Below are 288358 nucleotides of genomic sequence, written 5' to 3'. Positions count from 1 at the left end.
CATTCCCCTCCTCGCTACTGTACTGATGATGCAAAATGTCTGTGCAAATAAAGCCTCCCTCAGACTGGGTCTCTGAGACAGGAAAGGGCAGAGACCCCTGCTGACCCACACTGACCAAGTAGCATGAGCTAAAAGTTATCTTTAATTGTTTTAAGCTCAGAGTGTTGGGGGTTGGGGGCTGGGGGTTGAGTATTCCTGAAGGGATACCTAGCCTGTATTACATTGGAATTCTATTTAACCATTAACGGACAGAGCAAGGTCATTAACATCATGGCGTTGTTTGAAAGTGGACACTTCACATTAAAATCTAGATTTCTGGCACCTGTTGGCAAAGACCCTGACACGTTTATACATGGTTGATCCCTTGAGCACATCAACAAGCAGGTATATATTCTCCAGCTCATGACAGCCCTCGTGACTCACTATGACCATACCTGAGCAGTCTTCCTCCCTGAGGAGGGGGGGGGGGTGTAAATATTTGACTTTCATCCGCTATCCTAAACGGTCTAAGCATCATCCACGTACTGTGCTGACTGTGGTCCACTGGAATTGCATCTCATTTCCAGTTAGAAACTTCAGTGATACCTGTAGCAACACGAAAAAGTACAAATATCCTCAATACAGCACAACAGTTAAGAAAATAGATTTTGGAATTCAGCTTCCTAGGTTCAAATACCGGCTCTACCATTTTCTATCTGTATCATCAGGGCAAATCACTTAGCCTCTTCAAATTCCAGTTTCCTTACAAACAGAGCGAGGATAATGACGATCCCAGCTTCAGAGTGTCTGATGAGCTAACACAGTCAAGGGCTTAGACAGTGCCTGACCCCGAATATGCATCCAGTATGTGTTGGATGATATTCTTTTTACTAGAAACAGAGTGATTTCTTCATGTATCCAGCCATCAAGGAATTCAATCAACCTGAAAGATACAGTGGAATTTTCTGCAGATCTGATTCCAACCAGGACCTGTTTCTGGTAAAAATCAGGGCCCCAGAGCAGAAGCAAATGTCCTTGAGTTTTGTTGTCTCAGGCTAGATGCTGCGCTCAGACTCCTGGTAGGCTGTTCCTAGGAGCACGGGGAACACAGGCATGGAAGGGAGCCAACTGGAAACACACTTGCAAAAACTGTTTGTAGCCCCTGCCAAGTGAACATCAGGACTCAGTTCACTGATCCCAAGGCAATCAGAGAGGGCCACACAGCGTACTTTCTCCCATTCTGACAACTGTGGATGGCCACAGCCACACTGTCCAGGAAAGGGAATTGATGTGAACATTACCCTGCTGAAGGAAAGAGACTGACTTCAACTGAGAAGCTTGTGAGTCACTTCTGAAGAAGTGCATACAATATGCCTTCACCCTGCCCGTAACACATATTTCCATAACACACAGCGATGCACTCGATCGATGTGCATCCTCCAGTAAAGCCCAGCCCTGATGTCTTATAGGAGCCTCTCTGGCCATTGTCATAAGCGAGTCTAATTTTGTGTGAGGCCATGAAAACTCAGTGTTTTTCTTACGCTTGTGCTTATTGCGGGAGGTCTGAGAAGGCACTTCTGAAGGTTTATTCCTACCAGTCGTTGTCATTTTTATCGAGTCTTTATTTATTTTTTTATTTATTTATTTGTTAGTTCTACCAGTTTCTTGCTACCAACCCATCTCCCTCCACCCTCGTGCACACACGATCAGTCATGTAATCCCATGGACTTCGGCCCGCCAGACTCCTCTGTCCATGGATTTTTCCAGGCAAGAATACTGGAGTGGGTTGCCATTTCCTTCTCCATGTATCGAGTCTTTAAAGGTTCCATCACTGAGGTGTGGCTTCGACACGTGTACGAGGCTGAGTAGCAACATGCCCTTTCTCCCTAAGTGCAGTAGAAGTCATCCCCACTTCCCAACATGTCTGTCTTCCGGCCTCTGGAGCATGGATTGCTTGAGCTCACCACAGCGTCAGGATATTCTAGAAACCCTTCTGACTGCAGTCTCTTCAGGAGGTTGCAAGTGCTTCACACCTCAGGAATTTACAAAGCACTTTCTACAACCTCAGCTGGGAGAGGAGTCAACACTCGTGACAGTCACAGGCTTCCATGGCCTGGACTTGATTATGGGCTGTGCTTTCATAATCATCGTGTTTCCTATACCAACTAAGATGTCACTGAGAACTTTTTTCTCTATCATCATTGTATCTTTGATGTTCATTAGACATATTATGGGTTTTCCTATATAGCTTCCCTTACGGATGAGGGTCATAGGTTAGCAGTACTTACTAAAACTGACTTCCAGGTAGCTGTGGTAGAACAGGAAAAAGAATGACCAACTGCTGTATTCTGAACATTATGTATGAAAATATTATTCGTTTTACTGTTTGCAGTCATCCAAGTCTAACGTTCTGAAATACACATTCAGAAAAATCAAACAACCGCCTAGGTACTAGGCAGTCTCCCATCCAAGTACTAACCAGGCCCGACCCTGCTCAGTTTCCCAGATCAGAGGAGATAGGGCACGTTCAGGGTGGTACGGCCTTAGACCGAGGCGGCTGCCAGGCGCCCCAAGAGCCCCGCGTTGCGCCTCCCTTTCGGTCTGACCTGCCGGTCGGGCCTGGGGCCGCAGCTCTTGACCGGGCGCGCGCTGCACTTGAGCCTCACGACTGGACTCCGGCCGGCCAGGGCGAGCAGCTCGGGGCCAGCAGAGGGCGCCCCGGCCCCGCACACCGCCAGCCCCGGCCAGCACCCGTCTGCCCCGCCCGGGCCTGGCGTGCCTGCGGGACCCGGGGTAGGGGGAGGAGGGATGGGTTGCGCGGCGAGGACATCTCGGTGCCCTGCCTCCCTGGGCCTCTTCAGGCTCGCGCCGCGCCGCACCGAACCCCCAACCCCCGCCCCCCACCATCCCGTCCGCTGCTCAGGGTCACGTGGCTCCGGACGTGTGTGGCTTCGGCCCGGGGCCGCGGTCCCCGGAGCCTCCTGCGGGCTTCGGAGCAGCCCAGCCGGGGCCCCAGGCGCCCATCCTGCCCGGTGCCCAAACCCACCGGAGCGCGTCAGCCCCGCCCTTTCGCCCTACCGAGGCCCGCCTTGCCCCCACGCCGCGGGCCCAGCACAGGACCTTCCTGAGAGAGCAGACGAGCGACAGGCAGGCACCCGGACAGACACTCGCACGCACCCACGCCAAGTGAGACAGAGGCAGAAAGAGACGAGGGTTCAGAGAGAGACTCGAAGACAGCGTGTGGGCAAGGGGGGCCTCGGGCAGGATGCCGGGCAGGTGCAGAGGCCACCCGGCCCTGAGCAGCGAACGGGATGGGGGCGGGGGGAGGCCGCCCAGCAGGGGCGGGCCTGGAGAGGCCCAGGGCGGGAGCGCACCCGAGACCTCCGCGCCCCCCCCCCCCCCCCCCAACACCCCCCCCCCCCCCGCAGGCACGCCGGGGCGCGCCGACAATAGCTTCTCCAGAGTTTGGCCACCTGAGTTTCTAACCTTGTGCGCAACTGAGTGATGACAGTGCATTGAACAGCTAGGTCATTTCCAAATAAATTAAGCTTAGTGTTTCACAGGACACCAGGACATGAATGGACAGACCAGCACGGATGCATGGACACCAACCTTGGGAACTAGACAACCGGTGGGAAATTGCTGTCTGACTCAGGGAACTCAAACTGCGGCTCTCTGATCGCCTAGAGAGGTGGGAATGGGCCAGACGTGGGAGGGAGATTCAAGAGCGAGGGGCCACACGTACCCCTACGGTACATTCACATTGACATATGACCAATCAAACCAATATTGTAGAGCAAGAATCATTCCCCTGTAAATAAATAACTGTTAGAAAGAGAGAAAGAAACCCAAACAGATGGAATGAAATGAACAGAAACACATACTTTGCAATTCACACCGCAATTCAATTACAAACAAAAACAAAAACAAAGAAAAAACACTATAACCATTTTCGAAAAACAACAGACCTCTCCATGACCTTTGGTCGGGTGATGAGTTCTAACACACAACAAAAAAAGCCAACTTTTCCAAATCGTGAATATAAGTTATTTCACACATCGACTTTTCCATTTAAGTGTCTAACAAAGAAGCTTAAAATCATTGACTCACTACATAAGCATGGAATTATTTTAAACGTAAATTATGTTCTAGAGGATTCAGGAAGCACTTGGCACATGTGTAAGTGTATCAGACCTAAAACTGTAACTTAGTGGAAGAGTCAGGATAGTCTAAAAATGAATCCCTAACTAAAAGGAATCCGTGCAAGTCCCTGAGCACTTTGCAGTTCATGAGAATGACAATCGCTCTTTATCTGGTCATCCAGGAAGGCTGTGGGTTTAGGAGCGAGGATGGGCTTGTTTTAAAGGGTGTTGAGAGCCTTGCAGGATCTTGGGCAATCAAATAGCTTCCTGAGCACTGACATTTATTTCTTAATTTTTAAATTTACAATTCATCCAAATCTTGCAGTCCAAAACAAACAAACAAACAAAAAAATGTGAAAACATCACAGAAAAATAATATCTGAAAATATCTGATGGCCTTGTGATTCGTAGGGGATAAGCCTAAACTGCCCTTGAAATTGAGGGACTAGTGAATATTGGCCCTCAGATCTCATCATAATCAACGATGAGCAACTTTTGAAGAATTGCCAGAAGTATTTTCAAGTTCGCTGACTTCTCCTGAAGTCAAGATTGCTAGCTGTGATGATTTAAAAATCACTAATTGATAAACACCAATACAATTAGTTAACATCCACATAGCCAATGTCTATAGAGCCAGGCATAACAGAGTCTAAATTAATCAGATGGGATTCCTATTTTGCAGTGCAGTTGATGAGACAAGTTACACAAGATAGGAGATAATATAAATGAAAAGTGAAGCTATATGAGCAGTGCTTTGGGGAATAAATACTGATGTATAAATCGTCACTTCTGCGAAGGATTATTTCATAGATCCAGCCTATGATTTCTTCATCTGTTCATAGACGTCAGTGTTTAAGTAAGGGTCTTTACTCCAGATGGAGCAAAGTGTGAATTTTCCAGATCCGTCAAATTGAATCCTTCAAGAAACAAATCATTTTTTGAGTCAACTTCTCTTAGAGATCTCTGAAAATTGAATTCTACATTACAAACACTTCCAACATTTCTGCCTGGAAAAATCAGAGTAGATGGAGCTGTGGTAGCCATTAGGAATATTCATAAGTATTCAGCCCATGGAGGACTGCACTTCCCCACTCCCTTGGAAATGAAGTGTGATCACTGACCATCTTTGGCCGGCGAAATATGCATCAAAGTGTCTCTGTCACTTCTGTTCGACGCTTCAAGGGTCAGCGTGTAAGTCACACATTCCCCTCCTCGCTACTGCACTGATGATGCAAAATGTCTGTGCAAATAAAGCCTCCCTCAGACTGGGTCTCTGAGACAGGAAAGGGCAGAGACCCCTGCTGACCCACACTGACCAAGTAGCATGAGCTAAAAGTTATCTTTAATTGTTTTAAGCTCAGAGTGTTGGGGGTTGGGGGCTGGGGGTTGAGTATTCCTGAAGGGATACCTAGCCTGTATTACATTGGAATTCTATTTAACCATTAACGGACAGAGCAAGGTCATTAACATCATGGCGTTGTTTGAAAGTGGACACTTCACATTAAAATCTAGATTTCTGGCGCCTGTTGGCAAAGACCCTGACATGTTTATACATGGTTGATCCCTTGAGCACATCAACAAGCAGGTATATATTCTCCAGCTCATGACAGCCCTCGTGACTCACTGTGACCATACCTGAGCAGTCTTCCTCCCTGAGGGGGGGGGGGTGTAGATATTTGACTTTCATCCGCTATCCTAAACGGTCTAAGCATCATCCACGTACTGTGCTGACTGTGGTCCACTGGAATTGCATCTCATTTCCAGTTAGAAACTTCAGTGATACCTGTAGCAACACGAAAAAGTACAAATATCCTCAATACAGCACAACAGTTAAGAAAATAGATTTTGGAATTCAGCTTCCTAGGTTCAAATACGGGCTCTACCATTTTCTATCTGTATCATCAGGGCAAATCACTTAGCCTCTTCAAATTCCAGTTTCCTTACAAACAGAGCGAGGATAATGACGATCCCAGCTTCAGAGTGTCTGATGAGCTAACACAGTCAAGGGCTTAGACAGTGCCTGACCCCGATTATGCATCCAGTATGTGTTGGATGATATTCTTTTTACTAGAAACAGAGTGATTTCTTCATGTATCCAGCCATCAAGGAATTCAGTCAACCTGAAAGATACAGTGGAATTGTTCTGCAGATCTGATTCCAACCAGGACCTGTTTCTGGTAAAACTCAGGGCCCCAGAGCAGAAGCAAATGTCCTTGAGTTTTGTTGTCTCAGGCTAGATGCTGCGCTCAGACTCCTGGTAGGCTGTTCCTAGGAGCACGGGGAACACAGGCATGGTAGGGAGCCAACTGGAAACACACTTGCAAAAACTGTTTGTAGCCCCTGCCAAGTGAACATCAGGACTCAGTTCACTGATCCCAAGGCAATCAGAGAGGGCCACACAGTGTACTTTCTCCCATTCTGACAACTGTGGATGGCCACAGCCACACTGTCCAGGAAAGGGAATTGATGTGAACATTACCCTGCTGAAGGAAAGAGACTGACTTCAACTGAGAAGCTTGTGAGTCACTTCTGAAGAAGTGCATACAATATGCCTTCACCCTGCCCGTAACACATATTTCCATAACACACAGCGATGCACTCGATCGATGTGCATCCTCCAGTAAAGCCCAGCCCTGATGTCTTATAGGAGCCTCTCTGGCCATTGTCATAAGCGAGTCTAATTTTGTGTGAGGCCATGAAAACTCAGTGTTTTTCTTACGCTTGTGCTTATTGCGGGAGGTCTGAGAAGGCACTTCTGAAGGTTTATTCCTACCAGTCGTTGTCATTTTTATCGAGTCTTTATTTATTTTTTTATTTATTTATTTGTTAGTTCTACCAGTTTCTTGCTACCAACCCATCTCCCTCCACCCTCGTGCACACACGATCAGTCATGTAATCCCATGGACTTCGGCCCGCCAGACTCCTCTGTCCATGGATTTTTCCAGGCAAGAATACTGGAGTGGGTTGCCATTTCCTTCTCCATGTATCAAGTCTTTAAAGGTTCCATCACTGAGGTGTGGCTTCGACACGTGTACGAGGCTGAGTAGCAACATGCCCTTTCTCCCTAAGTGCAGTAGAAGTCATCCCCACTTCCCAACATGTCTGTCTTCCGGCCTCTGGAGCATGGATTGCTTGAGCTCACCACAGCGTCAGGATATTCTAGAAACCCTTCTGACTGCAGTCTCTTCAGGAGGTTGCAAGTGCTTCACACCTCAGGAATTTACAAAGCACTTTCTACAACCTCAGCTGGGAGAGGAGTCAACACTCGTGACAGTCACAGGCTTCCATGGCCTGGACTTGATTATGGGCTGTGCTTTCATAATCATCATGTTTCCTATACCAACTAAGATGTCACTGAGAACTTTTTTCTCTATCATCATTGTATCTTTGATGTTCATTAGACATATTATGGGTTTTCCTATATAGCTTCCCTTACGGATGAGGGTCATAGGTTAGCAGTACTTACTAAAACTGACTTCCAGGTAGCTGTGGTAGAACAGGAAAAAGAATGACCAACTGCTGTATTCTGAACATTATGTATGAAAATATTATTCGTTTTACTGTTTGCAGTCATCCAAGTCTAACGTTCTGAAATACGCATTCAGAAAAATCAAACAACCGCCTAGGTACTAGGCAGTCTCCCATCCAAGTACTAACCAGGCCCGACCCTGCTCAGTTTCCCAGATCAGAGGAGATAGGGCACGTTCAGGGTGGTACGGCCTTAGACCGAGGCGGCTGCCAGGCGCCCCAAGAGCCCCGCGTTGCGCCTCCCTTTCGTTCTGACCTGCCGGTCGGGCCTGGGGCCGCAGCTCTTGACCGGGCGCGCGCTGCACTTGAGCCTCACGACTGGACTCCGGCCGGCCAGGGCGGGCAGCTCGGGGGCCAGCAGAGGGCGCCCCGGCCCCGCACACCGCCAGCCCCGGCCAGCACCCGTCTGCCCCGCCCGGGCCTGGCGTGCCTGCGGGACCCGGGGTAGGGGGAGGAGGGATGGGTTGCGCGGCGAGGACATCTCGGTGCCCTGCCTCCCTGGGCCTCTTCAGGCTCGCGCCGCGCCGCGCCGCACCGAACCCCCAACCCCCGCCCCCCACCATCCCGTCCGCTGCTCAGGGTCACGTGGCTCCGGACGTGTGTGGCTTCGGCCCGGGGCCGCGGTCCCCGGAGCCTCCTGCGGGCTTCGGAGCAGCCCAGCCGGGGCCCCAGGCGCCCATCCTGCCCGGTGCCCAAACCCACCGGAGCGCGTCAGCCCCGCCCTTTCGCCCTACCGAGGCCCGCCTTGCCCCCACGCCGCGGGCCCAGCACAGGACCTTCCTGAGAGAGCAGACGAGCGACAGGCAGGCACCCGGACAGACACTCGCACGCACCCACGCCAAGTGAGACAGAGGCAGAAAGAGACGAGGGTTCAGAGAGAGACTCGAAGACAGCGTGTGGGCAAGGGGGGCCTCGGGCAGGATGCCGGGCAGGTGCAGAGGCCACCCGGCCCTGAGCAGCGAAAGGGATGGGGGCGGGGGGAGGCCGCCCAGCAGGGGCGGGCCTGGAGAGGCCCAGGGCGGGAGCGCACCCGAGACCTCCGCGCCCCGCCCCCCTACCCCCAACACCCCCCCCCTCCCCGCAGGCACGCCGGGGCGCGCCGACAATAGCTTCTCCAGAGTTTGGCCACCTGAGTTTCTAACCTTGTGCGCAACTGAGTGATGACAGTGCATTGAACAGCTAGGTCATTTCCAAATAAATTAAGCTTAGTGTTTCACAGGACACCAGGACATGAATGGACAGACCAGCACGGATGCATGGACACCAACCTTGGGAACTAGACAACCGGTGGGAAATTGCTGTCTGACTCAGGGAACTCAAACTGCGGCTCTCTGATCGCCTAGAGAGGTGGGAATGGGCCAGACGTGGGAGGGAGATTCAAGAGCGAGGGGCCACACGTACCCCTACGGTACATTCAGATTGACATATGACCAATCAAACCAATATTGTAGAGCAAGAATCATTCCCCTGTAAATAAATAACTGTTAGAAAGAGAGAAAGAAACCCAAACAGATGGAATGAAATGAACAGAAACACATACTTTGCAATTCACACCGCAATTCAATTACAAACAAAAACAAAAACAAAGAAAAAACACTATAACCATTTTCGAAAAACAACAGACCTCTCCATGACCTTTGGTCGGGTGATGAGTTCTAACACACAACAAAAAAAGCCAACTTTTCCAAATCGTGAATATAAGTTATTTCACACATCGACTTTTCCATTTAAGTGTCTAACAAAGAAGCTTAAAATCACTGACTCACTACATAAGCATGGAATTATTTTAAACGTAAATTATGTTCTAGAGGATTCAGGAAGCACTTGGCACATGTGTAAGTGTATCAGACCTAAAACTGTAACTTAGTGGAAGAGTCAGGATAGTCTAAAAATGAATCCCTAACTAAAAGGAATCCGTGCAAGTCCCTGAGCACTTTGCAGTTCATGAGAATGACAATCGCTCTTTATCTGGTCATCCAGGAAGGCTGTGGGTTTAGGAGCGAGGATGGGCTTGTTTTAAAGGGTGTTGAGAGCCTTGCAGGATCTTGGGCAATCAAATAGCTTCCTGAGCACTGACATTTATTTCTTAATTTTTAAATTTACAATTCATGCAAATCTTGCAGTCCAAAACAAACAAACAAACAAACAAAAATGTGAAAACATCACAGAAAAATAATATCTGAAAATATCTGATGGCCTTGTGATTCGTAGGGGATAAGCCTAAACTGCCCTTGAAATTGAGGGACTAGTGAATATTGGCCCTCAGATCTCATCATAATCAACGATGAGCAACTTTTGAAGAATTGCCAGAAGTATTTTCAAGTTCGCTGACTTCTCCTGAAGTCAAGATTGCTAGCTGTGATGATTTAAAAATCACTAATTGATAAACATCAATACAATTAATTAACATCCACATAGCCAATGTCTATAGAGCCAGGCATAACAGAGTCTAAATTAATCAGATGGGATTCCTATTTTGCAGTGCAGTTGATGAGGCAAGTTACACAAGATAGGAGATAATATAAATGAAAAGTGAAGCTATATGAGCAGTGCTTTGGGGAATAAATACTGATGTATAAATCGTCACTTCGGCGAAGGATTATTTCATAGATCCAGCCTATGATTTCTTCATCTGTTCATAGACGTCAGTGTTTAAGTAAGGGTCTTTACTCCAGATGGAGCAAAGTGTGAATTTTCCAGATCCGTCAAATTGAATCCTTCAAGAAACAAATCATTTTTTGAGTCAACTTCTCCTAGAGATCTCTGAAAATTGAATTCTACATTACAAACACTTCCAACATTTCTGCCTGGAAAAATCAGAGTAGATGGAGCTGTGGTAGCCATTAGGAATATTCATAAGTATTCAGCCCATGGAGGACTGCACTTCCCCACTCCCTTGGAAATGAAGTGTGATCACTGACCATCTTTGGCCGGCGAAATATGCATCAAAGTGTCTCTGTCACTTCTGTTCGATGCTTCAAGGGTCAGCGTGTAAGTCACACATTCCCCTCCTCGCTACTGTACTGATGATGCAAAATGTGTGTGCAAATAAAGCCTCCCTCAGACTGGGTCTCTGAGACAGGAAAGGGCAGAGACCTCTGCTGACCCACACTGACCAAGTAGCATGAGCTAAAAGTTATCTTTAATTGTTTTAAGCTCAGAGTGTTGGGGGTGGGGGACTGGGGGTTGAGTATTCCTGAAGGGATACCTAGCCTGTATTACATTGGAATTCTATTTAACCATTAACGGACAGAGCAAGGTCATTAACATCATGGCGTTGTTTGAAAGTGGACACTTCACATTAAAATCTAGATTTCTGGCGCCTGTTGGCAAAGACCCTGACACGTTTATACATGGTTGATCCCTTGAGCACATCAACAAGCAGGTATATATTCTCCAGCTCATGACAGCCCTCGTGACTCACTATGACCATACCTGAGCAGTCTTCCTCCCTGAGGGGGGGGGGGTGTAGATATTTGACTTTCATCTGCTATCCTAAACGGTCTAAGCATCATCCACGTACTGTGCTGACTGTGGTCCACTGGAATTGCATCTCATTTCCAGTTAGAAACTTCAATGATACCTGTAGCAACACAAAAAAGTACAAATATCCTCAATACAGCACAACAGTTAAGAAAATAGATTTTGGAATTCAGCTTCCTAGGTTCAAATACCGGCTCTACCATTTTCTATCTGTATCATCAGGGCAAATCACTTAGCCTCTTCAAATTCCAGTTTCCTTACAAACAGAGCGAGGATAATGACGATCCCAGCTTCAGAGTGTCTGATGAGCTAACACAGTCAAGGGCTTAGACAGTGCCTGACCCCGAATATGCATCCAGTATGTGTTGGATGATATTCTTTTTACTAGAAACAGAGTGATTTCTTCATGTATCCAGCCATCGAGGAATTCAATCAACCTGAAAGATACAGTGGAATTGTTCTGCAGATCTGATTCCAACCAGGACCTGTTTCTGGTAAAAATCAGGGCCCCAAAGCAGAAGCAAATGTCCTTGAGTTTTGTTGTCTCAGGCTAGATGCTGCGCTCAGACTCCTGGTAGGCTGTTCCTAGGAGCACGGGGAACACTGGCATGGTAGGGAGCCAACTGGAAACACACTTGCAAAAACTGTTTGTAGCCCCTGCCAAGTGAACATCAGGACTCAGTTCACTGATCCCAAGGCAATCAGAGAGGGCCACACAGCGTACTTTCTCCCATTCTGACAACTGTGGATGGCCACAGCCACACTGTCCAGGAAAGGGAATTGATGTGAACATTACCCTGCTGAAGGAAAGAGACTGACTTCAACTGAGAAGCTTGTGAGTCACTTCTGAAGAAGTGCATACAATATGCCTTCACCCTGCCCGTAACACATATTTCCATAACACACAGCGATGCACTCGATCGATGTGCATCCTCCAGTAAAGCCCAGCCCTGATGTCTTATAGGAGCCTCTCTGGCCATTGTCATAAGCGAGTCTAATTTTGTGTGAGGCCATGAAAACTCAGTGTTTTTCTTACGCTTGTGCTTATTGCGGGAGGTCTGAGAAGGCACTTCTGAAGGTTTATTCCTACCAGTAGTTGTCATTTTTATCGAGTCTTTATTTATTTTTTTATTTATTTATTTGTTAGTTCTACCAGTTTCTTGCTACCAACCCATCTCCCTCCACCCTCGTGCACACACGATCAGTCATGTAATCCCATGGACTTCGGCCCGCCAGACTCCTCTGTCCATGGATTTTTCCAGGCAAGAATACTGGAGTGGGTTGCCATTTCCTTCTCCATGTATCGAGTCTTTAAAGGTTCCATCACTGAGGTGTGGCTTCGACACGTGTACGAGGCTGAGTAGCAACATGCCCTTTCTCCCTAAGTGCAGTAGAAGTCATCCCCACTTCCCAACATGTCTGTCTTCCGGCCTCTGGAGCATGGATTGCTTGAGCTCACCACAGCGTCAGGATATTCTAGAAACCCTTCTGACTGCAGTCTCTTCAGGAGGTTGCAAGTGCTTCACACCTCAGGAATTTACAAAGCACTTTCTACAACCTCAGCTGGGAGAGGAGTCAACACTCGTGACAGTCACAGGCTTCCATGGCCTGGACTTGATTATGGGCTGTGCTTTCATAATCATCGTGTTTCCTATACCAACTAAGATGTCACTGAGAACTTTTTTCTCTATCATCATTGTATCTTTGATGTTCATTAGACATATTATGGGTTTTCCTATATAGCTTCCCTTACGGATGAGGGTCATAGGTTAGCAGTACTTACTAAAACTGACTTCCAGGTAGCTGTGGTAGAACAGGAAAAAGAATGACCAACTGCTGTATTCTGAACATTATGTATGAAAATATTATTCGTTTTACTGTTTGCAGTCATCCAAGTCTAACGTTCTGAAATACGCATTCAGAAAAATCAAACAACCGCCTAGGTACTAGGCAGTCTCCCATCCAAGTACTAACCAGGCCCGACCCTGCTCAGTTTCCCAGATCAGAGGAGATAGGGCACGTTCAGGGTGGTACGGCCTTAGACCGAGGCGGCTGCCAGGCGCCCCAAGAGCCCCGCGTTGCGCCTCCCTTTCGTTCTGACCTGCCGGTCGGGCCTGGGGCCGCAGCTCTTGACCGGGCGCGCGCTGCACTTGAGCCTCACGACTGGACTCCGGCCGGCCAGGGCGGGCAGCTCGGGGGCCAGCAGAGGGCGCCCCGGCCCCGCACACCACCAGCCCCGGCCAGCACCCGTCTGCCCCGCCCGGGCCTGGCGTGCCTGCCGGACCTGGGGTGGGGGGAGGAGGGATGGGTTGCGCGGCGAGGACATCTCGGTGCCCTGCCTCCCTGGGCCTCTTCAGGATCGCGCCGTGCCGCACCACCCCCCCAACCCCCGCCCCCCACCATCCCGTTCGCTGCTCAGGGTCACGTGGCTCCGGACGTGTGTGGCTTCGGCCCGGGGCCGCGGTCCCCGGAGCCTCCTGCGGGCTTCGGAGCAGCCCAGCCGGGGCCCCAGGCGCCCATCCTGCCCGGTGCCCAAACCCACCGGAGCGCGTCAGCCCCGCCCTTTCGCCCTACCGAGGCCCGCCTTGCCCCCACGCCGGGGGCCCAGCACAGCACCTTCCTGAGAGAGCAGACGAGCGACAGGCAGGCACCCGGACAGACACTCGCACGCACCCACGCCAAGTGAGACAGAGGCAGAAAGAGACGAGGGTTCAGAGAGAGACTGGAAGACAGCGTGTGGGCAAGGGGGTCTCGGGCAGGATGCCGGGCAGGTGCAGAGGCCACCAGTCCCTGAGCAGAGAACGGGAATGGGGCGGGGGGGAGGCCGCCCAGCAGGGGCGGGCCTGGAGAGGCCCAGGGCGGGAGCGCACCCGAGACCTCCGCGCCCCGCCTGCCTCCCCACACACACAGGCCAGGGCGCATCGGGTCCTGGAAGACCGCCAGGCCAGGCGGGTTTTGGCCCGTGTTGGTGGTATGTGTGCACTTCAGACAATGGCAGGCGGGAATTTAGTCGTGGGTCCTGCGACTCAAGTGGGGTCTCCATCTAGGGCTCCCTTTGCACACATCAGGCAATCCCGGGGGGCTGCCCCACACCCAGCCCCAATCCCAGCCGGCTGCCCCACCCCCACCATCACCCTGGCATGGGCCCACACCATCACCCCCACACTCCCTTCTGCCCCACCGCCCACCCCCTGCCAAGACAGGTCAAGAGCCTGAAACCACAGCTCAGGGAGAAGGAGAGACAGACTGCAAGAAGAGCACACAGCCTTCCCAACCCCCCCGCCTCCACACCCTCCCCTCTCCATTCTGGGTATTCAACGGCCCCCCAGTCGGCCTGACCACACCCTCACCCACAGACATACTCACACACACACTGAATCCCTGATCCAGGAAGATTCCACAGGTTGCGGAGCAACTGAGCCTACAAGCCAGAACTGTTGAGCCTGTGCTCAACAGAACCCAGAAGCACAGCTGCTGAGCCAGCATGCTATAAAAACTGAAGCCCAGGTGCCCTAGAGCCTGTGCTCCAAAGTAAGACAGGACACCACGATGAGAAGTCTGCACACCACAACTCAAGAGGAGCCCCTGCTCACCGCCACTAGACAGGAAAGCCCTTGCAGTAGCAAAGACACAGCACAGCCAAAAAAAATACAATTATTTTCATAAATCTTGTCCGTTCCTTTTTTGAATACCTATAAAACAGACAAGGTAGCAAACAGTATTGCAGAGAAAAGTCCCATCCTTCATCTCACAGGATGAAGGGATGTCTGAATCCCCTGTGGAGACCCTAGAGAAAGTCCTAGTTCCCCGCCTCATCTCGACAGGAGGCCTGACATCCCTTTGACAACTCGAGAGGCAAGCGGAGTTCAATGCCTGAAAAGGAGACGATGCCTGACTCCTCTTGAAAGTTGATAGGAATCCCAATATCGCTGTGGCAACTGGAAAGGGACCCTGTGTCTCCAGCCTCTCCTCGAGAGGCATTCCTATTGCCCTGCCAAGCCTCGAGGAGAATCCCGAGTTGTCCCTCGCAACTAGACAGGAGTCCTGATGTCGCTGAACAAACACAAGTTTTGATGGGCCATCCCCGCCGCAACTAGAGAATATACCCCAGCTTCCCGCCGCAACTCGAGAAAAACCATGAGACTTCCCCCTCACCGTGAGATGAGGCCCGATTCCCCTGCATCGCGTGCAGAGCAATTCCGTGTTCCCCATCAAACATGAAAGGAGCCTTGACTTCCTTGATAGAACTCCAGAGAATTCCCAAGAACATGGTCACAAGTCTAGAGTGAATCTGAGGTCACCGGAGCCTCACGAAAGAGCTCCGTGTAACCCAAATCAACTCGAGATGAGGCCCGATTCCCCTGCATTGGCTCCAAAGCCATCTTGCATTGTTCATCAAACACGACAAGTTGCTTGACTTCCTTTAGGCAAATCCAGAGATTCCCCGAGAACACCGTCCCAAGTCTAGAGGAACACCAAATTCAGCACAGCAAGTCAAGAAAAGCTCCGTGTACCCCAAATCATGTCAAGATGAGAGCTGATTCCCTGGCTTCGACTCAAGAGGAACGCCAACTTTCCACAAGCACCTCAAATGGAGGCTTCTCTCAGCTATAGGTATGTGAGAGGGACCCTGAGTTTGCTGCGTCAAGTGGAATGGACACCAAGATGCCGTGCCTCAAAATAAGGCCAGATTTCCCTGCAATGACCTGAATGCAAGCTCATCTATCATCTCACGAGATGAAGGGATGTCTGAATCCCCTGTGGAGACCCTAGAGATAGCCCTAGTTCCCCGCCTCATCTCTACAGGAGGCCTCACATTCCTTTGACAACTCGAGCAGCATGCAGACTTCAATGTTTCAAAAGTAAACGATGCCCGATTCCTCTTGAAAATTGATAGGAATCCCAATATCCCTTTGGCAACTGGAAATGGACACTCGGTCTCCTGCCTCACCTCGAGAAGCATTCCTATTGCACTGCCAAGCTGCGAGGAGAATCCCCAGGTGTCCCTTGCAATTAGACAGGAGTCCTGATGTCACTGACCCAACACGAGTTTTGAAGGGTCATCCTCGTTGTAACTCGAGAACAAAACCCAGGTTACCGCCACAACTCGAGAAAAACAATGAGACTTTCCCCTCGCTGCGAGATGAGGCTCGATTCCCCTGCACTGCATGCAGAGCAAGCCCGTGTTCCCCATCAAACATGAAAGGAGACTTGACTTCCTTGATGGAACTCCAGAGAGACCCCAAGAACACTGTCACAAGTCGAGAGGGACCCTGAGGTCCCCGCAGCAACATGAAAGCACTCCGTGAACTCCAAATCAACTCGAGATGAGGCCCGATTCCCCTGCATTGAGTGCAGAGCAAATCCGTGTTCCCCATCAAACATGAAAGGAGCCTTGGCTTCCAAGATGAAACTCCACATAGTTCCCAAGAACACTGCCAGAGATATAGAGGGACCCTGAGGTCACTGCAGCAACACAAAAGAGCTCATGTAAATCAAATCAACTCGAGATGAGGCCCGATTCCCCTGCACTGAGTGCAGAGCAAGTCCGTGTTCCCCATTAAACACAAAGGAGACTTGACTTCCATACAGGAAGCCCAGGGATTCCCCAGGAACACTGTCACAAGTCTACAGGGACCCTAGGGTACCCGCAGCAGCATGAAAGCGCACCATGTACTTGAAATCAACTCGAGATGAGGCCCCATTCCCCTTCATGGTCTCCAGAGCCATCCCTTGTTCCCCATCAAACACGACAAGTGGCTTGACTTCCTTTAGGCAACTCCAGAGATTCCACAAGAATACCATCACAAGTCTAGAGGAACAACAAGTTCAGCACAGCAACTCAAGAAAATCTCCGTGTACCCCATTCACCTCGAGATGAGAGCTGATTCCCTGGCTTTGACTCAAGAGGAATGCCAACTTACCACAAGCCCCTCACAATGAGGCTTCTCTCAGCTTTAGGTATGTGAGAGGGACCCTGAGTTTGCTGCCTCAAGTGGAATGGACACCGAGATGCCCTGACTCGAAATAAGGCCGGAATTCCCTGCAGTGACTTGAATGCAGGCTCGTCTTTCATCTCACAAGATGAAGGGATGTCTGAATCTCCTGTGCAGACCCTAGGGAAAGCCCTAGTTCCCTGCCTCATCTCGACAGGAGGCCTCACATCCGTTTGAGAAAACGCGTGGAACGCGGAGTTCAATGCTTCAAAAGTAGACGATGACTGATTCCTCTTGAAAATTGACAGGAATCCCAGTATCCCTGTGGCAACTTGAAAGGACCCTGGGTCTCCCGCCTCACCTCGAGAGGCGTCCCTATTGTACTGTCATGCCGCGAGGAGAATCCCAAAGTGTCCCTCGCAACTACACAGGATTCCTGACGTCACTGAACCAATACGAGTCTTGAAGGGCCATCCACGCCGTAACTCGAGAACATAACCCAGGTTCCCACCGCAACTCCAGAAAAACAATGAGACTTAGCCCTCGCCGTGAGATGAGGCCCGATTCCCCTGCAATGCATGCAGAGTAAGTCCATGTTCCCCATCAAACACGAAAGGAGCCTTGACTTCCTTGATGGAACTCCGAGAGACCCCAAGAACAGTGTCACAAGTCTAGAGGGACCCTGAGGTCCCCACAGCAACATGAAAGGGCGCCGTGTACACAAAATCAACTCGAGCTGAGGCCCGATTCCCCTGTATTGTCTCCAGAGCCATGCTGCGTTACTCATCATACACGACAAGTTCCTTAATTCCTTTCGGCAACTCCAGAGTTTCCCCGAGAATACCATCTCAAATCTAAAAGAACACCAATTTCAACACAGAAACTAGAAAACAGCTCGGTGTACCTCAAATCATCTCAAGATGAGAGCTGATTCCCTGGCTTTGACTCAGGAGGAATGTCAGCTTTAAACAACACCTAAATTGGAGGCTTCTCTCAGCTATAGCTACGTGAGAGGGACCCTGAGTTTTCTGCCTCAAGTGGAATGGACACCGAGATGGCCTGACTCGAAATAAGGTCGGATATCCCTGCAGTGACTTGAATGCAGGCTCGTCTTGCATCTCCCAAGACGAAAGGATGTCTGAATCCCCTGTGGAGACCATAGAGAATACCCTAATACCCAGCATCATCTCAACATGAGGACTCACATCCCTTTGACAACATGAGAGGCACATGGATTTCAATGCTTCAAAAGGAGACGAAGCCTGTCTCCTCTTGAAAACTGACAGGAGTCACAGTATCGCTTTGGCAACTGCAAAGGGAAACTTGGTCTCCCGCCTCACCTCGAGAGGCGTTCCTATTTTCCTGCCAAGTGTCGAGGAGAATCCCAAGGTGTACCTCGCAAGTAGACAGGAGTCCTGACGTCGCTGAACAAACACTAGTTTTGAAGGGCCATCCCTGCCATAAGTTGAGAACATAACCCGGGTTCCTGCCGCAACTCCAGAAAAACAATGAGACTTTCCCCTTGCCACGAGATGAGGCCCGATTCCCCTGCAATGCATGCAGAGTAAGTCTGTGTTCCCCATCAAACACAAAAGGATCCTTGACTTCCTTGATGGAACTCCAGAGAGACCCCAAGAACACTGTCACAAGTCTAGACGGACCCTGAGGTCCCCGCAGGAACATGAAAAGGCTCCTTGTACTCCAAATCAACTCGAGATGAGGCCGATTCCCCTTCACTGCATGCAGAGCAAGTCCGTGTTCCCCATCAAACAAGAAAGGAGCCTTGACTTCCTTGATGGAACTCCAGAGAGTCCCCAGGAACACTGTCACAAGTTTAGAGGGACCCTGAGGTCCCTGCAGCAATATGAAAGCACACCGTGTACTTGAAATCAACTCGAGATGAGGCCCAATTCCCCTGCATTGTCTCCAGAGCCATCACGCGTTCCCCATCAAACACTACAAGTGGCTTAACTTCCTTTAGGCAACTCCAGAGATTACCCGAGAATACCGTCTCAAGTCTAGAGGAACACCACGTTCAGCACAGAACCTCGAGAAAAGCTCCCTGTAACCCAAATCATCTCGAGATGAGAGCTGATTCCCTGGCTTCAACTCAAGAGGAATACCATGTTTCCATAAGCACCTCAAGAGGAGGCTTCTCTCAGCTATAGTATGTGAGATGGACCCTGAGTTTGCTGCGTGAAGTGGAATGGTCACCGTGATGCCGTGATTTGAAATAAGGCTGGATTTCCCTGCAGTGACTTGAATACAGGCTCGTCTTTCATCACACAAGATTAGGGATGTCTGAATCCCCTGTGGAGATCCTAGAGAAAGCCCTAGTTTCCAGGTTCATTTCGACAGGAGGCCTCACATCCTTTTGAAACCTCGAGAAATATGCCGAATTAAATGCTTCAAAAGGAGAGGATGGCTGCCTCCTCTTGAAAATTGATAGGAATCCCAAAATTCCAGTGGCAACTGGCAAGGACACTGGGACTCCCCCCTCACCTTGAGAGGCGTCCCTATTGTCCTGACAAGCCTCGAGCAGAATCCCGATGTGTTCCTCGCAACTAGACAGGAGTCCTTATGTTGCCAAACCAACACGAGTTTTGAAGGGCCATCCGGCCGTAACTCGAGAACATACCCCAGGTTCCCGCCACAACTTGAGAAAACCATGAGAATTTCCCCTCGCTGCGAGATGAGGCGCGATTCCCCGGCACTGCGTGCAGAGCAAGTCCGTGTTCCCCATCAAAAACGAAAGGAGCCTTGACTTCCTAGATGAAACTCCACAGAGTCCACAAAAACTCTGTCACATGTCTAGAGGGACCCTGATGTCCCCGCAGCAACATGAAAGGTCTCCATGTACTCCAAATCAACTCGACATGGGGCCTGATTCCCGTGCATTGTCTCCAGAGCCATCACACGTTACCCATCATACACGACTAGGGGCTTATTTCCTTTAGGCAACTCCAGAGTTTCCCTGAGAATACCGTCTCAAGTCTAAAGGAACACCAAGTTCAACACAGCAACTTGAGAAAAGCTCCGTGTGCCCCAAATTATCTTAAGATGAGAGCTGATTCCCTGACTTCAACTCAAGAGGGATGCCAACTTTCCACAAGCCCCTCAAGAGGAGGCTTCTCTCAGCTATAAGTATGAGAGAGGAACCCTGAGTTTGCTACGTCAGGTGGAATGATCACCGAGATGCCGTGACTCGAAATAAGGCCGGATTTCTCTGCAGTGACTTGAATGCAGGCTTGTCTTTCATCTCAAAAGATGAAGGGATGTCTGAATCCCCTGTGGAGTCCCTAGAGAAAGCCCTAGTTCCCCGCCTCATCTCAACAGGAGGCCTCACATCCCTTTGACAACTCGAGAGGAACACGGAGTTCAATGCTTCAAAATTAGATGATGACTGACTTCTCTTGAAAATTGACAGGAATCCCAGTATCCCTATAGCAACTTGAAAGTGACTGTGGTTCTCCCTACTCACCTCGAGAGGCGTCCCTATTGCCCAGCCAAGCCTCGAGGAGAATCCCGAGGTGACCCTCCCAACTAGACAGGCGTCCTGACGTCACTGAACAAACAGGAGTTTTGAGGGGCCATCCCCATCTTAACTCGAGAATATACCCCAGGTTCCCTCCGAAATTCTAGAAAAATCATGAGACTTCCCGCTCGATGAGAGATGAGACCAGATTCCCCTGCTTTGAATGCATAGCAAGTCAGTGTTCCCCATCAAACACGAAAGGAGCCTTGACTTCCTTGATGGAACTCCAGAGAGTCCCCAAGAACAGTCTCACATGTATACAGGGACCCTGAGGAACCCGCTGCAACACGAAAGTGCTCCTTGTACTCCAAATCAACTCGAGATGAGGTCCGAATCCCGTGCATTGTCTTCAGAGCCATCCCGCGTTCCCCATCAAACACAACAAGTGGCTTGACACCCTTTAGGCAACTCCATAGATTTCACAAGAATACCATCACAAGTCTAGAGGAACAACAAGTTCAGCACAGCAACTCGAGAAAAGCTCCATGTACCCCAAATCATCTCGAGATGAGAGCTGATTCCCTGGCTTTGACTCAAGAGGAATGCCAACTTACCACAAGCACCTCACAATGAGGCTTCTCTCAGCTATATGTATGTGAGAGGGACCCTGAGTTTGCTGCCTCAAGTGGAATGAACACTGAGATGCCCTGACTCGAAATAAGGCCAGAATTCCCTGCAGTGACTTGAATGCAGGCTCGTCTTTCATCTCACAAGATGAAGGGATGTCTGAATCCCCTGTGAAGACCCTAGAGAAAGCCCTAATTCCCCACCTCATCTCGACAGGAGGCCTCACATCCCTTTGACAACACGAGTGGAACACGGAGTTCAATGCTTCAAAAGTAGACGATGACTGACTCCTCTTGAAAGTTGACAGGAATCCCAGTATCCCTGTGGCAACTTGAAAGGATATTAGGTCTCCCACCTCACCTCGAGAGGCGTCCCTATTGTCCTGCCAAGCCTCGAAGAGAATCCCGAGTTGTCCATCACAACTAGACAAGAGTCCTGACATTGCTGAACAAACACGAGTTTTGAGGGGCCATCCCTGTCGTCACTTGAGAATATAACCCAGGTTCCATCCGCAACTCGAGAAAAACCATGAGACTACCCGCTCGATGAGAGATGAGATCAGATTCCCCTGCATTGCATGCAGAGCAATTCCGTGTTCCCCAACAAACATGAAGGAGCCTTGACGTCCTTGATAGAACTCCAGATAATCCCCAAGAACACTGATACAAGTCTAGAGGGACCCTGAGGTCCCCGCAGCAACACGAAAGAGATCGGTGTACCCCAAATCAACTCGAGATGAGGCCAGATTCCCCTACATTGGCTCCAGAGCTATCTGGCATTCCCCATCAAACACGACAAGTGGCTTGACTTCCTTTAGGCAACTCCAGAGATTCCTGGAGAACACCGTCCTAAGTCTAGAGGAATACCACGTTCAGCATAGCATCTACAGAACAGCTCCGTGTACCTCAAATCATCTCGAAATGAGAGCTGATTCCCTGGCTTTGACTTAGGAGGAATGCCAGCTTTAAACAACACCTAAAGTGGAGGCTTCTCTCAGCTGTAGGTATGTGAGAGGGACCCTGAGTTTTCTACCTCAAGTGGAATGGACACCGAGATGCCCTGACTCAAAATAAGGCCGGATTTCCCTGCAGTAGCTTGAATGTAGGCTCGTCTTTCATCTCACAAGATGAAGGGATGTCTGAATCCCCTGTGGAGACCCTAGAGAATACCCTAGTTATCTGCCTCATGTCGACAGGAGGCCTCATATCCCTTTGACAACATGAGAGGCATGCGGAGTTCAATGCTTCAAAAGGAGACGAAGCCTGACTCCTCTTGAAAACTGACAGGAGTCACAGTATCGCTCTGGCAACTGCAAAGGGAAACTTGGTCTCCCGTCTCACCTTGAGAGGCGTCCGTATTGCGCTGCAACATCTCAAGGAGAATCCCGTTGTGTCCCTCCCAACAAGACAGGATCCCTGTTGTCGCTGAACCTCACCCCAGACCCTGCACCTGGGGTCACTCGTCCAGTTTCCAAGGTGACTCCACCTGAAAAATCATGTTTCTGGAATCACATGTGCACAGCTCCAGGATGACCCCACTTCCCAGACCCAGTACCTGTGGTCACGCTTCCAGAATCTCCAGGGTGACCACAACACACTGGACCATGCACTTGGGGTCACATGTCCACAGTCTGCAGGGTGACACTCTCCCAAACCCTATATCTAGGATCACATATCTACAGTCCCCTGGGTGATCCCTCCCAGACACTCTACCTGGAGTCACACATCCACAGTCTCCACAGTGACCCCTTCCCAAGCCTTGCAACTGGGCTCACAATTCCACAGTCTCCAGGGTGACTTCCTTCCTACCATTCCCCTGGGGTCACATATCCACATTCTCCAGGGTGACCAACCCAGTCCCTGTCCATGGGGTCACATATCAACAGTCTCCAGGGTGACACTCCTCCCCTGAATGCACATTTCAAGGGGAGCACAAAACAGCACACCCAAAATATGCCCATTTGACAAAAGCATTATTTTGGACTGATTAATTAAAAAAAAACCAAAAAACAAAAGACAAACAGCCACCCCAGGAGGATCTTTGAAAACCAAGTTGAAATGCCATTTTATGAAGTAGATTTACATTTATTAAGGATATCTCCATCTTTAAGGGTGTGTCCCTGTCTGGACCAGGAAATAGAGGATGACTAAATATCAAGAATGGACTAAGTATCAAGACTGACTTGATTTCACTAAATGACTCGACTAAATATCGAGAAGGTCTATGGAATGGACCTGGAAGTTAATCTGCATACCACCATGCCTTTGTTTACTGTGCTTCACCTAATAATCTCCCTTAAATAGCTTCTTCCATTCCTTAACCTCCTTCTTTCATTCTTAGCTGATGATAGCATTTAAGGTAAAGTCTTGGACCATTTCAGAAAGTGACTGTTTCCCCAGGTATCTTTCAACTACATAGGAGGTATGCATGGCATATATTAAACTTCTGATTGTTTCTCTCCAATCCATCTCCCCTTCATTATTAACATCTCAGTGAAGGACACTGAGGCTAGAGGGAAAATTATCTTTCCTCTCATCTAATGCAATAAAATAGCATTCAGAGATATAGAGGAATGAACCACAGACCAATTTAAAAAAAAATAAAGAAAAGCATGAATCTAACACTTACATTACTAAGTGAAGGAATCCAGCCTCAAGTGCTACACACTGTATGATCTTATAAGACATTCTAGCAAAGGTAAAACAGACATGATAAACAGTTTATGGAATATATGGCTGAAATATTTCACATGGTACTTTAGTGAGGAATACCTGCCACTATGCATTTGTCTAAGTACATAGATTTTTGTTTTCAGAACACAAGTAATTTATTACCTATTCACATTTATTTATTTATGGTATGGAGTGCCAAAGACTGGAATGCAGAATTTAACAAGGAATCTAACAGATTGAGAAATACATGAAAAGCTTCAGACTTCCCTAGGGGCCCAGTGGTTAAGACTCCACATTGTCAGTGCAGGAAAGGTGGGTTCAATTCCTGATCAGGGACCTAAAACCCCACATGCCGCAGCACAGCCAAAAGGTTTAAAAGGAAGAAGAAAATTTTTAAAAAGCCACTCTCACTGTTAGGACAAAATTATCTGACCTAAGTTCACTGTGTAATTGAATGGAATCTGCAGGCCAAAGGCAAAATGTACCATACATAAACAATGGGCTCTGTAAGTTTTTTCCACGGGGGTTTGTAGCTAACAGGACTGAAACTACCATATCAGTCATTGAAGGAGCAAGCCCTGAATTTGATAAGTGATGAGTAGTGGAAGCCAGGTTTCTTACCATTGGAGTGGGAACTTACAGGCAGACAAAAGGAGAAGGTTATAATACCTGTGTCATAAGAGATCAGGTTGGAGACATCATTATAAACTATCTTCAGCCTAATACAGAAACATATAACTCCATGTGAAAATCTTCATAACCATGTGTATGCATAGTTTGGATACATGCATGTGTATTTCCATGCATTGTCTGCTGAGATTATTAAGTTCCCACATACAAGTTTTTATTAATATGCTCTAATAAAAAGGGACAAGGACTCTTTAAATATGTGTCTGATACTGAGACAGTAAATATGTAAAGCAGCATAATCTTAAAATGTGAGAAAGAAGGACCAAAAAGCCCCATAAAAGCTGAATTATGTAAAATAAAAGCAGGAGAGTATGGAAAAAGCTCTCAATAGCCAAAGCTAGAATGAACTAAGCAGTCTAATTGGCTGGATTATAGCCAAAAGAAAGTGAAAGTGAAGTTGCTCAGTCATGTCTGACTCTTTGCAACCCCATGGACTGTAAGCTACGAGGCGCCTCCATTCATGAAATTTTCCAGGCAAGAGTACTGGAGTGGGTTGCCATTTCCTTCTCCAGGGGATCTTCCCCGCCCAGGGATTGAACCCAGGTCTCCTGCATTGCAAGCATATGCTTTTACAGGCTGAGCCACCAGGGAAGCTCCCAAAAGTTTAAAATAATTTTCAGGTGTCCAAACTGGTAAAAAGTAAAAATTGGGTTTTATGAGTAATGTTGAATAAATCTCACACAGAAAGATTCTAAATAATTGATACAGACTCAGCTGTCCATCAAGTATATGAAGCTAACTCCTCTCTCCTCAAATGTGGGTCCTGCATTATGACTTCCTCCTTAATAAGGCACTCAGGATGGACCTGAGGAAAATGAACAATAAAGATAAATGACAAATGTTGGCGAAAATGTACGAAATTGAAACTCAAAACTTTACTTGTGGAGAGGTAAAATGGTGCAATCAATGTGTGCAAAACAAGCATTTTCTCAAAAACATAAAAATGTAATTATAATCACTCAGCAGTGGCCACAGGACTGGAAAAGGTCAGTTTTCATTCCAATTCCAAAGAAAGGCAAAGCCAAAGAATGTTCCAACTACCACACAGTTGCACTCATCTCACACGTTAACAAAGTAATGATCAAATTTCTCCAAGCCAGGCTTCAACAGTAAGTGAACCATGAATTTCTAGATGTTCAAGCTGGATTTAGAAAAGACAGAGGGACCAGAGATCAAATTGCCAACACCCGTTGGATCACTGAAAGAGCAAGAGGGAAAAACATCCAGAAAAATATTTACTTCTGCTTTGTTAACAATGCCAAAGCCTTTGACTGTGCAGATCACCACAAACTGTGGAAAATTCTGAAAGGTATGGGAATACCAGACCACCTTACCTGCCTCCTGAGAAATCTGTATTCAGGTGAAGAAGCAACAATTAGAACTAGACATGGAACAATGGACTGGTTCCAAATCAGGAAAGGAGTACAGCACCCTGCTTATTTAACTTATATGCAGAGTATATCATGTGAAATCCCAGGGCTGGATGAGGCACAAGCTGGAATCAAAATTGCCAGGAGAAATATCAATAATTTCAGATACACAGATGACACCACTCTTATGGCAGAAAGCAAAGAAGAACTAAAGTGAAAGTGAAAGAGGAGAGTGAAAAAGTTGGCTTAAAACTCAGTATTCAGAAAACTAAGATCATGGCATCCGGCCCCATCACTTCATGGCAAATAGATGGGAAAACAATGGAAATGGTGACAGACTTTATTGGGGGGGGGGGGGCTCCAAAATCACTGAAGATGGTGACTGCAGCCATGAAATTAAAAGACACCTGCTCCTTGGAATAAAAGTTATGACCAACCTAGACAGCATATTAAAAAGCAGAGACATTACCAACAAAGGTCCATGTACTCAAAGCTATGGTTGTTCCAATAGTCATGTATAGATGTTACAGCTGGACTACAAAGAAAACTGAGCCCCGAAGAAGTGATGCTTTGGAACTGTGGTGTTGGAGAAGACTCTTGAGCATCACTTGGACTGCAAGGAGATCCAACAAGTCAATCCTAAGGGAAATCAGCCCTGAATATTCATTGGAAGGACTAATGCTGAAGCTGAAACTGCAATACTTTAGCCACCTAATGTGAAGAACTGACTCATTGGAAAAGACCCTGATGCTGGGAAAGATTGAAGGCAGGAGCAGGAGGGGATAACAGAGGATGAGATGGTTGATGGCATCACCAACTCGATGGACATGAGTTTGAGCAAGCTCCGGGAGTTGGTGGATGGGAAGCCTGGTGTGCTGCAGTCCATGGGGTCACAAAGAGTCGGACATGACTGAGTGACTGAACTGAAATATCATATGTTTTGGTAACTCCACTCCTAGATATACATCCAAAGAATTTAAAAGAGGTGTTCAAATATATACTTGTACACCAATATTTACAGCAGCAGTGTTCTTGATAGCCCAAGTTAAAAACAATGAAAATGTCCATCAACAAGTGAATGGAAGAGCAAATAGGGCAGTTCCATCCATGAGATGCATTACTTTGCCATATAAAGGAATCTAGTAAAATAATGCCGCAGCTTCAGAAAATAGTAGGGGGCTTTTCAAAAACTTAAACACAGAGTTAACATAGAATCCATCAATTCCGGTCCAGGTTATACACTCAAAATATTTAAAACCAAATACTGGAACAGATATTCAAACCCCATATTCATAGCAGCATTATTCATAGTAACCAAAAGGTGGAAGCAGCACAAGTGTTCAACAGATGACTGGATAAGCACGATGTAGTATATACACAGTGGGGTATGAGTCAACCTTTAAAAACAAGATAACTCTCATACATGCTATAGTGTAGATGAAACTTCAAGTCATTAGGTGAAGTGAAACAAGCCTGACACAAAAGGAAAAATGTTCTATGATTCCACTAGTATGAGATATCCATATAAGACAAATTCCAAGTAGAATAAGATGGCCAGGGATTGGGGGTTATGAGTATTTAATGGTTACAGCGTCACTTCAGGAAAAGGAAAAGATTCTGGAGATGAATGGTGGGGAAATTTTTACAATGCGAGTGCAGTTAATGCTATAGAAGTTCATACTTAAAATGACTCAAATAATAAATGTTGTTATATGTTTGTAAGCACAATGAAAAAAAATGACACATGGCACAACATGGAAAAGCAGTAAAAACATTCTCAGTGAAAGAAACCACACTGAAAAGCCACCCAGATCATAGTCATCTTGTCACTTTAAATCCATGAAGGTTTTTAACATGAGGGAAAGCCCCAGTGATGGCTCCAGAAAAAGAAAACTGCATTAGAATGAAGAAAGACAGTTGCACAAAGCTTGGGCAGCTGATGAAAGTTGAACTGGTCCTATGGATGGGATTGTAATGTGGAAACCATAATTATCCCCCATTTTGGGGTTGTGGGCTGGTTCCCCAGGAAAGTGACCATGTTTTGGGTAAAACACATTGCGGTATTTGGTGTGAATGTAGAAAACTTTGTACCACTATTTAAAGTAGACACGTTTGAAATTTTACTAGAAAGTAAGTTACTTTTCAATACAGCCATGTAAGTCACATGCCAGAAAATCAGAGATGACATCGAACATTGCAATAGAGGCCAAGACTTAACCTAACCAAATTCAGCTAAAGTAGTTTGATGCTAATTGCCTTGTACTAGTCCACATGGTATTAAAAGGCACCATAGGAAGAGTATATTAGTAGACACCGTGCCCTGGGTGCTGTGGATGACCAGATGGAACTGAAACTATGAGATGTCTTAATTCTAGTTTTCCACATAACACCACACTAAAGCAACTGTCAGAACTAAAAAGCGAATTCACGGACTTGCCTGGCAGTCCAGTGGTTAAGACTGCACTTCCACTGCAGGGGGTACAGGTTTGATCCTTGGTCAGGGAACTAAGATCCAACATGTCGACCTGCGGGGCCAAAAAAGAAAAAAGAAAGTCAGCAGAACTGCAAGATCATTTGTGATTCTCTACACTAATAATGAACTATCAGAAAGAGAAATTAAGAAAATAATTCCTTTTACAATTGCATCCCCTCCCCCACATAACTAGAAATCTAACCAAGGACTTGAAAGACCTGAAAGCTAAAAAGTACAAGACAATGATCAAAGAAACTGAATGGACACAAGTAAAAAGATATCCCATGCTTATGGGTGAAAATACCATTAAAATATCCATTCTAAACAAAGCAACGTACACATTCATGCAATCACTGCAAACATTTCAATGACATTTTTCACAGAAACGAAAGCAATCTTCACATCTGTGTGGAGCCACAAAGGAACCAGAAGAGCCAAAGGGATCCTGAGAAAGCAGAACAGGCTGGTGGCATGTCTATCCCTGACTTCAATCTAGAGTATGGACCTAAAGTCACCAGAAGACGAGTGGAATTGGCACAGAAATAGTCAAGAGAGCTCAGAAGTAAACCTACAGGTGCATGGTAATTAATTTACAAGAAAGGAACTAAGAACATACACGCGGGAAAGGACAGTCCCCCCTGCCCCAATAAACCGTGCTGGGAAAAATGGAAACCACACACGAAGGAACAATATAGGACACCATCTTATACTACAGACAAAAACTGACTAAAATCCCACAACTTTCCACATCAAGCCCTAACAGTCTTGGGTCCTCTTAAGACAGATTTTCAGCAACAGCCACACACAGAAGCTTCTTCCCAATTTTCCTCACTTTTTCTTTCAGCAGCACATCGTTGCAGGAATCTTGAGGAAACCAGACTCCTGTCAGACTCAACTGAACCCCACAATGTCCCAAAGCTGAAACACCAATGGGTTCTGAGGAGATCAGAGTCCTCTCAGCCTCAACTGAACCCCACAATGCCCCAAAATTGAAGTCCTAGTGGATCCTGAGGAGATTAGATTCCATCAGCCTAAACTAAACCCCATAATGCCCCAAAGCCAAAATACAATGGATCCTGTGGTGACCCATCTCCTGTCAGCCTGAACTGAACCCCACAATGTCCCAAAGCTGAACCCCCAGCAGGTCCTGAGGAGACCAGATTCCATCAACCTAAACTAAACCCCACAAGGCCCCCAAACTGAAGCCCCAGTGGGTTCTGAGGAGACCAGATTCCATCTGCCTGAACTGAACCTCACAGTATCCCGAAGCTGAAGCCCTAGTGGGTCCTGAGGAGACCAGAGTGCTGTCAGTGGCCACCAATAGCCAGGTGCTCCAGCAGAGTCTGGAGTTCCCCCTGGGGTGAGGGGAGTGTCAGGGAGGTGGGCTCTTCATTATCACGAACAGGCATGATCAAGGTTTGCAGGGGCCAGGGCAAGGGCAAGGGAGACGAGCTCCAGCTTCGAGTATTCTAAGTCCCCACTTTCTGAGATTGCTTGACCTACATGATCCAGGCTTTGCAAGGAGCAAGCTGAGTTACAGAGGCAGAAGGAGCAGGAGGTGATGTAAAATTTTAACGTTTCCTCTTCAGGTTCAGAAAGACGAAGACCTCCCAGGTTCCCAGGGCCTTGTGCCCCAGTGACTGTGAGCTCTTCCTCCTGGGTGTATGACCAACCCCCACACTAAGTCCCCTTTACACCCATGGCCCTGGCCCAAGCCTAACCTCCCCCTCAGGCCCTGATGAAGCTCCCCGCCCCCATTGTGCATCTCACATCCCACCCCAACGTGGTCTTTTTGAAGCCTAAACAAGACCATACTCCTCTCCTCCCTGTGATTCCCCTCACCTGGTGAAGCCAGGCCTTCATCCGTTCCAGGTGGCTCCAAGGGCCTCATTCTCTCCATGTGTGTGGCCGCTCTCTGTGCCCGTCTTGATGGGCCTGTGGTGATCTCCTAAAATGAGGGTTATTTGATACAGAGAGAATGGGGTAAATGGTGGCCACCAAGGATGTGTCCCCCCAGAACAGGGCCATATCTGGGAAAAAGAGTCTTTTTAGATGTAGTTAAGGATAGCAAGGTAAGGTCATCTAGGGTTAGGGTGACCTTCAATCCAACTGACAGACTCCTTCAAAGAGACAAAAGAGGACACAAAGGGGAAGCTTCTTAAAGGCAGAGGCAGAGATGGGAGGGAAGGGGCCACAAGCCCAGGGACCCCTGGAGCCCCTGAAGTTGGAAAAGGCAGGAATGATCCTATCCTGGAGCCTCTGGAGGGACCTCAGCCCTGTGCCACCTTGATTTCCGATTTCTGGTCTCCAGGACTGGGGGAGGATGAACTCCTGTTTTAAACCACCCAGCTTGTGATCATGTTAGAGAAGCCACAGAGCAGCCACACAGACCCTGCTCTGTAGGACCCTAGAAATGTGGGTCTCATTAAAGCAGATGAAGGGTGGATTACAGAACCCTTAAAATCAGCACTGGACCCTCAGAAATGCTAAAGCAGTGGCTGGGCTCCAGAATGTTGAGGGGTCAAGTCTGAAGCCTGTGCCTAGGGGTACTGGATGCACACGCCTCCCCAGGTTCTTACACCAGTACATGTGGTGTAACATCTCAGTCCTGATGGAGGACATTTAATATCAATGGCCACATTGCTAATTAAGAGGCCACCAGTTGCACAGGTGAAAGCCCAATTAGGGCACTTGCTTTAAGGATGAGCAATTCTGAAGATGGTCAGGGATGGGGACTTACTCATGTGTAGCCAGCAGCCCTTGCGCATACCCCACCCCCTCCCCTCCCAAGGAGGGTCCTCAGTAGGAAGCTGGGAGACTCCATGGAGTCATCTCTAAGTAAATGCTGGCTGACCCCCAGGCTAGCCATTCCTGAACCTCATCCACCCTTCACAGATAAAACACTTGAATATGTGCAAAGACCTCACAGGCTGGAGAAAAGTGGAGCCACTCCAGTGACAGCATGCTTACTCACGTGGCTCCTGTAGGTCAGGCAGAATGGTCTTGGCCTGGGTGACCTGGAAGCTTTGCACTTTCCTACCTGAGTTACTCCTCCTGTGCTGCTCCCATTGCCTGTTTTCTTGCTTCCTCATCTCTGCCTGAGAAGATTTCCAACAGCAGGAACAGGCGACACAGCCCATCCTTAGGAAGTGACAGCTTAGCACCTCCTGCAGAAGGTCCAGCAGAGCCCAACACAGACCCAATCCCCCGAAACACCATGGGCCCTCACTCTCTATCAAGCCAGCCCTGCAAGATCTAAGCAGAAAGACAGCATCAGGTACAGCTGCAGGCACTTGAGGGGGTTTATATAGACCTCAACCCAGGCACACATCCAAAGGGCAGGCCAGTCAGGTCAGCCAATCTGCCCACCTGGGCTTGTGGTTTCAGAAATTGAGCCTCGTTGTCCTGGCCAGGGTTCCAGGAACAGGTGTGGGTCCTTTGGGTCAGGATGGATATGGGGCTGCTGCTCTGACTTGTTTTCTAATCTTTTTATCTGACCTATAAGTGGGAGAGTATTCCAGGAAGGCCTTCTTCTAGTGAGAGGGACCCAGGGGTCAGGGAGAGGATGGGTGGTGGGTGGAGACAGACTCAGTGCCCAGGTGCTATGGGACCCTCTGGAAAACCTGCTGGAAGGAGGCTGCAACCAGTGAAGCCCAAGGTCACAAAGCTATCCTGAAGCTGCTGTATGTTACCACAGGTCCTCCTCTGAGGGTCTCAAGGTCAGATCTGTCCAACAGAGAAGCTGGGGGCTCTTTGCAATGAGGGCTCTGTGCACAGTTCCTGGGTGCTGAGCCCTGCAGGGTACCTGCCCAGGTGAGCCCCATATCCTGGGAGGGGTGAGTGAACAAGTATTCTCTCTGTGCAGTCATCACAGAGTAGCTTAGTGACTCTCACGTGGGCAGTGCTGGAATTAGATGGGAACAAGGACATGTTGGGGGGCGTTCCCTGAAACACCCCCAGGCCCATCCAGAGTGAAGAGTTCAGTAGGTGGGTACTGGTTGCTGTGCTGGAGTGGGAGGCTTCATGGGTGCCTCTTGTTTCTTCACCTGACACCACAGAGGCCTCTGCAGGACACAGAAGACAGCCTGCCCAGGGACGGTGGGAGCTCCTGGTGACCAGGCACGGGACGTGAGAGGGAAGGACCAGGCTGAGGGGGCCTTTCTGCTCTGAGCTGGGAGTGGACAAGCAAGTGGTGAGTGTGATCCAGGAAAGTGGCCCTGGTGATGGGAGGCTTGTTGAGGCCGTCTGAGCACGAGTTGGAAAAGAATGTCCAGACATAGAGCATTTCAGAAGGGAGTGAGTTTGTATTAAGAACAAAGAGCAGAGTAAAGTGGGCACTGTGAGCTCAGGGGGCCAACTGCCGGGGCCTGCCAGCAAACGAACTGGTCGAGAACGCAATTACCAGAGTACCTAGGAAAAATAAGACTCAGAAAGATGGGGTTGAGAGGGACAGAGTCCACTTGCGTCTGACTCCGCCAACTTTACTGAAGAATACCACGCCTATATATACGCTAACAGGAGTTACTAAGAATAGGTCGAGGGTTTGCATACGTGCAGAGCTACAGATGTTTTAAATTCCCACACTTAAGATCAGTAGAGCATTAATTACCCTAGCGCCCAACATAATTAAGATCAATAGAACATTAGATAGAAAACAGGCTTCATCAATAGAACATTACCTAGATGGAAAACAGGTTTCGAGCATGATGAGTTTATCAGCACCAGGAAAACAGGCAAAAGGCCACCGGGGTGTTTTTTCCCTGAAGGAGACAAATGCCAGTCTATACTTTAACAAGAAGGGGTGGCAGGACAAAGAGAGACCCTTTGTTCTCTCTTAGGGCTGTAAGGGGCCTGTACGTTCAGGCCGGCTCCCTGCAGCCAACCACCTGACAGACTAGGGAAAGTTGACTGATTTCCTGGGTTAAGAGCCAATTTTTACAGTTTCAAGACAAAGAAAATTCCTGCTGGAAAGTTGATATTGGGTGATTGGGTGGGGGTACCATAGGGTGTTTACTGGAGTGGGCATCTTTGCCTGGTGGGGAGTCAGGAAGCTCATTAGTGATGATCAGGTGCTTTTGGCAACAGTTGCAAAGGGGGCCCAGTCAGATTCACAGGTGACCTTGGTTCTGGGCCCCACTTCTATGGCCTTGGTGTGAGGCCTCCCAGCTGTGGCCTTGGGGAAGGAGTCACCTCAACAAGACTGACCCTGCTTCAGAGTAAAAGTTCCATCAAGTTTTCTCTGTAGGAGAGATCTAGTGATCCTAGATCTGTTTGGAAAAGTCTTGGACACTGCAGGGACACATACTGAGTGTGAACCTGGATATTGAACCTTGTTGGCAAAACTCACCTTTTCTCTCTGTTGGCATTAAAAGGGTGTGGGCTGACAGCTGCCTGAGAATCCATCCAAATGACAATTTCCTACTTACGACATAAATGGGTTTGGTCAAATTATTTCTATTTCTATGCAAACAGGCAGCTTGCAACTCCTTGTGGCAGGATCATTTCCAATAGATTGTGAACTAATCAAGGTAACAACATTATGGCACTCAGCACTTTTAGATAATTTCCTAAGCCTTTTTCCTGAGGGACAGATCCAATATGAGCTAGGAATGTGTTCAAAAGGCTCGGAAAGTGCAGGAAAATACACTGGCTATCACTGGAAATTAGGGTCTCTGTGCAAACCTGGAGTTCTGACATCTTACAATCTAGACAGTTCCTGATAGACAGATGCATGAAAAACACTCTACTTTTCTGTTTTTCTTTCATCAAAGGAACATAGATTTCCTAGCATTCTGTGTGCTGAGAGTAACTCACTGCTCTAAAATGCTTGCTTGAATTTCATTTTTCAGTAAGAACTTCCCCTGACTGTGTTACAGTCAGGACGGTCCCACACTCACAGGGAAAAAGCAAACTAACATCCAAACGTTTGTTCCATCAGGTTTTCTCTGTAGGAGAGATCCAGTGATCCTAGGTCTGTCTGGAAAATGCTTGGATACTGCATGGACACATACTGAGTGTGAAGCTGGATCCTGGACCTTGTTGGCTAAATCAGCATTTTCTTTCAGGTGGTCCTAAAATGGTGCAGAGTAGCAACTGCCTGAAGATCCATCCAGTTGCTGTTTTCTTACTTGTGACAGCAATATCTTTGGTCAGACCTCTTGGATTTCTGCAGCAAATATGGGACTTTCAATTCCTTGCCCTGGATCATTTCCAATGGCAGGTAAACTCATTAGGTAACCAGACTAGATGGCACTCAGCACTCTCAGACACACTCCTACAGCCTGTTTCTTCATAGACAGTCCCAGGAGGACCTAGGAATGGGTTCGCTAGTATCAGAAATGCGAGGAAACATACTGGCTGTGACTCTGAAAATTAGATGCTCTGTGCAAATCTGGAGTTTTAACATTTTAGAATCTAGACAGTTTCTGATAGATGTCTGAAATATGCTCTTTTTTATTTTTTGCCTTTCATTCATCAAAGAAACATAGATTTCACAGCATTATGTTTGCTGAGAGTGACAGACTGCTTGGAAATTCTTGCCTGGAGGTGATTTTGAAGTAACAATTTCCCCTCCCGTGTGTTACCATGGGAAATGCCCCCACACTGACAGAGAAAAGTAAACAAATGTCAAAACATCTGTTCCATGAAGTCCCCTGTAGGAGGGATCCAGTGATCCTAAGTCTGTCTGGAAAATTCTTGGATAGTGCTTGGACACATGCTCAGTGTGAACCTGGATTCTGGACCTTGTTGGCAAATTAGAATTTTCTCTGTGTTGGCCACAGTAGGCTGGGGTTTAGCAACTCCTTGAAAATCAGTACAATTGCTCTTTTCCCACTAACGACAGCAATAGCTTTGGTCAAAACACTGGAATTTCTGAAGCAAGCAGGCAGCTTGCAACTCCTTGTGGCAAGATCATTTCCATTGGAATGCCAATTAAACTACTTAAAAACAGTATGGCACTCAGCTGTGTCAGACACACTCCTCCAGACTCTTTCCTCATGGGGAGTCCCAGTAAGATAGAGTGCTGTGCTCATGAACCATGGAAAGTTCAGGGAAACTTACTGGCTGTGTCTCTGGAATTTAGGGCATCTGCGGAAGCATGGTCTTCTCACATCTTAGAATCCAGACAGCAGTCATGGAAAGAGAGATGTCTGAAGAGCACCCTATTCATTGCTGCTCATTCCACGAGTGAACACAGGTGTCCTAGCATTCTGTTTGCTGAGAGTAACCCGCTAAGTGGAAACCCTTGCCTGGAAGTCATTTTTAAGTAAAAATTTCCCCTCATGTGTGTTACAGTAGGGAAGGCTCCCACACTCACAGGGAAAAGCAAGCAAACATCAAAATGTCTCTTCCATCAATTTTTCTCTGTCAGAAGGGTCCAAGGGTCCCAGGTCTCTCTGGAAATTTCTTGGATACTGCAAGGGAAACATACTGACTGTGAACCTGAATATTTGACCTTCTTGGCAAAATTAGCATTGTCTCTCTTTTGGCACTAACAGGATGTGCACTGGCAGCTGCCTGATAATCCACCCAATTGATATTTTCCTACTTCTGACATCAATAGGTTTGGTCAAATCTTTCAGATTTCTGACACAAGCAGGTGGCTTGCAACCCCATTGGGCTGGATCATTTCTATTAAAATGTCAAATAATCTAAGTAACAGTATGGCTCTCAGCACTCTGAGACAATTTCACAGCCTGTTTCCTCTGAATCAGACCCAATAGGAGCCAGGAATGTGTTCATAAGGCTCTGAAAGTGCAATGAAACATACTGGCTATGACTTTGGAAATTAGGGCCTGTGTGCAAACCTGGAGTTCTCACATCTTAGACTTTAGATACTTCCTGATAGATAGATGCCTGAAAAACACCCTCTTTTATGTCTTTCGTGCATTGAAGTAACATAGTTATTCCAGATTTCTGTGTGATGAGAGTAACACACTGGTTGAAAATCCTTCCTTGAAGGTGATTTTTTAGTAACAATTTCCCATGACTGTGTTACTGTAGGGAAGACCCCCAAACTCACAGGAAAAAGAAAACAAACAACCAAATGTCTGTTCTATCAAGTGTTCTCTTTAGGAGAGATCCAATGATCCTCTGTCTGTCTGGAAAATTCTCGGATACTACAGGGACACATACTGAGTGTGAATCTGCATCCTTGAATTTGTTGGCAAAATTAGCAATTTTTGTCGGTTGGATCTAAAAGAGTGCGGCCTTAGCAACTGCTTGAAAATCCATCCAATTGCTCTCTTCTTAATAATGACAGTGATAACATTGGTCAAACCTTTGAGATTTCTAAAGCAAGCAGGTGGCTCGCTACTCCTATCTGCTGGCCCATTTCCAGTGGAATGTCACCTCATCTAGTTAAGCACTGTATGGCACCCAGCCCTCTCAGACATACTCCTGCATCCTGTTTCCTCATGGGCAGTCCCAGTTTGAATAAGGAATGTGTTTAAAGCCTTGGAAGGTGCAGGGAAACACAGTGCCCTAACTCTGGAAGTTAGGACCCTGGGAAAGCCTTGAAGTCTCATGCCTTGGGTTCTAGACAGTTCCTGATAGATAGAGGCCTAAAAATACACTCCGTATGGATGCCTTTCCTTCCTCGAAGGAACATAGCTTTCCCAACATTCTGTGTGCTGAGAGTCACACGGTGCTTGAAAACACTTGCTTGTAGGCCATTGGTCAGTAGAAAATTCCCCTGAAGGTGCAATGGTAGGGAAGGCTCCCACACTCACGGGGAAAGGCAAACCAACATCCAAGCGTGTACTCCATCATATTTTGTCTTTAGGTGCAATCAAGTGAGCCTAGGTCTGTCTGGAAAATTCGTGGGTATTGTGGGGACACATCATGAGTGTGAACTTGTATATATGAACTTGGTGGCAAAATTCTCATTTTTATCTCCCACACTCATTTTGGGACCACATTTGTTCTAAAATGGTACAGCATAGCAAATCCTTGAAAATCCATCCAATTGCTGTTTTCTTACTTTTGACAGGGATAGATTTGTCCACCCTTTGGAATTTCTGAAGCAAGCAGGTTGCTCACCACTCCAGCCACTAGCCAATTTCCATTGTATTGGGACCTCATGCAGGTAAGCACAGTATGCTGCCCAACACACTCGGATACACTCGTGTAGCCTATTTTTTCAGGAGCAGTCCCAGTATATACTTGTAAAGTGTTTACAAGGCTTGAAAAGTTCATGGAAGCGCACTGCCCTGACTCTGGGTGTTAGCATCCCTAGGAAAGACTGAAGGTCTCACGACTTAGAATGTAGACAGTTCCTGATAGATAGAGGGCTGAAAGCACTCTCTGTTGATGCATTTCTTTTCTTGAAGGAACATAACTTTCCAAACATTTTGTGTGCAAAGAGACACACACACGGCTTGAATATGCTGGCATGGAGGTCATTTTTCAGTAGCACTTTCCCCTGATGGTGTGACCATAGGGATGCTGCACTCCCCATTCATAGAGAAAGACAAATTAGCATCCAAATGTCTGTTCCATCACATTTTCTCAGTAGGATCGATCCACTGAGACTAGTTCTGTCTGGAAACTTTGTGGATACTGCATGGAGACATCCTGAGTCTGGACATGGGTACCGGATTTTGGGGGCAAAAATAACATTTTTTTCTCTTGATTTGGGAAAATGCTACGGCCTTGCAACTGCTTGGAAATCCATCCAATTGCTGTTTTCTTCCTTCTGACAATGATAGCTTTGGTCCATCCTCTGGGATTTCTGAATCAAGCAGGCGACTCACCACTCCTAGCCTCTGGCCCATTCCCAGGGGCATGTCATCTCATCTAGGTAAGCACAGTATTGGTACCATACAATCTCAGACACTCTCCTACAGTCTGTTTCCTCATGGGCAGTCCCTATATGAGCTAGGATGTCTTTGGGAGGCTTGGAAAGTGCAGGAAAAACAGTGCCTTTACTCTGGTAGCTAGGTCCCCTAGACAAGCCTGGAGGTCAATCTTAGATTCTAGACAGTTCCTAGTAGATATAGGCCTAATAACACATTCTCTGTTGATGCCTTTTCTTCCTTGAAGAAACATACTTTTCCCTGCATTCTCTGTGCTGAGAGTCACACACTGCTTGAAAACGCTCTTTGGAGGTCATTTTTCAGTAGAAACTTCCTGTGACAGTGTAACCTTAGGGAAGACCCCACACTCACTGGAAAAGGCAAACCAACATCCAAACTTCTATTGCATCACATTTTGTCTCTAGGAGTGATCCAGAGAACCTAGGTCTGTCTGGAAAATCGTGTATACTGCAGGACCACATCCTAAGTGTGAACCTGAATACCAGAACTGGTGGCACAATTCACATTTTTCTTTTGGTTTGTCCTAAAACTATGTGGCCTGGCACCTGCTTGAAAATCCATCTAATTGATGTTTTCTTACTTTGAAGAGCAATAACTTTGGTTCACCCTCTGGGATTTCTGAAGCAAGCAAGCAGATCACCACTCCTAGTCACGGGCCTATTTCCAGTGGAATGTCACATTATCTAAGTAAGCGCATAATGGCCCCTCTGTATACTCAGACACACTCCCACAGTTTGTGTCCTCATGGACAGTCCCAGTGTGACCTAGGAATACGTTTACAAAGCATTTAAAGGGCAGGGAAGACACTGCCTTGACTCTGGAAGTTCGGTTCTCTGGGAAGGCTGGAGGGCTCTCTTGTTAGAATCAAGACAGTTCTTCATAGATAGAGGCCTAGAAACACACTCTCTGTTGATACCCTTCCTTCCTCGAGGAAACAGTACTTTCCCAGTATTCTGTGAACTGAGAGTCACACATTGCTTGAAACCGTTTGCTTGCAGGTCATTTTTCAGTAGCAATTTCTTGTGATGTTGTGACAGTAAGGATGTCCTCCACACTCATAGGGTAAAGCAATCCAAGATCCAAACATCTGTTCCATCACATTTTCTCTATAGGAGCAGCCAGTGAGCCTAGGTCTTTGTGAAATATGGGTAGATACAGCAGAGACACCTCCTGAGTCCGACAGTGGATACTGGACCTTGATGGCCAAATTTGCAACTGCTAGAAAATCCATACAATTGCTTTTTTTTTGTTTGTTTGTTTTACTTCTGACAGTGATCACTTTTGACCCACCTTTGGGATTTCAGAAGCAAGAAGGCGGCTCGCAAGTGCTGCTGATGGCCTATTTGCAATAGAATGTCACCTCACCTGGGTAACAACAGTATGGCACCCACCAGTCTGAACACATTCCTGAAGCCTGTTTCCTCATGGGCAGTTCTGGGATGATGTAGGAAGGTGGTTAAAAGCCTGGGCTAGTGCAGGGAAACACACTGCCCTGACTCTGCAAGTTAGGTCCTCAGGGTAAGACTGGAGGTCTCACATTTTAGAATCTAGACAATTCTTGATAGATAAAGGACTGAAAATTCATTCTCTGCTGATGCCTTTCTTTCCTTGAAGGAACATTGTTTTCCCAACATTCTGCTTCCTGAGTGTCACACACTTGCTTGGAGGTCATTTATCACTAAGAATTTCCCCTGAAGATGTGACAGGAGGGAAAGCCCCACAAACACAGTAAAAGGGAACCTCATTCAAATGTCTGTTCCATCACGTTTGCTCTGTAGGTGAGATATAGTGAGCCTAGTCCTATCTGGAAAATTCTTGGATACTGCAGGGACACATCCTGAATGTGAATCTTGATAGCGGATCTTGGTGGCAAAATTTGCATTATTCTCTCCATTGGGCTTAAAACGTTGTGGCCTAACAACTGCTTGAAAGTTCATTTAATACCTGTTTTCTTACTTCTGACAATGATAGATTTGTTCCACCTTTCTGGATTTCTGAAGCAACAGGCGGTTCATAACTCCTAGTCCCTGGCCCATTTCCAGTGGAATGTCAGTTCATTTGGTAAGGACAGAATGACACACAGCACACACGGACACTCTTCCATAGCCTGTTTCATTATGGGCATTCCTGAGTGATCTTGGAATGTGCCTACAAGGCTCAGAATTTGCAGGGAAACACTGCCCAGACTCTGGAAGATGGGTCCTCTGGACAAGCCTGGAAATCTCACATCTTAGAATATAGACAGATCCTGATAGATAGAGGCCTGAAAACACACTCTCTATTGATGCCTTTCCTTCCTCAAATGAACATAGCTTTCCCAGCATTCTGTGTGCTGAGAGTCACATACTGCTTGAAAATGCTTGCCTGGAAGTCATTTTTCAGTAGCAATTTCCCTTGATGGTTTGACCATAGGGAAGTCCACCACACTCACAGGAAAAGGCAAAACATCATCCAAACATCTGTTCCATCATGTTTCTCTGTAGGAGAGATCCTAGGGTTAAGGTTAGGGTTAGGGTTAGCGTGGGTCTGTCTTGAAAATCCTTCAGTGCTGTGGGGACACATCCTGCGTGTGAACCTGGGTAATGGACCTTGGTGGGAAAATTCGCATTTTCCTCTAGGTTGGCCCTAAAATGTTGGGAAAGCAATGGCCCTTTGAGTAAGGATATGAATCAACAGAGAGTGTGTTTCCAGGCCTCTATCTATTAGGAACTGTCTAGATTGTAAGACGTGAGACCTCCAGTCTTGCCCAGAAGACCTAACATCCCGAGTCAGGGCATATGTTTCCATATAATCTCTGAGCCTTGTAAATACATTCCTAGGTCATACCAGGACTGCCAATGAGGAAACAGGCTGTCAGAGTGTGTCTGAGAGAGCTGGGCGCCATGTGGTGCTACCTACATTATGTGACATTTCACAGGAAAGGGACCACCAGATAGAAGTGGCAAGCGGACTGCTTGCTTCAGAAATTACATGGGTGGACTAAATCTGTCACTGTCAGACATAAGAAAACAAGTACTGGATGGATATTCAAGCAGTTGCTATGCCAAACCGTTTTAGTGCCAACTGAGAGAAAAAGGTGAATTTTGTCCTGTATTCAGGTTCACACTCAGGATGTGACCCCACAGGATCCAAACTTTTCCAGATAGACCTGGGTTCACTGGACCTCTCTAACAGAGAAAACATGATGGAACAGGCATTTGGATGCTTGCTTGCTTGTCTTGTGATTGTGGGCGCTTCCCTACTGTCACAGTCTCAGGGGAAATTGCGACTGAAAAATGAACTCCAAGCAAACGTTTTCAAGCAGTGTGTGACTCTCAGCACACAGTACATTGGGAAAGTTATGTTCCTTCAGTGAAGGAAAGGCATCAACAGAGAGTATGTTTTTTTATAGCAGGAACTGTTCAGCTTCTAAGATGTGAGAGCTCAGGCCTGCTTAAAGGACCTAAGTTCCAGAGTCAGGACAGTGTGTCTTGCTGCACTTTCTGAGACTTCTAAATGCATTCCTAGGTCATACCAGGTCTGCTCCTAAGGAAGGATGCTGAGGGAGTGTATCAGAGTGTGCTGGGTGAAATACTGTGATCACATAGATGAGGTGTCATTCCACTGGAAATGGGCCTGCAGCTAGGAGTTGCAAGTCATTCACGTGCTTCAGAAATCCCAAAGGGTGAACCAAAGCTAGCATTGTCAGAAGTAAGAAAACAGCATTCAGATGGAATTTCAAGCAGTTGCTCGGCTGCACTGTTTTAGGGCCAAGTGAGAGAAAAATGCATATTTTAACACCAAAGTCTGGTATCCAGATTCAAACATAGGTGTTTCCCCACAGTGTCCACAAATTTTCTAGATAGACTTCCGTTGAATGGATGGCCCCTACCAAGAAAACGTGATTGAACAGATGTTTGGAATTGCTTTTGAATTTACCTGTGAGTGTGGCGCCTTCCCTACAGTCACACCTCCAGGGGAAATTGCTAATGAAAAATGACCTCCAACAAGCGTTTTCAAGCAGTGTGTGACACTCAGCACACAGAATGTTGAGAAAACTATATTCCTTTGAGGAAGGAAAGACATCTCGAGAGAATATGTTATCAGGCCTCTACCTGTCATGAACTGTCTAGATTCAAACATGTGAGTCCTCCAAGTTTCCCAGAGGACCTAAATACCAGAGTCAGGGCAGTGTGTTTCCCACCATTTTCTGAGATTTGTAAACACATTCCTAGGTCATACCAGATCTGACCATGAAAAGTCACGCTGCAAGAGTGTGTCTCAGAGTGCTGGGTGACATATTGTGCTAACCTAGATGAGATGACATCTCCCTGGATAGGGGCCAGTGGCTTGGAGTGGAGAGCCTCCTGCTTGATTCATAAATCCCAAAGGGTGCACCAACACTATCACTGTCAGAAGTAAGGAAACAGCAATTAGACGCATTTTCAGGCAGTAACTAGGTCTAACCGTTTTAGGGCCAACTGAGAAAAACATGCAAATTTTGCTGCCAAGGTCCGGTATCCAGGTTCAAACATTGGATGTGTAGGAACAGTATCCATGAGTATTCTAGACAGTTAGGTTGAATGGATCACTCCTATCAAGAAAACGTGATTGAGCAGACGTCTGGATGATCCTTTGCCTTTTCCTGTGAGTGTGGCGGTTTTCCCTAAGGTCACAACATCAGGGGAAGTTGCTACTGAAAAATTACTTCCAACAAGCGTTTTCAAGCAGTGTGTGACTCTAAGCACACAAAAAGCTGGGAAAATTATGTTCCATTCAGGAAGATAAGGCATCAACAGAGAGAGTTTTCTCAGGCCTCTGTGTATCACAAACTGTATAGACTCAAAGATGTGAGACTTCCAGGTTTGCCCTGAGGACCCAAATTCCAGAGTCAGAGCATTGTATTCCCCTACACTTTCTGAGATTGCATCCAAGTACCATATTTTGGACTCTATTGTTGACCATGATGGCTATCCATTTCTTTTAAGGGGTTTCCTGCCCACAGTAGTAGATATAATGGTCATCTGAGTTAAATTCACCCATTCCTGTCCATTGTAATTTGCTGATTCCTAGAATGTTGACATTCACTCTTGCCATATTCTGTTTGACCACTTCCAATTTGCTTTGATTCATGGACCTAACATTCCAGGTTCCTATACGATATTGCTTTTTACAGCATCGGACCTTGCTTCTATCACCAGTCCCATGCACAACTGGGTATTGTTTTTGCTTTGGCTCCATCCCTTCATTCTTTCTGGAGTTATTTCTCCACTGAGCTCCAGTAGGATATTGGGCACCTTCCGACCTGGGGAGTTCCTCTTTCAGTATCCTATCATTTTGCCTTTTCATACTGTTCATGGGGTCCTCAAGGCAAGAATACTGAAGTGGTTTGCCATTCCCTTCTCCAGTGGACCACATTCTGTCAGACCTGTCCACCATGACCCGTCCGTCTTGGGTGGCTCCACACGTCATGGCTTAGTTTCATTGAGTTAGACAAGGTTATGGTCCATGTGATCAGATTGGCTAGTTTTCTGTGATTATGATTTCAGTGTCTGCCCTTTGATGCCCTCTCACAACACCTACCATCTTACTTGAGTTTCTCTTACCTTGGACATGGGGTATCTCTTTACAGCTGCTCCAGCAAAGCGCAGCCACTCCTCCTTACCTTGGACAATGGGTATCTCCTCAGGCCGCCCCTCCTGACCTTGAATGTGGAGTAGTTCCTCTCGGGCCTCCTGCACCCGTGCAGCTGCTGCTCTTTGGACGTGGGATTGCTCCTCTTGGCCACAGCCCCTGACCTTGGGCATAGGGTAGCTCATCTCAGCCACCTCCCCTGACCTCAGGCGTGAGGTAGCTCCTCTCGGCCACTGCCCCTGGCCTCAGACATGGGGTGGCTCCCCTCAGCCACTGCCTCTGACCTTGGGCGAGAGGTAGCTCCTCATGGCCATACTTCTGCGTGGTCCATCACAGCCTGCACCATTTGAATGCAGAATTCCAAAGAATAGCAAGGAGAGATAAGAAAGCTTTACTCTGATCAATGCAAAGAAATAGAGAAAAACAACAGAATGGGAAGATTAGAGATCTCTTCAAGAAAATTAGAGATACCAAGGGAACATTCCATGCGAAGATTGAGTTCAATAAAGGACAGAAATGCTATGGATCTAACAGAAGCAGAAGCTATTAAGAAGAGGTGGCAAGAATATACAGAAGAACTGTACAAAAAAGATCTTCATGGCCCAGATAATTACGATGGCATGATCAGTCACCTAGAGCCAGACATCCTGGAATGTGAGGTCAAGTGGGCCTTAGAAAGCATCACTACGAACAAAGCTAGTGGAGGTGATGGAATTCCAGTTAAGCTATTTCAAATCTTAAAAGATGATGCTGTGAAAGTGCTGCACTCATAATGCCAGCAAATTTGGAAAACTCAGCAGTGGCCAGAGGACTGGAAAAGGTCAGTTTTCATTCCAATTAGAAAGAAAGGTAATCCCAAAGAATGCTCAAACTACTGCACAATTGCACTCATCTCACACGCTAGTAAAGTAATGCTCAAAATTCTCCAAGCCAGGCTTCAGCAATACATGAACCGTGAACTTCCAGATGTTCATGCTGGTTTTAGAAAAGGCAGAGGAACCAGAGATCAAATTGCCAACATCTGCTGGATCATTGAAAAAGCAAGAAAGTCCCAGAAAAACATCTATTTTTGCTTTATTGACTATGCCAAAGCCTTTGACTGTGTGCATCACAATAAACTGTGGAAAATTCTGAAGGAGATGGGACTACCAGACCACCTGACCTGCCTCTTGAGAAACCTATGTGCAGGTCAGGAAGCAACAGTTAGAACTGGATATGGAACAACAGATTGGTTACAAATAGGAAAAGGAGTATGTCAAGGCTGTATATTGTCACCCTGCTTATTTAACTTATATGTTGAGTACATCATGAGAAACATCGGGTTGGACGAAGCACAAGCTGGAGTCAAGATTGCCAGGAGAAACATCAGTAACCTCAGATATGCAGATGACACCACCCTTATGGAAGGAAGTGAAGAGGAACTAAAAACCCTCTTGATGAAAGTGAAAGAGGAGAGTGAAAAAGTTGGCTTACAGCTCAACATTCAGAAAACTAAGATGATGGCATCTGGTCCCATCACTTCATGAAAAATAGATGGGGAAACAGTAGAAACGGGGTCATACTTTATTTTGGGGGGGCTCCAAAGTCACTGCAGATGGTGATTGCAGCCATGAAATTAGAAGACGCTTACTTCTTGGAAGGAAAGTTATGACCAACCTAGACAGCATATTAAAAAGCAGAGACATTTCTTTGCCAACAAAGGTCCATCTGGTCAAGGCTATGGTTTTTCCAGTGGTCATGTATGGATGTAAGAGTTGGACTGTGAAGAAAGCTGAGCACTGAAGAATTGATGCTTTTGAACTGTGGTGTTGGAGAAGACTCTTGAGAGTCCCTTGGACTGCAAGGACCTCCAACCAGTCCATCCTAAAGGAGATCAGTCCTGGGTGTTCATTGGAAAGACTGATGCTGAAACTGAAACTCCAGTACTTTGACCACCTGATGTGAAGAGTTGACTCATTGGAAAAGACCCTGATGCTGGGAGGGCTTGGGGGCAGGAGGAGAAGGGGATGACAGAGGAGGAGATGGCTGGATGGCATCACCAACTCAATGGTCATGAGTTTGAGTAAACTCCGGGAGCTGGTGATGGACAGGGAGGCCTGGTGTGCTTCGATTCATGGGGTCCCAAAGAGTCGGATACAACTGAGCATCTGAACGGAACTGAACACTTTCTGAGCATTGTAAACACATTCCTAGGTCATACCAGAAGTGCCCTTAAGAAAAAACAGGCTGCAGGAGGGTTTCTGAGATTGCTGGGTGCCATGCTGCACTTACCAAGATGATGTAGCATTCCATTGTAAATGGGCCAGCGGCTACGAGTTGCTAGCTGCTTACTTGCTTCAGAAATCCCAAAGGGTTTACCAAGCGATCACTGCCAGAAGTAAGAAACCAGCAGCTAAATGCATTTCCAGGTAGTTGTTAGGCTGTACTGTTTTTGGCCAACTGAGAGAGAAAGGTGAATTTTGCCACCAAGGTCCACTGTCCATGTTCACACCCAGGATGTGTCCACTCAGGATCCAAGAATTTTCCAGACAGACCTAGGCACACTGAATCTCCACTACAGAGAAAACATGATGGAACTGACCTTTGGATGTTGCTTTTCCTTTTCCTGTGAGTTTGGTGGCCTTCCCTATGGTCACACTATCAGGAGCAATTGCTAATGAAAAATGACTTCCAACAAGTGTTTTCAAGCAGTATGTGACTCTATGGACATGGAATGCTGGAAATCTATGGTCCATTGAGGAAGGAAATGTATTTATAGACAGTGTGTTTTCAAGACTCTATCTATTAGGAACTGTCTAGCTTCAAAGATGTGAATTCTCCATATTTTCCCAGAGGACCTCACTTCCAGAGTCAGGGCAATGTGTTTTCCTGCACTTTTTGAGCTTTGTAAACACATTTCTTGGTCATACCAGGACTACCCATGAGGAAACAGGCTCTCTATATCAGGAACTGTCTAGATACTAAGATGTGAGACCTCTAGGTTGGTACAGAGGACCTAAATTTCAGAGCAAGGGCAGTATGTTTTTGAGCATTTTCTGAGCTTTGTAAACACATTTCTGAGTAATGCCAGGACTGCTCATGAGAAAACAGGCTTCAGGTGTGTGTCTGAGAGTGCTGAGTACCATACTGTGCTTACCTAGATGAGGTAACTTTCCATGGCAAATCGGCACCTGGCTAGGAGTTGTGAGCCACCAGCTTGCTTCAGAAATCCTGAATGGTGGACCAAAGGTTGCACTGTCAGAAGTAAGAAAAAAGTAATTGGATGGATTTTCAAGCAATTTCTAGCCACACCTCTTTATGGCACCCAGAGAGAAAAATACAAATTGTGCACCCTAGGTCCGGTATTCAGGTTCACACATGGGATGTGTCCCCTCGTGATTCAAGAAATTTCCAGACAGACCTTTGGTCCAAGAGTTCTTCTACAGAGAAAACTGGTTGGAACAGCCATTTGGAGGTTGCTTTGCCTTTCCCTGTGAGTGTGGGACCCCTACCTATGGTCACAGCCTCAAGGAGATATTGGCACTGAAAATAGACTTCCAAGCAAGCACTTTTCAAGCAGAGTGTGACTCTCAGGTCGCAGAATGTGAAGAAAGCTATCTTCCTTTGAGGAAGGAAAGACATCCACAGAGAGTGTGTTTTCAAACCTCTATCTTGCAGGAAATTTTGAGCTTCTAAAACATGAGACCAGCAGGTCTGCTGAGAGGACCTAAATTCCTGAGTCAGGGCCGTGTGTTTCCCTGTAATTTCCGAGTCTGGCAAACACATTCCTAGGTCATAACGGTACTGACCATGAGAAAGCTGGCAGCAGGAGTGTGTCTGAAAGGGCTGAGTGCCTTACTGTGGTCAACTGTGTGAGGTGACATTCCAGTGACAGGCTCAAAGCTACAAGGTATGAGCCACCCGCTTGCTTCAGAAACCCCAAAAGGTAGAGCAAAGCTAGCTCTGTCAGAGGTAAGAAAATAGCAATTGGACAGATTTTCAAGCTGTTGCTAGGCCGAACCACTTTAGGGCCCCCTGAGAGAAAAATGTGAATTGTGCCCTGTAGGTCAGGTATCCAGGTTCAAACACAGGGTGTGTCCCGGCAGGATCCAAGAATTTTCCACATAACTAGGCTCACTAGACCTCTCCTGCTGGGAAAATGGGATGGAACAGACATTGGAAGTTGGTTTGCCCCTCCCTATTGTCACAGACTCAAGGAGAAAGTGCCCCTGAAAGATGACCTCCAAGCAAGCACTTTTCAAGCAGCATGTGACACTCAGTTCACAGAATGCAGGGAAAGATATCTTCCTTCAAGGAAAGAAAAGCATCAAAAGAGTATTTTCTCAACCCTCTATCTTGCAGGAACTGTTTAGCTTCCCAGATGGGAGGCCTCCAGTACTGTTCAGAGGAACTAAATTCCAGAGTCAAGGCCATGTGTCTCCCTGCACTTTCCAAGCCTTGCAAAGCCATTCCTAGGTTATACTGGTACTGCACATGAGGAAGCAGGCTGCGAGAGTGTGTCCAAGAGGGCTAGGTCCCTCACCATACTCACTTCTGCGAGGTGGCATTCCACTGTAAAAAGGCCACAGCTGGGAGATGCAATTCACCCACTTGCTTCAGAAATAAAAAAGGATGGAGCAAATCTACCTCTCTCAGAATCAAGAAAAGAGCAATTGGATGGATTTTCAAGCTGTTGCTAGGCCACACTGCTTTAAGACCCACAGAGAGAAACACGAATTGTGCCCCCTCATTCTGGTATCCTGGTTCACAAACAAGGTGTGTCCCCAAAGGATCCAAGAATTTTCCAGACAGACTTACGCTCACTAGAGCTCTCCTACAGAGAAAACGGGATGGAACAGACATTTAGATATTGCTTTGCCTTTCCCAGTGAGTGTGGGACCCCTCTGTTTGGCTACAGCCCCAAGTGGAAATTACCATTGAAAACTCATGTCTAAGCGAGCACTTTTCAAGCACTGTGTGACTCTCAGTTCGCAGGATACTGGGAAACCTATATTTCTTCAAGGAAGGAAAGGCATCCACAGAGAGTGTGTTTTCAAACCTCTCTCTTGCAGGAACTCTTTAGCTCCTAAGACATGAACCCTCCAGTTCTGCTCAGAGGACCTAAATTCGAGAGTCTGTGCCATGTGTCTCGGTGCATTTTCCCACCTTTCAAACACATATCTAGGTGATCCTGGTACTGCCCATGAGGAAGCAGACTGCGAGAATATGTCTCAGAGTGCTGGGTCCCTTACTGTGGCCACCTCTGTGAGGTGACATTCCACTGTAAATAGGCCCAAAGATAGGAGTCGTGAGCCTCCCATGTGCTTCAGAAACCCCAGGGGTGGAACAAAGTTAGCTCTGTCAAAAGTAAGAAAATGGCAATTGGACGGATTTTCAAGATGTGGATAGGTCACACTGCTTTAGGGCCACCCGAGAAAAATATGCAAATTTGAACCTGGGTGTCCAGATTAACACACAGGGTGTTTCCCCACATGATCCAAGAATTTTTCAGACAGACCTAGGTTCACTGGAGCTCTCCTGCAGAGGAAACATACATCCAGAGTCTCCAGTGTGAACCCTCCAAAATTTATACCTGGTGTCACAAATCCACAGCCTCCAGGATGACCCTACCCTCAAGATCCTGTACCTGGGGTCACAAGGCCACTATTTCCATGTTGAGTCCACCTCCAAGAACTTGAACTTGTGGTCACATGTCCTGAGTCTTCAGGGTGACCCCACCTCCCAGAAGCTACCGGTGTGAAGCATCCACAGTTTTAAGGATGGACCCAATTCCCAGAACCTGTACCTGGGGTCACACTTCCATAGTCTAAGGGTTACCCCACCTCCCACACATTGAACCCGGTTTCCCATGTACCTGTTAGCCAGGGTTACCCTCTCCATGACCCTGAAATGGGGATCATATGTCCACAGTCTGCTGTGTGTCATCACTTCCCAGACACTTCACCTGGAGTCACAATCACAGTTTCCAGGTTACTCCCTTGAAGACCCTGCACCTGGAGTCACTTATCCACAGTCTCCAGGGTGACTCATCCAAAACCCCACACTGGGGCTCACATGACCACAGTCTCCAGGGTGACCCAAGCACCCAGATCCTGCACCCAGGGTCACATATCCACAGGCTCCAGGGTGTACCTCTTGCAGACCCTGCACCTGGGGTCACATATCTAAACCACCAGTGTGATCCCCATCCCCAGACCTGGTTTGGGTGAGAAATATCCATAGTCTCCAGAGTCACACCTTGGCTCACATATCCATAGTCTCCAGAGTCACACCTTGGGTCACATAGCCATAGTCAACAGAGTGAACTCACCTCCCAGAGCCTGTACATGGTGTCAAATGTGCACATTCTCCAGGGTTACCACCCTTCCAACATGCTGTATCTAGGTCAAAAGCCCACAGTCTCAAGGGTGACCCCCTCTCAGACCCTGTTCCTGGGGTCACATGTCCAGAATCTCCAGAATGATCTACCTCCAAGATGAAGCACCTGATGTCACATGTCAACAGTCTCCAAGGTGACCCCGTCCTCAGAATCTGCACCTGTGTTACATTTCTCCAGTCTCCAGGACAACCCCCAATCTCAGTATTTGTATTATGTGTCACATGTACATAGTCACCAGGGTAACCACTGCAGGCCTTTTTCTGACATAACATTTCCACAGACTCCTGAAGAACTCCCTTCCCAGACTCTGAATCTGGGATCCTACCTCCAGGGTCTCGAGGGTGATGCCCTTCCCTGTCCCTTCACCTGGTGTCAAACATCCGCAGACTCCATGGTAACATCCACACCAAAGTCTGATATTGGGGACACAGATCCATAGTCTTCTGGGTCGCAACCCCTCCCAGATCATGCACCTGGTCTCACACGTCTTCAGTCTCCAGGTTGACACCCCTCCCAGACACTGCAGCTGGGGTTACACGTCCACAGTCTCCAAGATGAACCCACCTCACTGACTATTGTACCTCCGGTCACATGGCCTCAGTCTCCCGGGTGACCCCATATCTCAGACACCATACTTGGGGTTACATATCAACGGTGGCCAGGATGACACCTCTCCCCAGACCCTGTACCTGGGGTAGCATTGGCACAGTCTCCAGGGTGACACTAAATTCCCAACCCTGTACCTGGGGTCACAGGTCGCAGTCATCAGGCTTTCCCCACCCTCAAGAGCCTTTACCTGGGGTCACACGTCCACAGTCTCCAGGGTGACTCCCTCCCAGACCCTTCACCTGGCATCCTATGTCCACAGTCTCCTGTGTGATATCACTTCCCAGACTCTATACCTGTGGTCACAGATCCACAGTCTCCATGGTGATCTCCTTCCTAGATCCTGTAATTTGGATCCCATGTCCTCAGTCTCCAGTGTGACACCACCTCTCATACCCTGTACTTTGGTGACTTGTCTACAGTTTCCAGGATGACCCAAACAGTGCACGTGGAGTCACATGTCCACATTCTGCAAAGTGACCCGATTCCCTAACCCTGCACCTTAGTCACACAGCCCGTCTCCAGAATGACCTCACTCCAGACCCTGCACATAGGGTCACACCTCCACCTTCTCCATATTGACCCTCTCTTTGAACTTCTATCAGGTTTCACACATGCACCATCTCCACAGTGACCACCACCAGATCCTGTACCTGTGGTCAGGGTCCACAGTCTGCAGGGTGAGACCATTTTGTACCCTAAACCTTGGTTCACCTAGCCAGTCTCCAGGGTCATCCCTGCCAAACCTGCACCTGGGGTCACATGTCCATACTCTCCATGGTGACATCCCCCAGGCCCTGTGCTGCTGCTGCTGCTGCTGCTAAGTCATGCCAGTCGTGTCCAACTCTGTGACCCCATAGATGGCAGCCCACCAGGCTCCCCCATCCCTTGGATTCTCCAGGCAAGAACACTGGAGTGGGTTGCCATTTCCTTCTCCAAAGCATGAGAGTGAAAAGTGAAAGTGAAGTCACTCAGTCGTGTCTGAATCTTAGCGACCCCATAGACTGCAGCCTACCAGGCTCCTCCATCCATGAGATTTTCCAGGCAAGAGTACTGGAGTGGGTTGCCCACTCCAGTACCTAGTGTCATATATCCACCCAGACCCTGTACGTAGTGTCATATATCCACAGTTTCCCGGGTTACCCCACTTCCCATATCATGCACCTGGGATCACACGCTCACAGTCTGCAAGGTGACCCTGATCCCATTCCTGTATCTTGTGTCACAAGTCCACAGCCACCAGGATGGCCCCACCCTCAAGATCCCATCCCTGGGGTCACATTCCTGTCTCCAGTGTGATCCCACCTCCCAGAAACTTTACCTGGGGATAAACATCCACAGTTTTCAGGATGGTCCCAACTCCCTGAAACTGTACCTGGAGTCACTCTTCCATAGACATTGAGCCTGTTCCATGCCCATGGTCCACAGGGTTACACCCTCCAAGACCCTGTAATGTGGTTTACATGTCCACAGTCTCCTGTGTGTCATCACTTCCCAGAACCTTCACCTGCAGGCACACAAACAGAGGTTCCAGGTTGACTCCCTCATAGACCCTGCACTTGGAGCCACATATCCACAGTCTCACAGGTGACTCATCCAAATCACTGTACCAGGGCTCACATAACCACAGTCTTCCAGATGCTGGACTATTGACCCCAGCACCCAGCGTCACATGTCCACAGATTCTAGCATGACCCCATATTCCAGACACTGTACCTTGGGACACATACCCACAGTCTCTAGGGTGAACACCCTCCTAGACACTGTACATGGTGTCACATGGGCACATTCACCAACTCCCAAACCCTGTACCTAGGGTCACACGTAGATAGTCTCAGGGTGACCCCACTCGCCAGAACTTGCACCTGGGTTCATATGTCCACAGCGCCCAGGGTAACACCACCTGTCAAACAATTGTACTGGGTTCCAACACCCACTGGTTCTAGGGTGACACCAATTCCAAGCCCGTGAACCTAGGGTCACACATCCATGGTCTCCTGGGTGGCAACGCCTCCCAGATCATGCACCAGGTCTCACACCTCCACAGTTTCCAGTGTGACTACACCTCACAGAATATTGTAATTCTGGTCACATTGCTCCAGTCTCCAGAGTGACCCCGTATCTCTAACCCTGTACCTGGGGTTACCTGTACATGGTGGCCAGGAAGACACGCCTCCCCAGACTCTGTACATGGGATCACATTGGCACAGTCGCCAGGGTGACCCCAACTTCCCCACCCTGTACCTGGGGTCACATGTCCAGAGTCTCCTGGATTTACCCACATTCAAGGGCTAGTGACTGGGATCACATGTCCACAGTCTCGAGGCTTTCCCCACCCACAAGTGCCTGTACCCGGGGTCACACGTCAACTGACTCCAGGGTGACTCCCTCCCAGACCGTTCACCTGGCATCCCATGTCCCCAGACTTTTGTGTGATGTCATTTCCCAGACTCTGCACATGTGCTAACAGATTCACAGGCTCCGTGGTGACCCCCTTCCTGGTCTCTGTAACTTGGGTCACATGTTCTCAGTATCCGGTGTGACCCCACCTCTCATACACTATACCTTTGGTGAATTGGCCACAAATTCCAGGGTAACCCTCCCCTGCCAGGCCCTTATTTACACACATCCACAATCTCCAGGATGTTCGCCGTCCCATACCCTGCACCTGGAGTCACATGTCAACAGTTTCCAGCATGAACCCCACTTCACCCACTGCACCTGGGCTCACATATCCACATCATGCAGGGTGACACCCCTTCCAGACCATTTCCCTGCCATTAAATGCCTGCAATCCCCTAAGTGACCCCGTACCTCCCAGACACTGTACCTGAGGTCACATATACAGAGTTTCCTGGGTCACCCCAATCCCAGACCCTGTACCTGGGTTCAGATATCCGAGTGTCTTGGGGGACCCAGTTCAGACCTTGCATCTAGGGTCAAATGTCCAGTATCCAGGATGACTTGCCTCCCCAATCAGTGCATCTGGGGTCATATGTCCACAATCTTCAAAGTGACACCATCCCCTAACCCTGCACCTTACTCACACATCCACAGTCTGCAGAGTGACCACATACCAGTACCTACACCTAAGGTCACATGTCCACTGTCTCACGGGTGACTTCTTCCCTGAACTTGTTCCAGATTTCACACGATCACCATTGCCACAGTGACCACCAACAGATCCTGAACCTGTGGTCACAGTTCAACAGTCTGCCTGATGAGACCCATTTTGTACCCTGAACCTTGTGAACCTACATCTGGGATCATAAGTCCATATTCTCCATGGTGTCATCCCCCAGACCCTGTACCTAGTGTCATATATACAGTCTCCTGGGCTTCCCCACTTCCCATACCATGCACCTGGGATCACACATCCACTGTATCCCGGGTGACACCCCTCCTAAACCTGTACCTGGTGTCACAAGTTGACAGACTCCAGGATGACCCTACTGTTAAGATCCTGTACCTAGGGTCACAAGTCCACTGTTTCCAGGGTGAGGCCCCCTCCCAGACTCTGCACTTGGGGTCACTTGTCGAGAGTCTCCAAGGTGACCCCACCTCCCAGAAACTGTACCTAGGGTGAAACATCCACAGTCACTCAGGTTGGCCCCAACTCCCAGAACCTGTACCTGGGGTCCCACTTCCATAGTCTCAGGGTTACCACAAGCCCAGACATTTAACATGGTGTCCCATGATCTTGGATGCCAGGGTTACCCCCTCCAAGACCCTGTAATGGGGTCACATGTTCACAGTCAGAGTATCGTCACTTCCCAGACCCTCCACCTGGAGTCACACAAACACAGGTTCCAAGGTGACTCCCTCGCAGGCCCTGCACCTGGAGTCACATATTCACAATCTCACCTTGGGGGATCCCATTCAGACCCTGGATCTAGGGTCACGTATCCAGTCTCCAAGATGATTTGCCTCCCAAATGGTGCATCTGGGGTCACATAAGCACAATCTCCAAAGTGAACGTATCCCCTAACCCTGCACCTAAGTCACACGGCAAATAGTTTCCAGAGTGACCTCAACCCAGACCCTGAAACGAGGGTCACATGTACACAGTCTTGGAGGGTGACCCCCTCCGTGAACTTGTGCTAGGTTTCATACGTCCACCATCGCCACAGTGACTACCACCAGATCCTGTACCTGTGGTCATAGATCCACAGTCTGCAGGGTGAAACCCTTTTCCTACCCTGAACTTTGGGTCACACGACCACAGTCTCCAGGGTGACCCCACCCAAACCTGCACCTGGGGTCACATGTCCATACTTTCCATGGTGACATACCTGAGACCCTGTACCTACTGTCATATATCCACACTCTCCTGGGTTACCGCACTTCCCATACCATACACCTGTGATCACATGTCCACAGTCTCGAGGGTGGCCCCCTGTATAACCTGTACCTGGTGTCACAAGTCCCCAGCCTCCAGGTGACCCCACCCCCAAGATCCTGTATCTGGGGTCACAAGTCCACTTTTTCCATGGTGAGTCTACCTCCCAGACCCTGCATTTGGGGTCACATGTCCAGAGCCTTCAGGGTGACCCCACCTCCCAGAAACCATACCTTGGGTGAAATGTCAACCATTTTCAGGATGGCACCAACTCCCAGAACCTGTACCTGGGGTCACACTTCCATACTCTCAGGGTATCCCCACCTCCAAGACATATAACCTTGCGTCCCATGACCCTGGCCACAAGGGTTACCCCCTCCAAGACCCTGTAATAGGGGTCACATGTCCACAGCCTCCTGTTTGTCAAAACTTTGTAGACCTCACCTGGAGTCACACAAACATGGGTTCCATGGTGACTCCCTCGCAGACCCTGCACCTGGAATCACATATTCACAGGCTCCAGGGTGACCCCCTCGGAAATCCTGTACCTGAGATCACATATCTACAGTCTCTAGGGTGAATCCCATCCCCACACACTGTCTGAGCGGAATCATCCAGTCTCCCATGAGACCCCAATGTCAAGAACTTATCCCTTGTGCTAGAAGTCTACATTCTCCAGGGTGACATTATCTCCCACACCCTGCACCTTGGGTAACATATTCACAGTCTCCAAGGTGACCTTACCTCCCAGACCCTTTACCTGGGGTCACATGTGCAAATTATCCAGGATTCCCGCCACTCCAACACCTTGAACCTGGGTCAAAAGCCCACAGTCTTAAGGGTGACCCCCTATCTGACCATGTTCCTGGGGTACATGGCCAGAATCTCCAGAATGATCTTGAAAGGTATTGCTGAACCACGCAAAGACAGTGGAATTCTTGGCCACCAGAGGAGAGGAATTCAATTTGGGGCCAGAGACGAGGCTTGATTGCTTAGAGCTTTTGTGTAATAAAGTTATATTAAAGTATAAAGGAGATAGAGAAAGCTTCTGACATAGGCATCAGAAGGGGGGCAGAAAGAATAGCCCCTTGCAAGTGTTAGCAATGGAATTATATGGCTCAGATGGTAAAGCATCTGTCTTTACCAATGCTGGAGACCCAGGTTAGATCCCTGGGTCAGGAAGATCTCCTGGAGAAGGAAATGACCACCCACTCCAGTACATTTGCCCGGAAAATCCCATGGACAGAGGAACCTGGTAGGTTACAGTCAATGGGGCCACAAAGAGTTGGACATGACTGAGCAACTTTACTTTACTTTTAATTAGTTATTCAGATCAGTTCAGTTCCGTTCAGTCGCTCAGTCATGTCTGACTCTTTGGGACCCCATGAATCACAGCACGCCAAGCCTCCCTGTCAGTCACCAACTCCCGGTGTTTATTCGAACTCATGTACATCGAGTCGGTGATGCCATCCAGCCATCTCATCCTCTGTCATCCCCTTTTCCTCCTGTCCCCAATCCCTCACAGCATCAGAGTCTTTTCCAATGAGTCAGCTCTTCGCACCAGGTGGCCAAATTATTGGAGTTTCAGCTTCAGAATCAGTTGTTCCAATGAACACCCAGGACTGATCTCCTTTAGGATGGACTGGTTGGATTTCCTTGCAGTCCAAGGGACTCTCAAGAGTCTTCTCCAACACCACAGTTCAAAAGCATAAACACTTCGGTGCTCAACTTTCTTCACAGACCAATTCTCACATCCATACATGACCACTGGAAAAATCATAGCCTTGACCAGATGGACCTTTGTTGGCAAAGTAGTGTCTCTGCTTTTTAATATGTTATCTAGGTTGGTCATAACTTTCCTTCCAAGAAGTAATTTTCTTTTAATTTCATGGCTGCAATCACCATCTGCAGTGATTTTGGAGCCCAAAAAGATAAAGTCTGGCACTGCTTCCACTGTTTCCCCATCGATTTCCCATGGAGTGATGGGACCTGATGCCATGATCTTAGTTTTCTGAATGTTGAGCTGTAAGCCAACTTTTTCACTCTCCTCTTTCACTTTCATCAAGAGGCTTTTTAGTTCTTCTTCACTTTCTGCCATAAGGGTGGTGTCATCTGCATGTCTGAGGTTATTGATATTTCTCCTGGCAATCTTAATTCTGGCTTGTGCTTCTTCCAGCCCAGCATTTCTCATGATGTACTCGACATGTAAGTTAAATAAGCAGGGTGACAACGTACAGTCTTGACGTACTCCTTTTCCTATTTGGAACCAGTCTGTTGTTCCATATCCAGTTCTAACTGTTGCTTCCTGAACTGCATACATGTTTCTCAAGAGGCAGGTCAGGTGGTCTGGTAGTCCCATCTCCTTCAGAATTTTCCACAGTTAATTGTGATCCACACAGTGGAAGGCTTTGGCGTAGTCAATAAAGCAGAAATAGATGTTTTTTTTCTGGAACTCTCTTGCTTTTTCGATGATCCAGCAGATATTGGCAATTTGATCTCTGGTTCCTCTGCCTTTTCTAAAGCCAGCTTGAACATCTGGAAGTTCACAGTTCACGTATTGCTGAAGCCTGGCTTGGAGAATTTTGAGCATTACTTTACTAGCGTGTGAGATGAGCATAATTGTGTGGTATTTTGAGCATTCTTTGGGATTACCTTTCTTTCTAATTGGAATGAAAACTGACCTTTTCCAGTCCTCTGGCCACTGCTGAGTTTTCCAAATTTGCTGGCATTATGAGTGCAGCACTTTCACAGCATCATCTTTCAGTATTTGAAATAGCTTAACTGGAATTCCATCACCTCCACTAGCTTTGTTCTTAGCGATGCTTTCTAATTCCCACTTGACTTCACATTCCAGGATGTCTGGCTCTAGGTGACTGATCATGCCATTGTGATTATCTGGGTCATGAAGATCTTTTTGTACAGTTCTTCTGTGTATTCTTGCCACCTCTTCTTAATAGCTTCTGCTTCTGTTAGATCCATAGCATTTCTATCCTTTATCGAACCCATTTTTGCATGAAATGTTCCCATGGTATCTCTGATTTTCTTGAAGAGATCTCTAGTCTTTCCCATTCTGTTCTTTTCCTCTATTTCTTTGCATTGATCTCTGAGGATGGCTTTCTTATCTCTCCTTGCTATTCTTTGGAACTCTGCATTCAAATGGGAATATGTTTCCTTTTCTCCTTTGGTTTTTGCTTCTCTTCTTTTCACAGCTATTTGTAAGGCCTCTTCAGACAACCATTTTGACTTTTTGCATTTCTATTCCATGGGGATAGTCTTGATCCCTGTCTCCTGTACAATATCACAAACCTCCATCCATAGTTCATCAGGCACTCTGTCTATCGGATCGAGTCCCTTAAATCTATTTCTCACTTCCACTGTATATTCATAAGGGATTTGATTTAGGTCATACTTGAATGGTCTAGTGGTTTTCCCCACTTTCTTCAATTTAAGTCAGAATTTGGCAATAAGGAATTCATGATCTGAGCCACAGTCCTTTCCCAGTCTTGTTTTTGCTGACTGTATAGAGCTTTTCCATCTTTGGTTGCAAAGAATATAATCAATTTGATTTTAGTGTTGACCATCTGGTGGTATCCATGTGTAGAGTCTTCTCTTGTGTTGTTGGAAGAGGGCAATTGCTATGACCAGTGTGTTCTCTTGGCAAAACTCTATTAGCCTTTGTTCTGCTTCATTCTGTATTCCAAGGCCAAATTTGCCTTTGAGTTACTCCAGGTGTTTCTTGACTTCCTACTTTTGCATCCCAGTCCCCTATAATGAAAAGGACGTCTTTTTTGGATGTTAGTTCTAAAAGGTCTTGTAAGTCTGCATAGAACTGTTCAACTTCAGCTTCTGCAGCATTACTGGTTGGGGTATAGGCTTGGATTACCGTGATATTGAATGGTTTGCCTTGGAAACGAACAGAGATCATTCTGTCATTTTTGAGATTGCATCCAAGTACTGCATTTCAGACTCTTTTGTTGACCATGATGGCTATCCATTTCTTCTAAGCAGTTCCGGCCCACAGTAGTAGATATAATGGTCATCTGAGTTAAATTCACCCATTCTAGTCCATTTTAGTTCACTGGTTCCTCGAATGTCGACATTCACTCTTGCCACCTCCTGTTTGACCACTTCCAATTTGTCTTGATTCATGGACCTAACATTCCAGGTTCCTATGTGATACTGCTCTTTACAGCCTCGGACCTTGCTTCTATCACCAGTCACATCCACAACTGAGTATTGTTTTTCCTTTGGCTCTATCCCTTCATTCTTTCTGGAGTTATTTCTCGACTGAACCCCAGTAGCATATTGGGCACCTACCGACCTGGGGAGTTCCTCTTTCAGTATCCTATCATTTTGCCTTTTCATACTGTTCATGGGGTTCTTGAGGCAAGAATATTGAAGTGTTTTTCCATTCCCTTCTCCAGTGGACCACATTCTGTCAGACCTCTCCACCATGACCCTTCCGTCTTGGGTGGCCCCACACAGCATGGCTTAGTTTCATTGAGTTAGACAAGACTGTGGTCCGTGTGATCAGATTGGCTAGTTTCCTCTGATTATGGTTTCAGTGTGTCTGCCCTTTGATGGTCTCTTGTAACATGTCCAAGATAATTAGTTATTACAGTGAATCAAAAGAATGTCTGGAGGTTGTAAAGACCTTGCTAGACCTACTCCCATAATTTACACCCTAAGATAACAGGATTAGCCCAAAGTTTTTTTTCCAGAGACTGTCCTCAAGCAGGATACATTATTGCTATATAATCCTAAGGAATGTAGAGGGACAAAAGAAGTTTGTCCTTTCTTCCTCCTTGAGAATTCCAGACCCCTCTCTCCTTGGGGACCCCTGGATTTCTTATCAATCTGCCGAGGAACTGACTTTCTCATTTCCCCCTTTTGTTTAAGGAGGATTATGTTGCCAAGGGAAAGGGGCGTTGTTTTCATTTCATAAATACTTCCTGCTGTCTAGGGGCGTGGTCCCTAAATTGTTAAGGCAACATATTCTCCTAACCCTAATAATGAGGGTCTCTGATCCAGGGGCCCCAAGTAATAGTTGGAGGAGGCTGTGACACTCATAGGAGCTTGGACAACCATTTGTAACTTAAAAGCTTTTAGACGGTTAGAAAACCCCATTATACAGTTACAGATGTAAGGCAAAATAGTCATTAAACCAAGTTAAAATCAAAATGAAAAGTCACATTATGTTACATCAGTCCATCTTAGTGTTCTTTAGATGTCATCAGTTTAAGAAGAGGCATCACATGTGATTGTTGATGAAGGTATTTGCAGACTTGGAGAAAGTCCTTTCCTTGAAGTGGAGATGTCCACCATGGGAAGCCTTCCACTGATGAAGAGGGGAGCTCTCCACAGACCCAGAAGTTAGACTGATTGTGAAATGCTGCGTAGGAGTGAGCCCAAGCATTGTCTTGAGTTTCAAACGGCAGACTCAGGATTTTTGGAGTCAGCATAAGTAGACTTACATAGATTATCACACCTATCTGAAAAGTACAAAGCCAGAGCATAGAAAGTAAAGACATAAAATGAAGTCACTTAGTTCTGGTCAGGGTGCCACTTCTTAACTCGAGTATGATGTACCCACAAATCAATTCCTGGCACTATGACAGCTGTGGGAGAAGGAAGAATAACCTGGTAAGGGCCTTCCCAGAGGGGCTCAAGGGATGGGCCCCCAGACCTCAATGTTTTTATGAGGACCTCGGTTCCTGGCTCAAATAGAGGCTTGCTTGACTCAAGCTGGGTCAGGAGTCAACTCCCAGAGTTCTGTTAATGCCTGTTGAAAAGCTGAGAGCTGAGTTACATAATTAGTAAAGTCCAAGGCTTCAGGGTCTATACAATGTCTATGCATAAGAAAGGCTTTCCACAAATACATTCAAAAGGAAACAGTCCCTCCTCATTAAAGCTATGAGTAGGACTTTAAACCAATTGTCCTGTGTCTCGAGTTAATATATGCAGATGTCTTTTGATAATGTCATTAACTTTTTCAAACTTCCCTGAGGATTGGGATTTACAGGAACAGTGTAAGTGATATTTTATTCCTAGAGATTTAGACACCCCCTGAGTTACAGCACCTTCAAAGGCAGAACCATTGTCACTCTGAAAGCTCCATGGAAATCCAACCTGGGGATAATTTCATGGATTAAAATCTTTATAACCTCCTAATCTTTATAACCTCTTGACGCGAGATGAGGCCTGAATCCCCTGCATTGCATGCAGAGCAATTCCGTGTTCCACATTAAACACGAAAGGAGCCTTGACTTACTTGATGGAAATCCAGAGAGCCCCCAAGAACACTGTCACAAGTCTAGAGGGATCCTGAGGTCACCGCAGCAACAAGAAAGAGCTCCGTGTACCTCAAATCAACTCGAGATGAGAGCTGCTTCCCTGGCTTTGACACAAGAGGAATGCCAACTTTCCACAAGCCCCTCAAGAGGAGGCTTCTCTCACCTATAGGTATGTGAGAGGGACCCTGAGTTTGCTGCCTCAAGTGGAATGAACGCCGAGATGCCCTGACTCGAAATAAGACTGGATTTTCCTGCAGTGACTTGAATGCAGGCTCGTCTTTCATCTCACAAGATGAAGGGATGCCTGAATCCCCTGTGGAGACCCTAGAGAAAGCCCTAGTTCCATGCCTTATCTCGTCAGGAGGCCTCACACCAGTTTGACAACTCGAGAGGAATGTGGAGTTCAATGCTTCAAAAGGAGACAAAGCCTGACTCCTCTTGAAAATTGATAGGAATCCCAATATACCTGTGGCAACTGGAAAGGGACACTGGGTCTCCCGTCTCCCCTTGAGAGGCGTCTTATTGCCCTGCCACACCTCGAGGAGAATCCTGAATTGTCCCTCCCAACTAGACAGGAGTCTTGATGTTGCTGAACAAACACGAGTTTTGAAGGGCCATCCCCATCATAACTCATGAGTATACCTCAGGTTTCCACCGAAAATTGAGAAAAACCATGAGACATCCCAGTCGCCCCGAGATGAGGCCAGATTCGCCTACATTGCATGCATAGCAATTCCGTGTTCCCCATCAAATATGAAAGGAGTGTTGGCTTCCTTGATGGAACTTCATAGAGTCCCCAAGAACACTGTCACAAGTCTAGAGGGACCCTGAGGTCATCGCAGCAACATGAAAATGCTCCGTGTACCCCAAATCAACTCGAGATGAGAGCTGATTCCCTGGCATTGACTCAAGAGGAAAACCAACTTTCCACAAGCACCTCAAGAGGAGGCTTCTCTCAACTATGAGTATGTGAGAGGAACCCTGAGTTTGCTGCCTCAAGTGGAATGGGCACTGAGATGCCCTGACTTGAAATAAGGCTGGATTTCCCTGCAGTGATTTGAATGCAGGCTCGCCTTTCATCTCACACAATGAAGGGATGTCTGAATACCCTGTGGAGACCCTAAGGAGAGCCCTAGATCCCCACCTCATCTCGACAGGAGGGCTCACATCCCTTTGACAACTCGAGAGAAACACGGAGTTCAATGCTTCTGAAGGAGATGATGCCTGTCTCATCTTGAAAATTGATAGGAATCCCAATATCTCTGTGGCAACTGAAACGGGACACTCGGTCTCCCGCTTCACATCGAGAGGCGTCACTTTTGCCTTGCCAAACCTCGAGGAAATCCCGAGGTGTCCATCGCAACTAGACAGGAGTCTTTACGTCGCTGAACAAACACGAGTTTTGAAGGGCTATCCCCGTCGTAACTTGAGAATATACCATAGGTTCCCACCGCAACTCGAGAAAAACCATGAGACTTCCCCCTCGCCGCGGGATGAGACCCGATTCCCCTGCTTTGCCTGCAGAGCAATTATGTCTTCCACATAAAACATGATTGGAGCCTTGGCTTCCTTGATGGAACTCCAGAGAGTCCCCAAGAACACTGTCACAAGTCTAGAAGGACCCTGAGGTCACTGCAGCAACACGAAAGAGCTCTGTGTACCCTAAATCAACTTGCGATTAGGCCCGATTCCCCTACATTGGCTCCAGAGCCATCTCACATTCCACATCAAACACAAGGAGCTTGACTTCCTTTAGGCAACTCCAGGGAATCCCCAAGAAGACCGTCCCAAGTCCAGAGGAATACCAAGGACAGCACAGCAACTTGAGAAAAGCTCCACGTACACCAAATCATCTCGAGATCAGAACGGATTCCCTGGCTTCGACTCAAGAGGAATGCCAACTTTCCACAAGCACCTCAAGAGGAGGCTTCTCTCAGCTATAGGTATGTGACAGGGACCCTGAGTTTGCTGCCTCAAGTGGAATGGACACTGAAATGCCCTAACTCGAAATAAGGCCAGATTGCCCTGCAGTGACATAAATGTAGGCTCGTCTTGCATCTCCCAAAATGAAGGGATGTCGGAAAACCCTGTGGAGACAATAGAGAAGCCCTAGTTCCCCGCCTCATCACGACAGGAGGCCTCAAATCTTTTTGAAACCTCGATGGCACGTGGAGTTCAATTCTTCAAAAGGAGACGATGCCTGACTCCTCTTGAAAATTGATATTAATCCCAATATCCCTGTGGCACCAGGAAAGGGACCCTGGGTCTCCCGCGTCTCTTTGAGAGGGGTCCCTATTGCCCTGCCAAGCCTCGAGGAGAATCCTGAGGTGTCCCTCGCAACTAGACAGGAGTCCTGACGTCACTGAAGAAACATGAGTTTTGAAGGGCCATCCCCGTCGTAACTCGAGAATATACCCCAGGTTCCTGCCGCAACTCTAGAAACACCATGAGACTACCCCCTCTCCGCCAGATGATGCCCGATTCCACTGCATTGTGTGCAGAGCAATTCCGGATTCCATATAAAACACGAAAGGAGCCTTGACTTCCTTGATGGAACTCTATAGAGTCCCCAAGAACACAGTCACAAGTCTAGACAGACCCTGAGGTCATCGTAGCAACATGAAAGAGCTCCGTGTACCCCAAATCAAATTGAGATGAGGCCCGATCCCTTGCATTGGCTCCTGAGCAATCCTGCATTCCCCATCAAGCACAACAAGTGGCTTCACTTCCTATATGCAACTCCAGAGATACCCCGAGAACACCATCCCAAGTCTAGAGGAACACCAAGTTCAGCACAGCAACCCGAGAAAAGCTCCGTGTGGCTGAAATCATCTCGAGATCAGAGTGGATTCCCTGGCATCGACTCAAGGGGAATGCCAACTTTCCACAAACAACTCAAGAGGAGGCTTCTCTCACATATAGGTATGTGAGAGGGACCCTGAGTGTGCTGCCTCAAGTGGAATGGACACCGAGATGCCCTGACGTAAAAGAAGGCCGGATTTCCCTGCAGTGACTTGAATGCAGGCTCGTCTTGCATCTCCCAAGATGAAGGGATGCCCGAATCCCCTGTGGAGACCCTAGAGAAAGCCTTAGTTCCCCGCCTCATCTCGCCAGGAGGCCTCACATCCCTTTGATAACTCGAGAGGAACTTGGAGTTCATAACTTTAAAAGGACACAATGCCTGACTCATCTTGAAAATTGATAGGAACACCAATATCCCTGTGGCAACTGGAAAAAGGCCCTGGGTCTCCCGCCTCACTTCGAGAGTCGTCCTATTTCCCTGCCAAACCTCGAGGAGAATCCCGAGGTGTCCCTCGCAAGTAGACAAGAGTCCTGATGTCGCTGAACAAACACGAGTTTTGAAGGGTCATCCCCTTCGTAAATCAAGAATATACCCCAGGTTTCCACCGCAACTCGAGAAAAGCCATGAGACATCCCCTTCGCTGCCAGAGGAGCCCCGATTCCCCTGCATTGCGTGCAGAGCAATTACGTGTTCCCCAGCAAATGCGATAGGTTCCTGGACTTCCTTGATGAAACTGCATAGACTCCCCAAGAACACTATCAAAAGTCTAGAGGGACCCTGAGGTCACCCCAGCAACACGAAAGAGCTTCAAGTACCCCATATCAACACGAAATGAGGCCCAATTCCCCTGCATTAGCTCCAGAGCCATCCCGCATTCCCCATCAAACAGGACAAGTGGCTTGACTTCCTTTAGGTAACTCCAGAGATTCACCGAGTGCTCCATCCCATATCTAGCGGAACACCAAGTTCAGCAGAGCAACTCGAGAAAAGCTCTGTGTACCCCAAATCATCTTGAGATGGGAGCTGATTCCCTGGCTTTGATTCAAAAGGAATGAAAACTTTTCACAAGCACCTCAAGAGGAGGCTTCTCTCAGCTATATGCATATGACAGGGACCCGGAATTTGCTGCCTCAAGTGAAATTGACACCGAGATGCCCTGACTCGAAATAAGGCAGGATTTCCCTGCAGTGACTTGAATGCAGGCTCTTCTTTCATCTCACAAGATGAAGGGATGTCTGAATCCCCTGTGGAGACCCTAAAGAAAGCCCGTGTTCCCCAACTCATCTCGACAGGAGGCCGCACCTCCCTTTGACAACTCGAGAGGAACACGGAGTTCAAGGCATCAAAAGGAGATGACGCCTGACTCACCTTGAAAATTGATAGGAATCCCAATATCACTGTGGCAACTGGGAAGGGAGCCTGGGTCTCCTGTTTCACCTCGAGAGCCGTCCCTATTGCCCTGCAAAGCCTCGAGGAGAATCCCAAGGTATCGCTGGCAACTAGACAGGAGTCCTGAAGTCGCTGAACCAACACGAGTTTTGAAGGTCCATCCCCTCCATAACATGAGAACATACCCCCAGATTCCCGCTGCAACTCAAGAAAAACCATGAGACTTCGCCATCGTTGTGAGATGAAGCCCGATTGCAATGCTGTGTGAAGAGCAAGTCTGTGTTCCTCATCAAACTCAAAAGGAGACTTGACTTCCTTGATGGACCTCCAGAAAGTTCCCAAGAACACTGTCACAAGTCTACCGGGACCCTGAGTTCCCCGCAGCAACACCAAAGAGCTCCATGTACCCTAAATCAACTCGAGATGAGGCCCAATTCCACTGCATTGCATGCAGACCACATCCGAGTTCCCCATCAAACATGAAAGGAGCCTGGACTTCGTAGATGAAATTCCACATAGTCCTCAAGAAGACTGTCACAAGTCTACAAGGACCCTGAGGCCACTGCAGCAACATGTAAGAGCTCCATGTACTATAAAGCAACTCGCCATGAGGTCCGATTCCCCTGCCTTGGCTCCAGAGCCATACCACATTCCCCATCAAAAAGGACAAGTGGCTAGACTTCCTTTAGGCAACTCCAGAGATTCCCCGAGAACACCGTCCCAAGTCTAGAGGAACACCAAGTTCAGCACAGCAACTCCAGAAAAGCTCCATGTACCACAAATTATCTAGAGATGAGAGCTGATTCCCTGGCTTCGATTCAAGAGGAATACCAACTTTCCACAAGCACCTCAAGAGGAGGCTTCTCTCAGCTATAGGTATGTGAGAGGGGCCCTGAAGTATTTGCCTGAAGTGGAATGGACACCGAGATGCCCTGACTCGAAATATGGCCAGATTTCCCTGAAGTGACTTGAATGCAGTCTCGTCTTTCAGCTCACAAGATGAAGGGATGTCTGAATCCCCTGTGGAGACCCTAGAGAAAGCCCTAGTTCCCATCCTCATCTCTACAGGAGGCCTCACATTCCTTTGACAACTCGAGAGGCACGTGGAGTTCAATGCTTCAAAAGGAGACGATGCCCGACTCCTCTTGAAATTTGACAGGAATCTTAATATCTCTGTGTAAACTGGGAAGGGAGACTGTTTCTCCCGCCTCACCTCGAGAGACGTCCCTATTTCCCGGCCAGCCCTCAAGGAGAATACCCAGGTGTCCCACGCAATTAGACAGGAGTCCAGACCTCATTGAACTAACATGAGTTTTGAAGGTCCATCCCCGCCGTAACTTGAAAACATAACACAGGTTCCCCCCGCAACTCGAGAAAAACAATGAGTCTGGCCCCTCGCCGCGAGATGAGGACCTATTCAATGGCATTGCTTGCAGAGCAAGTCCGTGGGCCCTTAAAACACGAAAGGAGCCTTGACTTCCTTGATGGAACTCCAGAGAGTTCCCATGAACACTGTCACAAGTCTAGAGGATCCCTGAAGTCACTGCAGCAATAAAAAAGAGCTTGGTATATGCCAAATGAACTCGAGATGAGGCCAGATTCCCTTACAATGGCTCCAGAGCCATCCCGCTTTCCCCATCAAAGACAAGTGGCTTGACTTCCTTTAGGCAACTCCAGAGATTCCCCGAGAACACCGTCACAAGTATAGAGGAACACCACATTCAGCACAGGAACTCGAAAACAGCTCCGTGTACCCCAAATCATCTCGAGATGAAAGCTGATTCCCTGGCTTTGACTCAAGAGGAATGCCAGCTTTAAACAACAATTAAAGAGGAGGCTTCTCTCACCTATAGGTATGTGAGAGGGACCCTGATTTTGCTTCCTCAAGTGGAATGGACTCCCTGATGCACTGACTTGAAATAAGGCAGGAATTCCCTGCAGTGACTTGAATGCAGGCTCTTCTTTCATCTCACAAGATGAAGAGATGTCTGAATCCCCTGTGGAGACCATACAGAAAGCCCTAGTTCCCCGCATCATCTCAACAGGAGGCCTTACATCCCTTTGACAACTGAGAGGAACGTGGAGTTCAATGCTTCAAAAGGAGACGATGACTGACACCACTTGAAAATTGATAGGAATAACAATATCCCTGTGGCAACTGTAAAGGAAACAGGGTCAGCCAGATCACCTCGAGAGGCATCCTTATTGCCCTGCTAAGCCTTGAGGAGAATCCCGAGGTGTTCCTCACAACTAGACAGGAGTCCTGTCACCGCTCAACCAACATGAGTTTTGAAGGGCCATCACCGCCATAACTTGAGAACATACACTAGCTTCCCGCCGCAACTCAACAAAAATCATGAGATGTTCCCCTGGCCAAGAGGTGAGGCCCGATTCCCCTGCAGTGAATTCAGAGCAAGTCCATGTTCCCCATCAAACACGATAGGAGCCTTGACTTAATAGATGAAACTCCACATAGTCCCCAAGAACAATGTCACAGGTCTAGAGGGACCCTGAGGTCACCGCAGCAAAAAGAAAGAGATCATGTAACTCAAATCAACTCGAGATGAGGCCTGATTCCCCTGCATTGGATCCAGAGCCATCCCACATTCCTCATCAAACAGGACAAGTGGCTAGACTTCATTTAGCACCTCCAAAGCTTCCCCGAGAGCACCGTCGCATTTCTAGAGGAACACCAAGTTTAGCACAGCAACTCGATAAAAGCTCGCTGTACGGCAAATCATCTCGAGACGAGAGCAGATTCCCTGGATTCGACTCAAGAGGAATGGCAACTTTCCATAAGCAAATCAAGAGGAGGCTTCTCTCAGCTATAGGTATGTGAGAGGGACCCTGAGGTTTCTGCCTCCAGTGGAATGGACAGCGAGATGACCTGATTCGAAAGAAGGCCGATTTCCCTGCAGTGACTTGACTGCATGATCACCTTTAAGCTCACAAGATGAGGAGATATCTGAATCCCCTGTGGAGACCCTAGGGAAAGCCCTAGTTCCCTGCCTCACCTCGACAGGAGGCCTTACATCCCTTTGAAAACTCGAGAGGCACGTGAAGTTCAATGCTTCAAAGGGAGACGATGGCTGCCAACTCTTGAAAATTGAAAGGAATAACAATATCCCTGTGGCAACTGAAAAGGGAAACTGGGTCACCCGCCTCACTTCGAGAGGCATCCCTATTGCCCTGCCAAGCCTCGAGGAGAATCCCGAGGTGTCCCTCGCAACTAGACAGGAGTCCTGTCACCGCTCAACCAACATGGGTTTTGAAGGGCCATCCTTGACGTAACTCGAGAACATACCCTAGGTTCTGGCAGCAACTCGACAAAAACCATGAGACTTCCCCCTGGCCGAGAGGTGCTGCCCAATTCCCCTGCATTGAGTGCAGAGCAATTCCATGTTCCACATTAAACACGAAAGGAGCCTTGACTTCCTTGATGAACTCCAGAGAGACCCCAAGAACACTGTCACAAGTCTAGAGGGACCCTGAGGCCCCACAACAATGTGAAAGGGCTCCGAGTACTAGAAATCAACTCAAGATGAGGCCCAATTCCTATGCACTGCGTTCAGAGCAAGGCCGTGGTCCCCATTAAAAAAGAAAGGATCTGTGACTTCCTTGATGGAAATCCAGAGAGTCCACAGGAAGACTGTCACAAGTCTAGAGGGACCGTGAGGTCCCTGCAGCAAAATGATAACGCACTGTGTACTTGAAATCAACTCGAGATGAGGCCCGATTCCCCTGCACTGCATGCAGAGTAACTCGATGTTCCCCAGAAAACACGAAAGGAGCCTTGACTTCCTTGATGAATCACCAGAGAGTCCCCAGGAGCACTGTCACAAGTCTAGAGGGACCCTGAGTTCCCCGCAGCAACATGAAAGTGCACCGTGTACTTCAAATCAACTTGAGATGAGACCCGATTCCCCTGCATTGTCTCCAGAGACATCACTCGTTCCCCATCAAACACGACAAGTGGCTTGACTTCCTTTAGGCAACTCCAAAGATTACCCGAGAATACCGTCTCAAGTCTAGAGGAACACAAAGTTCAGCACAGCAACTCGAGAAAAGCTCCGTGTACCCCAAGTAATCTCGAAATGAGAGCTGATTCCCTGGCTTCAACTCAAGAGGAATGCCAACTTTCCACAAGCCCCTCAAGAGGAGGCTTCTCTCATCTAAAGGTATGTGAGAGGGACCCTGAGTTTGCTGCATCAAGTGGAATGGTCTCCGAGATGCCGTGACTCGAAATAAGGTCGTATCTCCCTGCAGTGACTTGAACGCAGTCTCGTCTTTCAGCTCACAAGATGAAGGATGTCTGTATCCCCTGTGGAGACCCTAGAGAAAGCCCTATTTCCCAGGCTCATCTCAACAGGAGGCCTCACAACATTTTGAAATCTCCAGAGGCACGCGGAGTTAAATGCTTCAAAAGGAGAGGATGGCTGCCTCCTCTTGAAAATTGATAGGAATCCCAAAATTCCTGTGGCAAATGGAATGGATGCTGGGTCTCCCCCCTCACCGAGAGAGGCCTCCCTATTGTCCTGCCAAGCCTCGAGTAGAATCCTGATGTGTTCCTCGCAACTAGACTGGAGTCCTGATGTCGCTGAACCAACACGAGTTTTAAAGGGCCATCCCCACCGTAACTCGAGAACTTAACCCAGGTTCCCACCACAACTCGAGAAAACCATGAGAATTCCCTCTCACTGTGAGATGAAGTCCGATTCCCCTGCATTGCATGCAGAGCAAGTCCGTGTTCCCCATCAAACATGAAAGGAGCCTTGACTTCCTAGATGAAACTCAACATAGTCCCCAAGAACTCTGTTGCAAGTCTAGAGGGTCTCTAGGTCAATGCAGCAACACGAAATAGCCCCGTGTAACGCAAATCAACTTGAGATGAGGCCCGATTCACTGCATTGGCTCCAGAGCAATCCCGCATTCCTCATCAAACAGGACAAGTGGCTTGACTTCTTTTAGGCAACTCCAAGATTCCCCGAGAACACCGTCCCAAGTCTAGAGAAACACCAAGTTCAGCACAGCAACTAGAGAAAAGCTCCGTGTACCCCAAATCATTTCAAGATGAGACCTAATTCCCAGGCTTTGAATCAAGAGGGATGCCAACTTTCCACAAGCAGCTCAAGCGGAGGCTTTTCTCAGCTCTAGGTATGTTAGAGGGACCCTGAGTTTGCTGCCTCAAGTGGAATGGACTCTGAGATGCCCTGACTCGAAATAAGACGGGAATTACCTGCAGTGACTTGAATGCCAGCTCGTCTTTCATCTCAAAAGATGAAGGGATGTCTGAATCCCCTGTGGAGACCCTATAGAAAGCCCTAGTTCCCCACCTAATCTCGATAGGAGGCCTCACATCCCTTGGACAACACAAGCGGCACTCGGAGTTTAATGCTTCAAAAATAGATGATGACTGATAACTCTTGAAAATTGACAGAAATCCCAGTATCAATGTGGCAACTTGAAAGGACACTGGGTCTACCGCCTCACCTCGAGAGGTGTCCCTATTGCCTGCAAAGCCTCGAAGAGAATCAGGAGTTGACCCTCGCAACAAGAGAGGAGTCCTGACATTCGTGAACAAACACGAGTTTTGAGGGGCCATCCCCGTCGTCACACGAGAATATAACCCAGGTTCCCTCCGCAACTCGAGAAAAACTGTGAGACTTCCCGCTCAATGAGAGATGAGATCAGATTCCCCTGCATTGCGTGCAGAGCAATTCCGTGTTCCCAATCAAACATGAAAGGAGCCTTGACTTCCTTGATGGAACCCCAGAGCATACCCAAGAACACTGATACAAGTCTGGAGGGATGCTGCGGTCACCGCAGCAGCAAGAAAGAGCTCAGTGTACCCCAAATCAACTCGAGAAGAGGCCAGATTCCCCTACATTGGCCCCAAAGCCATCTGGCCTTCCCCATCAAACACGACAAGTGGCTTGACTTCCTTTAAGCAACTCCAGAGATTCCCCGAGAAAACCGTCGTAAGGATAGAGGAACACCACGTTCAGCACAAGAACTAGAATACAGCTCCATGGACCTCAAATCAGCTCAAGATGAGAGCTGATTCCCTGGATTTGACTGAATAGAAATGCCAGCTTTAAACAACACCTAAAGAGGGGGCTTTTCTCAGCTACAGGTACATGAGAGGGACCCTGAGGTTGCTGCCTGAAGTGGAATGGACACCGAGATGCCCTGACTCGAAATAAGGCCGGAATTCCCTGCAGTGACATGAATGCAGGCTTGTCTTTCATCTCACAAGATGAAAGGATGTCTGAATCCCCTGTGGAGACCCTAGAGAATAGCCTAGTTCCCCACCTCATCTCGAAGGAGGCCTCACGTCCCTTTTAATACATGAGATGTATTTGGTGTTTAATGCTTCAAAAGGAGTCGAAGGCTGACTCCTTTGTAAAACTCACATGAGTCACAGTATCGCACTGGCAACTGCAAAGGGAAACTTGGTCTCCCACCTCAAATCGAGAGGCATCCCTATTGTCCTGCCAAGCCTCGAGGAGAATCACAAGGTGTCCCTCGCAACTAGACAGGAGTCCTGAGGTCGCTGAACCAACACGAGTTTTGAAGGGCCATTCCGGCTCTAACTGGAGAACATACACAGGTTGCCACCGCAGCTTCATAAAAACAATGAGACTTTCCCCTTGCCGCCAAATGAGGCACGATTCCCCTGCATTGCATGCCAAGCAAGTCCGTGTTCCCCATCCAACATGAAAGGAGCCTTGACGTCCTAGATGAAACTCCACATAGTCCCCAAGAACTCTGTCACAAGTCTAGTGGGACCCTGAGGGCCCCGCAGCAACATGAAAGGGCCCCGAGTATTCCAAATCAACTCAAGATCAGGCCGATTCCCCTGCACTGTGAACAGAGCAAGTCCGTGTTCCCCATCAAACCCGAATGGGGCCTTGACTTCCTTGATGGAACACCAGAGAGTCCCCAGGAACACTTTCACAAGTCTAGAGGGACTCTGAGTTCCCCACAGCAACATGAAAGCTCACCGTGTACTTCAAATAAACTCGAGAAGAGGCCCGATTCCCCTGCATTGTCTCCAGAGCCATCACTCGTTCCCATCAAACACGACAAGTGGCTTGACTTCCTTTAGGCAACTCCAGAGATTACCCGAGAATACCGTCTCAAGTCTAGAGGAACACCAAGTTCCGCATCTCGAGATGAGGGCTGATTCCCTGGCTTTGACTCAAGAGGAATGCCAGCTTTAAACAACACCTAAAGAGGAAGCATCTCTCAGCTATAGGTACGTGAGAGGGACCCTGAGTTTGCTGCATCAAGTGGAATGGACACTGAGATGCCCTGTCTCGAAATAAGGCCAGATTTCCCTGCAGTGGCATGAATGAAGGCACGTCTTTCATCACACAAGATGAAAGGATGTCTGCATCCCCTGTGGAGACCCTAGAGAATACCTTAGTTCCCTGCCTCATATTGACAGGAGGCCTCACATCCCTTTGAAAACACCAGAGGCACGTGGAGTTCAATGCTTCAAAAGGAGACGAAGCCTGACTCCTCTTGAAAACTGACAGGAGTCACAGTATCGCTATGGCAAGGGCAAAGGAAAACTTGGTCTCCCGCCTCACCTTGAGAGGCATCCCTATTTTCCTGCCAAGCCTCGAGGAGAATCCAAAGCTGTACCTCGCAACTAGACAGGCGTCCTGACGTCGATGAACAAACACGTGTTTTGAAGGGCCATCCCCGCCCCAACTCGAGAACATACCCAGGTTCCTGCCGCAACTCCAGAAAAACAATGAGACTTTCCCCTCGCCGGGAGATGAGGCCCGATTCCCCAGCCATGCATGCAGAGTAAGTCCGTGTTCTTCATCAATCACAAAAGGAGCCTTGACTTCCTTGATGGAACTCCAGAGAGACCCCAAGAACACTGTCACAAGTCTAGAGGGACCCTTAGGTACCCGCAGCAAAAAGGAAGGACTCCGTGTACTTGAAATTAACTTGAGATGAGGCCCGATTCCCTGCATTGTCTCCAGAGCCATCATGCATTCCCCATCAAACAAGATAAGTGTCTTGGCTTCCTTTATGCAACTCCCGAGATGATCTGAAATAACCGTCTCAAGTCTAGAGGAACACCAAGTTAGGCACAGCAACTCGAGAAAAGGTCACTGTAACCCAAATCATCTCGAGATGAGAGCTGATTCCCTGGTTTCGACTCAAGAGGAATGCCAACTTTCCACAAGCCCCTCAAGAGGAAGCTTCTCTCAGCTATAGGTATGTGAGAGGGACCCTGAGTTTGCTGCCTCAAGTGGAATGGTCACCGAGATGCTGTGACTCGAGATAAGGTCAGATCTCCCTGCAGTGACTTGAATGCAAGCTTGTCTTTCATCACACAGGATGAAGGAATGTCTGAATCCCATGGAAATACACAAGAGAAAGCCCTAGTTCCCCGGCTCATCTCGACAGGAGGCCGCACAACCTTTTGAAACCTCCAGAGGTATGCAAGTTAAATGCTTCAAAAAGAGAGGATGGCTGCCTCCTATTGAAAATTGATAGGAATCCCAAAATTCTTGTGTCAACTGGCATGGACCCTGGGTCTCCCCCTCACTTTGAGAGGGGTCCCTATTTTCCTCCCAAGCCTCGAGGAGAATTCCAAGGTGTCCCTCGCAAGTAGACAGGAGTCCACACATCGCTGAACAAACACGAGTTTTGAAGGGCCATCCCCGCCGTAACTCGAGAACAAAAGCAGGTTCTCGCCGCAACTCCACAAAAACAGTGAGACTTTCCCCTCACCGCGAGATGAGGCCCAATTCCCCTGCAATGCATGCAGGGTAAGTTCGTGTTCCCCATCAAACAGGAAAGGAAACATGACTTCCTTGATGGAACTCCAGAGAGACCCCAAGAACACTGTCACAAGTCTAGAGGGACCCAGAGTTCCCGCAGCAACATGAAAAGTCTCCCTGTATTTGAAATCAACTCGAGATGAGGCCCGATTCCGCAGCACTGCGTTCAGAGCAAGTGTGTGTACACCATCAAACACGAAAGGAGCCTTGACTTCCTTGATGGAACTCCAGAGAGACCCCAAGAACACTGTCACAAGTCTAGAGGGACCCTGAGGTTCCTGCAGCAACAAGAAAGGGCTCTGTGTACACCACATCAACTCGAGATGAGGCCCAATTCCCCTGCACTGCATTGAGAGCAAGTCCGTGTTCCCCATCAAACAGGAAATGACCCTTTACTTCCTTGATGAAACTCGATAGCGTCCACAGGAACACTGTCACAAGTCTAGAAGGACCGTGAGGTCCCCGCAGCAACATGATAATGCACCGTGTACTTGAAATCAACTTGAGAAGAGGCCCGATTCCCCTGCACTGCATGCAGAGCAAGTCCATGTTCCCCATCAAACACGAAAGGAGCCTTGACTTCCTTGATGAAACACCACAGAGTCTCCAGGAGCACTGTCACAAGTCTAGAGGGACCCTCAGTTCCCCGCAGCAACATGAAAGCGCACCGTGTACTTCAAATCAACTCGAGATGAGACCCAATTCCCCTGCATTGTCTCCAGAGCCATCACTCATTCCCCATCAAACACGACAAGTGGCTTGACTTCCTTTAGGCAACTCCAGAGATTACCTGAAAATACCGTCTCAAGTCTAGAGGAACAGCAAGTTCAGCACAGCAACTCGAGAAGAGCTCCGTCTACCCGAAATCACCTCGAGATGAGAGCTGATTCACCGACTTCGACTCAAGAGGAATGCCAATTTTCTACAAGCCCCTCAAGAGGAGGCTTCTCTCAGCTATAGGTGTGTGAGAGGGACCCTGAGTTTGCTGCATCAAGTGGAATGGTCTCTGAGATGCCGTGACTCGAAATAAGGTCGTATCTCTCTGAAGTGACTTGAATGCAGTCTCGTCTTTCATCACACAAGATGAAGGGATGTCTGCATCCCCTGTGGAGATCGTAGAGAATACCCTAATGCCCCGCCACATCTCGACAAGCGGCCTCACATCCCTTTGACAACTCGAGAGGCACGTGGAGTTCAATGCTTCAAAAGGAGACGAAGCCTGACTCCTCTTGAAAACTGACAAGAGTCACAGTATCACTCTGGCAAGTGCAAAGGGAAACCTGGTCTCCCGTCTCACCTTGAGAGGCATCCTTATTTTCCTGCCAAGCGTCGAGGAGAATCCCATGGTGTACCTTGCAACTAGATAGGCGTCCTGACGTTGATGAACAAGCACTAGTTTTGAAGGGCCATCCCCGCCCTAACTCGAGAACATTTCCAGGTTCCCACCGCAACTCCAGAAAAACAATGAGACTTTCCCCTTGCCGGGAGATGAGGCCCGATTCCCCTGCCATGCATGCAGAGTAAGTCCGTGTTCCCCATCAATCACAAAAGAAGCCTTGACTTCCTTGATGGAACTCCAGAGAGACCCCAAGAACACTGTCACAAGTCTTGCGGGACCCTTAGGTACCCACAGCAACAAGGAAGGGCTCCGTGTACTGAAATCAAATTGAGATGAGGCCCGATTCCGTTGCACTGTCTCCAGAACCATCATGCGTTCCCCATCAAACACGACAAGTGTCTTGACTTCCTTTAGGCAACTCCCGAGATTACCTGAAAAAACCGTCTCAAGTCTAGAGGAACACCACGTTCAGCACAGCAACTCGAGAAAAGCTACCTGTAACTCAAATCATCTTGAGATGAGAGCTGATTCCCTGGCTTCAACTCAAGAGGAATGCCAACTTTTCACAAGCCCCTCAAGAGGAGGCTTCTCTCAGCTATAGGTATGTGAGAGGGACCCTGAGGTTGCTGCCTCAAGTGGAATGGTCACCGAGATGCTGTGACTCGAGATAAGGTCAGATCTCCCTGCAGTGACTTGAATGCAAGCTTGTCTTTCATCACACAGGATGAAGGGGTATCTAAATCCCATGGAGATACCCAAGAGAAAGCCCTAGTTCCCTGGCTCATCTCGACAGGAGGCCGCACAGCCTTTTGAAACCTCCAGAGGCATGCGGAGTTAAATGCTTCAAAAAGAGAGGATGGCTGCCTCCTATTGAAAATTGATACTAATCCCAAAATTCTTGTGGCAACTGGCATGGACCCTGGGTCTCCCCCCTCACTTCGAGAGGCGTCCCTATTGTCCTCCCAAGACTTGAGGAGAATTCCAAGGTGTCCCTCGCAAGTAGACAGGAGTCCACACATCGCTGAACAAACACGAGTTTTGAAGGGCCATCCCCACCGTAACTCGAGAACATACCCAGGTTTCTGCCGCAACTCCAGAAAAACAATGAGACTTTCCCCTTGCCGCGAGATGAGGCCCAATTCCCCTGCAACGCATGCAGGGTAAGTCCGTGTTCCCCATCAAACAGGAAAGGAGACATGACTTCCTTGATGGAACTTCAGAGAGACCCCAAGAACACTGTCACAAGTCTAGAGGGACCTTGATGTCCCACAGCAAAATGAAACGGCTCTGTGTACTCCCAATCAACTCGAGATGAAGCCCGATTCCGCTGCAATGTGTTCAGAGCAAGTGTATGTACCCCATCAAACACGAAAGGAGCCTTGACTTCCTTGATGTAACTCCAGAGAGTCCCCAGGAACACTGTCACAAGTCTAGAGGGACCCTGAGGTCACCACAGCAAAAGGAAAGCGCACCATGTGCTTGAAATCAACTCGAGATGAGGCCCCATTCCCCTGCACTGCATGCAGAGCAAATCCGTGTTCCCCATCAAACATGAAAGGAACCTTGACTTCCTTGATGGAACTCCACAGAGTCCCCAGGAACACTGTCACAAGTCTAGAGGGACCCTGAGGTCCCCGCTACAACATGAAAGCACACTGTCTACATGAAATCAACTCGAGATGAGGCCCGATTCCCCTGCATTATCTGCAGAGCAATCACTCGTTCCCCATCAAACACGACAAGTGGCTTGACTTCCTTTAGGCAACTCCTGAGATTATCCAAGAATACCGTCTCAAGTCTAGAGGAATACCAAGTTCAGCACAGCAACTTTAGAAAAGCTTCGTCTACCCCAAATCATCTCGAGATGAGAGCTGATTCCCTGACTTCGACTCAAGAGGAATGCCAACTTTCCACAAGCCCCTCAAGAGGAGGCTTCTCTCAGCTATATGTATGTGAGAGGGATCCTGTGTTTGCTGAGTCAAGTGGAGTGGTATCCGAGATGACGTGACTCGAAATAAGGTCGTATCTCCCTGCAGTGACTTGAATGCAGGCTCGTCTTTCATCACACAAGATGAAGGGATGTCTGTATCCCCTGTGGAGACCCTAGAGAATACCCTAGTTCCCCGCCACATCTCGACAAGGGGCCTCACATCCCTTTGACAACACGAGAGGAACGTGGAGTTCAATGCTTCAAAAGGAGACGAAGCCTGACTCCTCTTGAAAACTGACAGGAGTTACAGTATCACTCTGGCAAGTGCACAGGGAAACTTGGTCTCCCGCCTCACCTGAGAGGCATCCCTATTGTCCTGCCAAGCCTCGAGGAGAATCCCAACATGTACCTCGCAACTAGACAGGAGTCCTGACGTCGATGAACAAACACGTGTTTTGAAGGGCCATTCCCGGCGTAACTCGAGAACATACCCAGGTTCCCACCGCAATTCCAGAAAAACAATGAGACTTTCCCCTTGCCGGGAGATGAGGCCCGATTCCCCTGCCATGCATGCAGAGTAAGTCCGTGTTCCCCATCAATCACAAAAGGAGCCTTGACTTCCTTGATGGAACTCCAGAGAGACCCCAAGAACACTGTCACAAGTCTAGAGGGACCCTTAGGTACCCACAGCAACAAGGAAGGGCTCCGTGTACTTGAAATTAACTTGAGATGAGGCCCGATTCCCTGCATTGTCTCCAGAGCCATCATGCATTCCCCATCAAACACGACAAGTGTCTTGACTTCCTTTAGGCAACTCCCGAGATTACCTGAAAAAACCGTCTCAAGTCTAGAGGAACACCACGTTCAGCACAGCAACTCGAGAAAAGCTACCTGTAACTCAAATCATCTTGAGATGAGAGCTGATTCCCTGGCTTCAACTCAAGAGGAATGCCAACTTTCCACAAGCCCCTCAAGAGGAGGCTTCTCTCAGCTATAGGTATGTGAGAGGGACCCTGAGGTTGCTGCCTCAAGTGGAATGGTCACCGAGATGCTGTGACTCGAGATAAGGTCAGATCTCCCTGCAGTGACTTGAATGCAAGCTTGTCTTTCATCACACAGGATGAAGGGGTGTCTGAATCCCATGGAGATACCCAAGAGAAAGCCCTAGTTCCCTGGCTCATCTCGACAGGAGGCCGCACAGCCTTTTGAAACCTCCAGAGGCATGCGGAGTTAAATGCTTCAAAAAGAGAGGATGGCTGCCTCCTATTGAAAATTGATACTAATCCCAAAATTCTTGTGGCAACTGGCATGGACCCTGGGTCTCCCCCCTCACTTCGAGAGGCGTCCCTATTGTCCTCCCAAGACTTGAGGAGAATTCCAAGGTGTCCCTCGCAAGTAGACAGGAGTCCACACATCGCTGAACAAACACGAGTTTTGAAGGGCCATCCCCACCGTAACTCGAGAACATACCCAGGTTTCTGCCGCAACTCCAGAAAAACAATGAGACTTTCCCCTTGCCGCGAGATGAGGCCCAATTCCCCTGCAACGCATGCAGGGTAAGTCCGTGTTCCCCATCAAACAGGAAAGGAGACATGACTTCCTTGATGGAACTTCAGAGAGACCCCAAGAACACTGTCACAAGTCTAGAGGGACCTTGATGTCCCACAGCAAAATGAAACGGCTCTGTGTACTCCCAATCAACTCGAGATGAAGCCCGATTCCGCTGCAATGTGTTCAGAGCAAGTGTATGTACCCCATCAAACACGAAAGGAGCCTTGACTTCCTTGATGTAACTCCAGAGAGTCCCCAGGAACACTGTCACAAGTCTAGAGGGACCCTGAGGTCACCACAGCAAAAGGAAAGCGCACCATGTGCTTGAAATCAACTCGAGATGAGGCCCCATTCCCCTGCACTGCATGCAGAGCAAATCCGTGTTCCCCATCAAACATGAAAGGAACCTTGACTTCCTTGATGGAACTCCACAGAGTCCCCAGGAACACTGTCACAAGTCTAGAGGGACCCTGAGGTCCCCGCTACAACATGAAAGCACACTGTCTACATGAAATCAACTCGAGATGAGGCCCGATTCCCCTGCATTGTCTGCAGAGCAATCACTCGTTCCCCATCAAACACGACAAGTGGCTTGACTTCCTTTAGGCAACTCCTGAGATTATCCAAGAATACCGTCTCAAGTCTAGAGGAATACCAAGTTCAGCACAGCAACTTTAGAAAAGCTTCGTCTACCCCAAATCATCTCGAGATGAGAGCTGATTCCCTGACTTCGACTCAAGAGGAATGCCAACTTTCCACAAGCCCCTCAAGAGGAGGCTTCTCTCAGCTATATGTATGTGAGAGGGATCCTGTGTTTGCTGAGTCAAGTGGAGTGGTATCCGAGATGACGTGACTTGAAATAAGGTCGTATCTCCCTGCAGTGACTTGAATGCAGGCTCGTCTTTCATCACACAAGATGAAGGGATGTCTGAATCCCCTGTGAAGACCCTAGAAAAAGCCCTATTTCCCAGGCTCATCTCGACAGGAGGCCTCACAACCCTCTGAAACCTCCAGATGCACACGGAGTTAAATGCTTCAAAAGGAGAGGATGGCTGCCTCCTATTGAAAATTGATAGGAATCCCAAAATTCCTGTGGCAACAGGAATGGAAGCTGGGTCTCCCCCCTCACCTCAAGAGGCTTCCCTCTTGTCCTGCCAAGCCTCGAGGAAAATCTCTACATGTCCCTCGCACTAGAAAGCAGTCCTGACGTCGCTGAACAAACACGAGTTTTGAAGGGCCATCCCCGTTGTCACTCGAGAATATAACCCAGGTTCCCTCCGCAACTCGAGAAAAACCATGAGACATACCGCTCGATGACAGATGAGATCAGATTCCCCTGCATTGTGTGCAGAGCAATTCCGTGTTCCCCATCAAACCATAAAGGAGTCTTGACTTCCTTGATGGAACTCCAGAGAGTCCCCAAGAACACTGATACAAGTCTAGAGGGAGCCTGAGGTCACCGCAGCAACACGAAAGAGCTCGGTGTACCCCAAATCAACTCGAGAAGAGGCCAGATTCCCCTACATTGGCTCCAGAGCCATCCGGCGTTCCCCATCAAACAAGACAAGAGGCTTGACTTCCTTTAGGCAACTCCAGAGATTCCCCGAGAACACCGTCCTAAGAATAGAGGAACACCATGTTCAGCACAGCAACTGGAAAACAGCTCCGTGTACCTCAAATCATCTCAAGATGAGAGCTGATTCCCTGACTTTGACTCAAGAGGAATGCCAGCTTTAAACAACACCTAAAGAGGAGGCTTCTCTCAGCTATGGGTATGTGAGAGGGACCCTGAGTTTGCTGTCTGAAGTGCAATGGACACCGAGATAAGGCTGACTCGAAATAAGGCTGGAATTCCCTGCAGTGACTTGAATGCAGGCTTGTCTTTCATTTCACAAGATGAAGGGATGTCTGAATCCCCTGTGGAGACCCTAGAGAATACCCTCGTTCCCCGCCTCATCTCAACAGGAGGCCTCACATCCCTTTCCAAAACGAGAGGCACGCGCAGTTCAATGCTTCAAAAGGAGACGAAGCCTGACTCCTCTTGAAAACTGACAGGAGTCACAGTATCGCTCTGGCAACTGCAAAGGGAAACTTGGTCTCCCGCCTCACCACAAGAGGCGTCCCTATTGTCCTGCCAAGCCTCGAGGAGAATACCAAGGTGTCCCTCGCAACTAGACAGGAGTCCTGAGGTCACTGAACCAACACGAGTTTTGAAGGTCCATTCGGGCTCTAACTCGAGAACATACACATGTTGCCGCCGCAGCTTCAGAAAAACAATGAGACTATCCCCTTGCCGCAAGATGAGGCACGATTCCCCGGCATTGTATTCAGAGCAAGTCCGTGCTCCCCATCTGACATGAAAGGAGACTTGACGTCCTAGATGAAACACCACATATTGCCCAAGAACTCTGTCACAAGTCTAGTGGGACCCTGAGGGCCCCGTAGCAATATGAAAGGGCCCCAAGTACTCCAAATCAACTCGAGATGAGGCCCGATTCCCCTGCCCTGTGAACAGAGCAAGTCCGTGTTCCCCATCACACCCGAATGGAGCCTTGACTTCCTTGATGGAACTCCAGAGAGACCCCAGAAACACTGTCACAAGTCTAGAGGAACCCTGAGTTCCCCGCAGCAATATGAAAGTGCACCATGTACTTCAAATCAACTCGAGAAGAGCCCGATTCCCCTGCATTGTCTCCAGAGCCATCACTCATTCCCCATCAAACACGACAAGTGGCTTGACTTCCTTTAGGCAACTCCAGAGATTATCCGAGAATATCGTCTCAAGTCTAGAGGAACACCAAGTTCCACACAGCAACTGGAGAAAAGCTCCGTGTATCCAAAATCATCTCGAGATGAGGGCTGATTCCCTGGCTTTGTCTCAAGAGGCATGCCAGCTTTAAACAACACCTAAAGAGGAGGCATCTCTCAGCTATATGTATGTGAGAGGGACCCTGAGTTTGCTGCCTCATGTGGAATGGACCCCAAGATGCTCTTACTTGAAATAAGACCGGAATTCCCTGCAGTTACATAAATGCAGGCTTGTCTTTCATCTCACAAGATGAAGGGATGTCTGAATCCCCTGTGGAGACCCTAGAGAATACCCCAGTTCCCCGCCTCATCTCGACAGGAGGCCTCTCATCCCTTTGACAACATGAGAGGCACGCGGAGTTCAATGCTTCAAAAGGAGACAAAGCCTGACTCTTCTGGACAATTGACAGGAGTCATAGTATCGCTCTGGAAACTGCAAAGGAAAACTTGGTCTCCCGCCTCACCTTGAGAGGCGTCCGTAATGTCCTGCCGAGCCTCGAGGAGAATCACAAGGTGTACCTCGCAACTAGACAGGAGTCCACACATTGCTGAACAAACACGAGTTTTGTAGTGCCTTCCCCACTGTAACTCGAGAACATTCCCAGGTTCCCACCGCAACTCCAGAAAAACAATGAGACATTCCCCTCGCCGTGAGATGTGGCCCAATTCCCCTGAAATGCATGCAGGGTAAGTCCGCATTCCCCATCAAACAGGAAAGGAGATTGACTTCCTTGTTGGAACTCCAGAGAGACCCCAAGAACACTGTCACAAGTCTAGAGGGAGCCTGAGGTCCACGCAGCAACAAGAAAAGGCTCTGTGTACACCAAATCAAATCGAGATGAGGCCCGATACCACTGTACTGCATTGAGAGCAAGTCCGTGTTCCCCATCAAACAAGATAGGAGCCTTGACTTCCTTGATGGAACTCGAGAGCGTCCACAGGAACACTGTCACAAGTCTGGAGGGACCCTGAGGTCTCCACAGCAATATGAAAGCGCACCGTGTACTTGAAATCAACTCGAGAAGAGGCCCGATTCCCCTGCACTGCGTGCAGAGCAAGTCCATGTTCCCCATCAAACACGAAAGGAGCCTTGACTTCCTTGATGGAACTCCAGAGAGTCCCCAGGGACACTGTCACAAGTGTGGAGGGACCCTGAGGTCCCCGCAGCAATATGAAAGCGCACCGTGTACTTGAAATCAGCTCGAGATGAGGCCCCATTCCCCTGCACTTCATTCAGAGCATGTCCATGTTCACCATCAAACACGAAAGGCGCCTTGATTTCCTTGATGGAACTCCAGAGAGTCGCCAGGAACACTGTCACAAGTCTAGAGGAACAATGAGGTCTGCGTAGCAACAGGAAAGCGCTCATTGTACTTGAAATCAACTCGAAATGAGGCCCGATTCCCTACACTGAATGCAAAGCAAGTCCGTGTTCCCCATGGAACATTAAAGGAGCCTTGACTTCCTTGATGGAACTCCAGAGAGTCCCCAGAAACACTGTCACAAGTCTAGAATGACCCTGAGATCCCCACAGCAACATGAAAGCACACCGTATTCTTCAAATCACCTCGAGATGAGGCCCGATTCCCCTGTATTGTCTCCAGAGCCATCACTCGTTCCCCATCAAACACGACAAGTGGCTTGACTTCCTTTAAGCAACTCCAGAGATTACCTGAGAATACTGTCTCAAGTCTAGAGGAACACCAAGTTCCACACAGCAACTCCAGAAAAGCTCCATGTATTCAAATTCATCTCGATATGAGGGCTGATTCCCTGGCTTTGACTCAAGAGGCATGCCAGCTTTATACAACACCTAAAGAGGAGGCATCTCTCAGCTATAGGTACGTGAGAGGGACCCTGAGTTTGCTGCCTCATGTGGAATGGACCCCAAGATGCCCTTACTCGAAATAAGGCCGGGATTCCCTAAAGTGACATGAATGCAGGCTTGTCTTTCATCTCACAAGATGAAGGGATGTCTGAATCCCCTGTGGAGACCCTAGAGAATACCCTAGTTCTCTGCCTCATCTCAAAGGCGGCCTCACATCCCTTTGACTACATGAGAGGTATGCGGAGTTTAATGCTTCAAAAGGAGCCGAAGGCTGAATCTTTTGGAAAACTCACGTGAGTCACAGTATCGCACTGGCAACTGCAAAGGGAAACTTGGTCTCCCGCCTCAAATCGAGAGGCATACCCATTGTCCTGCCAAGCCTCGAGGAGAATCACAAGGTGTCCCTCACAACTAGACAGGAGTCCTGAGGTTGCTGAACCAACACGAGTTTTGAAGGGCCATTCTGGCTCTAACTCGAGAACATACACAGGTTGGCGCCACAGCTTCAGAAAAACAATGTGACTTTCTTTCGCTGTGAGATGAGGCCCAATACCCCTGAAATGCATGCAAGGTAAGACCGTGTTCCCCATCAAACAGGAAAGGAGACTTGACTTCCTTGTTGGTACTCTATAGAGACCGCAAGAACACTGTCACAAGTCTAGAGGGACCCTGAGGTCCCTGCAGCAATAAGAAAGGGTTCCGTGTACACCAAATCAACTCGAGATGAGGCCCGATTCCCCTGCACTGCAAACAGAGCAAGTCCGTGTTCCCCATCAAACATGAAAGGATCCTTGACTTCCTTGATGAAACACCAGAGAGTCCCCAGAAACACTGTCACAAGTCTAGAGGGACCCTGAGTTCCCCGCAGCAACATGAAAGCACACAGTGTACTTCAAATCAACTCAAGATGAGGCCCAATTCCCCTGTATTGTCTCCAGAGCCATCACTCGTTCCCCATCAAACACGACAAGTGGCTTGACTTCCATTAGGCAACTCCAGAGATTACCGGAGAACACCGTCTCAAGTCTAGAGGAACACCAAGTTCCGCACAGCAACTGGAGAAAAGCTCCGTGTATCCAAAATCATCTAGAGATGAGGGCTGATTCCCTGGCTTTGACTCAAGAGGCATGCCAGCTTTAATCAAGACCTAAAGAGGAGGCATCACTCAGCTATAGGTACGTGAGAGGGACCCTGAGTTTGCTGCATAATGTGGAATGGACCCCAAAATGCCCTTACTCGAAATAAGGCCGGAATTCCCTGCAGTGACATGAATGCAGGCTTGTCTTTCATTTCACAAGATGAAGGGATGTCTGAATCCCCTGTGGAGACCCTAGAGAATACTCGAGTTCCCCACCTCATCTCGAATGAGGACTCACATCCCTTTGACTACACGAGAGGTATGTGGAGTTTAATGCTTCAAAAGGAGTCGAAGGCTGACTCCTTTGGAAAGCTGACATGAGTCACAGTATCGCACTGGCAACTGCTAAGGGAAACTTGGTCTCCCACCTCAAATCGAGAGGCATCCCTATTGTCCTGCCAAGCCTTGAGGAGAATCACAAGGTGTCCCTCGCAACTAGACAGGAGTCATGAGGTCACTGAACCAACACGAGCTTGGAAGGGCCATTCCAGCTCTAACTTGAGAACATACACAAGTTGCCGCTGCAGCTTCAGAAAAACAATGAGACTATCCCCTCGCCACAAGATGAGGCATGATTCCCCGGCATTGCATTCAGACCAAGTCCGTGTTCCCCATTCAACATGAAAGGAGCCTTGACGTCCTAGATGAAACTCCACTTAGTCCCCAAGAACTCTGTCACAAGTCTAGTGGGACCCTGAGGGCCCCGCAGCAAGATAAAAGTGCCCCGAGTACTCCAAATCAACACGAGATTGGGCCCGATTCCCCTGCACTGTGAACAGAGCAAGTCCGTGTTCCCCATCAAACCCGAATGGAGCCTTGACTTCCTTGATGGAACTCCAGAGAGTCCCCAGAAACACTGTCACAAGTTTAGAGGGACCCTGAGTTCCCTGCAGCAACATGAAAGCACACCATGTACTTCAAATCAACTAGAGAAGAGGCTCGATTCCCCTGTATTGTCTCCAGAGCCATCACTCATTCCCCATCAAACACGACAAGTGGCTTGACTTCTTTTAGGCAACTCCAGAGATTACCCGAGAATACCGTCTCAAGTCTAGAGGAACACCAAGTTCCGCACAGCAACTCCAGAAAAGCTCCGTGTATCCAAAATCATCTCGAGATGAGGGCTGATTCCCTGGCTTTGACTCAAGAAGAATGCCAGCTTTAAACAACACCTAAAGAGGAGGCATCTCTCAGCTATAGGTACGTGAGAGGGACCCTGAGCTTGCTGCCTCATGTGGAATGGACACCGAGATGTCCTGACTGGAAATAAGGCTGGAATTCCCTGCAGTGACATGAATGCAGGCTTGTCTTTCATCTCACAAGATGAAGGGATGTCTGAATCCCCTGTGGAGACCCTAGAGAATACCCCAGTTCCCCGCCTCATCTCGACAGGAGACCTCACATCCCTTTGACAACATGAGAGGCACGCGGAGTTCAATGCTTCAAAAGGAGACAAAGCCTGACTCTTCTGGAAAATTGACAGGAGTTACAGTATCGCTCTGGAAACTGCAAAGGGAAACTTGGTCTCCCGCCTCAACTCAAGAGGCGTCACTAATGTTCTGCCAAGCCTCGAGGAGAATCACAAGGTGTACCTCGCAACTAGACAGGAGTCCACACATTGCTGAGCAAACCCGAGTTTTGAAGTGCCATCCCCACCGTAACTCGAGAACGTTTCGAGGCTCCCGCCGCAACTCCAGAAAAACAATGAGACTTTCCCCTCACCGTGTGATGAGGCCCAATTCCCCTGAAATGCATGCAGGGTAAATCCATGTTCCCGATCAAACAGGAATGGAGACTTGACTTCCTTGTTGGAACTCCAGAGAGACCCCAAGAACACTGTAACAAGTCTAGAGGGACCCTGAGGTCCCCGCAGCAAAAAAAAAGTGCTCCATGAACACCAAATCAACTCGAGATGAGGTTCGATTCCCCTGAACTGCATTGAGAGCAAGTCTGTGTTCCACATCAAATAAGAAAGGAGCCTTGACTTCCTTGATGGAACTCGAGAGCGTCCACAGGCACACTGTCACAAGTCTAGAGGGACCGTGAGGTCCCCACAGCAGCATGCTAACGCACTGTGTACTTGAAATCAACTCGAGAAGAGGCCTGATTCCCCGGCACTGAGTGCAGAGCAAGTCCATGTTCCCCATTAAACACTAAGGGAGCCTTTATTTCCTTGATGCAACTCCAGAGAGACGCCAGGAACACTGTCACAAGTCTAGAGGGACCCTGAGGTCCGCGCAGCAACAGGAACGTGCACCGTGTTCTTGAAATCAACTCGAGTAGAGGCCCCATTCCTCTGCACTTCGTTCCAAGCATGTCTGGGTTCACGATCCAACACGAAAGGAGCCTTGATTTCCTTGATGGACCTCCAGAGAGTCCCCAGGAACACTGTCACAAGTCTAGAGGGACCCTGAGTTCCCCACAGCAACATGAAAGCGCACCGTGTATTTCAAATCAACTCGAGAAGAGGCCCGATTCCCCTGCATTGTCTCCAGAGCCATCACTCATTCCCCATCAAACACGACAAGTGGTTTTACTTCCTTTTGGCAACTCCAGAGATTACCCGAGAATACCGTCTCAAGTCTAGAGAAATACCACGTTCCGCACAGCAACTCCAGAAAAGCTTGGTGTATTCAAAATCATCTCGAGATGAGGGCTGATTCCCTGGCTTTGACTCAAGAGGAATGCAGCTTTAAACAACACCTAAAGAGGAGGCATCACTCAGCTATAGGTACGTGAGAGGGACCCTGAGTTTGCTGCCTCATGTGGAATGGACCCCAAGATGCCCTTACTCGAAATAAGTTCGGAATTCCCTGCAGTGACATGAATGCAGGCTTGTCTTTCATCTCACAAATGAAGGGATGTGTGAATCCCCTGTGGAGACCCTAGAGAATACCCTAGTTCCCTGCCTCATCTCGAAGGAGGCCTCACATGCCTTTGACTACACGAGAGGTATGCGGAGTTTAATGCTTCAAGAGGAGTCGAAGGCTGACTCTTTTAGGAAAGTGACAGGAGTCACAGTATTGCACTGGCAATTGAAAAGGGAAACTTGGTCTCTCACCTCAAATCGAGAGACATCCCTATTGTCCTGCCAAGCCTCGAGGAGAATCACAAGGTGTCCCTCGCCACTAGACAGGAGTCCTGAGGTTGCTGAACCAACACGAGTTTTGAAGGGCCATTCTGGCTCTAACTCGAGAAAATACATAGGTTGCCGCCGCAGCTTCAGAAAAACAATGAGACTTTCCCCTCGCCACAAGATGAGGCACGATTCCCCAGCATTGCATTCAGAGCAAGTCTGTGTTCCCCTTCCAACATGAAAGGAGACTTGACGTCCTAGATGAAACTTCACATAGCCCGCAAGAACTCTGTCACAAGTCTAGTGGGACCCTCAAGTCCCCGCAGCAACATGAAAGGGCTCCAAGTACTCCAAATCAACTCAAGATGAGGCCCAATTCCCCTGCACTTCGAACAGAGAAAGTAAGTGTTCCCCATCAAACCCGAATGGAGCCTTGACTTCCTTGATGGAACTCCAGAGAGTCCCCAGAAACACTGTCACAAGTCTAGAGGGACCCTGAGTTCCCCGCAGCAATATGAAAGTGCACCATGTACTTCAAATCAACTCGAGAAGAGGCCCGATTCCCCTGCATTGTCTCCAGAGCCATCACTCGTTCCCCATCAAACACGACAAGTGGTTTTACTTCCGTTAGGCCACTCCAGAGATTACCCAAGAATAACGTCTCAAGTCTAGAGGAACACCAAGTTCCGCACAGCAACTCGAGAAAAGCTCCATGTATCCAAAATCATCTCAAGATGAGGGCTGATTCCCTGGCTTTGACTCAAGAGGCATGCCAGCTTTAAACAACACCTAAAGAGGAGGCATCTCTCAGCTATATGTATGTGAGAGGGACCCTGAGTTTGCTGCCTCATGTGGAATGGACCCCAAGATGCCCTTACTCGAAATAAGGCTGGAATTCCCTGCAGTGACATGAATGCAGGCTTGTCTTTCATCTCACAAGATGAAGGGATGTCTGAATCCCCTGTGGAGACCCTAGAGAATACCCTAGTTCCCCGCCTCATCTCGAAGGAGTCCTCACATCCCTTTGACTTCACGAGAGGTATGCGGAGTTTAATGCTTCAAAAGGAGTCGAAAGCTGACTTTTGGAAAACAGACAGGAGTCACAGTATCGTACTGGCAACTGCAAATGGAAACTTGGTCTCCCACCTCAATTCGAGAAGCATCCCTATTGTCCTGCCAAACCTCGAGGAGAATCACAAGGTGTCCCTCGCAACTAGACAGGAGTCCTGAGGTCGCTTAACCAACACGAGTTTTGAAGGGCCATTGCGGTTCTAACTCGAGAACATACACAGGCTGCCACGGCAGCTTCATAAAATCAATGAGACTTTCCCCTCGCCGCAAGATCAGGCACAATTCCCCGGCATTGCATGCCTAGCAAGTCCGTGTTCCCCATCCAGCATGAAAGGAGACTTGACGTCCTAGATGAAACTCCACATAGTCCCCAAGAACACTGTGACAAGTCTAGAGGGACCCTGAGGTCCTGCAGCAACAAGAAAAGGCTCTGTGAACACCAAATCAATTCGAGATGAGGCTCGATTCACCTGTACTGCATTGAGAGCAAGTCCGTGTTCCACATCAAACAAGAAAGGAGCCTTGACTTCCTTAATGGAACTCGAGAGCGTCAACAGGAAATTGTCACAAGTCTAGAGGGACCGTGAGGTCGCAGCAGCAATATGATAACGAACCGTGTAATTGAAATCAACTCAAGAAGAGGCCCGGTTCCCCTGCATTGCATGCAGAGCAATTCCGTGTTCCACATCAAAATGAAAGGCTCCTTGTTTTCCTTGATGGCACTCCAGAGAAACCCCAAGAACACTGTCTGAAGACTAGAGGGATCCTGAGGTCACTGTAGCAACATGAGAGAGCTCTGCATACCTGAAATCAACAAGAGATGAGAGCCTAGTCACTGGCTTCAACTCAAGAGGAATACCAATATTCACAAGCACCTCAAGAGGAGGCTTCTCTCAGCTATAGTTATGTGAGAGGGACCCTCAGCTTGTGGCCTCAAGTGGAATGGACACTGAGATGCCCTGACTCGAAATAAGGCCGAATATCCCTGCAGTGACTTGAATGCAGGCTCGTCTTGCATCTTCCAAGACGAAGGGATGTCTGAACCCCTGTGGAGACCACAGAGTAAGACCTAGTTACTCGCCTCATCCCGACAGGAGGCCTCATATCCTTTGAAAACTCGAGAGGTACGCGGAGATCAATGCTTCAAAAGCAGACGATTCCTGACTCCTCCTGAAAATTCATAGGAGTTCCAGGATCCCTGTGGCACGTGGAAAGGGAGCCTGGGTCTCCCGCCTCAGCTGGAGAGGCGTCCCAATTGCCCTGCCAAGCCTCGAGGAGAATCCTGAGGTGTCCCTCGCAACTAGGCAGGAGTCCTGACGTCGCTGAACAAACATGTGTTTGGAAGGGCAATCCTCGTCGTAATTCGAGAATATATCCCAGGTTCCCTCCGCAACACTAGAAAAACCATGAGTCTTCCCCCTCGCCGAGAGATGAGGCCTGATTACCCTGCATTGCGTGCAGAGCAATTCCGTGTTCCACATCACACAGGAAAGGCGCCTTGATTTCCTTTATGCTCTCCAGAGAAACCCCAAGAACACTGTCTCAATTCTAGAGGGATCCTGAGGTCACTGTAGCAAAGAAAAGAGCTCAGTAGACCCCAAATCAACTCGAGATGAGAGCTTAGTCCCTGGCTTCAACTCAAGAGGAATACCAACTTTCCACAAGCACCTCAGGAGGAGGCTTCTCTCAGCTGTAGGTATGTGAGACGGTCCCTGAGTTTGCAGCCTCAAGTGGAATGGACACCGAGATGACCTGACTCGAAATAAGGCCGGATATCCCTGCAGTTACTTGAATGCAGGCTCGTCTTGCAACTCCTAAGACGAAAGGATGTCTGAATCCCCTGTGGAGACTACAGAGAAAGACTTAATTCCCCGCCTTATCGGAACTGGAGGCCTCACATACTTTGAAAACTGGACAGGTACGCAGAGATCAATGTTTCAAAAAGAGACGATGAATAACTCCTCTTGAAAATTGATAGGAGTCCCAGGATCCCTGTGGAACATGGAAAGCAACCCTGGGTGTTCTGCATCACGTGGAGAGGCGTCCCAATTGCCCTGCCAAGCCTCGAGGAGAATCCCGAGTTGTCCCTCGCAACTAGGCAGGAGTCCTGATGTCGCTGAACAAACACGTGTGTGGAAGGGCCATCCCCGACGTAACTCGAGAATATACCCCAGGTTCCCGCCGCAACTCGAGAAAAACCATGAGACTTCCCCCTCGCCACGAGATGAGGCCCGATTCCCCTGCACTGCGTGCAGAGCAATTCCGTGTTGCACATCAAACATGAAAGGAGCCTTGATTTCCTTGATGGCACTCCAGAGAAACCCCAAGAACACTGTTTCAAGGCTAGAGGGATCCTGAGGTCACTGTAGCAACACGAAAGAGCTCCGTGGACCAAAAATCAACTCGAGATGAGAGGTTAGTCGCTGGTTCGACTGAGAGGAATACCACCTTACCACAAGCACCTCAAGAGGAGGCTTCTCTCAGCTCTAGGTATGTGAGAGGGACCCTGAGTTTGCAGCATCCAATGGAATGGACACCGTGATGCCCTGACTCGAAATAAGGCCGGATATCCCCGCAGTGACTTGAATGCAGGCTTGTCTTGCATCTCCCAAGACGAAAGGATGTCTGAATCCCCTGTGGAGACCACAGAGAAAGACCTAGTTCCCCTCCTCATCGCGACAGGAGGCCTCACATCCTTTGAAAACTCCAGAGGTAAGCGGAGATCAATGCCTCAAAAGAAGACGATGCCTGACTCCTCTTGAAACTTGATAGAAGTCCCAGGATTCCTGGGGCACGTGGAAAGGGACCCTTGGTCTCCCGCCTCAGCTGGAGAGGCGTCCCAATTGCCCTGCGAAGGCTCGAGGAGAATCCCGAGTTGTCCCTCGCAACTAGGCAGGAGTCCTGACGTCGCTGAACAAACCCGTGTTTGGAAGGGCCATCCCCGTCGTAACTCGAGAATATACCCCAGGTTCCCGCCGCAACTCGAGAAAAACCATGAGACTTCCCCCTCGCCACGAGATGAGGCCCGATTCCCCTGCATTGCGTGCAGAGCAATTCCGTGTTGCACATCAAACATGAAAGGAGCCTTGATTTCCTTGATGGCACTCCAGAGAATCCCCAAGAACACTGTTTCAAGGCTCGAGGGTTCCTGAGGTCACTATAGCAACACGAAAGAGCTCCGTGGACCCCAAATCAACTCGAGATGAGAGGTTAGTCCCTGGCTTCGACTCCAGAGGAATAGCAACTTACCGCAAGCACCTCAAGAGGAGGCTTCTCTCAGCTCTAGGTATGTGACAGGGATCCTGAGTTTGCGGCCTCAAGTGGAATGGACACCGAGATGCCCTGACTCGAAATAAGGCCGGATATCCCTGCAGTGACTTAAATGCAGGCTCGTCTTGCATCTCCCAAGACGAAAGGATGTCTGAATCCCCTGTGCAGACCACAGAGAAAGACCTAGTACCCCACCTCATCGCAACCGGAGGCCTCACATCCTTTGAAAACTCCAGAGGTACATGGAGATCAGTGCCTCAAAAGAAGACGATGCCTGACTCCTCTTGAAACTTGATAGGAGTCCCAGGATTCCTGTGGCATGTGGAAAGGGACACTTGGTCTCCCGCTTCAGCTGGAGAGGTGTCCCAATTGCCCTGCCAAACCTCGAGGAGAATCCCGAGTTGTCCCTCGCAACTAGGCAGGAGTCCTGATGTCGCTGAACAAACACGTGTGTGGAAGGGCCATCCCCTTCGAAACTCGAGAATATACCCCAGGTTCCCGCCGCAACTCGAGAAAAACCATGAGACTTCCCCCTCACCGCGAGATGATGCCCGATTCCCCTGCATTGCGGGCAGAGCAATTCCGTGTTGCACATCAAACATGAAAGGAGCCTTGATTTCCTTGATGGCACTCCAGAGAAACCCCAAGAACACTGTTTCAAGGCTAGAGGGATCCTGAGGTCACTGTAGCAACACGAAAGAGCTCCGTGGACCAAAAATCAACTCGAGATGAGAGGTTTGTCCCTGGCTTCGACTCCAGAGGAATACCAACTTACCACAAGCACCTAAAGAGGAGGCTTCTCTCAGCTCTAGGTATGTGAGAGGGAACCTGAGTTTGTGGCCTCAAGTGGAATGGACAGCGAGATGCCCTGACTCGAAATAAAGCCGGATATCCCTGCAGTGACTTGAATGCAGGTTCGTGTTGCATCTCCCAAGACGAAAGGATGTCTGAATCCCCTGTGGAGACCACAGAGAAAGACCTAGTTCCCCTCCTCATCGCGACAGGAGGCCTCACATTCTTTGAAAACTCCAGAGGTACGCGGAGTTCAATGCCTCAAAAGGAGACGATGCCTGACTCCTCTTGAAACTTGATAGAAGTCCCAGGATTCCTGGGGCACGTGGAAAGGGACCCTTGGTCTCCCGCCTCAGCTGGAGAGGCGTCCCAATTGCCCTGCGAAGGCTCGAGGAGAATCCCGAGTTGTCCCTCGCAACTAGGCAGGAGTCCTGACGTCGCTGAACAAACCCGTGTTTGGAAGGGCCATCCCCGTCATCACTCGAGAATATACCCCAGGTTCCCGCCGCAACTCGAGAAAAACCATGAGACTTCCCCCTCGCCGCGAGATGAGGCCCGATTCCCCTGCATTGCATGCAGAGCAATTCCGTGTTGCATGTCACACATGAAAGGAGCCTTGATTTCCTTGATTGCACTCCAGAGAATCCCCAAGAACACTGTTTCAAGGCTCGAGGGTTCCTGAGGTCACTATAGCAACACGAAAGAGCTCTGTGGACCCCAAATCAACTCGAGATGAGAGGTTAGTCCCTGGCTTCGACTCCAGAGGAATACCAACTTACCACAAGCACCTCAAGAGGAGGCTTCTCTCAGCTCTAGGTATGTGATAGGGACCCTGAGTTTGTGGCCTCAAGTGGAATGGACACCGAGATGCCCTGACTCGAAATAAGGCCGGATATCCCTGCAGTGACTTAAATGCAGGCTCGTCTTTCATTTCCCAAGACGAAAGGATGTCTGGATCCCCTGTGGAGACCACAGAGAAAAACCTAGTTCCCCACCTCATCGCGACTGGAGGCCTCACATCCTTTGAAAACTCCAGAGGTACGTGGAGATCAGTGCCTCAAAAAAAGACGATGCCTGACTCCTCTTGAAACTTGATAGAAGTCCCAGGATTCCTGTGGCACGTGGAAAGGGACCCTAGGTCTCCCGCCTCAGCTGGAGAGGCGTCCCAATTGCCCTGCCAAGCCTCGAGGAGAATCCCGAGTTGTCCCTCGCAACTAGGCAGGAGTCCTGACATCGCTGAACAAACCCGTGTTTGGAAGGGCCATCCCCGTCGAAACTCGAGAATATACCCCAGGTTCCCGCCGCAACTCGAGAAAAACCATGAGACTTCCCCCTCACCGCGAGATGAGGCCCGATTCCCATGCATTGCGGGCAGAGCAATTCCGTGTTGCACATCAAACATGAAAGGAGCCTTGATTTCCTTGATGGCACTCCAGAGAAACCCCAAGAACACTGTTTCAAGGCTAGAGGGATCCTGAGGTCACTGTAGCAACACGAAAGAGCTCCGTGGACCAAAAATCAACTCGAGATGAGAGGTTAGTCCCTGGCTTCGACTCCAGAGGAATACCACCTTACCACAAGCACCTCAAGAGGAGGCTTCTCTCAGCCCTAGGTATGTGAGAGGGACCCTGAGTTTGCGGCCTCAAGTGGAATGGACACGGAGATGCCCTGACTGTAAATAAGGCCGGATATCCCTGCAGTGACTTGAATACAGGCTCGTCTTGCATCTCCCAAGACGAAAGGATGTCTGAATCCCCTGTGGAGACCACAGAGAAATACCTAGTTTCCCACCTCATCGCGACCGGAGGCCTCACATCCTTTGAAAACTCCAGAAGTAGGCGGAGATCAATGCCTCAAAAGGAGACGATGCCTGACTCCTCTTGAAACTTGATAGGAGTCGCAGGATTCCTGTGACACGTGGAAAGGGACCCTTGGTCTCACGCCTCAGCTGGAGAGGTGTCCGAATTGCCCTGCCAAGCCTCGAGGAGAATCCCGAGTTGTCCCTCACAACTAGGCAGGAGTCCTGACCTCGCTGAACAAACACGTGTTTGATTCAGTTTCATTATCCTCATATTTTTCACACCTTTTCATCCTTCTCATATTTTTCACACCTTTTCATCCTCTTCATATTTTTCACACTGTTTCATGCTCTTGATATTTTTAAGACCTTTTCATGCTCCTCGTATTTTTCAGACATTTTCATGCTCTTCGTATTTTTCAGACATTTTCATGCTCTTCGTATTTTTCACACCTTTTCATGCTCTTCATATTTTTCACACCTTTTGATGCTCCTCATATTTTTGACACCTCTTCATGTTCTTCATATTTTTAGATCTTTTCATGCTCCTCGTATTTTTGAGACCTTTTCATGATCCTCATATTTCTCAGACCTTTTCATGCTCCTTGTGTTTTTCAGACCTTTTAATGCTTCTTGTATGTTTCACACATTTTCACGCTCCTCGTATTTTTCACACCATTTCATGTTCCTCCTATTTTCACACGTTTTAATTCGCCTGGTTTTTTTTCACACCTTTTCATGATCTTCGTATTTTTCACACCTTTTCGTGCTCCTCGTATTATTCACTCCTTTTCATGCTCCTCATATTTTTCACACCTTTTTGTGCTCCTCCTATTTTTCACATTTTTTCGTGCTCTTCATATTTTTCGGAACTTTTCATGCTCTTCATATTTTTTACACCTTTTCTGGCACAGTAGCCTCATGGCAGCAGGGAGAGCAAGAGGCCCACTGTGCCCCTAGGTCGGCTCTGCCCCTTCCCGCACAGGCGCACAGCCCAGCAGCGGCCTGACAGATTCTGGCTCCCCCGAGCTCTCTGCCGGTGCAGGGTCAGGAACAGACCTGTGCATGTGGTTCTGCCGTGGCCTGGGACTGTGCACCCCCTGCCTGGCTCCCAGGCTCAGGGAAAAGGGCCCGGAGAGAGGACCACCCTGAAGCGCTTTTCTCCCGGGCCTGGGAGCATTGTGCGTGGCTTGGGGGAACAGCAGGCCAGAGTGCTTGCAAAGCGGCCTTTGGAGGCAGCCGGGGTGGTCTTCCAGTGGGAGAGGGCCGGTTGTGCTCAGAGACCCCACAGGACAGGGGCAGGACCCAGCAGGGCCCCTGGCCCTGGCCAGCTTTGCCCAGACCTTCCTGGCCTCCAGGGGTACTGCCCCACCAAGGGGCAGGCTGCGGGGACTGGGTCCAGATATGCCTGGGCGCCTTTCCCGGCTCATCCCTGCTGGCGCCTTTCCCCTGGGCCTAGGCCTCGGTTGAGGCCTCCTCGGAGGGGAGGTTGCTGGTAGGGGCTGTCTCCACACTGCAAGGTTCTGGAGCTCAGAGGGCCTCGTCAGAGGGAAGGGCCGAGCAAGGGGCTGGATGCCCAAAACCTCTTTGGCCCAGCAGCCTCAGGGCAAAAGGGAGAGCAAGAGGCCCACTGTGCCCCTAGGTTGGCTCTACCCCTTCCCACACAGGCGGCCAGCCCAGCAGCTGCTTTCCAGACTCTGGCTCCCCCGAGCTCTCTGCCGGTGCAGGCGGCAGGAACAGACGTGTGCATGTGGTTCTGCCTTCGCCAGGGAGTGTGGACCCCCTGGCTGGCCCCCAGGCTCAGGGGCAAGGGCCCGGAGAGAGGACCACCCCGAAGCGCTTTTCTCCCGGGCTTGGGAGCACTGTACGCGGCTTGCAGGAACAGCGGGCGAGAGTGCTTGCAAAGCGGCCTTTGGAGGCAGCCGGGGAGGTCTTCCAGCGGGAGTGGCCCAGTTGTGCTCAGAGGTCCCACAGGCCAGGGGCAGTTCCCAGCAGGGCCCCTGCCCCTGGCCAGCCTTGCCCAGACCTTCCTGGCCTCCGGGAGTGTACTGCCGCACCAAGGGGCAGGCTGTGGGGAGTGGGTCCAGACATTCCCGGGCGCCTCGCCAGGCTGATCCCCGTTAGCGCCTTTCCCATGGGCCTAGACCTCGCTGGAGGCCTAGGGTTAGGGTTAGGGTTAGGGTATGGTTACGTATAGGGTTAGGGTTAGAATTAGGGTTAGGGATAGGATTAGTGTTAGGGTTAGGGTTAGGGATAGGGTTAGGGTTAGGGATAGCGTTAGGGTTAGGGTTAGGGTTAGGGTTAGGGTTAGGAATAGTGTTAGGCTTAGGTTTATGCTTAGGGTTAGGGTTAGAGGACCACCCTGACGCGCTTTTCTCCCGGGTTTGGGAGCACTGTGCGCGGCTTGCGTGAACAGCAAGCGAGAGTGCATGCAAACCGGCATTTGGAGGCAGCCGGGGAGTTCTTCTAGCGGGAGAGGGTCGGTTGTGCTCAGAGGCCCCACAGGCCAGGGGCAGGACCCAGCAGGGCCCCTGTCCCTGGCCAGCCTTGCCCAAACCCTTCCTGGCCTCCGTGGGGGTACTGCCCCACCAAGGGGCAGGCTGCGGGGAGTGGGTCCAGACATGCCCGGGGCCTCCCCAGGCTCAGCCCCGCTAGCGCCTTTCCCCTGGGCCTAGGCCTCGCTGGAGGCCTAGGATTAGGGTTAGGTTTAGGGTTAGGGTTACGTATAGGGTTAGGGTTAAGTTTAGGGTTAGGGTTAGGGTTAGGGATAGGGTTACGCTTAGGGTTAGGGTTAGGTTTAGGGTTAGGGTTAGGGATAGGGTTACGCTTAGGGTTAGGGTTAGGGTTAGGGATAGGGTTAGGGTTAGGGATAGTATTAGGTTTAGGTTTAGGGTTAGGGTTAGGGATAGGGTTACGCTTAGGGTTAGTGTTAGGGTTAGGTTTAGGGACAGGGTTAGGGTTAGGGTTAGGCTTAGGTTTAGGCTTAGGTTTACCGTTAGGGCTAGGGTTAGATACCACCCCGAAGTGCTTTTCTCCTGGGCTTGGGAGCATTGTGTGCAGCTTGCGCGAACAGCGGGCCAGAGTTCTTGCAAACCAACCTTTGGAGGCAGCCGGTGAGGTCTTCAGCGGGAGAGGGCCGGTTGTGCTCAGAGGCCCCACAGGCCAGGGGCAGGAACCAGCAGCGCCCCTGCCCCTGCTCAGCCTTGCCCAGACATTCCTGGCCTCCTGGGGGGTACTTCCCCACCAGGTGGCAGGCTGCAGGAAGTGGGTCCAGACATGCTCGGTCGCCTCCCCAGGCTCTTCCCCGCTAGCGCCTTTCCCCTAGGCCTAGGCCTCTCTGGAGGCCTCCTTGGAGGGGAGGTTTCCGGCAGGGGCTGTCTCCACACTGCAAGGTGCTGGAGCTCAGAGGGCCTCGTCAGAGGGAAGGGGAGAGCAAGGGGCTGGATTCCCAAGACCTCCTTGGCCCAGCAGCCTCAGGGCAGCAGGGAGAGCAAGAGGCCCACTGTGCCCCTAGGTCGGCTCTGACCCTTCCCACACAGGCGGCCAGCTCAGCATCTGCCTGACAGACTCTGGCTCCCCGAGCTCTCTGCCGGTACAGGGGGCAAGAACAGACGTGTGCATGTGGTTCTGCCTTGGCCTGGGTGTGTGGACCCCTTCCCTGGCCCCCACGCTTAGCGGCAAGGTCCCGGAGAGAGGACCACTCCGAAGCGCTTTTCTCCCGGGCTTTGGAGCATTGTGCGCGGCTTGCGGGAACAGCGTGCGAGAGTGCTTACAATCCGGCATTTGGAGGCAGCCAGTGATGTCTTCCAACGGGAGAGGGCCGGTTGTTCTCAGAGGCCCCACAGGCCCGGGGCAGGACCCAGCAGGGCCCCTGCCCCTGGCCAGCCTTGCCCAGACCTTCCTGGCCTCCGGGGGGGTTCTGCCCCACCTAGCGGCAGGCTGCGGGGAGTGTGTCCAGACATGCTCGGGCGCCTCTCCAGGCTCATCCCGCTAGCCCCTTTCCCCTGGGTCTACGCCTCGCTGGAGGCCTAGGGTTAGGGTTAGGGTTAGGGTTAAGGTTAGGGTTAGGGATAGGGTTAGGGTTTGGGTTAGGAATAGGGTTAGTGCTAGGCTTAGAGTTAGGGTTAGAGATAGGGTTAGGGTTAGGGTTAGGGTTAGGGATAGGGTTAGGTTATGTTTACGGTTAGGGTTAGGGTTAGAGGACCACCCCGGAGCGCTTTTCTCCCGGGCTCGGGAGCGTTGTGTGCGGCTTCCTGGAATAGCGGGCTAGAGTGCTTACAATCCGGCATTTGGAGGCAGCCAGGGAGGTCTTCCAGCGGGAGAGGGCCGGTTCTGCTCAGAGGTCCCCCTGGCCAGCCTTGCCCAGACCTTCCCGACCTTCGGGGGAGGTACTGCCCCACCAAGGGGCAGGCTGTGGGAAGTGTGTCCAGACGTGCCCGGGCGCCTCCCCAAGCTTATCCCCGCTAGCGCCTTTCCCCTGGGCCTAGGCCTCGCTGGAGGACTTGGGTTAGGGTTAGGTTTACGGTTAGGTTTAGAGTTGGGGATAGGGTTAGGGTTAGGGATAGGGTTCGGTTTAGGGTTAGGGATAGGGTGAGGGATAGGCTTAGGCTTAGGGTTAGGGTTACGTACACGGTTAGGGTTAGGGTTAGGGTTAGGGATACGGTTAGGGTTAGGGTTAGGGACAGGGTTAGGGTTTGGGTTAGTGTTAGGGTTAAGGATAGGGTTAGGGTTAGGATTTGGGATAGGTTTAGGGTGAGATTTAGGGTTCGCGATAGGGTTAGGGTAATGGTTAGGGTTAGTGTTAGGGATTGGGTTAGGGCTAGGTTTAGGGTTAGGGATAGGGTTAGGGTTAGGGATAGGTTTAGGGTTAGGTTTACGGTTAGGGTTAGGGTTAGAGGACTACCCCGGAGCGCTTTTCTCCGGGCCTTGGAGCATTGTGTCGGCTGGCGGGAACAGCAGGCGAGAGTGTTTGCAAACCGGTCTTTGGAGACAGCCGGGGAGGTCTTCCAGCGGGAGAGGGCCGGTTGTGCTCAGAGGCCCCACAGGCCAGGGGCAGGACCCAGCAGGGCCCCTGCCCCTGGCCAGCCTTGCCCCGACCTTCCTGGCCTCCGGGGGTGTACAGCCCCACCAAGGGGTAGGCTGCGGGAAGTGGGTCCAGACATGCCCGGGCGCCTCCCCAGGCTCATCCCCGCTAGTGCCTTTCCCCTGGGCCTAGGCCTCGCTGGACGCTTCCTTAGAGGGGAGGTTTCTGGCAGGGGCTGTCTCCACACTGTACGGTGCTGGAGCCCAGAGGGCCTCGTCAGAGGGAAGGGGCGAGCAAGGGGCTGGATGCCCAAGACCTCTTTGGCCCAGCAGCCTCAGGGCAGCAGGGAGAGCAAGAGGCCCACTGTGCCCCTAGGTCAGCTCTGCCCCTTTCCACACAGGCGGCCAGCTCAGCATCTGCCTGACAGACTCTGGCTCCGCCGAGCTCTCTGCCGGTGCAGGCGGCAGGATCAGACGTATGCATGTGGTTCTGCCTTGGCCTGGGTGTGTGGACCCCCTCGCTGGCCCCTAGTCTCAGGGGCAAGGGCCCAGAGAGAAGACCACCCCGAAGCGCTTTTCTCCCGGGCTTGGGAGCATTGTGCGCTGCTTGCGGGACCAGCGGGCGAGAGTGCTAGCCAACCGGCCTTTGGAGGCAGTCGGCGAGCTCTTCCTGCGGGAGAGGGTCGGTTGTGCTCAGAGGCCCCACAGGCCAGGGGCAGAACCCAGCATGGCCCCTGCCCCTGGCCAGCCTTGCCCAGACCTTCCTGGCCTCTGGGGGGGGTACTTCCCCACCAAGGGGCAGGCTGCGGGGAGCGGGTCCACACATGCCCGGGCTCCTCCCCAAGCTCATCCCCGCTAGTGTCTTCCCCTGGGCCTAGGCCTCACTGGAGGACTAGGGTTAGGGTTAGGGTTAGGGATAGGGTTAGGGTTAGGGTTAGGGTTAGGGATAGGGTTAGGGTTAGGTTTAGGGTTACGGTTAGGGTTAGGGATAGGGTTAGGGTTTGTGTTAGGGTTCAGGTTATGGTTAGAGGACCAATCCGATGCGCTTTTCTCCTGGGCTTGGGAGCATTGTGCGCGGCTGGTGGGAACAGCGGGCGAGAGTGCTTGCAAACCGGCCTTTGGAGGCAGCCGGGCAGGTCTTCCAGTGGGAAAGGGCCGGTTGTGCTCAGAGGCCCCACAGGCCAGGGGCAGGACCCAGCATGGCCCCTGCCCCTGGCCAGCCTTGCCCAGACCTTCCTGACCTCCGGGGGTACTGCCCCACCTAAGGGCAGGCTGCGGGGAATGGGTCCAGACATGCCCAGGCGCCTCCCCAGGCTCATCCCCGCTAGCACCTTTCCACTGGGCCTAGGCCTCGCTGGCGGCCTCCTTGGAGCGGAGGTTTCTGGCAGGGGCTGTCTCCACACTGCAATGGCCCGGGGGGGGGAGCGCTTTGGCAGAGGGAAGGGGGAGGAAACGTGGTGGATGCCGAATCCCTGTTTGGCTCAGCAGCCTTAGGGGAGCAGGGAGAGCACGAGGCCCACTGTGCCCCTACGTCGGCTCTGCTCTGCGGCCCCACAGACCAAAGGCAGAATCCAGCATGGCCCATGCAATTCGCCAGCCTTGCCCAGACCTTCCTGGCCTCCATGGGTATTGCCCCATGAAGGGGCAGGCTGCGGGGAGTGTGTCCAGATATGCCCGGGCGCCTCGCCAGGCTCATCCTTGCTAGCGCCTTTCCCCTGGTGCTGGGTTCCAGCCTCAGCAGGATCCAGGGGTACCCTCAGGATGAACGGCGTCGGCGAGAAAAGGTGAGAGAGAGAGACCATACTGGAGGGGTGTAGTAGAATCTGGCAAATCTTTATTTTTTTACCGTAAAGTTCTAAATTGTTTCTTATTTGGAAAGAAATCAGGGAAGGCCTGCTGACTGTGTCACAGGAATTAGAGAAGAGTCTATTGAAGCAAGCATCAGAACGACAGATATCATCTTTAAGGTGAGCACCGGGGGCAGCTTTTCGGAATCCCTGAAAACCTGATCCGCCTTGCCCATCAGGCCTTCTCCTCATGACCTTGTCATAGGTGGGATCTCTTGTGCTGGCTCCCGGCACCATGGGCCTAGGCTTCATTTGAGGCCTACTTGGAGGGGAGGTGCTGGCAGGGGCTGTCTCCACACTGCAAAGGCCTAGAGGGCAGAGGCCCTGGTCAGAGGGAAGGGGAAGCCAGGGCGTGGTTGGCCAAGACCTCTTTGGCCCAGCAGCCTCAGGGAAGCAGGGAGAGCAAGAGGCCCAGTGTGCCCCTAGGTCGGCTCTGCCCCTTCACACACAGGCGGTGCTGCTGGGGGAGCCAAGGAGCTCTCTGGTAGACCTGGCTCACTGGAGCTCTCTGAAGGTGCAGTGTGCAGGAACAGACGTGTTCATGTGGTTCTGATATGGCCTGGGAGTGTGGGCCCCCTGGCTGGCCCCCAGACTCAGAGGCAAGGGCCCTGAAAGAGGGCCACCCTGAAGTGCTTTTCTCCCAGCCCTGGGAGCAGAGTCTTTGGGAGGCGGGGAAAGCGGGCCTCCCTTGGGAACGGTGCAGCAGCAAGCCTGCAAGAGTGCTTGCAAAGCGACCTTTGGGAGCAGCTGGGGAGGTCTTCCAGCAGGAGAGGGCCGGTTCTGCTCAGAGGCCCCACAGGCCAGAGGCAGAGCCCAGATGGCCCCTACCCTTGGCCAGCCTTTCCCAGACCTTCCTGGCCTCCGGGGGTACTGCTCCATGAAGGGGCAGGCTGCAAGGACTCTGTCAGACATGCCTGGAGCAATCCCTGGGGTCAGCCCTGCTAGGGCCTTTCATCTGGGCCTAGGCCTCTTTGAGGCCTACTTAGAGGGCAGGTGGGGGCAGGGGATGTCTCTACACTGCCAAGGCCTAGAGGGTGGAGGGTTAGGGTTAGGGTTAGGGCTGAGTGCAATGGATGGGGAGATGTGTGGAAAGCAGGCCTCCCTCGGGGAGGGAGTAGCAGCCAGCAGGCGAGAGTGCTTGCAAAGCGGCCTTTGGAAGCAGCCGGGGAGGTCTTCCAGCGGGAGAGGGCCGGTTCTGCTCAGAAGCCCCACAGGCAAGAGGCAGAGTCCAGCATGGCCCTTGCCCTTGGCCCACCTTGCCCAGACCTTCCCTTGTTTGTTTCACTGTCGTCTAGTTCATCGCCTTTCCTCTCTGGCTTTCGGGCCTCCAGCCATCACTCTTTCTTTACTGGTACCCAGTAACTGCCTGGCACTAGCTCTAGAAAATAAAGAGATACATAGCTTGTTCAAATCCTGTCTTTAACAAAAGCAAATAAACACACCCAAAGGAGCTCTCACACTAATACTAAGAAGTGTTTGTACAAGACTTGATAACTCAAAGATCTTCTTTAGTTACTAACCAATCTCATCAGACAGTTCCAAAGCAAGATACTGAATGACACAAACATCACTTTACTCTTCAAAACTGAGCACAAAAAAAAAAAAAAAAAAAAAAAAAAACTGAGCACAGACTTCCCAGCTAATGGGAATGAATTCACTCCCTGATGAAAGGAAACAGATACAGCAAGGTAATTTTTTTTTGTATTGTAAAAGAAATAAATGTTCACTGTAAAAACTCTGGGAATAGTTTCTATTAAAAAAAAAAGAATAAATAACAAAGATTCTTATACATAAATCTTTGAACAAATGTTTTATTTCCCAAGGACAATTTTCTGGAAATAAATTTTCTGAGAAAAAGGGTATATGTCATGAGATTTTTCATTATATTGCCTCATTGCCCTCCAGGAAGGTCTTGATATTATTATCATCAGGCAACCTAAGTTACCTTTTCTCAGTACCTCTTCTCAGTTTGGATATAATTTTCTAAAATTTTTTCTCATCATAAGTGTTAAATAGAGTTTCAGGGTTTTTTTAATGTCAATGCTTTAATTTGAATTTCTTTCTTAGGTTTAATATCTTTTCATGTAATTTGTTTTTTTTTTTTTTTTTGCATTAAGTCTTCAAAACTTTCTTGTTTTCTGCCCTTCATTTGTTTATTGGAATGTTTGTGCTTTTATCATTTTAACAGGTAAAGCTATTACATTTCATACATTTCATTGTGAAGTTATCAATTCTTTGTCATCTGTACTGGTAATATTTTCCCCATTTAATTCTTGTTTTTGGTGCTTTGTGAAGTCAAGAAGTATTACATTTTTATGTAGTCAGTTCCTTTTAAGCTTTCTTTACTAATGAGATATGCTTTTCCCACCCTGACCTGAAAACAGATAAATACTTAAATATATTTTTCTAGTTTTTTTTTAATAGTTTAGATTAAGTGTAACTCTTTATTCCATTTGGAATTTATTTTGATCTATGGTGTAAGGTAGAACTCAAACTTTATTTTTCTGCAAATAGTTATTAAGAGATTATCAGCCAGAATTTTAAAATATAATATCTTTTATTTATCCCCTTTTCCTACTGGATTTTTGTATTTTACAGTGTTTATGCTTTGGGCCTTCATAAAGTACCTCAAATTCGTTTTGAATGTAGGTAGGGAATAAATAAAATATAATTAATAAACTTTCCCCTGGAAAATTAGTTGTATTACTTTCTTGTGAATCAATCTAAAATCTCATATTGTGTCCACATTTTTCTTTGTTTTAGCAAGATTAACCCTTAACCAAGGTCACACTATGTAAGAAAGAATCAAATTAAAGAGGATTAAAATTGGATGACATTTTTCTCTTGGCCTTCTCTTCCATCTAGCCATAGAGAAGATTATCAGTAATAAAATTATCTCACCTCCACTTTTCTCAACCATAGCCAATTTTCTCGATATCTGATTCTTTGAAATCCCAACCAGAGGATATAAGAGAGCAGGGTAAAAATCACTTCTCCTGCATCAGGTTCACTTACCATCCTAAGTATGCTCCAGGAACTTCAAGTGCTAGCTGTCTGACTCTTGAACATCTCAAACCCCCCAAACCAATCAAGCTTTACAAAATCAGCTATGTTTAATTAACAGAAAGCATCTAGGAAGGAACTTATATGCAGAGTACATCATGAGAAATGCCAGGCTGGGTGAAGCACAAGTTGCAATCAAGATATTTGGGAGAAATATCAATAACCTCAGATATGCATATGACACCACCCTTACGGCAGAAAGTGAAGAACAACTGAAGAGCCTCTTGATGAAACTGAAAGAGGAGAGTGAAAAAGTTGGCTTAAAACTGATTCAGAAAACTAACATCATGGCATCCAGTCCCATCACTTCATGGCAAATAGATGGGGAAACAATGGAAACAGTGACAGACTTTAATTTAGGGGGCTCCAAAATCACTGCAGATGGTGACTGTGGCCATGACATTAAAAGATGTTTGCTCCTTAGAAGTAAAGCTATGACCAACCTAGACAGCATATTAAAAAGCAAAGACATCACTTTTCCAACAAAGGTCCTTCTAGTTAAAGCCATGGTTTTTCCAGTCGTCATGTACAAATGTGTGAGTTGGACCATAAAGAAGGCTGAGTGCTGAAGAATTGATGCTTTTGAGCTGCGGTGCTGGAGAAGACTCTTGAGAGTCCCTTGGACTGCAAGGAAATCCAACCAATCCATCCTAAAGGAAATCAGTCCTAAATATTCATTGGAAGGACAGATGCTGAAGCTGAAACTCCAATACTTTGGCCACCTGATGCAAAGAACTGACTCATTGGAAAAGACCCTGATGCTGGGAAAGATTGAAGGTGGAAGGAGAAGGGGACAACAGAGGATGAGATGGTTGGATGGCATCACTGACTCGATGGACATGAGTTTGAGTAAGCTCTGGGAGTTGCTGATGGACAGGAAAGCCTGGTGTGCTGCAGTCCATGGGGTGGCAAAGAGTTGGACACGACTGAAAGACTGAACTGACAAAAAGAATAAGTGAAAACTAATAATGTGCCAAGAAGTATAAAGGAGGAAAAGCTATCATTAAAAAATCCCATCATCAAGACTTTTACCTTTAATATTTTACCATTTCCTCTTCCAGTGTTTCTGCCTTGATTTATTCACAGATTTATTTATAGCCCATTCAACTTTGTATTCAGTTTAATCTAAAATTATAACCACATTCCCATTTTATTAATAATTTCTTGGAAAAAATTGCTTAATGACTTCACAATAATCCATTATAAATATATAATATCTGTCTTACAGTTTTGAATTTTCTTAAACTGTGGTAAAATACATATCACATAAAATTTACCATCCTAACCAATTTTAAGTATACTATGCAAGACTGTAAGTATTTTCACATTGTTGTACAGACACTAGGCTTCCCTGGTGGCTCAGATGGTAAAGAATCTGCCTGCAATGCAGGACACCCAGGTTTGATCCCTGGGTGGGGAGGATCCCCTGGAGTAGGAAATGGCAATGCACTCTGGTATGCTTGCCTGGAGAAGCCCATGGACAGAGGAGCCTGGCAGGCTACAGTCCATGGGATTGCAAAGAGTCAGCACGACTGAGCAACTAATACACACACACACACACAGACATTACCTTTTGTGTGCACCTGTGCTATCTCTTCATTTTCTCTACCTTTAAAATTTACATACAGTAAAATTTGGTGGGGGGGGATGCTCAATTTCATGATATTTAACAAACCCATACAGTTGTGTAAGCACTACCACAATTAACATGTGAAACAGATCCATCATCCCATAAATGCCCTCAGGTTGCCCCTTGTAGCCAACTTCTCTCCACCCTCAGACCTTGGCAACTACTGACTTGTTTTCTGTGCCCATTAATATTGCCTTGTCCTGTAAATGGAATCATACAGTTCACAGTCTTTTGAGACTGACCCCTGTCACTTAAAATAATACATGTGAAATCCACTCATGTTGATGTGTGTACCCGTAGTTCATTCCTTAATTGCTGAACAGTATTCCCCTGTGTGTATCACACAGTTTATTTACCTATACACCAGCTAGATGTTTGGGTTGTTTCCAGCTTTTAGCAATTATAGACACAAATGCCGTGAACATTCACATATGGGTTTTGTGTGAACACAACCTTTCATTTCTCTTGGGTAAATACTCAGAAGAGGGATTGCTGAGTCTCCTTATTTTACATAACTTTTTGCTAAACATCTTCATGCTTTCATTTTTGTTCAAATTTAGGATACATATCTATAAATGGATAACAAATACCAGTCCGCAAGACTCCTCAGTCCATTGAATTCTTTAGGCAAGAATACTGGCGTGGGCTGTCATTTCCTTTTCCAGGAGATCTTCCCGACCCAGGGATTGAACCCGGGTCTCCTGTATTGCAGGCAGACTCTTTACCAACTGAGCCACCAGGGAACAGAAAGAGAAATAGAGTGCACAATAAATGGACTGCACTTGAAACATCCCCTAACCTTCCCCCAGCCCTGTCTGTCAAAAACTTGTCTTCAAAAAAAATTCCCAAGGTCAAGGAAGAAACTGCAAGTGTACTCATCTGTCCCAGGTTGCTGGCTTAGGGAGATGCTGAAGCAGGGGTGTCCCAAGAGGTAGACCCTCCCTTGTGTGGGGTCCTCAACAGACATCTGAAAGCCTTGGTGATGATCAGAGAGATTTATTTCATTTTTTTTAATATCCTTGTGGGATAAACTTAAAACTTAGCAATTCTGTTGCAGTCTTCCTAAGAAAGTTTTCTTTCTTTACTGATCCATGAAGTACCAACTGTGGTGATCACTGTTCTAATATACCTCACAGTGTTGCTGACACTATGGATATAATTGTGTGACATTGAACTTATTCAATAAAAATGATGAAGCATCTGCCCTGTGCCCACCATTTTCCAAGGGTTGGGGAGTACAATGAAAATACTCCATAAGATGCACAGCCAGTAGGCACATTCTTTAAAAAAGCCTTTTACACTTCCACCAATAGCTTATTCTCAATGTCAACACTTGCCAATTAATGACCATGCTGGGCAGAAAGCTCATTAAAAACCCAAGAGCCAGGGTTCCTGGAAGGATATCCCATTCTCCCTTGGACAGTCCTCCACCCTCTCTGGCTCTCAGTTTCCTCATCTGCAAAATCATGGACAACTAACTATAATTCATCCCTGGAACTCAAGTCTATTGAGAGATGGGAAATATTACTCCAAGGCCTGGATGATAGACCAGATTTAAAGAAAAATATGCCATTGCTGCTTTTCAGTCAAACAGACAAATACAATGAAGAAAGGAGTCCCTGGCCCTAAGGGATTTGCCTAGGGGTCTAGTCTGGGAAATTCTTACACATCAGGAGATGGCTCTGAGCTGGATTTTCACAAACAAGAACATCCATGCAAAGGACAGGCCCGCAGAGCTCTGTGCCCATCGGTCACAAGAGACTGCCTCCCGACGGCCAGCAGCATTTACAAGTGACCTCCTAAGACCTTCACCAAACTACAGGGGCACCTCTGGCTTTTCTGTTTCCCTCACTTTTCTGACTCTTTTCTTTAAAAAAAAAAAAAGCAAATTTCTTCATAGAATGCCACAGTGGAAGGAAAATAGACCTTCAATTTTTAGACCTCAGGTTGCAAAAAACTTGGAGCTTTTTTTTTAAACTAAAGCATCACATAATTAAAAAACTTTACACGTTCTAATTATTCAGTTCCAAAACACCACACTTATTGCACAGGGTCCCTAAGGAAAGGCCCCCTTTCAGCAGGACAGCCACAGATTCCACCACGAAAGGGCAGCAAGGTGCCCTCCTCTTTCCTTTTCTGGCTGGGTGGCCACCAGGTTTTTAAATCCATGCACCCTACTAAGTTTCTAGGGTGCATTTCGTGGACCCTTCCCTTTCCCATTCCAGCAGGTGATTAAGGGCCCACTGGACTGCAAACTGCCGGTAGCAGGGCTGGGCCGGCCAGCCAGCCAGAGTAAGGGTTGTGGAGTGCCCAGCAGGTGAAAGAAATCACCAGGCAGGATAAATCCCTTGGACTTCCTTGGGACCTCGCTGCAGGCACTAGGCTGCTTGGAAAAATCACGAGGGTCTGAGCTTTATGCGAAGGGGTAAAGTGGTAAAGGCCTTGACCCCAATGGCAAGGCCTTTCTGCGACCTCCAGGTTAGGGGGCTCCGAGACTATGCCAACAGAGAGGGCAGAATACTTGGTTCCCTGCTCCACCCTACGCCACCGAGTCCCAGTTCCCTTACCTGTGGTCCGTACCCCTGCACTCTGCTCACTGGATGCTGATCGATGGGGATCCAGGAGCCAATGAAATGGGCAGTCCCAGTTGAAATGGTCCCTGAGACCTGGGACCCACTGCCTAGGAGCTCAGAGGAGGCACGCTCCATCCCCGACATGGGCCAAATGTGCTCCGCCGATACGCCCACTTCCAGGAGAGGCCCACGGGCCTCCCTACTGCCGCCAGGTGAAATCCATCCAGGAGCAAATCCACCCCAAGGAGACAACTCAAGCTTTCTCTCAGCTGTGAAGTGAAGTTGCTCAGTCGTGTCCGACTCTTTGAGACCCATGAACTGTAGCCTACCAGGCTCCTTCGTCCATGGAATTTTCCAGGCAAGGGTACTGAAGTGGGTTGCCATTTCCTTCTCCAGGGGATCTTCCCAAGCCAGGGATCAAACCTGGGTCTCCCGCACTGCAGGCAGATGCTTTCCCATCTGAGCCACCAGGGAAGCCCCTCAGTAGGTACCTGGAAAGGGGGAGGCAGGCGAGGCACAAGGCACGCCCTGCGGGCCACTGCCCGGATTTCGACCACCACTGCCGCGTCCCCGCCCGGGGGCCTCGACCCTGCCGGGCCCTTGACGCATGGGGGCCCCCAGTGCGCCGGTCGACCGCCGCCCGGAGGTCCCCGCCGACGCCAAAACACCACCCCCACATCCCCCCGAAACGGGCAGAGCCCTCCCCCACCACCTCCTACACCGGTACGGCCGCCCCCCCCCCCCCGGGATCCCGTCCTCTCCCCTCAACCACCAGGGCCCCCTACCCGCGCCCGCGGCCTAGGCACCCTCCTCCCTCCACCACTAAGGGCAGAGAGGACGGGAAGCGTGGCGCCAAGCGGACAGGGACACGACAGAGGTGAGAGGGTGAGAGACAAGACAGAGGCCTGGGGAGGGGTGGCTGGGAGCAAGCCCGGAGGCTCGGAGGGCGTGAGGAGGCGTCTGGCGACCGCGCAGCAGGCCCAGAGCAGCGGACGACGACCGGCTGAGGCAAACAGGTTCAGGGCCAGCGGCGGGGCGCGTCGGGCAGGCAAGCGGCCCAGCGACGGGGAGCCGCCAGCCGTCACACCGCACAGCCCGCAAGACGCGACCGGAGGATCCGCGCTGTGCGGTCTGCTGCTGGGGGTAAGGCAGCCATGGCCGGCGCCGCGGGCAAGGCGCCTGCGGTGGGGTGGGGGCGCGCTGAGCACCTCCCACCACCCCCCCCCCACCCGCCCCCAACCCTTGGACCCAACCTCGAGGGAACTTGGCGGGGAGGTCGGGCGGAAGAGGGACACCGGAGACGCCGCCACCGGGCGCGGGGCAAGGGTGGCGGGGGCGCCCGGCCGAGGATGGAGGGGCGGGCGGGAAGGCGGAGGAGAGCCGTCTTTCCCACCCGACCCGCACTCTCCCCGCCGCCCCCCCCCCACAGTCTCCCGCGGGGCCCCTCCTCCCAGATGGCTTTCCCTCCCTTACCTTCCAATCCGGCCACGTTAATGATCCTTCCCCAGGTTCAACTATGGAAAACTTGTCAGCTGATCTGTCTATAATTCAGGGATAAAACTATGACTACAGAAAGGAAAGATGACCTGACCTAGGATGGCCATGATGTTCTATAGAACCAGAGAAAACTGGTTAAAATAAAAAAAAACAAAACAAAACTTTTTTTCTTGGAAACTGTAAAGCTGGTTCTTTTGCATATCAATTAAAAACAGAGCTTGTTACAAAGGCCTGCCTAGGGCAGAGCTTGAAGTTAACCATTTCCTTAGAAAACAATGCCCACTTTCCCTGAGACCTCAGCCTTGGGCAAATGAGAACTTCAACACCCCCCTCCCCCCAAAAAAGGGGAAGTCAAAGAGATATTTTCAATCTTAGGCGGAAAACTAGAAGACCTCTGTGTGGATTTCTGTATGTCTCAGTGTGAGTCTTCTGTTTTTTGATAATATTGCTGAAGCTGTGAGTGAGTTCTTATTTAAATAATCTAAAGAAAAGGAAGCCCTCAAGAAATGCAAAGAAATACTCTAATATTTCTAAATACAAGAAAAAAAAAGCTCTAAATATAAGCAAAAAATGGACCTAAATGAATTTTGGATTCCTGTGAATTGGGAACTAGTCAATAGTAAATATCTAATATTTTATTTTTTTCACTACTCTAATATAGACATGTTTAAGAGTCATTAACATTAAGCATAAACTTTTCACAGTGCCTAGGTTTACTATAACTTAAATATTGCTATATTGTTATCTCTCTCACAGACTGGTCAACAAAGAAAGTACCTCTAAAAACAAACCAAAACCACTCCTAAAAAATGGAAATGCGATATGAGCTTTTAGGTAAGCTATTAAAAATAATTATACTTTAAAATATCTGTCTATAGTAGTCTCGATTGAAGGCAGAGGAGAAGGGGACAACAGAGGATAAGATGGTTGGATGGCATCGCTGACTCGATGGACAGGAGGTTGAGCAAGCCCCGGGAGTTGGTGATGGACAGGGAAGCCTGGCAGCCTGCAGTCCATGGGGTCGCAAAGAGTCAGACGCAACTGAACTGAACTGAATTTACAATAGTTTCTCCAGATCTTGGCTACCTGAATGTCTATGGTTGTGCTAAACTAAGTGATGACAGTGTATTGAATAGCTAGGTCATTTCATAAATTAAGGTTCTGAAACATTCACCACTTGACAGGGCCTTCGTCTTACACAGCAACTAAAGAGATTTTGGCTATCCATGAATAGTGTCTGGTGCCATGCTGAGATGTGCAGTGTAAGAAAGCTTTTTTTTTTTTTTAGATAGTATCACTGATACGTATGTTCACCAATCTGTAAAATGCCAATATAAAAGTCAGCTCTCGGTTGCTTAAGGAAAAATGTATGACTTGTAATTAAAGAAGGTACGAGGAATGAAATCGCATTTGATGAAGGAAAAAGAAGTAGTTCTGACTTACAGGTGGCAGTTTCAGGATGGGGGAAGCAAAGGAATGGGTACAGAATGGCATAGGGAGGTTTTATGGAAAGTGGACCCCCAGAAAAGAGTTTTGTGCCTAGTACAAGGTTTCTTGAGATGTTGAACTGCCTTTGCTAGTGGATTTTAAGTTTCTTTACCTCTTAAATGATCCGTCCTAGGTTTACCTTTGAAATCTTTTGTTAACTTTGGCTAAGTGGATAAGTATTCTTTCACAGCCTACCTGACTGTCATAAACCCTTTTGATATTTGTGAACAAACCTTCCTAAATAACTGACTTCTAGCTAACTTTGGGATGCTTCAGAGGGCCCCTGAGACCTCCCAAAGAGAGATATTTATTAAACAACCTGAGTTCATTTGGCATGTTAAACTACATGGGAAGTGTTGTTCAGAAGGAGTGATTGAATCTTCTCAAGTTATATTGTATGGTTGATGCTACTAATATAGATATCCTAGAAGTTATGTGACATTCATGAAAATCTGATATGTTCTGATAAAATGCTGTCAGTTATAATTTGAGTTATCATATTAAAGTGTTTCAAATCACAGCAATGACCAGATTTACTTTGTCAATTTCAATTTAATCAGATTTTCAACATGCCTTCTGTGGTTTCACACTGATGCCTTTGCAAAAATACTGCTACTTCCAGATATACGGAAAAGCCGCAGCCGCCGATTCCGGAGCCGGGGTAGCTGCCGCCGCCGCCACCTCTGCAGCCGCCGCCGCCGCCGCCGGAGGAGTGGGCTTGGGAAGGAGGTGGTCACCACGCCCGGAGCTCCGCTCGCAAGGTTCTCTGCTCCCTGCAGTCCTCCCACGGGAATGACTGAGAGGGTAACAGGCAGGAAGGCCAGGGGTCTCCAAATGGAGGAAAGAGGCTGTAAGTGCCAGACATTTTTATCTCTCTTAAATGGCAAGAAGAAACAAACCAGCGATCTGTTTTTCATTCTCTATACAAATTTAAAAGGAGGTTTCTCTTAACATTCTGTGTTGCCATGACACCTGGTCTCACCTAAAGCTAACCACTCTCAAACTTTGAGTTAACCAATACATGCCTTTTTCGTATGGAAATGTGGTCTTAAGCTATGTTAATGAACCCCAGACTCAATCTTCAAGTTGGTTCCGCTAAACGGCCTAACTTACTTCCTCAGGTATTGTTCTCCTAATCTATGTAAACGGAACTATTTGTTGGTATTCTGCCCTTCTAAAAGATTCAAGTCAATCGTTTTATGGCCTGGGATGAATTATCTGATGCCATTCTAAATTTTATGACATTCCTTTCATTTCATTAACAGACTGTGAGTGACTATATAACATACAGCTAAAGACTAGGAGGGGGGTACTCTTTTGCCCCCTTTTGATGCCTATGTCAGAAGCTTTCTCTATACTTTAATAAAACTTTATAACACAAAAGCTCTGAGCGATCCAGCCTCGTCTCTGGCCCCGGATTGAATTCGTCTCCTCCGGAGGCCAAGAATCCCGCGTCTTATCGTTCAGCAACAACCTTTCATCTTGGGGGCTCGTCCGGGATCCTTCAGGGCAAGGTAAGGATGCTTGGAGCTCTAGTTCTTTGTTCTCCTAGCGAACACGTTTTCCGCTGTACTTTACTAACTCTATGGTGTGCTTGTGTAAATGAATGAAATGCCCTGCGCGAAGCAAGTGAGGAGCCCTGCTCTGTGGTCCCGCGGTGACCTCATAAGGCTATGGCAAAAACCTGTCGGGGGTTTACACCGACCTGCCAATGCCAAGAGGCAACCAATGTCTCCTTCGGGAACTGACCAGAAACTGGCAAAGCGTGTGGACCGAACTCTCCTTTCTCGGTCAAACTTTTCGGTCTCTTTGACCATTTCATAGCTCCTTGGGAATTAGAAGTACTAACCTTATCTATCGGATCATAGACTTTCAAGGGGCTTGTGGCCTATGTTGCTACTCTACTGTGGTATAGGTCTCAAACTTGGATTGGTGGTCAGGAAGCGCCTAGCCTCGCTAGGCATGGAAAGTTCGGAAGCTAGATGGAGCTCTAACTCCCAGAGCATCTCTGAGGTTAAAGGTTACTCGGATTGGAACTGCAATGGTTTTTTCCTTTGGTAACACTGGCTCTTAGTGGACCAGAGGAGGCTCTTATACCGGTGTGGTGACGCTTGGAAGGAACATCTCAGTTTCATGTTTGTATCGGTCTTATTGCGGTCAGGAATGTACTCAGGGTCGTGCACAGGTACTCAGGTGATGAATGTGTCCCCCAGAGGTCTTAGCTTGGGAAGCATTCCGGAAGGTTACTCTGATTGCGCCCCGGGTGGCATCAGAGGCAAGCAAGGTGAAGGGCTGGACGTCAGTCAGGGATGCCATCAGGTCTACTCCTGGTGCATCCCCACCCCGTCTCGGTGGTAGAACCGGGAGGGACGAATGTGACGCCTGCGTCGGTAAGAGACAGACTAAGTCCGACCAGAAAGGAAAAGCTTTTGGTGTAACGTCTGTCTACACCCCCATCTAGAGCAGGGAGGGACGCCTCCGGTAGAAAAAATGGCGCTGGTCGCTTTTTTTCTCTCTTACAGATGGGAGCTAACAATTCCAGCCTCACTCCTTTGAACTGTATCCTGAAAAACTGGGATAGATTTGATCCCCAGGGCTTAAAGAAGACACACCTGGTCTTCCTATGTGATACTGCATGGCCGCGGTACCCACTGGAGGACGGCGAACGGTGGCCAGTTGGAGGGTCTCTTAAGTATAACACTGTTTTACAATTAGACCGGTTCTGTAAAAAGCAAGGGAAATGGGTAGAAGTAGCGTATGTGTTGCCCTTTTTCTCTCTGCGAAATATGCCAGACTTATGTCCTAAGGGTGTAGATTTGGGTGTGAAACCTTCCGCTCCCCCCTGTCCTCCTACTTTGCCCCCGTATCCGGGTCTCCAAGATGAGGTTCAAACTGCTTTGGTCTCAGTAGAAACACAAACTGAGATTCAAACTGCCTCGGTCTCAGTGGGAACCCAAATTGAGATTCGAATTGCTCATGTAGAGGTCCAAACAACTCCTGTCTCAGTACGACTTCAGACTACTCTGGTTTCAGTAGAAACTCAGACCATCGAAGTAAGAGATGAGATAGAGAACAGGAGGCAAAGAGACAAAGAAAAGCAGGTTTTTCCAATCTATCCCTGGGATATGTGCAGAGCAGCCAGAGAGACTGAGGGACAGCCACTCATGCTGTTGCCTCTTCACGAAGTACCCACCGGGAGAAATTATCAGTCTATGAGAGTTAATAAGCCTTTTTCTTATCAAGAGATACAAAGAATTAAAGAGGACCTGGGAGACTATTTAGAGGACCCAGAAAAATATATTAGAGCTTTTAAAGGTGTTACTCTGCATTATGACCTCACTTGGAAGGATGTGATGTATATCTTGGGACAAACGCTGACTCCCGACTCAAAGGCTCGAGTTTTGGGGAAAGCGGTTGCTTATGGTGATGAGTGGCTTGGTAATGAATCAGTGGGAAAGAGGGAGGACGAGATAACTGCCCTCCCCACTGGGAGTCAGGCGGTCCCAGCTACAGAACCAGACTGGGACTATAACACTGCTAAAGGAAGATGGGATCAGAGTCATTTTGTCAGATGTATTCTTGAAGGACTCAGACAGGCGCGTTCTAAGCCTTTAAACTATGGCAAACTGGCAGACATAGAACAGGAGGAGAAGGAAGCTCCTGGTAAATTCCTAGATAGATTGAGAGAAGCCCTTCGCAGATTCACTGAAATTGATCCCGAAAGTGAAGAAGGGAAAGTGATCTTAAAAGATAAATTTCTCACTCAGTCGGCTCCAGATATTCGCCGTAAGTTATCAAAATGGGCGTATGGACCAAATCAGTCTTTAGATAATCTGTTACAACTGGCTCAGACAGTCTATTATGGTAGGGAATATGAGGAAAAAAAAGAAAGGCAGAGAAAGACGAAGGAAAAGGCGGAAGCCCTCGCAATGGCTATGAAAACCGTTCTTAAGCAGCCTGAGAAAAATGCCCAGAGGGACCCAGGTGAAAAGGGATGGGCTTGCTATTGCTGTGGAAAGGAGGGGCATCTCAAGCGGGATTGCCCTCAGGCATCTAAGCCGCCCCTGGCTCCATGTCCGGTCTGCAAGGGACCACACTGGAGGAGAGACTGCCCCCAGAGGCGTAGGTCTCAGGGGTCTGACTCTCAAGACAATCAGGACTGAAGGTGCCCGGGGGTCCCCACACAAGCTCCCGTCCTAATTACACCTGAGGAACCCCGGGTATTAATAACAGTGGGAGGCCAATCCGTCAATTTCCTTTTAGATACTGGGGCAACTTACTCCGTGCTTACTGAAGCCCCTGGTCCACTTTCTTCCCGATCCGCTTCCGTAATGGGACTGTCTGGACGAGCCAAAAGGTATTACTTCAGTTATTCTCTATCATGCAACTGGGATTCTGTGCTATTTTCACACGAGTTTCTTATCGTGCCAGAATCACCCTCACCCCTTTTGGGGAGGGATATACTGAGCAAAGTCCATGCCTCTGTTTTCATGAATATGGAGCCTTCCCTTTCTCTCCCTTTAGTTGAACAAAATGTGAATCCTAGAGTATGGGCTGATGGAAAATCTGTGCAGGTCGTGCTATTCCTGTAGTTGTCAAGCTCAAGGACCCACACTTATTCCCACATAAGAAGCAGTATCCACTGAAACCTGAGGTTAAGGAAGGGTTAAAACCCATCATTGAGAATTTAAAGGAACAGGGACTATTAGTTCCCTGTAACAGTCCATGCAACACTCCTATTTTGGGTGTAAAAAAATCAAATGATAAATGGAGATTAGTTCAAGATTTACGAATAATAAATGAGGCTGTGGTTCCTTTACACCCTGTGGTGCCTAATCCTTATACTCTATTGTCTGAAATTCCTGAACGAGCCAAATATTTTTCAGTAATTGATTTGAAAGATGCCTTCTATTCAGTGCCTTTGGCAGAGGAAAGTCAATTTCTATTTGCCTTTGAAGACCCCACACAGCCAGCTTCCCAGTTAACCTGGACAGTTTTGCCCCAGGGATTTCGTGACAGTCCTCACTTATTTGGACAAAGTTTGTCACGAGATCTACAAAACTTTAATAGCTCTGAAGCGGTAATGTTACAATATGTAGATGATATTTTGCTCTGTGCTGAGACAGAGGAAGCTTGTTCACGAGCCTCAGAAGATTTCTTAAACTTTCTGGCAGGCTGCGGTTACAAGGCATCAAGAGAAAAGGCTCAGCTTTGTCAACAATCTGTTAGATATCTGGGCCTAATCATCTCAGAAGGGACTAGGGCCATAGGCCCTGAGAGAATTAAACCTATACTAAACCATCCCCTACCTATGACTTTAAGACAATTGAGAGGATTTTTGGGAATCACAGGCTACTGTCGTATTTGGATTCCGAGCTATGGGGAACTTGCCCGGCCTTTATATAAACTTATAGCTGAAACTCAGCAGGCCCAAACCGACAAACTGGTTTGGTCTCCAGATACTCAAAAGGCTTTTAAGGTTCTTCAGACTGCTCTCCTGCAAGCTCCGCCTTTGAGTTTGCCCACAGGGTCAGAATTTAACCTGTTTGTCACTGAAAGAAAAGGTATGGCCTTGGGAGTTTTGACACAACCCCGGGGACCTCACCAGCAACCTATTGCTTATCTAAGCAAAGAATTAGATGTAATTGCACGTGGGTGGCCCCACTGCCTAAGAGTAATTGGGGCAACGGTTTTATTAGCACCTGAACCTTTAAAAATAATGGGCGAAACCTTACCGTACTGACTTCTCATGATGTGAGTGGAATCTTAAATTCTAAGGTTAATATTTGGATGACAGACAGTAGACTTCTTAAATATCAGTCACTGTTGTTAGAAGGACCAGTAACTAAGCTTAAAGTTTGTGGAAATTTAAATCCTGCCACTTTCCTTCCTAAGAAGGAAGATGAAACACCTGATCACGATTGTTCCCAATTCCTAACCTTAAACTATGCAGCTCGGGAGGATCTAATGGATACCCCATTAGACAATCCTGACATGGAAATATTTACAGACGGCAGTTCTTTTGTTCGGGATGGAAAGCGCAAAGCAGGTTATGCGGTGGTGACTGCTGAACAGGTTTTAGAAGCAAAATCTCTTCCCCAGGGAACCAGTGCCCAGTTAGCGGAGCTTGTGGCTCTGACCCGAGCTCTAGAGTTAAGCAAAGGGCAGCGAGTGAATATCTACACTGATTCTAAGTATGCTTATTTGATTTTACATGCTCATGCTGCAATATGGAAAGAAAGACAGTTTAAAACAGCAACAGGAGAACCTATTAAGCATTTCAGAGAGATTGAGAGACTTTTAACTGCTATCTATTGTCCTAAAGAAGTAGCGGTTATGCATTGCAAAGGGCACAACAGGGATGGGAGTAAAGTAGCTGCCGGTAACCTGCTGGCTGATTCTCAAGCCAAAAAAGCGGCACTTTACGAAACCCCCTCCCTACAGACGCCTTTGATCTGGACAGGTCCTGTGGAACAGGAAAAACCACAATATACTGAGGAAGAATTAGAAAGATATGAGAAAAGAGGAGCAAAGATTACTGATAAAGGATGGTTACAGTCCGAGGATGGACGATTAATAATTCCTGAAAATGCTCAGTGGAAAATTCTTAAGGGTTTTCATTTGGGTGTAGAAAGTACTTACCAGATGGCTTCTCGTTTGTTTGAAGGTAAAAATATAATGAAAACTTTAAAGAACATTATCAAACGGTGTGAGGTATGTCAGAAAAATAACCCAAAGACTGAAAAGCTAGCAAAATCTGGATTATAACGAAAGGGAAAGTATCCTGGAGAAGACTGGGAAATTGATTTTACTCATATGCCAAAAGCTAATGGATATTCTTGCTTACAAGTTTGGGTGGATACTTTTACTGGATGGATTGAGGCGTTCCCCTGTCGTAGTGAACAGGCTAAGGAGGTTATAAAGATTTTAATCCATGAAATTATCCCCAGGTTTGGGCTGCCACGGAGCCTTCAGAGCGACAATGGTTCTGCCTTTAAAGCTGCTGTAACTCAGGGGGTGTCTAAATCTCTAGGAATAGAGTATCACTTACACTGTTCCTGGAGACCCCAATCCTCAGGAAAGGTTGAAAAAGCTAATGACATTATCAAAAGACATCTGCGCAAATTAACTCAAGAAACGCAAGACAACTGGATTAAAGTCCTACCCATAGCTTTAATGAGGGCTCGAACTGCCCCAAAAAAGGAGGGACTGCCCCCCTTTGAATGTATTTATGGAAGGCCTTTCTTACGCACAGACATTGTTATAGATCCTGAGGCCGTAGAGTTAACTAATTATGTAACTCAACTCTCAGCTTTTCAACAGGCATTAAAAGAACTCCGGGAGACGACTCCTGACCCAGCCTCTGAATCCAGCAAGCCTCTATTTGAGCCAGGAACCGAGGTCCTCATAAAAACATTGGGATCTGGGGGCTCATCCCTCGAGCCCCTCTGGGAAGGCCCTTACCAGGTTATTCTTTCTTCTCCCACAGCTGTCAAAGTCCCAGGAATTGATTCGTGGGTACATCACACTCGAGTCAAGAGGTGGCACCCTGACCAGAACTAAGTGATGTCATTTTATGTTTTTACTTTCTATGCTCTGACTTTGTATGTTTCAGATGGGCCTGATAATCTATGTGAGCCTACTTCTGCTGACTCCAGAAATCCTGAGTCTGCCCTTTGATCCTCAAGACAATGCCTTCCTGTCCTGGGCTCACTCCTATGCTGCATTCCACAATCGGTCTAACTGCTGGGTCTGCGGAGCACTCCCCTCTTCATCAGTGGAAGGCTTCCCGTGGTGGACATCTCCACTTCAAGGAAAAGACTTTCTCCAAGTCTGCGAATACCTTCGACAACAATCACATGTGATGCCTCTTCTTCGTCTGATGACATCTAACAGCCCTAGAATAGACTGGTGCAATACTTTGTACCTTAACTATGGACATAACGTGACTTTTAATACAGATTGTTTTGTTTTTGCTGTTTGCTCCCTGCATCTGTAACTGTGTAACTGGATTTGTTTCTAGTCGCGTGAAAGCTTTTAAGTTACAAATGGTTGTTCAAACTCCTGCTATCACTGCAGCTTCTTCCGACTACTATTTGGGGCCCCTGGATCAGACATCCTCATTATGAGGATTAGGAGAATATGTTGCCTCACCAATTTAGGGACAACGCCCCTTGTCAGCTCGGAAGCAGTTATGAAATGGAAACGACGCCCCTTTTCCCTAGGCAACATAATTCTCCTAAAAGAAAAGGGGAGAATGAGAGGGTAACAGGCAGGAAGGCCAGGGGTCTCCAAATGGAGGAAAGAGGCTGTAAGTGCCAGACATTTTTATCTCTCTTAAATGGCAAGAAGAAACAAACCAGCGATCTGTTTTTCATTCTCTATACAAATTTAAAAGGAGGTTTCTCTTAACATTCTGTGTTGCCATGACACCTGGTCTCACCTAAAGCTAACCACTCTCAAACTTTGAGTTAACCAATACATGCCTTTTTCGTATGGAAATGTGGTCTTAAGCTATGTTAATGAACCCCAGACTCAATCTTCAAGTTGGTTCCGCTAAACGGCCTAACTTACTTCCTCAGGTATTGTTCTCCTAATCTATGTAAACGGAACTATTTGTTGGTATTCTGCCCTTCTAAAAGATTCAAGTCAATCGTTTTATGGCCTGGGATGAATTATCTGATGCCATTCTAAATTTTATGACATTCCTTTCATTTCATTAACAGACTGTGAGTGACTATATAACATACAGCTAAAGACTAGGAGGGGGGTACTCTTTTGCCCCCTTTTGATGCCTATGTCAGAAGCTTTCTCTATACTTTAATAAAACTTTATAACACAAAAGCTCTGAGCGATCCAGCCTCGTCTCTGGCCCCGGATTGAATTCGTCTCCTCCGGAGGCCAAGAATCCCGCGTCTTATCGTTCAGCAACAACCTTTCATGACCATGGATAAAAGTGAACTGGTACAGAAAGCCAAGCTCGCCGAGCAGGCCGAGCGCTACGATGACATGGCTGCGGCCATGAAGGCGGTCACGGAGCAGGGGCATGAGCTTTCCAACGAGGAGAGAAACCTGCTGTCGGTCGCCTACAAGAATGTGGTCGGTGCCCGCCGTTCGTCCTGGCGTGTCATCTCCAGCATCGAACAGAAAACTGAGCGGAACGAGAAGAAGCAGCAGATGGGCAAAGAGTACCGCGAGAAGATCGAGGCCGAGCTGCAGGACATCTGCAACGACGTGCTGGAGCTGTTGGATAAATACCTTATTCCCAATGCTACACAGCCAGAAAGTAAGGTGTTCTACTTGAAAATGAAAGGCGATTATTTTAGATATCTTTCTGAGGTGGCATCTGGAGACAATAAACAAACCACTGGGCGGAGCGGCTGTAGCCTGTGAGCTGCGAGATCCAGGGACAGAGTCTCAGCCTCGCCGTTGCCGCCCAGAGACTGCTGATCCCCGTCCGTCCGTCGCCACCTACTCCGGACACAGAACATCCAGTCATGGATAAAAACGAGCTGGTACAGAAGGCCAAACTGGCTGAGCAGGCTGAGCGATATGATGACATGGCAGCCTGCATGAAGTCTGTAACTGAGCAAGGAGCTGAATTATCCAATGAGGAGAGGAATCTTCTCTCAGTTGCTTATAAAAATGTTGTAGGAGCCCGTAGGTCATCTTGGAAGGTCGTCTCCAGTATTGAGCAAAAGACGGAAGGTGCTGAGAAAAAACAGCAGATGGCTCGAGAATACAGAGAGAAAATAGAGACCGAGCTAAGAGATATCTGCAATGATGTACTGTCTCTTTTGGAAAAGTTCTTGATCCCCAATGCTTCACAAGCAGAGAGCAAAGTCTTCTACTTGAAAATGAAAGGAGACTACTACCGCTACTTGGCTGAGGTTGCGGCTGGTGATGACAAGAAAGGGATTGTGGATCAGTCACAGCAAGCATACCAAGAAGCTTAACTTCTCTGTGTTCTATTATGAGATTCTGAACTCCCCTGAGAAAGCCTGCTCTCTTGCAAAGACAGCATTTGATGAAGCCATTGCTGAACTTGATACATTAAGTGAAGAGTCATACAAAGACAGCACGCTAATAATGCAGTTACTGAGAGATAATTTGACATTGTGGACATCGGATACCCAAGGAGACGAAGCTGAAGCAGGAGAAGGAGGGGAAAATTAACCGGCCTTCCAACTTTTGTCTGCCTCATTCTAAAATTTACACAGTAGACCATTTGTCATCCATGCTGTCCCACAAATAGTTTTTTGTTTACGATTTATGACAGGTTTATGTTACTTCTATTTGAATTTCTATATTTCCCATGTGGTTTTTATGTTTAATATTAGGGGAGTAGAGCCAGTTAACATTTAGGGAGTTATCTGTTTTCATCTTGAGGTGGCCAATATGGGGATGTGGAATTTTTATACAAGTTATAAAGGTTTGGCATAGTACTTTTGGTACATTGTGGCTTCACAAGGGCCAGTGTTAAAACTGCTTCCATGTCTAAGCAAAGAAAACTGCCTGCATATTGGTATGTCCTGGTGGGGAATAAAAGGGATAATTGGTTCCAGTCACAGGTGGTGTGTGGGTACTTCTTAGGTTTGGAGCACTTACAAAGCTGTAGTAGAAATGGATATCCCATGGATATTGCATGTTAAACCATGTGTTATCTGTGGAATACTCAGACGCAGTGTGCACACTGTTGACTGCAGCTACAGAAGTGTTCCTTTAGTTGTGACCCAATTTACTCTGGATAAGGGCAGAAACGGTTCACATTCCATTATTTGTAAAGTTACCTGCTGTTTGCTTTCATTATTTTTGCTACACTCATTTTATTTGTATTTAAATGTTTTAGGCAACCTAAGAACAAATGTACAAGTAAAGATGCAGTAAAAATGAATTGCTTGATATTCATTACTTCATGTATATCAAGCACAGCAGTAAAACAAAAACCCATGTATTTAACTTTTTTTAGTTTTTTTTTTGCTTTTGTGATTTTTTTTTTTTTGATACTTGCCTAACATGCATGTGCTGTAAAAAATAGTTAACAGGGAAATAACTTGAGATGATGGCTAGCTTTGTTTAATGTCTTATGAGATTTTCATGAACAATCCAAGCATAATTGTTAAGAACACGTGTATTAAGTTCATGTAAGTGGAATAAAAGTTTTATGAATGGACTTTTCAAAAAATAAAAATAAACAAACCACTGTGTCCCAGCAGGCTTACCAAGAAGCATTTGAAATTAGTAAGAAAGAAATGCAGCCTACACACCCCATTCGACTGGGCCTGGCACTTAATTTCTCCGTCTTTTATTATGAGATTCTAAACTCTCCTGAAAAGGCTTGCAGCCTGGCAAAAATGGCGTTTGATGAGGCGATTGCTGAGTTGGACACGCTGAATGAAGAGTCCTACAAAGACAGCACCCTGATCATGCAGCTGCTGAGGGACAATCTCACTCTGTGGACGTCGGAAAACCAGGGAGACGAAGGAGATGCTGGGGAGGGAGAGAACTAATGTCTACCATGCTTCGTGATCTCTTCAGTGTCACTCTGTACCCTCCACATATATCCCTTTGTGCGATAAAAAAAAAAAAAAAAAAGAAACGTACGTCGACTTTCAATTTTTCACAGCCTCAGCCTAGCAAAAATGGTCCATGGGATGAACAGCTGGTATTTGTATCTAAAATTCAGATTGGTCACATAAATGCCACGGCATTCTGAAGTTTTGATTTTGATTAACATTGACAGGATTACTATGTGTTTCATTTTTAAAAAAAAATAACAAAACTGAACACTGTGATTATGGGGTTTTGTAATTCAGCAGAACTCTTACTGCTAGAAAAAAAAATAGACCTGAATTATGTGTAACTTTTTGGAAAGTTAAATTTGATTCAAAACAGTTGTCCCTGAAATACAGTTCCATTGTAAAGTTGTACAGAAAGTTATAGATTCTATTGTGACACTGGGACTTGGAGTGGGTCACCTCTCGTTTGGCATTCGAGTTTTACAGTAATTTCTAGTGATTCTGCCCATTCTGATCAGGGCTTTTAGACACTTGGTATGTTGGGGCTTGTTGCCACTGAAAAGTTCGTGACCACAGATGGCCACAGTGTCTTCCTCCATGGAAACTCGAAGCCAGAAATGAACATTCCTGGCGGCAGATAACTGGGTTATGACAGCATGCAAAGGTCCAGTGCTCATAGACCACCTGTGACTCCAGCCCCTTCCCCTATATAGCAGCATGTTTGCTGATTGGCAGCTTGTGCTTAGGTAGTGGAATCTGTTTTCCCTGTAACCATGAGCTCAAGATGGGAAAAAAAAAAGCCGTGTATCTTATGAATGGCCTTATCTGTTTCCTGGGTAATACCTTTAAGAATAATGTTCTGCAGAGATTGTCTTTCACTTGAGGAGTTAAGTACTCAGTGTTTGGGTTCTTCCTAGCTCGGGGCTTTAAAATTTTGAAATCTAAACATTCTTTCCCACAGTCCTTTTTGACTGTTAACTTTAGTCTTCTCTAAATTTCTGTCCTGCTTCCGTACATTTTTTTCTTTGTGCATTCTCTCTCTTTGCCTTTTGTTCATGATTTAGTACTAGATGGGCAGGGACAGGGGGCCCATAGGGGGGGTGAGGGATGTTGGCGAGCACTTTGGTGAGCCAGCCTTGCTTCAGAGAGTTGAAAAGAGCTTCCCACGTTTCAGCTCTGTCTTCTTCCAGTTCTCAGCACGGTGGTTGCTCTTCAGTCACACCAAGATCTGACTCCAAAAAGTATTTTTAAATACCCATGGTTTCTCTTTATATTGCAGCCAACCCTGATAATGCTTGTTAGCACCTGTCACCAGCTCTCCCAAGGGTACCCATCCCGTCAAGTTCACAGACAAATGTCAGGGAAGTTGCATGAACACAGCGATGGGGAGAGTCAGGAATAGCCCGGCCTACCAGTCTCAGTCTCCACCTTCCTCCCCGAACATTCCACGTAGCCGTAGTGTCCCATCTGTTTGTCCATCTGCTGAAATAAGAAAAGAAACATTCATGCACTGATTTCAAACAAACCAAAAGGAAAAAAAGAAAAAAAAAAAAAAAACCTCTCTCCTTTCTAGCTGAACAAAAATGTGCAGTTAATACTTGCCGCTTGAAAATGCAGTAGTGAATGTGGAACGAGCCTGTCTGTATATCTGGTAGCTCTCTTGCTTTGTTTTTCCTCACCAGTATTCTGCCTCACGTTTGCTTCTGTGATGGTTATATTGCCTAGCAAGCACACCCGTGGTTGTGAAAATAGTATAGCAAAAAAGAAAAAAACCCGGTTATTGATGTACTAGATTTGTGTATGTCTTTTAAACAGTTCTAGTTTCCACCTTACACGGAATAATCAGGAAAAGTGTAAAAACTTAAAAGTGAAATAAAAATTTTATCAGTTAGTTGGCTGATGCAAAAAAAAAAAAAAAAAAAAGATAAACGGAAAAGACTTTTCTAAGCTTACCCATAAACAATTTTTTTGTTTGTTTGTTATCTGGTAAGCTGGTACCAGATTGGAATTTAGTCTCCTCTCTAGGTTAAGAGAACACACTTTTCTTAGAATGCAGCTTTCAATCACAGATTATTAATTTCTTTACCTTTCAGTGATTTATCTTTGTTTTTATAATTTTCTTTTTTTTTTTTTTTACTTCGGTAAAGTAAATAACCATTGTTTAAGATTATGGTACATGTAGGATGGACCAAGCTTTCCCCGCTCCTACAAATTCTCTTAACCCCTCCTATTCTTCTGATGGGACCAAGGTCTCACTTCCCTCCAGAGGGACAATCCAAGCTTTTTTATCAGCTGATCTGCCCCTGGTATCAGAGTCAATTTGAGCACTGTTTGGTCTATAATTTAGGCATGAAACTATGACTACCTAAAGGAAAGATGACTTTTTGATGCAGGATGGCCATGATAGTCCTTGGACTTCAGAGAAAATTGGTTAAAATGAAACTTTTCTTCCCCCCCCCCTTGGAAACTGCAAAGCTGGTTCTTTTAGCATATGCAATTGAAAATATCTAGGTTGTTAGGTCAGTTTTCATTCCAGTCCCAAAGAAAGGCAATGACAAAGAATGTTCAAACTGCTGCACAGTTGCACTCATCTCACACACTAGTAAAGTAATGCTCAAAATTCTCCAAGCCAGGCTTCAACAATACATGTGCTGTGAGCTTCCAGATGTTCAAGCTGGATTTAGAAAAGGCAGGGGAACCAGAGATCAAATTGCCAACATCCACTGGATCAAGGAAAAAGCAAGAGAGTACCAGAGAAACACCTATTTCTGCTTTATTGACTGTGCCAAAGCCTTTGACTGCATGTATCACAATAAACTGGGGAAAATTCTGAAAGAGATGGGAATACCAGCCCACCTGACCTGCCTCTTGAGAAACCTGTATGCAGCTCAGGAAGAAACAGAACTGGACCTGGAACAACAGACTGGTTCCAAACAGGAAAAGGAGTATGTCAAGGCTGCATACTGTCACCTTGCTTATTTAACTTATATGCAGAGTACATCGTGAGAAATGCCGGGCTGGATGAAGCACAAGCTGGAATCAAAACTGCCAGGAGAAATATCAATAACGTCAGATAGGCAGATGACACCACCCTTATGGCAGAAAGGGAAGAAGAACTATAGAGCCTCTTGACGAGAGGGAAAGCGGAGAGTGTAAAAGCTACCTTAAAGCTCAACATTCAGAAAACGAAGATCATTGTATCTGGCCTCATCACTTCATGGCAAATAGATGGGCAAGCAGTGGAAACAGTGGCAGACCTTATTTTGGGGGGGCTCGGACATCACTGCAGATGGTGACTGCAGGCATGAAATTAAAAGATGCTTGCTACTGCTGCTGCTAAGTCACTTCAGTCATGTCTGACTCTGTGCGACCCCACAGGTGGCAGCCCACCTGGCTCCCCCATCCCTGGGATTCTCCAGGCAAGAAGACTGGAGTGGGTTGCCATTTCCTTCTCCACTGCAGGAAGGTGAAAAGTGAAAGTGAAGTTGGTCAGTCGTGTCCGACTCTTAGCGACCCCATGGACTGCAACCTACCAGGCTAGTCTCTCCATGGGATTTTCCAGGCAAGAGTACTGGAGTGGGTTGGCATTGCCCTCTCCGAAAAGATGCTTTACGGCTTGTGCCTTAGCCAGACTACTTTGGGTTAGAGGGCGTTTTTGAGGAGATCGAGTGGGGAGCAAATCAGAAGGCTGTGGTAGGTGTCCTGGTATACGATCTCAGGACCTGAACAAGGATGGCCGTGGGGATGGAGAGAAGGAGCTGCAACGGAGAAAGATTTTAGTGGATATGACTTCACAGCTCAGTAGTTAATTACAGACAGGGGAAATATGAGCAAGAGGCAAAGAATGACGGCAGGCTTCTAGTCTAAGGAACTGACAGCAAAGCCTGGAACCATACTTGCGTGGTTGAGATTCAATGAGTAACTTGTGCTCAAGCAACTTTCTCCAAGGGGAGTAATTCCACCATTAAACTGTAGAAATACTGTTCCTGGGCCCTCACACGTGCAAGTCCCTGAGCACTTGGCATTTCATGAGAATGACGATCGCTCTTTATCTGGTCATCCAGGAAGGCTGTGGGCTTAGGAGCGAGGATGGGCGTGTTTTAAATAAAGGGTGTTGAGAGCCTTGCAGGATCTTGGGCAGTCAAATAGCTTCCTGAGCACTGACATTTATTTCTTAATTTTTAAATTTACAATTCATCCAAATCTTGCAGTCCAAAACAAACAAACAAAACATGTGAAAACATCACAGAAAAATAATATCTGAAAATATCTGATCGCCCTGTGATTCGTAGGGGATAAGCCTAAACTGCCCTTGAAATTGAGGGACTAGTGAATATTGGCCCTCAGATCTCATCATAATCAACGATGAGCAACTTTTTAAGAATTGCCAGAAGTATTTTCAAGTTCGCTGACTTCTCCTGAAGTCAAGATTGCTAGCTGTGATGATTTAAAAATCACTAATTGATAAACACCAATACAATTAATTAACATCCACATAGCCAATGTCTGCGGAGCCAGGCATAACAGAGTCTAAATTAATCAGATGGGATTCCTATTTTGCAGTGCAGTTGATGAGACAAGTTACACAAGATAGGAGATAATATAAATGAAAAGTGAAGCTATATGAGCAGTGCTTTGGGGAATAAACACTGATATGTAAATCGTCACTTCTGTGAAGGATTATTTCATAGATCCAGCCTATGATTTCCTAATCTGTTCATAGACGTCAGTGTTTAAGTAAGGGATTTTACTCCAGATGGAGCAAAGTGTGAATTTTCCAGATCAGTCAAATTGAATCCTTCAAGAAACAAATAATTTTTTGAGTCAACTTCTCTTAGAGATCTCTGAAAATTGAATTCTACATTACAAAAACTTCCAACATTTCTGCCTGGAAAAATCAGAGTAGATGGAGCTGTGGTAGCCATTAGGAATATTCATAAGTATCCAGCCCATGGAGGACTGCACTTCCCCACTCCCTTGGAAATGAAGTGTGATCACTGACTATCTTTGGCCGGCGAAATATGCATCTAAGTGTCTCTGTCACTTCTGTTAGACGCTTCAAGGGTCAGCATGTAAGCCACACATTCCCCTCCTGGCCACTGTACTTATTATGCAAAATGTCTGTGCAAATAAAGCCTCCCTCAGACTGGGTCTCTGAGACAGGAAAGGGCAGAGACCCCTGCTGTCCCACACTGACCACGTAAGTAGCATGAGCTAAAAGTTAGCTTTAATTGTTTTAAGCTCAGAGTGTTGGGGGTGGGGGGGTGGGGGGGTGGATTCATTCCTGAAGGGATACCTAGCCTGTATTACATTGGAATTCTATCTAACCATTAACGGACAGAGCAAGGTCATTAACATCATGGCGTTGTTTGAAAGTGGACACTTCACATTAAAATCTAGATTTCTGGCGCCTGTTGGCAAAAACCCTGACATGTTTGTACATGGTTGATCCCTTGAGCACATCAACAAGCAGGTATATATTCTCCAGCTCATGACAGCCCTCGTGACTCACTATGACCATACCTGAGCAGTCTTCCTCCCTGAGGCGGGGTGTAGATATTTGACTTTCATCCTCTATCCTAAACGGTCTAAGCATCATACACGTACTGTGCTGACTGTGGTCCACTAGATTGCATCTCATTTCCAGTTACAAACTTCAGTGACACTTGTAGCAACACAAAAAAGTACAAATATCCTCAATACAGCACAACGAAATCTCTTAAGAAAAGAGATTTTGGAATTCAGTTTCCTAGGTTCAAATACCGGCTCTACCATTTTCTATCTGTATCTGGATGGCCTTGCCAGAAGAGCACTCAGCTTTCAGCAAGGTACCACCTGCCCCAAACATCCACTTGTCCAGCAGACTAACAAAAACATGTTAGGAAGCACACATTCTTCCTTATTTATTTATTTATTTATTTATTTATTTATTTACCTTTTGGATCCTAGCTCGCCAACCAAGAACGAAACCTGCGCCCCGCCCTCTGCATTGGAAGCATGGAGTCTTAACCCCTGAACTGCCCGCGAAGTCCAAGGAAGCACACATTCTAGAGGGACAAATTCAGCATTGAAAACAACCTTTATCCTGTGCTCCTGCTCAGTCGCTCAGTCGTGTCCAACTCTTTGTGACCCCCATGGACTGTAGCCCACAAAGTTCCTCTGTCCATGGCATTTCACAGGCAAAAATACTGGAGTGGATTGCCAAGTCCTACTCCAGGGGATCTTCCCAAGCCAGGGATCGAACCTGGGTCTCCCGCACTGCAGGCAGACGCTTTCCCATCTGAGCCACCAGGGAAGCCCCTCGCTAGGTACCTGGAGAGGGGGAGGCGGGCGAGGCGCAAGGCACGCCCTGCGGGCCACCGGCCGGATTTCGACCACCACCACCGCCGCCGCGTCCCGCCCGCGGGCCTCGACCCTGCCGGGCCCGTGACGCATGGGGGCCCCCAGTGCGCCGGTCGACCGCCGCCCGGAGGTCCCCGCCGACGCCAAAAGACCACCCCCACATCCCCCCGAAACGGGCAGAGCCCTCCCCCACCACCTCCTACACCGGTACGGCCGCCCCCCAGGGACCCCGTCCTCTCCCCTCAACCACCGGGGCCCCCTACCCGCGCCCGCGGCCCAGGCACCCTCCTCCCTCCACCACCAAGGGCAGAGAGGACGGGAAGCGTGGCGCCAAGCGGGCAGGGACACGACAGAGGTGACAGGGCGAGAGACAAGACAGCCGCGCGAGGCGTGGGGAGGGGTGGCCGGGAGCAAGCCCGGAGGCTCGGAGGGCGTGAGGAGGCGTCTGGCGACCGCGCGGCAGGCCCAGAGCAGCGGACGACGACCGGCTGAGGCAAACAGGTCCAGGGCCAGCGGCGGGACGCGTCGGGCAGGCAAGCGGCCCAGCGACGGGGAGCCGCCAGCCGTCAGGCCGCACAGCCCGCAAGACGCGACCGGAGGATCCGCGCCGTGCGGTCTGCGGCTGGGGGGAAGGCAGCCATGGCCGGCGCCGCGGGCATGGCGCCTGCGGTGGGGTGGGGGCGAGCTGAGCACCTCCCACCACCCCCCCACCCCACCCCACCCCACCCCAACCCTCGGACCCAACCTCGAGGGAACTTGGCGGGGAGGTCGGGCGGAAGAGGGACACCGGAGACGCCGCCACCGGGCGCGGGGCAAGGGTGGCGGGGCGCCCGGCCGAGGATGGAGGGGCGGGCGGGAAGGCGGAGGAGAGCTGTCTTTCCCACCAGACCCGCACTCTGCACGCCGCCCCCCACCTTCTCCCGCGGCCCTTCTTCCCCTACCACCAGAAATGCCACCGGACCCGACCGCCCGCCCGGCGCGCGGCGCCTTCCAGACGTCTTTCCCTCCCTTACCTTCCCATCCGGCGCCTCTGGGGTGGAGGAGAGGCTCAGGAGCCAAGCAGGGCGAGGAGAGACCACCGCGCCGCTCTCAGAACCGACCACATTAATGATCCTTCCGCAAGTTCAACTACGGAAAACTTGTCAGCTGATCTGTCTATAATTCAGGGATAAAACTATGACTACAGAAAGGAAAGATGACCTGACCTAGGATGGCCATGATGTTCTATAGAACCAGAGAAAACTGGTTAAAATAAAAAAAAAATTATCTTGGAAACTGTAAAGCTGGTTCTTTTGCATATCAATTAAAAACAGAGCTTGTTAAAAAGGCCTGCCTAGGGCAAAGCTTGAAGTTAACCATTTTCTTAGAAAACAATGCCCACTTTGCCTGAGACCTCAGCCTTGGGCAAATGAGAACTTCAACACCCCCCTCCTCCCCAAATAAAGGGAAGTCAAAGAGATATTTTCAATCTTAGGCGGAAAACTAGAAGATCTCTGTGTGGATTTCTGTATGTCTCAGTGTGAGTCTTCTGTTTTTTGATAATATTGCTGAAGCTGTGAGTGAGTTCTTATTTAAATAATCTAAAGAAAAAGAAGCCCTCACAAGTCAAATAGCTCTAAATACAAGAAAAAAATTGACCTAAATGAATTTTGCATTCATGTGAATTGGGAAATAGTCAATATTAAATATCTAGTATTTTATTTTTTTCACTACTCTAATATAGACATGTCTAAGAGTCATTAACATTAAGCATAAACTTTTCATAGTGCCTAGGTTTATTATAAGTTAAATATTGCTATATTGTTATATCTCTCACAAACTGGTCAACAAAGAAAGTACCTCTAAAAACAAACAAACAAAAAAACTCCTAAAAAATGTAAATGAGATATGAGCTTTTAGATAAACTATTACAAATAATTATACTTTAAAATATCTGTCTATAGTAGTCTCGATTGAAGGCAGAGGAGAAGGGGACAACAGAGGATAAGATGGTTGGAGATCATCACTGACTCGATGGACATGAGGTTGAGCAAGCCCCGGGAGTTGGTGATGGACAGGGAAGCCTGGCAGCCTGCAGTCCATGGGGTCGCAAAGAGTCAGACGCAACTGAACTGAACTGAACTTACAATAGTTTCTCCAGATTTTGGTTACCTGAATTTCTATGGTTGTGCTAAAAACAAGTGATGACAGTGTATTGAATAGCTAGGTCATTTCATAAATTAAGGTTCTGAAACATTCACTACTTGATAGGACCTTCCTCTTACACAGAAACTCTAAAGAGATTTTGACTATCCATGAATAGTGTCTGGTGCCATGCTGAGATGTGCAGTGTAAGAAAGCAATTTTTTTTTTTAGATAGTATCACTGATACCAATCAGTTCACCAATGTGTAAAATGCCAATATGAAAGTCAGTTCTTTGTTGCTTAAGGAAAAATGTATGACTTGTTATTAAAGAAGGTACAAGGAATGAAATCGCATTTTATGAAGGAAAAAGAAGTAGTTCTGACTTACAGGTGGCAGTTTCAGGATGGGAGAAGCAAAGGAATGGGTACAGAATGGGATAAGGAGGTTTTATGGAAAGTGGACCCCCAGAAAAGAGTTTGTGCCTAGTACAAGGTTTCTTGAGATGTTGAACTGCCTTTGCTAGTGGATTTTAAGTTTCTTTACCTCTTAAATGATCTGTCCTAGATTTACCTTTGAAATCTTTTGTTAACTTTGGCTAAGTGGATAAATATTCTTTCACAGCCTACCTGACTGTCATAAACCCTTTTGATATTTATGAACAAACCTTCCTAAATAATTGACTTCTAGCTAACTTTGGGATGCTTCAGAGGGCCCCTGAGACCTCCCAAAGAGAGATATTAAACAACCTGAGTTCGTTTGGCATGTTAAACTACATGGGAAGTGCTGTCAGAAGGAGTGATGAATCTTCCCAAGTTATATGGTGGATGTTACTGTAAGGTATAGTTTGGGCTGAGGCAGAAAAGAAGGAGAGAGAGATAGCATTTGTAGTTGGTCAGGGGGTGATAAGTCCCCTGGGCAGGGGGTAATAAGTTCCAGATAGATACAACTGGCCTGGAGCCTCAGGGTGGGACCTAAAGTTCGATTTTGTTTTCTCTGAAGTTAAATGATACAAGCAAGGGCCTTTGAGACTGTTGTTTTCTTTCCTTAGCCCAAAGACTCCTTCAGTTACTAATGTAGATATCCTAGAAACTATTTGACATCCATGAAAATCTGATATGTCCTGGTAAAATGCTGTCAGTTATAATTCTAGTTATCATATTAAAGTGTTTCAAGTCACAGCAGTGACCAGATTTACTTTGTCAATTTCTATCTAATCAGGTTTTAAACATGCCTTCCATGGTTTCACACTGATGCATTTGCAAAAATACTGCTACTTCAAGATACATGGAAAAGACTTTCCTAAGCTTACCCATAAACAACGGTTTTTGTTTGTTATCTGGTAAGCTGGTACCAGACTGGAATTTAGTCTCCTTACTAGGTTAAGAGAACAAATTTTTCTTAGAATGCAGCTTTCAATCACAGGTGATGAATTTATTTACCTTTCAGTGATTTATATTTGTTTTTATCATCTGTTTTTACTTCTGTAAAGTAAATAAGCATTATTTAAGATTATGGTACATGTAGGATGGACCAAGCTTTCCCCACTCCTGCAAATTCCCTTAAGCCCTCAGATTCTTCTCATGGGACCAAGGTCTCACTTTCCTCCAGAGGGGCAATCCAAGCTTTTTATCAGCTAGCTGATCTGCCCCTGATATCAGAGCCAATTTGAGCATGAGTTGGTCTATAATTTAGGCATGAAACTATGATTACATAAAAGAAAGATGACTTTTTGATGGAGGATGGCCATGATATTCCTTGGACTTCAGAAAAAATTGGTTAAAATGAAACTTTTTTCCTTGGAAACTGCAAAGGCAGTTCTTTTAGCATATGCAATTGAAAACATCTAGGTTGTTAGGTCAGTTTTCATTCCAGTCTCAAAGAAAGGCAATGACAAAGAATGTTCAAACTGTCACACAACTGGACTCATCTCACAGGCTAGTAAAGTAATGCTCAAAATTCTCCAAGCCAGGCTTCAGCAATACGTCAGCCGTGAAATTCCAAATGTTCAAGATGGATTTAGAAAAGGCAGAGGAACCAGAGATCAAATTGCCAACATCCACTGGATCATTGAAAAAGCAAGAGAGTTCCAGAAAAACACTTATTTCTGCTTTATTGATTATGCCAAAGCCTTTGACTACATGTATCACAATAAACTGGGGAAAATTCTGAAAGAGATGGGAATACCAGACCACCTGACCTGCCTCTTGAAAGACCTATATGCAGGTCAGGAAGAAACAGAACTGGACCTGGACCAACAGACTGGTTCTAAATAGGAAAAGGAATATGTCAAGGCTGTATATTGGCACCCTGCTTATTTAACTTATATGCAGAGTGCATTGTGAGAAATGCTGGGCTGGATGAAGCACAAACTGGAATCAAGATTGCTGGGAGAAATATCAATAACCTCAGATATGCAGATGACACCACCCTGATGGCAGAAAGTGAAGAACTAAAGAGTCTCTTGATGAAAGAGAAAGAGGAGAGTGAAAAAGTTAGCTTAACGCTCAGCATTCAGAAAACTAAGATCATTGCATCCAGTCTCATCACTTCTCGTCAAATAGATGGGAAAACAGTGGAAACAGCGGCAGACTTTATTTTTCGGGGCTCGGAAATCATTGCAGATGGTGACTGCAGCCATGAAATTAAAAGATGCTTACGATTTGGAAGGAACGTGATAACCAAGCTAGACAGCATATTAAAAAGCTGAGACGTTGCTTTGCCAACAAAGATCCGTCTAGTCAAGGCTAAGGTTTTTCCATGTCATGTATGGATGTGAAAGATGGACTATAAAGAAAGTTGACAGCCAAAGATATGATGCTTTTGCACTGTGGTGCTGAAGAGGATGCTTGAAGGTCGCTTAGACTATAAGAAGACCCAACCACTCCATCCTAAAGGAAATCAAGTCTGAATATACATTGGAAAGACTAATATTGAACCTGAAACTCCAATACTTTGGCCACTAGATGCGAAGAGCTGACTCTTTTGGAAGTTGCTTTGATTTGCCTGTGAGTGTGGGAGCCCTACCTGGGCACAGGGCCTCAGGGGCCATTGCCGCTGAATCATGACCTCCACGCAAGTGCATTCCAGCTGTGTGACACTCAGCACGCAGGAGACTGGGAAAGCTATCTTCCTTGGAGGAAGGAAAGGCATACACAGAGAGTGTGTTTTCAGGCCTCTATTTGCAGCAAGTGTTTTGCTTCTCAGATGTCAGACCTGCAGGCCTACCCCGAGGACCTCAATTCCAGAGTCAGGGCCGTGTGTCTCCCTACACATTCCGAGCCTTGCAAACACATTCCTGGGTCAGAGAGGTGCTGCCCATGAGGAAGAAGGCTGCGGGAGTGTGTCTGAGGGGGCCAGGTGCCATGCTGGGGTCACCTGGTCGAGGGCACCTTGCACATCCATTGGGCCCCAGGCGAGCAGTTATGGACTTGCCCCTTGCTTGAGATATCCCAAAGCAAGGAGCAATGCTAGCTGTATCAGAAGGAGGAAAACAGCAATGGGATGGATTTTCAAGCAGTTGCTAGGTCACACTGTGTTAGGGCTCCCCAGGAGACATGTGAGAATTTTGGCCCCTAGGCCCGGTATCCAGGGGTGTGCACAGGGTGTTTTCCCCGCAGGACCCAAGAATGTTCCAGACAGACCTAGGCTCAACAGCTGTTGCTAGGCTGCACTGCTTCAGGCACACCGAGAGAAGCAGGCACACTGTGGCCCCGAGGTCCGGTATGCAGGTTCACATACGGGGTGTGTCCCCGTAGGAGCCAAGAATTTTCCTGACAGTCCTAGGCCCCCTAGAGCTCTCAGGTCTGCTCAGAGGACTGAAGTTCCAGAGGCAGGGTCATGTATCTCCCCTTCCCTTTGCGATCCTTGCAAAGACATTCCAAGCTGATAGTGGTACTGCCCATGAAGAAGCAAGCAGTGGGAGTATGTTTGACATGACTGGGTGCCTTGATGGGCTCAGCTCCTCAAGGGGCCTTTCCTTTCAAAGTAGGCCCCATGTCCGCTTGGGGAGGGGGTTGGGCCCTCTTCCCTCCACACTGCCAAAGGGTGGAGCAAAGCTAGCTGTCAGAGGTAAGAAAGGAGCAATTGGATGGATTTTCAAGCTCTCGCTAGGCTGTACTGCTTCAAGGCCCACTCGAGCAAAACAGGTGCTCTGTGGCCCCTAGGTCGGGTATGCAGGTTCACACACAGGGTGTGTTCCCGTCAAAGTCAAGAATTTTCTGACAGACCTAGGCTCACTAGAGTTGTCCTACAAAGCAAAGGGGACAGAAGAGATGTGTGGAGGTGGGTCTGCCTTTCCCTGTGAGTGTGGGGCTACTCCCTATGGCCCCAAGTTCAGGGATAACTGCCACTAAGAAAGGAACTCCAAGAAGGAACTCCAAGAAGCGCTTTTACAGGAGGCTGGGACAGGGAGTTCGCAGGCTGCAGGGAAAGGGAGCCTTCTTCCGGGAAGAAGAGGCAGCCACCCGGCGTGTGTTTGCAAGCCTCTTTGGAAGGCACAGTTTCACTGATACAATTGAATTCCAGTTCTGCTCAGAGGACTGAAGTTTCAGAGGCAGGGCCATGTATCTCTCCTTCCCTTTGCAATCCTTGCAAAGACATTCCTAGCTGATAGTGATACTGCCCATGAAGAAGCAAGCAGTGGGAGTATGTTTGACATGACTGGGTGCCTTCCTGGGCTCAGCTCCTCAAGGGGCCTTTCTACTCAAAGTAGGCCCATTGCCTACTTGGGAAGAGGGTATGAAGGGCTTGCTTCCAAATGGCGAAAAGGTGGAGCAAAACTAGCTTTGTCAGAGGTATGTAAAGTGCAATTTAATGGATTTTCAAGCTGTTGCCAGGCAACACCGCTTCAGGGTCCCCTCTCCCAGAAGGAAACAGGCGCCCTGTGGCCCCTAGGTCCGGTATGCAGATTCACACACAGGGTGTGTCCCCACAGGAGCCAAGAGTTTTCCTAACAGGCCTAGGCTTACTAGAGCTCTACTATAGAGCAAAGGGGATGGAACAGACTTGTGAATGTGACTCTGCCTTTACCTTTGACTGTGAGGCCCCTCCATAAGGTCCCAGGCGAAACTGCCTTCACCCTTGCCCTAACCCTAACCCCAACACGACACTCTAACCCTAACCTGACACCCTAACCCTAACGCATCACCCCAACCCTAACCTGACACCTTCACCCCTCAGCCCTCACCCTCACCCACACCCCTAACTTCTAACCCCTAAGCCACAATGTAACCCACACCCTAATCCACACCCTTAACCTAACCCACACCCTCCCCCCCACCCTACTCACACCCTCAACCCTAGACTTAACCTGCATCATCTTCAATTTCAGCACTTCTCATGCATCACAAAAGACAAGGGAGTCATATTTCAAATGTGAATCCAAGACCCATTAACCGCATAACAGGAATATAAACACTGTGAACACATCATTTAAATCACTTGCACCACCAAATACCTCTCCACCACATATCCTATCAATAACAGTGGAACTCATGTATGTCATACATATTGTAACATAGCAATCTAATACCCAACAGTAATCTGGATAATTATATACACAAGATATATTTAAACCAAAAATGTTTAAACAAATTCCAGTTTTTACGGTGGTTTCAATCCTCACAAAAGTAGGATTAACAGCATGTTTTTCCACTAGGATTCAAAGCATTGAGCAAAATTGCCGAGGTCCAGCCCCAGCAGGACCAGGAATACCCAAGGGATGAGTGGCGTCAGCGAGGAAGAAGACAGACACACACACACACACAGACATTGTGTAGAAGAGGTAGCTTTTTTTTTTTATTTTTAGGATAACTCAGTTTTTATAGAATGAATGTTACCTCCACCTTAAGTCACCACATATTACATCAGATATTGGTTTGTGCTTCCATCAATATTTTTTTTTCCACATGTTTTTCCCCTAAGCATTCATCTAGAACGTTTCTGATTACAGGGTTTATACTTAAATGTCCCGTACATAGTCTTCTTGCCTCAATGGCCTAACATTTTCACTCTAACAAAAACAATGTTTTACAAATCTCAGGTATAGTGTAAATTCTTTAGACAATAAAACAATACATGGGAAGGGTTACAGTAACATGTTTGACATTTCTGAAAATAGTACCATGAGAAAAACCTGATATTTTTCTTTACCTGAAACCACAAAATCTCAATTTACAACGATTAATTATTAAACAGCAAAAACACCTCTAAAGCAGCAAAACACCTCTATTAATAGTAAGATAATGGCAGTAAAGCTGGTTAATATAAATCTTCTATTAAAATCCTATATACCCCATTTTCTAATTTTACAAAAATACCCATAATATCCCATGTTGTTTAAAGAAAGGGAAGCAACGAACAAATAACAGCAAGGAAATAGCAATAGTGAAAACCCTTTCAACCAAGGAGCAAGTAAACTAAAGCAGTATATCTACTTCTAAATCTAAATACCTCTACTCTTTTCTATTCTAGAACGTTATAATCTTTTAGGCAAGCAGCCAAACTATACCCGTGGCCTTTTCTTTTATGACTTGATGTTTATGGTCGTGTCCTGAGCCAGAGCAATCTTAAACATTTCCAAAAAGGCTTGGACTTTTCCAGCGAGGCCTTATTACTATATATTATCATTTCCAAAAATTAATAGAAAGCCCAGCAACAGTAAGACAGAAGGAAGACAGAGACATGCTGGGCCCCTGGGAAAACCTCGAGGGGAAGAGCTGCCTTGCAGGTTCCTTTCTCGTCCCAGTGGCTCCAGAGGGGACATATTGGGCCCCCGGGGCAGCCCCATGTAAGGAAGAGCTGCCTTGCAGGTTCCTCTCTCGTCCCATGACCTTGTCATGGACTGGGTGCATCCCAGCGGCTCCCAACACAAAATGACAGTACAAATGTCATACTCACCATTGACAATGAAAATCTTAATTATGACCATCAGAAAAAAGGTCAGTATGGTTGCTCTAACAGATTTTTCAGTGTTCCAATACAAGTTCTACCCAAATCCATAAAGAAAGACATACGCATAGGAAACTACAAATTGAAAGCAAGTCTATTCAGATAAATATTGGACATCATCTGTATTAATGTTTAAGGCATAAACAACTTCAGACATTTTTCAAATTCACAGAATGACAATAAGAAAGTATGGCTACACACAATCCATTCAGTTTTATAAACTACCAATGAATAACCTCACAAGGAATTTAAAAACAGATGAAAAATAAAGATGACCATTTCAAGTGTCATTTTCAATATTTAATAGCTTTGATCTATGAACAAGACTGTAAGACAGAAAATTAAACAAGTATGACCAAAATAAATGAAGTAAATCCTCAATAGGTATGAAAACATCCCATGGTACTTTTACTTTTAAAATGATCCTGCATGATAATCAAACAAAACACTGGATTAACACCTAAACAGTGTTTGAGTTCTGTACTAAATAATTTTAAAGCTAGTAGATGGAGTGAGCTGATGAGGAAGACTACGAACGAGCCATGTTCTTCAACTTGGTCAAACTGCTGATGGTCATACAAATTAATGAAAAATTAAGCCTGTTGTCATTAAATCAGTTTAAAAGAAATAGAATAATAAAATGAATTAGTAAATCTTGTTTTCTTAATAAACATTATATTATTTCTGTACAGCTTTTTTACTGGTATTAATAGAATACCTTAAATAATAACGTCACAGTGAAAAAGATTCACATTCTATATCTATTCACATCTATAATTGATGCCATAGCTGTTTGATACTATTGCTTGAATGAATACAACTTATGTGACTTCACAAACTACAAACACTAATAACATAATAGGTATTAAAATACCTTGAGTGACATGAGCATTAAGAATTAGTAGAGTTGCTCTCATGAATAATGATAGCATTATTCACTCTAGCCATGGTACTGGAATCTGTACATTAACACCCCTGCAAAAGAAACTGAAAGGATAGAATAATACTAAAGGAACTTCATATCTATAAATTTAATCCTACTGTAATCATTCAACATTGTATATTTTCTTTTAAACTAACTTTCATATTTGGTCTACTCTAACCTCTTCTGTGTTCACATTATGCTATACTTAGTGCTAACAGTAAAACTACCACTGCAGCTCTAATTAATTTTTTTTTACTTGCAATGCTTGTGATAGAACCAAAGGCCGATATCTACATCAAACAGGAGAAACATAATGGAAACTAAACAATTTAATAACATTGCCATGCTCCTATACAGTCAAATGAACATTCAAAAGGACATGATTTTTCTGAGTGTTTATTTCAGAAAGTTAGAGTTGGATGACTGCAAATAAAACTAATAATATATTAATACATAATGTTAAAAATATACAGTTGGTCATTCTTTTTCCTATTCTACCACAGCTAACTGATTGGAAGTCAGTCTTAGTAACTACTACTAACATAAGACCCTCATTAATAAGTGAAGATATATAGGAAAATCCATAATATATCTAAAAAACATCAAAGATAAAATGATGATTAATAAAAATACAGTGACATCTTAGTTCGTATAAGAAACAGGATGACTATGAAAGCAAAGCCCACGATCATGTACAGGCCATGGAAGCCTGTGGCTGTCACGAGTGTTGACTTCTCCTTCATCTGAGGTTGTAAAAAGTGCTTTGTATAATCCTGAGGTTTGCAGCTATTGTAACCTCCTGAAGAGACTGCAATAAAAACACTTTCTAGAATATCCTGACAATTTCCATCTACCAGGCTATGGTGAGCTCAAGCAATACATACTTCAGAGGACAGAAGACAGGCATGTTGGGAAGTGGGAATGACTTCTACTGCACTTAGGGAGAAAGGGCATGTTGCTACTCAGCCTAGTACAAGTGTAGAAGCAACACCTCAGTGATTAAACCTTAAAGACTCTATAAAAATGATAACAACTGGTAGGAATAAACCTTCAGAAGTGCCTTCTCAGACCTCCCATCATAAGCACAAGCATAATAAAAACACTGAGCTTTCACGGTCTCACACAAAATTATGACAATGGCCGGAGAGGCTCCTAAAAGACATCAGGGCTGGGATTTACTGTAGGATGCACATCGGTTGAGTGCATCGCTATGTGTTATGAAATATGTGTTATTGACAGGGTGAAGGCATATTCTTGAATAACACAACCAAGAACACTACAAATTCAAGGAACAAGGCTACAATGACAATACCTAATTTCATGATGGTTACTACTTGGTAGGGCTAGGATTGCTTCACCCATTAAGTACTTAAATGGCCAGCTGTGATATTAGCCATTAGTTTCTCACTGTAATTCTCACTTAGAAACCGAACCTAATACTTTCCATGTTCACTAGCACAAGAATAGTGAAAGATCCTTGTAGAGGACAGTCAGACAGTCATGCTTCTGTTTTATCACAGAAGCTGCTTATGACCAGTCCTGCTCACAGACAGATTGCTAATTCCAAATTTATAGACAGTTATGCAGATATTCTTTACCAACTGAACCACCAGGGAAGCCCTAATAGCTCAGTTGGTAAAGAACCTGCCTGCAATGCAGGAGACCCTGGTTTGATTCCTGGGTCAGGAAGATCCCCTGGGGAAGGGATAGGCTACTCACTCCAGTATTCTGGCCTAGAGAATTCCATGGACTGTATAGTCCATGGGGTCACAAAGAGTCAGGCATGACTGAGCTACTTGCACTGTCACATGCAGATATTATTTTTTTTAAAATGTGGTAACAGATCTAGTACCTTTGTCAAGCTAATGAATGAGTAATATAAATATGAATAATCAACTTCGTCCTTCATAGTTATTACCATCCGATATTTGCTTTGAGAGGAGCTGAACTACTCATTGTTAAAGAGAAATGATCCTTTCCTCTCTGAAACATTGGTGAATCATTCAGTTGGGTGTGGTGAATAAAATACTTAAGGATCTAATACATAAAAATGCAATAGGCAAAGCGATAGATTTTTCGCTCCCGTTCTCAAAGGATGGAATATTTTGTATTTGCCCTGATTTTATGTCTTGACTTCATGTACAATTGTATATTGATATTTTTAGTTGAAATACAATGCTGCTAAGTTGCTTCAGTCGTGTTCGACTCTGTGTGACCCCATAGAAGACAGCCCACTAGGCTCTTCTGTCCCTGGGATTCTCCACGCAAGAACACTGGAGTGGGTTGCCATTTCCTTCTCCAATGCATGAAAGTGAAAAGCAAAAGTGAAGTAACTCAGTCGTGCCCGACTCTTAGCGACCCCATGGACTGCAGCCTACCAGGCTCCTCTGTCCATGGGATTTTCCAGGCAAGAATATTGGAGTGGGGTTCCATTGCCTTCTCCATGAAATAGGACTAAAAATATTGATATAATACTAATAAATCATGTTGGTATGTGTGGTTGTCACACATGATTCACAGGAGATTTAAATTCACAGTTGTCAATGTAAAGGAGTAATGCTATTTAGCTTCTTCATGAATCTATGCCATGAATGAAGAGCTTTCTCAACGTATTTCACTGAGGAAACTACAAGGATGATAGGCATAATACTATGCTTCAACTCATGGATTTCCAAGCATTGCTCACAACACAGATCTGATTTTCAACATTAGGGTTCTTTCAGTGTCCTTGAACAGCATTTGTTTTTCTGTTCAGTTCAGTTCAGTTGCTCAGTCGTGTCCAACTCTTTGCGACCCCATGAACCGCAGCATGCCAGGCCTCCCTGTCCATCACCAACTCCCAGAGTTTACCCAAACTCGTGTCCATTGAGTTGGTGATGCCATCCAACCATCTCATCCTCTGTCGTCCCCTTCTCCTCCTGCATTCAATCTTTCCCAATATCAGGGTCTTTTCAAATGAGTCAGCTCTTCACATTAGGTGGCCAAAATATTGGAGTTTCAGCTTCAACATCAGTCCTTCCAATGAACACCCAGAACTGATTTCCTTTAGGATAGACTGGTTGGATTTCCTTGCAGTCCAAGGGACTCTCAAGAGTCTTCTCCAACACCACAGTTCAAAAGCATCCATTCTTCTGCGCTCAGCTTTCTTTATGGTCCAACTATATATTCTGTATACAGAAGAAAAAAACTCATGAGTATAAAACTTAATCACATAAAACGAGTATATGAATTGTTATCTTCCCGACCCAGGGATCAAACCCACATCACTTCCATCTCCTGCACTGGTAGGCAGATTATTTACCGACTGTGCCACCTAGGAATCAATATACATTTCAAGAACCACTGCCATCCGCTTCTCCTGTTCATGACCAAAGTAGGAGAAAGAACATTGGAAGAAGTACTCGTAAGCGTATTGTTTAGTCAAGCAACTGTTATGTTGGGTACTCCAGTTATTACTGGGACAAGTCAGTTCCTCCAATGATGATGGGTATAACTGAAAAATTATTACAAATTCATGGGATGTGATGTCTACATGATAAATGTGTTCCTCTTATGCTATTGCTTCAGGTATGCCTACTTCAGCATGAAGGACTGCACTTAAAGGGATGCCTACTATTCCAGCTCAAGCAACAGATAGTGAAGTGTAGATCATTGTCCTTTGTTGAAAATAATCAGCAGTTTGTTAACATATGTAACATGCCAGAGCAAGCCTTGGGATGGAACTCTAAAAACAGGTTAGGCCCTCTTTTTGCCAAGCCCTGCAATAAAATACAAATCAAAAAAAGAAAAATAGCAATGCTTTTGTCAGGACTTCCTCACCTTTTCTTTCTGGATGGCAGGAAGCAGACATTGAGGCCAGGTGACTGCAGGATTTAATTGTGAGCTAACATTGGGTGGGGTGGAAGCTCATCACTCTAGTAAGAATGTGGCTCAATTAAACCATTGGACTTTCATTCACTTCATGTACATAGAGTTCTATAATCCTTCATTAAGGAATTAAATAAGTTATACTTCCTTATACCTTCACAATCTCTTGGTTTACACGAATGTAAATTCCTAGTCCAGCACTTATACAATGAGTATTACAGGTAGTAATAGTGCATAAGTGATGATGATCAATGATGGGAAGTTTATTTATTCTCTGTTTGAATTCTTTATTTTTACATAATCAAGCAGTGAAATATACTTACAGATGTGAATATTTTAGTGGCATGTATAAATACATGTTGACTAGTGTTATGATAACTCATAGTGTTGGCACAATAATTATCATGGTATTATGTCTTTTTCATATATTCCTTTTGAGATTCTGTTCCATTATATGTTATCATAAGATATTCAATACAGTTTCCTAAACTATACAGTAGGTCCTTGTGGTTTCTTTCATATATAGTACTATGTATTTGTTAATAATTCAAATACAAACTGATACGCAAATATTCATAACGACATTATTCACAATAGCCCAAAGGTAGAACCCATTCAAGTGTCCATCGGTGGGTGAATGAATATGCAACACAAGGTATATTCAAAAGCTTGAACAGTATTCTACCATACTGAAATGGTATGAAATGGTCTTAAATGGTTCTGCCACTGTGTAAGACATTACAGAAATTACTCCAAAACTAACACATGGAATGAACATATATTTCAATTCTAAATCATGCTATGTACCCAAAAGGTTTGAAAAAAGGGGCTGAAAAACTGCATATTTCTGCAGTCATATTCATAATAGCATGAGTCACACTGGCCAACAAACAGAAGCAATCTAAGTGTCCACGGACAGCCAATTCCATAAACAAACTGTGGTATACACACAATGGAATATGATTCAGCCCTTCAAAGATGGTAATTCTGACAATGCTACAATCTGGATTAACCTTAGGGTCATTATATTAAGTGAAATACACCAGACCAAAAAAGGACAAACGTTCTGTGATTCCGCTAGTATGAGATATCCAAACAAGTCAAATCCAAAGCCAGAAAAAGCAGAAAGTGATTCCCAGGGAACAAAGACAGTTCATGTTTCATGGAACACACCCAGTTTCCTTTAGGGAAACTGACTTCCCATGATATCTCCAAAACCAACTATACAAATAATTGGAAGCCATATCTAATCAAATGAATGTAGACATAATTTTACAATTTACACCAACCTCACTCAAACTTCTCAATGGACAAAAGGCAAAACTGTATCTATGGTACCTCAGCTTTGCTTAAAACTGTATCTACAGTACCTCAGTTTTGCTTATGAAATTTAACCAAAAAAAAAACCAAAACACTAAAGTCTATCCAAAAAAAGATATAAAATTTATGACATGAACTTTAAAAAATTATGAATTTAAACTGTGAAAAACCTTATTCACAAAACTTACACACAAGCCACAGAAAAATACATTTACAAAATACATATTTGATAAAGGATTGTACTCCAACTATACCAAAAAATCTGGAACAAACAACCTCATTAAAAATGTATAAATCTGAATGCCTGGCCAAAGAAAATATACAGATAGTAAATAAGCATATCAAAAATAGTCAAAATCATATATCACTAGGAAATTACAAACTAAAACAACAGTGAAGTAGCACTGCACACCTATTAGATCCAGTAAACTGAAAAAAAGCGGAGGGGGCGGGGCTTCTCTGGTGGCTCGGTGGTAAAGACTCTGCCTGACAATGCAAGACACTCAAGTTCGATACCTTACTCAGGAAGATCCCACATGCCAGAGAAACTTAGCTGGATTTTTCCACAGCTAAACAAGGCTCACCAGTGACCTGAACACTACATGTTTAGCACTTAGTAAACAGCTTTGAAAAAGTATCCAGACAAAAACTATCACACAACAGCAGCTCTACTTGTAACAGCTAAATATCAGGATGTCTTTGGTAGATGACTGTGTAAGCAAATTGGGATACATCCAAAGTGAAGGGAAGAAAATGCTACTGCAAAATATACCTCTTAAGCGTGAGAATTAGTTGGACCTAATTAACTTTTTTTTTTTAAAGAGGACACATGATCATCTCTGAAACCCAAGTTCAAGACGGCTCTTCTGTGAGTCACATTTACAAGAGAAATCTCATTTCAAAGGAATCCTTGGTATATACCAGATAGAAGGATGACAGTCTTGTGAAACTCCTTTTTTTTTTTAATCAGTAGGGAAAGCTAAGATGTAAATCTGTACAACAACCATACCCTTCCTTTCCTTTGGTTTTATTTTTTTTTTATTTGACTGCGCCAGGTCGACCTTCATTGAGGCAAGCCAGATATTTAGCTACAGCATGCAAACTCTTCATTGCGGCATGGGAAATCTAGTTCTTGGATCAGGGATTGAACTTGGGCCTCCTTCTTTGGGAGTGTCCAGTCTTAGCCACTGGACCACCAGGAAGCCCGGGTTCTGTTTTTAGATGAAGATGCTATCTAAGGTGCTATCTTGGGCCATTTCAGTCACTGACTCAGTTTCCTGAGTTTCTCCAAAGCATGCACAAGGTACACATTATTAAACTGGTTTGCAAAAGAAGTAAAGGTAGTTCATACTACAACACTCTATGCTTACAAATATCTAAATGGTAAATGGCATGTTATTTATTTTTAATTACTATGGGGAAAAAAAGAATGCAGGAGTCATGCATATTACAACATGAATAAACATTAAAACCCTCTTTAGAGAAAAAAATCCATATAAAAAAGCCCACCCAGATCCCATATTCACCGGGTCTGCTTTAAATCCATCAAGTTGGTCCAAATAACTGAAAATCTCAATAACACTCTAAAGCCCTTTCCTCTCGAAGTAGGCCCCAGGTCCCCTTGGGGAGGGGGTTGGGCCCTCTTCCCTCCACACTGCCAAAGAGTGGAGCAAAGCTAGCTCTTTCAGAGGTACAAAAAGAGCAATTGGATGGATTTTCAAGCTCTTGTTGGGCTGCAACAATTCAGGGCCCACTCGAGTGAAACAGGCACCCTGTGGCCCCTAGGTAGGATATGCAGGTTCACACCCAGGATGTGTTCCCATCAAAGCCAAGAATTTTCTGACAGACCTAGGCTTACTAGAGCTGTCCTACAGAGCAAAGGGGACGGAAGAGATGTGTGGAGGTGGGTCTGCCTTTCCCTGTGAATGTGGGGCTACTACTCCCCATGGCCCCAAGTTCAGGGATAACTGCCCCTAAGAAAGGAACTACAAGAAGCACTTTGCCAGGAGGCTGGCACTAGAGCTTTATTATTGCTTAATAATTGCTTTAGATTTCTTGTTGGTTAGTCATGATCTGTGCCATTCCTAACACCATACTTGTGTCATTGAAATAGGGAAGCTGAGACGGACAATACATGCCTTCTGGCAAAGTTACTTCACTCTGTAATAAATTTGATCCTCATGGTCTATATGGGATTTGTGCTTGGCTTGGGTTGGAATTCTTGGTTCAATAAACCTTAGAGGGTTTATTAACTGTTCATGTTTTTGTCCTAGTGGTCATGATGCTGGTTCTTTGCATCTGTCTGGGACCCAAATGCTTTTGAACAGCCACTTTCTTGTCAGGTGATCAACATGATGATACAACAGGAAGGTAAGGGAAAATCAAGTCCAAACAACCATGGCATATTACCTCACATTTGTTAGAATGACTCTTATTAAAAACAAAGACAATCAACAGGGACTTCCCTGGTGGTCCAGTGGTTAAGACTCCATGCTTCCAGAATGCAAGGGATATGAGATTGGTTACTGGTCTGGGAATTAAGATTCCACATACTCCCTCAGCATGACCAAATAAATAAACACTGAAAGTAAATAAATATAATCCACCCATTAAAAAAAATACCTCACAATATAGTTAGCCATGGAGATGACTGAACAATCAGCCTCTAAGCGGTGAAGGCCGGAATTTCTAAAGTTCCTTGTATTCATCAACTTTCAAGCAAAAAAATGAACAAAAGAGAGGAACTGAGAGACTGAATATGCAAACAGACAACGGCCAGCCCATGAATAACCAAAGAACTGGAGTTCCCGTAACCTCTGCAGTCACCAGCCCAAAATGGTCAGGATTTTGTCAATGACTGCCAGCTTCCCTGTTTTATTTTGCCCCAATTTCCAACTTGAAACTGCCCAAAGAAAGCCAAATATATTCTCCAAGTGAATCACCTAAGATGCTGTTTCTAGTTACTTTAGTGCCTTCAGCCTCCTCATGCCAAGAGCCTCCACAGTATACCTGAAGCCTCCCCCACTATTTTTTTTCCTGTAAAGCTTTCTACCTCCTCTGCCTGCCTTTGAGTCTCTGCCATAAGCAAGAAGATGGTGGCCTCTTCCTTTGCAATAGCAAGTGCAGAATAAATAAACCCTGCATGTTCTCTTTTGGGTGGTCTTATTTCTACAAAGCTATATGGATGATTCAGCTCTCTTAAAAAGTACAATTTTCCATGGTGGTCCAGTGTTTATAACTCCATGCTTCTATTGCAGGGGGCATGGGTTCAATCCCTGGTTGGGGAACTAAGATCCTGCAAACAGCGCAGACAAAAAAAAATTCTATTTTTTGCCATAACACTTCTTTTAATTTCTTTCAATGACTGTCCTTTGAGAAACTGCAATCTTTCCCTCTTCTGTGTCATTCCTGACATTAAAAATTGTTTCCTATGGGCACTTTCCTGTTGGTCCAGTGGCTAAGACTCCACACTAAATAAACCCATACACACACACACACACACACACACACACACACACACACACACACACACACACACACACACACACACACACACACACACACACACACACACACACACACACACACACATACATATATATATATTTGTTTCCTGTAATCTTCTTTATTAATATGTTCATGAAGTCCTCCAACTGCTTTACCCTGGAGTTCTGAAAAATCCAAGAACTTTGGCTTCTCACGTCCTGTGGCCAGAGAGTCTCAAGGAAAAATTTCAATTTTTAAAATTGAAGTTTTAAAAATTTTTTAGTTTAAAAATTTTAAAAAAGTTTTAAAAATTTCAAGTTTAAAAAATTTTTTTAAAACTCCCAGAAAAAAAAGGTACAAGACATGGAGCAAGTCACTTGCTTTTGTTGAGAGGAGCTCCTAAGGGCAGAGTCTGTGACAAGGCATATATGGGCTCCCTGAAGTCCTTCAAAGTCCCTTGCCTCCGGTAGCAAGAGGCAGCCTTATGTTCTTTTCTTCTGGGCTATGTGTGTGCAGTTGCTCAGTCGTGTCCAACTCTCTGCACCCCCATGGAGCCCGCCAGGCTCCTCTGTCCATGGGATTTCCCAGGCAAGAACACTGGAGACCCAACCCAGGGATCGAACCCATCTCTTGCACCTTCTGCATTGGCAGGCGGATTCTTTTCCACTGTGCCACCTGGGGCTAGATCCTTCCCAACCCACAAGAATGACCTTCCTCTATGGGAAAATGAAAAGTGCAGAAAAGGACTGGACCACAGGTGAAAACCAAGTGCAGCCTGAAAGAGTACCATTGACAAAACTGACATCAATAAAAATAGGGATATAAAAAATGAACTTTGCATTTTTATTCAAAAAACTGATGGTCTGCATGATAAATACAGTCTGTGTCTGAAGCATCAAAAATTTTTTTTCTTGAAAAATGATTTTTTCCCTCTTAGTTTTAGAATGCACTTACCTCGACTCCCCACACCAATTTTGAACTTGAACTGCGCAGTGTCATCTGAAAGGATGCAGAATCATGGTCTCTCCTGGGGTGATACATAAGTGCTGTGGTCACACTGATTGGTGGTCTCTGGTCACGGCTCCCTCCATGTGCCTGGCCCAGTTCCTGTGACACTGATGTCCCTGAAGCTGACACAGTGAGACAACCTCCCAGTCACGGCCCCCCTGAGAGATTACCATTCACCAGGTCCTGTGACTTAGCACATTCCAGAAACTTCTGAAAAAATATCTTGTCACTTGATACAGCAATTGAAATCTGAGTTGCACAGATTAACGGATTTCTTTCAAGCATTCACATACGTCCCTCTTTAATTCTGGGAGTGAAGCTTATCCTCCCAGCTGTTAGTTAACACAGCCACCCAGCCAGCCTCTTCTGCAGGCACAGCACCATACTCCACAGTGAAAAACTCTCTACATACAGGTTCTGGTTTCTCCTGATCTCAGCCAAGAATTATTCATGTGAATCCCAACTCCCTAAAGATGTGGGAAACTCTACAAAGTTCTTTTAATTATTAAAAAAAAAAAACTTTGGCTGTGCTGGGTGGCATGTGGGGGATCTTAGTTCCCTGACCAGGGATCGAACTAATGACCCCTGCTGTGGAAGCACAGAGTCTTAACTACCAGACTGCCAGGGAAGTTCCTATAAAGTTCTAGTGAGCCTGCCAAGGTTGTTTCCATGGAGAAGGGATGGAGTGGGGCAGGCAACCTGAGTGGATGGTGCTTTCTGGATGTATAGGCCCACCCAGAGGGTAAGCACCACATGCAAATTCACGTGGAAGGGAGGGTGTGCCCCACTGTGGCACATGCCGTTCAGAGCATGTCTTTCCAGGGACACAGAGATAAGGATTTCTTCTGCACTTTCTAGAGTCACCCTAAATACCACCATCCAAATACCCCACATATAAACATGCTCAAAGGAGAAGAAGGAAATATCCACTCCTCTGCCTGGAAAAATGCTCTGTTTCTAGTGGGGGAAACTCTGCTTTCCCTTTTATGTTAAGCGTTTGTCCGAGACATGTTCTCAGATATTATATTCAAATACCTGCTCAGTTGCTCAGTCGTGTGTCTGACTTTTGTGATGCCATGGACTGTAGCCCACCAGGCTCCTCTGTCCATGGAATTTTCCAGGCAAGAATACTGGAACAGGTAACCATTCCCTCCTCCAATATTCAACTACATTTCTAGCCAAATAAGCTGACCTTGTGGCTAAGCAATCCTGTGTGGAGCTTGGTGGAGAATGTGCCTTTTCAGAAAAATAAACCACACATACACACACACACTACTAATGGAAGGTTTCTCCTCTTGAAAAAGGAGTTTTTCATATTTTAGTATTAGCTTTTTTCAACACGGGTTTCTAAACATTCAGAGGCAAACAACTGAGTCTAGAAATTACATTCATTTCCCATCCCTGAGGTCTAGATTGAAGGAGGCACTAAGGGCTAGGAGCTGGAGCACTATGGGCCTGGGGCAGCCCCTGGGTGACTTACGCACCTGACTATGTGTACACGTGTGCACCCAAGGCCCTCAGTATCCAGTGCACAATGTAACCACAAATCAGACTTACGTTGCTAATAACTTGTGTTTCCCTACTGACCCACCATCTGCTCCTTGCCAGATTTCTGAGGAGCTCATAGCATCCCTGCATAACCCAACAGGAAGTCATAAACAGAAGCATTTAGTATTTTAGATTTCATAGTGGTTCAGAGCAAAATTTTTCCTCCAATGGACCTTCAGTCATGACAATGCATTTTACAGTCTCTCTCACAACTGTCCAACTCCAGCTTCAAGAAACAAACAGCAAATTACTAGACAAGAGCAAATACCTGCTCTGTTTTAGGGAAGGAATCCTTTGAGTGGCAGAACGAGCTTAGTTTTCACAATTACTATAAATGTGGCTGTTCATGTACATATTATACAAGACAAGTCAATAACATCACCAAGAGCCCCCACGGTCCTTCGATCAGTCTTACTTCCCCAGTGGTCACCACAATAGATCCCCTTGTGATGTCTTACTCTTTATATGGAAACTTTAAAATCAGAAACCTAATGTTTCCAACCAGAAGGTTAAAAAGAGAAAAGAAGTTTACACATTGTATGATACATGATTTTATTTACATAACTGAAATGATTTTCTTAGTCACCTTGACTACAAAAGCAAATTGACACAGTATGATTTAATAACCTTTCATAAACAGATTTAACAAATTTTAAAACAGTAATACTCAGTAATACTTAAATACTTAGTAACTTCTGTGTATATGCATATGAAAATTGTCTGATAGACTAACAAGTATGAGTACCTGGATAACTCAGGAACAGACAATTAGGTTATGAGTCAAGGGTTAACTCCCCAGCACTGGGTCAGCCAGTTAGACTTGGAGTTCTCCCCCTGCTGAGGACAAATCTGCTACAGCCTCTCACACTGAGTAGGCATTTTTAATAACTTGAGAAAGTTTCTCCCTACTTCTGCATTTAACAAGACTATCATCAAGTACATCTGAAACCCACAAGTTTACTACCATGACTAGATATCTGTAAAAGAACTTATCACAGTGCGTCTGAACAATGGCCCAAACTAAAGCCATGTTACATCTGCAGTTAAGTGTTTTTCCAGTGCTCTCCCTGGGTGTGTACACACACACATGCGTGCACACACAGATGCGCATGCACACACACACACAGCTCTTCCACAAAACTCATCCAATTCTTCTTGGCCACAAAAATGCCATAATTTTTACCACTTTACCACTTTGGTGAAATGGCTATAAAAGCCAGCATTCTCATGAGACATCGTTAGGTTCTTTCACAGTGCTTTAAGTATGAAGACCAGGCAGTATTTTGGTAACTGACCCTCTCCTGCAAAGTGACAGCATTGGGACAGAAAGAAGAGCCACCAGGACTTCCCGAAAGCCACCCCCACAGGATGGGAGGAGTGCTGAGTGTCTGTGACCACAAACAAGCAGTGAAGAATGACAAGAAGCTTATGAGTCATGGTCAGAACCTAAGAACAAAAATGTCTGGCCATAGCAGCATTACGTTACAGACACAGCAAGAGTGGACACATGTACCTTTTCACACAAGCTCTGTAAGAGCCAAAACCCTGTCGTTTCCCCATCAGAACTGTCATCAGAGGTGTCACAGTCCTTGGTCATTTGTCGACACTACTTCTAACCTAACTAGCTGAGACTGAGCACAAGTCCCAACCATGAATGTGTGAGATGAGCCCCTGCCACTTTGGGGCACTGGATGGGTGGGTACTGAAGGCTGTGGTGGGGTAGGCTGGGGAGTTCACGGCAGCCAAGTCTCTGTGGTCAGCAATACTTGGATATGAGTCCACTCCACTCCAAGGCCCCCTCCTCCATACACTTCTCATCACAGGGGTGTGATCTCTCAGCCAGGTGGACAGATGTATCCTAGAAGCCCCCTCCCCTCACACCACCTACCTACATACCAAATGTGGCATCACGTCTCTCCATTGTGCTAAACCTAAGGATCATTTTAATCATAATAAGAATCAAATGTCTTCCTAAGAAGAGGTTACATGATTTAAAAAGAAACAAAACAGGATATTGAAGGTTGCGGCGAGGCCTGTCCAGAAGTCCCCTCTTCCCCTCCAGCCTTGGTCGGGCTTTGACATCCCTATGCAGCCTGGCCGGGCTCTTGTTTTGAACAAGGACATGTTTAAATCATGTGACCTTGTTTGGAGGCAACCAGAAAAAAGTCAAACAGTTCAGGTAGTGAGTGAGGGACCGATACGTGTGAGCGCGGAGTGCGTGGTGCTCACGGATGCACCGGTTGGGTGCTGCGGAGGGCTGAAGAAGGAACACCTACACCGTCCAGTGTGCTACATCTGCTGGGTGGCAAGACCGCCAGCCAGTGTGAAATGTGCAAATAGGGGCCGGCAGATCTGTTCTCAGCATGTTTCTTCCCCTCCAAAGTCCATTACTTTTCACAAAGAAATGTTAACTATCAAACGCGTCCATTAATTGTGCCGCTGAGGGTGAAACCATCCAGTTAGCATATACACTATCATTTGCATATCTCGGACACCCAGTGTTGGTGCCAGCGGCTCTTGTGGGTGGTACAGGACTCTCTTCAGGCCAGTTCGGGTCTGACATGCCTAAAAATGAAAACAGATCATTTGTTCTGTGCTGAAGAACCCAAACTTCATGTCCAGACAGTAAGGCCTTGGCAAAACTCCCTTTGAGGTTCAAACCAAACTTCTGGTTTCTGGGCCAACTGCCTGCAGGGTTTCATGCTCCAGGTTTCCAAAACATGTTTGGGAGAAGGGGGGAACATCACATGTTCTCTTGGTAACTGTAGCTTACCAGAAACTACCAATTTTGACTTTTATAAGCTTCAGACTCTCAAATCTGATCAATCTCTGGTGACCTGTTTAACTCTTTCTGTAAGGCAGCATAATGCAACAGCACCTTGTTGTACTGCCTGGATATACAGTGCTCTAACGTAAAGGAGCCTACTTGTCTTCCATCCCAGCCTACTACGGAGGAGGGGATCTTTCCAAATCAAGGGTGCACGCAGCCCAGTCCCACAGCGTTGACGGGACAAATGGCAAGGAACACTAGCCAGCAAGGAATCAATGACCCAGGAGGCATGCGAAAGGAACAACCTCGGCTGAAAAAGGCTTGAGACTCCAAGAGTTCAAAACACTCCATGATGAAGTTAGGAAACAGGAAAAAAATTTCAAGTATTAAAGACAGAAGAAGGAGTTTTGGCAAGAACCATATTTACTGTCCATTGCAAGACCACAGCACCACAGACTACGTTCTTTCAAAAAGCATTTTGCTCCAGCTTTTAGCACTGACTTCATAAGTGACAACTGTCATGACAGTGTGTGATACAAAGGATGTGAAAACAGTACTCTGTGTGTGTCCCTCCCACCGATGGTGGTCCCCAGCACCGGGTGGCCTCCAAGCCGCCCCCCTCCACTCACCCAGAGCCTGGGGGGCTGCTGGCTGTGTTCTCAGTGCAGGCAGGGTAGTTCTGGTTCTGCCTTTCTAGATTAAATGCCTCCCCAGGTCAGGAAAATGTACCCCAGTAGTTAAATTAGAAGTACTATGACTAAATCCCCACCCGGGAAATGACCGAGTCATCATTTCTCAATATCCCCTGAGAGTTCTGCCCCACCCTCTCCTCTATCATCTTAAGCTGCTGGGCAATGTGATCATCACACATATTTTCACATCCTTTAAAAAAAACATAGTTTTAAAAAAAATGCCTGAATGTAAATGGATGCAAAGTCAGACATTTACAAACAAAAAGGTTCAGAGCAGACTTTGGTTTCATTCAAACCAGAAACACTCTTAAAAAGCATTACAGAGAGTAAGGACAGTGCAGAGAGCAGGAACAACGTGGCTAGAATCTAGTAAATGCATGTGAAATTCTACCATAGAGTTTGTTTTCAATCCACGTGGAGGGGAGGGTGCGAGGGAGGGGAACATTATTACAGTCCCCCAGGGGTGTCTCCTCCTCTGACAGGCCATCATCATACAACAGTGAGTTGGATGGGGTGGACACGGCCAGGTCCAAGTAGTCCTAGAAGGGAGAGAGAGCTGGTCACTCCTGGAGCAGGCCATTGCTGGACATGCCCACCCCTCCCCACCCCCGCCCTGCCTGATAGCAGAAGCCCCAGCCGAGTCCCACCCCACACCTATCAACCTCTCGCCAGATCTGAGCCCCTGGCCAGGTCTGTCAGCATGAGTTCCCCCAGCCTCTGGTCCTCATCACAGAAAATCACCTCTTGGAGGCAGAAATGTGTTCCCTCATTGTTCTGGTCCTCTCTCTGCAGCGCTAGGGGCACCAGGCCCAGCACTGGAGAACAGGCCTGTTTATAAAACCTGAGGCTCCGGGATTGCAGTCCCATGACTCATGTGGGAAGGCCAAGACACATTCCCCATCTGCTCCACACTTTCTGGCTTCCCTCCAGGCACTCCTGCCATCTCCAATATCAAGTCAGGACCAAGAAATCTGAGTCATCGGTGTGGGTTTTGCATAAGATGCTGCTAGAGGCTTCAGCTCCCAAGCAGGATGATTTGTGAGGACCGGCTACTTCCACTGCCCTGGTTAAAGGTGTCAAGAATGCTTCCAGTGTGTTTCTGGCTGGTTCTCAGCACTGTTCTAGGAAAGCTGTCTGTAGGCATCAGCTATTACCTCTGTTTAGGGCAAATCATAGGATGTGCCCAAACGATACACCAAGGTTGGGTTTTATTCCAAGGGGCCCAGTCCATGCATCTTGCCTTCCATGTTTGGAGAAATGACAACTTTCAGTAACTGTGTCAACTTAAGGATGAAACCACCAGAGGGCAAGCAAGGTCTGTGTCTATTTTCTTTACTTGCATCCCCAGCATCTAAGGCAGAATACAGGAGGCAGCCCATTGCCCAATCAATATTAGTGAAAACTGTGTTGATTTCCTCTATCACCTAGAGTTGTAAACTGGAGGCACACAGATATGTTGTTTGGCCCACACTGAGCTTTTGGAAATTGCTATAAAAACTGGGAAACATAAACATCCCTTAAAAAGCCCTGGCATGCTGGCACTCTTATTCCTACAGGTTACATTGTCTATGGTAAGAGGTCCTTCAGAGCCAGCTGGGAGGCTACTATTTGTCACAGTTTCCACTGCTCCCTTCACTTCCCACCCCTAGCCGGACCCTTCATAGAATCTGAATTTAGGACACATTCATTCCAACTTTACTTCCTCAAGTTCCATTATTGAAAATAATTTTGTTTGGCTTTGGCATATCTTCTTCCCATCCCTGTCTGTGGAGGGCTCTTCCTAAGTGTCAAGGTAAAAATCCTGGTTTCTCCCTAATTTCAAGAAGTCCAAGAGGCCTGGATTAAGGATAAAGGTTTGTGCCCACCCCCCCCCCCCCCGCCCCCAATCTGCCCTGCCCCCTACCAGGAGACGACATGACCATCTCACTCTGCACAGCCACACTCTGCCTTTGTATTGGGAATTCCATGAACTGGGGTGAGGGAAGTGGCACCAGGGATTGGCTCCGGGTACTCACTCTGCTCTTAACCATCATATCTAGGTCTTTGCTGATGTCGGCAAACACTGGCCTCTTGTCTGGTTCCCGCTTCCAGCACTGCAGCATTAGACTGTACCTGGTGAGACAAACAGGTGGGTGGTGACAATCCAGCAAGGATTGCCCAGTCACAACCACCACACCCAGTACAGTGCACCTGGGCCCCAGAGGCTCTGGTCCAAAATCCCAAAGCTGTTCCTGTGTCACTGACATCCTTCTCTGAGTTGGGCCAGGGTATGATGGGTCAGCAGGGGCTCACAGTGTCTGGCGCTGTGGTCCAGCCATGCTTGTTATGGCAGCTAACGCAGAAATGCCAGTCCTTAAAACTCTTATGAAGGATGAACTGTGTATGAACACAAAAACCTGCCAAGCACACTCTGTCTTGCACCTCCCTCCCTCCCTCCCCTGGGGCTCTGGCAGGGCTGCAGGGGCCACCTTGTGGGTGAGTGCTGGGCCTGTGCCTGCCAGTCTAGGGTGCCCAGGGAGGCAGCACCTACTCACCCTTGCACTCCCACAGCCCTGAGCCAGGCACATGGCAGGTGCATGACAGACTTTGTAGAATGAATGGACCAGTGTGTGTCTAACTATGGACGACCCCCCTCTCATGTGTTCTCAACCTGTTCTCCAAGGATCATCTGATGGAACCACCATTTGATGAGAAGATTCTGGTGCCCTCGAGCTGAAGTCCAGGTGCCATCTGCCTGCTCTTTGCCTGCCTTGGTGTCTCCACTTGGGCGCTCCCCTGTATGTACCCCTGGGGCCATTCTGAATTACCTGCCCCTCCCCAAGCATCCTGGGACAGGTCTCTAGCCTTAGATTGAAGCTGCTCCCTCATCCTTCCACCACCTCTCCTGGGGTCCTGCTCCCCCTCAGCTTGTAAGTCCCCCCAGGAGGCCCACCCAGCCCCCAGTGGAATCTGGGTCCCCAGCATCTGCCATCATGCCCAAGGGTGGTTCTCTGTCATCTGTGCCTTTGTCTTAGCCCGTCGCTTCCAGCTGCCCAGCTCGCCTGGGGCTGGCACCCAGGGCTGCCCAGCAGTGGGAAAGGATGAGTGTGCATGACCCCACCCCTCCAAAACCTGGAGTGTCAGTGTCTGGGGAGGCTGGACCAGAGAAAGCATGCTCACATCTCCTCGCTGCAGTTGTCTGGCCTCTCCATCCGATAGCCTGTCTTCAGAAGGTTGAAGAGCCGCTCTGGAGGAATCCCAGGGTAGGGGTTGCCGCCCAGGGTCACAATCTCCCACAGCAGGACACCAAAGGACCACCTGCAGAACCAGAGGGCCAATGAGCGACTGCACTGAGTCTGTGGCATCCTCAGCGCCCCAGATATCCTCCCCCTGAGCAGCAACAGGACCCGAGTTCCCTGTACAGAGAGTGGTCCACGTGCCCACAGTTTCAGCCTAGGCTGACCAGACAGATGGAAGTGGAATGGAGGCGGGACCAGGTGTCTGCCTGCCCTGCCCCAACCCCCTGGCAAGCTGCTGCCCAAGCTCAGCCCCCATATCCAAAAAGGGCAGGTGGCTGACCCCTGAGGTGGAGCTCTGTAGCATCAGAGACGGCACAGGGAATGCAAATGAGCACAGTGAAAAGCAGGTCGAACTGAGGCCACAGGGCACCAGGGCACTCTGCAAAACCCCTTCACCTTTTCTGTGTGCCTGGAAATTTTCATAAGATGTTAAAAGGAAAAAACACTGCAATGGGAAAATATCAACTGTGAGGGAAAATTTACTGTCAAGTGGGGACAAAATCATCACAAAACAGCATTATCACACAAGCCCGTTTACAGTAATAAAGAATGCCTGCATGCCACGGACAACTCTAGGCAAGGCCTGTGAGTGCTGGCCGTAGTTATTTAGGGATGGTGGGGCCCCATTGACTTTTAGTCTCTTCATTATGCTTTCCCCTGCATTTCCAGTTGTTTTACAGTCAACTTGGTAATCAGAACACAGCTGTTAAAACTGTTTAAGAATTGCCTTTTCACAGCCTACCTTATTTAAAACATGCAAGGCTGTTTACAGCAGAACATTTGGAAACAAGTCTGTTGTGGTTTTGAAAACAATTGAGAATGCAGTTGGACTTGGAAGACTGAGTTTTGGTCTTGGAGCAGTTTGGGTACCGGAAACCCATTCAAGGTCACTCCACCCTAAACCTGTCTCTGGGTGGGGACCAGTCTCCAGGGACCTGCTTGAAGCCCGCTCACACTCAGGCTCACAGAGAGGGAACTGTTCAGCTGGGACTGTGTGTCACTGAGATGTCTAAAGAGAGGGCAGGGGAGGTGGGGGAGGTAAGGGGGGCTGCAGCTATGGCTCACATCCTCATGCATTCCACCGTGGCACTCAGAACTACTGCCTGGGCCTTTGCCATTTGCTGTGTGAGTACACAAAGCTCCCCCATCCGCAGCCCCCCAGTTTGGGGAGGTCACTCTGGACGGCTGGAATGAGCTGACAGGGACTCAGGGCAACTCTGTTCCCCAGCGGAGCTGCCCAGACAGGTGCATACATGTAACCTCCACCCCAGGAAGGCAACACCCAGACTCACACATCACTCTGGGTGGTGTAGATATGATCAAAGAGGGACTCAATGGCCATCCACTTGACTGGGATCCGACCCTAAGGAAGGAGTGAAAGAAAGGCATTAACGTTGCTCTGAGATTCTAGGAACTGGTGTGTGTGGGGGACACATCTCAGGCTCTTTCAGCTCTTAGGGAACACTGAGTAATGACTCCAGTGTGTTCCTGGGTAGAGGCCAGCAGCCCAGCCTCACAGGTGCTGGAGTCCTAGCCCCGCCTTCCTAGGCTTGGCTGAGACCCGTGAGGGAGTCAGTCGGCCTGCCCACAGCTATACAAGGTGTGCTGGTCATGCACCACATCGCAAGGAATTGATGCTAAGTGCAAGCCAGGCCCCACTGTGGTCACTTCTCGGGAGATCAGGGGCACTGCACCCTGGGTGCTGCCCAGTGGGTAGGCTGGAAGCACTTCCATCAAGATCTCCCCTGATTTCTGAGGGTGAAGGGGTCTGGGAAGCCAACATCCAGTGTTTCCATCTTGGGAATTTCTGACACAAACGAACACACTAAAGGCCTTTCTAAGAAGCTCTGAGCGAAGAAATCAATGTGAGTGTCTTGAGTCTGATTTTTCCCTCTTATTTTATCCCAGGGCCCTTTTAGCATCCTCTGAAAGACTGTCCTCCACCATGGAGAGGCTGGAGTTCAACCTAACAAATCCTTTCTAATGCAACTTAAGAAATAGCTTTTTGGTACAAATAGATCAGCGGGCTTTCCTGGTGGCTCAGTGGTAAAGAATCCACCTGCAGTGCAGGAGATGCGGGTTTGATCCATGGGTCAGGAAGATACCCTGGAGGAGGAAATGGCAACCCACTCCAGTATTCTTGCCTGGGGAATTCCATAGACAGAGGATCCTGCTGGGCTACAGTCCATGGGTCGCAAAGAGTCAGACACGACTGATCGATTAAACAACAACAAACAGGTCAGCATCAAGGCACAATCAATTTAAAAAAAGGCATTTGCTTTGGATTTTAATGCATTTATTGTACTTCTTTTTTTTTTTTTTAAACTACTATTTAGGATTCATACCCTACATGAAGTGTGACTGCTTCGAGGGTGTGTGTTTCTAACAATGCAACCTGCAGGCTGTGCTCTCAGGGGCCGAGCTTGGGCACCTTGTGCTTCCTTGCTGGGTGACACAGGGCCTTCCTGAGGACCAGTGCATCAACAGGAAGTTCCATCCAGCCCCCTCCATGGGGTAGGGAGCACCCCTCTCCACTTCCCCTTCAGCACTTCTAAGACGTGCTGTCACAACAGAAACCCCACAAGAAATCAAATGTCATCCTCACAGCCCCAGGAGCACCTGGGCTTCACTCGCCCCTCAGAGCAAAGCTGAAGTGTATGTCGTGGCTTTCTGTGTTTTTCTTTTTGAGCAGCATCTGTTCTGAATGCCAGCTTAGCTGTGTGTCTTGAGGGGGCCTGTGATCTTCCCTGTCTAGTCTGTCACAGGGAGGCTACTAGAAAGGGATTGGGAGGATAGCAGCACCAAGAAAGTCAAGACCAATGTCACAGGGAAGGGGACCATACCAGGGAACCAGGTTTCCCAAGAAGGTCCCCGAACCACCTGTTTTAGTGACTTGGAAAAAGCTTCCCAAATCTCTACACTGCAACTCTGGACTTTGTCTCCAGGATCCTCCTGATTGCCTTCCAAACTCACTTAGTCAGCCGTTCCTAGGCCCTTGGACCAGGAGCATACCCTGCTGTAAAGTGGTTCAATCCTTTCTGTAAAGAATGACTAGCAAGCTTGAGTTTAATTCATTTCTTTTCCCCAAGCAAAGGACTAAAGTTACACAGAAAGTAAAACAGTGACCTTCACTCTGCAGCAGTGAGAGGAGCAACTGCAGACAAGAAGATTGTTATTTCTGCAGTGGTGGGTGACCTTTAGAAGTGATAGTGATGAAAAGTGAGAGAAGCTGCAGGAACCCCACTCCCAGCAGGGAGCTCCAAAACAGCACGTGTGGCTGTGAGGAAGAGAAGGAACAGGCTCAAGACTGAGTCCTGCTCTGGGTCTCTGGGGACCCAGGACTAGGAAAGAGTTCGGGGATGAGGACTGGAAGTTTGCACTCTAAAAACCCGCTTTATCTTCCTCAGATCAAAATCTGTCCCCACCCTGTGGGCTCCCTGACCATGCCCTCTGCCCTCAGGCCATCACACCCCAGAGCCTGGTACCTCGCTCCTCTTCACGTAGGAATCCTCTTCATAAACATCTCGGGACAGACCAAAATCTGAGATTTTCATCCTGTGGCCTTCGGCTACCAGGACGTTTCTGGCTGCCAAGTCCCGATGGACAAGCTGTGGAAAAGACAACAGCAGGGACCCCTGAACCCCGGGCCAATCGCTGGCGGAGGGGGCGCGGGGCTGGGGCGGCACGCACCTTCATCTCAGCCAGGTACTGCATTCCTTGTGAGATCTGCCAGGCAAAGGAGACAAGGTTGCCCATGGTCAGGGCCTGCTCCTCCAGGTTGTCCAGGTAACTGGAGTTGCGGCTGCCCCCGCTGCCCACGTAGCCAGGTCCCGCCTTGCGGCTCTCTCGGAGGAAGCCCCGCAGGGAGCCGTACTTGGCATACTCCAAGATGAGGAGCAGTGGCCCTAGGGGCAGAGCAGTAGGTACGTGGGCTGGCTGCTTAGGTGACCCTGGGCAGGCAGAAGTTGGGCCAGCACGGGGCAATCGTTTCCAGCAGCCTGAGGACTCAAGCCTCAGCTCACTCTCACATCACTCTGCTCTCCACCTTGCAGCACTATGTTACTTCAGTCATGTCTGACTCTTTGTGACCCTATAGACTGTAGCCTGCCAAGCTCCTCTGTCCATGGGATTTTCCAGGCAAGAAGAGTGGAGTAGGTTGTCATGTCCCCCTCCAAGGGATCTTCCTGACTCAGGGATTGAACCCAAGTCTTTTACATCTCCTGCATTGGCAGGCAGGTTCTTTATCACTAGTGCCACTTGGGAAGCTCCTGCATCTTGCAGGGGCTTTGGATTCCAAAGCCAGCTGCCTGGACAGTTGACCACAACCTCTTTCCTGGGTGTCCAGGGCAAGCAGTCACTGCATTTGAAGCTGCCCTGGGAGATAACCACTGCTGCTCGGATGTCAGGAACTTTCTGTACCCCTGGTCTTGCCACAGTATGGCCTGGGGACAGCTGATGGAGGCAGAGGTTTTGGACTGCCCCTGGCCACCCTCTCCCTGCCCTGCCTGCTCTCAGGCCACAGTCCTCCCCGAGGCCCGGCCCTGAGTGCTACTGGTGCCCCTGCTGCTCTCTCCCTGTCGGCCTCCCATCTCCCTCACACCCCAAATACACATGCACCCACACGCACATGCACACACACACACACACACACACACACACACACACACACACACAAAGTGGGAGGCCCCCAGGGTGGCAAAGCAGTTTTGGAAGACCAATAGAGCAAAATGCTCTTATGTGAAAAACGATCTGCCATTGCCTTTGCCACCCCAGGCTGGGGTGGGGTTGAGATCACCTGGAGGTTATGGCATATCTAGTAGGTGCCCAGGAGACACTGCTCATCTCTGGACTTCCCTGTCTTAAGGGCTCGGCCTGGGGCAGGGTGCTGACAACCAGGATGTCGCCAGAGACCCCAGGGAACACTCCTGTGGCAGCCCTCATGGTCCACTGACACACAAGTTTCAGGCAAGGGCCAGAGAAACCATGCTTCCAGGAAGAGAGAGGACAGGTGCCAGAGAAGAAAAGGATGGGGATGAGGGAGAATGCAGAATGGAGCAGCCCAGAGCCCCTGGCTTGTGCCCAGCAGCTGCTAGTCCCCGGCTGGTCTTACCATCCTGGCTGCAGGCCCCGTACAGCTTGATGACTTGTGGGTGGTTGAGCTGCTTCAGGAGGTTGAACTCTGATAGCAGGTCCCACAGCTCGCTTGGGGAGGCATTCTCTGAAATGCACAGAAACAAAGCAGGTCACAAAGTCCCTGCTACCACCGTGCTGGGTCACAGGCGCACACGAGGGGTCTACACAGACTTGTCTCCTTCCCAGACATCCTACTCAGGTTCAGACTAAGGCCTGCCAGGACCTCACTGCTTGGAGCTACTCTCAGCCCATGGGAGGGTCAACAGCGGCCTCAATTGCCTACAGGGAGTAAGAACCAGAGGAGCGCACTTCCAAGTGAGCAGAGTCTTTCCATGGAAAGCCTTCTGGGCTGGGCTATGCATGCAAATGGCATTATTTCCCTGCAATCACCATCTCTCAAAGACAGTGGCGTTAACCCTTCATTAACCCTTCTGGGGAGGTAAAGGGACTCCCTGGTGTCCCCAAACACCTGCCAACCAAGCACTTGGCAAAGGGGGGTGAGGCCCTGGAGAAAGGTGAAGGCCATGAGACTTCACGGAAGTCGTCTTGCCATGCTGAGTGTGTGTTTTCCAAGGGCAGAGACAGTTGTGCTCAGGAGCTTGGGTGTGGAGGTCTCCTGGCCAACTGTCCTCCTGGGTCATGGCCCCACATCCCACTGCCCAGTTGTGCCACTGCCTCTGGCTGTAGACTTGTCTGGAAATGAGAAGACAGCTGCAAGATGGGGCATTGGAACCCTTTGGACCACACATGAGTGACCCAGGGCCAGTCTCACTGTGCCCTCTTAGGGCCTGGGGTCTCATAGACAAGGGGCAACCCTAGTCTGAGGGCCTGGGTAAGTACACAAAAGTACCCGGCACTGCATGGCTCCCCGACTGCTGAACATCAGAGTGCATCAGCCTAAAATGTGCCCATCACATGGCCACTGGGCCCTCAGTTGGTCAAGCTGAGGCAGAACTCAGCCATGGCAGAGGACTGTCTACCCAGTCCCTGCTGAGAAGCAGCAGTGAGGATACCCAGCATGTGCTAAGACTGGGGCAGTGCTGGCCCACTAAGGGCTGGGGGGGATGGGGACTGGGAAAGGCAGGGACCTGGGGGACAGGGGCCAGTCCTTACAGGTGGTCTCTTCACCAGGACCTCAGTGGACGCTTGGCGAAAGAAATTAATGGGGCAGACTGAGGTGGGGAGAGTTGTCGGTTTTGAACTTAAGGGCTTTTAATTTAAACTCGGATCTTTACCCAACATTGATACACAAGCAACATGGCTCTGAAAGCTTTCAAGGGAGGAATGTCTTACCCTGCTTCTCCAGGGACCACACCAACCCACATCATCCATGGTGGAGGTCCCTAGACTGCAGCCACTCAAGAAGAGCAGGGGAGGCGTATTGGTTCTTCAGGAGGCAGCAGGCTGATTGCCAGAGTCCTGGCTGTCATAAGGGCTTCATCCACCCACTGGGGCCCCCGCAGGTGTGAGTGGCAGAGCCCCCTGTGTACTGCCTGGGCACGTACCTTTCAGCATCTTCACAGCCACAGTCGTGTACCCTGCTTTGCCTTTCAGCCGAAAGGCTGTGGCCTTGACCACTTTTCCAAATTCACCTTCTCCCAGAGTTTGTCCAAGCACCAAGTTCTTCCGTGGGAATTCCCACTTGGGATCCTCCTACATTGGGTTTGAAGGAAAAAGAGAGGGAAGAGAGATGGCGAAGGTAAGAAGAAAGGAAGAAGGCAAGAGCCGGCGGACAAGCTCCGTGTGCAGACGGCCGACTGTCACCTGAAGTGACAGGTGACAGTCACCATGTCCAAGGGCAAGACCCCACAGTCAGGCCCTGAGGTGCCATGACAAGATGCGTCCCCCCACAGGAAGGCAGGTGTTGCCACAGTCTGGCTGGACTCCGTATGCTCATACCCTCACTGGCCTCCATCTACTGTAGATGCCCTGGGCCACCTCAGGCCCAGGGCCTGGTATCTCCAGTGAGGGAGTCAGGGTTTACTCAGCACCCACAGGTGCTCACAGGGGGACCACAGCCTCTTCCCTGGGACTCAGGCCCAAGCCTCATGGCACCACCTCTGTTTTGGACACCAGGCACTGACAGTGGCCCAGGCTCCAGGACTTCCAAGAGAACTCAAGTGGCAGCTGTGGCCCCAGTTGCCTATCAGCCCTGCACTCCCAGCTACAGGAGGGGGTGTCAAGAACACCTTCCTGGTGTGGCAGCCTCTAGAAAGTTACCACTGTGCCCCTCAGGTACGCCCCCATCCCTCCCTGACAATGTGTGGAAGAGTCTGCTCCTCCCACAGCCCAGCCACTGGCCAGAACTTGCACACACCGGCCTTCCCAACACACCATGCCCACTGAAGACCCCTCTGGGGTGGGGTCTTCCCAGACCCCAAGACTGGCTCGAAGACCTGAACTCTGGGGATGCTGAAGCCTGTCTGGAACCTGCCTTCCCGTCAGCACTGGATGCCCAGGTCCCCAAGTCTTGCTGTGGCTGGGTGTGGGCATGGCTCCAGGGGCTGCTTATGATGTGCCTGGCAGGCTCGCCTAACCCACAGACACACACTGGTGACCCACTGCCCCCCACCCAGGGACCAGAACCCTGTGTTCTTACGTCTGGGAGCAGAGGCAGGCTCCTCTAAGCACCACGGCCAGGGGCGCCTTCCAGCCAGCTCCCCAGGTGTCCTGGTGTCTCAGCTTCCCCAATAACCCATGTTGTTTGTTCTTTAAGTTGCAAAAGAGGCAGTCGTGTCTGACTCCCATGGACTGTAGCCAGGCTCCTCTGTCCATGAGATTCTCCAGTCAAGAATACTGGAGTGGGTTGCCATTTCCTCCTCTACCAAGAATCCATAGTCAAGCTCAAAGGTGACAACACAGTCACCACCACCCTGGTGTCCACACTGCACTGGATAACAGCTGACTGCACACAAAGACTGGGCTAAGAGGGGATATCTCTCATTTGTTTCTCTTTAAAAGTGCTAAAACCCCAAAGTGTCCTCCCCACTTTATGTAAGACAGAACTAAGGCCAAAGGGTCAAATAATGTGTCTAAGACCTCAGAGCTGGTCAGTGTGGTCCTGGGCCTCTGGCCCAGCTCTGGCTTCTCTGCACTCTGGGCTAGAGGCTGAAAGTGGTCCGTGGCCCCCCCCCACAGAAGAACCTCTCTCATTGTGTGTCTCAGCACAAACCGCCAGGGCATATAAGGGAATCAAATGGCTCGTCCCTGGGCCACGAGGGCCATTCCCAGATGTGGTGGCCACAGGGGCCTCCTTCCTGACTTTGCTGGTTCCAAACACTCAGCAGGTGGGAGGTCTCCAGCCCCCAGTCCCCATAGTATTTCAGTCTCCTCAGCAAAAACACTGGAGGGCAGACAGGCGGAGGAGCAGCCTGGCTGGGCAGGAGGTGGTGTCTGAGCCTCCCACACTAACTGCTGGCCCAGACCATGCCATGGAGGAGGAGGCTTGGGCTGATTCTCCCCTCTTGGCAGGCCAGTCACAGAGTCCTGGGGCCAGGCTCCCCTGATCGTGCCTGAGAGGCCTCTCAGCAACCCCACTCTCCAAGCCACAGACAGAATCCCCTCCTGGCTGCGGCCAGGCCCCCCACCTGCCAGTCTCTCTCGCCTGGATGGGGACAGTGTTTCATCATGGGGCTCCTACCCAACAGACTCCCCAGCAGAGCGACCCGTGGAAATGAAGGCAGAACATCAGCCTCCAGCCCTAGGGTGGTCCTACCTTCTGAGAATAAAACCCACACACTCCTCCTCAGGGCCTCCCCCAAGGCTGCATCCTCCAGCGCTTGGGGCCTCCGTAGGAGATATCTTAGGCGGGTACAGCATGGCCTGCCCTCTCCTTGGATCTTAATGGCCCAGATCTCAGTCATTTAAATCCGCACCCATCCTTTTCCACACTGATTCACGCTCTCTGCCCCACCCCTGCCTTCTGCCCTCCCTGAAAGACAGCTCGGTGGAGGTTAGAAGACAGCTGGAAGCTCACGAGGTCCTCCTGGCAGGCAAGGATGCAACAACCCCAAGGGCCCTGCCCCTTCTGTATCCCCCTTCTTCCCCAGCTGCCCTAGACCAGAGGCTACCCACAGGGCTACCTGGAAGGGCTGCCTCCCTGGCCCTGCTGCCACATGGAGAACCTCACCGGGATCTTGAAGGTGTCCACTAAGACCTGGTTCTCCATGGAGTCCAGAGAGGGCCGGCAGGCACCAGATGAGGAGTAGCTGACCGGGAAAGCTTGGGCGGGTCGACGGAAGGTCATCTCAGCCGAGGCAATGGGCGGATTGTGGGCATTCTTGCGGGAGTGGTGGATGCAGAAGGTGGACAGCAGCACAGACAGCATGAAATTAAAAGATGCTTGCTACTGCTGCTGCTAAGTCACTTCAGTCATGTCTGACTCTGTGCGACCCCACAGGTGGCAGCCCACCTGGCTCCCCCATCCCTGGGATTCTCCAGGCAAGAAGACTGGAGTGGGTTGCCATTTCCTTCTCCACTGCAGGAAGGTGAAAAGTGAAAGTGAAGTTGGTCAGTCGTGTCCGACTCTTAGCGACCCCATGGACTGCAACCTACCAGGCTAGTCTCTCCATGGGATTTTCCAGGCAAGAGTACTGGAGTGGGTTGGCATTGCCCTCTCCGAAAAGATGCTTTACGGCTTGTGCCTTAGCCAGACTACTTTGGGTTAGAGGGCGTTTTTGAGGAGATCGAGTGGGGAGCAAATCAGAAGGCTGTGGTAGGTGTCCTGGTATACGATCTCAGGACCGGAACAAGGATGGCCGTGGGGATGGAGAGAAGGAGCTGCAACGGAGAAAGATTTTAGTGGATATGACTTCGCAGCTCAGTAGTTCATTACAGACAGGGGAAATATGAGCAAGAGGCAAAGAATGACGGCAGGCTTCTAGTCTAAGGAACTGACAGCAAAGCCTGGAACCCATACTTGCGTGGTTGAGATTCAATCAATGAGTAACTTGTGCTCAAGCAACTTTCTCCAAGGGGAGTAATTCCACCATTAAACTGTAGAAATACTGTTCCTGGGCCCTCATACGTGCAAGTCCCTGAGCACTTGGCATTTCATGAGAATGACGATCGCTCTTTATCTGGTCATCCAGGAAGGCTGTGGGTTTAGGAGCGAGGATGGGCGTGTTTTAAGTAGAGGGTGTTGAGAGCCTTGCAGGATCTTGGGCAGTCAAATAGCTTCCTGAGCACTGACATTTCTTTCTTAATTTTTAAATTTACAATTCATCCAAATCTTGCAGTCCAAAACAAACAAACAAACCAACAAACAAAAAATGTGAAAACATCACAGAAAAATAATATCTGAAAATATCTGATCGCCCTGTGATTCGTAGGGGATAAGCCTAAACTGCCCTTGAAATTGAGGGACTAGTGAATATTGGCCCTCAGATCTCATCATAATCAACGATGAGCAACTTTTTAAGAATTGCCAGAAGTATTTTCAAGTTCGCTGACTTCTCCTGAAGTCAAGATTGCTAGCTGTGATGATTTAAAAATCACTAATTGGCTTTTCATGAAGATGGCGCCGAAGGCGAAGAAGGAAGCCCCTGCCCCTCCTAAAGCTGAAGCCAAAGCAAAGGCTTTGAAGGCCAAGAAAGCAGTGTTGAAAGGTGTCCACAGCCACAAGAAAAAGAAGATCCGGACGTCACCCACCTTCCGGCGGCCCAAAACACTGCGGCTCAGGAGGCAGCCCAAATATCCTCGGAAGAGCGCCCCCAGGAGAAACAAACTTGACCACTATGCCATCATCAAATTCCCCCTCACCACTGAGTCAGCCATGAAGAAAATAGAAGACAACAACACACTGGTATTCATTGTGGATGTCAAGGCCAACAAGCACCAAATTAAACAGGCTGTGAAGAAGCTCTATGACATTGACGTGGCTAAGGTCAATACTCTGATCAGGCCTGATGGAGAGAAGAAGGCATATGTTCGACTGGCTCCTGACTATGATGCTTTGGATGTTGCCAACAAAATTGGGATCATCTAAACTGAGTCCAGCTGGCTAATTCCAAATATAAGTTTTCTCTATGTAAAAAAAAAAAAATAAATAAATAAAAAATAAAAATCACTAATTGATAAACACCAATACAATTAATTAACATCCACATAGCCAATGTCTGCGGAGCCAGGCATAACAGAGTCTAAATTAATCAGATGGGATTCCTATTTTGCAGTGCAGTTGATGAGACAAGTTACACAAGATAGGAGATAATATAAGTCAAAAGTGAAGCTATATGAGCAGTGCTTTGGGGAATAAACACTGATATGTAAATCGTCACTTCTGTGAAGGATTATTTCATAGATCCAGCCTATGATTTCCTAATCTGTTCATAGACGTCAGTGTTTAAGTAAGGGACTTTACTCCAGATGGAGCAAAGTGTGAATTTTCCAGATCCGTCAAATTGAATCCTTCAAGAAACAAATAATTTTTTGAGTCAACTTCTCTTAGAGATCTCTGAAAATTGAATTCTACATTACAAACACTTCCAACATTTCTGCCTGGAAAAATCAGAGTAGATGGAGCTGTGGTAGCCATTAGGAATATTCATAAGTATCCAGCCCATGGAGGACTGCACTTCCCCACTCCCTTGGAAAGGAAGTGTGATCACTGACTATCTTTGGCCGGCGAAATGTGCATCTAAGTGTCTCTGTCACTTCTGTTAGACGCTTCAAGGGTCAGCGTGTAAGCCACACATTCCCCTCCTGGCCACTGTACTTATTATGCAAAATGTCTGTGCAAATAAAGCCTCCCTCAGACTGGCTCTCTGAGACAGGAAAGGGCAGAGGCCCCTGCTGACCCACACTGACCAAGTAGCATGAGCTAAAAGTTAGCTTTAATTGTTTTAAGCTCAGAGTGTTGGGGGTGGGGTGGATTCATTCCTGAAGGGATACCTAGCCTGCATTATATTGGAATTCTATCTAACCATTAACGGACAGAGCAAGGTCATTAACATCATGGCGTTGTTTGAAAGTGGACACTTCACATTAAAATCTAGATTTCTGGCGCCTGTTGGCAAAAACCCTGACATGTTTGTACATGGTTGATCCCTTGAGCACATCAACAAGCGGGTATATATTCTCCAGCTCATGACAGCCCTCGTGACTCACTATGACCATACCTGAGCAGTCTTCCTCCCTGAGGCGGGGTGTAGATATTTGACTTTCATCCTCTATCCTAAACGGTCTAAGCATCATACACGTACTGTGCTGACTGTGGTCCACTAGATTGCATCTCATTTCCAGTTACAAACTTCAGTGACACTTGTAGCAACACAAAAAAGTACAAATATCCTCAATACAGCACAACGAAATCTCTTAAGAAAAGAGATTTTGGAATTCAGTTTCCTAGGTTCAAATACCGGCTCTACCATTTTCTATCTGTATCTGGATGGCCTTGCCAGAAGAGCACTCAGCTTTCAGCAAGGTACCACCTGCCCCAAACATCCACTTGTCCAGCAGACTAACAAAAACATGTTAGGAAGCACACATTCTTCCTTATTTATTTATTTATTTATTTATTTATTTATTTATTTATTTATTTTTTACCTTTTGGATCCTAGCTCGCCAACCAAGGACGAAACCTGCGCCCCGCCAGCTGCATTGGAAGCATGGAGTCTTAACCCCTGAACTGCCCGCGAAGTCCGAGGAAGCACACATTCTAGAGGGACTAATTCAGCATTGAAAACAACCTTTATCCTGTGCTCCTGCTCAGTCGCTCAGTCGTGTCCAACTCTTTGTGACCCCCATGGACTGTAACCCACAAAGTTCCTCTGTCCATGGCATTTCACAGGCAAAAATACTGGAGTGGATTGCCAAGTCCTACTCCAGGGGATCTTCCCAAGCCAGGGATCGAACCTGGGTCTCCCGCACTGCAGGCAGACGCTTTCCCATCTGAGCCACCAGGGAAGCCCCTCGCTAGGTACCTGGAGAGGGGGCGGCGGGCGAGGCGCAAGGCACGCCCTGCGGGCCACCGGCCGGATTTCGACCACCACCACCGCCGCCGCGTCCCCGCCCGCGGGCCTCGACCCTGCCGGGCCCGTGACGCATGGGGGCCCCCAGTGCGCCGGTCGACCGCCGCCCGGAGGTCCCCGCCGACGCCAAAAGACCACCCCCACATCCCCCCGAAACGGGCAGAGCCCTCCCCCACCACCTCCTACACCGGTACGGCCGCCCCCCAGGGACCCCGTCCTCTCCCCTCAACCACCGGGGCCCCCTACCCGCGCCCGCGGCCCAGGCACCCTCCTCCCTCCACCACCAAGGGCAGAGAGGACGGGAAGCGTGGCGCCAAGCGGGCAGGGACACGACAGAGGTGACAGGGCGAGAGACAAGACAGCCGCGCGAGGCGTGGGGAGGGGTGGCCGGGAGCAAGCCCGGAGGCTCGGAGGGCGTGAGGAGGCGTCTGGCGACCGCGCGGCAGGCCCAGAGCAGCGGACGACGACCGGCTGAGGCAAACAGGTCCAGGGCCAGCGGCGGGACGCGTCGGGCAGGCAAGCGGCCCAGCGACGGGGAGCCGCCAGCCGTCACGCCGCACAGCCCGCAAGACGCGACCGGAGGATCCGCGCTGTGCGGTCTGCGGCTGGGGGGAAGGCAGCCATGGCCGGTGCCGCGGGCAAGGCGCCTGCGGTGGGGTGGGGGCGCGCTGAGCACATCCCACCACCCCCCCCCACCCCCCCCACCCCAACCCTCGGACCCAACCTCGAGGGAACTTGGCGGGGAGGTCGGGCGGAAGAGGGACACCGGAGACGCCGCCACCGGGCGCGGGGCAAGGGTGGCGGGGGCGCCCGGCCGAGGATGGAGGGGCGGGCGGGAAGGCGGAGGAGAGCCGTCTTTCCCACCCGACCCGCACTCTCCACGCCGCCCCCCGCCCCCCGCCACAGTCTCCCGCGGGGCCCCTCCTCCCAGACGGCTTTCCCTCCCTTACCTTCCAATCCAGCCACATTAATGATCCTTCCCCAGGTTCAACTATGGAAAATTTGTCAGCTGATCTGTCTATAATCCAGGGATAAAACTATGACTACAGAAAGGAACGATGACCTGACCTAGGATGGCCATGATGTTCTATAGAACCAGAGAAAACTGGTTAAAATAAAAATTAAAAAAAAAACAAACAAACAAACTTTTTTTCTTGGAAACTGTAAAGCTGGTTCTTTTGCATATCAATTAAAAACAGAGCTTGTTACAAAGGCCTGCCTAGGGCAAAGCTTGAAGTTAACCATTTCCTTAGAAAACAATGCCCACTTTGCCTGAGACCTCAGCCTTGGGCAAATGAGAACTTCAACACCCCCGTCCCCCCAAAAAACGGGGAGTCAAAGAGATATTTTCAATCTTAGGCGGAAAACTAGAAGATCTCTGTGTGGATTTCTGTATGTCTCAGTGTGAGTCTTCTGTTTTTTGATAATATTGCTGAAGCTGTGAGTGAGTTCTTATTTAAATAATCTAAAGAAAAGGAAGCCCTCAAGAAATGCAAAGAAATACTCTAATATTTCTAAATACAAGGGAAAAAAAGCTCTAAATACAAGAAAAAAATGGACCTAAATGAATTTTGGATTCATGTGAATTGGGAACTAGTCAATAGTAAATATCTAGTATTTTATTTTTTTCACTACTCTAATATAGACATGTTTAAGAGTCATTAACATTAAGCATAAACTTTTCACAGTGCCTAGGTTTACTATAACTTAAATATTGCTATATTGTTATCTCTCTCACAGACTGGTCAACAAAGAAAGTACCTCTAAAAACAAACCAAAAACACTCCTAAAAAATGGAAATGCGATATGAGCTTTTAGGTAAGCTATTAAAAATAATTATACTTTAAAATATCTGTCTATAGTAGTCTCGATTGAAGGCAGAGGAGAAGGGGACAACAGAGGATAAGATGGTTGGATGGCATCGCTGACTCGATGGACAGGAGGTTGAGCAAGCCCCGGGAGTTGGTGATGGACAGGGAAGCCTGGCAGCCTGCAGTCCATGGGGTCGCAAAGAGTCAGACGCAACTGAACTGAGCTGAATTTACAATAGTTTCTCCAGATCTTGGCTACCTGAATGTCTATGGTTGTGCTAAACTAAGTGATGACAGTGTATTGAATAGCTAGGTCATTTCATAAATTAAGGTTCTGAAACATTCACCACTTGACAGGGCCTTCGTCTTACACAGCAACTAAAGAGATTTTGGCTATCCATGAATAGTGTCTGGTGCCATGCTGAGATGTGCAGTGTAAGAAAGCTTTTTTTTTTTTTTTTTTAGATAGTATCACTGATACGTATGTTCACCAATCTGTAAAATGCCAATATAAAAGTCAGCTCTCGGTTGCTTAAGGAAAAATGTATGACTTGTAATTAAAGAAGGTACGAGGAATGAAATCGCATTTGATGAAGGAAAAAGAAGTAGTTCTGACTTACAGGTGGCAGTTTCAGGATGGGGGAAGCAAAGGAATGGGTACAGAATGGCATAGGGAGGTTTTATGGAAAGTGGACCCCCAGAAAAGAGTTTTGTGCCTAGTACAAGGTTTCTTGAGATGTTGAACTGCCTTTGCTTTAAGTTTCTTTACCTCTTAAATGATCCGTCCTAGGTTTACCTTTGAAATCTTTTGTTAACTTTGGCTAAGTGGATAAGTATTCTTTCACAGCCTACCTGACTGTCATAAACCCTTTTGATATTTGTGAACAAACCTTCCTAAATAACTGACTTCTAGCTAACTTTGGGATGCTTCAGAGGGCCCCTGAGACCTCCCAAAGAGAGATATTTATTAAACAACCTGAGTTCATTTGGCATGTTAAACTACATGGGAAGTGTTGTTCAGAAGGAGTGATTGAATCTTCTCAAGTTATATTGTATGGTTGATGCTACTAATATAGATATCCTAGAAGTTATGTGACATTCATGAAAATCTGATATGTTCTGATAAAATGCTGTCAGTTATAATTTGAGTTATCATATTAAAGTGTTTCAAATCACAGCAATGACCAGATTTACTTTGTCAATTTCAATTTAATCAGATTTTCAACATGCCTTCTGTGGTTTCACACTGATGCCTTTGCAAAAATACTGCTACTTCAAGATATACGGAAAAGACTTTTCTAAGCTTACCCATAAACAATTTTTTTGTTTGTTTGTTATCTGGTAAGCTGGTACCAGATTGGAATTTAGTCTCCTCTCTAGGTTAAGAGAACACACTTTTCTTAGAATGCAGCTTTCAATCACAGATTATTAATTTCTTTACCTTTCAGTGATTTATCTTTGTTTTTATAATTTTCTTTTTTTTTTTTTTTTTAACTTCGGTAAAGTAAATAACCATTGTTTAAGATTATGGTACATGTAGGATGGACCAAGCTTTCCCCGCTCCTACAAATTCTCTTAACCCCTCCTATTCTTCTGATGGGACCAAGGTCTCACTTCCCTCCAGAGGGACAATCCAAGCTTTTTTATCAGCTGATCTGCCCCTGATATCACAGTCAATTTGAGCACTGTTTGGTCTATAATTTAGGCATGAAACTATGACTACCTAAAGGAAAGATGACTTTTTGATGCAGGATGGCCATGATAGTCCTTGGACTTCAGAGAAAATTGGTTAAAATGAAACTTTTCTTCCCCCCCCCCACCCCCCCTTGGAAACTGCAAAGCTGGTTCTTTTAGCATATGCAATTGAAAACATCTAGGTCGTTAGGTCAGTTTTCATTCCAGTCCCAAAGAAAGGCAATGACAAAGAATGTTCAAACTGCTGCACAGTTGCACTCATCTCACACACTAGTAAAGTAATGCTCAAAATTCTCCAAGCCAGGCTTCAACAATACATGTGCTGTGAGCTTCCAGATGTTCAAGCTGGATTTAGAAAAGGCAGGGGAACCAGAGATCAAATTGCCAACATCCACTGGACCAAGGAAAAAGCAAGAGAGTACCAGAGAAACACCTATTTCTGCTTTATTGACTGTGCCAAAGCCTTTGACTGTAGGTATCACAATAAACTGGGGAAAATTCTGAAAGAGATGGGAATACCAGCCCACCTGACCTGCCTCTTGAGAAACCTGTATGCAGCTCAGGAAGAAACAGAACTGGACCTGGAACAACAGACTGGTTCCAAACAGGAAAAGGAGTATGTCAAGGCTGCATACTGTCACCTTGCTTATTTAACTTATATGCAGAGTACATCGCGAGAAATGCCGGGCTGGATGAAGCACAAGCTGGAATCAAAACTGCCAGGAGAAATATCAATAACGTCAGATAGGCAGATGACACCACCCTTATGGCAGAAAGGGAAGAAGAACTATAGAGCCTCTTGACGAGAGGGAAAGCGGAGAGTGTAAAAGCTACCTTAAAGCTCAACATTCAGAAAACGAAGATCATTGTATCTGGCCTCATCACTTCATGGCAAATAGATGGGCAAGCAGTGGAAACAGTGGCAGACTTTATTTTGGGGGGGCTCGGACATCACTGCAGATGGTGACTGCAGGCATGAAATTAAAAGATGCTTGCTACTGCTGCTGCTAAGTCACTTCAGTCATGTCTGACTCTGTGCGACCCCACAGGTGGCAGCCCACCTGGCTCCCCCATCCCTGGGATTCTCCAGGCAAGAAGACTGGAGTGGGTTGCCATTTCCTTCTCCACTGCAGGAAGGTGAAAAGTGAAAGTGAAGTTGGTCAGTCGTGTCCGACTCTTAGCGACCCCATGGACTGCAACCTACCAGGCTAGTCTCTCCATGGGATTTTCCAGGCAAGAGTACTGGAGTGGGTTGGCATTGCCCTCTCCGAAAAGATGCTTTACGGCTTGTGCCTTAGCCAGACTACTTTGGGTTAGAGGGCGTTTTTGAGGAGATCGAGTGGGGAGCAAATCAGAAGGCTGTTGTAGGTGTCCTGGTATACGATCTCAGGACCGGAACAAGGATGGCCGTGGGGATGGAGAGAAGGAGCTGCAACGGAGAAAGATTTTAGTGGATATGACTTCACAGCTCAGTAGTTCATTACAGACAGGGGAAATATGAGCAAGAGGCAAAGAATGACGGCAGGCTTCTAGTCTAAGGAACTGACAGCAAAGCCTGGAACCCATACTTGCGTGGTTGAGATTCAATCAATGAGTAACTTGTGCTCAAGCAACTTTCTCCAAGGGGAGTAATTCCACCATTAAACTGTAGAAATACGGTTCCTGGGCCCTCATACGTGCAAGTCCCTGAGCACTTGGCATTTCATGAGAATGACGATCGCTCTTTATCTGGTCATCCAGGAAGGCTGTGGGTTTAGGAGCGAGGATGGGCGTGTTTTAAGTAGAGGGTGTTGAGAGCCTTGCAGGATCTTGGGCAGTCAAATAGCTTCCTGAGCACTGACATTTCTTTCTTAATTTTTAAATTTACAATTCATCCAAATCTTGCAGTCCAAAACAAACAAACAAACCAACAAACAAAAAATGTGAAAACATCACAGAAAAATAATATCTGAAAATATCTGATCGCCCTGTGATTCGTAGGGGATAAGCCTAAACTGCCCTTGAAATTGAGGGACTAGTGAATATTGGCCCTCAGATCTCATCATAATCAACGATGAGCAACTTTTTAAGAATTGCCAGAAGTATTTTCAAGTTCGCTGACTTCTCCTGAAGTCAAGATTGCTAGCTGTGATGATTTAAAAATCACTAATTGATAAACACCAATACAATTAATTAACATCCACATAGCCAATGTCTGCGGAGCCAGGCATAACAGAGTCTAAATTAATCAGATGGGATTCCTATTTTGCAGTGCAGTTGATGAGACAAGTTACACAAGATAGGAGATAATATAAGTCAAAAGTGAAGCTATATGAGCAGTGCTTTGGGGAATAAACACTGATATGTAAATCGTCACTTCTGTGAAGGATTATTTCATAGATCCAGCCTATGATTTCCTAATCTGTTCATAGACGTCAGTGTTTAAGTAAGGGACTTTACTCCAGATGGAGCAAAGTGTGAATTTTCCAGATCAGTCAAATTGAATCCTTCAAGAAACAAATAATTTTTTGAGTCAACTTCTCTTAGAGATCTCTGAAAATTGAATTCTACATTACAAAAACTTCCAACATTTCTGCCTGGAAAAATCAGAGTAGATGGAGCTGTGGTAGCCATTAGGAATATTCATAAGTATCCAGCCCATGGAGGACTGCACTTCCCCACTCCCTTGGAAAGGAAGTGTGATCACTGACTATCTTTGGCCGGCGAAATGTGCATCTAAGTGTCTCTGTCACTTCTGTTAGATGCTTCAAGGGTCAGCGTGTAAGCCACACATTCCCCTCCTGGCCACTGTACTTATTATGCAAAATGTCTGTGCAAATAAAGCCTCCCTCAGACTGGCTCTCTGAGACAGGAAAGGGCAGAGGCCCCTGCTGACCCACACTGACCAAGTAGCATGAGCTAAAAGTTAGCTTTAATTGTTTTAAGCTCAGAGTGTTGGGGGTGGGGTGGATTCATTCCTGAAGGGATACCTAGCCTGTATTATATTGGAATTCTATCTAACCATTAAGGGACAGAGCAAGGTCATTAACATCATGGCGTTGTTTGAAAGTGGACACTTCACATTAAAATCTAGATTTCTGGCGCCTGTTGGCAAAGACCCTGACACGTTTATACATGGTTGATCCCTTGAGCACATCAACAAGCGGGTATATATTCTCCAGCTCATGACAGCCCTCGTGACTCACTATGACCATACCTGAGCAGTCTTCCTCCCTGAGGCGGGGTGTAGATATTTGACTTTCATCCTCTATCCTAAACGGTCTAAGCATCATACACGTACTGTGCTGACTGTGGTCCACTAGATTGCATCTCATTTCCAGTTACAAACTTCAGTGACACTTGTAGCAACACAAAAAAGTACAAATATCCTCAATACAGCACAACGAAATCTCTTAAGAAAAGAGATTTTGGAATTCAGTTTCCTAGGTTCAAATACCGGCTCTACCATTTTCTATCTGTATCTGGATGGCCTTGCCAGAAGAGCACTCAGCTTTCAGCAAGGTACCACCTGCCCCAAACATCCACTTGTCCAGCAGACTAACAAAAACATGTTAGGAAGCACACATTCTTCCTTATTTATTTATTTATTTATTTATTTATTTATTTTTTACCTTTTGGATCCTAGCTCGCCAACCAAGGACGAAACCTGCGCCCCGCCAGCTGCATTGGAAGCATGGAGTCTTAACCCCTGAACTGCCCGCGAAGTCCGAGGAAGCACACATTCTAGAGGGACTAATTCAGCATTGAAAACAACCTTTATCCTGTGCTCCTGCTCAGTCGCTCAGTCGTGTCCAACTCTTTGTGACCCCCATGGACTGTAACCCACAAAGTTCCTCTGTCCATGGCATTTCACAGGCAAAAATACTGGAGTGGATTGCCAAGTCCTACTCCAGGGGATCTTCCCAAGCCAGGGATCGAACCTGGGTCTCCCGCACTGCAGGCAGACGCTTTCCCATCTGAGCCACCAGGGAAGCCCCTCGCTAGGTACCTGGAGAGGGGGCGGCGGGCGAGGCGCAAGGCACGCCCTGCGGGCCACCGGCCGGATTTCGACCACCACCACCGCCGCCGCGTCCCCGCCCGCGGGCCTCGACCCTGCCGGGCCCGTGACGCATGGGGGCCCCCAGTGCGCCGGTCGACCGCCGCCCGGAGGTCCCCGCCGACGCCAAAAGACCACCCCCACATCCCCCCGAAACGGGCAGAGCCCTCCCCCACCACCTCCTACACCGGTACGGCCGCCCCCCAGGGACCCCGTCCTCTCCCCTCAACCACCGGGGCCCCCTACCCGCGCCCGCGGCCCAGGCACCCTCCTCCCTCCACCACCAAGGGCAGAGAGGACGGGAAGCGTGGCGCCAAGCGGGCAGGGACACGACAGAGGTGACAGGGCGAGAGACAAGACAGCCGCGCGAGGCGTGGGGAGGGGTGGCCGGGAGCAAGCCCGGAGGCTCGGAGGGCGTGAGGAGGCGTCTGGCGACCGCGCGGCAGGCCCAGAGCAGCGGACGACGACCGGCTGAGGCAAACAGGTCCAGGGCCAGCGGCGGGACGCGTCGGGCAGGCAAGCGGCCCAGCGACGGGGAGCCGCCAGCCGTCACGCCGCACAGCCCGCAAGACGCGACCGGAGGATCCGCGCTGTGCGGTCTGCGGCTGGGGGGAAGGCAGCCATGGCCGGTGCCGCGGGCAAGGCGCCTGCGGTGGGGTGGGGGCGCGCTGAGCACATCCCACCACCCCCCCCACCCCCCCCACCCCAACCCTCGGACCCAACCTCGAGGGAACTTGGCGGGGAGGTCGGGCGGAAGAGGGACACCGGAGACGCCGCCACCGGGCGCGGGGCAAGGGTGGCGGGGGCGCCCGGCCGAGGATGGAGGGGCGGGCGGGAAGGCGGAGGAGAGCCGTCTTTCCCACCCGACCCGCACTCTCCACGCCGCCCCCCGCTCCCCGCCCCCCGCCACAGTCTCCTGCGGGGCCCCTCCTCCCAGACGGCTTTCCCTCCCTTACCTTCCAATCCAGCCACATTAATGATCCTTCCCCAGGTTCAACTATGGAAAATTTGTCAGCTGATCTGTCTATAATCCAGGGATAAAACTATGACTACAGAAAGGAACGATGACCTGACCTAGGATGGCCATGATGTTCTATAGAACCAGAGAAAACTGGTTAAAATAAAAATTAAAAAAAAAAAACAAACAAACTTTTTTTCTTGGAAACTGTAAAGCTGGTTCTTTTGCATATCAATTAAAAACAGAGCTTGTTACAAAGGCCTGCCTAGGGCAAAGCTTGAAGTTAACCATTTCCTTAGAAAACAATGCCCACTTTGCCTGAGACCTCAGCCTTGGGCAAATGAGAACTTCAACACCCCCGTCCCCCCAAAAAACGGGGAGTCAAAGAGATATTTTCAATCTTAGGCGGAAAACTAGAAGATCTCTGTGTGGATTTCTGTATGTCTCAGTGTGAGTCTTCTGTTTTTTGATAATATTGCTGAAGCTGTGAGTGAGTTCTTATTTAAATAATCTAAAGAAAAGGAAGCCCTCAAGAAATGCAAAGAAATACTCTAATATTTCTAAATACAAGGGAAAAAAAGCTCTAAATACAAGAAAAAAATGGACCTAAATGAATTTTGGATTCATGTGAATTGGGAACTAGTCAATAGTAAATATCTAGTATTTTATTTTTTTCACTACTCTAATATAGACATGTTTAAGAGTCATTAACATTAAGCATAAACTTTTCACAGTGCCTAGGTTTACTATAACTTAAATATTGCTATATTGTTATCTCTCTCACAGACTGGTCAACAAAGAAAGTACCTCTAAAAACAAACCAAAAACACTCCTAAAAAATGGAAATGCGATATGAGCTTTTAGGTAAGCTATTAAAAATAATTATACTTTAAAATATCTGTCTATAGTAGTCTCGATTGAAGGCAGAGGAGAAGGGGACAACAGAGGATAAGATGGTTGGATGGCATCGCTGACTCGATGGACAGGAGGTTGAGCAAGCCCCGGGAGTTGGTGATGGACAGGGAAGCCTGGCAGCCTGCAGTCCATGGGGTCGCAAAGAGTCAGACGCAACTGAACTGAGCTGAATTTACAATAGTTTCTCCAGATCTTGGCTACCTGAATGTCTATGGTTGTGCTAAACTAAGTGATGACAGTGTATTGAATAGCTAGGTCATTTCATAAATTAAGGTTCTGAAACATTCACCACTTGACAGGGCCTTCGTCTTACACAGCAACTAAAGAGATTTTGGCTATCCATGAATAGTGTCTGGTGCCATGCTGAGATGTGCAGTGTAAGAAAGCTTTTTTTTTTTTTTTTTTTGATAGTATCACTGATACGTATGTTCACCAATCTGTAAAATGCCAATATAAAAGTCAGCTCTCGGTTGCTTAAGGAAAAATGTATGACTTGTAATTAAAGAAGGTACGAGGAATGAAATCGCATTTGATGAAGGAAAAAGAAGTAGTTCTGACTTACAGGTGGCAGTTTCAGGATGGGGGAAGCAAAGGAATGGGTACAGAATGGCATAGGGAGGTTTTATGGAAAGTGGACCCCCAGAAAAGAGTTTTGTGCCTAGTACAAGGTTTCTTGAGATGTTGAACTGCCTTTGCTAGTGGATTTTAAGTTTCTTTACCTCTTAAATGATCCGTCCTAGGTTTACCTTTGAAATCTTTTGTTAACTTTGGCTAAGTGGATAAGTATTCTTTCACAGCCTACCTGACTGTCATAAACCCTTTTGATATTTGTGAACAAACCTTCCTAAATAACTGACTTCTAGCTAACTTTGGGATGCTTCAGAGGGCCCCTGAGACCTCCCAAAGAGAGATATTTATTAAACAACCTGAGTTCATTTGGCATGTTAAACTACATGGGAAGTGTTGTTCAGAAGGAGTGATTGAATCTTCTCAAGTTATATTGTATGGTTGATGCTACTAATATAGATATCCTAGAAGTTATGTGACATTCATGAAAATCTGATATGTTCTGATAAAATGCTGTCAGTTATAATTTGAGTTATCATATTAAAGTGTTTCAAATCACAGCAATGACCAGATTTACTTTGTCAATTTCAATTTAATCAGATTTTCAACATGCCTTCTGTGGTTTCACACTGATGCCTTTGCAAAAATACTGCTACTTCAAGATATACGGAAAAGACTTTTCTAAGCTTACCCATAAACAATTTTTTTGTTTGTTTGTTATCTGGTAAGCTGGTACCAGATTGGAATTTAGTCTCCTCTCTAGGTTAAGAGAACACACTTTTCTTAGAATGCAGCTTTCAATCACAGATTATTAATTTCTTTACCTTTCAGTGATTTATCTTTGTTTTTATAATTTTCTTTTCTTTTCTTTTTTTTTTTTAACTTCGGTAAAGTAAATAACCATTGTTTAAGATTATGGTACATGTAGGATGGACCAAGCTTTCCCCGCTCCTACAAATTCTCTTAACCCCTCCTATTCTTCTGATGGGACCAAGGTCTCACTTCCCTCCAGAGGGACAATCCAAGCTTTTTTATCAGCTGATCTGCCCCTGATATCACAGTCAATTTGAGCACTGTTTGGTCTATAATTTAGGCATGAAACTATGACTACCTAAAGGAAAGATGACTTTTTGATGCAGGATGGCCATGATAGTCCTTGGACTTCAGAGAAAATTGGTTAAAATGAAACTTTTCTTTCCCCCCCCCCCCTTGGAAACTGCAAAGCTGGTTCTTTTAGCATATGCAATTGAAAACATCTAGGTCGTTAGGTCAGTTTTCATTCCAGTCCCAAAGAAAGGCAATGACAAAGAATGTTCAAACTGCTGCACAGTTGCACTCATCTCACACACTAGTAAAGTAATGCTCAAAATTCTCCAAGCCAGGCTTCAACAATACATGTGCTGTGAGCTTCCAGATGTTCAAGCTGGATTTAGAAAAGGCAGGGGAACCAGAGATCAAATTGCCAACATCCACTGGACCAAGGAAAAAGCAAGAGAGTACCAGAGAAACACCTATTTCTGCTTTATTGACTGTGCCAAAGCCTTTGACTGTAGGTATCACAATAAACTGGGGAAAATTCTGAAAGAGATGGGAATACCAGCCCACCTGACCTGCCTCTTGAGAAACCTGTATGCAGCTCAGGAAGAAACAGAACTGGACCTGGAACAACAGACTGGTTCCAAACAGGAAAAGGAGTATGTCAAGGCTGCATACTGTCACCTTGCTTATTTAACTTATATGCAGAGTACATCGCGAGAAATGCCGGGCTGGATGAAGCACAAGCTGGAATCAAAACTGCCAGGAGAAATATCAATAACGTCAGATAGGCAGATGACACCACCCTTATGGCAGAAAGGGAAGAAGAACTATAGAGCCTCTTGACGAGAGGGAAAGCGGAGAGTGTAAAAGCTACCTTAAAGCTCAACATTCAGAAAACGAAGATCATTGTATCTGGCCTCATCACTTCATGGCAAATAGATGGGCAAGCAGTGGAAACAGTGGCAGACTTTATTTTGGGGGGGCTCGGACATCACTGCAGATGGTGACTGCAGGCATGAAATTAAAAGATGCTTGCTACTGCTGCTGCTAAGTCACTTCAGTCATGTCTGACTCTGTGCGACCCCACAGGTGGCAGCCCACCTGGCTCCCCCATCCCTGGGATTCTCCAGGCAAGAAGACTGGAGTGGGTTGCCATTTCCTTCTCCACTGCAGGAAGGTGAAAAGTGAAAGTGAAGTTGGTCAGTCGTGTCCGACTCTTAGCGACCCCATGGACTGCAACCTACCAGGCTAGTCTCTCCATGGGATTTTCCAGGCAAGAGTACTGGAGTGGGTTGGCATTGCCCTCTCCGAAAAGATGCTTTACGGCTTGTGCCTTAGCCAGACTACTTTGGGTTAGAGGGCGTTTTTGAGGAGATCGAGTGGGGAGCAAATCAGAAGGCTGTTGTAGGTGTCCTGGTATACGATCTCAGGACCGGAACAAGGATGGCCGTGGGGATGGAGAGAAGGAGCTGCAACGGAGAAAGATTTTAGTGGATATGACTTCGCAGCTCAGTAGTTCATTACAGACAGGGGAAATATGAGCAAGAGGCAAAGAATGACGGCAGGCTTCTAGTCTAAGGAACTGACAGCAAAGCCTGGAACCCATACTTGCGTGGTTGAGATTCAATCAATGAGTAACTTGTGCTCAAGCAACTTTCTCCAAGGGGAGTAATTCCACCATTAAACTGTAGAAATACTGTTCCTGGGCCCTCATACGTGCAAGTCCCTGAGCACTTGGCATTTCATGAGAATGACGATCGCTCTTTATCTGGTCATCCAGGAAGGCTGTGGGTTTAGGAGCGAGGATGGGCGTGTTTTAAGTAGAGGGTGTTGAGAGCCTTGCAGGATCTTGGGCAGTCAAATAGCTTCCTGAGCACTGACATTTCTTTCTTAATTTTTAAATTTACAATTCATCCAAATCTTGCAGTCCAAAACAAACAAACAAACCAACAAACAAAAAATGTGAAAACATCACAGAAAAATAATATCTGAAAATATCTGATCGCCCTGTGATTCGTAGGGGATAAGCCTAAACTGCCCTTGAAATTGAGGGACTAGTGAATATTGGCCCTCAGATCTCATCATAATCAACGATGAGCAACTTTTTAAGAATTGCCAGAAGTATTTTCAAGTTCGCTGACTTCTCCTGAAGTCAAGATTGCTAGCTGTGATGATTTAAAAATCACTAATTGATAAACACCAATACAATTAATTAACATCCACATAGCCAATGTCTGCGGAGCCAGGCATAACAGAGTCTAAATTAATCAGATGGGATTCCTATTTTGCAGTGCAGTTGATGAGACAAGTTACACAAGATAGGAGATAATATAAGTCAAAAGTGAAGCTATATGAGCAGTGCTTTGGGGAATAAACACTGATATGTAAATCGTCACTTCTGTGAAGGATTATTTCATAGATCCAGCCTATGATTTCCTAATCTGTTCATAGACGTCAGTGTTTAAGTAAGGGACTTTACTCCAGATGGAGCAAAGTGTGAATTTTCCAGATCAGTCAAATTGAATCCTTCAAGAAACAAATAATTTTTTGAGTCAACTTCTCTTAGAGATCTCTGAAAATTGAATTCTACATTACAAAAACTTCCAACATTTCTGCCTGGAAAAATCAGAGTAGATGGAGCTGTGGTAGCCATTAGGAATATTCATAAGTATCCAGCCCATGGAGGACTGCACTTCCCCACTCCCTTGGAAAGGAAGTGTGATCACTGACTATCTTTGGCCGGCGAAATGTGCATCTAAGTGTCTCTGTCACTTCTGTTAGATGCTTCAAGGGTCAGCGTGTAAGCCACACATTCCCCTCCTGGCCACTGTACTTATTATGCAAAATGTCTGTGCAAATAAAGCCTCCCTCAGACTGGCTCTCTGAGACAGGAAAGGGCAGAGGCCCCTGCTGACCCACACTGACCAAGTAGCATGAGCTAAAAGTTAGCTTTAATTGTTTTAAGCTCAGAGTGTTGGGGGTGGGGTGGATTCATTCCTGAAGGGATACCTAGCCTGTATTATATTGGAATTCTATCTAACCATTAAGGGACAGAGCAAGGTCATTAACATCATGGCGTTGTTTGAAAGTGGACACTTCACATTAAAATCTAGATTTCTGGCGCCTGTTGGCAAAGACCCTGACACGTTTATACATGGTTGATCCCTTGAGCACATCAACAAGCGGGTATATATTCTCCAGCTCATGACAGCCCTCGTGACTCACTATGACCATACCTGAGCAGTCTTCCTCCCTGAGGCGGGGTGTAGATATTTGACTTTCATCCTCTATCCTAAACGGTCTAAGCATCATACACGTACTGTGCTGACTGTGGTCCACTAGATTGCATCTCATTTCCAGTTACAAACTTCAGTGACACTTGTAGCAACACAAAAAAGTACAAATATCCTCAATACAGCACAACGAAATCTCTTAAGAAAAGAGATTTTGGAATTCAGTTTCCTAGGTTCAAATACCGGCTCTACCATTTTCTATCTGTATCTGGATGGCCTTGCCAGAAGAGCACTCAGCTTTCAGCAAGGTACCACCTGCCCCAAACATCCACTTGTCCAGCAGACTAACAAAAACATGTTAGGAAGCACACATTCTTCCTTATTTATTTATTTATTTATTTATTTATTTATTTTTTACCTTTTGGATCCTAGCTCGCCAACCAAGGACGAAACCTGCGCCCCGCCAGCTGCATTGGAAGCATGGAGTCTTAACCCCTGAACTGCCCGCGAAGTCCGAGGAAGCACACATTCTAGAGGGACTAATTCAGCATTGAAAACAACCTTTATCCTGTGCTCCTGCTCAGTCGCTCAGTCGTGTCCAACTCTTTGTGACCCCCATGGACTGTAACCCACAAAGTTCCTCTGTCCATGGCATTTCACAGGCAAAAATACTGGAGTGGATTGCCAAGTCCTACTCCAGGGGATCTTCCCAAGCCAGGGATCGAACCTGGGTCTCCCGCACTGCAGGCAGACGCTTTCCCATCTGAGCCACCAGGGAAGCCCCTCGCTAGGTACCTGGAGAGGGGGCGGCGGGCGAGGCGCAAGGCACGCCCTGCGGGCCACCGGCCGGATTTCGACCACCACCACCGCCGCCGCGTCCCCGCCCGCGGGCCTCGACCCTGCCGGGCCCGTGACGCATGGGGGCCCCCAGTGCGCCAGTCGACCGCCGCCCGGAGGTCCCCGCCGACGCCAAAAGACCACCCCCACATCCCCCCGAAACGGGCAGAGCCCTCCCCCACCACCTCCTACACCGGTACGGCCGCCCCCCAGGGACCCCGTCCTCTCCCCTCAACCACCGGGGCCCCCTACCCGCGCCCGCGGCCCAGGCACCCTCCTCCCTCCACCACCAAGGGCAGAGAGGACGGGAAGCGTGGCGCCAAGCGGGCAGGGACACGACAGAGGTGACAGGGCGAGAGACAAGACAGCCGCGCGAGGCGTGGGGAGGGGTGGCCGGGAGCAAGCCCGGAGGCTCGGAGGGCGTGAGGAGGCGTCTGGCGACCGCGCGGCAGGCCCAGAGCAGCGGACGACGACCGGCTGAGGCAAACAGGTCCAGGGCCAGCGGCGGGACGCGTCGGGCAGGCAAGCGGCCCAGCGACGGGGAGCCGCCAGCCGTCACGCCGCACAGCCCGCAAGACGCGACCGGAGGATCCGCGCTGTGCGGTCTGCGGCTGGGGGGAAGGCAGCCATGGCCGGTGCCGCGGGCAAGGCGCCTGCGGTGGGGTGGGGGCGCGCTGAGCACATCCCACCACCCCCCCCACCCCCCCCACCCCAACCCTCGGACCCAACCTCGAGGGAACTTGGCGGGGAGGTCGGGCGGAAGAGGGACACCGGAGACGCCGCCACCGGGCGCGGGGCAAGGGTGGCGGGGGGCGCCCGGCCGAGGATGGAGGGGCGGGCGGGAAGGCGGAGGAGAGCCGTCTTTCCCACCCGACCCGCACTCTCCACGCCGCCCCCCGCTCCCCGCCCCCCGCCACAGTCTCCTGCGGGGCCCCTCCTCCCAGACGGCTTTCCCTCCCTTACCTTCCAATCCAGCCACATTAATGATCCTTCCCCAGGTTCAACTATGGAAAATTTGTCAGCTGATCTGTCTATAATCCAGGGATAAAACTATGACTACAGAAAGGAACGATGACCTGACCTAGGATGGCCATGATGTTCTATAGAACCAGAGAAAACTGGTTAAAATAAAAATTAAAAAAAAAAAACAAACAAACTTTTTTTCTTGGAAACTGTAAAGCTGGTTCTTTTGCATATCAATTAAAAACAGAGCTTGTTACAAAGGCCTGCCTAGGGCAAAGCTTGAAGTTAACCATTTCCTTAGAAAACAATGCCCACTTTGCCTGAGACCTCAGCCTTGGGCAAATGAGAACTTCAACACCCCCGTCCCCCCAAAAAACGGGGAGTCAAAGAGATATTTTCAATCTTAGGCGGAAAACTAGAAGATCTCTGTGTGGATTTCTGTATGTCTCAGTGTGAGTCTTCTGTTTTTTGATAATATTGCTGAAGCTGTGAGTGAGTTCTTATTTAAATAATCTAAAGAAAAGGAAGCCCTCAAGAAATGCAAAGAAATACTCTAATATTTCTAAATACAAGGGAAAAAAAGCTCTAAATACAAGAAAAAAATGGACCTAAATGAATTTTGGATTCATGTGAATTGGGAACTAGTCAATAGTAAATATCTAGTATTTTATTTTTTTCACTACTCTAATATAGACATGTTTAAGAGTCATTAACATTAAGCATAAACTTTTCACAGTGCCTAGGTTTACTATAACTTAAATATTGCTATATTGTTATCTCTCTCACAGACTGGTCAACAAAGAAAGTACCTCTAAAAACAAACCAAAAACACTCCTAAAAAATGGAAATGCGATATGAGCTTTTAGGTAAGCTATTAAAAATAATTATACTTTAAAATATCTGTCTATAGTAGTCTCGATTGAAGGCAGAGGAGAAGGGGACAACAGAGGATAAGATGGTTGGATGGCATCGCTGACTCGATGGACAGGAGGTTGAGCAAGCCCCGGGAGTTGGTGATGGACAGGGAAGCCTGGCAGCCTGCAGTCCATGGGGTCGCAAAGAGTCAGACGCAACTGAACTGAGCTGAATTTACAATAGTTTCTCCAGATCTTGGCTACCTGAATGTCTATGGTTGTGCTAAACTAAGTGATGACAGTGTATTGAATAGCTAGGTCATTTCATAAATTAAGGTTCTGAAACATTCACCACTTGACAGGGCCTTCGTCTTACACAGCAACTAAAGAGATTTTGGCTATCCATGAATAGTGTCTGGTGCCATGCTGAGATGTGCAGTGTAAGAAAGCTTTTTTTTTTTTTTTTTTAGATAGTATCACTGATACGTATGTTCACCAATCTGTAAAATGCCAATATAAAAGTCAGCTCTCGGTTGCTTAAGGAAAAATGTATGACTTGTAATTAAAGAAGGTACGAGGAATGAAATCGCATTTGATGAAGGAAAAAGAAGTAGTTCTGACTTACAGGTGGCAGTTTCAGAATGGGAGAAGCAAAGGAATGGGTACAGAATGGGATAAGGAGGTTTTATGGAAAGTGGACCCCCAGAAAAGAGTTTTGTGCCTAGTACAAGGTTTCTTGAGATGTTGAACTGCCTTTGCTAGTGGATTTTGAATTTCTTTACCTCTTAAATGATCTGTCCTAGGTTTACCTTTGAAATCTTTTGTTAACTTTGGCTAAGTGGATAAATATTTTTTCACAGCCTACCTGACTGTTATAAACCCTTTCGATATTTATGAACAAACCTTCCTAAATAATTGACTTCTAGCTAACTTTGGGATGCTTCAGAGGGCCCCTGAGACCTCCCAAAGAGAGATATTAAACAACCTGAGTTCGTTTGGCATGTTAAACTACATGGGAAGTGCTGTCAGAAGGAGTGATGAATCTTCCCAAGTTATATGGTGGATGTTACTGTAAGGTATAGTTTGGGCTGAGGCAGAAAAGAAGGAGAGAGAGATAGCATTTGTAGTTGGTCAGGGGGTGATAAGTCCCCTGGGCAGGGGGTAATAAGTTCCAGATAGATACAACTGGCCTGGAGCCTCAGGGTGGGACCTAAAGTTCGATTTTGTTTTCTCTGAAGTTAAATGATACAAGCAAGGGCCTTTGAGACTGTTGTTTTCTTTCCTTAGCCCAAAGACTCCTTCAGTTACTAATGTAGATATCCTAGAAACTATGTGACATCCATGAAAATCTGATATGTCCTGGTAAAATGCTGTCAGTTATAATTCTAGTTATCATATTAAAGTGTTTCAAGTCACAGCAGTGACCAGATTTACTTTGTCAATTTCTATCTAATCAGGTTTTAAACATGCCTTCCATTGTTTCACACTGATGCATTTGCAAAAATACTGCTACTTCAAGATACATGGAAAAGACTTTCCTAAGCTTACCCATAAACAACGGTTTTTGTTTGTTATCTGGTAAGCTGGTACCAGACTGGAATTTAGTCTCCTTACTAGTTTAAGAGAACAAATTTTTCTTAGAATGCAGCTTTCAATCACAGATGATGAATTTATTTACCTTTCAGTGATTTATATTTGTTTTTATCATCTGTTTTTACTTCTGTAAAGTAAATAAGCATTATTTAAGATTATGGTACATGTAGGATGGACCAAGCTTTCCCCACTCCTGCAAATTCCCTTAAGCCCTCAGATTCTTCTCATGGGACCAAGGTCTCACTTTCCTCCAGAGGGGCAATCCAAGCTTTTTATCAGCTAGCTGATCTGCCCCTGATATCAGAGCCAATTTGAGCATGAGTTGGTCTATAATTTAGGCATGAAACTATGATTACATAAAAGAAAGATGACTTTTTGATGGAGGATGGCCATGATATTCCTTGGACTTCAGAAAAAATTGGTTAAAATGAAACTTTTCCTTGGAAACTGCAAAGGCAGTTCTTTTAGCATATGCAATTGAAAACATCTAGGTTGTTAGGTCAGTTTTCATTCCAGTCTCAAAGAAAGGCAATGACAAAGAATGTCCAAACTGTCACACAACTGGACTCATCTCACAGGCTAGTAAAGTAATGCTCAAAATTCTCCAAGCCAGACTTCAGCAATACGTCAGCCGTGAAATTCCAAATGTTCAAGATGGATTTAGAAAAGGCAGGGGAACCAGAGATCAAATTGCCAACATCCACTGGATCATTGAAAAAGCAAGAGAGTTCCAGAAAAACACTTATTTCTGCTTTATTGATTATGCCAAAGCCTTTGACTGCATGTATCACAATAAACTGGGGAAAATTCTGAAAGAGATGGGAATACCAGACCACCTGACCTGCCTCTTGAAAGACCTATATGCAGGTCAGGAAGAAACAGAACTGGACCTGGACCAACAGACTGGTTCTAAATAGGAAAAGGAATATGTCAAGGCTGTATATTGGCACCCTGCTTATTTAACTTATATGCAGAGTGCATTGTGAGAAATGCTGGGCTGGATGAAGCACAAACTGGAATCAAGATTGCTGGGAGAAATATCAATAACCTCAGATATGCAGATGACACCACCCTGATGGCAGAAAGTGAAGAACTAAAGAGTCTCTTGATGAAAGAGAAAGAGGAGAGTGAAAAAGTTAGCTTAACGCTCAGCATTCAGAAAACTAAGATCATTGCATCCAGTCTCATCACTTCTCGTCAAATAGATGGGAAAACAGTGGAAACAGCGGCAGACTTTATTTTTCGGGGCTCGGAAATCATTGCAGATGGTGACTGCAGCCATGAAATTAAAAGATGCTTACGACTTGGAAGGAAAGTGATAACCAAGCTAGACAGCATATTAAAAAGCTGAGACGTTGCTTTGCCAACAAAGATCCGTCTAGTCAAGGCTAAGGTTTTTCCATGTCATGTATGGATGTGAAAGATGGACTATAAAGAAAGTTGACAGCCAAAGATATGATGCTTTTGCACTGTGGTGCTGAAGAAGATGCTTGAAGGTCGCTTAGACTATAAGAAGACCCAACCACTCCATCCTAAAGGAAATCAAGTCTGAATATACATTGGAAAGACTAATATTGAACCTGAAACTCCAATACTTTGGCCACTAGATGCGAAGAGCTGACTCTTTTGGAAGTTGCTTTGATTTGCCTGTGAGTGTGGGAGCCCTACCTGGGCACAGGGCCTCAGGGGCCATTGCCACTGAATCATGACCTCCACGCAAGTGCATTCCAGCTGTGTGACACTCAGCACGCAGGAGACTGGGAAAGCTATCTTCCTTGGAGGAAGGAAAGGCATACACAGAGAGTGTGTTTTCAGGCCTCTATTTGCAGCAAGTGTTTTGCTTCTCAGATGTCAGACCTGCAGGCCTACCCCGAGGACCTCAATTCCAGAGTCAGGGCCGTGTGTCTCCCTACACATTCCGAGCCTTGCAAACACATTCCTGGGTCAGAGAGGTGCTGCCCATGAGGAAGAAGGCTGCGGGAGTGTGTCTGAGGGGGCCAGGTGCCATGCTGGGGTCACCTGGTCGAGGGCACCTTGCACATCCATTGGGCCCCAGGCGAGCAGTTATGGACTTGCCCCTTGCTTGAGATATCCCAAAGCAAGGAGCAATGCTAGCTGTATCAGAAGGAGGAAAACAGCAATGGGATGGATTTTCAAGCAGTTGCTAGGTCACACTGTGTTAGGGCTCCCCAGGAGACATGTGAGAATTTTGGCCCCTAGGCCCGGTATCCAGGGGTGTGCACAGGGTGTTTTCCCCGCAGGACCCAAGAATGTTCCAGACAGACCTAGGCTCAACAGCTGTTGCTAGGCTGCACTGCTTCAGGCACACCGAGAGAAGCAGGCACACTGTGGCCCCGAGGTCCGGTATGCAGGTTCACATACGGGGTGTGTCCCCGTAGGAGCCAAGAATTTTCCTGACAGTCCTAGGCCCCCTAGAGCTCTCAGGTCTGCTCAGAGGACTGAAGTTCCAGAGGCAGGGTCATGTATCTCCCCTTCCCTTTGCGATCCTTGCAAAGACATTCCAAGCTGATAGTGGTACTGCCCATGAAGAAGCAAGCAGTGGGAGTATGTTTGACATGACTGGGTGCCTTGATGGGCTCAGCTCCTCAAGGGGCCTTTCCTTTCAAAGTAGGCCCCATGTCCGCTTGGGGAGGGGGTTGGGCCCTCTTCCCTCCACACTGCCAAAGGGTGGAGCAAAGCTAGCTGTCAGAGGTAAGAAAGGAGCAATTGGATGGATTTTCAAGCTCTCGCTAGGCTGTACTGCTTCAAGGCCCACTCGAGCAAAACAGGTGCTCTGTGGCCCCTAGGTCGGGTATGCAGGTTCACACACAGGGTGTGTTCCCGTCAAAGTCAAGAATTTTCTGACAGACCTAGGCTCACTAGAGTTGTCCTACAAAGCAAAGGGGACAGAAGAGATGTGTGGAGGTGGGTCTGCCTTTCCCTGTGAGTGTGGGGCTACTCCCTATGGCCCCAAGTTCAGGGATAACTGCCACTAAGAAAGGAACTCCAAGAAGGAACTCCAAGAAGCGCTTTTACAGGAGGCTGGGACAGGGAGTTCGCAGGCTGCAGGGAAAGGGAGCCTTCTTCCGGGAAGAAGAGGCAGCCACCCGGCGTGTGTTTGCAAGCCTCTTTGGAAGGCACAGTTTCACTGATACAATTGAATTCCAGTTCTGCTCAGAGGACTGAAGTTTCAGAGGCAGGGCCATGTATCTCTCCTTCCCTTTGCAATCCTTGCAAAGACATTCCTAGCTGATAGTGATACTGCCCATGAAGAAGCAAGCAGTGGGAGTATGTTTGACATGACTGGGTGCCTTCCTGGGCTCAGCTCCTCAAGGGGCCTTTCTACTCAAAGTAGGCCCATTGCCTACTTGGGAAGAGGGTATGAAGGGCTTGCTTCCAAATGGCGAAAAGGTGGAGCAAAACTAGCTTTGTCAGAGGTATGTAAAGTGCAATTTAATGGATTTTCAAGCTGTTGCCAGGCAACACCGCTTCAGGGTCCCCTCTCCCAGAAGGAAACAGGCGCCCTGTGGCCCCTAGGTCCGGTATGCAGATTCACACACAGGGTGTGTCCCCACAGGAGCCAAGAGTTTTCCTAACAGGCCTAGGCTTACTAGAGCTCTACTATAGAGCAAAGGGGATGGAACAGACTTGTGAATGTGACTCTGCCTTTACCTTTGACTGTGAGGCCCCTCCATAAGGTCCCAGGCGAAACTGCCTTCACCCTTGCCCTAACCCTAACCCCAACACGACACTCTAACCCTAACCTGACACCCTAACCCTAACGCATCACCCCAACCCTAACCTGACACCTTCACCCCTCAGCCCTCACCCTCACCCACACCCCTAACTTCTAACCCCTAAGCCGCAATGTAACCCACACCCTAATCCACACCCTTAACCTAACCCACACCCTCCCCCCCACCCTACTCACACCCTCAACCCTAGACTTAACCTGCATCATCTTCAATTTCAGCACTTCTCATGCATCACAAAAGACAAGGGAGTCATATTTCAAATGTGAATCCAAGACCCATTAACCGCATAACAGGAATATAAACACTGTGAACACATCATTTAAATCACTTGCACCACCAAATACCTCTCCACCACATATCCTATCAATAACAGTGGAACTCATGTATGTCATACATATTGTAACATAGCAATCTAATACCCAACAGTAATCTGGATAATTATATACACAAGATATATTTAAACCAAAAATGTTTAAACAAATTCCAGTTTTTACGGTGGTTTCAATCCTCACAAAAGTAGGATTAACAGCATGTTTTTCCACTAGGATTCAAAGCATTGAGCAAAATTGCCGAGGTCCAGCCCCAGCAGGACCAGGAATACCCAAGGGATGAGTGGCGTCAGCGAGGAAGAAGACAGACACACACACACACACAGACATTGTGTAGAAGAGGTAGCTTTTTTTTTTTATTTTTAGGATAACTCAGTTTTTATAGAATGAATGTTACCTCCACCTTAAGTCACCACATATTACATCAGATATTGGTTTGTGCTTCCATCAATATTTTTTTTTCCACATGTTTTTCCCCTAAGCATTCATCTAGAACGTTTCTGATTACAGGGTTTATACTTAAATGTCCCGTACATAGTCTTCTTGCCTCAATGGCCTAACATTTTCACTCTAACAAAAACAATGTTTTACAAATCTCAGGTATAGTGTAAATTCTTTAGACAATAAAACAATACATGGGAAGGGTTACAGTAACATGTTTGACATTTCTGAAAATAGTACCATGAGAAAAACCTGATATTTTTCTTTACCTGAAACCACAAAATCTCAATTTACAACGATTAATTATTAAACAGCAAAAACACCTCTAAAGCAGCAAAACACCTCTATTAATAGTAAGATAATGGCAGTAAAGCTGGTTAATATAAATCTTCTATTAAAATCCTATATACCCCATTTTCTAATTTTACAAAAATACCCATAATATCCCATGTTGTTTAAAGAAAGGGAAGCAACGAACAAATAACAGCAAGGAAATAGCAATAGTGAAAACCCTTTCAACCAAGGAGCAAGTAAACTAAAGCAGTATATCTACTTCTAAATCTAAATACCTCTACTCTTTTCTATTCTAGAACGTTATAATCTTTTAGGCAAGCAGCCAAACTATACCCGTGGCCTTTTCTTTTATGACTTGATGTTTATGGTCGTGTCCTGAGCCAGAGCAATCTTAAACATTTCCAAAAAGGCTTGGACTTTTCCAGCGAGGCCTTATTACTATATATTATCATTTCCAAAAATTAATAGAAAGCCCAGCAACAGTAAGACAGAAGGAAGACGGAGACATGCTGGGCCCCTGGGAAAACCTCGAGGGGAAGAGCTGCCTTGCAGGTTCCTTTCTCGTCCCAGTGGCTCCAGAGGGGACATATTGGGCCCCCGGGGCAGCCCCATGTAAGGAAGAGCTGCCTTGCAGGTTCCTCTCTCGTCCCATGACCTTGTCATGGACTGGGTGCATCCCAGCGGCTCCCAACACAAAATGACAGTACAAATGTCATACTCACCATTGACAATGAAAATCTTAATTATGACCATCAGAAAAAAGGTCAGTATGGTTGCTCTAACAGATTTTTCAGTGTTCCAATACAAGTTCTACCCAAATCCATAAAGAAAGACATACGCATAGGAAACTACAAATTGAAAGCAAGTCTATTCAGATAAATATTGGACATCATCTGTATTAATGTTTAAGGCATAAACAACTTCAGACATTTTTCAAATTCACAGAATGACAATAAGAAAGTATGGCTACACACAATCCATTCAGTTTTATAAACTACCAATGAATAACCTCACAAGGAATTTAAAAACAGATGAAAAATAAAGATGACCATTTCAAGTGTCATTTTCAATATTTAATAGCTTTGATCTATGAACAAGACTGTAAGACAGAAAATTAAACAAGTATGACCAAAATAAATGAAGTAAATCCTCAATAGGTATGAAAACATCCCATGGTACTTTTACTTTTAAAATGATCCTGCATGATAATCAAACAAAACACTGGATTAACACCTAAACAGTGTTTGAGTTCTGTACTAAATAATTTTAAAGCTAGTAGATGGAGTGAGCTGATGAGGAAGACTACGAACGAGCCATGTTCTTCAACTTGGTCAAACTGCTGATGGTCATACAAATTAATGAAAAATTAAGCCTGTTGTCATTAAATCAGTTTAAAAGAAATAGAATAATAAAATGAATTAGTAAATCTTGTTTTCTTAATAAACATTATATTATTTCTGTACAGCTTTTTTACTGGTATTAATAGAATACCTTAAATAATAACGTCACAGTGAAAAAGATTCACATTCTATATCTATTCACATCTATAATTGATGCCATAGCTGTTTGATACTATTGCTTGAATGAATACAACTTATGTGACTTCACAAACTACAAACACTAATAACATAATAGGTATTAAAATACCTTGAGTGACATGAGCATTAAGAATTAGTAGAGTTGCTCTCATGAATAATGATAGCATTATTCACTCTAGCCATGGTACTGGAATCTGTACATTAACACCCCTGCAAAAGAAACTGAAAGGATAGAATAATACTAAAGGAACTTCATATCTATAAATTTAATCCTACTGTAATCATTCAACATTGTATATTTTCTTTTAAACTAACTTTCATATTTGGTCTACTCTAACCTCTTCTGTGTTCACATTATGCTATACTTAGTGCTAACAGTAAAACTACCACTGCAGCTCTAATTAATTTTTTTTTAACTTGCAATGCTTGTGATAGAACCAAAGGCCGATATCTACATCAAACAGGAGAAACATAATGGAAACTAAACAATTTAATAACATTGCCATGCTCCTATACAGTCAAATGAACATTCAAAAGGACATGATTTTTCTGAGTGTTTATTTCAGAAAGTTAGAGTTGGATGACTGCAAATAAAACTAATAATATATTAATACATAATGTTAAAAATATACAGTTGGTCATTCTTTTTCCTATTCTACCACAGCTAACTGATTGGAAGTCAGTCTTAGTAACTACTACTAACATAAGACCCTCATTAATAAGTGAAGATATATAGGAAAATCCATAATATATCTAAAAAACATCAAAGATAAAATGATGATTAATAAAAATACAGTGACATCTTAGTTCGTATAAGAAACAGGATGACTATGAAAGCAAAGCCCACGATCATGTACAGGCCATGGAAGCCTGTGGCTGTCACGAGTGTTGACTTCTCCTTCATCTGAGGTTGTAAAAAGTGCTTTGTATAATCCTGAGGTTTGCAGCTATTGTAACCTCCTGAAGAGACTGCAATAAAAACACTTTCTAGAATATCCTGACGATTTCCATCTACCAGGCTATGGTGAGCTCAAGCAATACATACTTCAGAGGACAGAAGACAGGCATGTTGGGAAGTGGGAATGACTTCTACTGCACTTAGGGAGAAAGGGCATGTTGCTACTCAGCCTAGTACAAGTGTAGAAGCAACACCTCAGTGATTAAACCTTAAAGACTCTATAAAAATGATAACAACTGGTAGGAATAAACCTTCAGAAGTGCCTTCTCAGACCTCCCATCATAAGCACAAGCATAATAAAAACACTGAGCTTTCACGGTCTCACACAAAATTATGACAATGGCCGGAGAGGCTCCTAAAAGACATCAGGGCTGGGATTTACTGTAGGATGCACATCGGTTGAGTGCATCGCTATGTGTTATGAAATATGTGTTATTGACAGGGTGAAGGCATATTCTTGAATAACACAACCAAGAACACTACAAATTCAAGGAACAAGGCTACAATGACAATACCTAATTTCATGATGGTTACTACTTGGTAGGGCTAGGATTGCTTCACCCATTAAGTACTTAAATGGCCAGCTGTGATATTAGCCATTAGTTTCTCACTGTAATTCTCACTTAGAAACCGAACCTAATACTTTCCATGTTCACTAGCACAAGAATAGTGAAAGATCCTTGTAGAGGACAGTCAGACAGTCATGCTTCTGTTTTATCACAGAAGCTGCTTATGACCAGTCCTGCTCACAGACAGATTGCTAATTCCAAATTTATAGACAGTTATGCAGATATTCTTTACCAACTGAACCACCAGGGAAGCCCTAATAGCTCAGTTGGTAAAGAACCTGCCTGCAATGCAGGAGACCCTGGTTTGATTCCTGGGTCAGGAAGATCCCCTGGGGAAGGGATAGGCTACTCACTCCAGTATTCTGGCCTAGAGAATTCCATGGACTGTATAGTCCATGGGGTCACAAAGAGTCAGGCATGACTGAGCTACTTGCACTGTCACATGCAGATATTATTTTTTTTAAAATGTGGTAACAGATCTAGTACCTTTGTCAAGCTAATGAATGAGTAATATAAATATGAATAATCAACTTCGTCCTTCATAGTTATTACCATCCGATATTTGCTTTGAGAGGAGCTGAACTACTCATTGTTAAAGAGAAATGATCCTTTCCTCTCTGAAACATTGGTGAATCATTCAGTTGGGTGTGGTGAATAAAATACTTAAGGATCTAATACATAAAAATGCAATAGGCAAAGCGATAGATTTTTCGCTCCCGTTCTCAAAGGATGGAATATTTTGTATTTGCCCTGATTTTATGTCTTGACTTCATGTACAATTGTATATTGATATTTTTAGTTGAAATACAATGCTGCTAAGTTGCTTCAGTCGTGTTCGACTCTGTGTGACCCCATAGAAGACAGCCCACTAGGCTCTTCTGTCCCTGGGATTCTCCACGCAAGAACACTGGAGTGGGTTGCCATTTCCTTCTCCAATGCATGAAAGTGAAAAGCAAAAGTGAAGTAACTCAGTCGTGCCCGACTCTTAGCGACCCCATGGACTGCAGCCTACCAGGCTCCTCTGTCCATGGGATTTTCCAGGCAAGAATATTGGAGTGGGGTTCCATTGCCTTCTCCATGAAATAGGACTAAAAATATTGATATAATACTAATAAATCATGTTGGTATGTGTGGTTGTCACACATGATTCACAGGAGATTTAAATTCACAGTTGTCAATGTAAAGGAGTAATGCTATTTAGCTTCTTCATGAATCTATGCCATGAATGAAGAGCTTTCTCAACGTATTTCACTGAGGAAACTACAAGGATGATAGGCATAATACTATGCTTCAACTCATGGATTTCCAAGCATTGCTCACAACACAGATCTGATTTTCAACATTAGGGTTCTTTCAGTGTCCTTGAACAGCATTTGTTTTTCTGTTCAGTTCAGTTCAGTTGCTCAGTCGTGTCCAACTCTTTGCGACCCCATGAACCGCAGCATGCCAGGCCTCCCTGTCCATCACCAACTCCCAGAGTTTACCCAAACTCGTGTCCATTGAGTTGGTGATGCCATCCAACCATCTCATCCTCTGTCGTCCCCTTCTCCTCCTGCATTCAATCTTTCCCAATATCAGGGTCTTTTCAAATGAGTCAGCTCTTCACATTAGGTGGCCAAAATATTGGAGTTTCAGCTTCAACATCAGTCCTTCCAATGAACACCCAGAACTGATTTCCTTTAGGATAGACTGGTTGGATTTCCTTGCAGTCCAAGGGACTCTCAAGAGTCTTCTCCAACACCACAGTTCAAAAGCATCCATTCTTCTGCGCTCAGCTTTCTTTATGGTCCAACTATATATTCTGTATACAGAAGAAAAAAACTCATGAGTATAAAACTTAATCACATAAAACGAGTATATGAATTGTTATCTTCCCGACCCAGGGATCAAACCCACATCACTTCCATCTCCTGCACTGGTAGGCAGATTATTTACCGACTGTGCCACCTAGGAATCAATATACATTTCAAGAACCACTGCCATCCGCTTCTCCTGTTCATGACCAAAGTAGGAGAAAGAACATTGGAAGAAGTACTCGTAAGCGTATTGTTTAGTCAAGCAACTGTTATGTTGGGTACTCCAGTTATTACTGGGACAAGTCAGTTCCTCCAATGATGATGGGTATAACTGAAAAATTATTACAAATTCATGGGATGTGATGTCTACATGATAAATGTGTTCCTCTTATGCTATTGCTTCAGGTATGCCTACTTCAGCATGAAGGACTGCACTTAAAGGGATGCCTACTATTCCAGCTCAAGCAACAGATAGTGAAGTGTAGATCATTGTCCTTTGTTGAAAATAATCAGCAGTTTGTTAACATATGTAACATGCCAGAGCAAGCCTTGGGATGGAACTCTAAAAACAGGTTAGGCCCTCTTTTTGCCAAGCCCTGCAATAAAATACAAATCAAAAAAAGAAAAATAGCAATGCTTTTGTCAGGACTTCCTCACCTTTTCTTTCTGGATGGCAGGAAGCAGACATTGAGGCCAGGTGACTGCAGGATTTAATTGTGAGCTAACATTGGGTGGGGTGGAAGCTCATCACTCTAGTAAGAATGTGGCTCAATTAAACCATTGGACTTTCATTCACTTCATGTACATAGAGTTCTATAATCCTTCATTAAGGAATTAAATAAGTTATACTTCCTTATACCTTCACAATCTCTTGGTTTACACGAATGTAAATTCCTAGTCCAGCACTTATACAATGAGTATTACAGGTAGTAATAGTGCATAAGTGATGATGATCAATGATGGGAAGTTTATTTATTCTCTGTTTGAATTCTTTATTTTTACATAATCAAGCAGTGAAATATACTTACAGATGTGAATATTTTAGTGGCATGTATAAATACATGTTGACTAGTGTTATGATAACTCATAGTGTTGGCACAATAATTATCATGGTATTATGTCTTTTTCATATATTCCTTTTGAGATTCTGTTCCATTATATGTTATCATAAGATATTCAATACAGTTTCCTAAACTATACAGTAGGTCCTTGTGGTTTCTTTCATATATAGTACTATGTATTTGTTAATAATTCAAATACAAACTGATACGCAAATATTCATAACGACATTATTCACAATAGCCCAAAGGTAGAACCCATTCAAGTGTCCATCGGTGGGTGAATGAATATGCAACACAAGGTATATTCAAAAGCTTGAACAGTATTCTACCATACTGAAATGGTATGAAATGGTCTTAAATGGTTCTGCCACTGTGTAAGACATTACAGAAATTACTCCAAAACTAACACATGGAATGAACATATATTTCAATTCTAAATCATGCTATGTACCCAAAAGGTTTGAAAAAAGGGGCTGAAAAACTGCATATTTCTGCAGTCATATTCATAATAGCATGAGTCACACTGGCCAACAAACAGAAGCAATCTAAGTGTCCACGGACAGCCAATTCCATAAACAAACTGTGGTATACACACAATGGAATATGATTCAGCCCTTCAAAGATGGTAATTCTGACAATGCTACAATCTGGATTAACCTTAGGGTCATTATATTAAGTGAAATACACCAGACCAAAAAAGGACAAACGTTCTGTGATTCCGCTAGTATGAGATATCCAAACAAGTCAAATCCAAAGCCAGAAAAAGCAGAAAGTGATTCCCAGGGAACAAAGACAGTTCATGTTTCATGGAACACACCCAGTTTCCTTTAGGGAAACTGACTTCCCATGATATCTCCAAAACCAACTATACAAATAATTGGAAGCCATATCTAATCAAATGAATGTAGACATAATTTTACAATTTACACCAACCTCACTCAAACTTCTCAATGGACAAAAGGCAAAACTGTATCTATGGTACCTCAGCTTTGCTTAAAACTGTATCTACAGTACCTCAGTTTTGCTTATGAAATTTAACCAAAAAAAAAACCAAAACACTAAAGTCTATCCAAAAAAAGATATAAAATTTATGACATGAACTTTAAAAAATTATGAATTTAAACTGTGAAAAACCTTATTCACAAAACTTACACACAAGCCACAGAAAAATACATTTACAAAATACATATTTGATAAAGGATTGTACTCCAACTATACCAAAAAATCTGGAACAAACAACCTCATTAAAAATGTATAAATCTGAATGCCTGGCCAAAGAAAATATACAGATAGTAAATAAGCATATCAAAAATAGTCAAAATCATATATCACTAGGAAATTACAAACTAAAACAACAGTGAAGTAGCACTGCACACCTATTAGATCCAGTAAACTGAAAAAAAGCGGAGGGGGCGGGGCTTCTCTGGTGGCTCGGTGGTAAAGACTCTGCCTGACAATGCAAGACACTCAAGTTCGATACCTTACTCAGGAAGATCCCACATGCCAGAGAAACTTAGCTGGATTTTTCCACAGCTAAACAAGGCTCACCAGTGACCTGAACACTACATGTTTAGCACTTAGTAAACAGCTTTGAAAAAGTATCCAGACAAAAACTATCACACAACAGCAGCTCTACTTGTAACAGCTAAATATCAGGATGTCTTTGGTAGATGACTGTGTAAGCAAATTGGGATACATCCAAAGTGAAGGGAAGAAAATGCTACTGCAAAATATACCTCTTAAGCGTGAGAATTAGTTGGACCTAATTAACTTTTTTTTTTTAAAGAGGACACATGATCATCTCTGAAACCCAAGTTCAAGACGGCTCTTCTGTGAGTCACATTTACAAGAGAAATCTCATTTCAAAGGAATCCTTGGTATATACCAGATAGAAGGATGACAGTCTTGTGAAACTCCTTTTTTTTTTTAATCAGTAGGGAAAGCTAAGATGTAAATCTGTACAACAACCATACCCTTCCTTTCCTTTGGTTTTATTTTTTTTTTATTTGACTGCGCCAGGTCGACCTTCATTGAGGCAAGCCAGATATTTAGCTACAGCATGCAAACTCTTCATTGCGGCATGGGAAATCTAGTTCTTGGATCAGGGATTGAACTTGGGCCTCCTTCTTTGGGAGTGTCCAGTCTTAGCCACTGGACCACCAGGAAGCCCGGGTTCTGTTTTTAGATGAAGATGCTATCTAAGGTGCTATCTTGGGCCATTTCAGTCACTGACTCAGTTTCCTGAGTTTCTCCAAAGCATGCACAAGGTACACATTATTAAACTGGTTTGCAAAAGAAGTAAAGGTAGTTCATACTACAACACTCTATGCTTACAAATATCTAAATGGTAAATGGCATGTTATTTATTTTTAATTACTATGGGGAAAAAAAGAATGCAGGAGTCATGCATATTACAACATGAATAAACATTAAAACCCTCTTTAGAGAAAAAAATCCATATAAAAAAGCCCACCCAGATCCCATATTCACCGGGTCTGCTTTAAATCCATCAAGTTGGTCCAAATAACTGAAAATCTCAATAACACTCTAAAGCCCTTTCCTCTCGAAGTAGGCCCCAGGTCCCCTTGGGGAGGGGGTTGGGCCCTCTTCCCTCCACACTGCCAAAGAGTGGAGCAAAGCTAGCTCTTTCAGAGGTACAAAAAGAGCAATTGGATGGATTTTCAAGCTCTTGTTGGGCTGCAACAATTCAGGGCCCACTCGAGTGAAACAGGCACCCTGTGGCCCCTAGGTAGGATATGCAGGTTCACACCCAGGATGTGTTCCCATCAAAGCCAAGAATTTTCTGACAGACCTAGGCTTACTAGAGCTGTCCTACAGAGCAAAGGGGACGGAAGAGATGTGTGGAGGTGGGTCTGCCTTTCCCTGTGAATGTGGGGCTACTACTCCCCATGGCCCCAAGTTCAGGGATAACTGCCCCTAAGAAAGGAACTACAAGAAGCACTTTGCCAGGAGGCTGGCACTAGAGCTTTATTATTGCTTAATAATTGCTTTAGATTTCTTGTTGGTTAGTCATGATCTGTGCCATTCCTAACACCATACTTGTGTCATTGAAATAGGGAAGCTGAGACGGACAATACATGCCTTCTGGCAAAGTTACTTCACTCTGTAATAAATTTGATCCTCATGGTCTATATGGGATTTGTGCTTGGCTTGGGTTGGAATTCTTGGTTCAATAAACCTTAGAGGGTTTATTAACTGTTCATGTTTTTGTCCTAGTGGTCATGATGCTGGTTCTTTGCATCTGTCTGGGACCCAAATGCTTTTGAACAGCCACTTTCTTGTCAGGTGATCAACATGATGATACAACAGGAAGGTAAGGGAAAATCAAGTCCAAACAACCATGGCATATTACCTCACATTTGTTAGAATGACTCTTATTAAAAACAAAGACAATCAACAGGGACTTCCCTGGTGGTCCAGTGGTTAAGACTCCATGCTTCCAGAATGCAAGGGATATGAGATTGGTTACTGGTCTGGGAATTAAGATTCCACATACTCCCTCAGCATGACCAAATAAATAAACACTGAAAGTAAATAAATATAATCCACCCATTAAAAAAAATACCTCACAATATAGTTAGCCATGGAGATGACTGAACAATCAGCCTCTAAGCGGTGAAGGCCGGAATTTCTAAAGTTCCTTGTATTCATCAACTTTCAAGCAAAAAAATGAACAAAAGAGAGGAACTGAGAGACTGAATATGCAAACAGACAACGGCCAGCCCATGAATAACCAAAGAACTGGAGTTCCCGTAACCTCTGCAGTCACCAGCCCAAAATGGTCAGGATTTTGTCAATGACTGCCAGCTTCCCTGTTTTATTTTGCCCCAATTTCCAACTTGAAACTGCCCAAAGAAAGCCAAATATATTCTCCAAGTGAATCACCTAAGATGCTGTTTCTAGTTACTTTAGTGCCTTCAGCCTCCTCATGCCAAGAGCCTCCACAGTATACCTGAAGCCTCCCCCACTATTTTTTTTCCTGTAAAGCTTTCTACCTCCTCTGCCTGCCTTTGAGTCTCTGCCATAAGCAAGAAGATGGTGGCCTCTTCCTTTGCAATAGCAAGTGCAGAATAAATAAACCCTGCATGTTCTCTTTTGGGTGGTCTTATTTCTACAAAGCTATATGGATGATTCAGCTCTCTTAAAAAGTACAATTTTCCATGGTGGTCCAGTGTTTATAACTCCATGCTTCTATTGCAGGGGGCATGGGTTCAATCCCTGGTTGGGGAACTAAGATCCTGCAAACAGCGCAGACAAAAAAAAATTCTATTTTTTGCCATAACACTTCTTTTAATTTCTTTCAATGACTGTCCTTTGAGAAACTGCAATCTTTCCCTCTTCTGTGTCATTCCTGACATTAAAAATTGTTTCCTATGGGCACTTTCCTGTTGGTCCAGTGGCTAAGACTCCACACTAAATAAACCCATACACACACACACACACACACACACACACACACACACACACACACACACACACACACACACACACACACACACACACACACACACACACATATATATATATATATATATATATTTGTTTCCTGTAATCTTCTTTATTAATATGTTCATGAAGTCCTCCAACTGCTTTACCCTGGAGTTCTGAAAAATCCAAGAACTTTGGCTTCTCACGTCCTGTGGCCAGAGAGTCTCAAGGAAAAATTTCAATTTTTAAAATTGAAGTTTTAAAAATTTTTTAGTTTAAAAATTTTAAAAAAGTTTTAAAAATTTCAAGTTTAAAAAATTTTTTTAAAACTCCCAGAAAAAAAAGGTACAAGACATGGAGCAAGTCACTTGCTTTTGTTGAGAGGAGCTCCTAAGGGCAGAGTCTGTGACAAGGCATATATGGGCTCCCTGAAGTCCTTCAAAGTCCCTTGCCTCCGGTAGCAAGAGGCAGCCTTATGTTCTTTTCTTCTGGGCTATGTGTGTGCAGTTGCTCAGTCGTGTCCAACTCTCTGCACCCCCATGGAGCCCGCCAGGCTCCTCTGTCCATGGGATTTCCCAGGCAAGAACACTGGAGACCCAACCCAGGGATCGAACCCATCTCTTGCACCTTCTGCATTGGCAGGCGGATTCTTTTCCACTGTGCCACCTGGGGCTAGATCCTTCCCAACCCACAAGAATGACCTTCCTCTATGGGAAAATGAAAAGTGCAGAAAAGGACTGGACCACAGGTGAAAACCAAGTGCAGCCTGAAAGAGTACCATTGACAAAACTGACATCAATAAAAATAGGGATATAAAAAATGAACTTTGCATTTTTATTCAAAAAACTGATGGTCTGCATGATAAATACAGTCTGTGTCTGAAGCATCAAAAATTTTTTTTCTTGAAAAATGATTTTTTCCCTCTTAGTTTTAGAATGCACTTACCTCGACTCCCCACACCAATTTTGAACTTGAACTGCGCAGTGTCATCTGAAAGGATGCAGAATCATGGTCTCTCCTGGGGTGATACATAAGTGCTGTGGTCACACTGATTGGTGGTCTCTGGTCACGGCTCCCTCCATGTGCCTGGCCCAGTTCCTGTGACACTGATGTCCCTGAAGCTGACACAGTGAGACAACCTCCCAGTCACGGCCCCCCTGAGAGATTACCATTCACCAGGTCCTGTGACTTAGCACATTCCAGAAACTTCTGAAAAAATATCTTGTCACTTGATACAGCAATTGAAATCTGAGTTGCACAGATTAACGGATTTCTTTCAAGCATTCACATACGTCCCTCTTTAATTCTGGGAGTGAAGCTTATCCTCCCAGCTGTTAGTTAACACAGCCACCCAGCCAGCCTCTTCTGCAGGCACAGCACCATACTCCACAGTGAAAAACTCTCTACATACAGGTTCTGGTTTCTCCTGATCTCAGCCAAGAATTATTCATGTGAATCCCAACTCCCTAAAGATGTGGGAAACTCTACAAAGTTCTTTTAATTATTAAAAAAAAAAACTTTGGCTGTGCTGGGTGGCATGTGGGGGATCTTAGTTCCCTGACCAGGGATCGAACTAATGACCCCTGCTGTGGAAGCACAGAGTCTTAACTACCAGACTGCCAGGGAAGTTCCTATAAAGTTCTAGTGAGCCTGCCAAGGTTGTTTCCATGGAGAAGGGATGGAGTGGGGCAGGCAACCTGAGTGGATGGTGCTTTCTGGATGTATAGGCCCACCCAGAGGGTAAGCACCACATGCAAATTCACGTGGAAGGGAGGGTGTGCCCCACTGTGGCACATGCCGTTCAGAGCATGTCTTTCCAGGGACACAGAGATAAGGATTTCTTCTGCACTTTCTAGAGTCACCCTAAATACCACCATCCAAATACCCCACATATAAACATGCTCAAAGGAGAAGAAGGAAATATCCACTCCTCTGCCTGGAAAAATGCTCTGTTTCTAGTGGGGGAAACTCTGCTTTCCCTTTTATGTTAAGCGTTTGTCCGAGACATGTTCTCAGATATTATATTCAAATACCTGCTCAGTTGCTCAGTCGTGTGTCTGACTTTTGTGATGCCATGGACTGTAGCCCACCAGGCTCCTCTGTCCATGGAATTTTCCAGGCAAGAATACTGGAACAGGTAACCATTCCCTCCTCCAATATTCAACTACATTTCTAGCCAAATAAGCTGACCTTGTGGCTAAGCAATCCTGTGTGGAGCTTGGTGGAGAATGTGCCTTTTCAGAAAAATAAACCACACATACACACACACACTACTAATGGAAGGTTTCTCCTCTTGAAAAAGGAGTTTTTCATATTTTAGTATTAGCTTTTTTCAACACGGGTTTCTAAACATTCAGAGGCAAACAACTGAGTCTAGAAATTACATTCATTTCCCATCCCTGAGGTCTAGATTGAAGGAGGCACTAAGGGCTAGGAGCTGGAGCACTATGGGCCTGGGGCAGCCCCTGGGTGACTTACGCACCTGACTATGTGTACACGTGTGCACCCAAGGCCCTCAGTATCCAGTGCACAATGTAACCACAAATCAGACTTACGTTGCTAATAACTTGTGTTTCCCTACTGACCCACCATCTGCTCCTTGCCAGATTTCTGAGGAGCTCATAGCATCCCTGCATAACCCAACAGGAAGTCATAAACAGAAGCATTTAGTATTTTAGATTTCATAGTGGTTCAGAGCAAAATTTTTCCTCCAATGGACCTTCAGTCATGACAATGCATTTTACAGTCTCTCTCACAACTGTCCAACTCCAGCTTCAAGAAACAAACAGCAAATTACTAGACAAGAGCAAATACCTGCTCTGTTTTAGGGAAGGAATCCTTTGAGTGGCAGAACGAGCTTAGTTTTCACAATTACTATAAATGTGGCTGTTCATGTACATATTATACAAGACAAGTCAATAACATCACCAAGAGCCCCCACGGTCCTTCGATCAGTCTTACTTCCCCAGTGGTCACCACAATAGATCCCCTTGTGATGTCTTACTCTTTATATGGAAACTTTAAAATCAGAAACCTAATGTTTCCAACCAGAAGGTTAAAAAGAGAAAAGAAGTTTACACATTGTATGATACATGATTTTATTTACATAACTGAAATGATTTTCTTAGTCACCTTGACTACAAAAGCAAATTGACACAGTATGATTTAATAACCTTTCATAAACAGATTTAACAAATTTTAAAACAGTAATACTCAGTAATACTTAAATACTTAGTAACTTCTGTGTATATGCATATGAAAATTGTCTGATAGACTAACAAGTATGAGTACCTGGATAACTCAGGAACAGACAATTAGGTTATGAGTCAAGGGTTAACTCCCCAGCACTGGGTCAGCCAGTTAGACTTGGAGTTCTCCCCCTGCTGAGGACAAATCTGCTACAGCCTCTCACACTGAGTAGGCATTTTTAATAACTTGAGAAAGTTTCTCCCTACTTCTGCATTTAACAAGACTATCATCAAGTACATCTGAAACCCACAAGTTTACTACCATGACTAGATATCTGTAAAAGAACTTATCACAGTGCGTCTGAACAATGGCCCAAACTAAAGCCATGTTACATCTGCAGTTAAGTGTTTTTCCAGTGCTCTCCCTGGGTGTGTACACACACACATGCGTGCACACACAGATGCGCATGCACACACACACACAGCTCTTCCACAAAACTCATCCAATTCTTCTTGGCCACAAAAATGCCATAATTTTTACCACTTTACCACTTTGGTGAAATGGCTATAAAAGCCAGCATTCTCATGAGACATCGTTAGGTTCTTTCACAGTGCTTTAAGTATGAAGACCAGGCAGTATTTTGGTAACTGACCCTCTCCTGCAAAGTGACAGCATTGGGACAGAAAGAAGAGCCACCAGGACTTCCCGAAAGCCACCCCCACAGGATGGGAGGAGTGCTGAGTGTCTGTGACCACAAACAAGCAGTGAAGAATGACAAGAAGCTTATGAGTCATGGTCAGAACCTAAGAACAAAAATGTCTGGCCATAGCAGCATTACGTTACAGACACAGCAAGAGTGGACACATGTACCTTTTCACACAAGCTCTGTAAGAGCCAAAACCCTGTCGTTTCCCCATCAGAACTGTCATCAGAGGTGTCACAGTCCTTGGTCATTTGTCGACACTACTTCTAACCTAACTAGCTGAGACTGAGCACAAGTCCCAACCATGAATGTGTGAGATGAGCCCCTGCCACTTTGGGGCACTGGATGGGTGGGTACTGAAGGCTGTGGTGGGGTAGGCTGGGGAGTTCACGGCAGCCAAGTCTCTGTGGTCAGCAATACTTGGATATGAGTCCACTCCACTCCAAGGCCCCCTCCTCCATACACTTCTCATCACAGGGGTGTGATCTCTCAGCCAGGTGGACAGATGTATCCTAGAAGCCCCCTCCCCTCACACCACCTACCTACATACCAAATGTGGCATCACGTCTCTCCATTGTGCTAAACCTAAGGATCATTTTAATCATAATAAGAATCAAATGTCTTCCTAAGAAGAGGTTACATGATTTAAAAAGAAACAAAACAGGATATTGAAGGTTGCGGCGAGGCCTGTCCAGAAGTCCCCTCTTCCCCTCCAGCCTTGGTCGGGCTTTGACATCCCTATGCAGCCTGGCCGGGCTCTTGTTTTGAACAAGGACATGTTTAAATCATGTGACCTTGTTTGGAGGCAACCAGAAAAAAGTCAAACAGTTCAGGTAGTGAGTGAGGGACCGATACGTGTGAGCGCGGAGTGCGTGGTGCTCACGGATGCACCGGTTGGGTGCTGCGGAGGGCTGAAGAAGGAACACCTACACCGTCCAGTGTGCTACATCTGCTGGGTGGCAAGACCGCCAGCCAGTGTGAAATGTGCAAATAGGGGCCGGCAGATCTGTTCTCAGCATGTTTCTTCCCCTCCAAAGTCCATTACTTTTCACAAAGAAATGTTAACTATCAAACGCGTCCATTAATTGTGCCGCTGAGGGTGAAACCATCCAGTTAGCATATACACTATCATTTGCATATCTCGGACACCCAGTGTTGGTGCCAGCGGCTCTTGTGGGTGGTACAGGACTCTCTTCAGGCCAGTTCGGGTCTGACATGCCTAAAAATGAAAACAGATCATTTGTTCTGTGCTGAAGAACCCAAACTTCATGTCCAGACAGTAAGGCCTTGGCAAAACTCCCTTTGAGGTTCAAACCAAACTTCTGGTTTCTGGGCCAACTGCCTGCAGGGTTTCATGCTCCAGGTTTCCAAAACATGTTTGGGAGAAGGGGGGAACATCACATGTTCTCTTGGTAACTGTAGCTTACCAGAAACTACCAATTTTGACTTTTATAAGCTTCAGACTCTCAAATCTGATCAATCTCTGGTGACCTGTTTAACTCTTTCTGTAAGGCAGCATAATGCAACAGCACCTTGTTGTACTGCCTGGATATACAGTGCTCTAACGTAAAGGAGCCTACTTGTCTTCCATCCCAGCCTACTACGGAGGAGGGGATCTTTCCAAATCAAGGGTGCACGCAGCCCAGTCCCACAGCGTTGACGGGACAAATGGCAAGGAACACTAGCCAGCAAGGAATCAATGACCCAGGAGGCATGCGAAAGGAACAACCTCGGCTGAAAAAGGCTTGAGACTCCAAGAGTTCAAAACACTCCATGATGAAGTTAGGAAACAGGAAAAAAATTTCAAGTATTAAAGACAGAAGAAGGAGTTTTGGCAAGAACCATATTTACTGTCCATTGCAAGACCACAGCACCACAGACTACGTTCTTTCAAAAAGCATTTTGCTCCAGCTTTTAGCACTGACTTCATAAGTGACAACTGTCATGACAGTGTGTGATACAAAGGATGTGAAAACAGTACTCTGTGTGTGTCCCTCCCACCGATGGTGGTCCCCAGCACCGGGTGGCCTCCAAGCCGCCCCCCTCCACTCACCCAGAGCCTGGGGGGCTGCTGGCTGTGTTCTCAGTGCAGGCAGGGTAGTTCTGGTTCTGCCTTTCTAGATTAAATGCCTCCCCAGGTCAGGAAAATGTACCCCAGTAGTTAAATTAGAAGTACTATGACTAAATCCCCACCCGGGAAATGACCGAGTCATCATTTCTCAATATCCCCTGAGAGTTCTGCCCCGCCCTCTCCTCTATCATCTTAAGCTGCTGGGCAATGTGATCATCACACATATTTTCACATCCTTTAAAAAAAACATAGTTTTAAAAAAAATGCCTGAATGTAAATGGATGCAAAGTCAGACATTTACAAACAAAAAGGTTCAGAGCAGACTTTGGTTTCATTCAAACCAGAAACACTCTTAAAAAGCATTACAGAGAGTAAGGACAGTGCAGAGAGCAGGAACAACGTGGCTAGAATCTAGTAAATGCATGTGAAATTCTACCATAGAGTTTGTTTTCAATCCACGTGGAGGGGAGGGTGCGAGGGAGGGGAACATTATTACAGTCCCCCAGGGGTGTCTCCTCCTCTGACAGGCCATCATCATACAACAGTGAGTTGGATGGGGTGGACACGGCCAGGTCCAAGTAGTCCTAGAAGGGAGAGAGAGCTGGTCACTCCTGGAGCAGGCCATTGCTGGACATGCCCACCCCTCCCCACCCCCGCCCTGCCTGATAGCAGAAGCCCCAGCCGAGTCCCACCCCACACCTATCAACCTCTCGCCAGATCTGAGCCCCTGGCCAGGTCTGTCAGCATGAGTTCCCCCAGCCTCTGGTCCTCATCACAGAAAATCACCTCTTGGAGGCAGAAATGTGTTCCCTCATTGTTCTGGTCCTCTCTCTGCAGCGCTAGGGGCACCAGGCCCAGCACTGGAGAACAGGCCTGTTTATAAAACCTGAGGCTCCGGGATTGCAGTCCCATGACTCATGTGGGAAGGCCAAGACACATTCCCCATCTGCTCCACACTTTCTGGCTTCCCTCCAGGCACTCCTGCCATCTCCAATATCAAGTCAGGACCAAGAAATCTGAGTCATCGGTGTGGGTTTTGCATAAGATGCTGCTAGAGGCTTCAGCTCCCAAGCAGGATGATTTGTGAGGACCGGCTACTTCCACTGCCCTGGTTAAAGGTGTCAAGAATGCTTCCAGTGTGTTTCTGGCTGGTTCTCAGCACTGTTCTAGGAAAGCTGTCTGTAGGCATCAGCTATTACCTCTGTTTAGGGCAAATCATAGGATGTGCCCAAACGATACACCAAGGTTGGGTTTTATTCCAAGGGGCCCAGTCCATGCATCTTGCCTTCCATGTTTGGAGAAATGACAACTTTCAGTAACTGTGTCAACTTAAGGATGAAACCACCAGAGGGCAAGCAAGGTCTGTGTCTATTTTCTTTACTTGCATCCCCAGCATCTAAGGCAGAATACAGGAGGCAGCCCATTGCCCAATCAATATTAGTGAAAACTGTGTTGATTTCCTCTATCACCTAGAGTTGTAAACTGGAGGCACACAGATATGTTGTTTGGCCCACACTGAGCTTTTGGAAATTGCTATAAAAACTGGGAAACATAAACATCCCTTAAAAAGCCCTGGCATGCTGGCACTCTTATTCCTACAGGTTACATTGTCTATGGTAAGAGGTCCTTCAGAGCCAGCTGGGAGGCTACTATTTGTCACAGTTTCCACTGCTCCCTTCACTTCCCACCCCTAGCCGGACCCTTCATAGAATCTGAATTTAGGACACATTCATTCCAACTTTACTTCCTCAAGTTCCATTATTGAAAATAATTTTGTTTGGCTTTGGCATATCTTCTTCCCATCCCTGTCTGTGGAGGGCTCTTCCTAAGTGTCAAGGTAAAAATCCTGGTTTCTCCCTAATTTCAAGAAGTCCAAGAGGCCTGGATTAAGGATAAAGGTTCGTGCCCCCCCCCCCCCCCCCCCCCCCAATCTGCCCTGCCCCCTACCAGGAGACGACATGACCATCTCACTCTGCACAGCCACACTCTGCCTTTGTATTGGGAATTCCATGAACTGGGGTGAGGGAAGTGGCACCAGGGATTGGCTCCGGGTACTCACTCTGCTCTTAACCATCATATCTAGGTCTTTGCTGATGTCGGCAAACACTGGCCTCTTGTCTGGTTCCCGCTTCCAGCACTGCAGCATTAGACTGTACCTGGTGAGACAAACAGGTGGGTGGTGACAATCCAGCAAGGATTGCCCAGTCACAACCACCACACCCAGTACAGTGCACCTGGGCCCCAGAGGCTCTGGTCCAAAATCCCAAAGCTGTTCCTGTGTCACTGACATCCTTCTCTGAGTTGGGCCAGGGTATGATGGGTCAGCAGGGGCTCACAGTGTCTGGCGCTGTGGTCCAGCCATGCTTGTTATGGCAGCTAATGCAGAAATGCCAGTCCTTAAAACTCTTATGAAGGATGAACTGTGTATGAACACAAAAACCTGCCAAGCACACTCTGTCTTGCACCTCCCTCCCTCCCTCCCCTGGGGCTCTGGCAGGGCTGCAGGGGCCACCTTGTGGGTGAGTGCTCGGCCTGTGCCTGCCAGTCTAGGGTGCTCAGGGAGGCAGCACCTACTCACCCTTGCACTCCCACAGCCCTGAGCCAGGCACATGGCAGGTGCATGACAGACTTTGTAGAATGAATGGACCAGTGTGTGTCTAACTATGGACGACCCCCCTCTCATGTGTTCTCAACCTGTTCTCCAAGGATCATCTGATGGAACCACCATTTGATGAGAAGATTCTGGTGCCCTCGAGCTGAAGTCCAGGTGCCATCTGCCTGCTCTTTGCCTGCCTTGGTGTCTCCACTTGGGCGCTCCCCTGTATGTACCCCTGGGGCCATTCTGAATTACCTGCCCCTCCCCAAGCATCCTGGGACAGGTCTCTAGCCTTAGATTGAAGCTGCTCCCTCATCCTTCCACCACCTCTCCTGGGGTCCTGCTCCCCCTCAGCTTGTAAGTCCCCCCAGGAGGCCCACCCAGCCCCCAGTGGAATCTGGGTCCCCAGCATCTGCCATCATGCCCAAGGGTGGTTCTCTGTCATCTGTGCCTTTGTCTTAGCCCGTCGCTTCCAGCTGCCCAGCTCGCCTGGGGCTGGCACCCAGGGCTGCCCAGCAGTGGGAAAGGATGAGTGTGCATGACCCCACCCCTCCAAAACCTGGAGTGTCAGTGTCTGGGGAGGCTGGACCAGAGAAAGCATGCTCACATCTCCTCGCTGCAGTTGTCTGGCCTCTCCATCCGATAGCCTGTCTTCAGAAGGTTGAAGAGCCGCTCTGGAGGAATCCCAGGGTAGGGGTTGCCGCCCAGGGTCACAATCTCCCACAGCAGGACACCAAAGGACCACCTGCAGAACCAGAGGGCCAATGAGCGACTGCACTGAGTCTGTGGCATCCTCAGCGCCCCAGATATCCTCCCCCTGAGCAGCAACAGGACCCGAGTTCCCTGTACAGAGAGTGGTCCAAGTGCCCACAGTTTCAGCCTAGGCTGACCAGACAGATGGAAGTGGAATGGAGGCGGGACCAGGTGTCTGCCTGCCCTGCCCCAACCCCCTGGCAAGCTGCTGCCCAAGCTCAGCCCCCATATCCAAAAAGGGCAGGTGGCTGACCCCTGAGGTGGAGCTCTGTAGCATCAGAGACGGCATAGGGAATGCAAATGAGCACAGTGAAAAGCAGGTCGAACTGAGGCCACAGGGCACCAGGGCACTCTGCAAAACCCCTTCACCTTTTCTGTGTGCCTGGAAATTTTCATAAGATGTTAAAAGGAAAAAACACTCCAATGGGAAAATATCAACTGTGAGGGAAAATTTACTGTCAAGTGGGGACAAAATCATCACAAAACAGCATTATCACACAAGCCCGTTTACAGTAATAAAGAATGCCTGCATGCCACGGACAACTCTAGGCAAGGCCTGTGAGTGCTGGCCGTAGTTATTTAGGGATGGTGGGGCCCCATTGACTTTTAGTCTCTTCATTATGCTTTCCCCTGCATTTCCAGTTGTTTTACAGTCAACTTGGTAATCAGAACACAGCTGTTAAAACTGTTTAAGAATTGCCTTTTCACAGCCTACCTTATTTAAAACATGCAAGGCTGTTTACAGCAGAACATTTGGAAACAAGTCTGTTGTGGTTTTGAAAACAATTGAGAATGCAGTTGGACTTGGAAGACTGAGTTTTGGTCTTGGAGCAGTTTGGGTACCGGAAACCCATTCAAGGTCACTCCACCCTAAACCTGTCTCTGGGTGGGGACCAGTCTCCAGGGACCTGCTTGAAGCCCGCTCACACTCAGGCTCACAGAGAGGGAACTGTTCAGCTGGGACTGTGTGTCACTGAGATGTCCAAAGAGAGGGCAGGGGAGGTGGGGGAGGTAAGGGGGGCTGCAGCTATGGCTCACATCCTCATGCATTCCACCGTGGCACTCAGAACTACTGCCTGGGCCTTTGCCATTTGCTGTGTGAGTACACAAAGCTCCCCCATCCGCAGCCCCCCAGTTTGGGGAGGTCACTCTGGACGGCTGGAATGGGCTGACAGGGACTCAGGGCAACTCTGTTCCCCAGCGGAGCTGCCCAGACAGGTGCATACATGTAACCTCCACCCCAGGAAGGCAACACCCAGACTCACACATCACTCTGGGTGGTGTAGATATGATCAAAGAGGGACTCAATGGCCATCCACTTGACTGGGATCCGACCCTAAGGAAGGAGTGAAAGAAAGGCATTAACGTTGCTCTGAGATCCTAGGAACTGGTGTGTGTGGGGGACACATCTCAGGCTCTTTCAGCTCTTAGGGAACACTGAGTAATGACTCCAGTGTGTTCCTGGGTAGAGGCCAGCAGCCCAGCCTCACAGGTGCTGGAGTCCTAGCCCCGCCTTCCTAGGCTTGGCTGAGACCCGTGAGGGAGTCAGTCGGCCTGCCCACAGCTATACAAGGTGTGCTGGTCATGCACCACATCGCAAGGAATTGATGCTAAGTGCAAGCCAGGCCCCACTGTGGTCACTTCTCGGGAGATCAGGGGCACCGCACCCTGGGTGCTGCCCAGTGGGTAGGCTGGAAGCACTTCCATCAAGATCTCCCCTGATTTCTGAGGGTGAAGGGGTCTGGGAAGCCAACATCCAGTGTTTCCATCTTGGGAATTTCTGACACAAACGAACACACTAAAGGCCTTTCTAAGAAGCTCTGAGCGAAGAAATCAATGTGAGTGTCTTGAGTCTGATTTTTCCCTCTTATTTTATCCCAGGGCCCTTTTAGCATCCTCTGAAAGACTGTCCTCCACCATGGAGAGGCTGGAGTTCAACCTAACAAATCCTTTCTAATGCAACTTAAGAAATAGCTTTTTGGTACAAATAGATCAGCAGGCTTTCCTGGTGGCTCAGTGGTAAAGAATCCACCTGCAGTGCAGGAGATGCGGGTTTGATCCATGAGTCAGGAAGATACCCTGGAGGAGGAAATGGCAACCCACTCCAGTATTCTTGCCTGGGGAATTCCATAGACAGAGGATCCTGCTGGGCTACAGTCCATGGGTCGCAAAGAGTCAGACACGACTGATCGATTAAACAACAACAAACAGGTCAGCATCAAGGCACAACCAATTTAAAAAAAGGCATTTGCTTTGGATTTTAATGCATTTATTGTACTCCTTTTTTTTTTTTAAAGTACTATTTAGGATTCATACCCTACATGAAGTGTGACTGCTTCGAGGGTGTGTGTTTCTAACAATGCAACCTGCAGGCTGTGCTCTCAGGGGCCGAGCTTGGGCACCTTGTGCTTCCTTGCTGGGTGACACAGGGCCTTCCTGAGGACCAGTGCATCAACAGGAAGTTCCATCCAGCCCCCTCCACGGGGTAGGGAGCACCCCTCTCCACTTCCCCTTCAGCACTTCTAAGACGTGCTGTCACAACAGAAACCCCACAAGAAATCAAATGTCATCCTCACAGCCCCACGAGCACCTGGGCTTCACTCGCCCCTCAGAGCAAAGCTGAAGTGTATGTCGTGGCTTTCTGTGTTTTTCTTTTTGAGCAGCATCTGTTCTGAATGCCAGCTTAGCTGTGTGTCTTGAGGGGGCCTGTGATCTTCCCTGTCTAGTCTGTCACAGGGAGGCTACTAGAAAGGGATTGGGAGGATAGCAGCACCAAGAAAGTCAAGACCAATGTCACAGGGAAGGGGACCATACCAGGGAACCAGGTTTCCCAAGAAGGTCCCCGAACCACCTGTTTTAGTGACTTGGAAAAAGCTTCCCAAATCTCTACACTGCAACTCTGGACTTTGTCTCCAGGATCCTCCTGATTGCCTTCCAAACTCACTTAGTCAGCCGTTCCTAGGCCCTTGGACCAGGAGCATACCCTGCTGTAAAGTGGTTCAATCCTTTCTGTAAAGAATGACTAGCAAGCTTGAGTTTAATTCATTTCTTTTCCCCAAGCAAAGGACTAAAGTTACACAGAAAGTAAAACAGTGACCTTCACTCTGCAGCACTGAGAGGAGCAACTGCAGACAAGAAGATTGTTATTTCTGCAGTGGTGGGTGACCTTTAGAAGTGATAGTGATGAAAAGTGAGAGAAGCTGCAGGAACCCCACTCCCAGCAGGGAGCTCCAAAACAGCACGTGTGGCTGTGAGGAAGAGAAGGAACAGGCTCAAGACTGAGTCCTGCTCTGGGTCTCTGGGGACCCAGGACTAGGAAAGAGTTCGGGGATGAGGACTGGAAGTTTGCACTCTAAAAACCCGCTTTATCTTCCTCAGATCAAAATCTGTCCCCACCCTGTGGGCTCCCTGACCATGCCCTCTGCCCTCAGGCCATCACACCCCAGAGCCTGGTACCTCGCTCCTCTTCACGTAGGAATCCTCTTCATAAACATCTCGGGACAGACCAAAATCTGAGATTTTCATCCTGTGGCCTTCGGCTACCAGGACGTTTCTGGCTGCCAAGTCCCGATGGACAAGCTGTGGAAAAGACAACAGCAGGGACCCCTGAACCCCGGGCCAATCGCTGGCGGAGGGGGCGCGGGGCTGGGGCGGCACGCACCTTCATCTCAGCCAGGTACTGCATCCCTCGTGAGATCTCCCAGGCAAAGGAGACAAGGTCGCCCATGGTCAGGGCCTGCTCCTCCAGGTTGTCCAGGTAACTGGAGTTGCGGCTGCCCCCGCTGCCCACGTAGCCAGGTCCCGCCTTGCGGCTCTCTCGGAGGAAGCCCCGCAGGGAGCCGTACTTGGCATACTCCAAGATGAGGAGCAGTGGCCCTAGGGGCAGAGCAGTAGGTACGTGGGCTGGCTGCTTAGGTGACCCTGGGCAGGCAGAAGTTGGGCCAGCACGGGGCAATCACTTCCAGCATCCTGAGGACTCAAGCCTCAGCTCACTCTCACATCACTCTGCTCTCCACCTTGCAGCGCTATGTTACTTCAGTCATGTCTGACTCTTTGTGACCCTACAGACTGTAGCCTGCCAAGCTCCTCTGTCCATGGGATTTTCCAGGCAAGAAGAGTGGAGTAGGTTGTCATGTCCCCCTCCAAGGGATCTTCCTGACTCAGGGATTGAACCCAAGTCTTTTACATCTCCTGCATTGGCAGGCAGGTTCTTTATCACTAGTGCCACTTGGGAAGCTCCTGCATCTTGCAGGGGCTTTGGATTCCAAAGCCAGCTGCCTGGACAGTTGACCACAACCTCTTTCCTGGGTGTCCAGGGCAAGCAGTCACTCCATTTGAAGCTGCCCTGGGAGATAACCACTGCTGCTCGGATGTCAGGAACTTTCTGTACCCCTGGTCTTGCCACAGTATGGCCTGGGGACAGCTGATGGAGGCAGAGGTTCTGGACTGCCCCTGGCCACCCTCTCCCTGCCCTGCCTGCTCTCAGGCCACAGTCCTCCCCGAGGCCCGGCCCTGAGTGCTACTGGTGCCCCTGCTGCTCTCTCTCTGTCGGCCTCCCATCTCCCTCACACCCCAAATACACATGCACCCACACGCACACACACACACACACACACACACACACACACACACAAAGTGGGAGGCCCCCAGGGACACACACACACACACACACACACAAAGTGGGAGGCCCCCAGGGTGGCAAAGCAGTTTTGGAAGACCAATAGAGCAAAATGCTCTTATGTGAAAAACGATCTGCCATTGCCTTTGCCACCCCAGGCTGGGGTGGGGTTGAGATCACCTGGAGGTTATGGCATATCTAGTAGGTGCCCAGGAGACACTGCTCATCTCTGGACTTCCCTGTCTTAAGGGCTCGGCCTGGGGCAGGGTGCTGACAACCAGGATGTCGCCAGAGACCCCAGGGAACACTCCTGTGGCAGCCCTCATGGTCCACTGACACACAAGTTTCAGGCAAGGGCCAGAGAAACCATGCTTCCAGGAAGAGAGAGGACAGGTGCCAGAGAAGAAAAGGATGGGGATGAGGGAGAATGCAGAATGGAGCAGCCCAGAGCCCCTGGCTTGTGCCCAGCAGCTGCTAGTCCCCGGCTGGTCTTACCATCCTGGCTGCAGGCCCCGTACAGCTTGATGACTTGTGGGTGGTTGAGCTGCTTCAGGAGGTTGAACTCTGATAGCAGGTCCCTCAGCTCGCTTGGGGAGGCATTCTCTGAAATGCACAGAAACAAAGCAGGTCACAAAGTCCCTGCTACCACCGTGCTGGGTCACAGGCGCAAACGAGGGGTCTACACAGACTTGTCTCCTTCCCAGACATCCTACTCAGGTTCAGACTGAGGCCTGCCAGGACCTCACTGCTTGGAGCTACTCTCAGCCCATGGGAGGGTCAACAGCGGCCTCAATTGCCTACAGGGAGTAAGAACCAGAGGAGCGCACTTCCATGTGAGCAGAGTCTTTCCACGGAAAGCCTTCTGGGCTGGGCTATGCATGCAAATGGCATTATTTCCCTGCAATCACCATCTCTCAAAGACAGTGGCGTTAACCCTTCGTTAACCCTTCTGGGGAGGTAAAGGGACTCCCTGGTGTCCCCAAACACCTGCCAACCAAGCACTTGGCAAAGGGGGGTGAGGCCCTGGAGAAAGGTGAAGGCCATGAGACTTCACGGAAGTCGTCTTGCCATGCTGAGTGTGTGTTTTCCAAGGGCAGAGATAGTTGTGCTCAGGAGCTTGGGTGTGGAGGTCTCCTGGCCAACTGTCCTCCTGGGTCATGGCCCCACATCCCACTGCCCAGTTGTGCCACTGCCTCTGGCTGTAGACTTGTCTGGAAATGAGAAGACAGCTGCAAGATGGGGCATTGGAACCCTTTGGACCACACATGAGTGACCCAGGGCCAGTCTCACTGTGCCCTCTTAGGGCCTGGGGTCTCATAGACAAGGGGCAACCCTAGTCTGAGGGCCTGGGTAAGTACACAAAAGTACCCGGCACTGCATGGCTCCCCGACTGCTGAACATCAGAGTGCATCAACCTAAAATGTGCCCATCACATGGCCACTGGGCCCTCAGTTGGTCAAGCTGAGGCAGAACTCAGCCATGGCAGAGGACTGTCTACCCAGTCCCTGCTGAGAAGCAGCAGTGAGGATACCCAGCATGTGCTAAGACTGGGGCAGTGCTGGCCCACTAAGGGCTGGGGGGGATGGGGACTGGGAAAGGCAGGGACCTGGGGGACAGGGGCCAGTCCTTACAGGTGGTCTCTTCACCAGGACCTCAGTGGACGCTTGGCGAAAGAAATTAATGGGGCAGACTGAGGTGGGGAGAGCTGTCGGTTTTGAACTTAAGGGCTTTTAATTTAAACTCGGATCTTTACCCAACACTGATACACAAGCAACATGGCTCTGAAAGCTTTCAAGGGAGGAATGTCTTACCCTGCTTCTCCAGGGACTACACCAGCCCACATCATCCATGGTGGAGGTCCCTAGACTGCAGCCACTCAAGAAGAGCAGGGGAGGCGTATTGGTTCTTCAGGAGGCAGCAGGCTGATTGCCAGAGTCCTGGCTGTCATAAGGGCTTCATCCACCCACTGGGGCCCCCGCAGGTGTGAGTGGCAGAGCCCCCTGTGTACTGCCTGGGCACGTACCTTTCAGCATCTTCACAGCCACAGTCGTGTACCCTGCTTTGCCTTTCAGCCGAAAGGCTGTGGCCTTGACCACTTTTCCAAATTCACCTTCTCCCAGAGTTTGTCCAAGCACCAAGTTCTTCCGTGGGAATTCCCACTTGGGATCCTCCTACATTGGGTTTGAAGGAAAAAGAGAGGGAAGAGAGATGGCGAAGGTAAGAAGAAAGGAAGAAGGCAAGAGCCGGCGGACAAGCTCCGTGTGCAGACGGCCGACTGTCACCTGAAGTGACAGGTGACAGTCACCATGTCCAAGGGCAAGACCCCACAGTCAGGCCCTGAGGTGCCATGACAAGATGCGTCCCCCCACAGGAAGGCAGGTGTTGCCACAGTCTGGCTGGACTCCGTATGCTCATACCCTCACTGGCCTCCATCTACTGTAGATGCCCTGGGCCACCTCAGGCCCAGGGCCTGGTATCTCCAGTGAGGGAGTCAGGGTTTACTCAGCACCCACAGGTGCTCACAGGGGGACCACAGCCTCTTCCCTGGGACTCAGGCCCAAGCCTCATGGCACCACCTCTGTTTTGGACACCAGGCACTGACAGTGGCCCAGGCTCCAGGACTTCCAAGAGAACTCAAGTGGCAGCTGTGGCCCCAGTTGCCTATCAGCCCTGCACTCCCAGCTACAGGAGGGGGTGTCAAGAACACCTTCCTGGTGTGGCAGCCTCTAGAAAGTTACCACTGTGCCCCTCAGGTACCCCCCCATCCCTCCCTGACAATGTGTGGAAGAGTCTGCTCCTCCCACAGCCCAGCCACTGGCCAGAACTTGCACACACCGGCCTTCCCAACACACCATGCCCACTGAAGACCCCTCTGGGGTGGGGTCTCCAAGACTGGCTCGAAGACCTGAACTCTGGGGATGCTGAAGCCTGTCTGGAACCTGCCTTCCCGTCAGCACTGGATGCCCAGGTCCCCAAGTCTTGCTGTGGCTGGGTGTGGGCATGGCTCCATGGGCTGCTTATGATGTGCCTGGCAGGCTCGCCTAACCCACAGACACACACTGGTGACCCACTGCCCCCCACCCAGGGACCAGAACCCTGTGTTCTTACGTCTGGGAGCACAGGCAGGCTCCTCTAAGCACCACGGCCAGGGGCGCCTTCCAGCCAGCTCCCCAGGTGTCCTGGTGTCTCAGCTTCCCCAATAACCCATGTTGTTTGTTCTTTAAGTTGCAAAAGAGGCAGTCGTGTCTGACTCCCATGGACTGTAGCCAGGCTCCTCTGTCCATGAGATTCTCCAGTCAAGAATACTGGAGTGGGTTGCCATTTCCTCCTCTACCAAGAATCCATAGTCAGGCTCAAAGGTGACAACACAGTCACCACCACCCTGGTGTCCACACTGCACTGGATAACAGCTGACTGCACACAAAGACTGGGCTAAGAGGGGATATCTCTGATTTGTTTCTCTTTAAAAGTGTTAAAACCCCAAAGTGTCCTCCCCACTTTATGTAAGACAGAACTAAGGCCAAAGGGTCGAATAATGTGTCTAAGACCTCAGAGCTGGTCAGTGTGGTCCTGGGCCTGCGGCCCAGCTCTGGCTTCTCTGCACTCTGGGCTAGAGGCTGAAAGTGGTCTGTGGCCCCCCCACAAAAGAACCTCTCTCATTGTGTGTCTCAGCACAAACCGCCAGGGCATATAAGGGAATCAAATGGCTCATCCCTGGGCCACGAGGGCCATTCCCAGATGTGGTGGCCACAGGGGCCTCCTTCCTGACTTTGCTGGTTCCAAACACTCAGCAGGTGGGAGGTCTCCAGCCCCCAGTCCCCATAGTATTTCAGTCTCCTCAGCAAAAACACTGGAGGGCAGACAGGCGGAGGAGCAGCCTGGCCGGGCAGGAGGTGGTGTCTGAGCCTCCCACACTAACTGCAGGCCCAGACCATGCCATGGAGGAGGAGGCTTGGGCTGATTCTCCCCTCTTGGCAGGCCAGTCACAGAGTCCTGGGGCCAGGCTCCCCTGATGGTGCCTGAGAGGCCTCTCAGCAACCCCACTCTCCAAGCCACAGGCAGAATCCCCTCCTGGCTGCGGCCAGGCCCCCCACCTGCCAGTCTCTCTCGCCTGGATGGGGACAGTGTTTCATCATGGGGCTCCTACCCAACAGACTCCCCAACAGAGCGACCCGTGGAAATGAAGGCAGAACATCAGCTTCCAGCCCTAGGGTGGTCCTACCTTCTGAGAATAAAACCCACACACTCCTCCTCAGGGCCTCCCCCAAGGCTGCATCCTCCAGCGCTTGGGGCCTCCGTAGGAGATATCTTAGGCGGGTACAGCATGGCCTGCCCTCTCCTTGGAGCCTAATGGCCCAGATCTCAGTCATTTAAATCCGCACCCATCCTTTTCCACACTGATTCACGCTCTCTGCCCCACCCCTGCCTTCTGCCCTCCCTGAAAGACAGCTCGGTGGAGGTTAGAAGACAGCTGGAAGCTCACGAGGTCCTCCTGGCAGGCAAGGATGCAACAACCCCAAGGGCCCTGCCCCTTCTGTCCCCCCCTCCTTCCCCAGCTGCCCTAGACCAGAGGCTACCCACAGGGCTACCTGGAAGGGCTGCCTCCCTGGCCCTGCTGCCACATGGAGAACCTCACCGGGATCTTGAAGGTGTCCACTAAGACCTGGTTCTCCATGGAGTCCAGAGAGGGCCGGCAGGCACCAGATGAGGAGTAGCTGACCGGGAAAGCTTGGGCGGGTCGACGGAAGGTCATCTCAGCCGAGGCAATGGGCGGCTTGTGGGCATTCTTGCGGTAGCGGTGGATGCAGAAGGTGGACAGCAGCACAGACAGCAGCACAGGTACGATGGAGAAGACCACAGCTGCCGTGATCACTGTGCAGCAGAGGTCATCACGCAGGGTGTCTGCGGGCGAGTAGGGGCTGTGAGAGTAGACACCCCACAAGGGGGACCCCCAATACCCAACAGAGCCACACCTGTGACAGCCAGAAGTGGCTGCTGTGACTGACTGTGAGCTGCCTGCCAACCCTCCTGACCCATGGCAGGTACTGTTCTGTATGTTTTTGCTACAAGAGACTATTATTGCCCTTTTCTGGAAGGAATGAGCATTTATAAACATCCTGCCTGAGGTCACACACCAGAGGTTGTGCACCCCTGCACCTCCCCCACCCTGGAACGTTGCACTGAAGCCAGAGGCCCAGGGGCCCGGGGGGTGGGAGAAGTTCTTCTCCTGCATTCCTAATATCTTCTGTATTTTCTTCATGTTCAATATATAGTGGAGAGGAAAGACAAGTGGCCCAGGATCTGGGCCATGCAATGACCACCCAAATGCCAGAAAAGCTCCCCATGTGTTCAGTGGGGCCCCCCTGTTCTAGAAGAAGCACCTGGAGGGTGCTGGGAGGGGGGACCCAGCTGGCCAATGCCACAGGCCCAGGAAAGGCTCTACACAGGCACAGTCTGAGGAGATGCTGAGCTATTTGGTGGAATAACTAGTTTTCCAGCCCAATCTTTATTATAGAACTTGAGGCCAGGGAATTCTTTGGTGGTCCAGCAGTTAGGACAAGGAGCTTTCACGGCTGTGGCCAAGATTCAATCCCTGGTTGGGCACCTAAGATCCCATAAGCCTTGCCAAAAAAAAAAAATAAAAGGAACTTCGGGCCACAAGGCAGTCTTAGTAGCCTTGAGCCAGCTCCTTGTCTGCACACATGGGGGAACCAAGACCCCAGGGAAGGAGGAAGATCTCCTAGGTTTCTCTTCCTTCCTGCAATCTTCTCCCTTGCTCCCTGGAGGCTCAGGGAGGTGTGGGGATCCTGGCCAGCTGTGCCCCCCACCCCCCCACCCCCCCACCCCCAATGCACCTTGGCTATCCTCCGGCTCGCAGAAGCACTTCTTCTTCTCAGGGAAGCAGTTGCAGATACCGAAGCCAGCTTTAATCCCCCGGCGCTCCCCAGGTTCGTGCCCACCAATGATGCTGCCGCCCCCTGAGGACAGACACCACCCACTCAGCAGCCCACTCTCAGCCTCCAGGGGGACCTGGCCAGCCAGGACCACCAGACAGGATCATGAGAGGCCCCTCCCCACCTGATGTCAGCACTCTCACGCCCAGGGAGCACAGTGAGATCAGAAGTCTAGGTCACCCCAGGCAAGAGCCTCAGCATGCATGCATGTGTGCTAAGTCGCTTCAGTCAGGTCGACTCTTTGCAACACTGTGGACTGTAGCCCACCAAGCTCCTCTGTCCATGAGATTCTCCAGGCAAAAATACTGGAGTGGGTCACCAGGCCCTTCTTCAGGGGATCTTCCCAATCCAGAGATCAAACCCGCACATCTCCTACATTGGCAGGTGGGTTTCTTTACCACTAGCGCCATCTGGGAAGCCCCAGTTGCAGCATGATGAGCCCCCAAACCAGCTCCCTGGCTGCAGCAGGTGAGAGGAGGAACCCACAGGCTGCCCTGGGCCCAGGTCAAGGTCCACACTTGGTTACTTTTCAGAAGCAGAAAAGGGGCAGAGGGGGCAGCTGGCAGTCAGCAAAACGGGGGACAGGGAGTCGTGCCCCATGAGTTGGCTAGAGCAACACTGGAAGGGTGTGGGTCAAGCCAGCAAGCTCTAATTTGGGGGGAGGAGCGCCTTTATTAAAAAAAATGTTAGGAAAGGGCTCAGCACGCAAAACCCAGAAGCTTGGCTGGTCTGGCTGAAATGCAGGTGAGAGTCCAAGCCCCTTTAGCTTGTTACTCCCCCCACCCATTCAGGCTCCTGCTCGCTCAGAGTCACGGTGCAGGCTCATCGGGCTGCTTACGGAGGCAGTCCTGGGGGCAGATGTTGGGGTCTCTGCTCTCCACGGCGTCACAGTGGCCATCGGGGCAGGTCCTGATGCTGGGGGAGCAGGTGGAGAAGTTCCTGGTTATCCCTACAACACAGAGTGGGCAGTTATGACCACAAGGGAGCAGCTGCCCTGTTCAGACTGCAGAGCCAGGAGAGTCACACCCCAGGGCCTTCCAGGTCAACCCTGTACCCCACCCCATCCCCTGCAAGGAAGAGCAAACTGAGATCTGAGCAGAGAAGAACCACACACAGAGCCCCACCAGCAGGGCATCCCTGAGGTACAGGGCAGCCAGGATGGTGGGGGCCAGAGGAGCCAGGCAGTCCCAGAGCTGTGCCAGGCTCACATCAGAGAGGCCAGAAGAGACCAGATGAGGCTGGGACCCTCTCTAGGCTGCACTGTGGGTGGGACCCTCAGATTGGTGGGCCCAGCTGGCAGCCAGTTACTGTCCACACCCAAGGCTGCTCAGGTCCCTCCTATTTGGGTCCATGTCCCCTGGGCTGGGACCTCCTGGGTAGAGCCTCTCTGAAGACCACTTTGGATATTTTGAATTATTTTAAGGTTTGTGTTTTCATGAAGTAAAGCCAACCATAAATGACATGTCAACAGTGTAGTCTACCTTAATTCCTCCACTTCTTGGATGCACAGTAATATTACCAAGAGATCTTCGAAAAGTGTCTGTGAACTATGTGTTTAAAAACATTGGGTGAATAGGGGGAAGAGTGGGGAGAAGGGATAGTCAGGGAGTTTGGGATACACATGTATACACACTATATTTAAAATAACCAACAAGAACCTACTGTATAGCACATAACTCTGCTCAATATGCTATAAAAACCTCAACGGAAAAAGAATTCGAAAAAGAATATATACACGTATATGTATAACTGAATCACTATGCTGTACACTGGAAACTGACACAACATTGTTCATCAACTATGCTCCAATATAACATAAAAAGTTAAAAAAAAAGAGAAGGCATTGGGTGAATATAGTGGCTCAGATAGTAAAGCGTCTGCCTGTAATGCTGGAGACCTGAGTTTGATCTCTGGCTTGGGACAGTCCCTGGAGAAGGAAATGGCTACCACTCCAGTATTCTTGTCAGAGAATTCCATGGACAGAGGAGCCTGGTGGGCTACAGTCCACAGAGTCCCAAAGAGTCAGACACGAGTGAGCGACTAACACTTTCAATTTCACATTCACAACTGCACATGTATTTATGTGTATATGGGTAGAGAAATGGATATATACATGTTAATTACCATCTGGTTTAGGCACCAATACAGAAATTCAGAATTTTAGAATAAAGTAAAAAGAAAACACACACATCTCAACTTTGGCCCCGACCTTCTCAAGTCCAGAGCGAGCTCAGTCTCAGGCACCTGTGATCCCATCGGTGATAAACAGTTGGAAGGTTCTCTGTTCCCTGCGCTCGTGACCACCCTCTCCTGGCATCAGGAGCCACGGCAGGGACCAAGCGCAGGGGAGGACTAGATGGGCAGGGGTGGGGGGTGTCACAGAGGCTGGCAGGGCCCGCATGCACAGACCCTACTCCCCCTCAGCCCCCATCACGCTCCCCGCCGCCTGGCTCTGCCCAGGGCTTACCTTTGCCATCTCCCTGTCTCCACTCGCACCTGCCCGTCAGAGAGCCCAGGCCACCGCATTCCTCACATTCGGGCTGCCTCTTGCTGACCGCGCAGGACAGGGGGCAGCCAGGCTCTTCAGGCATGTCTAGGGGTGGCAGAAAGCAGTCATGGGGGGCCAGCCTGCCATGGGCACCCATGGGTGCAGGCAGCACTGGCTGGAGCTGTCCCGAGTTGAGCCCAGAGGGGAGGCAGTCACTAAACTCTGGGGGCGCAGGGTAGTGAGGGGGCTGCTGGGGGAGGGGTGGCATCATAGTCACACAGCAGGGGCAGCTAGGGGGCTGAGTATGGAGTGGGGATGGGAGGTGGCCAGACTCATCCAGGGACACGCAGGACACCCAGTTAAACTTGAACTTCAGAGAACAGTGAATACCTGCTTTGTGTAAATATGGCCCTAATATCACAGGGACATAGGGGAGTTTGTCTTCTAATTCACTGCAAAGGCTGCACGAGATGTACTTACACCACAAAAATTGCTCGTTGTTTACCTGAGATTCACACTCAACCTGGGTCCTATATCATACCTGGCAGCCCTAAAACAAGCGCACACGTAGGACCCGCTGACAGAGGCGATGGGCAGCAGCGGCCACCCACAATGCTATCACACTGGACTAAACTGTGTCATGCCTCCCCCATCACCCTTCCAGTGCAGCTGTGCGCTGTCTTCTCGTCTTACAGAGGAGGCTCAAGAAAGCCCACTGATCAGTGACGGGGTATAGGACAGCACCCCTCTGTAGGAATAGCCCGAGGCTCTGCCACGCCCCATCCACCCTGACCCTTCCCGCAGCCGGGCACTCACACTTCCCTTCCACGGTAACGAGCAGCAGGGCCTGCGCTTGCTGGCGGGTTGGCTTCTCGGCGGCCACCACTGTGTACTGGAGCTGGGAACACTCGGGCCGCTGCAAGGCCTCCGTGTCATTCACGAACAGGGTCCCCGAGGTGTCCTCCGCCGAGGTGACCATCCCCAGGGCGCTGCAGTTGGCGCTGGAGGGCTGCAGCCTGTACTGCACTTGGATGCCACTGAACTCCTGGCAGTTTTCCACGCAGACTTTCCCGATCTAGGCATGGGATCACGGAACCCTTAGCCAGGTGAGTGGACCACCTGGGACAGTGGCTGGAGGGGCTCCATGCCAGCTGAGTCCCAGGACAGTTTCCTACTCAGCCCAGAGATGGTGGCCCCCAATCTCCCCATGCTCCATGCCCCTGGAATCTGCAGACCCATCTGCCTGCCTGGCCTGGCCTGGCCCTGCGCAGACCGTGACACCACCCTTCATCCCTGCTCCTGGGAGCCGGAGGTGAAAAGAACACAGGTGCCGGGCTTTGGTTTAGGGACTGGCCCGCCCGGGAGGCACTTGCTGGCTTGCCCGGCTCACCCCTCACTTGCTCCCTCATTCGGGCACAGAGGCAACCTGGGTGCCTCCCACACACCTCCCTCCCCTCTGGGCACCACTAGGGTCCATCCTCAGTGTCCTGCCTGGGTCGCCTGCCTGGTCAGCCAGAGCTCAGCACCTGGGCCATAATTCACACAGCAGGGTTGCTGTCCCACCCAGGTCCTGGAGCCTCCTCCAAGACTTGGGCCGGAACCCCTGGGAGAGAAGGGATACTTCTCCAGGGATGCCTCACGGCCGCAGTGGTCACTGGGGCCTGGACTCTCCTTTTCCCTACCTCACCACCCAAGGTGGAGTTAGGGCTGCTGGGGCCTGAGATCAGAAGCTCTGACCAGTCAAGGTCGAGGGCTGCGGGCCTGGTGGCAGTGGTGGCACAGGGCCCCCTGCCTGCAGCCACAGGCCAGGCCCTTGCTCAGCCTTGCTCAGGCCCAGGGCAGAGCCAGGCTCCACCAAGCCCACTCCTCACACCACAACAAAACTACCTCCTAGGCTCCGAGCACTTCCTTGTACAGAGCAGGTTCACTTCCACTTTCTCCTGTGATCCTCAAAATTGCCTGAGATCACCACCTTCAATTTATAATCATGAATGCTAAGGGGGGGCTGGTGAGAGACAGCAGTGTGTGTAAGGCTGGGCTGAGACTCGGGTCTCTGCACCCTCCTGAGTCCAGGCACAGTGAAAGACTTAGTGGTCAGGGGTGGGAGGTGTTGCAGAGGCTGGTGGGGCCCGCCCTCCCAGACCCCACTCCCACTCAGCCCTCATCACCCTCCCCACTGCCTGGCTCTGCTGACACACCCCTGGCAATGCCTATGCCCGCCTCAGCCCCCCTGGACACCCGTCAGGCCCCTCTGCTTCGTCACCTCTCACCAGCCTTGCCCTCTGCCTCCAGGAAAGGCCTGGCGGGGGTGGCAAGTGGGGAGCCTGGCTGTGTCCAAGGGTGGGGCTCTTCTTGTGCTGGGTACTAAGTGGCTGTCAGGAGCGGAGGTGGCATGGGAACCAACCACAGAAACTGGCAAAGCCACTGTCCTAGTTAGGAGATGACCCTAAATGGGATATTCTAAAGGGCACATGGCCACAGCTATGCCATTAGGAGAATGCAGTATATTAAGTCATGCTTGCCATAATTGCAAGTAAACTTTAAAAAGTGCTTCAGAGAAACATTCTAGAAAGAATTGCACCAAAACGTAAAACACTGGCTGATATGAGGAAAAGAGATCGCTCTTATCTATCCCTTATATCCTTTTGACAAATTCTTACTACTTCCCTTTTTTTTCCTACTTCTAATCACTATTTTCTGATGACAAATGCAAAATAAGCTCTAGCAAACAGACTTGCAGGAAAGTAGGAAATAGAAGCACTTCCTGTCTTTCCTTGCAGAGGTCTCCACTAATGCCTGTGTTTGCACACTTGGAAATTTCTAGCAATGAAGACTTGGTTTTGAACATACGGAGCCACCTAAGACCAATACTTCTGCAAACTACTTTTCCCACTTCCTTCACCGGGAATGTCTTTCCAAGTCAGCATAGATTTACCTGGCACTGCTCTTTCATTAGTAAAAAATGTAAAAATGCTGAGAAGGGAGAGGGCAAAGAGGGGCCCACAAAGCCCACCAGCCCCACTCCTTTCTCCCACGGCCTTAGCCTACTTGGCTTTGTGCCTGTTGCTCCCCAGGGCCACTCTGTGTGCTCAGGGAGGTGGTGTCCCCCATGTGACCCCACCCTGGGGGTCCCTGCTCCTCCATTCCCCTCCCCAGGCTGGCAAGAGGCCAGGAGCTCACCTGGGCAAAGCGGTGGGCCCGCCGGCTCACCGAGAAGGAGTAGGCACTGGGCAGGCGCAGGCTGACGGGCAGCACGGACACATTGAAGTGGAGGAGGACGACACCCTCCCCCGGGCCCTGGAAGTCTGAGTCGTTGACCAGCACGGCCAGCTGCACAGCCCAGCTCTCCGAGATGGGGAGGCTCCGGTTGAGAACCAGCCCTGTGGGTGGAGGCACATGATGATAGGTAGGGGCCCTGCCCAGGGTGGAGACCACTGCCCCACGCTGCTGCACATCTCCCCTGCAAAGCATTCCCTGGACACATGGGCGTATGTGTGACAACAGGTACTTCTACCCGCACGGTACACAGACAACAGACCTGGCTGGAGGCACTAAGGTTGAACTATATTAAATGTGAGTCACTGTGCTGAGCTGAGCCCAGAAGACCCTCCTCAGCTGGGAGGTAACCTCAGTGAGGTGTGTGTGTGTGTGCATGTGTATGAGAAAGATGCATGTCGGGGCAAGCACACACAGGTAAAGACCCACCACCACCACCAGCAAGGTCCCAGAAAGACTGTCCTGGCCCCTGAGAACTCCTTGCAACAGTACCAGCCTCCTATGGACCCTCAGGTTCCACAGGCCTCAAGCACCCAGGGGCTTCCGCACTCCTGAGCTGTCACCGTGTGCCAAGGCTAAGATCCCCATTCAGTGGAGAACAGAGGAGGCGAGGATCTCTGGGTGCACGTGGCATACAGAGGGAGTGTGCAGGGGCAAGGATGACATTTTCCCTTGCACAGAACAGAGGTCATCAGAGCTTGGTGAGGAAGAAGACAGGAAATAGGACTGGGTCAGGCAGAAAGGGGTAAAGGCACCAGTGATCCTGGGTTCCCCAGAAGCAGGCCTCCAAACAAGGATCCAAGCACAAGTGGCATATTTGAAAGGTGATCCTACAAAACACAGGCAGGAGAGCAGGCGAGGGAGGTGGGGAGGTTTGGCAACTGGCGAGGACACCCCATCCTGCAGGTGAGCCCTGGGGGCACGTGGTGCTTAGCCCTGAGGGTGGGCACATTTCAGAAGTCAGACAGGACAGTCATCCCAGAACCCTCCAATCTGAGGGCACAGAGCTGCTACTGGACATCAACTCCTGTTAGTGGAGAGTTGCTGGGGAGGGTCAAGGATCCCTGGACACTTGGGCACCTAGGAGGTTGCAGTGAGCCCTGGCGTGGTCAGCACAGGGTAGTGTGGTGGGGGTCCTGCCAGGGTCAGCCTTGGCCTTGGGGCAGTTCAGAGAGAAAGGACAGCCTGTAAACACCCACCAAGGTGGCCAAGGTGAGCCCAGCAGAGACAAAGGCTGGGAAGAGGGTTGGAAGGGGTGGCCACCTGGGGCTGAGAGGGCCAGGACAGGTGTCTACTTGTGCAGGGTGCTGCTCTGCCCAAGAAAAGCAGGTCGCCAGTTCCCCAGGGGGCCCTGTCAGGCCACACTGGTCCCCTCTTACTGTAGTCATGCACGGTTGCCCGCACAAAGCTGCCGTTGGCCTGGGCCAAGGTCTCATTGGGCATGTGCTCCACTCGGAAGGTCCGGAGGGCCTTGGCATCCCCAGAGAGCAGCGTGTTCGTGTACCGTCTCAGGAGCTCCCCGGAGGCTGGCACCACGTCTGCATCGAAGACACGTAACGTGGCTACCACTGTGCCCTGCAGAGAATACGGGGGCCAGTCAGGGCCCTGAAAGCCAGAGCCCATAGGAGGGCACGTGCCCCGCAGGTGGATCAGGTGTGTGCGGTCAGAGCTGGCTCCAGGGACAGACTGACCAGGGTTCAAGCTGCAAGGGGCCCCCAGCCAGCCTGCTTGTCACCCTTCCTGGGCCACTGCACCTCACCTCTGCAACAGGTGCAATGGCATCTCCAGACTTCCCATGATTATGGGTTAGAACAGATGCCCTGGTGCTCTGTGGAAGACCTCATTCAGGTCCCCACAGGGCAGAGTGGGCACCCCCACTCTCCTTCCAGGAAGCTGGGCCCCGCACAGTGGAGAAGTTAGCTCAACGTCATGCAGTGACAGATGACAGAGCTGGGACCTAAGCAGTGTCCACCAGAATGCTCTCCTACAGCTTCTCCTGTACCCCAGGCTAGATGGGGTCATGAGGGGGGTTCTGAGTAAAGCCACATGTCATCTCTGCTCTCACTCCTGGCCAGGCTCCACAGTGTTACCATGGAGCTGCTCTGCCAGGCTCATGGGACATTTCCCTACTCCATGTGCTTTCCTCTTGCCCATCCATCCACCAAACCTGCTCCCTGGGTGTCCAGAGAAGCAGCCAACCACAGCATATCTGACCCCGACCCTCCCCTTGCTCCCGCCAGCCTGCCGGCTGCAGGACAGCCCAGGGCCCAGCAGGTGGCAGTCACTCTCCGCCTGCACGGGCAAGAGGAAGGCGGGGCCCCGATGGGAGGGGCGGCGCAGGGACACCCCTGCCGGATCCACTGGCCTGTCTTCCTCCACTCCGGGGTACCCTCCCTGAACTCACTGGCCCTCCCTTGAGGGGCTGACAGCCCGAAGAAGGGAACACCCTCCTGGCAGATGTCCTCTCCGTCTCCTTGGGGCAGTGTGCCCCGCCTCTGCAGTACCACAGTTGTGCCCCTCTGATGCGAGCCCTGATGGTTGAGTCAGAGGCTGGGCACCCTTACCCTCAACCCCACCGGCACCCCAACCCCTCCCCTCACCCGCTTCCCAGGGCAGAGGTCAGCTCGGGGCCAGCGGGGCTGGTCCTCTCTCCTCCTCAGCTGTCCTGGAAACCAACAAAACCCCAACAGACAGACTGATGGACAAATGAAAGACGAATAACCACAGTGATGGTCAGCCACATGTCTGGATGGCTAGATGGACAGCTGAATAGACCGAGGAACAAATGACGAATGGAGAGACCCAGATGCCCAACAAAGAGATGACAGACACTAGAGAAGCACCAGACAAACGCATAGGCACCTCCTTCCGCTTGAACTCCACCACCGCGCTGGCACTGTCGACGCCCCCGAAGAAGGTGGGCGCAGAGTCGTCCTCATCGTACACGGTCACAGGGAAGGGCACCATCACCTCCTCCTCGCGCATGCCCATGCGAACCGTGCATGCGGCCACCAGCTCATACTTCTCCCGCTGCTCACGGTCCAGGGCCCAGTGCGTGCTCACCTCCAGGCTGTCCGGATCGCAGCGGAAAGGCAGATTCTCACCTGAGCACCAAACAGACCAGCAACCCCAGGATGACCCTGAGCTGAGGGGAGGGTGAGCTGCCTTCCTCAGGGCCCCACAGGGAGCAGTGTGCAAGAGGAGACAGAGCTGGGGTGCATGCTGGGCCTGGGCCGTGGCCCCTCTTCAGCTTCCACAGTGGAGCACAGCCTCCAAGCAGTTTGCAGTGGAGATTATGCTCTGAGCGTCACTGTGCCTGCAGCCTGCACTGGTGCTGATAGGGAAGAGCAGGGACCAGGAGGTCTGCCTCAGGTCCTCAACCCAATCACCTAGGAGGGCACACCCCTTCACACACCCTGCCTGCCTCCTCTGTGGCGAGGGCTGGCACCAGTCACGCTGCAGGCCCAGAGATCCAGCTCCTAGCATTTGCTGGTATTTGAAAAACTGTCAGGAATTTTCTTAACTGTGGAAGCAAGACATGCTCATTTTAGAGAATGTGAGAAAAAAGCCACAATTCCACCACTTGAAAACTAACATTGGGGACATCTGGTGTAATTTCATGTTAACACACAAATATTTCTGACTGCCTGGTTTGGATCTCTGCCCTATACACCTGCAGGCTGCGTGGCCTGAGGCTGATGGTTCTGTCTCTGTTCTTCAGCTTCCTCGCCAGAAGATGAAGTGAAGTGAGAGTTGCTCAGTCGTGTCTGACTCTTTGCGACCCCATGGACTATACAGTTCATGGAATTCTGTAGGCCAGAATATTGGAGTGGGTAGCCGTTCCCTTTTCCAAGGGGGTCTTCCCAACCCAGGGATTGAACCCAGGTCTCCCGCACTGCAGGTAGATTTTCTATCAGCTGAGCCACCAGGGAAGCCCCAGAAGATGAGATGCTGTGTGTATTCATCGCCAGACACTGCTGTAAGTTCAATGACTCACTGCAACCTGGTGAGGGGAGGACCAGTAATAACAATATACTCTTCAACCCAAGCCTGTCCTGGAATTCATCCTCCAGAAAGGACCCAGAAAGGGGGAAAAGCTGAACGCTTGAAGGTCAACAGTGACCACCCCATAGCCAACCTCAGGAGGGCTGTCAACTCCACTTAGTGGAAAATCACATCAGAGCCACATATTACATGTGAACTACACATTTCCCTGTATTGCTTATGGTTACAAAAATGGCTTTTCTTTTTAAGCGAAAAAGGCAGCACACTAAACCATATGCTTTGGGGACAACTTTGTACAAAGACATCCATCCCTGTGGCAGGATAAATGAAGGGATGTGGGAGTGTGAGTGACTACTTTCCTTACACTACTGAGCGCTCCTTTAACATTATGACCATGTGTGGGTGCCATCAACCTGGTGGGAATCCAGGCTTCACTTACCAGCCGTCCAGCGTAATAAGTGTCCCCTTTAAGTCCCCTTTAAACTGTCCAATGACACCTCACACAGCGGCTCAGTTGCCTTCTCTCATCTCCACTCGGATCCAGTGCCCTTCCCCTACCCCAAATCCATGTGGCTTCCCCAGGGCCATCGTGTGGTAGGACTATCTTGTGACAAGGTCCACTGTCCTTACAGTGGCTCAGGCGGAATCCTGGAACCATGCTTGGTCCCCTCGTGAATCTCTCAACACCCCACATTCAACTCCCCAGAAAATCTTGCTGGATCTTCCTGCAAAAACATGCCCAGAATCTGCCTGCTTCTTGTGGCCTAAAGGCTTTCACCCTCAACCCCAGTCCTCATCCTCTCACTCAAGGATGTCTCCTGCCTCTTCATAGTTTTCCTGCTTCCTCCAAACCACTCGCCCCAAATCATTTCGAACACATCAGCCCGACTAACCTTTTAAAGTAAGTTATATCCTGTCAATGACACCCTCCCCCCCACCCCTGAAAACACCTTCTATGGCTCCCTAGTCCCCTCATCAGGAAGTCCTGCCCCCTCCCTTGCATTTTTCTGCCCTCAGTAGCCTCTGCCCTCCCCTCCAGCCGCACTTCCCCCTCTGCACTTTTGAATGAGCTCGCCCTGCTTGCTGGGCACCCTCCTTTACCTTGCTCCAGCCACCTGACTTAGGACAGTGGTCTCCACCACTCTGTGCCTTCTCAGCGTTACCTCCCACCTGGCCCCTTCAGAGGCCACCCGACGTCCTTCGCGCCTGTGTGGTCTCCACCTGCCCCAGGCGTGGAAGGTCCAGACAGGCAGGATTTGGGCCTGAACTTGTTCACTGTTTCATCCCTGGTCCCTAGAACCATGCCTGGCCTGTGGCCAGCATACATGAGATACACGTGGGCCTCTGAATGAATGGATGGTGGGGTGGTGTAGTCAACTTGGACGGCTCATGTAGAGGAACCGCAGGGCCATGCCTGGCACTCGGCAGGCATCGAGGAAGGCTCCATGCGCCTGGCACTCACCTCCCAGGAGCCTGTAGGCCACGCTGACGTTGGGGCAGAGGAACTGCACGGGCAGCAGGCGGAACTGGTGGAAGGTGCCAGGGGGCCTGTTCTCCCGGATGCGGAAGGACAGGCCTGACTCAGGGAAGCAGAGCTCCCGGGGCTTGAGGGCGCCGCAAGCCGGGAAGGAGGCGTTGATGATGGAGAAGTACACTCGGGCACAGCCTGGCCACTGGCACTCGCCCTCACGAAGGGATGTGGGTGACAGGAAGACCCGCAGGTAGATGGTAAGCAGCGGGAAGCCGCCGTCTGCAGAGACAAGTCAGGCCCCGCCAGGGTGTCAGCCACACCCACCCAGCTGGGACCTGAATGGGGAGAGGGCAGGAGCTCGGGGCTGGCGCAAAGCCTAGTCCTCACCAAGGCTAGCAGGGCTCTGCTGGGAACCCCGCCCTGCCCCCTACCTCCTGCTTGCCCCCTACGGCCCTGGACTTGGGATCTGGCAGCCTCAGGGCCCTGTGGCTCTGCTCCCTCGTCCTGGGGGGTGCCTCACAGGTCCATCTCTCTGATTATTCCAAGTCTCAGTTCAAATACCCTTCCTCAGAGAGGTGCGCTGAACCCTGGGTCTAAGATGGAGTGCTTCCCCAAGGCAGGCTCTTGGCACCTCAGGTGACCTCCCTTCCCTCCCTCACCCACTACCCCAACCACTTTCTTTCTTTTCTCACTTTTAAAAACACTACAGGGGTGGAATTGGGTGGGAGGGGGGAGAGAGGTTCAAGAGGGAGGGGACATATGTATACCTATGGCTGATTCATTGTGATGTATGGCAGAAGCCAACACAATACTGTAATTATCCCTCAATTAAAAATAAATAAAACACTTATTCTATTCTATTTTTGCCAGTGTTGCTGCTTGTGGGATCTTAGTTCCCTGACCAGGGACTGAACCCAAGACCTCAACAATGAAACCTCAGAGTCCTAACCACGGGACCCCCAGGGAATTCCATGCCACCCCTGCAGAGACACAGACTTCCCCAGCACCTAGAGAGGGGATTTCTGGCAAATTCCATCATGGAGGCACCATAGCAACCCCCGTCCAACCCATCTGGATCTCAGCTGGGGCGGGGGCTCTTCCTGGGCCTTCTATCTTAGCTCTAGGTAAGTGTCCCCCCGCTACATCTACTCCTCCCATATTCATCAGTTCTCTGCTTCTTATTAGCCTGTCCTCTGTTGCTCCAGTCCCCTGCTGTGGTTAATAATTCTCCGTATAAACTTTCTCTGTTCTAATTACTGTGATTTCTCTCCTGACTAGAGCTGGCAGGTGCATGAGGCTGCTCTCCAATCACAAACAGAACAGGCCTCCTATGAAACTCAGACCCTTGGCAAATTTCACTCTGGCAGTACTGTTCACAGCAGAGTGTCTGCCTCTCAGCACTCACAGGAGCTCAGAGCTGGCGTGAGGGTCCAGGGAGGCCATGTCTATAGAGCAAGAGGTGGGGTTGTGATCACCATTTGGTGCCACAAGGCAGAACTCTGCTCCACAAACAACCTCCTCCCAGTACCAGGGTCACACGTGGCCTTCACTCCAGCTTGGACCCCTGCTCTGAGAAGCCGTCCAGGCCTTCCTCCTGCTCCACTTTCCTCCCCGGCACCAGGCCCCAGTCCTCACCAGGTGCCAAGAGCAGCCTGCTGCTGATGGTAAGGTGGGCTTTCCGTGCAAACAGCTGCTTCTCCACCAAGTTCCAGATCATCCACTAAATCAAGATCTTGGGATGTCTCTAGCCTTTCTTAACTCTTCTCTCACAACCCCACATCTCTGTTAATCCAACTGGAAGACATTTGGAGCCAGCATGGAGAGAGCCCCTCAAGTCCTCCACATAAGTTCTCCAAAATCCCAACAGCCTCAGGAGGCCTGAGGGTCATCAGTGGTCCTCAAGCTCATCCTGGCTCCCTCACGGGCTGGACAAAGAGGACAGGCCAGCCCCATCTCACTTGCTCCACTCTTACACAGCAGGAGTCGTAGGAGCTGTGTGATGGGCTCTAAGGAAGGACCAGGTGAGGGCGGGGCGGGGTGGGTAATGAGGCATGTGGGGGTGGGGTCAGGGCCGCCCCCTTACTGAGGATGTTGAGCTTCTCCCAGGAGCTGTGGTCCAGGCTCTGGTTAAGGTAGAGAAGCCCCGTGTCCTCCTGGATGCGGACCCAGTTGTTCTCGTGCAGCCGCGTGTGGTAGGCGCTGTAGAGGTGCTGGCCCAGGCGGAAGCTGGGCATCTCCTCTGGCACGTCCTGCAGGGCATGGACATAGAGCAGGGGCGTGCCGGCTGGCTGGTCCACGTATAGCTTCTCCCAGTAAGCGTCCCTGGAGAAGTAGAGTCCCAGCGGGGCTGTGGGAGGCAGGGAAACACGTGAGGGAAGGAGGGACTGAGGGACGACCACGGTGCAGAGCCTAGCAGCCCTCCCAGGCAGACCACCTTTCCCAGCGGCCTAACTTCACATTTTAGTAATAGCTTCCTTGTGGGCCAAAAAAGAAAACTTCACTAATTTAAAATTCTGATCTAAGTAGGTCTTTCTCATCTGTATTCCTAAGAACATCAACACACAGTTATCTGTATAGCTAAACACTAGCTGCAAATACACTGCTTTAAAACAGAAAGAGGAGGAAGTGAGGAAGCATAAACAGTTGCAATATCATCCTCGATTACCTGAGATAGATAAGCATGTAAACCACTCGGCTTTCACCCAAGCTTCTGAGCAAATCACCTGGAGCCAGAGTTTTGAAGTGTACAAGACGCTGCCAGAAAAGCAGAGCAGGCAGGGAAGATGAACTAGAGCACTTTATAAGTAACAACATTCGTGCATGCTAAGTCGCTTCAGTCGTGTCCAACTCTTTGTAACCCTATGCACTATAGCCCTCCACTCTCCTCTGTCCTTGGAATTCTCCAGACAAGAATACTGGAGTGGGTTGCCATGCCCTCCTCTAAGAGATCTTACTGACTCAAGGATTGAACCTGCATCACTTACACCTCCTGCATTGGCAGGTGGGTTCTTTACCACTAGTTCCACCTGGGAAGCCCCTGTAAGTAACAAAATCTTCATCTAAAGTCAAACATGCTCCTACCATAGTACCGAAAAATTCCACTCCATTTATCTGAGAAAAATGAAAACATATGTCCGTCAAGTGACTTGTTCACAAATGCTGGGGTTATTCACAGAGCCAAGAACTGGGAAGAACCCAGATGTGTTCCAGCAGGTTATCAGATAACAAACCCCAGTCCATCACACCATGGAACCCTATGCAGTTAGGATGGGGCACAAACTATTGATACACACGACAGCCTGGACACATCTAATAGACATCCTGCCAAGTGGAAGCAGCAGCACAAAAGAATCACATGGCACCGTTCCAGACTGATTTTACGTGACAGAAATCAAACTGGGTACCAGCTGGGGGTAGGGGAGGTAATAGACTGGAAAAGCAGGGGGCATATTCTGGGAAACATACATGTTTCATATTCTGATGGGGTGTGGGTCACACAGGGACATCCATTTGTCAACAACATACAGCCAAGATTTGTGCATTTCAACGTATGTAAATGTGGCCTAAATTTATCACTGAGAGGCTATGGGTAGAGCTGTAAATGCCATGAGGAAGAGGGATGCTGACCATGGCCACGCTGGGTGAACCAATGGGGCACTCATCCTACTACTCTCTTGACTTGGTGTATGTTCAACATTTTGCATCATAAACAGTTATTTTTAAATAGTAAGAAGTTTTAAAAAGATGGATAAATGGGCAGGTGATGCTTTAAAAAAAAACTGAAAACCTGCCAATATTCTCTACAAAGCATAAAAAATACTAACACACAAAGCAAACATGAGAAACATTGTACTTGTGTGTAAGCAATTTCTCTTTTCAATCAATTTGTTTCCACCTACATTCTGCTTCTCTTGCAGCCACCAAGGTGAGTGGTTGGTCCGCTCCACACCAGTGGAAGACACCCTGGGGCTGCCTGGGTCCTTGAAGACGCACTTGTGTGTGGGAAACAATCAAGAGCCAACTGGAGTCAGGTGAGGAGAACTGGTGAAGACCTTTTGGATCCCAAAGTGGTGAAACAGAAGAAAACTGGAAGGTTGCCAGCACTGTGCCAGGCTTCCCAAGGATGACTTCAAAGGCAACCCGGCTGGGAATGCCAACTTGAAGTGTGCATTGATTGGGTCCCACCCACCCAGTGTGGGTGCTGCCCTGCCAAACAGGCTGGACCACGGAGCCAGCAGGAGAGGGAGGGAACAGGAAGAGAAACAGAGGGAGAGAGAGGGAAGGAGGGAAAAGACAAATGGGGCTAAGGACAAAGGTAAGTAAGGCGGAGAGGATGGAGGGGAGAGATGCTCTGGCCAGTAGTCAAAGGCTACTGCACACCCGGCACTAAAGACAGAGATGGAAGGAGGGGGCTGCAGGTACGGAGCTGACTTATTAGACCTTCGGAAAACTGCTCCCTAGGAGTGCTGTCCCTGGAGTGGGACCCAGAATCACTGGGTCTCTGCAGGTGAGGTACTGGGAAGGGCAGCTGAACTCCAAGGAGCTGGCCCTGTGCCCAAGTCAGGCTCTGCGTGTGACCTTCCTGCCCTGCCACCTCTTGGGGGAAGGGATCCACCCAGAGCATCATGCTGCCTGCCATCCAAGGCGGTGGCAGCTCCAGGAGCCCTAGGAAGAAGTCACTCTGGGGAACTCTGAGGAGGGAGCACTGAGACCTGACTTCCCTTGCCGGGGGTCTCACTGGTAGAGACCACGACAGGAGCCACCCACACATGGCTGGATGCCACCCTCCTGTCCCACAGCCTCCCAACTGGCCATGAGGACATGGGCTGCCTCTCAGATACACTCAGAGTGTTCATTTCTTTGGGATTTAGTAGCCAACCCTAGCAGGGATGGCTGGCAGCTCAGAGAACTGTGTCAGCCCCAAATGGCCTCAAGACTGGCCTTGATGCTTCTGTGAAAAGGCAGCCAATGGCATTAGCTCGGAGCAGGCCTTTTGCAAGCTGGGCAGAGTGACAGGCCACAGCTGACAGATCCTCCTGCACAGCTAGGATGCACTCCACTGGCTCACGCTTCCTGAGAAGTACACAGTTCGGGGTCCCAAAGAGGACCCTACAGCACTGCTCATACTGCTCTTGTGACAAAGGCAGGAGGGTCCCTGTGGTGTTTCCTCAGCCAACGAGAGGGAAGGGGCAGCTGCTCCCCACCTGTAGTGCACTGAAGCCCCAATGCACTGCCTGGCAGAGTAATAAACCTGGGTCTGCACTCCTCACAGAAATCAGAAGGGCTCCGAGCCCACGGTGGCCCCCTGTCCTGCCCCAGTAAGGCCGGGTCTGGGAAGGCAGATTCAAAGTGGGGGTCAACACCAGACACAGCCCTGCTGCCCCAAAACAAGTGCCTGATTCATAAGCAGCAGCCCAGCTTCCTTTCCCTCCAACACTCCATGAAGGTTGCAAGTCAAAGAGTCTAGGGGGAGCTCTGGGGTGGGCTGTGGGGGGCTGGGGAAGGAGCGCAGAAGCTGATGCTCACAGCCCTGCGGACAGCAAGAGGAGTGGCTTGCTTTTCCCTCCACTGCCACCTTCTCCAGAGGACCTGGCCCACCGCATTCACCCACCCCGCCTCTCAAAGGTGCAGAGTGGGGTGAGCACGGCCAGGTGGACTCACACAGCACGAGGCCAGGCCCCGTGGCACATGGTGACCCTGCATTTTCTTCGCAGCCCCAGATGGAGCTGCTGATGGGATCACTGCTTTGCAAACAGACACCTGGGCAGGACAGAAAGAAAGTTGTTTGTATGCTCGAGGGCACATGTGCAGCCAGCCAGGGGATTGGGATTTGGAGGGCTGTCTTTCCAGCAGCATAGCCCTCACCGGCCTGCTCAACCCCATGTCACATGGCCCAGAACCCACGGTTACTGTGCCCACCCTCCACCCCCACCCCAAGTCCTGAGCGGTGACCGCAAGTCAGGGACGCTGGCCTGCAGTAGAAAGCAGCCCCGGAGGGTGCACCATCTTTCGGGAAGGTTGACTTTCTGGCCACAAAGAGAATGAGAGATTTCCCAGTGGCTTGACAGGGTGGTGACCTGGTGGCAGTCCAGGCTTGTGACACCATGCTGGATGGGAAGGGGGCTCTGTGCTGCCAGCCTCCTCCTCATCCTGGCAGAAAGGTGAGCGCCAACCACTAGCGATCTGAGATGCTGCCTTCAGGGCCCCAACCCCAGAGCTGCAGGAGACTCAGTTGGTGGGGAGGGGGGAAGCCCAGGGTGGGTGTGGGTGGGTCCCCCAGATGGCACACAGCCAAGGGCAGCCTGTGTCTGCCAGCCTGCCTGGCCACCAGCTCTCCTTGGTGTGCCAGAGCTCTCCGTGGAGAAGTGAGGTCTGCATTCTGGTCTCCGGAGTACTGTCAAGGATGGTGTGGGACGCCTGCACCCACATCAGCAGAATATCGCGACTTTTGCCTTCTTATTCTCTCAGGATATAATCCCTGTGGCCTTGGTCAGCTGTGCAAGAACTGGCAGCCCTGGGAGCCACCCATGGGGGGTAGGGCTTGCAGATCGGTCTTCTAAGCGGGGGCGAGATGCTCACTCCACCTACCAGGTGTGAGGAGCAGATCCAGAATAGGGCTCCTCCCCTGGGGCCCCCTTGAGCACATGTACATTCAATGGTCCAGGGGCTGGGAGGTGCCTTGAGCTCCAGGGAGCCCCCACCTCCGAGCTGGTCCAGTCACCACCACACAGACTTCACGTGCAGGATGAGAGCACTGCCTGCTCTCATCTCTGAGCCAGGTCCTACAGGATCCATGTGGGGCCTGGTCTGTTGCTGCCAAAAGTGATTTGTGGGTTGGGCGATGATTGTGAGCAGAAACAGTCTTAAATGCACTTAAAACGCTTCCCAGGTGGTCCCTACTCAGGGCATGGCCGCCTTAATGCTCCTCCTTGTCACAGACACGTTTAGATGGAAAAACACATGGTCCAAGGTAGGGAACGAGGGTGTGGGTGCAGGGCTGGCCTCAGGGGGGTGTAGCCTGGGGAGACCACAGTTCCCCATACTTGGTTTAATGCTCTCCTGTCATTGTCCTAAAATAATTCATAATTCTAGAACAATCTGCATTCTATGGTGGGCCCTACAGATGATGGGGCCAACCCCAGAGGGTGAAGGAGAAGAGCCCAGAAAGGGCCATCAGAGGTGTCCAGTTTCCTGGGTCTGTGCAGCCTTTGTAAAGTTCTAGCCTCCTCTGGGCCTCATTTTCTCTGACTGTGAACAAGAGAAGGGCAGGCTGGGGAGAGGAGGAGCTGGTATAGGCCTCACCTTTGCACAGGTACATGCGGTATGAAGTTCACACTTCCGATTTATAATCACTGGGCAAACCTCTTCACTGCCCCATTAAATAGGTAAGAACATGGAGGCTGGGAGGTGAGAAGACTTCCCATGGTCAAACAGCTGGAGGGTGGGCATCTTGGGGTTTGGACGATGACTAACAAAGCGGCGATGGGACTCAGAAGCAAGGCAGATGCTGGCCCCACCAGGAAGCCCCAGGCCCTGCCAGCTGACCACCCCTCCCTGCTGGCACCGTTTTGCCAGGAAGGGCTTTTTGACCAACCTCTGATGAGAGTCTCCCCTGGAACTTGGGTCAGGTCAACACAGCAGGACTTGTAAAACCTGCCCCACCCACACCTTCCACCCCGAATGCTGCTGGGTGACAGGGTCCTCCCCCAACACCTAGTCCCACGTTTCTGCCTCGACAGGTGTTGCCAGCACCATGTGGGGTTCTGGCCCCTCAAGTTGCCCTGGCATCACACCAGAGGGTGAGGAGCTGGGCTTTGCTCTCACAGGAGTGGGGATGGGTCCCACACTGCTCATGACATACCTGCCAAAGGCCCTGGTTGCTGCTCGCATTTGCAGAGACCCCAGGCCCCCTTCATGGCCTGTGTGTGTATATGCATGAATGTGTATGCACAGGTATGCAGCAGATGGAAACAGAGACAGGCACGTGGGCCCAAGGCCCCATATCCTCCCACCCTGCCCCACCCCTGCAGGAGAAGATGTGCAACTAACACTCAGTGGGGACAGCAGGCAGTCCTGTTCCAAGGAGGGCCTCCTCCAGCATCTTTACAAGCAGAGCCACCAGGCATGGATGGTCTCATTCGGCACACGCAGTCACCAGCATTTTTGTATCCTGGAAAGGCAGTCTTCAATGCTCCACACCTGGCTGGATGTGTCATTTACTCACATTTGTATGCAGAGAGAAGCAGGCCCAAGTTTCTACTTCACTTTCACTCATTCAACTGTCCACAAGCTCAGCCCTGTGTGAACACTCACACATGAACACTGGTCATACTCGTACACATTCTCAGACCCACACAGAAGCTGTGAGTGCCCTCCTGTGCGGTGGAGGACCACGCAGGTGGACGAGGGTTTCTGGTTGCCATCCCTCACTTCTGCAGCACATTGTGGGGACATCCTGCATGCTCTGCCTCAGTCCATGCCAAATGCACGCAGCCCCTTGGCTCCAACGTAGCCCACGCCCTTGCCCCGCGATCACCTCCCATAGCCCCCAGATGCACCCATCACCAGCCTTTGTGCACCAGCCTCAGCTCCCCCGTGTACTGGAGGGTCACCTCCCGCTGGCCCCCGAGGCTGCAGACCAGTCCTGGCCCCTGCAACCCAGCCAACTTCTCAATATGCAGTGAGCTGTGACCCCACTCTGGGGAGGGAGCCCCTTCCCCAAGCTCCTGCCCTCTGCCTCAGGGTGGCCCACAGCTCTCTTACACTCATCACTGCCGATCAACTCTTATGTTAACCTCCTCTGGTCCAGTCGCTGTGTGGGTGTCTCTGGATTGGACCCAGACTGATACACACATCTCTCTTACACTTAGCATGTCACATGCACATTCTCTCACACTGTTGCAGACCCACCCCCACCTCCCCCATCTTCTTGCTCATTTAGTGAGACATACCGAGCCTACCCAGCCCTAACTGCAGGCTCACCTCACCAGTGCCCCCTGGTCAGCCCTGGCCATGAGAGGCCATGCACAACTCCCCTGAGGTTCCTTTGACCTCCTTGCTACCCTCGACCGAGGATGTGCTGCCAGTCTGACCATACCAACCCAGATCCAGGCAGGTGCTTCCTAACTGGGCACCCTTGACTAGAGTGAGTGGCAGTCACCGTGGTCATCCCACACAAGGCCCCAGACAACCAATGTCCTAGGACTGCAATGTAAAAGCCAGAATTTGGGGCTCTCAAGAAAAAAACACATGGCAAGATGGTCTGATCTAAGAACTGAGTGGGGTGATAATAGTGCCCACATGTGTGTGCAAGGCAGTACCTTCCCGCAGAATCCACTCACCGGGCAGCCCTGCTCCTGCCTGTGACGAGCACCAGATCCTGCAGATGACAGCTTTATTATGGCCCAGCACAATCTCCTTAACAGACGGTGGTTTCCTAATGCCATCACTTCTGCAGGAACAGGAAGCAGACCTCATGGACTCCTCCCCAGGGGCTGCCCCTCTCCCTGAGGGCCAGCTGTCCCTGTGGAGGGTCCCCCTAGCCCCACCGCCCAGACAGCAACTTTTGGCACCATTATCCTCTCCTCGTCCACCCCATGCCCCTCCTCTCATATCCTGTTCACATTTTCTCTTTATTCTAGTTGAATATTTGACATGTACAAGCAGTATATTTTGCAGAACATTTATGTCAAAATAGTGTTCTGCAACAGACACTCATGAACCTGTGGCCAACTTAACTGGACGTTTAGCAACAGTGCTGCCCCTCCCACACGCCCCTTCCACCTCATACACTCACAGAAACATGAATCTGGGTCTTTGTTTCCCTTGCCCCTCTTTTTAAAACACTTTTACCTTATTCTTGAAAGGCACTTCTGCTGGGCAGAGAATTCTGTGTGTGTGAGTGTTCAGTCATGTCCAACTCTTTTGTGACCCCATGGACTGTAGCCTGCCAGGCTCCTCTGTCCATGGAATTTTCCAGGCAAGAATATCTGGAGGGAGTTGCCATTTTCTCCTCCAGGGGATTTTCCCGACCCAGGGATTGAATCTGCATCTCCTGCATTGGCAAGCAGACCCTTTATCAACTGCGCCAACTGGGAAGCCCACTTGGGAAGCCCTGAGACTTCTACAGGACAGTTATTCTGTCCTTCAAAAGCGTGATTCTGCTGTCCTGCTTCTGAGAGGTCTGTACTCATTCTGATGATTCCCTTCTTGGTTCTCTCTTCTCTCTGGTTGCTTCAGGACCTCCTGTGTTTGGTGCTTTCCTATTTCATTCTGATGAGCCAGCCTGCTCACCCCCATGTGGGTTTCCTCCGTCTCAGCTTATCTTCTAGGTGTTCTCTCCAGAGCATCCTTAAGCAAATGGCAGCCAGTCCCACAGCTCGAATGGCTGCCTCTGGGCCAAGGAATGCCACGTTCACCAGCCCTGACCTCCACCCAAGTACCAGAGACATCCGTACCAACTCGCTCCATCCTCTCCCTCATCTCAGTTCAGCTTAGAGGACCACCTAGCCTCCCTGAGCCCACTCTTTTTTTTTTTTTTTGGCTGTACTGGATCTTAGTTGTGGCATGCAAGATTTAAGTTCCTGGACCAGGACTGAAGCCAGGCCCCCTGCTTTGGGAGCACAGAGTCTTAGTCACTGGACCACCAGGGAAGTCCCTCCTTGAGACCACTCTTGACCCCATAGGCCACTTGCCCCAGAGCAGCCAGGGTCAGTCAGATCATGTCACAATCTGTCTGAAACAACAAACTAGTGAGTGAAACAACAAAGGAATCCAGGAAGGAACAAACTAATACATAAATGGTTTTAAGCACAGAGTGGCGGGGGGAAGGTGGGCGGGAGGTTAACAGCTGGGCACATTTGGAAAACAGTGAGACTTTGGGATAGGAGAGGGGGCAGGGTATCAGAGAGATGGGTGATATCACCTTGGTCAAGACCCCCTGGCTTGGTCTGACAGGCACAGGGAGCCACAGGTGGGTGGCCAGTGGCAGGATGAGTGCAATGGAGCCTCACGGATGCCCCTCCCCACCCCATGAGGCTCACGTGGGGCACACAGCACCCTCTAGTGCACGACCTGCCTGGGTGAGGCCAGAGTTGGCATTGAGCAAAGAAACCCTGAGGACACCTAAGAACAAAATCACTGACCACGGCTCAGGAAATGATGGCCTGGTAACTGAGGAACACTGCCAACTGGGAGACATTAGGCAGAATGACACACACATGCACACACACACATGTGCACTCTCAGGCAGGGTCACCCTGTAGGATGCTCCACACACCCCACGATCTCCATTTTTTGTCCCAGATGGAGGCTGGCTTTGCAAGGGATTGTAATGTAATTTTGGCTTTTTAGGAAAAAAGCACAGGTCAGGAGAGCCAGTGCCTATGAGCGCAGAGAGAGCCCTGCAGGCCAGCCCCACTTTGGCCATAAATGGGGCTGATGGTATGCTCAGTACCTCCTGTGTGTGGCCATAAAACCATCACCACCATTACCCAACCACAATCACCACCCCCAGCTACACCATTACCACTACCATGATCACCACTCTCCCCACGAGCACCATCACCTTCACCCCCCTCACCTACACAGCATCACCACCACCATCACTAACTTCACCTGAACTCCAGCCCCCCACTATATTATCATCCCCACACCCTAACCACTACTGACACCATCACCACCCTCCCCACAACCATCACCTCACACCTTCACCCACCAGCTTCACCACTACTGCTGACCATGCCTACACCATCACCACCCACCATCACTCCACCCTCCAACCATCGCCACCATCATCACTCTGCTAGGCATCCAGAGGCTTCCAAATGAAGCAGCTTTGCCAGGTTTGACCCACATAAGATGTGGGAAGAAAGCTGGACTGGAAAGACCCACAAAGCCAGCCCGGGCCTGTCCTGTTCACTGCTGCATTCCCAGAACCTTGCCTGATGCCTGGCACAGAGCAGGCGAGAAGGGAAGGCCTGGGTGGCCCTTTGAGAGCCAGCCACCTCTGTTCACGGGTCCTGGGCTCAGCTTAGATGTCACAAGCCAGTGCCTCCTTGTAGGGAATATGACAGCTTGCCCCAGTCCTCATGCTGGGAACTGAAGCCTCTCTACAAAATCATCAAGAAAACTCTGGCCTGTGCAGGTGTACCCAAAGCTGGACAGCTAAGTGCATACATGGGTGGTGAATACAAGCCAGGGCTAGCTACTTTACTTGGTGCCCAGTGAGGACACTAGTCACCATGAGAGCAGCCTCAATTCCAGTCTTAAATTCCCTCTTCCCAAATGCAGCCAGCAGCCCTCAGTGGACAGCCTGTGTGCCACTGTGGCCACAAGGCTGAGTGGCCTTCCTGGCCCGGACTGGGCACACAACAAAGGCCAGCTGGCACAAAGGCCTGGCACACAAGGAGGAGTGAGCAGCCACCCTGGCACACCCTGGATGCCCGGGGCTCTCCATGCTCCTGAGGATTCTGTCTAGCGCCGAGCCCAGGCACCTGCCTGCCTGTCTGGTCAGGGGCTTCACACATAGCCCAGCTCTGCAGACCTTCCCTCCATCATCCCTTCAGACTGAGCCTCATCGTGTGGTCCACAGTGGGCAGGGCAGGCGATCACATGCAGGGGTACTGTGTCTCCCCACACACCTGTCTGTGTGGGCCCTGCCTGGACAGGGTGGCTGGTGGCCTGGAGAGAGGAGGAGAGACCTGAGGACCAGGCCTTGCCTCAGAGGCACCACAGACCTGTACGTACAGGTACCTTCCTCCACACGTGAAAAGCTCTGACTTGCCCACCTTACCCGAGCTCTTACTGTAGACCTCAGTCTCCCCGCCTGTTTCCCAATTCTGAGAAAGAGAATTCACTTCTTGCTCTCAGAATGGAACTGCAACCAGGCCTAGGTCTCCTGACAACCCCCTCCTCTGCCATGCCATCTACGTAGTCCTCTGCTGATGGGCAGGAAGGGGTCAGGGTGTGGCTGAAGTTTGGGGTAGTGAGGTGTGCAGACGAGATCTGCAGCCCAGCTGCATGGAGCCAGCAGCCCAAATTCCTCCCTTGTGCCCAGGCCCCAACCTTCTGCTCCCAGAGGCCTGAGGGCCAGGCTGCACCCAGCAGGCACCCGTGGCCACCACCCACGTCCCCACCCGCCCAGACCAGCTGCAACAGCCTCGCTCAGATGATGGACACTCATGCCCAAATGTGATTTCCCAGCTGCCGCTGAGTTAATCACCAGCCTCACTAGCAGTTCCTTCTGGCTTCTATGCAAAGGAAACTGCCAATTAGGTTACAATTAATTTCTTTACCCAGGGCAAAGCCTGACTGGAAAAAGACTGGCCACCCAAGTGGCCTGATGATGACTGTTCTGCAGGTCACCAGGCTCCCTTGGCTCTGGGGTTCCTGCACTCTGTGGCCCCAGCCAACGGCAGGTGTGTCAGCCCCGGCCTGGTCAGGTCAGCCCTGGCGACCGGTCAGGACATCCCAGGCTTTGACTCTGGTGCTGCTGCCCAGCAACTGTCCCCCTCACACCCAGCAGGGCACCATGACTCAGATCTCAACAAATCTGTCACCTCGTTGGACCTCCTTGAACAGCCATGGTCCTGCCCCTTTCTGCCCCTCCCCCCAGCACCAGTTTCGCCCAGCCCAGGTTTACCACTAACCAGCAAGGGCTTCCCCAAAGGTTCATCAGGTAAAGAATCTGCCTGCGATGCAGGAGACACAGGTTCGATCCTTGGCTCGGGAAGATCCCCTGGAGGAGGAAATGGCAACCCACTCCAGTATTCTTGCCTGGAGAATCCCATGGACAGAGGAGCCTGATGGGCTACAGTCTATGGCGTTGCAAAGAGTTGGATTTGACTAAGCACGAGTGAGACTTCTTTATTGGGTTGGCCAAAAAGGTCGTTTGAGTTTTTAAAGCACGATATTACAAAAAAACCCAAACTAACTTTTTGGCAAGTAAATGCATTCTTACTGAGAAGCTTTATTCCAAATGCTTCACGTGCATCACCCTACTAATGGACAGGACAACTGCCAGAGGTAAGGACAACTTCTGGTTCCTGTCTTAGAGCAAGGAAACCAAGGCAGAGAGAGGCTACCTTGCCCAAGGCTGTACAGAGTGAGTGAGCCAGGACTTAAGGGTTCTACTCTTAGGTATGCGTGGCCACCAGGCTCCTCTGCTCGGTGACGGCTGTGCACACACATGTGGAAAAGCCAGGGCACCATGACCTGGGACTCCAGGCCACCCATCCACCTGCTTGCTGACCAGGTGGAAAATGCAACCTAAATAATCCTCCATAGTCTTCTTCAGCCTCCTCAAAAATGCAGGTGCCCTTAAAAGTCTCCTCGTGGAAATTTGCTCTTTCATATCTCACTGAAACAGAGCAAAAGCCCAGGAAGACGTGACCAGGGGGGAGTTTGCTCAGCCAGCGCTGTCCAACAGGGATGGACATGGTCAAGGCTGCTGAGTGTGCAGGTACCTGGGGATGCTAGGGGCCTGATGTGCCCATGCCCCCTGGACACAGGACTGAGCCTTGAGGGGTCCTTTTCTTTGCCGCTGTTAGATCCTACTATTTGATACCTGGGTCGGGAAGATCCCCTGGAGGAGGAAATGGCAACCCACGCCAGTATTCTTGCCTGGAGAATCCCATGGACAGAGGAGCCTGGAGGGCTAGAGTCCCTGTGGTTGTAAAGAGTAGGATACAACTGAGCATGTGTGCGTGCACACGTGCACATGCATGCACATACACACACACATTTCACCTTCAGAAGTGAGTCTAGATACAAAGGAGAGATTTAAGCATGACTCGTGAAAGCAGAGAGACAAGTGCAGAGCCAGGCCCCGGCCACGCTCCTTCTCTGTCTTGCTGCATGGCCCGCTCAGTGCTCAGCCTCCCTGCGTCTGTTCCCAGCTGTGAACAGGGACAGGGACCCTCCCTGGAAGGACTGCTGGGACCAAGCGCCTACTGGTGGGAGCCAGAGCCACTTCTCCTCTTTTCTCCCTCTCTTTTTTTTTTTGCAAAGAACATGTGGTTTATTAAAGAGAGCTTGTCGTCAGCAGCATTTATTCAACGAACAAAACAAATGAAAAAATAAAAGCAGACTAACATTCTGACCATTGGAGTGAGACTGACTGAATTCATTCAGCCCAGTGTCCAGAGTCCCAGGGGCAGCTTCCCAAGGAGGAAGCCTTGGAGTCTCGGGGTCTCTTGGCACCTCCCTTGAGAGTCTTGCGGGGGGTGGGGGCGTGGAAATTGCCAAGGGCAAGCCTTCCCATTGGAGGAGCTCAGTCTAACCTGGGTATGGTCCCTGTGCTCTTTTGACCTTCATCACAAAGTCAAGGAGAGGACACTGGACCCAGGTCTGCCACTGAGGCAAATCAGATGCAGTGATGCAGGATGGTCCCAGGAAAGAGGAGGGCAGAGGGACAGGCAAGAGGGAATGCACTGGGGTCCTGGTCAGTGTCTGCTGGGTCACAGCTGCAGCCCCAGCCTCAGGCTGTGAAGGGATCACGCAGGGGCTGACCACCAGCAGACGAGTTCTGGTACAAGGGTGACCCAGGCTGCTGGGAGGATGTGTGTTTTTGCCTCATACTGGTGTGGTGTCTTTACACACTAGTTCTCCCTTACACCCAGTTCTACTACAGAGCTCAGAGCTCCCCCAGCCAGGACCTCCTGGAAAACCAGGAAGGTCCCAGAGGCAAGGAGAGAGGATGCTGACTGACTCTGGAAGGTCAGGAAGACCATGTCTCCAACCTGCTTCCTCCTTTCCAGCCTTACCCTTCATTTCCAAACCAAGCACTTGTCAACCTGCAATAAATAACCAGGAGTCTGAATAAAGAGCAAAAATCTCCAAGATACTGTGTGGGAAGAGGAAGAAAAAGGGAAGCATACAAAGTCCCAGAAGCATCCACAGGACAGCCTGGCAAGGAGCCGCCTCCTCCCTGACTCCTGAATGAGACCTCCCTGGGCCCACAAAGGCTTCCTGATAACCCCCCAGTCAAGATCTTCCCACCCTGAGCAGGGTCCCAGCACTCATGCAGCTTCTGGGTGCAAGGGGTGGGGCACACTGCTTTGGTACATTCTGCTGTCCCAGGAAAACAGCTTCAAGGAACTGGCAGTACGACATCACACAGCTGCAATTACGGTAATCAACTTACGCCAGATCTGCCTGGTTATTTTTAGAGTCTGGATTGAGGCGAAGAGTTGACTCGTTGGAAAAGACCCTGATGCTGGGAGAGATTGGGGTCAGGAGGAGAAGGGGACGACAGAGGATGAGATGTCTGGATGGCATCACTGACAAGATGGGCATGAGTTTGAGTAAACTCCGGGAGTTGGTGATGGACAGGGAGGCCTGGTGTGCTGCGATTCATGGGGTCACAAAGAGTCGGACATGACTGAGCGACTGAACTGAACTGAACCAAAGACAGGGCAGCCCTGGGTTCTTCTATTGCTCAGTCCTGCCTTGTCAAGCGGGCTGAGTAGGTCACTGGTCCCCAGAACCTTGCATCTTCCTCCCCAGCCCCAGATCTTCTACAGAATGGTCCTTGGGCACTGGCATCTCACTTACAAGAAGGACACCATTGCTTCTGGGACATTTGAGCTCAATGTGGCTTTAGGGTGTCTTCTGAGACTATCCTTAGGGTCCCAGTGGGGTCACAATGACTCAACCCCACAGAAGGACACTGGATGAAGCCATGTCCTCTTCAAAAGGGACCTGGGGTTCGGACACTGAAATGTTTCTGGCCAAAAACTGCTTCTTGGCAACACCTGGTGGAAATTTGATAAAGCAAAGTAAACTCAACAACAAAAGAAGGTCCACCCAATTAAAACAGGGGCAAAATAGTTGCTTCTCCAAAAAAGATACAAATGGCCCAGAAGCACTAGAAAAGACTCTCAGCATCACTGATAATTAAGAAAAAGCAAATCAAAACCATAGATGAGGACACTGTTTGTATCCAAGAAGATGGATACAATTTAAAAATATAAATAGAAAGTAACCTGTTGGTGAGGATGTGGTAAAACTAGAACTCTCACACACAGCTGGTAAAATTGTACAATGTTTCAGTTGTTATCAGAAAATAGCTTGGCAGTTCCTCAAAACAGAGAAGTTGAAATTAACATACGACCCAGCAATTCTACTCCAAAGTAAATACCTAAGAGAACTGAAAACAGGGATTCAAACAGATACTCACACAAAAATATCCACAGCAGCATTATTCACAAAAGTCAAAAGATGTAAACAACCCAAATGTCCCCCGACATGAATGAATAAATAAATGTGATACATGTTGCATTGGCCTGAAAGTTCATAAACCCAAACAAACTTCCTGGCCAACCCAATACATGCAATGTAATATTACTCACCCTTAAAAAGGAATGAAATACCAATACATGCTACAACACGGATATACCTCCAACCAAGTAAAAGGAGCTGGATACAAATGAAAGGTCAATTTATTCTAAATATCCAAAATAGACAAGTCCATAGAGACAGGTGCAGAGTGGCAGTTACCAGGGGCTAGTGTGGGGGGACTAGGCGCACTGCCTAATGGGTATGGGGTTTCCTTTGGGGGATTAACAATAATGTTCTGGAATTACACAGGGGTGATGAATATGCAATGCTGTGAATGTGCTAAATCCCACTCAACTATTCACTCTAATTTTGTGTTGTTAATTTCATACCTCAAAAGAAGTGAATTTTAATTGTTTACCACCCTGTTCTTCCCCCCATCTCCGCAGGAGAGACCACCCTGGAAGACGCAAGGGCACAAGTCCAGAGCGGACCCCAGGAGCCTGCACAGGTGCCCCAGTGTGCATCCCACCAAACCACCGTGCTCTCCTCTGCACACCGGCTTCTCTCTCAGAGAAAAGGACCCTGTGATGGGGTTCCAGCCTGTGGAAATGGGCAAAGAGCCCAGGGCCCTACAAACCCGGCTCCTCAGAGCTCTGGGCCCCTCTTGTGCACACAGTCAGGTGTGGAGTGGCTGCCAAGGGCAGGGAGCGGGGATCAGGAGACAAATGAACAGTGTTGAGACGTTGAGACTGGGGGTTCCTGTCACCCCCAAGTTCACAGTCTTTCCTGCTCACATAGGTACAGGGGATAGGAGGCTGCAGAAGAAGATTCAAGAGGGTCCCAGGGGAGACTTCTCAAGGCTCTGTGGAGGCACATGTGTGATCTCCTGTAAAGATCCCCTGCAGGTGCCAATCTGATGAGGAGGCTCAACCCAGTGACAAAGCATGTGCTCACAGCACAGAGTACACGGTCACCTTGCACCCATGTCATGGCCAAGAGGTGGTGGAATGGAGCCCTGATTCCATCCTTTCTCCTTCCCAGAAAGAAAAAAAAAAGAGCAGCAGATGCGCCACGGGCAATGCTGGAAGGGCAGGATAGGGGAGGAGGGAAGGAGAAAGCACACTCTGAACCAGCCCCCCAGCTTCTGGGTCTTTCGCTGTTTCACCGTATCTGTGTCTTTGACTGTTTCAGGGGCAGAAAAACTTAAGAAACTCCATAAACTCCTTCCCTCCACTCGGACTCTCACCACCACGCTGTGCACCCCAGATCGCCCCCCACCCCCACACCTGTCTCACTCTCAGGTTCTGGCACACAGAACATATATCTTCCCAAGCATTTTCCAGGCTGTTAGTTAAAGCTTAGGAACTTATAGTTTTTCTTTTCCTTTTTTTGTTAATTAAAGCTTAGGACTTATATGGTTTCTTTCCCCCTTTTGCTAAGACCAAGAACCACTGGAGTTTTCTGGCAATCCCATAGGCAGCAATGGGGGACTAGAACCAGTTCTGATGTCCATCGTCTCACCAGGGAGGTTCTGATTGTTTCAGAAGCAGAATCGTTTCTTCAATCACAGGGCAGTCAGAGCTGGTACTCAGGACACAGCTTGGAGCTCTGCCTCTCTCTCCCAGCCACCCTGCCCCTTAGATACTTCTCTGGAGCCCAGGGCCCTGTGGAACCCAGACAGTAGCTCCCAGGTCAGAAAAGTGAAGGCTTAAGATGGGGATAAAGTAAAGTCCCAGTACCTGAATCTGGGGGCGGTGGGCTGGGGCCCCCAGGACCTGGGTCAGGTCCCAGAACTGAGCCCTGCCCGCCACAGAGGCCCCCAGTCCCACTAGGTATCCTTGATGTCACGGAGAGCCTGCATCGGCCGGACCAACAGGTGGGCACACACCTGTCCAGGTGCACAGGTGACCTTTCTACAGTGGTGCCTTAGCTGCTTTACTCTGTGGAGCCGCTCACCAGGCAAAAGCAAACAGAGGTGTTTGCTCAGGGCTGGCCACCTGCTCTCCTTGAGGGCCCAGGTGGTGCCTGAACTGCCTTCCCCAAGCTCCTGCTGGCGTCATCACCCCCACAACCACGCTTTCTAGGGGGCGTCAATTCTACCTCCCTGCTCTCTCTCGCCCCACCCTACCTTGCCCAGGGTCTTGCAGTGGACAGCTGATAGGGCCACTGGCTTTCAGGCTCCAGCCTCAGGGACAGGTGCCAGGGGCTCCCACAGTTACCCAGCTGTGAGGCCAGAGCTTGATGGAAGCCCAGGTCTCGTCTGGTCCAGAGCTTGGGAAGGCGGATGGTGGGAGGATTGGGAGGTGAAGCCAGGCAGGAAGTGGGCCCCGTCCACAGGGGCTCCCAGGGCTTCAGCCCAAAGAGGACAATACCCTCAGGTCCTCTCAGGTATGGCGGAGCTCTGTCTTGGGAGCCACAGCCTCCCTTGAGCATGGGAACACGGGGGTCGGGGAGGGGGACCTGCGCTGCCAGTCCGCTGCTCTGGGGTAGGGAGGGAAAGCCGTGTGGGCTCTGGAGGCCTGAGTCTTCATACCCCTTCAGGCTCCTCTGAGACCACCCAGGTCATGGCCCTGGGTGATCTCTCTGAGTCACACCAACCCCCCAGCCTTCCAGGAGCTGAAGCATGCCCACCCATAAAGCATAGCACTCTGCCCTTGAAGACCCAGGGGAAGCAAGTGAGAAGGAAGGAGGGAGGGAGGGAGGGAGGGGGATGTCCTCCACCGCCTTCACACCCTGTGGCCCAAGCCCAGAAGGGCCCCTTTCCTGCCTGGCAGCCCACCATCCCCGCTTCCACCCTGCCCCATAGCCTGCCTTCTGCCATGCACTTCCATTTGATATCACACACACACATTTGAGATAAATGACAGCTTGGCGCTTCCTTTACTGCCCATTTCTCCTACATGGAGATAGCTCTGAGGTCAAAGTCACCTTCTGCATTCTCCCCGGGTGCACCCCTAGTCCTGGAGAAGCTGCCTGGGTGGCAGGTGGTCCCTCGGAGCGTGTATGTGGGCTGCTCACCAGTACTGTTATTGTTACTATTAAGTCACTCTCTCAGAAAAACAATTGCAGAAACCAGGAGGAAGAAGAGAAAGAAATGAAGAGGAGAAGATGAGGGACTGGAGCCTGAACACAACCCCCACAGGAGGAAGTGTCCTCCCCCACATCCACAGGAAGGGGGTGGGTCTCCAGAGTGGAGACTAGCCACTTCTTCAGGATAGAAGGAAGCAATACCGTTGTTGGGGGGCACTTCTCCAGCTCTGCCTCTTTCCTGGGGAGCCCAGTGGGCACTTTCTTCTCCCAGAATGTCCTGGAGTCCAGGTAAGGAGACACAGTCATACCCATGTGCCCTGAAGCCCAGCCCCTGCCCTCCCCCACTCCTCAGCACAGTGGCTTCTGTCAGGTTCTAGGTCCCCAGGCAGAGGCGGGTACAAGGGTCACACTCTCAGCCTACACCACTAGCACGCTCCCTCCCCTGGGGCCAGTTATGACAGGATCCCACCTGGAGGCAGTTCCTGGACCTGTAGGACTCCCAGACATCAGCTGTAGCTGATGTAGAATCAGCTGAGAATCAGCCCGAGTCCTGGGGGCTCCTGACTCAGGTGTTGGGGAGCATGGCAGCACACTTCCGTCCCAGACCCAGGCCAGGCTGTCCCTCGGGCCCCTGGAGCACCCCACCAGAGGGTGACCAGTGGGTGAGCAGACTCAGGGCGACCTTCCCCACGCCCACCCCCGGACTCCTCCTGAGCCCTGTTGCAGGCCCCCACCACCGCTGGCCCAGAGGAGGGGCTTGCTGAAAACCAGAGGACCAGGGCCACAGAGTCATGAAGTCCTCTTCACGGGCTCAGGTACACGGGCTGTGGGAGCCTCAGTTTTCTTACCTGTGAAATGGGAATACAAAGCCACATCCCTCAGGGTTTCGGGAGGATACAGTGAGTAGCAGACAGGCGGTGCTGAGCACAGGATCAGCATGCCGTGGGCCCCCTGGGGTGGCCATTGCTGGCATCACCTTATCCAGTTAAGACCAATGGGCAGAGGACACCTCTTTTGGGTCACAGGGGGAGAAGCCCTCAGGCAAGGCAGCAGTTTCCTGCCCCCCCACCCCGCTTCCGCTTGGCACCCCATACTCCAGGTCCCATAATTTTTAATTTGTTTTCTCCTCCCCTGGCTAAAAGGCCATTAGCACCCCATTAGGTAAAAGAATCCCATTTTCTTCACACCACCAAGGAAACAGTGATTTACTTAGCCATCCTTAATGCAATTCTGCAGAATAAAGGCAATTTTGCAATGGTCTCAATAAACTTCCCCATTTGCTCTCTGCTCACAGACCCCACTCTTAGGAGCCTACCAGCTGACCCAGCCCCTTGCTCCCTCAGAAGGCTGGACTCTGCTAGGGCCCAGGACAGTCAGTGTGGGGCGCAGGCAGCTCCCAGAGGCCAGAAGGGCTTTAGGGGGACCCAGGTGAGCCTGGTGAAGCACACCACCACTCGTCCCTGGCCAGAGAGGGAAGGAGCAGAAAGAGAAACAAAGAGGTCAGCAGAGCAGTCTTCCTGGCTGAGGGGCTGCACTGGCACCCGCTGGTCCAGCAGAAGTGGTCCAACTGCAGAGGGGCAGGGCCCGCAGCCTGGAGAGAGGCTGTAAGTCATGGCCCATACTGGGAGTGAGAGGCCCCAGGGGCGTGCAGGCACAGGGGGCAGGTCTCTCCTTGTGGGCAGAGGTGCTGAGCAAAACGGGACCCCAGAAGCCAGGCCAGGAAGATGGCAGGTGCGAGGCCTCGTGAGGAAGAGCAGGGGGTCAGGGAGAAGGTGCTGGGTGAGCAGTCAGCCTGAGACATTCAGGGAGAGCCCTGGAAGCTGGGAATCAGTCTCTTCATCCATGCCACGGGGACATCTGTACCTGCACTGGAGCAGTAAAACGCCACACACTCTTCTGAGAACAACTTCTAGATGGGTCCAGGATGCCCCAGGTGGACAGGCTGTGCCCCCTGAGTGTGAGCAGGGAGGAGCAGGTGTCCCTGTGTATACACGCGGGGGTCGCAATGTGTGGGAGTAGCAGGGAGGGGGGCTGGGTTTCCCAGACAAGGGTGTAGTGTGAGGGGCCGAGCATGGGTGTGAGTGTGTCCACAGGCCTCATGATCACATATCCTTGAGAAAGGGCAGTGGTGTCTCGGTGATCACCAAGAGTGAGCATGAGAGTGAGTGTGTGTGTGTGTGTGTGTGTGTGTGTGAGCATGTGAGTGTGTGCCCATGTGTGCCCTCACACAGATACCAGAGTGTGGGTGAGGAGTACTGCCCTACTCTGGGAGTCTGTGTCTGGGATGGCACCTTTTTCTGAAGGCGTGTGCATTCTTACACAATGAGAGTGTGTACACATGGAGAGGGGCACACACTAGGGGTCTGGTGATGTCCTATGACCTTGGTCTGAGCACCCCTGAGCCCTCTAGCCCATCCCTGCCAGCCCTGAGGCAGTGCTTTCCTTCCCTAACACTGGGGTCCAGGCCACTGCCGCTCCATCTGGTTGCCTCCCTACCCAGCCTCTCATCAGCCATCCAGCACAGAAGAGAGCTTCCGGTCTGGGGGAGGTAGGTCTAGGCCAGCAGGGAGGGCTTTCATCCCCTAGAGACCCAGCCCATACCCCAGGTAACAGGCACGGCCACTGAAGGGCTGCATCCACAAGGGGGCGCCCCGATTCCGGGCTACTCCCAGCCTGGGCGAGTCCCGGAGCAGTGGCCCCCGCTCACTTGCGGCAGTCTGGAGCACCACACCGAGAGGGCTCCAGAACTGCCACTCTGAGTAGTGTGCCCGCAGGCCTCTCCAAACGCCCAGCTGTCTCCTCCTGAGTACCGCGGGGCCACCTCTCCACTCTCAGTGTCGTCAATCACGGTTTCTTACTCATCCTGTTGGAAGAGTGGGTGGGGCAGGAGACCTGCTTTCCCTGGATTGGAGGGCCTTTCTCCCACCACCCAACTCCTTGAGTCCAGGCTGTGAAAAAGCCACTTGCATTCCTACCAAGTGTCACAGGTCCATGCTGGCAGCCCCGCTCCCAGTCCAGTCCTCCTAGCCTCAGCTGGACACCTTGGCTAAGCACAGGAGAGGCATGGGAAGTCCTCTGCTAGGTTCTGAGGCCGCCCAGTCCACCCTGGCTTCCGCCTCTCACCTGATCACCCGCCCATTACTACAAAGTTGCAACACAGAGTTACAAGAGATCTTCTGAACGCCTTGCCTGTGTTTACTTCTGCCCTGTTTTCAACCTTCTGTTTCCGCCTCACAGCACCCTGACCCCAGACTCCCAATGCTTCCCCCATTCTTCCCGGGGGCATGGGAAGGATTTCTCCCCTGCCTTTCCTGTGATGGGCTGGGGGCCCATCCTAGTTTAAGTATCTGACTCTTGAGCTTGGGATCCAGTCATACAAATGAAACCTTGGGCAGGCCTGTGAACCCACCGTCAGTGCAGGACCCAGGGCCAGAAGCAGGGAACCACTCACTGCCTCTTGTATTCCTAAAGGCTGAAGGGAAAGGTGGGGAAGGGTGGCGGGGGCTACTCTCAGAGGGAAATTTAGTACATACATATAAGTATTTAAGAAAAAGAAATCGGGGACAATTTTAGAGAAACTAAAATTCGTGGCCACGGGGGGGGGGGGGGCGGGGCGGTAAGGAGCAGATTCCACAGCCTTGGGATTCATTCATCTGTCGAGAGTTTTGGAGGTGGGGGCAGTGACCAGCCTTTGCAAAGCCACTTCGAATCCTCCCAGCACCTATGCTGACGACACACAGCCCTACTCCACTCCAGGATGGTAAAAGCGCTTGGTGCATGTTGGCCCCGAACGGTCAAATGGTGCCAAAGGCCGCGCCTTCAGGTACCCCTGCGGGGCAGCAACAGGAGACTCTAAAGACGCGGGTGGGACTGGAGCCAGGGCTGGCGGCGCTGGGCCAGCCCGAGCGGGCCCTCGAGGGCAGCCTCCCTAGAAACCACAGGCTTGGGGGATTTTTAAGAAGTAGGGTGGCAAAAACTCACAAGGAAAAGCAACCGTTTTAAAAAGAGCAGATCTCCTCCGGTCTCACCCCAGAGAGGATATCAGAGCCGGAGGAGAAACGCACCGACGTGGAGTGTGACAAGGAAACCAAGATGGAGCAATCGTTTACAGAAACACAACTCCTCCTGCCCCAGTGGCAGGCTTTTCAGGGCTACCTTACCCGTCGTCCCCCACCTGCACCGAAACGCCAACAAGATCCGCTCGGTTCGCCCCAGACGCCGCTGTGGCGCGAGGCGCGACCAGGCAGGCAAGCGCGGCTGCGACTCGGGCCCTGGGCACAGGCGCCCGGCCCGTGTCCCGCTCCGGCCCGAGACCCGCCCAGCCTGGGGCCCGAGGCGCGCTGCCCGCCACACCACCCGACTCCCAATGGAGCCCAAGCGGCCAGTAACTGCGTGGCCCGCTGCCCGCCGCGAACAGAAAGGAGTTTTAGAACGCGTCCACTCCACCGCGCGGCTCCAACTTCGCCCCGACCGCCGCGGGCACCAGTCCCCGACAGAACTCACCTTCGCCGAGCAGGGGCAGCAGCAGAAGCAGGAACCGCAGCCCCACGGCGCTGGCCGTCGCCTTCGCCATCGCCGATGCACGCTGCGGCTGCGGCGAGAGGGACGCTTCCTTGGGCTGGGGGGCTCAGCAGCGGGGTGCGGCGCTCAGCACCGCCCGTCCTGGAGCGGAGGACGCAGTGAACACTGCAGGCACCGAGCGTCGGGGCGCGGGCTCCAGGGCACTCTCCGCAGCTGTGCTCGGGGCTCGGAGCACATGACTGAGGAGGGGAGGGCGCGGGCTGCGCACGAGGCGAGAGCAGGGGCGGGGCAGGGCGGTGAGGGCGGCGTGGTGGGGGGGGCGGAGTGGCGGGGGGGCGGGGCCAGGGTGCGGAAGTAAAGGCGGGGCGCCGGGTACCTCCCCAGGCGATCCCTGGTGCGGTTACGCCGGAGCGAGGGTATGGAGACCAGAGCCGGACGCGGGGTGCAGGCCGGGCGGGGCTCGAGTAGGGGCGAGGTGCGGGATCCAGTACCGGCCTGGCAGCCGCAGCCCCAAGCCGTGCACCTCCGCACGCACAGTCACTCTTCCTCAGCCTGTGCGCCCTCTCGCTGTCTCTGCGCTTCGACCTTCCCTGCCGCCCAGAGAGGGCAGGGAAACCAGGCGGGGATGCGGGGTCTGGGCGGACTGGCTGGGGGTGAGCCGGAACGGACCTGCAGACCAGGCAGGCGCCCCGCCTCCAGGCTCCGGGCGCGGCGCGCATCCTCCGCCATTTCGCGGAGGGGGGAGGTGCGGTGGGAGCGCGGCCTCTCTGGCGGCCGGAGGCGGGAGGAGGGGAAGAGCCCCCGCGAGGGACCCGGAGCCGGCGCGCCTTCTGCGCACTCCAGGGGTGCGCATGGCGAGTGGCTTCCGTAGTCCCTCTGGGGGTGTCCTAGCGTTAGTTTGTGAACCCCTCTTTAGGACTGGTCCAGCCAATGAAAACAGGAATCTGACCGGGCACACCTTTCAAAGAGACGGGGAGCCGGCGTTAACGGGATGCTTGGAGGGTAATACCCTTTCCCCCCCACCACACATTAGAATTCTTAGGATGTGGGGCTGACAGGGTAGCAGAGCAAGTAGCAAGAAGGAACTGGAGCCCAAAAGAATTTAATTTTTGCTCCAAGAAATGATGCCTATAAACACATCTGATACTAAAAAGAGGGAAGACTCTGGGTCCCTAACATGGGAGGTCCTGGGGTGAGGCGGGAGGTGGGTACTAGGCTCCTGTGGGAAAAGTCCACTGTTCTCCTCCCGCCTCCCAGCTGCCTTTTGAGGTCTGGCCCCCACCGGGGCACAGAGGAATGGGATGCACATAGGAGCTTGGGGTGGGAGGATCCCAGGTCCCTAGACCTGAGGTGCCCCTATTTCAGGGTCTTTTCTTCCTGCTGTGCACAGAGCCGCGCCCTCCTGCCTGGCTGAGCTCAGAGCTGAGTAAGAGCTGCGCACATCACTGCAGATAAGAAGTCAAAGTGAAGTCACTCGCCATGAGGAGGAGGAGCTGCCAAGACAGGCTGGCTGGGGGCTCTGCCCCCTGAGATGTCCAAGCCAGCCTGTTGGCAGAAGGCCAGGGCACAGTGCTATCAGCTCAGGAGAGCCACCCTGCGGCCACCAGACCTTATGTTGCCTGCCTCACCCTCCCAGGGCTTCAGGCTCTTGGACATCTGGGGCTGGAGTTGGCTGTGGGGGATTCCCCTGGGTGTGGGCGAGCTACCTCTGGTGCTAATAGTAACCACCAAGGCTGAGCTGCTCAGGCCTGTGCACAGCAAAGGGACCTGAGTTAGGAAGGGAGATCCCAAGAGAGACTTCTTTGTTACACACAGACTTCTGTGACAGGAGGATGCAGAATGAAGAGGGGTGGCCTGGTGCATTCTTTCCAACTGGCCCCACCCTTGTGGAACTGCCCCAGCCAAGCCTTGGCTAACACTGGTCAGGCCGGATGTCCAGTCGTGCTCTGGGTGACCACCTCAAGGGCCCATTGGACACTGTGCTCCTGCCTGATCCCCTCAGGCCCTTCCACTCCTTCTCCACCACCACCCTTGGGGGTCTTGAGAGGACATCTAAGACTGTGGTGGGGGTATTGCCTTCTTCTTAGAAAAAAGTCCAGGGAGCCTCCTATGTGTAGTTTTATCCCCGTCTGTGTATGTACACATGTATGCATGAGCATATACCTGTGTCATGTGCAGGACACGGATGTACACTCGCCCCCATGTGTATGCCCAGAGACCTGACCAGATAATCATCCAGGAGAGGGCAGAGGTGAAGCGTTGGGCTTTCTGGCCTTGGGTCCTGCATATCTATGAGACCCCCATGAGTCCCAGACAAGGCCCATCTCCACCAGGAGGCCTGACATCAACTCTTTGCCCCAGTCACCCTTCCATGGGCCACCCCAATGGAGTTGTTTTTCTCCTCTGAATTTCTGGCCCCACCTTGCTCTTTTCCCTTCCTTCCTCTGTTCTTCCTTTTCCTCCCTTGCCTGCTTCCCTCCCTCTTCTCTGGAAGAATCTCTTCTCCATTCCTCCCCACAGCACAAGAACCAGGCTAGCTGCATCACTGGGGCCTTGGGGTCTTCATCATGTACTAGAACATGGAAGTAATAATACAGTAACTACCTGGCAGTGCTGTGAGGCTGAACCCAAATGAAGCTTTGACAGAATCAGCACTGTTTCTGGTTGTCTAGAAAATGAGCTTTTTTTTTTTTTTTGGCTCTTCTTCCAGGGGTCCTCTAAAGTCCAAGGTGCTGTCTGGATGTTAGGCTGGGGGCAGTGACCTGGTGTGAAGGTTGCAGGTAGGCTCTGAGTTGTATTGAAGCCATCTCTCTCTGGTCTGTGTGACCTCAGCATGTTTGCAACATCTCTGGGCCTCAGGAAAGCAGAGCTCTCTCCCTTTAGGTGCCTGAGGACAGGTGAATCCGAGGCAATGGGCAGGAGCTGTCCTTGTTATCACTGGTTCCCGTCAGCTGTGGAAGCTGAGATGAGGCAAGAGTGGTCAGTGGACCTAGCTCAGGTAGCACAGAACACAGGTGACCCCTAAAACGGGCTGTCTGCTGCCCCAGCTCTGGCTTCCCACCTGCACAGGTAACAAGTCACACCTGCATGGGGCTGGCAGCCAATGATACCAGCCTGCAGGAGCCAATGCCTGTCTCCAGCCCTCCCCACAGGACCTACAGCTTTCTCAGTGGAAGGAGAGAGAGCCCTAGAACCCCAGAGTCCTCTTTGCCACCGCAGCACTTATCTGAGCATGTAATTACACATTCGGGAGTGGTGGGTTGATTTCTGCTCATACCTCACCCAGGCTTTGGGGGCTTTGCTCACATCAAGTCCCCAGCCCAAGGGTACCACTGGCTGGAGACCACTGGAACCTAATGGGGCCTCAGGCCTGGCAGTGCCTGCCTCTTGCCTCAAGGACACCAAAGAGAAGGACTGACCTAGCTTACAAGCAAGCCATAGCAGTAACAGGGAGCTCGAATTGGCCAGTCCAACAGGTATGACCTGAATGCTCTTTAGAAAAAACATCTCCCAGGGCAGTTTCATAATCTGCCTCGTAATGCAGATTTAGACAAGTTTTTACAAATGCACTTTTTAAAATAGGTCTTAATGGGTCCTTTGCAGTAGTTACAGCCCATTGTGTAAATGCAAACAGAAGGTTTTTTGAAAACATGTATTATTGATCAGAAAGGCAGCAGCAATTAGAAGCCAGTATGTCATATCATTCAATACACACTTCCTATACAGTCCTGCTTGTGCTCATTCATAACTTTCTGACAAATTATCCTGTCACTGGGAAGCCTTTTCTTTTCCCTTTTGCTTCTAGAAGCAAAGGCGAACCTCTCCATCAGTTATTAGCTAGAGGTGAATGAAAAATTAAGTTTACCTTTACCATCACAAAACCTATTTATGAATTCTCCAGTTTCCAGACTGAAATGACAAAACCTTCAGGTAAGATGGATGATGCCTCTCGATTTGTTCTGTGGCCCACAGTGGAAAAACAAAACAAAACTGGTGACAGGTAGCATATGCTACCTGTCATATTCAGGTGGGCAGAATCACAAAGCCAGGGAGGTCTGCCTTGTGGCAGGGTTGCTTAGCCAGAGTCTACAAGGAGGGGCCTTGGATGTCCCTCCCTGGTCATGTAACCTAAAATGATCAACAAGCATGAAGTTGAGCCTTGTTTTTGCTCAAAAATTCACATCCGAGTCTTTATTTCACCTGATCTGCACATTTACCATTTATTCTTCTTCTTGAAAAGTTCATCTATTTAATAAATACTTGCTGGGCACTATTTTCCCAGCACCCTTTTCAAACTACAGTGAGCTAAGCCAAGACCCTTCCTTTGGGGTGCTTCTCAAGGACAATCACCAACACATAAGGTACAGACACACAGAGCATTCACAAGTGACCCCAGATGGGGAGGGGCATGGGGCAGGGTGTCTGTCAGGGCGGATGTCCCGGGGAGTTGACTTTGGGCAAAGAAGACAGAGCTCTGGGGATGGTGCTGCCCACAGGGAGTGGGGGAAGTGACAGGGTGGGCCTTGGGGTTTCCTCTGTTGCCCCAGCAGGGATAAGGGGTCTTTGTCTCCCCATGAAGCACCTCCTTGGCAGCCTCACCTCACCCCTCTAGAAGGTGCAGTTCTGGTCTCTGAGAGGGTTACAGCCTGCAGGATTGGCAGAGTGAATGCTCTGACCCAGGCAATCTTTAGGAGTGGAAAAAGTCTGCTGTGTTCTTGGTGTGCTGACAAATAGGAAGCCCATTGACTTAATGTCCTGTAATGGCTTCTGAGGCCTCCTTGCCCAGGATGGGGTGGGTGCAGCTCCAGGCACGGTGTGCTGCTTCTACATCCATCTCAGGCCTGCGGGTGCTGAGGCAGTGTGTGTGTGGGGGTGCCGCCGTCCCTGAAAAGGAGGGGGAGGGGGGCCGGCCACCTGCCTGTGGGAGGGCATAACCTGTGTGGCTCCCCCAGCCCCCTGTGCTTACAGACAAGCCCACGAGCAGCAGGGCACTGACTGACCCCCGTTCTCCCCACCCCAATCCAGGAAGTGCTCCTAAAGACCTTGTTCAGTGATGGCAGCAGCCCCGGGTGGCCAGGGGAGGTGGGGAGTGCTGTCTCGGGTAGATCTAGGGTGCCACCATTGCTTCCTCTCTAACACCTCCCTAAAGGTGGCTATCTGAACCTAGGTGCATGGTTGGGAGGTAGCTCCCAGCTCTGCTGTAGACACCTCACCCAGCCCAGGTGGGCACCCCTGAGCACCCCTGTTTGCTGAGAAGCTGGCCAGCCTGGCCTTCATCCCCAGTGCTGTCCACAGAATGTTCTGTGATGGTGGTAACTTCCTCCTCTGTTCCATCCAATGTGAGGGCCACTAGCCAAGTGTGGCTGTGGAGCACTTGAGATATGGATGGTGCGACTCAGGAACTGAATTTACAACAATGTAAAATTAAGTAGTCATACATGGCTATGTACTTATTGGGCATTGATGCTCTAAGAAACACCTTCCCGGCTTTTCCCTGGGGCTCCTGGGCTGGGCAGGCTCCTAGCCCAAACCTCCCCCGCTGTGGGGAGAGCAGAGAAACCAGAGCCTGCTGAGTCCCAGTGGGCTGTCTGATCCAGCAGCTTCCACTCTGTTTCCTGGTGGATTGAAAGTGCCAGAGCCCCCACCCCCACCCTCAACAGCAGCAGTCTTGCTGGGGTTCCCCCTGGGCACACTCTCTCTCGTCCTGGGGAATCTTCTGTTCCCCTGCAGACCCAGCACCAAGCCTGACCACGTCTACTGAAACCCCTGCCTCCTGTAGGCAGAGTGGGCGTTGGAGGGCCCTGTTCTCAGGGGCCTCTTTGGAAAGGGGCTGATGAGCTCATGCATGTTAATATGTTGTGATGAAGGGCTGTCAGGGGACTCTGTGCAGCAGCCTGAGACCCAAGGGCTTGCTTGCTGGGGCTGGGAGCTCAGCATCTAGCCCCTCTCCAGGGCCTACCTCCCTCTGCTCCCGAGCCACCCTGCCTCCAATGGTCTCAGACTCCCTACGTGTTCTGTGGCCACTGACCTCCACTGGCTGTTCCTTCTGTCTTCCTGCCTGCCTCTGGCCCCCTCTGTTGTTCAACTCTTAATTGTCACTCAGAAGTCTGGGCTCCAAGATACCACTCTCCCTAGCCGATACTCAGATGCTCCATCTAAACAATTTGAAGGGAACCCAGTATGCTTCCTGGGTTTCCCTGGTGGCTCAGTGGTAAAGAATCTGCCTGCGTTGCAGCAGTCACAGGAGACGTGGGTTTGATCCCTGGGTTGGGAAGATCTTTGGAGGAGGATATGGCAACCCACCCCAGCAACCTTGCCTGGAGAATCTCACAGACAGAGCAGACTGGCAGGCTACAGTCCATGGGGTCGCAAAGAGTTGTACCCGACTGAAGCAACTGAGCACACACACACACACACACGCAGTGTGCTTCCTGTTTTGTTTTTTTGTTGTTGTTTTGGCCATGCCCTGCAGCATGTGCGAGCTTAGTTCCCCAACTAGGGATCAAACCCATGTCCCCTACATTGGGAGCATGGAGTCTTAACCACTGCACAGCCAGGGAAGTCCTGCTTCCTGGTTTAACTGTGCTGGATTTATCTCCCGGCCCTCTCCGTGGGGACATGATGAGGACTCAGGGTGCTAGTTGGATGACCTGCTGTGAGGAATGGCCCTGGAAGCTAAGAAGACAGCCTGGGCAGAGGCACAAGGTGCATTCAGGAGGTAGGGCAGGGCCATCTGCTGTGACAGCATCAGTCCTTACCGGTGCACACTCACACCCCTCTGCCCCCAACTCCCTCTGGGCTGCCTCCTTGGTGTGAACAGAAGCTTGTTGAGTCTGTAAACATCAGTGGAAAGGGTGACAGGAGCAGGGCTGGAGCCGGAAGACAATCCACAGGGAGGGAACAGGAGGCCCCAAATAAATCATTCAGGGCCTGACATTTGGAGCATTTGAGTTTGAGACCAAACACAGATGCCCTTTAGATAAATACATTCTTGAGACGTGTTCCACAGGAGAAGTTTATGACTTGAATAGTTTTTTAGTGTCAGATGAGCATCAGGAAGTGTTTTGTTGAGAGACCTTCTCTTAAAAGCTCAGAATCCTTCTCTTCCCTCTGGCCCTTTAAACAGAAGGATACAGGGATCCTCAACAAGGGGAGCTTCTCTTTCTCCAGGTTCCCTGGGGATTGGCCCTGGGCTGGGATTGCTCAACTGAGGAATGTTCTGGAAGGTTCTGAAGACCTCAGTGCTCCAGGCCAGCAGGGTTGGGGGTGAGGGTCTCTCAGGAAGCTGATTTAGAAGCGTAGAAGTACCCTCCTCACTCAGAGCAGCTCTCCCACTCCCCACCCCCAATTCCTCTCTCCACAGAGGTCCACAGGAATGAGAAGGGCTGTGTGGAGATCGTGGGTCCCCCTCAAGCCTACAGAGGTTGGCAATTTTCTGTGGGTTGGAAACTTTACAAAGTTCCCCTACGCTGAAGCCCAGGAATACAAAGGAGCTGGGCTCACTGCAGGCCCTACGCCAGAGAAAGGAGACATGAGGAGAAGGTCAGATGCAATCATGTCTGGAAGCTTCTCCCTTCTGGCTTAGAGACAGGCCCCTACCTGCCCATCCCGGGCTCTGTCCCAGGACCTCCAGGGAGCCCTGCGGCTGCTCTCTGCCCAGCTCCAGCCCGGACACCAAGTAGCCACTGGTGGGGCTGCTTCTACTACCCTGTGTGTGCTGCTCAGCCCTTGCCCTGCCCCCCAAGACAGGGGCTGCATTGTGAGGGGTGGATGCAGTTGCAACCTCTGCGAATTGTAACCTGTCCTTGAATGAGGCTACCATGGAAGAACTCACCACAGATTGTCTGTGCTGTGACTCAGCCACACAGGGAGGCCCCCTGGGTGAGCCAGGCAGAACTTGGGCTTGTCTTTCCACCACACGTGGGTGTGGGTGGGCTGGGGGCACACAGGAAGGCCTAGGACCTGGCTCACGGAAACCACATGGATGGAACTGAAAGGAAGCCCATGTGAACTTTGTGGGCACAGCAGTCCACCTCCTAGTACAGCTGTGAGATGAGCACTCAGGTGGTGGGGGATGGGAGAGAAGGGACCACTGTGTCTGTGCTGTTCTCCACACAGGACATCTCCCGGGGGCAGGAGAAAGGTTCTAATCAATCAATACACCAAGACTCCACACTGATTTCAGGGAGGGCCCCTCGTTTCCCTTAGGTGACTTCTGAGGACACCCGGAACCACATTTTCAACCACTCCTATAACTGAGAAACTGCTGTAACTGAGAAACTGAACCTCGGCTTTTCCACGTCTGTGGATAATTCTGCCCTCCCACTCCGCCCCTCCATCTCCCACCCCCTAGCAATGGCCCTCAGAGGCCTGTCTCAGACCCTCTCTTTGCCCCAGATCCCTGGGGTCTCATGGAAAGCTGATTCAGAAGCTTAGAAGCATCCTCCTCACTCACAGCAACTCTCCTTCCCCTCCCCAACCCCCACCCCCTCCTACCCACAGGAACCTGATGGCTGGTCTACAAGATGTATTTATCTAAATGACCAGATCACTCCCTGTCCTAGTCATTTCATCCATGGCTGTGTCAGGCAATGAATGAACAGGGAGACTGATGCAGAGAGGCCGGGACTGAGCAGGCACCTGGGTGCCTGCTCTCCTCCCTACCCCCGCCCCGGGGCCCCGAGCTTACCTCCTTCGCTCCTGGGACTTGCCCAGACCCTCATCAGGAGTCCACCTCAGGGATGGAAGAGAAGAGTTTGGATGAAGCACCTATGATCTTCTAAAGCTTCGCTCCTGCCTCATAATTGTTTCCTTACAGGATCCAGACCCTTCGATACAGCTGATTCTCTAACACCATTCACAACCTTTTTTTGTTTTCTTCACGGTTGTCTTGGAAGCAGCTGCCCACAAATGCAAGCAGCCTTCGTCTTTGGGGGCTCCTGCGACCTTGCCTATGGTGGGGGGCAGGAGGGAGTGACCTCTGTTTTATTTCCCAGGTGGATACCCAGGCTGCAGAGGGGCTTTGCCTGGTTACCCATTTGTATCTGTAATTTATCAGCAATCTCAAAATCCTAAAGGTTGAATTATGCATGTCTGACCCCTGGAAGAAAAGCTGAGTGAGGTTTCCCTGGGAGGCAAAGCTCTGAGGCCTGAATCATCTCTCCTAGAAGAGGAGGCCGGCCTTGAGTGAGCACAGTGGGAATGGCTCATGGCTGTGGAGAACCTACATGGGGGCAGCCCTGGACTGGAGCTTCTAACTCATTCAGGGTCACAACACCCGCCTGGGTGGGAGTAGTGCCCCATTTTCCAGGCAGATTGCTGAGGTGCAAACCCAGCTGTTCCTTCTCTGGGCTTCTTGCCCTCACTTCACTGTGTTCCTGGTTTCCAAATTCTAGTGCAAGGCTGGTCAAACACACTGTGAGCCTGCCCCCCAGGTTCTAACTCTGGGTGTGGGGGTAGGGTGACACATTGTCCTCGGGACTAGATCCCTGGGGCTGCTGATGCCGCTGGTACCCGGCCCACTGGGTGGGGATCAGCTGCCCAGAGCATGGTGCAATGGGAGAGACACAGGTGAGGATCTCAAAATGGAAGGTGCCTGCTTCACTCTGCTGCTTGCACGCCCTGTTCCCAGTGAGCCTCCCCTCCTCTGTGTCTCCTCCCTTTCTGCAGCCTCCATCTGCCCCTGGCTGATGCCCATGGCCCTGGCTTTGCTGGGAGCCCACCCAGAACTCACCTTCTCTGCTCCTCTTCAGGGACCCACCTGTGTTTGCAGACAGCTGTCTCCTCCTAACACCCGTTTTTTTCAGCTGGGTCCCTCATGGGAGACTCAGACCCGACTGAGTCCACTGGGTGATCCAGCACACTCATTGTGCAGGTAAAGGGTGGTCATCTCTTTGTTTTGGCTGGATTCTACTGCCATCCAACTCTTGCATGGGGTGGAGCTTCAGAGAGTCTCCAGCAAACATGATTCTCTCATCTGCAAAGCAAGTGGGCTGTCACCATCACCCAGAACATGCCTGCTCCATTCCTCTGCAGGGACACACCTGTATTTGCAGACAGCTTTCTTCCCCTGACACCCATGTCTTCAACTGGGTCCTCAGAGCAAGACGGTTATTGCCATCATCCTGATGACCACGTGTTTGGCTCTCGGGGACCTGGTCTCTGCCAAGCCATGGTCCCTTGACAGAGGCTAATTCGGGTCCTGTGCATGGCCAAGGGGGACTGGGGAAAAAGAGGAAAGAGAGGATGCCAGGGGACTCTGCCCCTTAGTCAGAGGCTCACAGGCCCCTCCAGACAGCGCATATACATGGCGGTGGTGGTGCTGGCAGCAGTGACTCTGGCTGGCCTGTGCATTGTTATTTCCAAAGACCGAGTCTTTGAAGCAAAGGAATTTTCATTCCTTTTACATTAATGAAAAAACTTGCAACCAGAGGAAGCACCCCACTAAATGACTGATGCTCCACAAGATACGCACTGTTCAGAAATGTCTCCTAGTCAATGAAGAAGTCAGTGGAATAAATAGTCAGTGGAATAAAAAGTAATCTGGCTACTCTAGGAATTAATATAAAAACATCAGATGCAGGATTTATAAGGGATGCCACCTCCAGCTAACCCTCCCTGGGTTAAATACCCCAAGGATGATGATTTACATCCTGTGCTGCAGGGCTTTGCCAGCATAATCGATAGGGGTGAGAAATGGGGCCACCCGGCCATGCTTGCCTGCAGGGCTGGGGAGGGGAACTGAGGGGGCACAGGGCAGCCCTGCAGGCTGCTAGGAGCAACAACCCACTTGAGCTGTCTGTCCTTTCTTCCCCTTCCTCTGCCTCACTGGTGAGCTCCAGACCCGTGGCCCACGTGTTTCTGGAAGCCTGGGCCATGGTCCCACTGGTCCTCACCCCTATGCCCAGCTCCTCCAGGCCTACAGGAGGCGGCCTAGGGAGAGGAGGGCAGGGCAGGCTGAGCCAGGTGCTGCCAAGACCAGAGCAGTGGGACCCGCACCCCAACCCTGGAAGCCTGGGCAAACCTCCTGACAGTAAGCAATCACACAGCCATCTTTGCTCTGCAAGAATTACTGTCCCCAAGTCTTGGTTTAGGGTGAAACTTGCCTAAGCAACTATTTATTCCCACTGTCCCAGACTTAGGATCTGCTGTTGGATTTAAGCCCTTGTTGGGCATTCCTGGGGTGCTTCCCTGAGGGAGCTCCAGGCTGGGGCTCGTGCCCGGAAACAGATGGGCCTCACCGCAGCTACAGGGCTGGCTTCCCTGCTGTGCTAGGTGAGATGTGCATCATCCCCACTCCTCCATGGTGAGGGCTATGCCTGCTCAGTTTTGCCCCAGTGTGCACCAGCCACACTTGGCGGGGGCTGGGCAGTGGGTTGGACCAGCCGGTGTCAGGGCCAGCCAGGCTGCCCCTGGGGGGTGGAGCGGGGGGCAGAGGAATATCCTGTCATCTGGCCCTTGATGTTGAGGCCCCGGAAGAGGCGAAAGCAAGGAAGACAAAGTGTTTACTTACTCCTCAGCCCCTCCCTGCCAAGCCTCCCATGGTCCCTCAGCCACACTCTCTACTCTGGAGTTGCAGCAGCTGTTGGGGGAAGGGGCACCAGCCTCTCATCATGCACTGCCCAGCCCTCTGCTCTAGCATTAAGCCTAGTCATTGCCCTTCAGGAGTGTCATCTTCTTCTCTGACCATCCAGCCCTCAAGGGAAATTCCTGTAGGGCTGGCAGTGAGGAAAGTCTGCGGGAAAGAGAAACTAGGGTTCCTTGTTCTTGATCCCACAAGAACCTGGCCCTTCCCCGGGAGGCCTACTGGTGTCTCCTTAGCACATCCACCCTGAGCAGCCTGGCTGAGTGCCCCGGTGTCCGCCACACTTCTGTTCACACCCACACTGAGTGGGCCCAGCACAGGCCTCCATGCCTCATGTGAACTAAAGCCAGGGACAAGTGACCCTGAGCAATCTCAGGGACAGAAAGGCCCAAAGGGACCACTCGGCTAAGCCTTATCACAGAAAGACTGAGGTTCCACTGAGACTGGCCAAGGCCACAGGGTAAAGCCGGCCTCCTGGCCTGAGGGCAGTGCCGTCTGCCCTCTGCCTGCCAAATCACCCTGATGCTGGTCTAGGCTACTGTGCAGTCATCCTCAGTCCTACTAAAGGGAGAAACATAAACTCAAATACGATTTTCATTGTATCAGGAGTTGAATGGTGTCCCCCCAGATCCATATATTAGAGTCCTGACTCTGTTAGCTTAGAATGTGATCTGATTCAGAAACAGGGTCTTTACAGATGTAATCAGGTTAAAATGAGGTCACTGGGGTGGGCCCCAATCCAATATCACTGGTGTCCTTATAAAAAGAAGGAATTTGGACAGAGTCAGGCCCAGAGGGAAGGTGAGGTGAAGAGACATAAGCTGAGGAGAGAGCCCGTCGAAAGATCCTCCCATCACAGCCCTCAAAGGAACCAGCCCTGATTTCAGACTTCCGGACTCCAGAACCGTGAGATAATAACAAGCCATGCAGTCACCGGAAACTGATGCAGACTGGAAAGAAGGTCCTGGTAATGAACATAGAGCACTATTAATTTTACTTTTTTGGGGGGGGTGCTTTTGGTGTTTCAGATTTTGCTGTTGTTTAGTCACTAGTCGTGTCTGACCCTTTGTGACCCCATGGACAGTAGCTTGCAGGCTGTTCTGTCCATGGGATTTTCCAGGCAATCATACCGGAGTGGGTTGCCATTTCCTTCTCCAGTTCCAATTATTTGTATGCTTTTAGTTTTCATTATGAATTCACAAACTGGGGTGTATTTATCAACGGTCAGAGACTCAGGAGAGGATGCTGATGGGGAAGTCTGCTCAGTGCATTCTAGGAGCTGAGGCCCTCCTGGGATGTGGGTTCCCAGGTTGCTGGGATAGAGGGCAGAGAATTGCTGGATATGTGTGTGGGCCACTGAAGTGTGAAATGGATGAGGACACTATAGCCCACATTTCCCGCTGTCTTAGTGATGTTTTCTGTCCACACTGATGGCAGTGACCTTGATCAGGAACCCCATGGTGACCCATACAGGGCACCTCCATCCAGCCAAAGAGATGGAAGCAATGGGCTACTGAGTGCTTGCTTGTCCCTTCACATAATAACAGGTCAGTGTTGTTCTAGTGAAAAGGACTTTGTGGGCATTACTGCTGTAGGTGTAATCACACAATATGAATTCTAAACAAAATCACAGACCCCCATTTGGTGAAACTTATTCCAGGGAATTTCAGTGTATTGTTTGACACCCTGTTGACTCACACTGCTTAGTGCATTTTTGCTCTCACAGCAGCTCTGTCACTACTGGGTTTCAGTGGAGGCTTAAAAAAAGCAATTTCTCTGCAGGCCACAGCTCTAAGATCACAGGAGGGATTCACAGACCTCACAACCTTTGGGAAAATGACCAAATATCAAAACTAGTACCAAACATTTTGCTACCAAGAAGACATTTCCCATTAAACAGAAACCCCCAGGGACTTCCCTGGTTGTCCAGTGGTTACAAATTCACCTTCCAATGTAAGGAGTGTGGGTTTGCTCCCTGGTCGGGGAGTTAAGATTCCCACATGCCTTGAAGCAAAATAAGTAAATAAAACAGAAGCAATGTTGTAAATATGAACTTTCCTGGTGGCTCCAGACAGTAAAGGACTTGCCTGCAGTGCAGGAGACCTGGGTTTGATCCCTGGGTTGGGAAGATCCCCTGTAGAAGGAAACGGCAACCCACCCCAGTATTCTTGCCTGGAGAATTCCATGGACAGAGGAGCCTGGCAGGCTACACCATGGGGTCGCAAAGAGTCAGACACAACTGAGTGATTAACACTTCCACTTTCAATGCTGTAACAAATTCAGTAAAGACTTTTTAAATGGTCCACATCAAAAAATCTTAAAAAAATATAAATAGAAACCACTTCCAGGAATGAGACACTTCCTCTCCCACATATGGCAGACCCTCTGGAGTAGCTCTCACTGACCCAAATGTACTAGAGCTCCCCCAGGACAAGGAACTCTGTGTCCACCCATATTCTCAGTCAGTCACCCACAGAGCAGGTGCTGCGTCCCTGGGTCAGAGAAATTCAGGGAAGTCCAAGAGATCATCAAGGGCAGCATTCTCACTGTCTATTACTCAATAACAAGCCATCCCCAAACTGTCTTAAAACAACACCGTTATTTCTTTTGCTCACGAGTCTATAACATGGGCAGTCCTCAGCAGGCATACCTTGTCTCTGCTGCACTCCGCTTAGCTTAGGGTGGCTCACAGCAGGACTGGAATCACATGACTTGTGTCATGTAGAATCACATGGACTTCCTCACATGACTGTGTGTGGTGCTGGTTGCTAGCCCAGACCCTCTGCCTTCACTGGAACTGTCCACCAGGGCACAGACATACAGCCCTGTAGGAGCTGGGCTTCCTTACAATATGGCGGTCAAAGTCGTATCACCTTCTGTATCCTCGTCTCCAAAGTCCCCCTGCATCCCTCCGTCACATTCTATTTATCATAGCAGTCACATAGTCCAGCCCAATTTCTAGGAGAGGGGAAACAGAATCCATCTCTGGATGGGGGTGGTGGTGGCAGGATTCTGGAAGAGCCGGCAGGACAGAAATATTGCTGTGGTCATTTGCAGCCTGCGACATCCTGGTCCAGAGGTCACACTGGGGAGTCTGGGTCAAGGGGGCAGGTTCCCAATGTGGTCCACCATCAGGAGTTAGGGACAGAGTCCAAAAATGCCTCCCTACTGCTCCTGAAGTGAGTCTGAGCTAACACTGAACAGGCCACACCTGTGTCCCCTTTGGCTCCGTAGGCCCATCGGCACAAAGACCAGCAATAATCCTCTCTCAAGACTCCTCAGCTTCAGCTGTCTGTAATGCCAGGACTCTCTGATCTATGGAATGAGTCATCAGTGGCATCTCCTTCAGCAAATGACCCATTCAAAGGGAAGATTTGTCATGCCTGGGGCATTTTATGAATGTTGTTGCTTTGTCTGGCAAGCTGTGATTCCATTAGGAAAAACAGCCGGCATGAGATGATGCTGCCAGGGCAGATGCTTGGATCGAGGGCACATGGGGGGGACCGGTGGCCTGTACCATGGCTGCTTCCTCCCACCTACCTGAGGGGGACCCTGGGTGCTCAGCTCCTCCCAGCCAAATCATAGAGTGGAGGTTGCAGGCTCAAGCTTGCACTCTACATTTGTGACACCTGTGTGAGACAAAACAACCCTGAGCTGGGCTCCCCTGGACCCCAACACAAGGGAGGAGCTGGCCAGGCTGCAAAGACAGCTGTCTGCACCCAGGACCCAGGCCCATGCCCTGGTCTTCCACTGCCTGGTATGGGTGAGTGTGCACCACCACCTGAGGCCTGTGCACCTGTTCACAGGTGACACTCACCTGGCAGCGACAGGCAGCAAAGGGCTCAGCTTCAGGAGTGCTGGATGCCAGGGGCACACCCTCTCCTCCTTCCCTTGCTTTCCCCATGAGGCCTAGCACAGTGCTGGGCACACACAGGGTCCCGTGGCCTCCTGCTCATTCTCAGAACAGGTCAAGGAAGACATGGACCTCAGGGTCTCTGAGATGGGGCAGAGTGGGCTGTGGCTGTGATGCTAGGCAGGGCTGCTATGAGGACCCCAGAGGGCTGGGGTGGGTGTGTTCCTACCCCTGGTTGGAGTTCCCTCCAAATTCTGGATCAAACTATTGGATCTGAGACTCAGAAGGGACTGCAGCCATCTCCAAGGTCAATGGAAGAAAAGGGAGCACTTGAGTCCTCAGAAAGTGAGGGTCCTGGGCTCCTTGGAGCCTCTTCCACTCCTGGTCTGACCCCCGCATTTCTCTCCTTGTCACTAATCCCCATGGCCCCTCCCAGAGATTCTGTCCAATTACTGAGCCCTTCCTCAGCTGCAAACCCCCTGTCATCAGTGCAGAAAGGGTTCAAAGTGGTGCCTGCCCCAGGGTGGGGGTGAAACAGAGCAGGGTATGGGCGAGGGCTCTGGGAACTGAGTGTGATAAGGACAATCCACGGACATCTCTCTTCCTCTTCCCAACACTGCCCCCCAAATGTTCCTATTCACCTGGCAAAGCTCGACCTTGGGTGGCCCAGTTTTCTGCCTCCCCCGAGTCCTCGCCTGGCTGGAGGAGGTGAGGGAGGCTGTCTGTGTTCAGGACCCTCTCTCCACAACAGTGGTCTCAGCCACCCTGGTTGCTCGCTCCCTGTCTTCTGTGCCTCCGCAGCCCTCACAGCCACCTCCCTGGGCCTCCAGATCTCTTAGAAGGACCTACTCAGCCTTTTCCAGTCCGTCTGCACCACCCACTCAGTCACAGCTCCTGAGCCTTGTGCATCGTCTTGCTGCAGCTTGAACCCACTTCTCAGGCTTCCTGGATCACTCCCTGTCAGAACATGCTGGAATGCTCCTCATCTTCAAACCCAAACTCCAAAACCTTGTGCCTATCCCTTATTCCTTGGCTCTTTTTCTGGGGGGAGGAGGGGCCTCATTGCTCGCAGGATCTTTGTTCTCCAACCAGAGATCGAACCTGTATCTCCTGCAGTAGAAGCATGGAGTTTGAACCACTGGACTGCCAGGGAATTCCCTCGGCTCTCTTGACAGGTGTTATCTTTGTAACCACCTCCTTTTCTGGCCCCTGTGGTCCCTGCAGCCCCCTGCAACCCCTGTGGGCCCTGCCCTGCCCTGACTCTGGCTTTGTCTAAGCCTGAAAGCTGAAGGACCTCCACCCAATGGGCCAGAAGTGACCCTCTGCTGTCCACGTACACTCAGCTCCTGGCAGCACTGGACTGCTCCTCCACCTGCCTGCACACCCGCACCCCCTCCTCCACCCCCATCCCCAGGCCTCTCCTCACTTGGCTTCCTGGATACACCTCCTCCTCTTCTTCATCTGTGTGCCTTCCTTGTCTCCATTACTAAACATGGATGTGTTCACAAAAGATCCCCAACCTGGGCCGTCAGTTTAGCCCACACTGACTCCTCAGTGACCGCATCCAGACCCAGCTTGAAACCCAGTCCACCCCACCCCCAACACTCTCCTCCATCCCCCATCTATTCCCAGCCTCTCCTCCCCACTAAAGTCCACTCACTAAGCTGCCTGCCCTCCATGGACTCTCTGCATGGCCCCCAGAGGGCATCTCAGGTTTAATGCATCAAAAGTAAACTTTTTTTTTTTTTGTGGCTGTGTCATGTGGTTTGCAGGATCTTAGTTCCCCAAACTGGGATTGAACCAGTGACCTCAGCATTGAAAGTATGGTGTCTTAACCACTAGACTACCAGGGAATTCCCAAAAACAAACTCTTAATTTCCACTTTTCCCATCCCCAAATCTTGCTTGTCCTTCACTTATTCCCGTCTTAGTAAAAGGGTTCATATTCACTCAGTTTCTCAGGACAAAGACCAAAGAGTTACAAGTGATTCCCTTCTCTCTTTCATACCTTGAATCTGACCCAACGGCATGTTCTGCTGGGTCTCCAGAACATACTCAGAATCTCATCCGTCTGCATTGGTCCAAGCTGCTGTCCTCTCCAGGCTGTCACAGTGGCCTCCTTCTCAGGCTCCCACCATTGTTTCATCCCCTTCCCACAGTCCCAGAGGGGTGCTGGGGAAAAACTCAGCCCGTTGCATGGAGCAGGCAGCTGAGGTCCCAGCCCCACCAGGGTGGAATCTCAGCAGCTGCACCAGCTCACCTGCCTCTGAGCCTGCATCCTGAAGGGTAAGTAGTCCACAGCCAGCTCAGATGGGTGGCTGTCACCCATCTGATGCTCACCCACCAACCTCTGCTCACCCCACCTCCCTGACCTCAGCCTCCCCCTGCCTCCTCCTCCCCTCCCTCTTCTCCTCCTTCTCACTCCACTTGGGCTTCTCCAGCCTGTTGTAGGTGTGTGCTCAATTGCTCAGTCGTGTCCAACTCTTTGTGACCCCATGGACTGCAGCCCACCAGGCTCCTTTGTTCATGGGGATTCTTCAGGCCAGAATTCTTGAGTTGGTTGCCATTTCCTCCTCCAGGGGCTCGTCGCCTCTTAGGGATAGAGCCCTTGTCTCCCTTGTTTCCTGCATTGGCAGACGGAGTCTTTACCACTGAGCCACTTGGGAAGTGCCCCGCCCACCCCAGGACTGCTCTTCTTTAAATATAGCAAGCGTGTTGGTACTGGGGACTCTGCACTGGCTGTCCCTTCTATCTGGGAGATGCTTGCCCTTGACCTCTCCTTCACTTTGCCCAGATGTTGGCTCAGATGTTCCTCAGTGGCCATGCTCTAAGAAGCAGTCTCCCATGCTCTCCCTGCTCCACTGGGCTTTCTTTAGAATCCTGTTATGTTTGCATGGTTATATTTGTTGGTGTGCTTTGCACGTGCATGTATGGGTTTACGTGAATGTAAGCTTCCAAGAACAGGGAGTTTGCTCTTTTGTGTCCCTAGTGCCTAGAATAATACTTGGAACATAGTAGATGCTCAAATAGCTGTTGATTAACTCAGTAAATGAGATGATGTTGCATCCACATCAGGACATGTGGGTTCCTGGGCCTTCCCAATAGCTGTGTGCTATTCCACAGGTGGACATGCTCAGGTTTAATTATCTGGCCCCTCACTTGAGGACATTTATCATTCTTATTCTTTTGCTACAATAAACAAAGTTGCATTGCACATCTTTGTACACCCATCTTTGCATTTATGTGTGAATATAGTGAAAAATCAACAATTACAGGCTCTGCACTTGCTGGATCAAGGAGTGTGTGCATTTAAAGCTTTGGTAGATAATCCTAAATTGTCACCCAAAAATATTTTTTACCAAATTATGATTTTTGAATTTTTAAAATATTTGAAAATCCATATGTCAAAGAATGAATTAGCCTCACTCCTTTAAAGAGCTCTTGAAACTGAGATCAGGCTCTGCGACTGAGTGTCATTTCACAAGGGTGAGACTGAGTCTCAGGGAGGGCATAGGGACTGTCATTCCTTGGCCATGGCCATGGTAGTCAACACACTCCAGCCCTGGGGTCCCACACCCTAGCCTCTTTCACCCTTACAGAAATCAGCCTTCAGTGCCTGTCACTGGCTGACTTTGGGAAAAATTAAGGACAGTCACTGAGAGTGGAGGGCTGTTATTATTCTGTATTGTCAGGAACTTCCTGAAGCACCAACCCAATAAGGATCTATTCAATGCTGGCTATGTGCTGCAACAGTGTGGACACAGCCTTCAACAACCCAGAAAAGCTTGGCCTTCAAAGAGCTTGCAGGGCACTCGAGGAGACAGATAATGAACAGGAGAGTACGTCAGATGGGAAGGAAGGATATGAGAAAGCCAAACCAGCAGAAACCGTATGACTGCCAGTTTCAGACGGGGCTTCAGGTCTTCACACCTCTGAGTTCTCACACTCTTGTGCAGCTCCCTCCCTCCAAGTTTGAACTGGACCTGGGACTTTCTTTTAATGACTAGGAAAGGCAGAGTGATGGGCTGGCACTACCAAGACTAGGTTACAAATGCCTGTGAGGGGACTTCCCTGGCAGTCCAGTGGCCAAGACTCTGCACTCCCAATGCAAGGGGCTCAGGTTCAATCCCTGATTTTGGAACTAGATCCCACATGCTGCAACTAAAGATTTGGCACAGCCAAATTACTTAATTAAAAAACAAAACAAACGTCTGTGAGTCTGTCTCACTGGCACGCCCTCCCTTTCCCCTTGCTCACATTGATGTTTTGAGCAGCACAGGAGGGCCCATGTGCCAGGGACTGAGGGCAGCCTGGGAAGAGACAATTACTGCCCACAGCCTCATAAGACAGCCTTATGCAGACCCAGCCCTGAAAGGACCCCAACCTAGCTTGCCTGAAGTTATGAGAGACCCAGAGGAATAACAAGACCACACCCATATTCCTGACCCATAAAAACTGTAAGATAAACATGCAAATACTGTCTTTAAGCTTCTACGTTTTGGGCTAACTTGTTACTCAGCAATAGCTAACTCACACAAAGGGGAATAGAGAGTGCCAGGGAGGTGATGCAGTTTAAAATAGGATAGGAGGGAAGGAATTATTTGAGAAGACTTGAAGAAGGGGGAGACTGAGCCTTGGGATTCCAGGGGCAGAGTTGGATTTTGGATGGCAGTTACAAGGGTGGCTGGAATAGAGTGAGAGGGGCAAGAGGCAGGGGCAGGAAAAAGATGGATGGAAGGATGTCATGCTAGAATTTTTTTTTTTTGACCCTGAACTTGGGCAAAGGGGGATTTTAAGACTTTGAGCAAATGCACATTTCAACAGGGTCCAGGTGGGTGATAGGTTTAAGGGAAGGTGGAGGGTAGCAGGGAGATGGCCAGAGGTGTCAGGTCCCCAGTTTACATGAAAGGTGACCATAATAATAGACGTAGGGTGTGAGGGAAGAGTTCCTACATCTAAGGGGTGGGGTGTAGGGGGCAGGTTTGGGGAAACCTGGCGGTTGGGGTTCACAGGCCCAAGATGCCTGTCCGACCTTGAGGCGGAGGGCTGAGCAGGCAGTTGGGTCAGGCAGTGTGTACAGTATTTAAGGCCACAGGACAGGAGTGAGCGTGGGGGTAGGTGAGGAGAGGACCAAGGGGTGGGAGTGAGGCAGGGAGTTTGTAGTCCAGCCAAGGACAGCATGGGACCAAAGTGCTGGGTTACCGAGAGTTGAGGCTGAGCACTGGGACTTAGCAACTGGGACGGTCAGTGTAGAGTGAGTCCAACAGAGGCCTGTCTGAAGGACGAGGAAGTAAGCATATTTGGATCTGGTGGGAACAGACACAGTGTGTCTGCAGAGGGACACACTCAGGACACAACATCAAGGGAGGGAGTGGGAACCAGGCCCAAGACAGGGAGAGGGCAACAGCCCTGGGAGCTGGTGGGGAGTCAGGGCATCTGGTCCTCGGGGAATTCCAAGGACCCGGGTGCCCCTGCAGTTCATGCCTGCCCCCGGCCCCCCACCTCACTAGCAGACTAGTTACCCTGGGGGTATCAGCAGGGCTGGAGATAAACTGGGCAACTGCCTTCGGAATTTCCTGACCTGGATGAGGTTCAGCCTTTAATCTCATGTTGTATCTATAGCCTTGTCTCATGTGGTTTGTGAGAAGCTGGGGAAAAAAAAAGAAAAGGGCTGATAAGCTTCACAGAGGGGAGGAGAGACCAACCCAAGACGTTTTGAGTGAGCTCCAAGGTGCCAGTGAGGGGAAGGACAGAGACTCAGGGGGCATGGGTCTGAGCTGAGGGTGCAGCCAGGGGATGCCGAGTGTGCCAGGCTGCAAGACCAGCCCCGGTCAGACACCCGCTGTGGGGCTGGACTTCCCAAGCCTGTTTCTCCATCAGACAAATGGCGTGCCTGGGAACACCACCTCACAGGCTGTAGAGCAGGAGCAGGAGGTGGGCAGGGAGGGACCTTGTGTCCTTCTGGGAGAGGGACTCAGGTGGCACCAGTGGTGGGGGGTGGGGAGAGTGCCCTGGAAAGTCGAAGTGTTGCTCTGTGTGATGGGTGGGAGGGTGGTGCAAAATTGTATCTGTGAAAGTATAAACCTACCACTGAACTGAGGAAAAATGCAGTCTGAAACAGCATCTGCTTCCCTTCCTCTTTGTCTGGGCCCAGGAGGATTTGCTGCCTCTCAGGGGCCAAGAAAGCAGGTAGGAAGAGCAGGACGCGAGGGCTGGATGTCTTGACAAATTGAATTTTCCTTCTTTTCTGGCCTCCTGGGGGAGATATTGTGTCCTGCATTGATGCAAATGTGTTCAAAGTGCACTTTCCACAGACTCAGAAATAACGAGCTGCCTTTCCGCTGAGGCCTGGGACCATGGCAAGGACCCTTTTGCTGAAGGTGGCCCGTGGCTGGTCACAGAATCTGTGGCTGGCACAGCGGCAGAGTCCAGGTGCCATGATGGGTGAGCCAGGGGAGCCTGCAGAAGGCATGCAGAGAGCAGCAACCCCAGGAAGCATCTAATATACTCCTTTTGCTGTGGGGAACCAGGGCCCAGAGAAGGCACTGAGCTGCCTGGGGCAGGCAGGGAGTCCTGGGCACCTGGCCTGCTTCTCCCTGCCCCACCCTCCAGGCCGTCTCAGACCAGGTTTGCTTCTGGGAAGGAGCAAGGAGCTGTCAGCCAGCAGTTGGTCTTCAGCCAGGAGTTTGGGCTTTGGCCAGGAGTTGGTATTTGTTAAAAGAGATGGAAAAGGTGAAACTGTTATCAAGAGGCGGTATCTGAGGGCTGAGTTCACTGCAGGGTCTCAGGAACTAGATAGCATCAGCCTGGCCTGCTCAGAGGACATGAAGGAAAACTAGGGCAGTCACACATGGGAGTCGCCTACTCTCCAGCTGGCCTGCCCAGTGCTCCTGAGAGCCCGGAAGATGGAAAACAGGTTAACAAGTCCGGGAGGAAATGAGCAGAGATGCCTTTGCTGCCAAGGGCTTGGTTCAGCAACCCGATTGCTTCTGGCTTCCTCACCGGCCTGAGGCTGGTAGTGATGGCCATTTCTGGCAGAAGGATGTCTGGGTTTGAAAGTTGGAAAGGAGTTCTTTGGAAGCCTCGGATCCTGGTCTGCATGGTTCTCAGCTTTGCTGTCTCAAGAAAATGTGGGCTCCCGGGTGGTCCCCATGGCTCAATATTTGCCTCTTGTTTCACAACAGGTGGGCCTCTATTTAGATGGAACCCAAGAGCGGAAGAGGGTTCTGCTGCTGAGAAAACGTTTGGTGAACTTCACTACCCACTCCTGATTCACTGAACATGGTCACGGATATTCCTTTCATGGGATAAAGAAAATAGTGGCAGACTCGGCAAGGTCATTCTTACCTTCCTTTCCCTTATGATCTGCACTAATTGCGGCTGGAAAGCTAATTAAATTCCCAGCCTGTCTTGAACTAAGTGTGGTCAAATAATACAGTTCTAGTAAATGAGATATAATTGGCAGTCAGCTGGGGGGTTCTGGGAAGACTTGTTTTCTTGATTAAAGAGCCATAGGTGGCTGGTATTTCTAATTTTCTCTCCATTTCCCTTTTTCCTGCCTTGCAGGTGGATATGACACCAGGAGTTGTGGCAGTCATGTTGTAACACTGAGGCAGAACACATGAAAAAGAGGCAAAGTCCTTGTGGAGACAGGGCTTGACATGGCTGAGCTGTTGAACCTAGGCCAGCAGCTGTCAACTCACAGGCCTCTTGTAATCTGAGGTAAAACCAAGCTTTATTTGTCTAAGCTGTTGTGTTTGGAATTTCTGCAGCTGAAAGCACTGCTGGCTAATGCACACCACTATGACAAAGTATCAGCCAGCATCACAGGTGACAGTGAAACCCTACCTGCATTCCCACTACATTTTGAGATAGGGGTGTGTTCGCTGTAACCACCAAGAATGATAACAATACAAATAACATTTCTGAGTATTCATTACATGCCAACAACTATCCTAAGCAGTTAGCATATTGGCTCATCTGATCTTCCAACAATCCCATGGGGAACATTTTACAGGTGTCAAAACTAAGGCACAGAGAGGTTGAGGGAACTTGCTCAAGTTAGTAAGCAGTGAGCCAAGATGTGAATTCAGAAAGTCTGGCTCGAGGATCCATCCTCACAGTCACATGTGATACTCACCCTCTCTCTCTCTACAATTAAGAGTCAGGGGAAGCTGGAGCCCATTATACAGAGTGAAGTAAGCCAGAAAGATAAAGAACATTACAGCATACTAACACATATATATGGAATTTAGAAAGGTGATAACGATAACCCTATATGCAAAACAGAAAAAGAGACACAGAAATACAGAACAGACTTTTGAACTTTGTGGGAGAATGTGAGGGTGGGATATTTCAAAAGAACAGCATGTATACTATCTATGGTGAAACAGATCACCAGCCCAGGTGGGATGCATGAGACAAGTGCTCCGGCCTGGTGCACTGGGAAGACCCAGAGGAATCGGGTGGAGAGGAAGGTGGGAGGGGGGATCGGGATTGGGAATACATGTAAATCCATGGCTGATTCATATCAATGTATGACAAAACCCACTGGAAAAAAAAAATAAAAATAAAAAAAATTAAAAAAAAAAAAAAAAGAGTCAGGGGAGACCAGCATAGCCCTGATCGAGGCTTCTTGTCCTGAGCTTCATGGCTGCCTCATTCCTTCCTTTCATGCACTTCTCCGGGGAAGCCAGCTACCTGCTAAAGGAGGGTGGAGAGCCAGGATCAGAGCTGGAGGAACTGCGATCTGAAATGTTTGACAGCCTCGGGCTGGGGCAGCCTTTGGGGCTACTTCACAGACAGCCAAGACCCCTCCTCTGCTCCAGGGCATGTATGAGTGAACACTGTCAATATTTTTTCTCTTCCTTCTCCCATTTCCCAAGTTGATTAACCCCACTTCTGATGAACATCTTTTTCATTTATTTTTAAAGCTACTGTAGTATTCAGTAATGGTGAAGGCAATGGCACCCCAGTCCAGTACTCTTGCCTGGAAAATCCCATGGACAGAGGAGCCTGGTGGGCTGCAGTCCATGGGGTCGCTAAGAGTCGGACAGGACTGAGTGACTTCACTTTCACTTTTCACTTTCAAGCATTGGAGAAGGAAATGGCAACCCATTCCAGTGTTCTTGCCTGGAGAATACCAGGGACAGAGAAGCCTGGTGGGATGATGTCTATGGGGTCACACAGAGTCGGACATGACTGAAGCGACTTAGCAGCAGCAGCAGCAGCAGTATTCAGTAATACTGGTGAGTCTTATAGGATGGGGAGCTGGCTGTCTCTTCTTCACCTATTATCACTTAGAGCATTTTTCTCTTTATTCATTTACTTATTTTAATGTGCTTTGTTGCTGTGTGGGCTTTCCCTAGTCTCAGTAAACCAAGGCTACTCTTTGTTGAGGTGTGAAGGCTTCTCAGTTCGGTGGCTTCTCTTGTTGCTGAGCACAGGCTCTAGGCACACTGGTTCAACAGTTGTGGTGCATGGACTTAGTTGCTCCTAGGCATACAGAATCTTCCTGGGCTAGGGATTGAACTCCTGCATTGGCAGGTATCTACCTGCCTTATCCACTGTACCACCAGGGAAGGGAAGTCCTTACAGCTTTTTTTTCAATTGTGAAGGAAATACATGGCTGCTATAAACCCTTAACATAGTTCAGAAGTGTGTGAAATGCAAAGTATGATTTTCTGCTCCTATGTTTTCAACCTCCAGGGTCTTTCCCCATAACTCAGAAGGATAATGTTGCCTATGAGATTGGAGTGTGTCCTTTTAGTTTTCTCTACAGAAACACAGTCACCTTTGTAAGATGCACATCTCTTATCTTAAATTAAAAAAATCAGACTATACATGGCATTTTGTAAATTTCTGCTTCTCCAAAAATAATTCATGGACTTAAATTTGGTTCATTTTAGGAAGGAAGTACTACAATTTCCTTAGTTAACTTTGTGTCCATGGACACTGATTGTTTCCAATGTGTTGCTTTTGTGTACTTGTGTGCTAGTTTGGGTTAAAGGGGTTCCTATAAATGGCACAGTTGTGTGCATGTGCACACCTATCACCATCAAACAGGTATGACAGGCATGGCCAAGTGCCCTTTCTCACTCCTGTCCCAGGCCCTCTTCCACTGACTGAGGACAAGAGTGCTCCTCATCCATGCCTTGCTAATCGTAGATACTTTCAATACTTAAAAATGTTGCAAACACCCCATCACAACATGCAGTTCCCTGATCTTGGTTTCTAAATACAGCCCCCACTAAAAGGAACGAGGAACCAAGGCTCCTTGGAGAAATGATTGATTCCAGGGTTGGGGCAGGGAACTTAAAAATGGGCTTAGATGGACTTCCCTGGTGGTCCAGTGGCTAAGACTCTGTGCTCTCAATGCAGGGGGCCAGGGTTTGAGCCCTGATCAGGGAACTAGATCCCATATGCCACAACTAAGACCCAGCACGGCCAGATAAATACATAATTTTTTAAATGGGCTTAGAATAGCTTGCTGTGACAGAAGGTAAGAAAGTAATCAAACTATGATGGGGTGTGTCAAAGGGACACAGGAGCCAACTTGAAGGCTCCCATTGACCCAACTGGGGTATTTTGAGCATCAAAATAAGTAATTACAAAAATGAATTATAACCACTAGAATTAAAAAACTCCATGCATCCTATGAGATTGCATGCTTGCTCAGTCATGTTCCACTCTTTGCAACCCTATGTAGCTTGCTAGGCTCCTCTGTCCATGGGATTCTCCAGGCAAAAATACTGAAGTGGATTGCCGTTTCCTTTTTCAGGGGAGCTTTCCAATCCAGAGATTGAACCTGCATCTCCTGCAATGACATGCAGATTCTTTACCATCTGAGCCACCTGAGAAGCCTAGTAAAGAAAAAAGGAAAGGCTAGCCTTCACAGTAGAATGTCAGCTAAGAAGTATAGATAGAACTTAGAAAAATTATCATTTGGCAACAATTGTAATGATAACTGATACAGACGAGGATCAGCAGCAGATGAACTTGTTGATTACAAAAGGAAAAGTAGTAACTTGGGGCCTTCCCAAGGCAGAGTGGGGGTCTGGGAGATAAAGTTATAGTAGTCCTTACAGGTGAGGGGAGGATAGACAGAGTTCCAACTTTACATCCTCCTAGTGGATGATTCTGAAAGCTTCTCGGGGGGCCCAGCAGCCCCCGGTCCCCATGATGACCACCCTTCTATTGGACTTTCTCCTCTCTTACTCCTGCCTCCTGCCATCACCTCCCCAACCAACTCCCACCCCAAGTCCTATCTCAGGCCCTGCTTTGGTGGGGACCAAGGCAACCTGCTTGGTGGGCTGCTGAGCCCCAGGGTGTCCATGCAGCTTGGGGAGACCAGTCAGGAGCATCTGCCACGGTTGAGTTGAGGGCCACTGTGGCTGGGACTGGAGGGTTTGCTGATAGACCATGGGGGACAACAGCACAGTCATGGTGGCTCTGCTCCCAGGCTTTGGAATGGAGCACTGGAAGGACAAGGTTGCCACCTGCTGCTATGCGGGAGAGTTCCAGGCAGAGCTGTGCAAGTGCTGCTAGTTACCCTGGAGGTGCCTTCCAGAGCGTCAGAGTGACCTTTGTGGGTGACATCAGTGCACAGATGCATGAAGCCATTGCCTGAATGAGCTCACCATGGAAGGAGTGGGGAAGAGAGGAGGCTACCAAGAATGGAGGCTCCTGGGACATTCCAAAATCCACACATCAGGACAAGAGGGTGAGGCCAGCCAGGGAACCAAGGAGGGTGGGTGGCAGGTGAGGTGAGACTCCAAGCCAGCTGTGTGAGCCGGGATTCTGCTGCTGCTCTGCGGGTCCCAGCCAGGGAGAGGAGTGCTGCCAGGAGGGAGTGACTCACCCCGTCAAGGGCAGACAGCAGTGTGGAGGGCATGACAGCTTGGATGCGAGCGCATCCCTCAGACATCCCGAGATTCAGGAAGGAGGGGTCAGCTGCCTCGGGAGCTGCTGCATCTCTGATATGTCATTAGCACTCTGGAGGAGGACGACTGAGCTTTTCTCCTTTATGACTTTTTAAAAATCTGTTTTCTACTTTGAGCAGATGTTATTTTTTTGTGTAAGAAAAACCAGTGTATCTTATTTAATTTAAAGGTAAGTTAGGATATTTGTAAATTATGTATCAGCTACAGGGTTAATAACCAAAATATACAACAAACTTTTACAACTCAAAAGCAAAAAAAAAG

General features: G+C 48.9%; 5 protein-coding genes, 4 long non-coding RNA genes and 5 other non-coding genes across 14 annotated transcripts; 7 read left to right on the top strand and 7 right to left on the bottom strand.

Moving 5' to 3' along the window:
- Positions 1 to 121083: 121083 nt before the first annotated feature.
- LOC122691289 (14-3-3 protein beta/alpha-like) lies at positions 121084 to 121536 on the top strand. The gene has a single exon (XM_043897925.1). It carries the CDS (start codon positions 121084 to 121086, stop codon positions 121534 to 121536), a length of 453 nt encoding a protein of 150 aa, XP_043753860.1.
- Positions 121537 to 121640: 104 nt separating this feature from the next.
- On the top strand, positions 121641 to 125553 carry LOC122691290 (14-3-3 protein zeta/delta-like). Its single transcript, XM_043897926.1, has 2 exons — positions 121641 to 122081; positions 123360 to 125553. Exons 1-2 carry the CDS (start codon positions 121641 to 121643, stop codon positions 123651 to 123653), a joined length of 735 nt encoding a protein of 244 aa, XP_043753861.1. The 3' UTR covers positions 123654 to 125553.
- Positions 125554 to 129885: 4332 nt separating this feature from the next.
- Positions 129886 to 129957, bottom strand: TRNAC-GCA. The gene has a single exon. It is a non-coding gene; the product is annotated as a tRNA-Cys (tRNA).
- Positions 129958 to 151766: 21809 nt separating this feature from the next.
- LOC122691296 (proto-oncogene tyrosine-protein kinase receptor Ret-like) lies at positions 151767 to 167434 on the bottom strand (the record flags this gene model as incomplete). Its single annotated transcript, XM_043897929.1, has 10 exons — positions 151767 to 153796; positions 155085 to 155232; positions 156709 to 156805; positions 157853 to 157990; positions 159264 to 159334; positions 161457 to 161579; positions 161662 to 161876; positions 163082 to 163189; positions 164610 to 164757; positions 167234 to 167434. Coding segments are annotated over 10 exons (1407 nt in total), but the record flags the coding sequence as incomplete, so codon positions are not given.
- A 1176-nt stretch (positions 167435 to 168610) lies between these two features.
- Positions 168611 to 169114, top strand: LOC122691291 (60S ribosomal protein L23a). The gene has a single exon (XM_043897927.1). It carries the CDS (start codon positions 168614 to 168616, stop codon positions 169088 to 169090), a length of 477 nt encoding a protein of 158 aa, XP_043753862.1. The 5' UTR covers positions 168611 to 168613; the 3' UTR covers positions 169091 to 169114.
- Positions 169115 to 170937: 1823 nt separating this feature from the next.
- On the bottom strand, positions 170938 to 171009 carry TRNAC-GCA. The gene has a single exon. It is a non-coding gene; the product is annotated as a tRNA-Cys (tRNA).
- Positions 171010 to 171373: 364 nt separating this feature from the next.
- Positions 171374 to 178291, top strand: LOC122691294. Its single transcript, XR_006340382.1, has 3 exons — positions 171374 to 171412; positions 172815 to 172892; positions 178206 to 178291. It is a non-coding gene; the product is annotated as an uncharacterized LOC122691294 (long non-coding RNA).
- Positions 178292 to 178479: 188 nt separating this feature from the next.
- On the bottom strand, positions 178480 to 178551 carry TRNAC-GCA. Its single transcript has one exon. It is a non-coding gene; the product is annotated as a tRNA-Cys (tRNA).
- A 364-nt stretch (positions 178552 to 178915) lies between these two features.
- On the top strand, positions 178916 to 185845 carry LOC122691293. Its single transcript, XR_006340381.1, has 3 exons — positions 178916 to 178954; positions 180361 to 180438; positions 185760 to 185845. It is a non-coding gene; the product is annotated as an uncharacterized LOC122691293 (long non-coding RNA).
- Positions 185846 to 186033: 188 nt separating this feature from the next.
- Positions 186034 to 186105, bottom strand: TRNAC-GCA. The gene has a single exon. It is a non-coding gene; the product is annotated as a tRNA-Cys (tRNA).
- A 21740-nt stretch (positions 186106 to 207845) lies between these two features.
- Positions 207846 to 260998, bottom strand: LOC122691295 (proto-oncogene tyrosine-protein kinase receptor Ret-like). Its single transcript, XM_043897928.1, has 20 exons — positions 260702 to 260998; positions 237972 to 238235; positions 235880 to 236167; positions 233275 to 233516; positions 231792 to 231987; positions 230317 to 230516; positions 227953 to 228211; positions 227116 to 227241; positions 225487 to 225597; positions 224550 to 224672; positions 223331 to 223596; positions 220718 to 220865; positions 219190 to 219297; positions 217738 to 217952; positions 217533 to 217655; positions 215342 to 215412; positions 213931 to 214068; positions 212787 to 212883; positions 211164 to 211311; positions 207846 to 209875 (listed from the first exon to the last, which is right to left on the bottom strand). Exons 1-20 carry the CDS (start codon positions 260769 to 260771, stop codon positions 209718 to 209720), a joined length of 3351 nt encoding a protein of 1116 aa, XP_043753863.1. The 5' UTR covers positions 260772 to 260998; the 3' UTR covers positions 207846 to 209717.
- Positions 260999 to 261067: 69 nt separating this feature from the next.
- On the top strand, positions 261068 to 262462 carry LOC122691298. Its single transcript, XR_006340384.1, has 3 exons — positions 261068 to 261135; positions 261636 to 261721; positions 262110 to 262462. It is a non-coding gene; the product is annotated as an uncharacterized LOC122691298 (long non-coding RNA).
- A 963-nt stretch (positions 262463 to 263425) lies between these two features.
- LOC122691297 lies at positions 263426 to 283785 on the top strand. The gene is made up of 3 exons (XR_006340383.1): positions 263426 to 263499; positions 283340 to 283491; positions 283722 to 283785. It is a non-coding gene; the product is annotated as an uncharacterized LOC122691297 (long non-coding RNA).
- Positions 277937 to 278009, bottom strand: TRNAE-UUC. The gene has a single exon. It is a non-coding gene; the product is annotated as a tRNA-Glu (tRNA).
- Positions 283786 to 288358: the final 4573 nt, after the last annotated feature.

This window comes from Cervus elaphus, unplaced genomic scaffold, assembly GCF_910594005.1.
Source record: "Cervus elaphus unplaced genomic scaffold, mCerEla1.1, whole genome shotgun sequence".
Lineage (NCBI taxonomy): Eukaryota > Metazoa > Chordata > Mammalia > Artiodactyla > Cervidae > Cervus > Cervus elaphus.
This window is presented reverse-complemented; position numbering and strand designations above follow the sequence as displayed.

Excerpts from the sequence above, each read along its gene's own strand:
- LOC122691290 (XM_043897926.1), top strand. The coding sequence starts at position 121,641 with ATGGATAAAAACGAGCTGGTACAGAAGGCCAAACTGGCTGAGCAGGCT. Across the intron at positions 122,082-123,359 it reads TTGTGGATCAGTCACAGCAA|GCTTACCAAGAAGCATTTGA; the intron begins GCATACCAAGAA and ends GTGTCCCAGCAG.
- LOC122691289 (XM_043897925.1), top strand. The coding sequence starts at position 121,084 with ATGACCATGGATAAAAGTGAACTGGTACAGAAAGCCAAGCTCGCCGAG.
- LOC122691295 (XM_043897928.1), bottom strand. The coding sequence starts at position 260,771 with ATGGCGAAGGCGACGGCCAGCGCCGTGGGGCTGCGGTTCCTGCTTCTG. Across the intron at positions 236,168-237,971 it reads GGAGAAGCTCAACATCCTCA|ACGGCGGCTTCCCGCTGCTT; the intron begins GTAAGGGGGCGG and ends TTGTCTCTGCAG. Across the intron at positions 225,598-227,115 it reads GAGACAGGGAGATGGCAAAG|GGATAACCAGGAACTTCTCC; the intron begins GTAAGCCCTGGG and ends TCTGTGTTGTAG.
- LOC122691291 (XM_043897927.1), top strand. The coding sequence starts at position 168,614 with ATGAAGATGGCGCCGAAGGCGAAGAAGGAAGCCCCTGCCCCTCCTAAA.